At 43.1% G+C, this 288,358-nt stretch overlaps 1 protein-coding gene, 1 non-coding gene and 1 pseudogene across 2 annotated transcripts; 1 reads left to right on the forward strand and 2 right to left on the reverse strand.

Moving 5' to 3' along the window:
- Positions 1-29,288: 29,288 nt before the first annotated feature.
- LOC124594624 (synaptotagmin-15-like) lies at positions 29,289-188,629 on the reverse strand. The gene is made up of 9 exons (XM_047132996.1): positions 188,580-188,629; positions 160,027-160,110; positions 134,941-135,104; positions 94,236-94,449; positions 86,999-87,092; positions 56,339-56,494; positions 49,761-49,868; positions 44,254-44,458; positions 29,289-35,576 (listed from the first exon to the last, which is right to left on the reverse strand). The coding sequence occupies exons 1-9, from the start codon at positions 188,627-188,629 to the stop codon at positions 35,449-35,451; spliced, it is 1,203 nt and encodes a 400-aa protein (XP_046988952.1). The 3' UTR covers positions 29,289-35,448.
- Positions 159,628-159,702, reverse strand: Trnat-ugu. The gene has a single exon. It is a non-coding gene; the product is annotated as a tRNA-Thr (tRNA).
- A 104-nt stretch (positions 188,630-188,733) lies between the features above and the next one.
- Positions 188,734-194,769, forward strand: LOC124594626 (annotated as a pseudogene).
- Positions 194,770-288,358: the final 93,589 nt, after the last annotated feature.

The following is a 288,358-nucleotide window of genomic DNA, read 5'->3' on the forward strand; positions in this document are numbered from 1 at the left end:
TCCTGTACTTCTTCTTCACTTTCACCGAGGATAGCAATGTCTTCAGCGATACATCATTGGTATCCTTTCACCTTCATTTCTAACTTCACTCTTGAACCTATCTTTTATATCTGTTATTGCTTCTTTGATGTATAGATTGAATAGTAGGGGCAAAATACTACAGTCCTGCATTCCTGTCTGACACCGTTTTTAATCCGAACATTTGTTCTTGGTCTTCAACTCTTATTGTTACTTCTTGGTTTTTGTACATATTGTTTATTACCTGTCTTTCTCTATAGCATACTCCTACTTCTCTCAGAAATTCGAACATCTTAAATCAATTTAAATTGTCAAACGCTTTTTCTAGATCGGCAAATCCTATGACTCTATCTCGATTTTTATTTAGTCTTGTTTCCATTACCAACCACGACATCTGAACTGCCCTTCTGGTGCCCTTACCTTTACTGAAGCCAAACTGGTCGTCATCTAACACATACTCCAATTTCATTCCGATCTTTCTGTATATTATTCTTGTGAACATGTTGGATGAATGTGCTGTTAAGCTGACTATGCGATAATTTTCGTACTTGTCAGCTCTTGTAATCTTCGAAATCAGGGATGACGTTTTTCTGAAAGTCAGAGGGTGTATCGCCAGACTCATATACTGCACATAGCAACGTGAATAGTTTTTTTTTATCACTTTCCCCAGTGACTTAAGAAATTCTGATGAGATGTTATCGATCCTTCTGCCTTATCCGACCTTAACTCTCTGACACTCTTACTGGATCACCTATCTTTTCTATACCTACTGCTGTTTCTTCTTCTATCATGTCATCACACAAGTTGTCCCCATCAAAGAGGCATTCATTGTACTGTTCCCATCCATCACTCTCTCTCCTATGCATTTCTACATCTACATCTTCGTGATTACTCTGATATTCACAATAAAGTGCCTAGCAGAGGGTTCAATGAACCACCTTCAAGCTGCCTCTCTACCGTTCCACTCCCGAACGGCTCGCGGGATAAACGAGCACTTAAAGTTTTCTGTGCGAAACCTGATTTCTCTTATTTTATCGTGATGGTCATTTCTGCCATTGTAGTTGGGTGCCAACAGAATATTTTCGTAATCGGAGGATAAAACTGGTGACTGAAATTTCGTGAGAAGATCCCGTCGCAACGAGAAACGCCTTTGTTTTAATGATAGCCACTCCAATTCACGTGTCATGTCTGTGATACTATCTCCTCTACTTCGCCATAGTAAAAAACGAGCTACCGTTCTTTGAACTTTTTCGATGTTATCCGTAAGTCCTACTTGATTCGGATCCCACACCCCACAGCAGTACTCCAAAATAGGGCGGACAAGCGTGGTGTACGTAGTCTCTTTAGCAGACCTGTTGCACCTTCTAAGGATTCTGCCAATAAATCGCAATCTTTGGTTGGCTCTACCCACAACATCGTCTATGTGATCGTTCCAGTTTAGGGCATTTTTAATTGTAATCCCTAAGTATTTAGTTGAATTTACAGCCTTCAGATTTGTGTGACTTATCGCGTACTCTAAATTCAACTTATTTCTTTTAGCACTTTATTCAGGGTAAATTGCCTCTTTTTGCACCATACAGATATCTTATCTAAATCATTTTGCAATTCGTTTTGGTTATCTGATGACTTTACACGACGGTAAATGACAGCATTATCTGCAAACAATCTAAGAGATTGTCTCTTATGTCGTTAACATAGACCATGAACAGTACAGGGCCTATAACACGTCCTTGGGGAACGCCGGATATTATTTCAGTTTTACTCAATGACTTTCCGTGTGTTAGTATGAACTGTACCTTTCTGACAGGAAATCACGAATGCAGTCGTACAACTCAGGCGATATTCCATAGGCACGCAGTTTGGTTAGAAGACGATTGTGAGGAACGGTGTCGAAAGGAATCAATTTGACATACCCTGTTGATAGCACTCATTACTTCATGAGTATAAAGGGCTGGCTGTGTTCCGCAAGAACGATCTTTTCTGAATCCGTGCTGACTATGAGTCAATAAATCGTTTTCTTCGAGGTACTTCATAATGTTCGAATACAGTATATGTTCCAAAACCCTACTGAGAATCAACGTTAGTGATATGGGCCTGTAATTCAACGATTTACATTTACCAGTGAAATTAACATCACACTCATAATTTTTGACGCCATTTCTTTTAATTCCACCGAATGTTGTTTTGAGTTATTTATATGCTGAGTCAGTCCTTCCGAAATTCATTTTTAATTTCTTCAAATGTGACCTGTATTTCTGAATTTTCCTGAACATTTTTGTATTTCCTTCTTTCATCGACCACCAGAAGTATTTCTTCGGTTACCCGTGGTTTCTTTGCAGTTACGTTTCTTGTGCCTATGTCTTTCTTTCCAACTTCCGTGTTTAGCCGTTATACAGATGCATATTCCTCTTCAACTGTACTGCTTACTGAGCTATTGCTTAACACAGTACCTGAAGCCTTCGAGACCTTCAAGCGTATGACCTTATTTCTTATTGCTTCCTATCCGTAGCCCACTACATTATGCATTGATTCTTCCTGACTAGACTCTCAAGCTTCAGTTTGCACTTCATCGTTACTAAATTGTGATATCAGCCTATCCTTACCATCTAATATATGATTTCAGAATCTCTGCCTACCTATGACGTAGTCAGACTGGAATATTACTGTATCTCTCGGTCTTTTCCAAGTATTCATCCTCCTCTTGTGATTCTTGAACAGAGTATTATCTATCACTAGCTGAACTTTATTCGGGAACTCAATTTGTTTTTCCCATCTCTAATTAACAGAAACAAGCCCATAACTTCCTCCTTTCTTCTACTCCTTCCCCTTCAACCGCATTCCAGTCCCCCACGATTATTAGATTTTTACCTCCCTTTAGGTACTGAATTACCCGTTTCATATCTTCATATATTTTCTCTGCCTCTTCCGCTTACGATGTTGGCATATATCCCTCAACCATTGTCGTCAGTGTTGGTCTGCATCGATTTTGATGGGAACAACCCTATCTCCGGACTGTTCACAGCAACTCACTCTCTGCCATACTTTCCTATTGAAAAGGAATTCTACTCCACGTATACCATTTTCTGTTATACTCATCTGACCAGAAATCCATGTCTTGTTTCCATTTCACTACACCGACCCTCCTTTCTCCAGATTGAGCGTTAGCATTTGCTTGAAAACGCATGCTTCCCTATCACGTTCAAACATTCCACGCCCCTACTCGTAGAACTTCATCTTTCCGTTGGTTATTGAACGTTTTTCTCATTGTCATCTGCCCCTTACCTGCCCACCACCCCCCAAACTTAGACATCTGAATGGAGGGCTATTCCGGAAACTTCTGCCAGTGGAGAGATCGCACGACACTTTTCAATTACATGGCACATGTCATGTGGATACACATTACGTATCCTTGATGCATTGGTTTCCGTTGCCTGCTGCACCCTCATGTTGTTGATCATTGCTGATTCTTCCGTCTTTTATGGGCAGCTTTTCACCCCAAGGGCAAGAGGGTTATGTGAATCCGCCCTTTTTGACATTGGCGTTGGCAGAACGAGGGTGACTGTTTAAGCCACCGCTACTAATGATTTTGTTTTTCGAAATTTAAGCAGTGGCAGGGTTCGAACCCGTGAGCTAATAAGTTTTTATTACTGCTCAAAGACGCTACCGCTAGGCCAAGCGTCTTAGAGTATACGTATTCGGGCAACGCCAGGCACTGAGCTGGTTTTATAGTCATTTAAAAGGTTCTCGTGTTGTGAATTTTTTTGCGGGAGGTTTAATTTTCTACAATAGATTGTGTAATCGTTTTGCTCCTGAGTATCTTACATTGAGAATTATTAAATCACCTTCCTATGCAGTTACTGGTTCAAATCTGATAATGTACACAGTGTACTTATATTGCCTGTTTGTTCAACAAAAAGTGATGCTGACAGTTTATCCTCTGTCTCAGCTATAATTTTCTTTCGTAATTCCTCTTCACCATCATTATCACCACCCACTTCCACAGTGGAGTCATCTGCTCCTCCTCTTCTTCATTCTCCTTTAGCGTCTCCACCTTCTGCTTTCATATTATTCTCTCTGGCTTCATATTCTGAGTCTTGGTTCTTCTTATTCTTCCAAAACAGCTGCCGCTATCTCTGTAGCGGCTGAGAAACAGGTTTTAATTTATTTTCCATTACAGTATCGGCTACAGCATGCCTGTTTTGAGTTACATCAGTTCCTGCGAGTATTTAATCGATATTTACACACCTGATTGCTAAGAATACTCTTTATCCAACAGACTTCAGATCCATATTGACAACCTCAATTCCCGATCAACAACTGAGTCAATTGCAAGGAAATGTTGCAATTTGCACCGCTGCTTGATTAAATGTTTAAGCAGTATCTGTTATCCATTACGTGGTACCCATAAACTCTACTTACTTACAGTTACTCTTTTACTGTTACTTGTTCACCATTACCCATTTACTGTTACATTGTTACCATTACCCATTTAGCATTATCCCTTACCCTTTAGCTAATATCCACTAACCATTTACCACTACCCATTCACTGTTACCTGTTTTTCACCACCCATATGCCACTGACTGTTAGCCATCAGCTGTTATGCATTATCCATTTATCATTACCCATATTACTGTTACCTATGTACCATTACTTATTTACTGTTACCCATTTACCATTACCCACTTACCTTACCTTCACCTGTTTCCCATTTATTGTGACCTGTTTATCATTACCCATTTACTGTTACCTGTTTACTGTTACACATTTATCATTATCTGTTTACAATTACCACTTTACCATTTCATGCTTACTGTTATCCATGCCCCGTTACCTGTTGCCCATGTATTGTTTACCATTTACTGTTCATCCATTCACTGTTTACCGATTTGTACTCGCAAAGTGTGGACAAATACATTGTGAGACTTGAATTAGACCAGAGATTCTCAGACGTTGCCCCTGATGGAACACTTTGAGGATAGTGGTGTTCTGATGGAAGAATGTTTATTTTGAATATTAGTAATATTTTTAAAAATGAGATAAAATTGTTTCCTTCGGTGATTATTTCAATTTTAAATCACAAATTGTAACACAGAAATCATAATGAAATTTTAAAATATGATTAGTGCCATATAAATATAAAAAATCATGATGTTAATAGTGTTTTGTGGAGCACTTACTCACTTCTCATGGAACACCAGTGTTATGTGGGACACACTTTAGGAATCGCTGCCACAGACATTCCTTCTTTTGTGTTCGTGACGTATTTACCACACATTTTAGTCGTGGAAAGAATGTTGTGGGATTGACAAGCACTACAAAACGTGGAAAACAATTAATTTGGGGAGCGGTTGTGAACACGTTCGTAGATGAAAGTACTAATGTTTATAAGTACTGTGGTACTGTCATGTATTGGTGACGACAAGTAATAGGAACATTTTAAAGTTTTGCAGAATAGTAGCTGAAGTAAATTCCATCTACAGCTAACTACATATTTTAATACATTAATTACACTGCATAAGTAAAAAGATTTTTAACTATTTATAGAGAACATGTTTTACAGTCATTTTCATGTAAGAGAAATACAAATAAAGCAAACTGTGTTTTATGATTGTAGTGATTCATCAGATAGCGTATATGCTTTCAAGCATTGAATAGATTTCGCTGTATGCTGCTCGTGATAGATAGCCTCTGGAATACGAAATTTTGCTTCAGGGAGAGAGATCTGAAAATTCAACGTAATTCTGTTTGGCCCGATGTTCTCTCGAAGTACGTGGAACAAAATCTTATTCTGAAGACTCAGCTGGTTGGTACATGTGTCCGATGCTGGATACAAATTCAGCATAGGTCTGAGATCAATGATTTGAAAATTTGTTTCGAGTTTGGTATAGACAGACCTGCGTTTCTACAGAACATATTTTCTTCAAGAACGTTGGTGAGTTTGATTTCATATATCAAATGTCTGCAGGAGACCTAATTCCAAAATGTATTATGTCAAAACACACCTAAAGTGTCTGCATTTAATGCTTTTGCATCAAAAAGTAATGCATCAACACAAACTCCATTCAATGAGAATTTTGCAGTCAGCTATTGTCTGTTCTTTTCCATAGTAAGTTCAACGTAGGAAACATTGAATGACTGAATGAATAATGAGAGAAAAACTTTGTTGATTCTTATCGACACGTAAACTTTACTCTGTACCTTAGATCATCTGATTCTCCCCATGTATGTTTTTCAATGCAATATGTATATGATTACTCTGAGCTAAGAGTCAAATGCACTGGATGTCAGCAAGTCGAGACTTGTCGGAACAAGCAAAACACTCACACCGCAAGTTAGGTGCAGTGGACGTCTGCCTGAGCGTCTTGTGACGCTTAACATTTTACACTTGACATTTAGATGTGGAAAATAATTAATTTGAGGCTACATTATGCTTTATACCAGAAATCGAACTTCGAGTGTATACAAGTACTGCTTCCCCTAAGTTTTGGCTATAAGATTTGGAACGTGATTCAAGAAAAACAGATTGTTCTGATAGTTTTGAGCGCCCTATAAAGTGCTTTGAAATATTGCAAAATACAATATCTGTGTAATTTCTTTCGTAAAAATCTTTTAAACGTGGTACAAAAATTAAATCAGAACGTTTGGTTACTTTTGAGCACTCTGTAAAGTACTTTGAAATATTGCTAGTTACACCCTTTATGCAATTTTCTTGCTAAACATGCCGCAAAATATAGAGCATTCAGATGTTTTTGAGCACTCTGGAAGGTAATTTTAAATGCTTAAAATTCCAACCTTTATAAAAAAATTTCGTAGAATATAGCAGAAAGTGTTCCGTGCTTTCTAATGCATTTCAGGAATCTGCAAACTAGTTTGAAACACTGCAAGTTATATCTTTTACATAATTTTTTTCCTGGCATAAAACAGTTCAGTGCTTTTTGGTACTTTTGAGATTTTTTTTTAAGCACATCAAAATGTTATATATGGATAGATACTTTCGAATATGGCCTAAAAGAAATATTAGATCGTCCGGATACTTTTGAGCGTTCTGTAAAGTACTTGTGTATGCTGATGTGTGTGTGTGTGTATTTGTATGTATGAGTGAGTGAATAGCACTATTTTACCCACTGCAGGTGAAGAAGCTTGCTTAAGTTTAGGAAGAACTGTAGTATTGGCAACGCTTTTTTATTTTTGAATATGGAACCAAAATCAGATGAAGAAGCTTGTGAAAATACTGTAATATAAATGAATATAATTAAAAAAGCACTAAAGTGTCATAGGCTGTAAAAATTATTCTACCACCATCATCTTGAACTGTGGTTGGTTGAAAAATATTTGCCACCAGTGCCATATTGCATTTTTTAAATTTACTTTCATCTCCCATCCTTCATTTTTAAAATTCTCACCACCATCATCTTTAATTTCTTAAATTTACTGTCAGCCCTATCTTTAATTTTTAAACCAACCATCCACCTTCGAAAAGACATCATGCCTCAATTATCACTGATGACGTCATGCGTGCATATGTTCAAGATCAATGACATCACGTGATGTTATCAGGGGGCGTGTGTGTGTGTGTGTGTGTGTGTGTGTGTGTGTGTGTGTGTGTGTGGTTGGGGAGACGGAGGGGAATGAGCGCTCCCGTGCTTGTATGTTTTTATGATTACGAAGAATAAATGAAGCTTTCCACCTTTCCACAAACAATTACTAGATAACTTTGTATGAGGGAGATAACATGTACAACATGGAACCAATGTCACGTATAAACTCGAATTACGATATAAGGAATAACACAGGACGCAGTTTATCTGAAGGCGAGTGGGTATCTCCGAAAAGAACAATCAAAGATATCGGAAAGACAAACGTAGATGTTAGGAAAGTAATTACGAAAAAGAAAATTAAACACTTCAGTTTATTGATGAATGAAAGAAGAACAAAAAAGGTCAGCAAAAACCGGATTAGAGCCATATAAATCATTCAGAAATGAAATAAATAGAAAGTGCTGGGACGCCCAGGTAAAATGGCTGCTGGAAATCGAAAAAGAAATGATCGTCGGATGGACTGACTCAAAATCAAAACAAACTTCGTAGAAATTAAAATTAAGGGCGGCACCATTAAAATAGCAAGGGGAATTCCGCTGTTAAAATAGAGTTAGAGAGCATAGATGGAAAGAGTACATTGAAGGCCTCTATAAAGGACACTATTTATCTGATGACCTGATAGAAGATGGAGTCGATGCAGAATACATAGGGGATCCAGTATTAGAGTCAGACTTTAAAGTGATTTGGGAAAACTGGGATTAAATAAGGTAGAAGGCCGAAAACATTCCATTGGAATTTCAGAATCTCCTTGGAGGATGTGGGAACCAAACGACTATTCAAGCTGGTGCGTAGAATCTATGAAACTGACGACATACCATCAGACTTTTCTGAAAATATCAATTTAGTTCCTTAAGGTAGCAAAAGAAGATGGCGCGAGAATTATCGCACAATCCGATTAGCAGCACATGCATCCAAGATGCTCACGAGAATAACACACAGAAAAATGAAAAAGGAAACAGAGCTGTTAGAGGATCACTTTGATTTTAGAAAAACTAGTCATCAGAGAGGCAGTTCTGGCATTGCTGTTGATAATGGAAGCAAGACTGACGAATGATCAAGATTCGTTCATAGGATTTGTCGACCTGCAAAAAGTGTACGACAATGAAAAATGGTCAAGATGTTCGAAATTCTGATAAAAACAGGCGTAAGGTGTAGGGAAAGATGAGTAATATGTAATATGTGCAAGTATCAAGAGGGAACAAAAGGATTTGAAGACAAAGAGTGACACGCTGGAATTAAGAAGGGGTCAGAGTGTTCAATCTGTACATCTAAGAAGCAATGATGTAAATAAAACAGTTCAAGAGCGGGATCAAAATTCAGGGTGAAAGAATGTCAGTGACAAAATTCGCCAGTGACATTGCTAACCTCAGTGAAAAGTGAAGAACAATTACAAGATGTGTGGAATGCATAGTCTAATGAATACAGAATACGGATCGAGAGTAAATCGGAAAAAGACCACAAATAATCAGAAGTACCAGAAATGAGAACAGTGAGGAACTTAACATCATAATTGGTGAGCAAGAAGTAGATGAAGTTAAGGAATTCTGATTTCTAGGCAGCTAAATAACCCATGATGGGTGGAGCAAGGAGAACATAAGAAAACAGACTAGCACAGGTGACGCGAGCATTCCTGACCAACACAAGTCACAGATAGGGCTTAAATTTTGGGGACGAAATTTCTGGGAGTGTACGTTTGGAGTACAGCATTGTAAGGCAGATAACCATGGACTTTATGGAAACAAGAGTATAAGACTATCGAAGCTCTTGTAATGTGGTGCTACAGAAGAATGTTGAAAATTGGGTGGACTGACAAGATAAAGAATAAGAAGATTCTCCTGACAACCGGCGAAGAAAGTAGCGTATGGAAGATAACGACAAGAAGAAGTGACAGGACGGCAGGATATGTGTTACGAGATCATGAAATAACTTCCATGGTAATGGAGGGAGCCGCAGAGAGTAATAAGTGTAGAGGAAGACAGTGTTGGGAATAGATCCGACAAATAATTCAGGAGACAGAGTGCAAGTGCTACCCTGAGTTGAAGTGGTTGACGTATAAAAAGAATTCGTGGTGGATTACGTCAAACCAGTCAGGAGACTGATGACTCCGAATTAAATAAATAAATCTTGCTACCCGTTTTTGTTTCAAGAAGAGGGATCTGTGATACGTTCAGATATTAACCACTGATGGACTGTGCAACGAAGTTCAGCTAAGGCGTTAACAGATGAATACTACGTATAGTAATTTGAACTTATGCTATTAGGTTGGGTGTGTCTATAAAAGTTTCCCAAACATCAGGGAAAGGCTGTAGGCATGCCGCGCGTCATCCACTAGAGGCATGGTTCGCCTGTTGACTGGGCCCTTAACCGCTGTACCTATTCTGAACTCTGTGCCGACAGGGTGGGGTGTGAGGTTGTTTCCTAAGAAGACATTACATTGCATTGCCTACAATGGCCACAGGTAATACAAGAAAACCGATGTATGAAGGTTTTATGATGCTACTGGTTGGCTGTGACTTGGGGTTTCCAACTCCGCTTTCGCCGCCACCGCCGTTGACCGGCAGCTGGGGTGTATCTCAGCCGCTGTAGACGGAGGCGTGTTACCTACAGTGCCACTGCCTGGCTCTTGAAGGCCACCCGAGTGAGTCTGCAGCTACGAAAAGTCTCGCAAGCGAAACTTGTGACCTGGGAACTCTGAGACCTTCGGTGTGCTTAGAATATAAATCGCTCGTCGCGGAGCATCAGTCGCTGGAGAAACAATTCCGTGTATGAGACAGGCAGATTAACACGAGTCATAGATAATGTACTATCCGACAAAATGATTCACATCTGTGTGGGACAGCTCACGTGGAAACGTGAGATATCCACAGAGTCGTAGTCCCAAAGTACAGGGTGTATCAAGAGGTGAGGTCAGTGGTTGAGGTGATATAGGGCCTTATTTGCAGCACAGAATCTTAGAACTACTTGCAATATTCTGAAGTATCAAATACGTCAAGGTCGCTTGTAAATCTCTTATTGGTTACCACTTAGGCAGATCTGCGCAGTTAATACCACTTTCCCGTTTTCATCCCCGTGTACGAAAAAAAGAAGTGTACTAAAAAGGAAGTGTGTGGTAACTGTGTATTTAAACGCCATAATACACGCCATATGTTGCTAGCCATTGGTCTTTAACTGCCGAATGTGTACGGTTCTCTAGTTAAGAACAGCATTCATTGTTACTGGTATTGGGTATTTTTCGTTTAGCCTTGTGCTCTCATGGACGAGACGGCTAAAGCGATCAGTTGCAATCGTGAACATGCACAATGTTTACTAACGAAAAGTATCGGGACTTGCGCCGGCCTGGGAGGCCGAGCGGTTCTAGGCGCTACAGTCTGGAACCGCGGGACAGCTCCGGTGGCAGGTTCGAATCATGCCTCGGGCATGGATATGTGTGATGTCCTTAGGTTAGTTAGGTTTAAGTAGTTCTAAGTTCTAGGGGACTGATGACCTCCGAAATTACGTTCCATAGTGCTCAGAGCCAGTTGAACCATATCGGGACATGCACTTTGTTTGCAGTGTCTGTACGGTAATGCGGTCGTCGCTGAAAGAAAATACCAAGGCACGCTTCTGCGACGACGCCATGCAAAACACGAGTTATTTCAAGCATTTCACCACCCAGGGGGGATACAGGAATGTTACAACGTACAAATCATGCTGGTTGACCAGAATTTAGATCGTAAGAAGAAAGTGTTAACAATGCAGAAGCACGTCCGTCTGTCAGTATAAGGCGTCTAGGGCGACGTGTTGGTATCCCTCACTCATATGTTTTGCGAGTACTTCGTCAGTAAGGTCTTCGTTCGTACTATCTGATACCTGAGCAAGAATTAAAACCACTATACCGTGTACATCGTAAGCGTACTGTCAGTGGCTATTACAGATGATTAATGACCAGTCAGATTTTGTGGATCACATCTTATTCACTGACGAGTTAGGATTCACAAGCGATGGTGCTGTGAGCAGACACGAATATGCTGATGAGAATCCCCTTCTAAACTCTCCCTGCCTAATTCGAATCAGACTTCGGTGTTACTGTGTGAGTAAATGTCCAGTGTCTAGTGATTTAGGGTAGCGTCTTTGATTAGTAATCAAAATATTCTGAGTTTGCTGACATTGCTGGAATTTTAAATAAAAATTATCAGCAACGTCGGCCGAAGATGTCCGTCCGTGTCAAAGAGGGCGGAGGAGCGGACAGGTGCTTAGCGCACAGGGGTGGGAAGAATTAGCAAAGATAAACGGCATGAGGATACCGAAATCAATGGAAACCACTTCATTAAAAACACGCAACATGTATCCCTAGGACATGTGCCCTGTAATTGGAAAGTGACATGATGATCTGTCCATTCGCAATGGATTCACAATCTACCTTCGGCAGGGCTACAGTGCAGACGAATGCCTGTTTCCCGCACACGGGGTAACGCTTACGCACCGTCTGCGCTTCACCTTTTGCCCCTACTTTGCACAACCCCAAGCACTCGATGAGGAATGTTTCTTGAGAAACGAGGTAAAGATATCTGCATCTCAATACAATATACAGGGTGGTCCATTGACAGTGACCGGACCAAATATCTCACGAAATAAGCATCAAACAGAAAAAACTACAAAGAACGAGACTCGTCTAGCTTGAAGGGGGAAACCAGATGGCGCTATGGTTGGCGCGCTATATGGCGTTGCCATAGGTCAAACGGATAGCAACTACGTTTTTTAAAATAGGAACCCCCAGTTTTTATTACATATTCGTGTAGTACGTAAAGAAATATGAATGTTTTATTTCGACCACTTTTTTCGCTTTGTGATAGATGGCGCTGTAATAGTCACAAACGTATAAGTACGTGGTATCAGGTAATATTGCGCCAGTGCGGACGGTATTTGCCTCGTGATACATTACCCCTGTTAAAATGGACCATTTACGAATTACGGAAAAGGTCGATAAAGTGTTGATGTATGGCTGTTGTGATCAAAGTGCCCAACGGGCGTGGGCTATGTATGCTAATGGCTCTGAGCACTATGGGACTCAACTGCTGAGGTCATTAGTCCCCTAGAACTTAGAACTAGTTAAACCTAACTAACCTAAGGACATCACAAACATCCATGCCTGAGGCAGGATTCGATCCTGCGACCGTAGCGGTCTTGCGGTTCCAGACTGCAGCGCCTTTAACCGCACGGCCACTTCGGCCGGCCGGGCTATGTATGCTCCTCGGTATCCTGAACGACATCATCCAAGTGTCCGGATAGTTACGTTACTTAAGGAAACAGGAAGTGTTAAGCAACGTGTGAAACGTTAACCACGACCTGCAACAAATGATGATGCCCAAGTAGGTGTTTTAGCAGCTGTCGCGGCTAATCCGCACATCAGTAGCAGACAAACTGCGCGAGAATCGGGAATCTCAAAAACGTCTGTGCTGAGAATGCTACATCAACATCGATTGCACCCGTACCATATTTCTATGCATCAGGAATTGCATGGCGACGACTCTGAACGCCGTTTACAGTTCTGCCACAGGGCACAAGAGAAATTACGGGACGATGACAGATTTTTTGCACGCGTTCTATTTAGCGACGAAGCGTCATTCACCAACAGCGATAACGTAAACCGGCATAATATGCGCTATTGGGCAACGGAAAATCCACGATGGCTGCGACAAGTGGAACATCAGCGACCCTGTCGGGCTAATGTATGGTGCGGCATTGTGGGAGGAAGGATAATTGGTCCCCATTTTATCGATGGCACTCTAAATGGTGCAATGTGTGATGATTTCCTACGTAATATTCTACAGATGTTACTACAAGATGTTTCACTGCATGACAGAATGGCGATGTACTTCCAACGTGATGGATGTCCGGCACATAGCTCGCGTGCGGTTGAAGCGGTGTTGAATAGCATATTTCATGAGAGGTGGATTGATCGCCGAAGCACCATACCATGGCCCGCACGTTCACCCGATCCAACGTCCCCGGATTTCTTTCTGTGGGGAAAGTTGAAGGATATTTGCTATCGTGATCCACCGACAGCGCCTGACAACATGCGCCAGCGCATTGTCGATGCATGTGCGAACATTACGGAAGGCGAACTGCTCGCTGTTGAGAGGAATGTCGTTACACGTATTGCCAAATGCATTGAAGTTGACGGACATAATTTTGAGCATTTATTGCACTAATGTGGTATTTACAAGTAATCACGATGTAACACCATGCGTTCTCAGAAATGATAAGTTCACAAAGGTACATGTATCACATTGGAACAACCGAAATAAAATGTTCAAACGTACCTACGTTCTATATTTTAATTTAAAAAACCTACCTGTTACCAAATGTTCGTCTAAAATTGTGATCCATATGTTTGTCACGATTACAGCACCATCTATCACAAAGAGAAAAAAGTGGTCCAACTAAAACATTCACATTTCTTTACGTACTACACGAATAGGTAATAAAAATATGGGTTCCTGTTTTAAAAAACGCAGTTGATATCCGTTTGACCAATGGCAGCACCATCTAGCGGGTCAACCACAGCGCCGTCTGGTTTCCTCCTTCAAGCCAGACAAGTTCATTGTAGTGTTTTCGTTTGATGCTTATTTTGTGAGATATTTGGCCCGGTCACGATCAATGGACCAGCCTGTATGCAAGTGCAACGTAAGTGACCTCAGGTGGTTGTGAATCACGATATAAAATTAACACCAAGCACAACTTTTTGTACATCTCCAGCCCCATACATTCGACATGGGAAGCTGGATTCCAATCAGGTATTTTGTTGAGTAAGGAGAAGGATTCGATTTTAGAAACTTTTATTTGGAGCCCTTTTTGCTTTTGGTAAAAATATGAAATTTGGGGGGCACCGTTCCATGACTAAACACGCGTTTAATTAAATAATTATTTGGAAGGGAACGTTTACTTTATGATAGCTTAATACTGAATTAAGGAAACATATTTCCTTACGCAGTATTAAAGTATAAATCACATCTTAAATGACTCGTGATTCACTCATGACAGGGAACAAAAGCAGTAATTCACTTAATTCTATTAAATGCAGCCCTTAACTTTTTGTCTGGTCTGGTATTTCACGTGTAAAATGAGATCTAATTAAACACGTATGTTAAACGCATTGATAATATAGTACAATAGTCAATCTATAGACGTGCTTCCACATACAGTCACAGTTATAAAATAAAGGGAAAAACAACATGAGTCTTTGAACTGTTTAACAATGATGAGGATGTATTACTGAACACATTTACGATACTGAACAGGTTACTATTTTACCCGCAAGATACAAGTACAAAAAGATCCTAAACAGGTCATCTAGTTTGGAGCGCAGTTCCGCTAATTTGGAATATAGGCAAATCATGTAACTGCTGTACGGGATTAGTTCACTGAATATTATCAATTTAAGTACACGTTGTGGAAGAGACAGCAAGATTACTGATTTGCGACACAAGTGTTCAAGAACTATGTTGGCAGATTATGAGAGTTCCATCTTGGAAAATCGAACTGCATTTGTGTTGAATAAAGGCAGCAAATTTTATTAGGAAATTTATGTGTGGAATGAGGAGCAGTGTCAACCCTAAGACAAAACGTACCCACTGAATCGAGACAACAACATCTTAACTGTGCTCTAAGGAACTGAATTTAAAATTTAATAGAGAATAGAGCACGTTTTTGATTGAATAGAAACAAAAATTCTATATCAGATATCTGCTGTGAGAACAAACGTATGAAATACATCCATTAGATAGTACAATTTCATAAATGTTGATCATTTACCGTTGCGTGCTTCCTTCCTTGTGGTGCTGTTCTTGTCATGAACTGAATGTTGTAATAAGTAATGAGCCCTTAATTGACACTGAGTACGTCACGACGTGAAAGTAACTCCAGATTTTGGATCTGTACACTCACTTTGTTCTTTCGTGACATCCACTCACCAAAAACCTTCCATTATGGATGATCAGCGCACAATTAACGACTTCATCTGGAAAAACTGAGATTTTAATTAATACTGCCGGATGAGTCAATAATTCTATCATGGCCAAGTCACTTTGTCACTTTTCGTGAGGCATATAGAAAACTGACTGTGGGTCTATGGATGACTCTGATCTACGATGACGGGTGGCGCTCCTCTTGTCAAGAAGTTTTTAATTCAGTCACACACGTGGTCAGATGGGAACACATTTCCTTTACTATGCGTAATTGTGGCGTTGGTTTGAAGCTTTTCGAAAATCCAGAAACACTGCATCAGCCTCATTGCCTATACGAGGTGCATTCAAGTTCTAAGGCCTCCGATTTTTTTTCTAATTAACTACTCACCCGAAATCGATGAAACTGGCGTTACTTCTCGACGTAATCGCCCTGCAGACGTACACATTTTTCACAGCTCTGACGCCATGATTCCATGGCAGCGGCGAAGGCTTCTTTAGGAGTCTGTTTTGACCACTGCAAAATCGCTAAGGCAATAGCAGCACGGCTGGTGAATGTGCGGCCACGGAGAGTGTCTTTCATTGTTGGAAAAATCCAAAAGTCACTAGGAGCCAGGTCAGGTGAGTAGGGAGCATGAGGAATCACTTCAAAGTTGTTATCACGAAGAAACTGTTGCGTAACGTTAGCTCGACGTGCGGGTGCGTTGTCTTGGTGAAACAGCACACGCACAACCCTTCCCGGACGTTTATGTTGCAGTGCAGGAAGGAATTTGTTCTTCAAAACATTTTCGTAGGATGCACCTGTTACCGTAGTGCCCTTTGGAACGCAATGGGTAAGGATTACGCCCTCGCTGTCCCAGAACATGGACACCATCATTTTTTCAGCACTGGCGGTTACCCGAAATTGTTTTGGTCGCGGTGAATCTGTGTGCTTCCATTGAGCTGAGTGGCACTTCGTTTCTGGATTGAAAAATGGCATCCACGTCTCATCCATTGGCACAACCGACGGAAAGAAAGTCCCATTCATGCTGTCGTTGCGCGTCAACATTGCTTGGCAACATGCCACACGGGCAGCCATGTGGTCGTCCGTCAGCATTCGTGGCACCCACCTGGATGACACTTTTCGCATTTTCAGGTCGTCATGCAGGATTGTGTGCACAGAACCCACAGAAATGCCAACTCTGGAGGCGATCTGTTCAACAGTCATTCGGCGATCCCCCAAAACAATTCTCTCCACTTTGTCGATCACGTAGTCAGACCGGCTTGTGCGAGCCCAAGGTTGTTTCGGTTTGTTGTCCCACGATGTTCTGCCTTCATTAAACTGTCGCACCCACGAACGCACTTTCGTCACATCCATAACTCCATCACCACATGCCTCCTTCAATTGTCGATGAATTTCAATTGGTTTCACACCACGCAAATTCATAAAACGAATGATTGCACGCTGTTCAAGTAAGGAAAACGTCGCTATTTTAAGTATTTAAAACAGTTCTCATTCTCGCCACTGGCGGTAAAATTCCATCTGCCGTACGGTGCTGCCATCTCTGGGACGTATTGACAATGAACGCGGCCTCAATTTAAAACAATGCGCATGTTTCTATCTCCTTCCAGTCCGGAGAAAAAAAATCGGAGACCTTAGAACTTGAATGCACCTCGTACCAAAGCTTCAAGACTCACAAGCAAAGAACGTGATTCGTTTGTTAATATTTACATTATTATCGAGTACTACTTCAATATTGTTTATCTTGTAGATAAGAATATTGTTTTACGCGTCCTTTCGTAAGAGACTTTCATTGTTGTGTTTCACCAAACATGTTTCCCATAGTTGCTTTGTGTAGCTTCAGTGGCTTATTATTATAAGCATTTGCCATACTATAAATATTTTGTTTGAACTTTTAGTTTAGATATGTAGATGTTCATAGCAGAACTTTCAAATTAACTTAACTAATTATTCACTTTACTTCTAGATAAACTATTTAGACAGAGCACTTGCTTCTATCTTTCGTATTTCATAGCGCTTTGACCTCAAAATCATGAAACTTTCATGAATAAAAATTTTCTATCATTGGTATTTCACTACACCACGCGCACTGGATTTCATCAAGCTGATAGATCTTGGGATGTACACCTGCAAAACGTGAACCTGCAACTAGCATCATACCTGTAAAATTCTACAGTCCTGGCCATGTTAGAGTACAATATGAGATTAATTAGGAATTTGGCCTGGACCAGCTGATGCAGTAATTTTTAATTTGCTTCTGGGAGAATTCGTAGCTGAAAAAATACTAAGGCCCAGTAATTGCCTCGCTATCTGTTAGTAGCTGTAAAAGAGTAAAGATCCGACCACAGATGTGTTTATACGTACCTCCTTCCTGGAATTTGCCCAAAAACAGCCAATCGTCATGTGACGCACCGTCTTGTCTTCTTGTATAGGAAATAAGAAAAAAATGTAGGTGGCAGTTTAGGATGCGTTCCGCCATTCCACTGCCTTCACCAAATGCCTCATTGCATTCATTTCTTCGTATAGTGCTCAATATGTTTAATCGCCTTTCTTCAGCCAGTGCGTGGCACCTTTTTTCTTTATATCCAGCTCCTGCAGAAATTTTTGCAGAATGTCCAACGTCAGTCAGGCTTATAGAGAAGTCACCTGGTGGTCTACTCCGAGTGTTGAAGAAGATGGTCTTGCAACCTGTGATTTATGAGCTCATACATCCTCGTAGTTACCCTTGATACACATGAACATACATTTGTGATATTCTCTGGTTACTTTCAAGGGAACTCGAAAATGTCAGTTTATGATATCGAAGAGATGGAGAATCACTATGGTTCCTTCCCAGACTGCTTCCTGTAACTGATGTGACAAGTTACTATTTTCATACAGAAAATCACCAAGATATGTCGTTACTACCCTTCTTCCGATCGTTATGTCGAGAAATTTATTTTAAGACTTTTAGTATGTTGCCGTTCAGTGGATGTGCTGCATTTTTGAGTTGCTTATGACAAGAATCTTGTGGTTCAGGGAAAACGTTTACGTCCTGCGGTTCTTCTCTAGTCACCACGACCACTAATGACGAATCATGTTCACATGACACCAATCACTTACGTTACCACACAACGTATGCACTATGGACTCTACGAGACCCAGTGGTGCATCTCAAAACTCAGGACGAGACATTGATCTCCACTACTTCCTGGACACATGAAAGATGTTTATCTACTCAGGAAATAAAACCTTAGACGTTTACTGAGTTCCCCTATATATTCTAATTTTCTTAAGTCTCTTAAGGGACGAAAGGGAAATAGAAGAAGCAGTCAACGGCAGTATATATTAGAACAGTACCTTCAACAAGTCTGACATTACACTAAGAGGACAAAAGTCATGGGGCACCTTCTAACATCCTGTCGGAGTCCTTTTTTCAGGCGTACTGCAGCAGCCCGATGTGTCATGGACTCAACAAGTCGTTGGAACTCCCCTGTAGCAATAATGAGCCATGCTGCCTCTATAGCCGTCCATAATTGCGGAATTATTTCTGGTGCAGGAATCTGTGCACGAAATGACCTCCCAGTTACGTCCGATAAATGTTCGATGGGTGGCCAAATCTGGAACTGTCAAGAGTTTTCTTGAAACCAATGGCCCGGTGACATGGCGCATTGTCATCAATAAAAATTCCATTGCTGTTTGAGAATGGTTGCAAATGGTCTCCAAGTAGCCCAACAGAACCATTTCCAGTCAATGATCGGTTGAGCTGCACCACACAACCCAATCCATTCCACGTAAACACAGCTCACATCATTATGGAACGACCGCCAGCTTGAACAGTGCCTTGTTGACAACTTGGGTCCATCAGCTTTTACCAACTGAAGTAGGGACTCATCTGACGAGGCCACGATTTTTCGATCGTCAAAGATCCAATCGATGCGGTCACGAGGCCACGAGAGTCGTTGCAGACGATAGCGTGCTATTACGAAGGCACTCTAGTCGGTCGTCTACTGCCATAGCACATGTACGCCAAATTTCACCGTACTGTCGTAACGGACACGTTCGTCATACGTCTCACATCGACTTCTGCGGTTGTTCCACTCAGTGTTGCTTGTCTGTTAGCACTGACAGTTCTACGCAATCGCCGCTGCTCTCGGTTGTTAAGTGAAGGGAGTCGGCCACTGTGTTGTCCGTGGTAAGAGGTAACGACTGAAATTGTTATTCTTGAGTCACTCTTGACAACGTGTACCTCGTAATATTTCCGCAATGGAATGCCCCATGTGCCTAGCTGCAACTACCATTACCAAATCTGTTAATTCCCGTCGTGCGGCGTTAATCACGCCGGAAACCTTTGCACATGAATCACATGAAGACAAATGACAGCTCCGCCAATGCACTGCCATCTTATAACTTGTTTACGTGAGTTGTGTATGTGCTTGACGCTCTCCCATAACCTTTGGAACCGCAGAGCACTTTAAATTTCTTACATAATGCTTGTAAATGATTCGTGTGAAAAGCACGTGACTCCAGATTCAGTATTTTTTGTTTAACTGTTAAGTGACGCCGGCCGTAGTGGCCGAGCGGTTGTAGGCGCTTCAGTCTGGAACCGCGCGATCGCTACGGTCGCAGTTTCGAATCCTGCCTAGGGCATGGATGTGTGTGATGTCCTTAAGTTAGTTAGGTTTAAGTAATTCTAAGTTCTAGGGGACTGATGACCATAGATGTTAAGTCCCATAGCGCTCAGAGCCAATTGAGCCGTTAAGTGACGCAAACGATCAAATGACAATGTTATACAGAGAATAGGGCACACAAGCGCAGATATTACGATCATTGTTACCTTAAGGCGTACCCATTTTAATGTGTGAGATATTTTTTCTCTTCGTGTATCAGTCTTTCCGCAAACACATCACATAATTTACTACCTGATGTTTTCTCCATGATTGTAACTGCACCACTAGATACAACACGACTGTCAGTTTACACAATTTTGTGTCCAAGAGTCCACACGTCAACACCGGACCGCTGCCCAGTGGAAAATAAACATTAACGACTTGCTCTTGCCATATGTACTTGTTGGCACTAACCAACCTATAAACATACTACTCACAAACGCAATGATTATTTGTCTCCAAATGAAGTACCTACTGATGTAATGTTATTCAGTACACTGCCCTCAGTCCCCAATAAAAATTCTGAACATACTCACAGAAGGATTTCTTTAAAGTTATTATTTGTAATGGCGAGATACGCAGTTTTGATATATGCCAAAGTATGCTGTTATTATGATTTTCATTCCAAAGATTGGTTTGATGCAGCTCTAAATGTTGGTCTGTTCTATACAAGCCTCTTCATCTCTGAATTACTACTGCAACCTACACGCATTTTAACTTGATTACTGTACTCACACCTTGGTCTCCTTCCACATTTATTAACCCTCATTATCAAAACGTCCTTCCATTAACAATTTCACTACTCTCCGATGCCTCGAGATGTATCTTATCAGCTGATCTCTTCTTTTAGTCAAACTATGCCACAATTTGCTTTTTTCCCCATTTCCATTCAGTACTTATTTATTAGATCAATCCATCTATTTATCAGCATTCTTCTGTAGTATTACACTTCAAACGCCACCATTCTCTTTATATTTGTGCTGTTTGTCGTCCAAGTTTCACTTCTGTAGAAGGCGTACAAATGCCTTCAGAAGAAAACTAGTTAATAGCTAATCATAACGCATTTCTTGATTTCAGAAACGCTTTTCTTGCTATTGCCAGTGTATATTTTATATCCCGTGTACTTCGGTCACTGTCAGTTACTTTTCTGCATAAATAGCAAAACTCACCATCTAGCTTTAGTTTCTTATATCCGAGTCTAACTCTAAGAGCATCATCCGATGTAATTCGACTTTATTCCATAACCATTGTTTTACATTTGTTGATATTTATTTTATCATTTATTTTCAGTACATCATTCCCTTCATTCAACTGATCATCCGAGTCCCTTGAGTCTCTGACAGAGTTACTATGTCATCATCAAACCTCAAGATTTTTATTTGTTCTCCCCGAACTGTTATATCTTTTCCGATATCTCCTTGCTTTCTTTTATTGCCTCCTTTTATTGCCATAGAGGAGAGGCTACAACTTTATCTAACTCGCTGCTAAACTACGACTTCTTTTTCATAAAACTGCAGCCTTGTTTCTGCATAAGTTATAGAAAATTTTCACTCTCCATACTTTATCCCTCCTACCTTCAGAATTTCAAGGAGGGTATTCCTGAGGACACTGCACACAGACGTCTCTAAACCAACAGACGCCTTTATTTAATCTGAGACAAGTCATAGCGTCAGTATCGCCTCGAGCGGTAACAGACCTCTTGTTACGACGAGAGCTACCGTCCAAGAACAGAGAATCGTAAGCTTGTTGTAAAAGCTGTTTTTTGTGATTGTTTCCTTAGCCAAGTGGGAGGTAGTAATCAACCATTTTCTCTCTCTGTAGCGCCAGCTGCATGCAGTGCTTTGTTTTAGAGGTAACGTCACAGTACGTGCTTCAAACGAGCTACCAGCTGTCGCGTCAGCTGGAACGCCTTCTCCCGGAATTGCAACGTCTGTCGCACTCCTTGTAACCCAATAATCCGAAAGAGTCTCCCGCCTCAGCTCTTTCTACACAGTAGCCTCAAACGGGAAGAGTCGCCGAGGCACATGGGCAGTTTAGGATCAGTTGCAGTAAGGATTGTGAAATGTAAGATTGTTAAAAATATTTATTGACCAGTTACACGTTATTAGCGAGCTCCTGTACCGAGAACACTACAGAACGGCCTCTCTCAGGCGTTTACTACCGAAAATTGTGTGGTGGCGATCCAGGAACGAGTGCTGTTAGTCTTGTAGCACGAGGACATTATGAGCATTTGCCCTAGTTGAGTATGATTTGAGACAGATATGTGATTCCAATCCCAATATGTGATTCCAATCCCAAAGAAAGCAGGTGTTGACAGATGTGAAAATTACCGAACTATCAGTTTAATAAGTCACAGCTGCAAAATACTAACGCGAATTCTCTACAGACGAATGGAAAAACTGGTAGAAGCCGACCTCGGCGAAGATCAGTTTGGATTCCGCAGAAATGTTGGAACACGTGAAGCAATACTGACCCTACGACTTACATTAGAAAATAGATTAAGGAAAGGCAAACCTACATTTCTAGCGTTTGTGGACTTAGAGAAAGCTTTTGACAATGTTGACTGGAATACTCTCTTTCAAATTCTAAAGGTGGCAGGGGTAAAATACAGGGAGCGAAAGGCTATTTGCAATTTGTACAGAAACCAGATGGCAGTTATAAGAGTCGAGGGGCGTGAAAGGGAAGCAGCGGTTGGGAAGAGAGTGAGACAGGGTTGTAGCCTGTCCCCGATGTTATTCAATCTGTATATTGAGCAAGCAGTAAAGGAAACAAAAGAAAAATTCGGAGTAGGTATTAAAGTCCATGGAGAAGAAATAAAAACGTTGAGGTTCGCCGATGACATTGTAAATCTGTCAGAGACAGCAGAGGACTTGGAAGAGCAGTTGAACGGAATGAACAGTGTCTTGAAAGGAGGGCATAAGATGAACATCAACAAAAGCAAAACGAGGATAATGGAATGTAGTTGAATTAAGTCGGGTGATGCTGGTGGAATTGATTAGGAAATGAGACACTTAAAGTAATAAAGGAGTTTTGCTATGTGGGGAGCAAAATAACTGATGATGGTCGAAGTAGAGAGGGTATAAAATGTAGACTGGCAATGACAAGGAAATTGTTTCTGAAGAAGAGAAATTTGTTAACATCGTGTATAGATTTAAGTGTCAGGAAGTCACTTCTGAAAGTATTTGTATGGAGTGTAGCCATGTATGGAAGTGAAACATGGACGATAAATAGTTTCGACAAGAAGAGAATAGAAGCTTTCGAAATGTGGTCCTACAGAAGAATGCTGAAGATTAGGTGGGTAGATCACATAACTAATGAGGAGGTATTGAATAGAATTGGAGAGGAGTTTGTAGCACAACTTGACAAGAAGCAGAGACCGGTTGGTAGGAAATGTTCTGAGGCATCAAGGGATCACAAATTTAGCATTGGAGGGCAGCGTGGAGGGTAAAAATCGTAGAGGGAGACCAAGATATGAATAAACTAAGCAGATTAAGAAGGATGTAGGTTGCAGTAAGTACTGGGAGATGAAGAAGCTTGCACAGGGTATAGTAGCATGGAGAGCTGCATCAAATCAGTCTCAGGACTGAAGACAACAACAACAACATGTGATTCTCTATTGTACCAACTTAATGCCCGGGAAGAAAGTCACTCGCATTTCGTGGCAGATGGCTTGGAACTTAGCTTCTAAGGGAATCATATAAATATCTTGGACAACGGCTTTCCGAAACTGATAAATGAAATACTCGTGCGTCATACTGACAACGTCGAGACTAAGTGAATAATTAAATCACTGAAGTCTAAGGATTCTCATGGATGTGATGGAGTATCTAGCAGAATACTTAAGTACTGTGCTGCACTTGTGAACCCTGTACTTGTTATTTTTCCTTTAGGAATGGTCGGTTTCCTGAACGATTAAAGCACCAAGTAGTACAGCCGCATTATGGAAAATGGAAATGAGTGGACGGCATTGAGGGCAGGGGGTCCCCCATTCGGGGATGTTCGGCCGCCGGGGGCAAGTACTTATTGCATTCGACGCCCGATTGGGTGACTTACGCGTCGGAGATGGGGTTGAAATGGTGATGAGGACAACACAACACCTAGTCCCTGAGCGGAGAGAATCTCCTGCCCAGCCAGGAATCGAAGCCGGGCCCCTTGGCGTGGAATTCCGCCACGTTGATCACTCATCCAACGGGGGCGGACGAAAGCCGCATTATAACAGGGGAGAAAGGGATAATGTAGACAATTTTAGACCTATTTCTGTACCATCCGTGTTTGCTAGAGTTATTGAAAAGACTGTGTATGTAAGGATAACTGACCATTTCATTTCAAATAATTTGCAATCAAATAGGCGTTGTACGATTTTAATGATAAACAACGGAAACTTTTCCAAAAAGACGAGTGAGAACGTTCCTTTTTTGAAAAATCTATCAGAACGAAATTAATGCTGTTCGTATACAGTTTGATAAACAATTATTTTAAATATCTTTGAATCAGACTTTTGAATCTTGTTTTGCAGGATTTTTAGAGCTTTCCAAACTTCTGTTGAAAATACACCATATTTTAGGGCTTTTCTCTTACATTAATGCCTTAATATTGTATTAAATGGAAATTCCTTCCACAGAATGTTTCTCTATGCTACTGACTAGTTGCATACCACATTTAAGTTCTCTAACGTTTGTGAGGAAAAGGTAGATAAAGTTTTCAAAATATAAGTTGTGGGAAAACCCGAATCAAAAATTTGACACTGTTTGTATTACGTCTTACCTTATCTGGGTGAACTAGTGCAAACCATATGCATACTCCTCTTCATTCTCTAGCAGTCTTTTCTTTGTTTGTCTTTCTGTGTTAACCTGATTTTCAGACTGATTAGCAATGATGTCATCTGCTACAATTTTCCTCTTCGAAGCTCTAATTTTCTTGCTTGAAGAGACGTCTTCATTCGGTATTACTAAATAATTGTTTCCAAGTTGAAGAATGACACTTCATAGTCTTTTTAAACACATTACTGCAACTAGGCATGCTGCAGATCGTAACAACAGAGCTACACACAACTTTCGTGACAGTTACTCCTTTGCAACACAATAACCAAAAGAATACAACGTTAGTGGAACTGATGCGAATCCATAGCTTCTTTGATGTACCACACAAATATTGTATTGTGACTGAAAAAATTGTAAGAAAACGCTGCAGGAATAATTAATTAATGGCCCCTTGCAAGCTTTTGCCGTTCATCATTTTAATTACACCTAGGAGTGGAATGTGAATGTAATATTCAGGAATTCAAATTTCAATACAATTTGGTAAATAAAGACCCAACGAATTTTTTTTTAGTTTTTGTCGCTTTCAAATACGTGACCCTTTCACGCAATAGTTTGCGTTTTGGTGTCAACGGCAGCTTATAAAATATGGAACGATAATTCTCTAGTCTAGCTGCTGCTAATCTCAGAGGTACAGGATGACGCACAATGCCGATCATCTGTCATCGGATGGAAGGCGCAGATGTAAAGTGGTCCACAGTACGGCTATCTTACTATGTGATGGTCACATATGGTCGACTGCAGACTTGTCGAGTGCAACTGTCCTCACAGTCACGTGCAGGCTACCAACCGACCAATGAGACATTAGAGTGCCCCACAAATCTGAATGTGGCGCTATTCGATCAGCCAGCCAAATCGAAACCCACAATGCGACCCCTTGAAATTTAGTGAGGTGCTGATAACGCTGTCTCATACAAGTACATGGTTACCTCCGCGTCCTTAACAGTGATCAATTAACACCTGTCGCTGATCAGGACTCTTATACACTTTACAAGGCCTGGTAAGAGGAGTAAATACGAGAAACACTAATGTACTCTAGTGGTGGTTCTACCCATTACAGAAAACTGGATCGCTGACCACTTAAATACCAGCCGATGGTATCTACATATACAAAGTTATATTGACATCTGATCATGTCTTCACTTTTTTGCTCAGTCAATGTACACTATGTGATTAAAAGTATCCGAACGCCCCTCTCCCCCCCCCCCCCCCCCCCGGTCCAAAAACGTACGTTTTTCATATTAGGCGCTTTGTGCTGCCACCTACTGCCAGGTACTCTACATCAGCGACCTCAGTAGTCATAACACATGTTGTGACTTGGCAAGACAGCCAAGCCACTATGAGATAGCCGAAAGGCACGCGTTTAAGCTCACGCAGGCTGGCGTGAGGTCTGGAACAGTTAAAGGAGTTGAGTCTAGTAAAAAAAGTACGTAGCTTCTGGAATACTTAACTGTAATCCATAATTGGTGAACATCGGTATGACGGTACATGCATCACAAGATAAGTAGCAAATGATAATGGCGCCTTGCTAGGTCGTAGCAAATGACGTAGCTGAAGGCTATGCTAACTATCGTCTCGGCAAATGAGAGCGTAATTTGTCAGTGAACCATCGCTAGCAAATTCGGCTGTACAACTGGGGCGAGTGCTAGGAAGTCTCTCTAGACCTGCCGTGTGGCGGCGCTTGGTCTGCAATCACTGACAGTGGCGACACGCGGGTCCGACGTATACTACCGGACCGCGGCCGATTTAAAGGCTACCACCTAGCAAGTGTGGTGTCTGGCGGTGACACCACAAGACATCTTGAGGGAGTAGAATGGAGCGTTCCGCGGCACTCACGGACTTCGAAAGTGATCAGGTGATTGGGTGTCATTTGTGTCATACATCTGTACGCGAGATTTCCACACTCCTAAACATCCTTAGGTCCACTGTTTCCGATGTGGTAGTGAAGTGGAAACGTGGAGGGACACCTGCAACACAAAGGCGTACAGGCCGACCTCGTCTGTTGACTGACAGAGAACGGGTACAGTTGAAGAGGGCCGTAATGTGTAATACGCACACATCTATCCAGACCATCACAAAGGAATTACAAACTGCATCAGAATCCACTGCAAGTACTATGACAGGTAGGTGGGACGTGAAAGGGCTTGGATTTCATGGTCGAGCGGCTGCTCATTAGCCACACATCACGCCGATGAATGCCAGACGATGCCTCCGCTTGGTGTGAGGAGCGTAAATATTGGACGACTGAACAGTGGAAAAACGTTACGTGGAGTGACGAATCACGGTACACAATGTGGCGATCCGATGGCAGGTTCTGGGTATGGCCAGTGCCCGGTGAACGTCATCTGCCAGCATGTGTAGTACTAACAGTAAAATTCGGAGGCGGTGGTATTATGGTGTGGTCGTGTTTTTCATGGAGGGGGCTTGCATTTCTTTTGCGTGGCACTATCACAGCACAAGCCTGCCTTGATGTTTTAAGCCTCTTCTAGCTTCCCACTGTTGAACAGCAATTCGGAGATGGCGATTACATCTTTCAACACGATCGAGCACCTGTTCATAATGCACGGCCTGTGGCGAAGTGATTATACGACAATAACAACCCTGTAATGGACTGGCCTGCACAGAGTCCTGACCTGAATTCTTTAGAACACCTTTGGCATCTTTTGGAACACCGATTTCGTGCCAGGCCTCACCGACCGATATCGATACCTCTCCTCAGTGCAGCAGTCCGTGAAGAATGAGCTACCAGTCCCCAAGAAACCTTCCAGAACCTGATTGAACGTATCGTGTGCCTGCTAGAGTGGAAGCTGTCGTCAAGGTTAAGGGTGGGCCAACACCATATTGAATTCCAGCATTACGGGTGGAGGGCGCCACGGACTTTGAAGTCATTTTCAGCTAGGTGTCCGGTTACTTTTGATCACATAGTGTATAATATAAAACTTCTAATTATTACGTTTTATCTTTATCTGCAGACTGGTTTTATTCTCTTGCTGTCCATCCGTTTGCGGGAAACTGAAATAACAATAAAAAACATGCTTTACCGTCAGTATTTCCTGCTCGTTCCTAAGATGGCATCTTTTGGAACACGGATTTCGTGCCAGGCCTCACCGATCGATATCGATACCTCTCCTCAGTGCAGCAGTCCGTGAAGAATGAGCTACCAGTCCCCAAGAAACCTTCCAGAACCTGATTGAACGTATCGTGTGCCTGCTAGAGTGGAAGCTGTCGTCAAGGCTAAGGGTGGGCCAACACCATAGTGAATTCCAGCATTACGGGTGGAGGGCGCCACGGACTTTGAAGTCATTTTCAGCTAGGTGTCCGGATACTTTTGATCACATAGTGTATAATATAAAACTTCTAATTATTACGTTTTATCTTTATCTGCAGACTGGTTTTATTCTCTTGCTGTCCATCCGTTTGCGGGAAACTGAAATAACAATAAAAAACATGCTTTACCGTCAGTATTTCTTGCTCGTTCCTAAGATGGCATCTTTTGGAACACGGATTTCGTGCCAGGCCTCACCGATCGATATCGATACCTCTCCTCAGTGCAGCAGTCCGTGAAGAATGAGCTACCAGTCCCCAAGAAACCTTCCAGAACCTGATTGAACGTATCGTGTGCCTGCTAGAGTGGAAGCTGTCGTCAAGGCTAAGGGTGGGCCAACACCATATTGAATTCCAGCATTACGGGTGGAGGGTGCCACGGACTTTGAAGTCATTTTCAGCTAGGTGTCCGGATACTTTTGATCACATAGTGTATAATATAAAACTTCTAATTATTACGTTTTATCTTTATCTGCAGACTGGTTTTATTCTCTTGCTGTCCATCCGTTTGCGGGAAACTGAAATAACAATAAAAAACATGCTTTACCGTCAGTATTTCCTGCTCGTTCCTAAGATGGCTAAGCAGTTAGGAGCAGAGAGCCTGGTTGTGGATGAGATCCTGCAGTTTTCTGGATCGAGTTTTGTGATACAATTTTGCATATGTACTTTTACAAATCGGTTAGTAAAATTTGTGATACAATTTAGCATATGTACTTTTACAAATCTTTTAGTAAAATTTTGGTGTAAAGTCTGTGTTTGACGTATGTGATACGTTGGCGGGATGTTATGCGTGGAGCTCTGCTGTATTTTACAGGCAATGGACATTTTACCTATGGACGCTATTTATATTTTGGGAGTGGGAAACCCACAGGAAAAAATAATAGACGCATATTAGAAATTCAAATTTTATTTTCAAAAAATTAATTTTTGTTGAATATATACATACACCTTGTTTCGCTTACATACTCTTCATTCCAGTGTCTCACTATGCTGCAAAACGAAACATAAGGTTAACAGTTTTCTTCATGTAAACAGTTACGTCAACAAGAAACCTCTTGTTTTACCACAAGCAGATTTCGTTTGTGTTGGAGCTCGCAGCCAAAATATCTAACCGTACAAGATATTTTGAATGATATCTTCTACTGATCTCTTCTTCAGTACATTTTAGGGTTAATGGGTTGTTCATATATTTACAAATGCTCAAAATTATATCACTGTGATATAAGCCCGCATGAAAATTTTACGAAACTCAGTGGCACATTGTAATTCAAATCATTGTTATTATCCTTATTAACAGAATATTTTTATTTATAAATGTTCGCTTGTGCTTGTAATTTCACTGTGTAATAAATGTATACGTTCTGTATCTTAATATTATACAAAAAAAACATTTTTATCACAAAATCGAAAACTGGCCCCACGATATTTTTCTCATTTAGAGTCATTGCGGACGCAAGTATTACTTTCTTAACACTGACTGCTGTCTACCCCGTAATGTTAAAATACACTATCAACGATTTATATTACGGGCGCACTTCATTTTTATTGTTTCCATTGTAGAGTATATTATGCAATATTACCTTTATGTTAAGAATCGTAGTCTGAAGAAAAATCAAATAATTTCGGAGCTTAACGCTCTACAACTGCAAGCAAACTGTAAGTATCTTAATAATATGCCGAGGCATCGATATTTGCTGGCTGTTTTTCAAACATGCACGCCATCACCTTGCGTTAAATCAAACAAACGGAGTGTTCCTGAAAGGTGACTCATTGAGGCACAAGGAGCTCAATCATTTTTGTTCCTCAGTCTTTCGTATCAGTTGGCCAGAATATACTATGAGATTTTGTTTAATTTATCGTTTGCCCTGAGTATAGTATTAGCACCACCTGGTTTTTACAAACGGACATGGGATAGCAGTAGATCCGCATTTCACTTGGTCGGGATGTGTAAAAGAGATGACACATCCTTAACAAAATTCTGAAAGAATATTTTTGACTACAGGAAAGTAGTTGGCTGTGTTGCTGATTTCCATATCCAACAATGACATCGAATTATATTAGATGGAAGTTAACCGAAAGCAACCAGATGAAGTCTGCTAAACTTTTATAGTAGCAGAAAATCGTTTTAATTTTATAAGAAAGCATTAAACAGTGTGTTACCATTTTCATTAAACTTCGTTTTCTCCATTCTTTATTAATATGTAGAACTAAGTTTATAAGAGTTGAGCTGGAGTTTAAAAGTTTTGTTGAACTATGTACGAAATACTGCAGTAGCCATTCAAGATTGACATGAATGAAATATTTAAATAAACAACCACGCTGCAAGATAGCAAATTCTAAAACTGTCAGCTGACAGTGAATTATCGTCTTATTGTCGCCCAGAGACTTTAGAATCAAAAATCTCCAATTAGAAAGGTAGCGAGCGTTCTTAGTGCAAGACCCATGTGAAGAAGAAACAAACGAAATGTTTCTATTATAAAATACTCTATTAGTGAAACAGTGCCCAGAATATTTGTTTGCATCATTGACTTGTTGCAGTATTGGAGCAGGGGGAAGTGGGGGATACCACTTCGAGTATAATCTGTGCCACTACAGCTTGCGACTGGTGAGAAACATGTAGCTACAAAAACCGTTTCTCTTTGTCATAAAATCACCACGCGTATGAAAGCTGCAAAAAGCGTCTCCTAAGCCTTCTGACGCATACAGACAGCAGATCTTGTCATGAGATTTTCTTCCATATAACATTTGAAAGCAAAACATCTTACAGTCTAAGTTATCTAAAATAGATATAGATCTCTATTTTACTGCAATAAATACAAACTTGTATGACATGCTTCATTCACTGAACCTCTACATATACATTGTCCATAAAGATTTATAGTTAGGCTATCAGAAAATTAACGCTAGCACAGTTACCTATGGCTTTCAAGATCTCGCTACATGATCAAATTTGGTAAGAGATAATTCTTTGATAACCTTAGGCAAAGTACGAATCATTTGAATGATGTGCCATGAAACAAAGACCAACTAGCTCTTCACACTTATATGTTGCGACCGTTTCTAATAACTCCAGATTTTCGTATCGGTCAAATGCTTTTCATGACTCACGGTCCAAACTGCTTCTCCCACTAGCAGTTAAACTCGATACCACAACAGAAACGTGTTCCTGAGAACCAGCTACATAATCGTGCGTCCAAAGGTGATACTTGTGGCAATTAACACAAATAGGACGGCAGATCAGGGTTTAAAGTCTGTTTGAGACGGAACAAGTGGAACACATTATGGAAATTGCCTCAAGCGATTTCGACAAAGCGCGAATGGGCAGGAGGTCTATAAAACTTATTTTGGCATCAGATATCGACACGGTCAGGTTAAAGTGTGGTAATCGTCGGTAGTTGTGACAACTGTGGTAACTATGATTTATTTTGATAATTGTTCCGAAACCGACAGTAGTTATTCTACAACCACAAAGCCAAAATGTGAAGTTCTGTTTAAACGACCTTGACGTGTATAACGATAAAAACTGGGACTCTAAAATAAATCGGTTTTCAAAGCCTTCGGAGTCTATAGGATAAAAATTCAAAAGAAAGCAGAAATAATTATCTATAGCCTCGAAACGTTACTGTAACTGTATGAGATAATTAACTATCACTCTTCAGCACCAAAGATATGTAATTTCATTCGTAGATTTATCTTTTCAAGAAATATCTGAAGCTTTCATTTTCCCAGAATCATTTGTCTACGAGCGTCATTTCATAGCATTTCATTACAATCATTCGTTTGTAATGACCTCCTGACTCGTGCGCGATGTAGCGATTTCTTGAATGTCTAAGAAAGCTAATTTCGACACTTAGTCACAAAAATATAGTGACATTACGTGATATGTTCATATTTTACAAATGTTGTTAAGCAAGGAGCTACGCTATCAGTCCTTACAGTAAAAATTAATATCACTTGGTCAGCTGTGGAATGAGCGTTGCTATTCTATAACATATATACATACAAACATATATTTACAATCGTAAGTGTTGTTTTCCATTACAGTGAGCTCAAATTGAGATATATTTACATTATTATTGTATTATCAAAGTAGTGGATAAAAATGTCAGTACTGGACTGTAAAATAAATATCTACCATTGATCCCTATTTGTTTAAGCTCTCTACGTTCAAGTCTCTGCGTCTGTAATAGCGAATTTTCGTTTACAGTATTGCAACTATTCGCAATTCTACTTTAGTAATCTCTGATGTACTTATATTTAGAAATCTAAGGTCAGCTTGGTGATTATTTACGTAAAGTATTGCATGAAACACTACGTTTTCTACAGTTTACTTATAGATTAAGCATTACAGTCACCCATAAGATGATGCAATGCTTAGTGTGTGTGGAATTTTACTCTTTCGTTGCCTTTACTACCTTCACCGTTTTACCTCGGCCCACGTAAGAGAAAGAATGAGTTTCACAGGGCACAGAATACGTGCGCATAGCCTCTGAACTGTGGCAGTTCGAGAAGAGAACATATGCAGATACGTGTTGTATTTTGAAGAAAGTACTCAACTACATAATGAAGTCGCTGATTAGAACACGTCACCTTCAGCTATGCTGCCTCGTATTCTCGTAGAGGACGAAATATTTCAGTCGCAAAGTCTCAAGTAACTGCAGAATCATTATCGCTGCATCAGAACAATAGAAGCTACACTGCGTCATGTCTTAAACAGTCTTGTTGCAGGTTTACGATGGATTCGTTCCTCCTACAAAACGACTGTGTTTCCTGCCGAGGAGGATAATTATGAATAAAAGCTGTGCTACGCGACCGTCGATCAGTATTTTACTGCGATGTAAATAGTTGATTGCAAAGAGTTACACAGTTGCTATAAGAAAATTTAGGAGTTTGCCACAATAATGTTGCTTGATTTATCGTACTGTACACGCAGGTCGTTAACCAGTGAGTCCAGTAATCGATAAGAAATTTTCGACGGACAAATTGTTACAAGCGCTGGTAGCTTGCTGTGCATCCTAATGTACCAGCATCGCATTAAGACTCAAATTCATGTTCATTGGTATGACGAAGAGCATTACTCTAGATAGGAATTACACAATTCGACAACGCTTCAGTTGTTCGATTTACTTCTCTGGAATAGAAATGTGGATTTTGCTATTTAATGTGCAACAGCAATCCTTTCTTCGTAACCGTAAATGTACCAATATTTGATCTCTTTCTACATGGTGACAAAAATTTCGAGAAAAGTCATTTTCTATACTCCTAAAGCGCAAGTTTTGACTAGAATCTGTTTTTAGTGGTCAGTGAATCCATTATGGGACTAAATTCTACGGTAAGCTATCTCTTGTCGGGCTAAGTGAAATCATCAATGTTTTCCCTTCGATAAGCACGAAATCATATACTAAGAGCTTTACCTGTGGTGGTAGTTACCAGAGAGTGATAAACTGGAAAGCAATAAAGTGCATCATGGTATCAGTCATGATACTTGACACCCCCGTGTAATGAATGTTCCGTTAGATTTCGGGCTTGCAGCTGGACGACGTCGACATCTTGCCAAATTATCTGGAGTGACAATGGTTTAGACGTCTTCAGATGAGATTGCTGGTACACATCAATAATTTTCTATCGAAATTTTGCGCTGTGGCGCGTGCGCACAGATTTTCGGTGTACGGCAGCCGTCTATCGAGGGCGGATATTCCCCCCATCAGATTAGGACAGCGTTAGCGGGGAGTAAACGTCACCACTCAAAAGAGAGAGAAGAGGAGGAGCTGTTCATGTCCAGGTCGTACCTCTCATAAGGGGGCAACATTCCGTCTAAATTGGGCAGAATTCTAAAGAAGCGTTGTTTACAGTAATATTCCGGTCACTTACAAAGGCCTGTGCTCTTCTCTGCTCACTAAAGGATGATTGGACTCCACAGAACACAGCGACAGTACATGTTCGCCAGTGTAGCTCAGCGTAGCGTCTTCTCTTCCTAAATAAAAATTTAAGCCCTCTGATTCAAAATTTAAAACTTAAATTCATTAAGAGACAGATGATTTATCGTCTTTGTTCCAACCCCATATAGGAGACTAATGATCATGCTACCATTGCACAATCAAACTACTGTGGCTCTTTGAATCTTCTGTGAGTGAGTAGGCTAGCCTTCAAATCACTATCAAGATGATATGTTTTTATAACCAGGTGGAAAATTAAATTTCCCTACTTCCTTATAATAACAACGAAAGGTCTTCTATGAGTTATTCTGCCACTACTGTCCTGGTCACGAAGAGATCCTTCTAGTATTGAATCATTATGGAACCTGGGGAAAAATGTTTGCCGAAAGAAGTTGTTAATTGTGATCGCATATTTCAACGTGATAAAGCTTGGGAGCCGGTGGTGTGTTTAATATCTTCAGAAAGACAAAATTTCACGCCTAATTACGAGTCCAGCAACAATTACTTTTCTTATTTCCGCCAATGAATTTTAACTCCGGGTGTCCCCAATTCGACAGAGGGCGTGCAAGCAATATCAGCTCGCGCCACACATGGAGCAGTACTCGACAAAGAGCGCTGAACTCGGCGAAGGATGGCCACGCAGCGAAAACCTGTGCGAATGTGGCGCGCGAGCGTTTTCGGTATAAAGTCAGCGGCGTACACCAGCAATCTCCAGCGTAAAATGCACCTGAAGATGGCTGAATGGTTGTTAGCTGAAATAATGACGCAAGATGTTCACATCATCCGGTTGCAAGTCCAAAACGTTGGGGAATATGGTACCACTTGCTTACTTACGAGGGATTTAGCCTCTTTTAATGCAATTTATGCATGAATGGGTACCAGTCTGATGGGCTCGTCCAGCCTCTTGGTAAGTCCATTTGAATTAACCGGTAAAATGATGCATTTATAGTAAAGGGAAGGTATTAAAATGAATTATAGTGCACGTTGTAGTAACAAGCCGAGCCGCCCTAGTAGGGCGGGAGCTAGTTAGAGTTGAAGCAGTTCTGCAAATGAATTGTATAAGAGCAAGGTGGCCACTGCATCTCGACGCGAGGAAGAAGGAGGATATGTACAGCTGATTGTTTCTTGGTAGGAAACCAAACACGTGCGTGGCCCCGCCTCACTCGGACAGGGCGTGCCACTGCTGAACTTGCTCCATGGGCGATGAGATGGCGGCGTTCCAGTGGGCCAAGGCCTTGCCGCGCGCGAACATGTACGACCCCAGCACCGCCTTGCCGATCGGCTTATCTGAAACACACATGTCGCCTATGGTAAATACACAGGTGTATGCACAACATTCGGACAAAGGACACTTGACAATACGTAAGCCTGCTAGGCATCCATGTCCGCTGGCATTGAAGGCAACATCTTTAGGACTGTGAAGCAGCGACCTGTTCCTCTTCACTGGAAGTAGGAACTTAAAAAAGCCTTCAGTCACAGATTTTCGTGTTTTATTAAACACACGATTAATTTCGGACCCTGTGGTTACATCATCAGGTGTAACATGTCTTAATACATGATTTTATTTTGCTCTAGAATGAGGTTAAGTGCAAACTCCTGCTATGCAAAGGAAAGTTATTCCCTGCACATGTCATTTGTTTAATAATTAGATCTCTGGCACTGCGAATATATTCATCTTGGATCACTCCACACAAAACACACAATCGATATCTCTGACGTGTTTAAAAATATGTGTATGCAAATGTGCCTCTTGAGTGAAGTGATATTAACGAACAGGATGGAGAAAAGAATGTATGATGGTATAAAACAAAAATGCTTTTCTTGGATGTGTGGTAAGTTTACTCTGTTTATTTTTGCACTGTTTTGCACATATTTAACGCATTTGACTTACGAAATTCATAAACTAACATCAAACCTTTTGGTGACAGGAATATGCCTTTCAACTCACTTATGAGCGAAAATAAATCACATATTAAGACAAGTTACGCCTGATGATGGACGCAAAAGATCAGAAATGCAGCGTGTATCTATTATTAGTAATAAATATGAATATAGTATTAATAATTTAATAAATTAAAAAAACATTGTGACTGAAGGCGTTTTTTAATTCATACTTCTTTGTAAACAAAAACTCACGTTTGAAGCTGCGAAGTATGGATAAAATTAAAATGTTCCTCTACAAGTTCTTACACAATCGACGTTTCGAGCCTTCTAATGGGATCTTCTTCAAGATATTCTCGAGTTCACCGCTTAGCTGATCACTGTTATAGACCGGTGCAGCGTTCACTTACAATATCTGATGAAAAGTATCCGTGCACCACTGTGTTATGCGGAATTGATCACTGGACGTCACGAGTGGCCGAACCACGAGTATAAAAGGCGGTGGGGATTATTGTATTGTCAATGGGCTTGCTCAGGAGAAATCAGTGTTATTGAACGAAGACAAGTCATTGCATGTCACTTGAGTAACAAATGCATCAGGGATATTTCAACACTCCCGAAGTCGACTGTTGATAACGTGATTGTGAAGTGGGAATGCGAAGAAGCCACCCCCACTAAGCCGAGACCAGACAGACCTCACATGCTGACAGCATGGGATCTTAGACCAATGTTAAAGGGTGGTTGTATAAAAATCGCATGAAATCAGCGGAAGAAATTACTCGTGATTACCAAAGCGCTACCAGTAGTCCAACCAGCACAATGACTGTGCATGGGAAGTTAAAAAAAGTTAGTGTAAAATGGTCAAGTAGCTCCTTCTAAGCCACTAATAACTGTAATCAATGGTAAGCGGCGCTTGAGTGACGTAAAATGCAACGCCACTGGGCAATGGATGACTGAAAACGTGTGATTTGGAGTGATGACTGACGCTATACCCTGCGGCAATCCGACGGAACGGTTTGGGTTCGACGATGTTAGAAGAGTCTTACCTACCGTCATGCCTAGTGCCGACAGTAAAGTACGGATGAGATAGGGTCTCCAGTAAACACTAAATGGCGAACGATATGTAAACAACTTACAGCGTTGTGTACTGGATACAGCAGAGGGACAGTTCGGGGACGAAGATTATATCTGCATGACAGAGTGCCCAGTGAGGCAATAGTTTGTCAACGATAACGTTTCTGAAATCGTCTACCATGCCCTTGGTAAAGTTCTGATCCCAATGGGACGCCTTTGGTCTGAGTTACAACGTCGACGTCGCTCCAGGCCACACCGTGCAACATCGTCATCTTCTTTGGTTTCGGCTCTTGAGGAAGTATGGGCTGGCATTCCTCCACAGGCTTTCAGATGTCTCATTGGGAGTGTCCCCAGCCGAGATCAAGGATGGACACTACCCATATTAACACTCAGTAATAGGTGTCCAAATACTTTCCATCCGATTATAAAATGTTGTCATACTTTTTCTTAAGAAATGGGCTTAATGGAGGAAAATTTTACGGCTGCTGTCAGTGGCCCATCGTCATTGGTTAAGTAGCTAAAAAGGCAAAACAAGACAGGGGCAAAGTTTATCAAATTATTATTGTCGTGCTGCTTCTTCGCAACTGTAAGTATTTCTCGCGCACAGAGGCTGTGAATTTACTTCTTACTTGTAAAACAATCACGAAAAAACTCCTTTTTGCAAAAGAACGTGTCTATTGTCTTTGACAGAGTTCAACTATAAGTTTCCTTTAATTTACGTCTATGGTCACAAACTTTTTGTTAACAGATTACCGGTTTCGGTCTTTAATGACCATCATCAGATCTGCAGCAAAAATGGGTCACTATTTTTTTTCGCGACGATGTCGCAGCTTGTGAGAGTTCAACTAACCGGTAAAAACCCGAAGATCCAGATAAAGAGGGGCTGAAACGTCGATTATGTACTGAAGAGGAACATGACGTAACAAAGTAGAACATTTTACCTTCAACAAAAAATTTTGTCTACTGACTTTTTCAAAACAGTTTTTAAAATACTAGTATGTTACTCTTAAAATGCCGTTCATAAAATTAGAGGCAAGGTTCGTAAATCAGGGCATGTTGTAGAATTCGATTCGGTAGTTCTAGGGCTCCCAGTGAGCTGCGAGTGAGAGAAGAGAGTTCCCCAAAAGAATGAATATTCTAACAATGTTGGACATCTCTCAGTGACCTTGGATGGTAGTAATTCTAAGATTCCACTATCAACTGCAACAGAAAGCCCATGTTAAATGGGTAATGTGAGTAATGCTGAATAATCATCGGATAACAAATTTGACAACTGCACGTTTACAGTGAACGTAGTAAACTTCTGCGAATAATGTGCTGTAACTAGTCTGTCACACTAAGCCGTGTTAGACTCCTAGCGCTCTCTAGTCCCTATAATGGGCCTGGTCTTGCTCCCATGCCTCTGTTCCGTTAGACGTGTATCCCTTCTACCTTTTCCGGCTCTTATGAGTGTTGTACTGAGATACTGCGATAATGAATAGCTCAGTAGGCAGTTCAGTTCTGAAGATGAATGGACATTTCTGAAAAGGGCATTCACAGAAGTTATAAAGTAAAACGTAGGTACAAGAAAGTTAACTGTGAAGAAACCGCGGATAACAGAAGAAATACTTTAGTTGATCGACGAAAGAAGAAAATACCAAAATGTGCAGGGAAATTCAAGAATACACAAATAGAGGCACTTAAAAATGAAATAAATAGGAAGTGCGGCGAAGTAAAGGCGAAATGTCTGCATCGAAAATGTGAGGAAATGGAAATAGAAATGATTGTCTGAAGAACTGACTCAGCATATTGAAAAGTTAACCTTCGGTGAAATTAAAAGTAAGGGCGGAAACGTAAAGAGAGTAGGTGGAATCCCACACTTATATACAGAGGAGGGAACGGATAGGTAGAAAGAGTACAGTGAAGTCATATATGAGTGGGAGGACTTGTCTGATGCCGTAATAGAATGAGGAACAGGAGTTGATAGGGAAGGGATAGGGCATCCAGTATTAGAATCGGAATTTAAAAGAGCTTTGGGCGACTGAAGGTCAAATAAGGCAGAAGGGACTGATAACATTCCATCCGAATTTATAAATTATTGGCGGGAAGCGGCTACAAAACGTCTGTCGACACAACTGTGTACAACGTATGAGACTGACGATATACCATATACCATAAGATCGTCGGAAAAACATCATACACACAATTCCGAAGATAGCAGGAGACGACAAACTCGAGAATTACCGCCAAATCAGCTCCTGCATCCAAGCTGCCGACAGAAAATTTACAGAAGAATTGGACAGAATATTGAGAATCTCTTATATGATGACCAGCTTGGCCTTAGGAAAGATAAAGATAACAGACAGGCCGTTCAAACGTTCTGGTTGATAGTGGAAGCAAGACTGAAGAAAAACCAAAACACGTTCATAGGATTTGTCAACAATACAAAATACTGCAACACGCTCTAAATTTAAGAAAAGGAGAGGTAAGCTATAGGGAAGACGGATGACATACAATATGTACAAGGACCAAGAGGATACAATAAGACTGGAAGAACAAGAACGAAGTGCTCGAATTAAAAAGGGTGTAAGACAGGGATGTAGTCTTTCGCCCCTATTGTTCAATCTACACATCGAAGAAGCAATGACGGAAATAAAAGAAAGGTTCAGGGATGGGACTAAAATTCAAGGTGAAAGGATATCAGTGGGAAGTTAGGGCCGATGACATTGCTATTCTCAGTGAGTTTGAAGAAGGATTAAAGGATCTGTTGAACTGAAGGAATAGTCTAAGTTGTATAGAATACGTATGCAGTAAACTATGTAATGAAAGTAATGCGAAGTAGCAGGAAACGGAACAGCGAGAAACTTAACATCGGGGTTGATGGTCACGATGTAGACGAAGTTACGGAATTCTTCTACCTTGGAAGCAAAATAACCTATGACCTACGAAGCAAGGAGGATATAAGAAGCAGAATAGACAGGCAAACAGAGCATTCCTGGCGAAGAGGAGTGTACTAATATCCAACATTGGCCTTAATTTGAGGAAGAAATTTCTGAGAACGTACGTTTGGAGCACAGCGTTGTCTGGTAGTAAATGGTGGATAGTGGGAAAACCGGAGCAGAAGAAAATCTAAGCATTTTAGATGTGGTGCTACAGAAGAATACTGAAAATCAGATGGACTGATAAGATAAAGAATGTGGAGATTCTCCGTAGAATCGGCGAAGGAAGTAACATGGGGGAAAAACTGATAATGGAAGGGAGAGGGCCGGCCGGTGTGGCCGTGCGATTGTAGGCGCTTCAGTCTGGAACCGCGAGACTGCTACGGTCGCAGGTTCGAATGCTGCCTCGGGCATGGATGTGTATGATGTCCTTAGGTTAGTTAGGTTTAAGTAGTTCTAAGTTGTAGGGGACTGATGACCTCAGATGTTAAGTCCCATAGTGCTCAGAGCCTTTTGAACCATTTTTTGAAGGGACAGGATGATAGGACCTGTTTTAAGGATCAGTGAGTAGCCTCCATGGTACTAGATGAAGCTGAATAGTGAAAACCCTTAGGGGTCACAAGTAGCAATTCATAACATTATTCAATTTAAGAAGACCATTGGAGAGCATTAAAGAGCATCGTCAGAGCTATTGGAATTTATGGTTCAAGGTTAGATTGGTAGTGGAATCAACAAACTACTTTCAGCAGTAAATCCACTGTTTCTGACGATGGGGTTGTTCAACTGAGGAAACTGGTCCATAAAAACATTGTGGCTGTCATAAACTGAACTGCCACATTTATGTTGTAAAAATAATTTGTTTGTGTTGGGAGGTCGTGCTGATACATGTGTGTGTTCAGTTGTCTGTGTTCGAGTATTCTACTAATTGTCTGGGTGGTTGTATCTGTTACAGATTCACAATAGTCTCTCTGACAATGTTGTCAGACACAGTAACATGTTTTCTTCTAACCTAAACGTCAAGAGTAGGCACTCCCGTCAGTCATCCCTAGAGGGAGCTGATTGTGTTATTTTCGTTCCGGCGCAGATAGCAAGGAGTTTCGACATGAATTATCAAACTGTATTTCAGGTGCATTGTGAGCTCCTCCCTTTATGATAAGACAATTGCAGTACTCATGAAGTACGATTAACAGCTTGCTGAATATGGAACAACAGTGTCTTGAAATCTACAATACATACTTAAGATATACATCAAAATAAAAAAAAACCTACAGCTGCTAGAATGACGACCATTGGATTACATAAATGACAACTGAAAGACCTGTGGGTATTCGGTAAATAGCCGACTCCAAGGAAGCCCTAATGTATATAGAACAGCCCATACCCGCATAGAGAATAAAACTATCGGAACAAGAACACATCACTTTGCCAGAGTTAAGTCAGCCACGGAGGTCTGTATGCTTATCTCACCCCATAACTTATATTTTAGTTCTAGATATTTTTGTTTCAGTAATTCGATAAACGTGCAAACGTTCGTTATACACTATCCTACCAAAAATAAGAGAAGCACCCAAAAGTGGCGGAAGAAGCTAAAAGAAAGTTCACGGGTTGATATTACTGTAGTGACTGCAAAATCGAGTTAGTTTCACAAAGACAGCATGAACCAACTTATCTGTATGATGTTGCATCATCTCTTGGCAGTATGTATGCACTGATTTGATTGGGAAGGGTGTCGTCAGGCTGTTCGTAATGCTGTTGTATTCCTTCCTGAGGCAAGCTGACCCACAACTGTGCTTGATATCCTGGATATGACACTGGAACGGAGTTGACGTCTGAGCTGGTACCAAGAATATACCATTGGGGGCAAATTTGGGGATCTAATTGGCTACGGGAATGCCTCAACATCACAGAGAGACCAAGCAGACACGTTTCATGTGTGGACGGGTATTGTATTGTTCAAAAATGGCACCATGGTACTGTAGCATAATAGTTACTACATGAGGCCACTGGATGTCAGTGACATACCGCCGTGCCATCAGGGACCCTCAGTCACTACCAGCCGCGACCTGAAATCGTACTTGATGGCTCCGCGCTCCATGACCCAGGAAACGGTGTGCCTCTCCAAGACATGGGATGAAATCATACCCGACGATGATTGTCATTCGGAATAATACAGGATTGCTGTTCATTGTTGTACGCAATGCGGGGCCAGCAGTCCGTAGCACCACTCCAAATGCAACAGTTTATGTTGGGATGTTAATGGCAGCTTATGCGTGGCACGGGAATTCCCTACTCCGACTGCTGCTAGTCTCCGAACAGTGGTGCGTGATGACACAGTATTCAGCAGGGAGTCCACGACTTGTTCTTGGACGACACTCACAGATGTGAAGGAACTACGATGAGCTTGGTGCACTCTTGCAGCCGTCAGATGAAGTCGACCACAACGATGTGTACCTCTGCCCTTCCATTCCCATGGGGTCCAACATCGGGCGTCTGTCACATCCGAATGGTCCACAAATATGGATATTGCATGATTCGACCAATCGGCCAGATGGAGACCCACACTGAATCCCTTTCGAGCTCCGTTAGCCGGTGACTTCGCCGTCTCACATGAAAATGAGGCATAGCTGTGTCTTACACAGTGATCACTCAGCATCTAATGCTGCTCGTACCCTACAAGGTGTGATATCAACTGTAAACCCGAATGACAGAGATGCACTATGGACGCTGTTTCAACTGCCAGAGAGAAATGCAACTCTAACCATTTACATAGCTGGGAATTGTGTGTCGGTATAAGAAGCTGCATTGACATTCGACCTTGTCTTCTGGGTGCTTACTGTTTTTTTTTTTTTTTTTTTTTTTTTTTGTCACGTATCGTAACATTGTAGACTTGCGTGCATGGTGTCAATCTCATTAAAATGCTTTTGGGTGTACTGCTGCATTATTTCGCAAAATACGAAGGTTGGAAGTTAAATAGTGGCGACTATTTATTCACAACAGACACAAATGACTTCCATGTTTGCACCTGTTACTGTCCTTCAAGGTAGTCACCAGCGCTGTGTAGAACCCGTTGCTAGCGATGTGGAAGGCGTAGTATACCATTAGCAGAGCCCGTTCCATTGATGGTGCGAATGGAGCGGTCGACTGCCTGTCGAATCTCTGGAACAGCTCTGAAGCCAATGCCACGAAACCAAAACTGAAACGCCAATCCAATGAACGGTGTCATTATGAGTCGCAGCGAAAAACGAAGGTGCGTCAGAGCCCTAGTGTGGTGGAAGTCATGGTGATTCTCGTGTACGACTGTGATGGTGTTATCCTAACACATTATGTTCCTACACGGCAGACCGTCAGTGCAGAGTATTACTGTTCGTTATGGAGCATCACCTACGACTAGCTTTGCGAAAGAAGCGGCGACACTTTCTACGCAACCCACCCATCATTTTGCACGACAATGCGCGGGCACTTACAGCGCAAGCTGTGGCTGTTCTGTTCGGTCAGTGGGACTGGGATGTACTGTACCATCCACCATACTCCCCGGACTTAAGTCCTTGTGACTTTGATTTGATTCCGAAGATGAAAGAACAACTTCGTGGCATTCGCTTCAGAACTGTTCCAGAGATTCGACAGGCAGAAGACCGCTCCATTCTCACCATCAACAGAGCAGGCACTGCTAACGGTATACTCCGCCTTCCACGTCACTGGCAACGGGTTCTACACAACGCTGGTGAGTACTTTGAAGGATAGTAACAGGAGCAAACACATAACTCTTTTTTATCGGTTACGAAAAATTAGTTGCCACTATTTAAGATCCAATCCTCGTACTAAAATGTTAAAATAAATCGACGTTTCAGCTGATTCAGGTTGCTGAGGAGTCCACTGCAACAACCCTGAAAGGATTTTAACGTTTTAAGTATTTTATAAGCTGACAGTACACCTAGAAGGGTTGTGATGAGATGCAGGCGTAGCTGTAGTATACACGGAAAATTCCATTTAGCCCCATGTCATGCTGGCACGTGTGATGCAACTAGGAAGCGAATTTAGAGGGAGGAGATGCAGAAGATGGGGAGACAGGCAGGGAGTTGTCAGGCAGGTACCTCTGCCGTAGCCCGGCACGGGCACCAGCACGTGCAGCGTGATGCTGGTCAGGTCGAGCCGCGCGGCGGGCACGCGGAAGTTGAAGCACTGCGAGAAGTTGGGGCAGTCCGAGTTGCGGACCGTGGCCGTGCGCTTCACCTTGACGGCGCGGTACTGCTGCTGCAGCGACACGCGCACGTACGAGTCGCGCCGCTCCTCCCGGAACTGAAACACACACACACACACGCTGGGCGCACACACTTGATTCCCGTATGCCTGAACTTTCTCATTTTCATAGGATTGAAGGACGTTGCTTAAATGGTTAAACACCATTCAAAAGCCAAGATCGCATAAAAATTTCTTTATTTGAGTCGACGGGTTTCAACAGTCATTGCTGTCATCTTTAGGTCTTTAACACTTCTTTGTTGTAAAACACGTTCATTTTGCGCTGAACGACATGCACAAGATGTCAAGTTGGTAAAACTCAGCAGATTAAAGATAAAAAGCACCTTGTCCAAAAGGGCATGCCCATATAAATATTGCTCGCAAATGCTTGAGTATGTGTCCAGCATATGTAAACAGATATGTATCTGTGTACCATGTTTGTGTGGTATAACAAGCATCTGCGGGCAATATGGCACAGGGGTCGCTATCGACGGTCGAATCTGATCGGCTGAGGCCGTCTGCATGAGACGCCGTTGCAGGCATTCCGTACCTACATGTCGACATCCGGAGCAGGTTCTCGTCTTAAATAATGAACCCACGGCAGCCAGCGATCGTGAGACACGAAAGTACATGGCGGTGCAATTCAATATGGATCTGTCGCCCCTCGTTAAGGACAGGGTGAGTATCGAAGGTCTTACATTTTTTCGGCCGTATGGTCGAGCACTGTCCCAAGAGCAAGGGTGACTAAATCCGCTGGAACTTCAAACACACATTTTATATTTTGAACAGTCCGTTCAAGTGTTACCACACCCAGAGTGGCAGAATCTGTAACCTTCCGCCGAGTGTCTGAGAAGTTTGTCACACGCCTCATTGCCAGTGAACCTAAGATACACAACGCTGGAGACGGTAGAAAAATGGATACCCAGCAGCTCTTTCGTGTCTACATGTATCAAGTCACATAAAAATCTGTCTACTTCGTTGGCCTTGGGTCTAGCCGGCCGCGGTGGCCGAGCGGTTCTAGGCGCTGCAGTCCGGAACCACGATGCTGTTACAGTCGCAGGTTCGAATCCTGCCTCGGACATGGGTGTGTGTGATGTCCTTAGGTAAGCTAGGTTTAAGTAGTTCTAGGTCTAGGGGACTGATGACCTCAGATGTTAAGTCCCATAGTGCTCAGAGCCATTTGAACCATTTGAATATGTAGCGCGGCGGTGACGGGGCGTGTGTGGCACTTGTTTGCATCTGGAGTCTACAGTACGTTGCGTCAAACTGCAGATTGATCGTGCCTTTCCGATACGAAAGAGCTATTGGAGTCACGAACGTAACTGTAAAACTCAAAACCACCGCGGTGGCGCTGTAAGTAACAGACCCGGAAACGCGACACGGAGCGGCCGGTATGTACCGCACCGCTCAAAAGCCTAAAGCCGACTATCCATTTGGCTATCCGTGCACGACTCACGGCCACACCGAAACATCCATATGTCATCAACCTAGTATGTGTATAAAACCTGTACTCGCACATCCGTTATGTAAATTCCCGTACAGAGGAGACAATTTACTTCAACGTCGCTTACCCAGTGTCGTCGGATAAATACGACATTGCAGTGCCTGTGATATTCTGAAATACGATGTAAAGTTCATTTGGACAAGCATGTAAACAGGCTCTTCAACATCGTGTTTACGTCACTGCTCGTCAAACTGTGGTCCGCGAGCCACATGCGGCTCTAACCAACTATTCGTACGGTCCCGGGTGCTTATTTTTAATTTGACGTCGGAGAACTGGGCCGTGAGCTAAGTAAAGTTGGCCGCTTACTTCAGTGGCAGTGTGTTAACTAGTGCGGCCCCTGTGGGGCCGGCCGCGGTGGTCTCGCGGTTAAGGCGCTCAGTCCGTAATCGCGCGACTGCTACGGTCGCAGGTTCGAATCCTGCCTCGGGCATGGGTGTGTGTGATGTCCTTAGGTTAGTTAGGTTTAAGTAGTTCTAAGTTCTAGGGGACTGATGACCACAGAAGTTAAGTCCCATGGCGCTCAGAGCCCAGAGCCACTGTGGGTATTCAAGGTGTGTGAAGGGGAGTGATCCATTGTTTGTCTTCCAGTGCTGACAACACACTGGTGCGTGACTTGTAGTGATCATCTGCTGTGGAAAAAATTTGACACGCAAGTAGCGTCGGTTCATTAATGCACAAGCTGTACAGATTTGTAAGTAATTATAGCGTCACAACTTTGGGGTCACTAAGGGTGTCAGCAATCTGAAACAGAGAACAGTCAAAATAAAGTGTTCCGAATGGAGCTGTCTTCTATCAGCGCTTCGGATGGCTACATGTCGCGCGTTTACTATAGCTAGTGATATTGGGGCTCATAACATACCACTTTATGTAAGTTATCAAATGGCTCTGAGCACTATGGGACTCAACTGCTGTGGTCATAAGTCCCCTAGAACTTAGAACTACTTAAACCTAACTAACCTAAGGACATCACACACATCCACGCCCGAGGCAGGATTCGAACCTGCGACCGTAGCGGTCGTGCGGTTCCAGACTGTAGCGCCTTTAACCGCTCGGCCACTCCGGCCGGCTATGTAAGTTATCAATTAGTAAACATGTAAGATACGAATTAAGAATGAGAGCGGTACATAAGCCACCCGAGGTGCGGCCCCGCAAACTGTGTACTGCCTCTTGAGCAAATACGTTTGACTACCACTGATTTACAGCGAACTGACCGCTACGCGCAGCGACGGCAGGCGCGACTTTTGATGCCGCAGGGGTTGCCTAGCGACAGGAGTTTCCCCCGTAAGTTGCCTAGTGACACGTGTTTTCCCCAGTAACTAGAACGCTAGATAATGTCGGTGGATAATGTTCTTGGACTGGTTTCCCATCATCAATTTTTTCCTCAAGACAGTCTCCACAACTCTTCGAGCTTACTTTCGTTACATACTATACAGGGTAATCATAAATTTTTTGTCTGACCACAAAATTTTATTTCTGAAAAACTATGCGCGATACAGCTATGTGGTTTGTTGTTAATAGTAGCATAACTCGTGAAGATTTTATGGATTTGACTACTTTTCTGGGCTTCTTATTGCATAAAGCGTAATTTAAGACTGGTGCTGTTATAACGTGGTCTATGTTGTGCAAAGTGCTTCGCGGTTTCGTGGAACTCAGTCGCCTATTACAGTTCAGCAACTGTTTTGAAGTGCTTGTAGTCTAGATCCGCCAGTTGTGAAGAGCATCAAAGGAGTGTATGAAAAGAGATTGACAATGTTGGCGACGACAAGGCAAGAAGTCGGAGACCTGGACTGAGAGATTATGCTGTTGATACCGTGAGTACAGAATTTCAAAGGAGTCCGGGGAAATCGACGCGTCATGTTTTCAAAGAAAAGAGCATACCTCACAGAACTGGGTTTAATAATTTACACAAATGGCTGCATTTGGATGTATACAAAGTGTAAATTATGCACGTTTTGTAGCCGTATGTTAGGCCCAGACATGCTGACTTCGCTAGGTACATGCTAGAACAAATCGATGTACACAATACAAAAGTTTGTTTGTCCGATGAGTCGACTTTTCAAACCTCCGGGAAAGTAAACAGGGGTAACGTCCGAATCTTGTGGTCGAAGAGACGATAAATTTTCGAACAGTAGATAATGGACAACCCGGAAATGAATGTGTGGTGTGGCCGTTCTGGGATCGTTATTTTTCAGTAAGTCTACCGTTATGGCAACAATTTAACTGCACACCTTGGAACTTCACATTGAAACTCAGCTGCGGAATGTAATATCATTGGGTTTCGGATGATCTGTATATAAAATATTTGTCATTAAAGAGACGAACAGCCATCGAGTTGTAGTTGGTAAAATGTTATAATATTGTAATGTGCGTCTACACAAAGACGCGCCTCCAGCATTAACTGCTTCAAATAAACACGATGACCCGTTGGGTGCAGACATTTATATAATTGCCGCAGAGCTCGATCGTAATAAGATGCGAAACATATGAATGTTAAAATTCTATCTTTTGTTATGTATAGTTCTAGAGACTTGATTACCATTTACTGTTTCGTTGTCGACATGCGAAGAAGTGTGGTGTAGCATCGCTACAGGTTATACTATATTTTGTTTACTAAAATATGTAAATCTTCGATCAAACGCTTGGAAAAACCGTGTGACGGAATGAAATACTCGCGCGCATGCAAGGACATCTGATTTCCAGAAAATATTGCACAGACAAAACAGGACACTGTTGTAGCACGCAATGTGTGAAAGAAATATCAAATGTAAGTTTTATGTTCCTTAGATATTTGTTCATGTTCAGTGACATGGATTCTTACAGAATATATTGATGAGTCATAACGATATCTATTTCTTTCTATTCTTTTCTTTAACTAATCTCAGTGTATGCTACGTTACGGGTCAGCTCTTTCTAGCGGTATCTCGGTTGTTTTCGGGAGGCTGCTAATGTATTCAGTCTCAGATTTGATAACTATTACCAAAACCCACTTTCGTGTATCGATTTTTTTTTTTTTATAATGTTCAGTTAGGTCCCTTAGGTATTTGTATCGAAGAATCAGATTGCGTGAAGGCAATCCGGTTAAATGTCAGGCTCAAGCCTCCTTTGCGTAATTTGACATTATTCCTCCTGAACACATTCGTGAACCGACGCAAATCAGTTAAAAACTCTGCTCTCTCCCTCTCCGACTTGCTCCAAAAGCGGCTAAGAAATTGCTGTGAGTGCAGAATCTAGTATAAGTTGCATTATCACTATTATCTGAATTTTATCTAATCACATTACTATCAATATTTCACGCGATCGCTATTTGAACTTCTCTCTCTTTTTTGCGATTTATACTAGAGGGACTGTCAACCTTGGATAGAGGCTTCCGATAAGATGGTGCACCGCCACACTGAGGGTTATTTGTTCGCCAGTTCTTAGATGAAAGCGTTCCGGCAGGGGTCTGGCACAGACGGCCCCAAAATCGTGGCCACCATGTGCCATAGAGATAACTTCGTTTGCCCTTTTCCGTGGGATTATGTTAAGGATAAAGTGTTCAGTTCACCACTTCCTATAGTGTAACCTGTTATGGTACAAATACGAAATGCAACAGAGGCGGGCAAAGACATGGAGACAAAATGAGTAGCTCTTAGGTGTTCTACGGGTAAGAAACGGAGCAAATGTGGAAGTGTATCGATTCGATAAAAAAAAAAAAAAGAAACAAGAAATAGAACTTTACGATATAACTTACCAGCTGCAACAAACCGCACAGCTCTATCTAGCGTGGATCCTGAGAACTAATTTTTGTTTAGTCAGCCTGTATTACTGTTTCAAATGTGTAAACTGTTAGCAGCCGTACACGTAAAAAAAGACACGCACCTTGAGGTTCCTGGCCTCTATGACGGTGACGGCGAGCCGGTGCAGGTTCTCGTTGTACAGCAGTGACACCAGCAGCTCCCCGCGCTCAGACACCTGCTCCTGCGCCTCCTGCGGCACAAACGGAAACAGTTTTGGAAAAGAGACGAATACACAAAATTACTTCCAGAATAATATTTTCACTCTGCAGGGGAGTGTGCGCTGATATTAAACTTCCTAGAAATTTAAAACTGTGTGCCGGGCCGAGACTCGAACTCGGGACCTTTGTCTTTCACGGGCAAGTGCACTACCATCTCAGCTACCAAAGATGATTCGCAGGAGAGCTTCTATGAAGTTTGGAAGGTAGGAGACGAGATACTGGCAGAACTGATCTGTGAGGATTGGTCGTGAGTCGTGCTTGGGTAGCTAGGATGGCAGAGCACTTGTCCGCGAAAGGCAAAGGTTCCGATTTCGAATCTTGGTCCGGGACACAGTTTTAATCTGCCAGGAAGTTTCATAAAATTACTTGTTACTGAGGCAAATTCTATATATGTCAGTGTGGCAGGGCAATATACACCCGCCTGAAGAAACACCACAGAAGGAGACTCTAGTTTTGCAGACTACCTGCTTAAGGAAGGCCATAGTTACAAGGCGAAACACAAAGTGTTACATCACATCCAAACTGAAGGAAGATAAATTGCACTGAAATTATAGAAATTAATAAAAACTTGTCCGTCAACCCAAGCGTAGGCCTGAAAGACCAGGCACAGTTCCCTTACTCACCACTTCTAACTGCAAATACTACTCATAATCCCATCCTGGTTATATTATAAATAAGCCCCCCACTCCCATGCTCCATTTCCTTTATTTCAATTACTCTAATTTCTCTTGTTGTGTTAAAAAAAATTTACTTTGTATAATCACAGCTCATCACCTGCTTAATATCACTATTATATCTCAAGTGTTTGTAATTTATGGTCTATTGAAGACATGATTGTTTTGTTCAGCGACATCTTTGGAATATGCCAAGAAAGGTTATTGTTCAGTTATGTTCTTGTATGTAAAACTGTTGTAACTTGTCTATGGTGCATTTGTTAATGTGTCACATATTTTATCTTGGATAAATGATCTTATATGACATGTACACGGGAATAACCTCGCTTATTTTGTACCTGTTCTAACATTAGCATTTTTATCTCTGTAAATGGAGATACTCTGTATATGCACTAGTTTAAAATCTTTGATCTAAGAAAATTTCAAAAATGGATCAAATGGCTCTGAGCACTATGGGACTCAACTGCTGAGGTCATTAGTCCCCTAGAACTTAGAACTAGTTAAACCTAACACACCTAAGGACATCACACACATCCATGCCCGAGGCAGGATTCGAACCTGCGACCGTAGTGGTCTCGCGGTTCCAGACTGCAGCGCCTATAACCGCACGGCCACTTCGGCCGGCAAAAAAATTTCATTGCACCACATACTTATCTTTGACCTGATGAAAACCGGTTCGTGTAACAAATAGTGAATATTGTAGAATATTGTATCAGTGTTGTTCGCGTTTCATTGATAATGTACAAAATTTTCTACCGAGAACGGACGGAACAGTCAATAACTGCAAGAAATCTCGCTGCTCACAATGCAGCGCATTAGAGCTGTGACAGACATAGAGACTAAGCACTTGAAGTCACGCACCCACCGTATCTCAGTTAGTCTAGAGTGTACAATATTTAATTTCCTTAATTAGTGTGTTCGCATATGATATTGCACAAAATTAACCAGATGTGCACCTAATGAATTGCTATCAGTCGCCTACTAACAAAACATTTAATACGGCAGTACTAATTAAACAAACCCGTAGAATTGCGAAAGCAGTGGAACTTAAACCTAGTAAAGAAACATGGAATTAATATTTGAACCAGCTTTCCGGAAATGCAACAAGTTTCGAAATCCAGTAACTGCATTCAGAAGTTGGTGCTGGAGTCACGCTCTGCTACTGCTATATACTGCAGCCTTTTCAGCAGGAGAACAGAATAAGAAATATGATCCTATGACAGGGCGATGTCCATAATTTATAAATATAGAAGAGATTATTGCTACCCAGTTCCAGTCAGAGGATGTTGAGATTTAATGTCAGCTAGAGTAATGTTCTGCATGCTCCCCTATGTGCGGCCTATATGTACAAAGCTGAGAGGGGTGGTAAGTCTCCAGTGCGGCCGCCATTGTTTTGTTACGACAGGGTGGTACTTGAGATCGTATCGGTGGAAATTATTGGTGTTTCTATCTTCCTCCATCGCACAAAAACCAAAATTACTTTCCTTTTCTTTTGGACTTTATGCACATATACAATGGTGTCCAAAATAAAAGCGAGAAACCACAATTTCCCCGTCCTATGTCTAACGATGTAATCGTACAAAGTGTCAACAGATGTCCGTACGATCGTGCCCTGTACGGAAGATGTATTCGAGTCAACGGACAACCACACCAACGATGACATCAGGGCAGTTGGCACAGAGAAGACGCCTACCAGGGTCTGCGATTGAGGCCCATGGGGAGAATGGAAGCAAGATAGTGGCAAACTGATGTGGCCCGATGACATAATGTGAATCGTTCTGTTGCTTTTACGCATGTGGCGATAGTTTATAGAGATCGAAACTGTATCCCGAAGACCAGGGCGGGGCCGACCACGTTGAATATCAGAAAGAGAGGACCTTTATTTGACTGTAAGGGCACGACGGGACGGTACTGCCTTAGTACTGCACGGCAACTGGCATCTGAGCTCGCAGCGTCCACTGGTCGTGTTGCAGCGAGGCAAACCGTGCAGTGAAGGCTTCGGTAGAGTGGCCTTTATTGTTTGAGACCTGCTCCATGTGTACCTCTGACGCGTTTTCGCAGAAGGGAACGTCTATAGTTGAGCCGTCAACGTGCCACCTGGACGGTCGAACAGTGGGCCAATGTTCTTTTCACAGCTGGGTCCAGATTTGGCCTCGGCAGTGACTAACGACGGATTCGCATTTGGAGGGAACGTGGAGCACGATTTCGGGTCCCAGACGTTGTGGAAAGAGGCTGATATCAAGGAGGCTCCCTAATGCTGAGGGCAGAGATTGTATTGAAACCTCTTCATGAAATTTTACGGGTGAATCGGCAAGGTTTAACTGCTGCCTGGTATCGAGACGAGATCTTGGGGCCTCATGTGCGGTTGTTGCAAAGTGCTGTCGGCCCAGACTTCGTACTGATGAACGATAATGCCCGACATCATAGAGCACTGATAGTTGATGTTTTCTTGGAAATGGGAGATATTGCACGCATGGGGTGCCCTACTCAGTCTCCCAATTTGAATCCCATAGATCACGGACGGCAGGCACTAGAGACATGGGTTGCATCACGTCGGCATCCACTAACCACTCTCCAACACCCTGCAGTCAGCGCTGCAGGAAGAATGGGCTTTATTGCCACAACATGAGATATAATTTACAGGATGCTGCGTGGTCTATCGATCCTGTATTGCTGCCAAAGGTGGTCGCACCCCATACTGAGTGCATTAACCAGTTGCCAGAATGTACGTCCACCGTTGTGCATGCCACTGTTGTTTACGTTCTGTATTCTACGCTATTGGCCATTAAAATTGCTACACCACGAAGATGACGTGCTACAGACACGAAATTTAACCGACAGGAAGAAGATGGTGTGATATGCAAATGATTAGCTTTTCAGAGCATGCACACAAGGTTGGCGCCGTTGGCGACACCTACGAGGTGCATTCAAGTTCTATGGCCTCCGATTTTTTTTCTAATTAACTACTCACCCGAAATCGATGAAACTGCCGTTACTTCTCGACGTAATCGCCCTGCAGACGTACACATTTTTCACAACGCTGACGCCATGATTCCATGGCAGCGGCGAAGGCTTCTTTAGGAGTCTGTTTCGACCACTGGAAAATCGCTGAGGCAATAGCAGCACGGCTGGTGAATGTGCGGCCACGGAGAGTGTCTTTCATTCTTGGAAAAAGCCAAAAGTCACTAGGAGCCAGGTCAGGTGAGTAGGGAGCATGAGGAATCACTTCAGAGTTGTTATCACAAAGAAACTGTTCCGTAACGTTACCTCGATGTGCGGGTGCGTTGTCTTGGTGAAACAGCACACGCGCAGCCCTTCCCGGACGTTTTTGTTGCAGTGCAGGAAGGAATTTGTTCTTCAAGACATTTTCGTAGGATGCAGTTGTTGCCGTAGTGCCCTTTGGAACGCAATGGGTAAGGATTACGCCCTCGCTGTCCCAGAACAGGGACACCATCATTTTTTCAGCACTGGCGGTTACCCGAAATTGTTTTGGTCGCGGTGAATCTGTGTGCTTCCATTGAGCTGACTGGCACTTTGTTTCTGGATTGAAAAATGGCATCCACGTCTCATCCATTGTCACAACCGACGAAAAGAAAGTCCCATTCATGCTGTCGTTGCGGGTCAACATTGCTTGGCAACATGCCACATGGGCAGCCATGTGGTCGTCCGTCAGCATTCGTGGCACCCACCTGGATGACACTTTAACATTTTCAGGTCGTCATGCAGGATTGTATGCACAGAACCCACAAAAATGCCAACTCTGGAGGGGCGATCTGTTCAACAGTCATTTAGCATTCCCCCAAAACAATTCTCTCCACTTTCTCGATCATGTCGTCAGACCGGCTTGTGCGAGCCCAAGGTTGTTTCGGTTTGTTGTCACACGATGTTCTGCCTTCATTAAACTGTCGCACCCACGAACGCACTTTCGACACATCAATAACTCCATCACCATGTGTCCTTCAACTGTCGATGAATTTAAATTGGTTTCACACCACGCAAATTCAGAGAACGATTGACTGCACGCTGTTCAAGTAAGGAAAACGTCGCCATTTTAAGTATTTAAAACAGTTCTCATTCTCGCCGCAGGCGGTAAAATTTCATCTGCCGTACGGTGCTGCCATCTCTGGGACGTATTGACAATGAACGTGGCCTCATTTTAAAACAATGCGCATGTTTCTATCTCTTTCCAGTCCGGAGAAAAAAAATCGGAGGCCTTAGAACTTGAATGCACCTCATACAAGGTGCTGACACGAGGAAAGTTTCCAACCGATTTCTCATACACAAACAGCAGTTGACCGAAGTTGCCTAGTGAAACGCTGTTGTGATGTGTAAGGAGCAGAAATGCGTACCATCACGTTTCCGACTTTGATAAAGATCGGATTGTAGCCTATCGCGATTGCGGTTTATCGTATCGCGACATTACTGCTCGCGTTGGTCGAGATCCAATGACTGTTAGCAGAATATGGAATCGATGGGTTCAGGAGGGTAATACGGAACGCCGTGCTGGATCCCAACGGCCTCTTGTCACTAGCAGTCGAGATGACAGACATCTTATTCGCATGTCTGTAACGGATCGTGCAGCCACGTCTCTGTCCCTGAGTCAACAGATGGGGACGTTTGCGATACAACAACCATCTGCAAGAACAGTTCGAAGATGTTTCCAGCAGCATGAACTATCAGCTCAGAGACCATGGCTGCGGTTACCCTTGACGCTGCATCACAGACAGGAGCGCCTCCGATGATGTATTCAACGAAGAACCTGGGTGCACGAATGGCAAAACGTCATTTTTTCGGATGAATCCAAGTTCTGTTTACAGCCTCATGATGGTCGCATCCGTGTTTGGCGACATCGCGGTGAACGCACATTGGAAGCGTGTATTCGTCGTCGCCATACTGGCTTATCACCCGGCTTGATGGTATGGGGTGCCATTGGTGTTACACGTCTCGGTCACCTCTTGTTCGCATTGACGGCACTTTGAACAGTGGACGTTACATTTCAGATGTGTTACGACCCGTGGCTGTACCATGCATTCGATCCCTGCGAAACCCTACGTTTCAGCCGGATAATGCACGACCGCATGTTGCAGGTCCTGTACGGGCCTTTCTGGATACAGAAAATGTTCGACTGCTGCCCTGGCCAGCACATTCTCCAGATCTCTCACCAATTGAAAACGTCTGGTCAATGGTGGCCGAGCAACTGGCTCGTCACAATACGCCAGACACTACTCTTGATTGGTATCGTGCTGAAGCTGCATGGGTAGCTGTACCTGTACTCGTCACCCAAGCTCTGTTTGACTCAATGCCCAGGCGTATCAAAGCCGTTATTGCGGCCAGAGGCGGTTGTTCTGGGTACTGATTTCTCAGGATCTATGCACCCAAATTGCGTGAAAATGTAATCACATGTCAGTTCTAGTATAACACATTTGTCCAGTGAATCCCCGTTCATCATCTGCATTTCTTCTTGGTGTAGCAATTTTAATTGCTTTAGTGTATATACTGTTTATATACAGCTATGATCTGTTTATACTGTTTTGTGGCAAAACAAACGCAATTATGTGACATTTCGGTTTGTTGCTTCAATTTTGGACGCCAGTGTATTTGGCATCAGAGCAGGGGAGAAACGGTAGGAAACCGGTAGGTAGGATGAGTTTCACCAAGCGTTTGTTGTTGGGTCGATGCCACATTGTGCTGGTGCAGACCGCAGTGCAGTCGATAAGCTGTAACGGGACTCAGTAGTGGTCGCCGTGTGAGTGGTCGGCGAGACGCACCTTCTCGAGGTCCATGTTGAAGAGGCGCTGCTCGCCGCCGGTGCCCAGCTCGCGCAGGGGCAGCGACACGTGGCCGATCACGTTGCGGCGCTTGGCGCGGCCCGCGTCCAACACGGTCAGCTTCAGGATGTGGTCGGACACGTTCTTGGACGGCACCTGCGGACACGCCCACATGACTCACGATTAGCTGGCCAGTCGAGTGGCAATCGTGAAGGACACTGTAGCCTGCTATAGTGTTTAAGACTCATTAACCACTCTAAAAAAAAAAAACAAAACAATATTAATAAAAATGATACAGCGCGAAGGAATTATCCAAATGGGATGGAAATCGATAGATGTGATGTACAGGGCTATTACAAATGATTGAAGCGATTTCATAAATTCACTGTAGCTCCATTCATTGACATATGGTCACGACACACTACAGATAGGTAGAAAAACTCATAAAGTTTTGATCGGCTGAAGCCGCACTTCAGGTTTCTGCCGCCAGAGCGCTCGAGAGCGCAGTGAGACAAAATGGCGACAGCAGCCGAGAAAGCGTATGTCGTGCTTGAAATGCACTCACATCAGTCAGTCATAACAGTGCAACGACACTTCAGGACGAAGTTCAACAAAGATCCACCAACTGCTAACTCCATTCGGCGATGCTATGCGCAGTTTAAAGCTTCTGGATGCCTCTGTAAGGGGAAATCAACGGGTCGGCCTGCAGTGAGCGAAGAAACCGTTGAACGCGTGCGGGCAAGTTTCACGCATAGTGATGTGAAAGATTCAGTGTTTAAACCTCCTCTACCAAGAAACGTGCCAGAACTGCGAGCTCGCATCAACAATGCTTTCGAACTCATTGATGGGGACATGCTGCACCGAGTGTGGGAGGAACTTGATTATCGGCTTGATGTCTGCCGAATCACTAAAGGGGCACATATCGAACATTTGTGAATGCGTAAAAAAACTTTTTGAGTTTTTGTATGTGTGTGCAAAGCATTGTGAAAATATCTCAAATAAAAAAGTTATTGTAGAGCTGTGAAATCGCTTCAATCATTTGTAATAACCCTGTACATTCACAGATGAACAAATCATTGTAAAAACAGAAAATAGGCGAAGTGAAAGGAGCTCTCAGAATGTCTACGAAAGATTCTTTTAGCGAATTTGAAAGCAATATTTTATCTTCCAGATTCTAAAAATAGCCACAAAAAATTTTGGTCGTACGTAAAATCTATTAACAATACAAATAATTCACTATCTTTTCTTGCTGACAGAACTGGTAACGTAACGGATAATAATAAACAGAAGGCCGAAATTCGAAACCTAGCTTTCAAAAACTCGTTTACGGTAGAGGACTGCAACACCATTCCCCCTTTCAATTATCGAACTAACGCAAGTATGGCTGACATAGTATTTAGTGTATCTGGGATTGTAAAACAGTTACGATCCTTGGACGCCAGGAAGGCATCTGGCCTAGACGGTATTCCCGTAAGATTTTATGTTGACTGTGGTACAAATATAGCACCGTTCTTATCCATCATCTATCAGAGATCGTTGGAACAGCGGAAAGTTCCACGGGGCTGGAAGAAGGCCCAGGTGATAGCCATCTATAAAAAGGGTAGGAAATCGGATGCACATAATTACCGGCCAATTGCACTAACATCGATCTGTTGTAGAATCGTGGGACATATTTTGTGTTCAGACATAATGACCTTTCTAGACTCTGAGAAGCTCATATGCAGAAACCAGCACGGTTTTAGGAGACAGCGGTCATGCGAGACACAGCTGGCCCTCTTAAAGTGCATGATATACAACAGGCTCTAGATACCCATTACTCCAGGTGGCTTGTTTGAGTCCAGCTACAGCACCTGATTGCTAGGTATAGTTACTGTCCAACTGAGTACACACGCCGGCTGCGGTGGTCTAGCGGTTCTAGGCGCGCAGTCCGGAACCGCGCGACTGCTCCGGTCGCAGGTTCGAATCCTGCCTCGGGCATGGATGTTTGTGCTGTCCTTAGGTTAGTTAGGTTTAAGTAGTTCTAAGTTCTAGGGGACTGATGACCACAGATGTTAAGTCCCATAGTGCTCAGAGCCATTTGAACCATTTGAACTGAGTACAAGGAATGAAGTTCGCGGAGACGTTATGCCCTGCTATCGGTATGTTTCCTGTGCACTATCCTTGCCAGCTGCGTGGCAAAACTGCGCTGTAGCAGCACATATCCATCCATCGGTCGCCAAAGTTATAATTTCGCATTTTCCGTCGATACCTGTATGAATATCAATTGTGACCAAATTGCGTAACTCATTCGTGGTACGGTGTAATAATTCACTTATGGTTTTGTGATGGGTGAGGTTACTAGTCTCTAATCTGAAGATACTGGTAAGCTACGTATTGGTCATTCTTCGGATGAAGTGGTAGTGTGGGTACCTTTGGACGCGAGGTGAATATCTGCCTGGATAATGGTCACCGGCGAATATTGTGTCGCGTCCTTGGGAAGAGGCAAGGCAGGGCCAACTTCGCATTCTGGTGTAGTTCGTCTGGGGAGCTTGGACACAGAAAACTGAAAATATCCATGGCAATATTTGCTACGAAGCGTTTTCGGCCTCTAGTACTGTTATGGAACGACAGGGACTGCGGGATTTGCTAGCAATAGTGTAGATCTTCAGTGGTCCCTTTGAATGCTCTGAGGGAACATTCAAATGTTACGTCGTGTACTGCTTGTTGCCCTTCGCCACAGTCACACTCAGGGGAGCACTTTCTTCCCCATTGGTGTGGGTATGTTCCGAATATGTCACCGTCAGTTCTGATCCGATTCAGTACGCACCATTTTCGTCAGAGCAGAGGAAAATCTGCTGGTCACTTCCTGGGAGACCCTATGGGGTTGTAGTGCGTCAGGGAAAATTACTCCTGACGGTGATCGTTCTAGGCTTCTTAAATGTTAACGTTACTGTCCTCCAGGTTTATTGCTGTGAGCCATGATGGTTTTCTTCCCTGCAGTCGGTGGGATTCTAATGATCAGATTTCTGAATGTATCTGGGTTGTTTTTTATGTTTGTACATACGTTCAGCAATGACTGTGATCTTCTCGTGGATGGTGGTGGAATGTTACTAAGGACCGGTAGCCAGTACGAGTTTGTGGGACTAATACACCCCGTAACGAGGTGCATTGCTTGACTGAGCTGTGTGTGTCAATTATTTTAGCCAGTTGCAATGGCATTACTCTGCAACTGATAATGCATTGCATGTCACTTTAGACATTAACCAGCCAGGATTTATGTAAGAAATAAGGAACATCCAAAGAAGAGCGGCGCATTTCGTTACAGGTTCATTTAGCAACTTGGGAACCGTCGCTGAGATGTTCATCCAAATTCACTGGCACACACTACAAGGGGGCCGTTGTCCATCGAGGAGGAGCACTTGCAACCATTGTACTTAGTTGTTTGTTGAATAATTTCCGATCTCTGTCTTACCCCATACTTTTTTTCCTCTACAGTTATCTCAAGGAAGTTATTTCTTGAGGTGCTGACACGTGCCATATATACTACCCCTTCTTATTGTTAATGTCTTCCACTCCTATACGATCCATCGGAGAAGCTCTCGTTTCTTATCTTACCTGTCAAGGTAATTTTAATCATAGCACCCAGTCTCAAACAATTCAATTCTTTTCTTTTCCGGTTTGCAGTATTCCATAATTCACTAGCACATTATGTTATGCTCTAAACGTACATTCTCAGAAATATCTTACTCAAATGAATTTCTGTATTTGATGCTAGAAGCTTGCTCTTGCAAATGTTAGTCACCGTTTTATGACCTACTTCATCCTCCATGTGTTGCTATGCTTCCAAGGTACCTGAATACTTTCGTCTATCTCGCGGTCATCAGTTTTATCGCAGGTATCATTCCTGCTACTCCTTATTACTTTCGCCTTTCTTCGGTCTTCCCTCAGTCCATTTCCTGCACTCATTCGACGTTTCGATCCCTTGATCATAAATCCTGCACTTCCTCCTCACTGAAGATAGGAATGTCCTCAGCGAATCTTAGTAGTGTTTCATCCTGAATTTTAATCCCATTCTGAAATATTTCTTTTATTTCCGTCATTGCTTCTTCGATGTGTAGTCTCAACATTAGGGGCCTGCTCGTGCAGGTACAGTGTGCACTTAGGTATCCAACTTGCTAACACGCTGCACGAGTCTTTAGTCAGTAGTCAAAAACAACCCGTACGCAGAATCGTTGCAATTTAATATACGGTAGGACATCCTTCTGCAAATGTCGTGGGACATGCTTCTGCAAACCAATGCGCACGGAGAGTACGCCTATGAAAACACTGGAATCAGCGTTTATTGTCCACTTTTCATCCTAATTTGTAAAATAGTTTCGTCTCCAGCCAAGAATAACAGTATTTCTTAAACGGGCGTCTCAAGAGTCAAGTTTTGCGCTCCAATTGTTTCCAGCCCTAGTTCGGAAAGTGTGGTCATAACGTTAAGCACAGGAAAAATGTTCCTATAGGAGAAGCAGAAAAGAGGCGAAAATGCTCCTTTTTAAAGTTCAAATGGCTCTGAGCACTATGGGACTTAACATCTATGGTCATCAGTCCCCTAGAACTTAGAACTACTTAAACCTAACTAACCTAAGGACATCACACAACACCCAGCCATCACGAGGCAGAGAAAATCCCTGACCCCGCCGGGAATCGAACCCGGGAACCCGGGCGTGGGAAGCGAGAAAGCTACCGCACGACCACGAGATGCGGGCGCTCCTTTTTAACAGATGCTGTCTGAAATGTGGGGTACCAGTTGCCTCATTTCACTGTCTTCAGCATCTTTATAAATTTTCCCAATAATCTTAGCACGACACTAGTCCATCGCTGTAAGTAGGTCATCCCATCGACTCCCACTTCCCCATCCTCATTCAGCCCAACTCATTACCTGTGCCTCTCTGTTATTATCTTCTGTTTCACAGCCACTGTCTCTTTCATTCTGTCCTACTACTACTGTCTTCTCTCAGTGTCACTGTCTCACTCTTGTTCTTTCTTACTACTGCTATTTCATCCATCCCTTCACACTGCTGCTGTCTCTTCTCTCTGCCACTACCTCTCTTTTCTTCGTTGTCACTGTCATAGACTTTGTCTCTCGCTGTCACTTGCTCTCGCCCAGTACCAATTTCTTCCTTCTCTTTATGCCTCTTCCAATCTTACTGTCTCCGTCCCATTTCTTCTGGCACTGTTTGTCGCTGTCAGCTGTATTCCACTACCACTGTGTCCTTCTCTTTATCTCACTGCCTCCTTCACTCTTTCTGTACCACAACGACTGTCACTATTTATTACTTTTCCGTCTCTTTTCCATTGACACTCTGTTACAGCATAAAAAAATGCAAATACATACATTTTGGAAAATTTTTTAAGGTGCTGAGGAAGGTCGGATTAGACAACTGGGAGCCCACTTCTCAGGCACCATATTCGTGGGCTATAGGAGCATTTTTCCGCTGGTTTCTTTCTTTTTCTTGCTGCAGCAGTGTATGCTACTCGTATGAAAAAAAATTCATTCATCAGTAAAATTTTGATAGATTACTTACATCAAATTGAAACAAATGAAAACTAATATTGCACCAGGTTCAATCCTAGAGATAACGGAGACACTATGAAGCATATTTCTCCGTCTAATGTCGCTGTATGAACTATATTTCCACCTCACTCCGGGTCTGACGTACATATTTTATGTTTATGACTTCAAACTTCTGTGTTCCGGAAACAGATAAAGATGACATGAAATTTTGCAAGGTTGTCCACCGGGATATTAGGAGTACATCGTAACACAAAATTGTTAACACTTTCGTGACCACCCGCTAAAAGAATTTCCTGTTGGTTTCTGTATCGGGATCGTCGGATGATGATTGTTTGCTGATTTTTCTGATGTTCTGGCGAAACGGCAGGAAAAGAAGTGTCAGTCGAAGAACCCCAGTCAGAAGCGAACTGGCTACATTGTACAAATTAAAATCATTTGCTGTGCATAGCCTTCTTGGAATCCGCGGCTCAGATTTGGTACCCAAAAACCATATTTTTGGGGTTTTTCTCGGAAACGGGAGGACTGCACTTCTAGATAAATGCCTAGATACAGTGACAAAATTCGAGGAATTTCCTACTGACGGCAAAAAAGATGGCAAGAAACGCTTATTTTGGGTGTTCTCAGGAGCCACCCATGGAATAAATGGTGCCTCCATAAGCTTCTTAAGGTACACCGTAGACGTCATCTAATGACAAGGAATCAGCCGATTAGCTCCATTCGCTGGGGGAAATGTGCAACATTCAAACTTTGAGTCTTTACTATACGACAGTAAAAATATTACGACCCTTCTGTTGGGTATACAAATGGTCCCTAGCCCAAGGGCTACCCCAAACACTCGATCGTTCCCTTATATTACCAACAGAATCCGAGGTATGATTCCCGGAAGAAACCCCTTTCATGCTCGGCGTTCTGGAACACATCGGTAGCGTATGCTGTCGGATGCGTACCTATTGTTTCTTCTGCAGGAGTCACGAATTCTGTTCCGTCTTTCTTTGATAGGAAAGATCAAGATTAAATTCACGTCTTGCAGTCGATGAATTTGAAAACCACAAGTCTCTACTGGAATTACACCTGTTTTTGAGGCTTGCAATTGGTCACCTCCCCTTTCTCGTGGTTTCGGGCAGCTGTAAGGGAAGCCAATTCAGATGCTATTGCTACGTAAGCGACGATCAATGTTTGCACTAATATTGACGTCGTAGACGGTGCGACCGCAGTTACCGCTTTGGTAATAAAAGGCAATAATTATTGAACTATATGGAAAAAACATCAAATTAGTATAAACTACGGCGCGCGCAAACACTTTATTTAACACGTAAACGTCACTACAGATATTCCGATTTAGGTCATGACATGTTCGATATGCCTGCCATCATTGGCGATGAAGTGGAGCAGACGAATAGCGAAACTCTGCATGACCGCTGAAGTGTCGATGATCTACCGAGTGGTTGTTTTCAGCTCATCGTAGGTTTTGGGGTTATTGCTGTACTGTCGTTAATACAGCCTCACAGAAAGCAGTCGCATGTGTTCAGATCCGGAGAACAATGCAGCCAATTGAGGCGAATGGAAGTGGCGTCTGTATACCCTAGATCCAGAATGCGGCTCCCTAAGTCCCTCCCCCCCCCCCCACCCCCACCGCACCCCACCCCTTGCTTTGATGGGGTCGAGCTCCGTCTTGCATGAATCACATCCTGTCGAAATCAGGATCACTTTGGATAATCTGGATGAAATCACCTTCCAAAACATTCACGCAGCGTTCGGTAGTCGCCGTGCCACCAAGGAATATCGCACCGATTATTCCGCGACTGGACACAGCACACCACACAGTCACCCGTTGAGGATGGAGAGACTTCTTGATTGCGAAATGCGGATTCTCAGTCCCCCAAACGAGCCAATTTTGCTTACTGACGAACGCATCCAAATGAAAGTGGGCTTCGTATCTAAACCAAACCATACATATAATACTAATTCCCATCGTGCCTCACGGCCAACCGTGCAGTTTTGGCACCCTAACGCAAACCGTTCAGAAGTTATGAGGATTTTATTTCATACAGTTCAATAATTGTCACTCTGTGCGTGAGTCTCCCAGTAATACCTCAGCACAGTTAAATTTCCGTCGCTGCTGGCACGCCTGATGACAGGTCAGTGTCCAGAGCATCTACCCGCTTTCTCCTACTGCTGCTGAGGAATGGTCTCTAGGACACTGCCTACGTAGATCTCACGAAACGTCCACAAAGATCAAATTTAAAGCGGAACGGTCAAATGTCAACAAAAAATTCCCATGCACCATTCGCAATTGATACTGGAAAAAGTGGAGGGGGTGGAGGGGCAATGGTATAAAAAGTACCCACCGGCGCATACCATGAAGTGAGCTGCGACGTATAATCGTAGATGCAACTGATCAGGGATTCTCGAGAACAAAGCTGCGGCTTCCGCCAGAGCGGACAAATCCGGGTTAAAGCTAAGGACAGGAGGCGTCGAAGCGGCGAGCTGTCGTGATGGGGGAGGGGAGGGGGGCGACTTGCTCCCGTGTGGAGGCCGCGCCTAACTTAGTTTCGCGGGACGTCGGACGCGCTATTCTTGCCGAAGTAACGCAGTTACTGTCAGGGGCAGCTGGACTCTGGAGCAGGCAGGTCGCGTGTGTGCGTTCTCACTGACGCTACCCTGAGCCCGCTCACTTACACATGCGCGTCAGTGCTGGTTTGTACAGGTTCTGACTAAGTGAGAAATACTCATACGTCTTACTCGTCTACCGAGCATAAATAACATCTGGCCGCTATAGCACCTAATAGAAATTCTAGTGGGATAGATGCAGTATAACTGCTTCTATCTGTGGCGAAACAACACACTTATTCAGAAATTACGAAACGTAATGTACACTGCTAGTCTTTAACACAGGTACATTATAAAGAATAGAAAATAGCAAATACTGTATAATAAGGAGAATACGTAACTATATTCGTAGATGACTTGAGGGTGTATAGGGTGCGAAATTTAGTGCACAAAGCTGCCACCACCAGCACTGACAATGGCTTTAATTCAGTAGGCCATCGAGTCTAATTTGTTTTGTGTGACAGACACGGATACACAATTCCATCTTACGTCAAGTCTGTGCCAGCGCTGATCATTTGCAGTGGCTGGGGAATGATGGCCAGGAAAACGGTTAAAAACAGTCTGTATCGAGGTAAGTCACGACAGCATTGGCAACATTCGCTCTCCCGTTATTTTGTTGGATCATATCGTCAGGGAGGCTCCGAAGATACTGCACATCCGAAGGCCTTGATAGGTCAGAAATATAGTGGCTGCTGTCCAAATTGTCGGCTATGCGAACTAGATGTGGTCGTACTGCGTACCCAACGGCAGCACATACTAACATGCCGACAACGACGAATACAATTTGGCAACGTTCTTTCACATCGGTCTCCACATATCGATACGTACGTAGTGGTGCTTTAAACTGAACTGCGAATGGAAAAACGGCGTCGTGTCACTCTTGCGTCCAGTGGTCACATTGCGCACGTTACTGTCCACAAACAAGCTCATTTCCTGCCTCAACGTTCCTGACTTAATCTTCAATCCTGCTCATCCGAGCGAACTTTGCCCTACTCAGTCCACATGTTGCATATCCTTAAGACTTACATGGCATACCGAATGATGCGAGCAGCAGTATCGCAGAACGTTAAGCTGAAGCCTCCATACATCATGAGCCCTTCGCTGACGAATTCCCACATGTGTTGGTAGACTTTTTATCATTCTCTCACAAAGCATAACATTATCTTCTCACAACCAAAATTCAAATACGGTTACTGAATGAGAAACCAAATGAGTAATATTTCTTTCCATACAAAATGTAAATGGCGTCACACCTAGCTGCACTGAATCGTTAATCATTTACATTCCCAAGAACCTAGTGCACATCACATCAGTTAGATGTTGATTCATGTCTCTGCATACCTTCTAGTGTTTTAATGACGAACAGTGCAAATAACATTGTAATTATGGGTTGCGTAAGTAGAGGGCAAACAGTTTCACTCTTACACCCACATTATACCACTTAATTCATGTTTACGAAAGTGAAATCTGTATTTTGTTGCGCTTGTATGGATCACAGCATTCATTGTCGTTAGATGCACACTCGAATGCATAGATTACAAGCGAATAAGGTGATAATTTTGATGTATAAGTAATTTTACAGTTACATAGTGGTTATTATTAACTTGTAGCAATTTTTATCCTTTTACATAAACTTACAGCACTAGCGTTGTATGTAATAATTTCTCGTACATGCTGACAGAAAATTACAAAGCATTTATACACTTAAGAGCCAAAGAAACTGATATACGCATGTGTATTCAAGTACAGAGGTATGTAAAGAGGCAGAATATGGCTCTGCGGTAGGTAACGCCTATACAGGTTGAGCCACCTAACTTTGCCGCTGGCTATATTTCGTAAACCACATCAAATACTGACGAATCGATTCCACAGACTGAACGTGAGGAGAGGGGATAGTGTAATTGCTTAATACAAACCATACAAAAATGCATGGAAATATGTTTTTTAACACAAACTTACGTTTTTTTAAATGGAACCACGTTAGTTTTGTTAGCACATCTGAACATATAAACAAATACGTAATCAGTGCCGCTTGTTGCATTGTAAAATGTTAATTACATCCGGAGATATTGTAACCTAAAGTTGACGCTTGAAACCTCCGACGTTCAGTTGCGTGTTGTAACAAACACGGGCCACGGTCGGCGAGCAGCATCTGCAGGGACATGTTTACGATGACGACCGTGTTTACGAGTGTGGCTGTAGTGCACTGTTGTGGTTTGGTCTAGCTGTCGCAGTGTCCGCATGTAGCGCTTGCTGCTATTGTTATTCTGCATTCGTCTCCGCACGCAGACCAACTGTAGTACACCGTGTTACCAGGCGTCTGTGATAGTGTAGTGTTGTAGGAACTGTGACCATGGTGTATTCGAACTCTGAAAAGGCGGAGATGATACTCATCTATGGCGAGTGTCGACGAAATGCAGCTGAAGCCTGCAGGGTGTATGCAGAACGGTACCCGGACAGAGAGCATCCAACGTGCCGCACATTGCAAAACATCTACCGCCAACTGTATGAAACAGGTATGGTCGTAACACCCAAACGGGTCCGTAACAGGCCCGTCACAGGAGAAGCGCGTGCAGTTGGCGTGTTAGCTGCTGTTGCCATAAACCCACACGTGAGTACACGGGACATTGCGAGAGCCGGTGGACTGAGTCAAAGTAGTGTCATGCGCATACTGCACCGTCACCGCTTTCACCCGTTTCATGTGTTGCTACATCAGCAATTACATGGCGATGACTTTAATCATCGAGTGCAATTCTGTCAATGGGCATTAACAGAGAATGCGTTGCAGTTCTGCCTGTTTACTGATGAAGCGGGTTTCACAAACCACGGGGCAGTGAATCTACGGAACATGCATTACTGGTCCGTGGATAATCCTCGCTGGCTCGGACAGGTAGAGCGACAGCGACCGTGGACTGTAAATATATGGTGCGGAATCATTGGCGACCACCTCATTGGTCCTCACTTCATTGCAGGGGCCCAAACAGCTGCAACATACATCGCGTTTCTACAGAATCATCTGCCAACGTTGCTCGAAAATGTCCGACTGGAAACGCGTCGACGTATGTGGTATCAGCATGATGGTGCACCTGCACATTCCGCAAGTAACACTAGGCTGACCCTTGACAGGATGTTCGACGGGCGTTTCATAGGACTTGGAGGACGCATAAATTGGCCAGCCCGTTCTCCTGATCTTACACCTCTGGACTTCTTTCTGTGGGGTACGTTAAAGGAGAATGTGTACCGTGATGTGCCTACAACCCCAGAGGATATGAAACAACGTATTGTGGCAGCCTGCGGCGTGTACGGCATTCATTACGCCAGAGACTGCAATTAGGTGCAGCAAATGATGGCCACCACATTGAACAGCTATTGGCCTGACATGTCGGGACACATTCTATTCCACTCCGTAATTGAAAATGGAAACCACGTGTGTACGTGTACCTCAACCCTCATGGTAATGTACATGTGCGTCAGTGAAAAAGACCAATAAAAAGGTATTAGCGTGTGGACGTAATGTGCTGTTCCAGTCTCTTCTGTACCTAAGGTCCATCACCGTTCCCTTTGGATGCCTACGTAATTCGGTGCTCTCCGATACACACGATCGAACAGCGGAGGAGTGGTACTCAAGCGTCAACATTAGTTACAATATCTCCGGATGTAATTAACATTTTACAATGCAACAAACGGCACTGATTACGTATTTGTTTATATGTTCAGATGTGCTAACAACGGGGGTTCCATTTAAAAAAAGCGTAGGTTTGTGTTAAAAAACATACTTCCGTGCATTTTTGTATGGTTTGTATTAACCAATTACACTAGCCGCTCTCCACAGGTTCGGTCTGTGGAATCGATTCGTCAGTATTTTATGTGGTTTACGAAATATATCCAGCGGTAATGTTAGGTGACTCACCCTGTATAAGACGACAAGTGTCTGGCGCAGTTGTTAGATCGGCTATTGCTGCTACATTGGCAGGTTATCAAGATTTAATTAGTTTTGAACGTGGCACGAGGGATGAGACACAGCATCTCCGAGGTAGCGATGAAGTGTGGATTTTCACGTACGACAATTTCATGAGTGTACCGTGAGTATCTGGAATCCGGTAAAAGCATCAAACCTCCAACATCGCTGCGGCCGGAATAAAATCGTGCAAGAACGGGACCAACGACGACTGAAGAGAATCGTCCAACGTGACAGAATTGCAACTCTTCCTCAAATGCATCTTGAGTATTAATAACAGCTTCAGCTGTATTACTGGATCACAACCGGTTTCGTGGCACGAAAAGCCACATCTTCAGGTGAACATATGATTATAACATCATTTGTTCACCTGAAGATGTAACTTTTAGTGCCGCGAAACCAGTTGTGTCATAGCTGTGACTGCCCCACCTAAAAGGTTGTATGCTTCCATAAATCGCTAGAGATTTCAATGCTGGGCCATCAACAACTGTCAGCGTACGGATCATTCAGCGAAACATCATCGATATGGGCTTTCGGAGCCGAAGACCCAGTCGTGTACCCTTGATGACTGTACGAAACAAAGCTTTACGCCTCGCCTGGCTCTGTCAACACCGACATTGGCCTATTGATGACGGGAAACCTGTAGCATGGTCGGACGAGTCTCATTTCACATTGTGTCGAGCAGATGGACGTTTACGGGTATGGATGCAACCTCTCAAATCCATGGATACTAAATTTCAGCAGGGGACTATCGAGCTGCGGGAGGCTCTGTTATGGTGTGAGGTTCAAATGGCTCTGAGCACTATGGGACTTAACATCTGAGGTTATCAGTCCCCTATAACTTAGAACTAGTTAAACCAAACTTAGTTAAACCTAACTAACCTAAGGACATCACACACATCCATGACCGAGGCAGGATTCGAATCTGCGACCGTAGCGGTCGCGCGGTTCAGACTGAAGCACCTAGAACCGCCCTACCACACCGGCCGGCAATGGTGTGAGGCGTGTATAGTTGGAGTTATATGAGACCCCTGGTACATGTAAATACGACTCTGACGGGTGACATGTACTTAAGCATCCTATCTGATCACCTGCATCTATTCATGTCCATTGTGCATTCCGACGGATTTGAGCAATTCCAGCAGGACAATGCGACACCCCACACGCCCAGAATTGCTACAGAGCGGCTCCACTCTTCTGAATTTAAAAACTTCCGCTGTTCACCAAATTCCCCAGACGTGTATATGACCGAGCATATCTGGGATGCCTTGCAACGTGCTCCTCAGAAGAGGTGTCCACCCTATCGTACTCTTAAGGATTTATGGACAGCTCTGCAGGATATCAGTTTCCTCCAGAACTACTCTAGACATTAGTCGAGTCGATGCCACGTCGTGCTGCAGGACTTCTGAGTGCTCGTGGGGCGGTCCACGAAATTAGGCAGGTGTACTAGTTTGTTTGGCTCTCCAGTGTATTATGAACGTGGTGAGTAAAATTATTTTTGCTGATCGTGACCTTATACATATATTACACTGTATAGTAGCCCCAGAAAAGACTTGGAGTGTTACAGCCCAATGAATATGCTCCATAATAACATTATTGTGCCGGCCGGGGTGGCCGAGCGGTTCTAGGCGCTACAGTCTGGAACCGTGCGACCGCTACAGTCGCAAGTTTGAATCCTGCCCCCGGCATGGATGTGTGTGATGTCCTTAGGTTAATTAGGTTTAAGTAGTTCTAAGTTCTAGGGGACTGATGGCCTCAGAAGTTAGGTCCCATAGTGCTGAGAGCCATTTGAACCATTTTTGAACATTTTTGCCCAGGAACAGTAAAATGCAGACCTAAAACGCAAGTCAGGTATGAGCGGAATTATAGGGACGTAGAATGGGGACCTGTTTAGTACCATACAAAGTCATTAACAAGCTGCCAGTAGATAGAAATCACGAAACACAAAAATAACATTTTAGGACTCTGTCATAAGTAAGTCAATAGATTTCCGATTCTAGTCGACAGTAACCGCTTCGTCAATCGAAAAGAGGGCGGTCAGTTCACCGAACTTCGGCAAAGTACTGAGATTTTTTTGTCTCTAACAGGTTGACGGTTAGTTGCATGTAGATCAGAATAAATACTGTTACACATACGAAAAGTTATTGCAAGAAAGGTAGAAATATTGGTATTCAGTGCGGAAATAACTGGTTATTTCCAAGGAGGTCTGAATATCGTATGGTGAGCTTGTTCATCTTTCAATGTTCAGTTACCGTCTGCCGCTTCACTAAGTACCTAAATAACTGTAGATTATTAGCAAGTATCTTATAAATACTTACGTCTTCCCACATTAAGTATACAGTTGAGACCAAAGAGGTATATAATCGTCAAAGAGAGGCTATCTATGCTTTACAGCGGTCACTCCGAACACTGTAAGTTCGGCTTATACCACTTATTGCAGAAAATCACATTTTTTTGTCATCGAAATATAATTTCAAAGAATTTGTGTTGATCGTAAGTCATGTCCAGTGCATGTTCAATGTCCAGTTTTATTAATCGCAGTAATTAAATTACCCAAACAAACACTGTTTTATTGCTCAGATTCACAAATTTTATTAATGTTACTGCACAATCTAGGTTTTGGGTTATAAGCATATTTTCAAGTACATTATTGGTTCCCAAGTAATGCAACATCCGGAATATCGTGTTTTAACTACGTACCCACTTCTAACATTCCTTGTTCGCAAGTATCGTATGTACAAGATGTTTGCATCGTATTTCCAAGATCTTCACTGTCTTCTGGAACATCAGGCAGACGACGTAATTAGAATACATCTTACCACCGCACTGAATGTTTCTCAATGTATCGACAATACATTTGCCTGTCCATGGTACAATTAGGTGTTAAACAATAACTAGAGTAGGCTTACGGGCTACGCATGTATTTCAACTCTAATTAAGCTAGTCTTTTTTTCGTTTAGAATTCCTCTGTAAGACACGGACCTGACACAACGACGGGTGGCCACCGCAAAGTGAGAGCAAGTGGCGGCTTACTCTGTGTAGTTATACATTCCGTTTTCATCTTAGGGGTCCTCTTTTCCGATAAAGAAAAATCCTGACGCAGTATGTCAGGAAACAAGACAGTTCCATCTCCCGTTAGAACTAGTGAGAACTTCACAGAAAACAGCATGACGCTAGAACAAAAAACTATAACCCACATACGTGGAATTCTTCTCAAAAGTGACGATAATTAAGCATTCGAATCAGGTATTAAAATATTTATTTTCGTGTAAGTCGTTTGATTTCTCTATATACTAAATATATCAATATAGCTCCTGGCTATATACGTAAGACAGAAATTGATAGCGTAAAACACGCGAAACGTAATTCAAGTCAGAGGTGTAATAATTGTACATAAAGGTTATAAAGAAATTCTCCAGTGCCTAACACGTGTAACTAAACCAATTCGCCTATTGCAAACATTGTGCATGTGATCCCATGGTACACGAAAGCGCTTCATACTAAGAATTATGCCCTGAAGTGCTTCGTACGGGCAATAAATAAAGAAAATTTGGGACTGGAGGCAGCAAATTAAAAAAAAATAAAAAAATAAAGAAAACATACGATTCCATCATAAGACACATGAAGACTAGGCCAACGAACGCCAACGAACGACGGAGACTGGATTCGGCCGAAACTTGATTTCCACACCAAACGAAGAGCTTGCGGCCAGAGGATTTGGCCATGTGGAAACGCAGTTGGCTCTGATTTCTTGCCGATGTTGTGCAACCCATGCTACTGTTATAAGGTGAAAGGCGGATACTTTATTTGTCACGGCAATTTTCAGGTTGTTTTGACCATAAATGTGACTGAAGCTGCGAATTTGATAAATGCACTCATCCTCCGTAGTATCAATATAGCTCTGTTCTGCCTAAGTCCTTTTCTGAGACCTCAGATCTTGGCCAGAGAGGTTAGTTTTACTTTGTCAGAGTACCAGTAGATGTATGTTAGATAGTCTGGCTATGTGTTTGCTTTGAGAAGAATGGAAGCTGGCCTACCATGTAGTGGAGGTAACGTCATTTGAAAATGATTTTGTGTTAATATATTCTGAAGAATAATTTTGTGCAGCTGAGCTGGTATGATCGCAAGAGCGTGAGAAGGGAAGTTTTCTAAGGTATCACGTGTAACTAAACAAATTCGCCTATTTACTGTACAGTGAAGCCACCAGAATAGTGTAGCAGCTTCTCATTGTTAGAACATTGTGTGTGGCTAACGTTTACTGCAAGACGTTTTACAGTGCAGCTCATGGATTTGTCTTATAATTGAAAGAAGTGTCAAGGAAAGTAATTGTACACAGAAAAATTATCCAAAGACTATTGCTAACTTGTCTAGTCGTAAAAACTTTACGAAAGGGTGTATTGTTGTTAATGAAGCATAGTTGTACTTGACGTTTTTCTTCTCATTTATCCGTCGTTAAGTTTAGTTCCTCACTGTTCAGTCTTTACCTTTATTTTTGTGGCCGGCCGAAGTGGCCGTGCGGTTCTATGCGCTGCAGTCTTGAACCGCGAGACCGCTACGGTCGCAGGTTCGAATCCTGCCTCGGGAATGGATGTGTGTGATGTCCTTAGGTTAGTTAGGTTTAACTAGTTCTAAGGTCTAGGGGACTAATGACCTCAGAAGTTGAGTCCCATAGTGCTCAGAGCCATTTTTGTGTTCGTAAATTTACATTGCACTTCGCCAGTTGTGTGCTGCAGAGGCATTTTATGAAATACGATAAGATACCGTCCTGCATTTCACACTAGTACGGTAAATGTGATTTGATTTTTGACAGTCTCATCATTCTCTTAACAGTGTCAGGTTGCAGAGCAGACGAGCTTTCCGTGCGCACAGGTAGGCCAAAAAATTTAATTAGCAGCAGAATTCATGTCCTCTATAAGGAACAGTGACTGTCAGAGAGCTATTTGTGAAAATAATGTTGTAGTTAAGTGCATTAATACGAGTAGAAGATCTCAGTAAAGTGCTATCGTGTAACGTGTCTTTCACATACTTTCGTTAGCGGTCGTCACATGTGCAGCATTTACTTTACTGTAAGAACCTGAACATCAGAAATAGAAGACGTAACGATGCTGGTGGACAACCGCTCTTTTTTAAAAAGTAGGCAAACAAAATTAATGCCTACCTTAAAGACGAGTCGGAAAATGGGCTACTTCATAATTTTTTCCAAATGAATGCTAAAGATTTCAAATTCTCATCGAATTGTGTACAGCATAAAATATCTAAAGGTAACAACTTTCAGGAGAGCTGTACCTGCAGAAGAAAAATAAATCACTTCCAGTTTTGTTTTTTCTTTCTGTCGTTCACCGCGAACAGATATCAATAAAGACTTCTTTTTTCACATCGTGCACATCACTTTCTAGTAGGTGAGTTATTTCTATCGAAGGGTTTAGTCTTTGAAGACTGTTTTTATAATTGCAGTTTGTAGAGATTCATAAACATTCCCGTTCACGACAAAACTATCAGTTTTAATTCTCTCTTCATATATCACCCCATACTTCAGTATTTTCAAACACAACAAATACACATCCTTAGTGAAATCCGGCATTGCCTGCAAGGGAAACAGCGACTGTTGTAATTCAGTTCTTCAGAACAGCATCTAGTCGCACTCAGTATGTTTTATTGATCGGCTTTGCTCTTTAAGAGCCAACTAGCGTACTTTACACTGCAATTTCGAGAGTTATTGACGATGCTCTTGTTAAATTATAGAGAGAAACCGGCCAATGAAGCATAGTAAGTGCGACTTTTTCTGACCTGGATAACTTAAGCGCCCATTCTGGGGACACAACAAATCGCTACTGAACCAACGAACATTCGACGCGGCTTCCACCCTAGCAGAGGGATCTCATCGCTAAACAACCGCCAACGCTTTGATGTTACCGCCAGTAGAGCGGCCAGCAACCAACACCAACCGCCTCGTTAGTTCCGATTTTTACCCAGTAAGCACATTTTGGCCAACGAAGCGGTTGACCGTCGTTTGTTGGCCATCGTTGGCCAAATGTGTACGCGCCTTTAGCAGAAGATTAGTGTCGGTTTGAAAAGGGTAAGTTATTTTCGTACCACCTCCAAAATTTTTATTCTTCCCTAACTTTCTAAGGTTTTTTTCGATATTTCTGTTATGTATATATTTGCCTATCATACCTAGACTCCTGGAGGATGGTTTTCTGTTGGATATTTCATTTTATTTTCCGTTTAGTTATTAAACTCCTCATTTCTTTTCATTCACGAAATCCTACTGTTGTCATTTGCATGAGATGAGAAATGGTGAGACGGCTTCAAGTTAGAGACAGCTCCTTTCTTTCTTTCTCTGCAAGTCGCGGCAGAGGTCGTTTGCTTTCTATATGCCTGGCTGTCGGGTGCATTGCACAACTGAAACTTCCAGCCGTTTTCTAAATGAAATACTTTGATTGGCCCTGTAGAATTCCGCGCAGAGCTTTCTGGAACTTTCTGGACCATTGCTCTATTCAGGAAAAACCTGGGGGGGGGGGGGGGGGGTAACAGCCGCCCGCGCTTTCCCTACCCCGCAGGTTGGGGTATCGACCCACACTCTTTATCGGGCGCCGGGACTAATGTCTTGCCGTCTCTCCATAAAGTACTCTGGACATTGCGTCCAGGGGAGGCTCGTGAAATTTCGTTTACACACCGTGATCCGAGCAGCCGGTTAGTGCTCACAATCTGATGGAGCGTGAAGTTAAATACTAAGTCGGATCACAACTCGAGTTAAGTCGAATTTAAACCTGTTGTTAACAACGCCATCTGGACTACATAGTGATTCAGGTTACTTGTCACTGCTTTTGCCCATGGTCGCACTACGAGATCGGTGATTAGCTGTACACTAGTTTCCCCCTTTTTAAAAAGGTGTAAGACAGGGAGGTAGCCTTTCACCCCTGCTATTCAATCTATACGTCGAATAAGCAATGATGGAAATAAAAGAAAGGTTCAAGAGTGGGTTTAAAATACAAGGTTAAATAATGTCAATGTTAAGATTCGCTGATGACATTGCTATCCTCAGGCGAAGTGAAGAAGTATTACAGGACCTTTTGAATGGAATCAGATGTCTAATGAGAACGGAATATGGATTGAAAGTAAATCGAAGATAGAAAAATTAATGAGAAGTAGCACAAATGAGAACAGCGAGAAACTTAACATCAGGTTTGTTGATCACTAAATAGAGGAAGTTGAGGAATTCTGCTATCTAGGCAGCAAAGTAACCCATAACGGATGGAGCAAAAAAAGACATAAAAAGCAGACCAGGAACAGCAAAAAGGACTTTTAGCAAAAAGGGTCTCCTGACTGGATTGGTGTAAATCGCCACAACTTCCTCTCCTGTGCCGACGTCCTCAATTACTTGCTGGACATATTCCAATCTCTGTCTTATCGCCTTCTCTACAAGTTCCTTCTATTACCATGGAGGGTATTCTTTGATGCTATAAACGCGTCCTACCATCCCGTTCCTCCTTGTAGTCAGTGCGTTCCCGTATCTTCCTTTGCTCATAGATTGTGCGGAGATTTCTCATCTTGGCGATCCATTCATTTACAGCGACCCTCGGTGACACAGATCTCAAACCCTTTGATCCTCTTCTTTTCCTCTTTTTGCTACAGTCCACATTCACTTCCATACTATTGTGTTCTCCAGAAGGAAACTCGCAGATATTTCTTCCTCAAGGCCTATCTTTCACCCTATCCGTGCTAGTCTGCTATTTACATCTTGTTTGTTTTGCTCAACCAAGCGTTATTTTGCTTCCAATGTAGCAGCATTCCTTCACTCCGTCTACTATTTGATCCCCAGTTGTTGTTGCTAACCTCATCCGTTGGCTTCTGTATTCCCATGTTGTTGAGAACTGCTGATTCTTCTGTCCTAGGGCAGATTTACAACTCAAGTACAAGAAGGCCGCTTTATATCCTCCTCCGTCCATTAGCACAATGAGGCTGACTTCCTATAGTGTAATTCGGCGGATGCTGTAGAAGCAGAGGCTGCCACACTCCCGTTCAAAAAGGGCGCATAAATGGCGAAAATCGAAGGTTAGTAGAGATCCATGCGTCTGTCAAAAGATCTGTGCGCATAGCAGACAACAACTACCACTGTCACTCCTTAGCAAAACATCTGGCAGAGAACCCGAGAAAATTCTGCTCGTATGTAAAATCGCCAAGCGGATCTAAAGCTCTCTTGTTGACCTGTTTGATGTGGCAGTTGAAGGTAGCAAAACGAAAGCAAACGTTTTAATTTTCACGTTCAAGAAGTCTTCCACACAGGAGAATCATACGAACATACCGTCATTTTTTTACGATAATGATCGAAGCAGAAGAAATGAATTAAAATTTGTGCTACTGCTGGGACTGGAACCCAGGTATTTTGGTTGGTAGGCAGAAATTCTAAACATTACACCACCTGGCCGCGGCTTAATCCATTCCTTCTGCTTCGATCATTATCGTAGATAATAAAGAGACTTAAATGTCTCAGAGAAACATTTAATTATACTTTCATTTGACCATCGGACAGACTTTCGTATGGACGACAGTAAAAACATACCTGGCGTAGAGAGACAACTGAAAGATCTGAAATCAAATAAATCACCAGGCCCGGATGGAATCCAATCTACGGCATTGGCCCCTTACCTAGCTTGCATTTATCGTGAGTCTCTCTCCCAGCACAAATACCCAAGTTAAAAAATTAAAGATCGATACCCCAAAATTCTGTTTGCTGCAGAATCCTTGAACATATTCTCAGTTCGAATACAATAAACTTCCTTGAGACTGAGAAGCTTATGTCCATGAATCAGCATAGTTGTCATATGATATTCTGAGAACTATAGTTGAAAGTCAACAGCCAGATTCCACATTTCTAGATTTCCGGAAAGCATCTGACCCCCTCCCCATTGCAGACTGTTAACGAAGATACGAGCATATGGAGTAAGTTAACAGATATGTGAGTGGATAGAAGACATCTTAAATAATAGAACCCAGTAGATTGTCCTCGACGGCGGGTGTTCATCAGAGACGAGGGCATCTTCAATAGCGCCCCAGGGAAGTATGATAGGACCGCTATTCTTTAGCACATATATAAATGATTTGGTGGACAGGGTGGGTAGCAATCTGTGGTTGTTTGCTGATGACGCTGTGGTATACGATAAGGTGTGGGAGCGGAATTACTATAGGAAGACACAAGACGACCTAGATAAAACTTACAGTTTGTGTGATGAATGTCAGTAGCCCTGGATACGGAAAAATGTAAATTAATGCGGATGAGTAGGAAGATCAAACCTGCAATGTTCGGATATGATATTACTAGTGTCCTGCTTGACACAGTCAGTTCGTGTAAATATCTGTGCGTAATGTTGTGAAGGGATATGAGATGCATGCGATAACTGTGGTAGAATAGAGGAATGGTCGATTTCGGTTAATTGGTGGAATTTTAGGAAAGGAGACCGCATGTAGGACGCTGGTGCGACCTATTCTTCAGAACTGCTCAAGTGTTTGGGATCCGTACCACGTGGGATGGAAGGAAGACATCGAAGCAATTCATAGGTGGACTGTTAGATTTGCTACCAGTAAGTTCGAAAGACACCTAGGCGGTTCCGAAATGATTCGGAAACTCAAATGGGAATCCCTGGAGGGAAGGCGACGCTCTTTTCGAGAAAAACTATTGAGAAAATTTAGAGAACCGATATTTGAAGCTGACTGACGAACGATTTTACTGCCGCCAACATGCATTTCACGTTAACACCATGAAGGTGAAATACGAGAAATTAGGGCTCATACGGAGGCGTACAGAGAGTAGTTTTCCCTCGATCTATTTACGAATGGAACAGTAAGGGAAATGGCAAGTAGTAGTACTAAGCAGTGACTTAAATCTAACCAAACACAGTTTGTCCGCATCAGTAGCGCAGTGGTGAGCGTGTCTGGCTGCTATGTGGGGGATCCGGGTTCGATTCCCGGTACTGCGCAGACATTTTCTTTGGTGGGGGGACTCTAATGGCGTGCTCTCAGCCTCGTGATGCCAACTGAGGAGCTACTTAAGTGAGAAGCAGCGGCTATGAAGCAAAGAAAACGAACAGTGACTAGGAGAGCGGTATGCTGTCATCATGCCCTTCTGTATTTCATCCAGTGATGCCGCTGGCAAAGGATGACACCGCTGGCAAAGGATGACACGGTGGTCGGTCGTTACCGATTGGCCTGTCAAAGCTAGAACGGGGAGCAGGATCTTTGTATTTGCCTTGCAAAAACACTACAATACACCGCTGTGGCCGGCCCAGTGTATTATGAGTCGTGGCGGCTTCCTTCTTTCAATCTCCCGCCGTGCGCACTAGAGTAGCGGCTCCTCGACAAAGAGAGCGCCTTCCAACTAGGGGGCGCAGGCTTGTCCCCGCGAGCTGCCCAGGAGCTGCTCTCAGCGGCAGTTTGGTTTGTGGCATCGAGTGGGACTCGGCTCCATTAGCAGTGAGGCGCGGTGCGGGGGCCGGGTTTGCTCACGTTGGCTGTTAAGGTTTTGTGTGAGGCCTGTTGACACCTTGGTTCTCCGACGTTATTCCCGAGCGTACATTATTGTAGCGATCTTGGCCCTGTGAGCTTCTTCATCTCCAAAATTTATTTCATTTTCATGTTTAAGTCACTTTTCTCTCATTTTGGGATTCAATTTGTAGATGGAACGTATTGTGTTTTGGAGAGTCTGATTCATTAGGTGCTGTGGCCTTGGAATGGCATCACTACGCTGATACGTCGCCCTAGTGAGCTTGGAGCTGGTTAAGCACCTTAGACTGGCTGAGTTATGAGAATGCGGTGTTGGTGGTGTCTGGGTTAGTATCCTGTCCCGTTATGTTCCTCCCAGTGGTGGGCAGGATGAAAGGGCTGCAATGCCTGAGATGTGGTTCTAGTAGGCGTATGCTCAGGAGTAAATCTGACAGGGTAGAAACATTTAAAATTGTATAATTTTCCGCGTGTGCAGAACTGTTGACTTTGATGGAAGCGGCACCTATTAAGGGAACGCTTTCCTGATTGAACACCTGATTACGGCAGGGCCTAGTGATGCCGCAAGATGGACGCTCCCTTAATTTGTTTCAGTCTTATTGCTGTTGTGACACACAAAGAGGACATAGAAACTGTTGGCCCCGTAGTTCCCTTGAGGACCTGCTGCCTGTGTGCATCGGCTACTGACATCATCTTTATCGAACCTGCCGCCTCCTGCATTACCTCACGCCGCTGGTTATGAAGTTACGTAACCTTGTTGCGGGCTTCTGAAACGATATTTGTAATACTTTTTTTGTGCCCCCTTTTTTTTAAAAAAAAAAAAGAACAGGAGACATCATCCTGTCCCGTGTTTTAATTAATGTGAGTTTGAAGAGTTCTGCTCTCTTAGGTTAATGTCTTGCAGGGCCCAAGTTGTTAAATTTCCTTTAATTTTGTCATTTGGTGCTGGCCAGGTTTAAATTTTTGAAGACTTCTGACTGGCAGTTTCTTGATTTGCTAAATTTTTGTTAAAGTTTTGTTATTTGCCACTTTCCAAGTTTTTAATTAAATGGGTTTTTAGATTCCAGGCAGCTTGTTAATGGAGATGCATCTATAGTAATTGTGTAGTATAGCAATTACCCATCACGTTCTTGGTTTAGCATTAGTCGGTATCGCGTTTATAGATTTGAATGGTAGAAGGTTCTAGAACGTCAGCTCGTCCCCTTTATCAGAATAATTACGCCAGATGTTGGCACTGATAGTTCTTTTCTCCCTTTCCCTAAACGTGTAAAATTAAAAATTAGACGAAATTCTGTTATTTCTTGCTCAAGTTTTATTTAAAGTCCCGGTGGGCTTGTTTCTAAATTGTTAAAGAATTATTTGGATTCACTATATTTTAAATTTACTATGCATTGGGTGTACATTGAAAGTTTGCTTAACGTGAAACTGAAAATTTGCATCTTATAATCAGTTTGCGTAATATGAAACTGGAAAACTGCACTTCGTAATCTTTTGTGATAGATGTTGTGCAAGAGGTAAATGATGTGTACTCGAAACGGCCCACCCTTCCAGGTAATTTACTTAGAGCACCAGGACGCCATATGATATTATAATGGAAGATGGAAGGAAGATTAATATTTAACGAATTGATGACGACAAACTTCAGAATTGGGAAGGATGTGGAAGGAAATCAGCCGTGCCGTTTCAAAGGAACAACACCAGCATTCATGTTAGATTTAGGAATGCTACCCTGGCGATCTTCGCAAAAGCGCTCGGCAACCCTTTTGGCACCCGGTGCATGCGTGCGGCCTACATGGCCCCTGCACGCCTCATCTTCACAAACTCGCCCCGTCGCAGCAACGGACGGACACCAGGCGGCGGTACCAGCGCTAGCAGAGGCCGCCGCTTCCAAGGGACATATTCACGTCCGCCACACACATAGCCAGAAAATAGCGCCGCGAGGACTCCACCGCCGGCTGCCATAAAGACGGCGCCAGGGATGCGCAAGTCAGTTCTTCCGGCTTCGAGAGCTTCTCCTAGCCTCCGGGCCGGTGCTGAACATCCTATCGACTTAGGACGCTCTCGAAGTCCATCGCAAGGACTGCCGCAGCTGTATTCAGCGTTCGTCGTGTTTCCCTTGGTACAATCCGACTGTATCCAGGATAGTCTCTTCTGTCCCTATGCTGATGTTATTCAGGACTGCCTCATCGGACTTCGAATATTTTCATACAAGTGTATTTGTCTACGAAGATCCTAAATGTGTTACTTTGACAGGTTCTGTAATTACCATACCGTCAGGTCTTCATACCTGTGAGTCCCAGTAATTATGATTTTGTTGTTATCGTCGAAGCAGACGTTTCTTTCCTTTTTCAATAATCTTTTGTAAACTTCGTCATCGTGTCGCTGTGAGCGACACATTTAGTAGTACCACTGAAAACATAAATCTGGGTGGTCAGTCGTGGATGTGAATCACAGTCCTCCCGAAACTATCTCTCGATTTAGTTGTGTTGTATTTGATACGCTATGTTGAGTTGGGAGGACTTTAAATAGATAATGGAGAGTTTATGTATGTTTGTCCTGTGGTCCAGATGAGCAGAAAATTGTACATCGGGTTAATGAAAACTGGTGTTGGTCGTATTTTTGCTTCGTGTGCATTTTCAGTTTTAGTTTTGACTAATAACAAATTCAAATGACGTTCTCCATTTATGTTAAACAGATCCACATTAGTAGCGTGATGACGAGAGAATTTGAAGGTTTGTCCTCTAAATCTTACTAAACTATGTGTTTTGCCTTATGACAGGTCTTGTCATGGGAGAAGCCTCGTCAGAGAGGTCCTCCGCATGAGCGTTTAGGGAAGTGATTCCAGTGGCGGTTGCCCGTTGCCTTCCACTGATGATGAAATGATAATGAGGGCAAAGCAACACCAAGTCCCTGAGCGGATAAAATCTCCGAACCAGCCGGGAATCGAACCCGGGCCCCTTGGCGTGACAGACCGCCGCGCTGACCACTCAAATATCGGTGTGTACCTTTAAATCTACTAGGTAAGTTATTTTAGACGTGTACGATTGCTCTGAAACAGGCCAGGATTCTTCGCGTTATGCTGTGGAGCGGCTTAATTGGTGGCTGAAAGTGCGCAAGGTTACATCACAATGTTTCATACGGTATCAAGTCTTGTACAGCCTGTCTAGGCATCCTCCGGCTGGAAGGAATGTGGACGCAAGAGGCAGCTGCACGATGCTTTATTGCCCTGCGACAGACTTCAAATCTCCCATCCGTGTCTCACGGCAAGTCTTCATGGTGATCTATTCGTGAAGGGAGTCTATAAGTTTTCCAGGACTCTTGGTGGTATCGTTAACAGGTTTTATCCTGCTTCTTCTTTCCTCTGTGGTTAACAATACAACGATGACATACACTCTCTGCACAAACCTGCCATAATCACTTTCAGTAACGCAGTAACATTTAGAGATGGCCCTTGAGCTGTTGCTTCAACTAACGGCGAGGGAGCTTCAGCGACCTAGTTCGTCACAATGTAAAACTCCCACAACCAAGGCAGCATATCATCACACTCATCGCGCGTCCAGAGCCCAGACAACTTGAAGGAACATAGCGATAGCCGACAAAGTTACATCAACCATCAAAAGACTTATAAATTCCCTGCGTCCAACATATAACGACTGAAGTCCCAGAACCCAGTACGGCAAGATACGAAGAATTATCGCAACTTCAAGAAGAAAATATGGAAGTCTCAAACCGTTAATGATACGAGTATCACAGACCCCGATAATTTAATCTAGACGGGTTCACTTTAAAAAGGAAAATCTGGACTAGATTCAAGTAACCAACGATACACTGTGCCATATAAATTCGGTAAATGTACCAACGGAGACTCGCCAGCTTTCTCGCGTGTGAACAGACGATCATGGAACATCTGGTCAAAGAATGCCCTTCCTGGAAAGTTACTTTGATACTATAAGTCCGCACAGACGCGGTAGTATTCCTCAACTAGCTACAAATGCTAGAGATAGCTTAGTGATCGAAGCCCTCAATATTCCACTCGTACTTTTCAACTTCTTTTTATTTTGAAATTAGCTATTGTTCTTGTAAATACGTAAATAAAAATAAAATATGCCTAAAACTACGCCAGCAGGAGGGGAGTCAAATACCGAGGATTGCATCAAGCATGAGACACATTAAAATTCAACAATAAAAGATATTAAGGATAACAATAGTAGCTTCAACATGGGCTGCACGAGAGTACTATCAGAATGTTGTCCTCTGCTAGTAAAGAAGAGTCTTGTTGTCAGAGAAAACTTGAACTGCCGCTATGATATCCTTGTTTGTGGGCATTTAAGAACAATTATATTTTGCAACGAAGTTATTGCCCTATTGTTGTTAGAGTGTTGATTAAATCTGCCATTTAAATGTTCAAAATGGTTCAAATGGCTCTCAGCACTATGGGACAACATCTGAGGTCATCGTCCCCTAGAACTTAGAACTACGTAAACCAAACTAACCTAAGGACATCACACACATCCATGCCCGAGGCAGGATTCGAACCTGCGACCGTAGCGGTCGCGCGGTTCCAGACTGAAGCGCCTAGAACCGCTCGACCACACCGGTCGGCGCCATTTAAATGTGAACTGAGGACTAGTGCGCATTACTAAGTTGCACCTGTGGTCTATACGTAGCGTCTTTGATTAATAATCAAGAACGTTCTCATCCCAGGTTCGAATTCTCTCATGGTTTAAATTTTTAATAAAAATCATTAGCAATGGCGGCAAAGACTTCCGGCATAAGAAGTCACGTTCATTCTGGCGACGGCCTCGGCATAGAGTGCGGAGGAGCGGACAGAGATTCAGGGCACTGTCTTGTCCTTGGGTTTGGAAACATCCCCTAAAGGCGAAGGAATCAGCAATGATCAACGGAATGAGGATGCCGAAGGCAATTGAAACCAATGCATTAAAGACATACGTGTATCCACAGGGAATGTGGCCTGTAACTGAAAAAGAGTTGTGATGATCTCTTAATTGGCAAAAGATTCCGGATTAGTTCCCCTCTCGGATATCCAGGATGGGACTGACCATGAGAAAAGATTGAATACTCAAGGAAAGGATACCGTTCTATGAATCGGGTCGTGGAATGTCAGAAGTCTGAACGTGTTAGGAAAACTAGAAAATCTGAAAAGGGAAATACTAAGTCTCAATATCTATATTGAGTTATGAAGGTAGAGTAGAGAGTGTATAGCTGTGAACGTTTCAGTGCTTGGTTGTTATCATCTGAATCGACAGCAAACCAACATGGACAACAATAATACAAGTATACATGCCGAAGTCGTAAACAGAGGATGAAGACATAGAGAAAGTACATGAGGATGTTGAATGGGTAATACAGTACGTTAAGGGAGATGGAAATCTAATACTGATGAGGGACTGGAATGCGGTTGTAGGGCAATGAGCAGAGGAAATGGTTACGTAAGAGTATGGGCTTTATACTAAGAATGAGAGAAAGGAAAGAGTAATTGGGTTCTGCAATAAATTTCAGCTAGTAACAGTGGATAATCTGTTCAAGAATCACGAAAGGAGGAGGTATATTCGGAAGAAGCAGGGAGATACGGGAAGATGTCAGTTAGTTTACATCATGGTCAGGCAGAGATTCAGAAATCAGATACTGGCCTTTAAGGCGTATTCAGGATGATAGGCATAGGGACCTACTAAGTAATGAAGAGATACGCTTACTCTTAGGCTATAGATAACGGGGTAAGAAATCATTCAGTAGGCGTTTCAGTTGAAGAGGGATGGACATCTATGAAAAGGGCTAACACAGACGTTGGAAAGGAAAACATAGGCACAAGGAAGGTAACTGCCAAGAAACCATGGATAACAGAAGAAATGCTTCAGCTGATTGAAGAAACAAAGTAGTGAAAAAGACAAGAAATTCAGGAATACAGAATTATAAGTCAGTTAGAATGAGAAAAAAAGAAAGTGCAGGGAATCTAAGGCGAAATGGATGCATAAAAAATTTGAAAAAGTCGGAAAAAAATAATTGTCGGAAGGACTCACTCAACATATAGATAAGTCAAAATAATCTTCGTTGAAATTAAAATCAAGGATGGTAACATTAAACGTTCAAACAGAATTGCATTGTTAAATGAAGAGGAGAGATCGGATAGGTGGAACGAGTAAACTGAAGTGCTCTACGAGGAGGTAGACTTGTCTGGTGACGCGATAGAAGAAGAAACTGGAGTCGACAGAGAAGAGATGGTGGATCAAGTATTAGAATCACAATTTAAAAAAAGGCTCTGGATGACTTAAAATCAAATAAGGCAGATGAAATAGATAACATTCCATCAGAATTTATAAAATGATTTGGCGAAGTAAAGAAAAATCAATTATTCATGGTGGTGTGCAGAATGTATGAGTCTCGCAATACACTATCGGAGTTCTGAAAAAATATCATCCACACAATTCCGAAGACTGCAACGGCTGACAAGTGCGAGAATTATCGCGCAGTCAGCTCAACAGCTCATGAATCCAAATCGTTGACAAGAATAATGTACAGAAGACGGGAAAATAAAATTAAGAATGTATTAGACCAAGATCAGTTCGGGTTTAGGCAAGATAAAGGCACCAGGGAGGCAGTTTTGACGTTGCAGCTGATAGTGGAAGCAAGACTAAAGAAAAATCAGGACATATTCGTAGTATTTGTCATCCTGTAAGAAGCGTTCGACAATGTGAAACAGTGCGAGATTTTCGAAATTCTGAGGAAAATAGGAATACGTTATCATGGGAGACGGGTAATACACAACATGTACAGGAGCCAAGCGAGTACAATAAGAGCAGGAAGGAAGTGCTCGGATTAAAAATGGTGTAATACAGGGATGTAGTCTTTCGTCCTAATGTTCAATCATCGAAGAAGCAATGATGGAGATAAAGAAAAGGCTGAAGAGTGCAGTTAAAAGTCAAGGTGAAAGGATATCAATGATGATACTTTTCTGATGACATTGCCATCCTTAGTGACAGTTCAGAAGAGTTACAGTATCTGTTGAATGGAATGAACGATTTCATGAGAACAGAGTATGGACTGAGAGTAAATAGAAGAAAGAGGAAGGTAATGAGAAGCAGCAGAAATGAGAAAAACAAGAAACTTGACGCCAGCGTTGATGGACAGGAAGTAGAAGTAGGTAAGGAATTCTGCAACCTATGCCGCAAAATAACCCATGTCGGATGGAGCAAGGAGGAACATCAAAAGCAGGCTGGTATTGGCAAAAACAGCATTCCCGGCTAAGAGAAGTCTACTAGGATCAAACATACGTCTTAGTTTGAGCAATAAATTTCTGAGAATATCCGTTTGGAGCGCAGTATTTTATGGTAGTGAAACATGGATTGTGGGAAAACCGGAAAAGAAGAGAATCGAAGCATTTGAGATGTTGTGCTACAGACGAATGTTGAAAATCAGGCGGACTGAGAAGATAAGGAATGGAGAGGTTCTGCACAGTACCGTAGAGGAAAGGAATACACGGAAAATACTGATAAAAAGTGCTTCTACTCTTCAGCTAGTCGGCGCATGTCACTAGTTCTCCACGTGGCATACTTACGCCCTGTGGGATCCGATGTCGCGTTTTATTTTTAGTGTCATATACATACAAATCTCTCAAGTAACACACTGCGCGTTGTTGAATCCAATGTAAATGTGTGATATTTTAATAAGTGTTATGACAAGACTCTAAATTAGAGAGCTACTACTTTTAAATCATGTATTTTAAATGGTGATTAAGTGGACGACACGCATATGCACTTGACAGAGTCAACGACTCCCGCATTGGATGTAGGTAATGTGATTCTACATTCAGTACTTTCTCAAAACGTTGGTTTTAAAACTGTCGAAACCGTGGTCAAGGCTTATTAAACTTGTATTTTAAATGGCTGCCCGTTACTTCCTGTCTACTGAACCTCTTGCATGCACAGTTCCTGCAGCGCAGCCATGTTCAAAATCACACAAGAATGATGTTCCACAGAATAATGCTGAAGATCATTTGAGTACATCGTTTAACTGAGGTTTCGAGCCTTTGACTTACCTGAAAGACAAACGTCTCGTCGAAGTATGGGTTGCAGGTCTTTTTCTTCTGCTTGGACTGCAGACATCGCCGCTCGTCAGGCAGCAAATGCAGTCTACGAAAAATAAGACGAGAACGCTGAAAATGTACCAGTTACGACGACTACGAGCTATCTTTTCAAGGAACAGGAAATTTTCTTTTTTAGGAATACAAGCTGATGAAATATTAATGAACAATTCTACAAAAGACGGCAGGCCTTGAAGTAATTAGAAATTGTAACAAGTAAGCTTTATCATCACAAAATTTGGTTACTGAAGCCGCTAATATATGGTATATAAGTTTAAATTTCGTCGTATTCTTTAACAATTAGAAGTTGTCTGCTGTGTAGTTAGATAGAACGAGTTACTGAGTTAATTTTGTTGTTCATTAGATACATTGTAAATGACGAACTGAAAATGCAATTTAAATTGGCGATTTTTGTAGTTCTAAAATGCAACCAAACGCTTTGTGAATTTGACTAGTGTACCTTAAAATAGTTTTAGAGCCATTGCAAGCTCATCACCTGGTGAAAGTGTTGGTGCAACACTGTTTTCTGCACCATGCGCAGATAATTATAATGCCAGCCGAAATTTAAGTGTAAGTTACAGTAATACTTGTGTGTGTTCGCGGCTTACACGTGTTCAGTGTCGAAGTTGTCAGCGCTCATACGAAAATTAATAGGGAAGAGTAGGGTTAAAATGGCAAAAAGTAACGTAAAATAAGGAGTAAGTCCCATAGAATTTCACTCAGTCTCACTCACGTCCATTCGCACAACTACACACAGTCTCCACATTCTCGCATCTCTTAAAATAACGTAAAATTGGTGAAATGCTCTAAAAATTGTAATAAAAACACAAATAATACAAGAGAAAAGCTAAAATAACAACACAAGGAACTGTAATTGGCTGAACACTTATCACAACAGAGATGATCCAGCCACTCTGATAACACATTAAAAACTTCTCCCGAAAATTTTAGGAAAGAAGTCGGACATTTCACGAAACGTTAAAAGTCGTACCACATTCGTTTGATTGTCTGTTGAATTAGAGGGCAAATCTATCGCGAAATGAGCTACTGATCTCTGGTCTGAATATAAACACAATCTGCTGAAATATGGGGCACCGTGATCTCTACGTCACAAGCGTTAGACGTTTGAGCGTCCTCTCGCCGGAGCAAGAAGCCACGCCTTATACTGCTGTGTACGATGAGAAGACGAGAGAAGAGGACCACAATTCGACTGCGTCGGTGCAAGCAGGTACACCACGGGAGCGTTATGGACAATCATGGTACTTATGTTTCAGTATTCATACACTGAGGTGATGAAAGCCATGGAATAGTGATATGCACACATGCAGATGGCAATAATATGGCGTACACAAGGGCGGAGCTGCCATTTGAACTCAGGTGATTCATGTGAAAAGGTTTCCGATGTCATTATGGCCGCACGACGAGAATTAACAGATTTTGAACTGGGAATGGTAGTTGGAGCTACATGCATGGGACATTCTATTTCTGAAATCGTTAAGGAATTCAATATTCCGAGATCCATAGTGTCAAGAGTGCGCCGAGAATACCAAATTTCAGTCATTATCTCTTATCACGGACAACTCAGTGCCCGATGGCCAACACTTAACGACGGATAGCAGCGGCGTTAGCATAGATTTTTCAGTGCTAACATACAAGCAACACTGTGTGAAATAACCGCAGAAATCAATGTCGGACGTACGACGAACGTATTCGTTAGGACAGTGCGGCGAAATCTGGTATTAATGGGCTGTGGCAGCAGGGGTCCGAAGCGAGTACTTTTACTAAAAGCACAGCGACTCTCCTGGACTCGTGGCCATGTAGACTGGGCCCTAGACGACACGAAAATCATGAGTCCGAACTTAAGTTGGCTAGAGCTGATGGTACGGTGCGAGTGTAGCGTAGACCCTACGAAACGGTGGACCCAAATTGTCAACAAGATACTGTGCAAGTTGGTCGTGGCTCTATAATGGTGTGGGCTGTGTTTATATGGAACGAACTGGGTCCCCTGGTCCGTCTGTACCGATCACTGGCTGGAAATGCTTATGTTCTGCTACTTGGAGATCACTTGTAGCCATTCATGAACTAGATGTTCCCAAAGAACGACGGAATTTTTATGGACCGGAAGGGGCCATGTCACCGGGCCGTAATTGTTCGCAAATGGTTTGAAGAACATTCTGAAATATTCGAGACGTGGGACATAATCGACAGGGCAGTTTGTGCACAAAATCGTTCACAGGAAACACATCCGCGACTGTTGACGGTTATACAGGCAGCATGGCTCAATTATTCTGCAGGGGACTTCCAACGACTTGCGGATTTGATGCCACGTCGGTCTGCTGCACTACGACGGGTAAAAGGAACTCCGACACGATATTAGGAGGTATCACATGACTTCTGTGACCTCACTGTGTGTTTCACTTCCTAGTGTTGCCCACGACACGAATTTGTCTGCGTCCAGCTGCACGTGGACAAGAAAATAATGTTTCTGTGACACCTTCATCTGATGATAAGCCTGGTGTGGCTCAAAAACTGGTTAGTGATAAGCTACATAGTACCAGATTCAAAAAGAGATAGAGTGCATATTAGACCGACAATAACCACCAATTAAAATGTTACTACAATTTCCTTAAAATTTTTCGTATATGCATATTTATAATTTCTCTGTTTCAAGACAGCTTTAAAACTTATGTTACTAGTTTAAGGTATACACAATGAAATTAAAACATGCTACAATCCTCCAGTTTCTATGACGATACCCCTACACCTTCCCTTTCCTCATGGAGTATCTGAAGTATGTAAGGCATTATGTGTTTTTACCCTAATAAACAATGTCCACTTCGCTTCATAACAATAGCCGAGACGGAGCAGTTCTATTTCGAAATATCAGATTAACATGACCTGGAGAACAGGGTTCTGACCATATCCTCTTCGACAGACGCTTTTTAGTGCGCAGGGGTTGGACAGAAACATGGTGAGACCTTGAGAAGCGCATGATTGAACATAAATGCAAATACCAGCGAAACCTGCAGCTCGCGCTGTTGCATTTGACCACACAATGGCACCCTTGTAAGGTCTTCAATAAGTTCCAAGTGCCAGTCGTGGTCAGAACATAGTCCTCTGTAGCTGTGGGTGTATCATGGCGGAGCTGAGTGAATTGGAAGCCGGGCAAAATGTTGGCGCTAGTATGGTGGATGCTTCCGGAACCAAGGGAACGGGAAGCTCTCCGTGTTCCAACAGGCACCTTATGGAAGATTTATACCACATAAAGGGAAAACAGAAAAATATCATACGTTAAGACACCACGTGGAGGAAAGTGTCTGTTGAGTTATTGTGGCCCGGCCGCTGCGGCCGAGCGGTTCTAGGCGCTTCAGTCAGGAACCACGCGGCTGCTACGGTCACATGTTCGAATCCTGCCTCGAGCGTGGATGTGTGTGATGTCCCTAGGTTAGTTAGGTTTAAGTAGTTCTAAGTCTAGGGGACTGATGACCTCAGATGTTAAGTCCTATAGTGCTTCGAGCCATTTGAAGTTATCGTGGAGGAAGGTCATTCAAGAGAACTGCGACGATAAACATGAGGACGACAGCTCCAAATGTCAATGCAGAACTCAATGTCACACTCTAAACTTTGTCAGCGCCAAAACAATACGGTGGGAGCTCCAGAACCAGGGAATCGCAGGGCGAACTGGTATTTCCAAAGCCGCTCATCAGTGATATAAATGCCCGTAAAAGGGAAACGTGACGCCGAACTCATTAAACCAAGACTATGGAGCCACGTAAAAATGTCATTTGTTTGGGTGAATCTTACACTACTGACCATTAAAATTGCTACAACACGAAGTTGACGTGCTACAGATGCGAAATTTAACCGACAGGAAGAAGATGATGTGATATGCAAATGATTAGCTTTTCAGAGCGTTGACACAAGTTTGGCACCGGTGGCGACACCTACAACGTGCTGACATGAGGAAAGTTTCCAACCGATTTCTCATACACAAATAGCAGTTGACCGCCGTCGCCTGGTGAAACGTTGTTGTGATGCCTCGTGTAAAGAGGAGAAATGCGTACCATCACGTTTTCGGCTTTGATGAAGGTCGGATTCTAGCCTGATTGCGGTTTATCGTATTGCGACATTGCTGCTCGCGTTGGTCGAGATCCAATGACTGTTAGCAGAATATGGAATCGGTGGGTTCAGGAGGGTAATACGGAACGCCGTGCTGCATCCCAACGGCCTCGATCACTAGCAGTCGAGATGACAGGCATCGTATCCGCATGGCTGTAACGGATCGTGCAGCCACGTCTGGATCCCTGAGTCAACAGACAACAAGCATCTGCACGAACAGTTCGACGAGATTTGCAGCAGCATGGAATATCAGCTCACAGGCCCACGGCTGCGGCTACCCTTGACGCTGCATCACACACAGGAGCGCCTGAGATGGTGTACTCAACGACGAACCTGGGTGCACGAATGGCAAAACGTCATTTTTTCGGATGAATCCAGGTTCTGTTTACAGCATCATGATGGTCGCATCCGTGTTTGGCGACATCGCGGTGAACTCACATTGGAAGCGTGTATTCGTCATAGCCATACTGCCGTATCACCCGGTGTGATGGTATGGGGTGCCATTGGTTACACGTCTCGGTCACGTTTTGTTCGCATTGACACCACTTTGAACAGTGGACGTTACAATTCAGATGTGTTACGACCCGTGGCTCTACCCTTCATTCGATCCCTGCGAAACCCTACATTTCAGCAGGATAATGCACGACCGTATGTTCCAGGTCCTTTACGGCCCCTTCTGGATACAGAAAATGTTCGACTGGTGCCCTGGCCAGCACATTCTCCAGATCTCTCACCAATTGAAAACGTCAGGTCAATGGTGGCCGAGCAACTGGCTCGTCACAATACGCCAGTGACTACTTTTGATGAACTGTGGTATCGTGTTGAAGCTGCATGGGCAGCTGTACCTGTACACGCCATCCAAGCTCTGTTTGACTCAATACCCAGGCGTATCAAGGCCGTTATTGCGGCCAGAGGTGGTTGTTCTGGGTACTGATTTCTCAGGATCTACGCACCCAAATTGCGTGAAAATGTAACCAGATGTCAGTTCTAGTATAATATATCTGTCGAATGAATACCCGTTTATCATCTGCATTTCTTCTTGGTGTAGCAATTTCAATAGCCAGTAGTGTATTTGACACTGCTTCCAACATCTGGCCGGGTTTGCGACCCAAGACTGAAGAAGGTCAGTGGTTCACTAATAATTTGGGCCGCCTCATCGTGGTTACTCTGTGAGGGAGTTACTGGATTGGTTCAAATGGCTCCAAGCACTATGGGACTTAACTTCTAAGGTCATCAGTCCCCTAGAACTTAGAAATACTTAAACCTAACTAACCCAAGGACATCACACTCATCCATGCCCGACGCAGTATTGGAACCTGCGACCGCAGCGGTCGCCCGGTTCCAGACTGTAGGGCCTAGAACCGCTCGGCCACACCTGCCGGCAGTTACTGGATTACGTAACAATTTTGGTTGATAGGGTCTATCTCATGGTACAGTGTTTGTTCCCTAATGGTGATGCTGCGTTCCGAGACGACAGGCCACTTTTTCTAGCTGCTCGAATCGTCCAATAGTAGTATTGTGAGCACAAGCATTAATTATCGCATCTCACCTGGCCATCAGTTACCAGACCTTTACGTTACTGAGCCTTTGCAGTCTACCTTGGAGAGACTGGTGTGTGATAGCTAGCCACATCCATCATCGTTACCTGAACTTGCCCCTATTTTGCAGCGAAAGTGGTATATGAGTCCTTTCAAGAGCATGGAGGACCTGTATTGCGAGACGAGTAGAATCTGTTTTGAATTCCGACGGGTTTCCTACACCGTATTTGGCATGGAAGTGTAATGTGTTTCCGGTGTGTCCATATAATTGGCCCAGCCGCCCTTACTTGCACTGGGTATTTGTCGTACTGTGGCCTTTGTCGTATGGTATCTCAGAACTTGCTGACGTTATTGTAAGTGACAGACACTGATTTTCTGGAACACCTCATACCAGTTCCTTCAGCTTACATCTACATCTACATACATAGTCCGCAATCCACCATACGGTGCGTGGCGAAGGATACCTCGTACCTCAACTAGCATCTTCTCTCCCTGTTCCACTCCCAAACAGAACGAGGGAAAAATGACTGCCTATATGACTCTGTAAGAGTCGTAACCTCTCTTATCTTATCTTTGTGGTCTTTCCGCGAAATATGAGTTGGCGGCAGTAAAATTGTATTGCAGTCAGCGCCAAATGCTGGTTCTCTAAATTTCCTCAGTAGCGATTCACGAAAAGAACGCCTCCTTTCCTCTAGAGACTCCCACCCGAGTTCCTGAAGCATTTCCGTAACACTCGCGTGATGATCAATCCGACCTGATAGGGATCCCAAACGCTCGAGCAGTACTCAAGAATAGGTCGTATTAGTGTTTCATAAGCGGTCTCCTTTACAGATGAACCACATCTTCCCAAAATTCTACCAATGAACCGAAGACGACTATCTGCCTACCCCACAACTGCCATTACATGCTTGTCCCACTTCATATCGCTCTGCAGTGTTACGCCCAAACATTTAATCGACGTGACTGTGTCAAGCGCTACACTACTAACAGAACATTCAAACATTACGGGATTATTTTCCTATTCATCTGCATTAATTAACATTTATCTACATTTAGAGCTATCTGCCATTCTTTACACCAATCACATATCGTGTCCAAGTCATCTTGTATCCTCCTACAGTCACTCAACGACGACACCTTCCCGTACACCACAGCATCATCAGCAAACAGCCGCACATTGCTATCCACCCTATCCAAAAGATCATTTATGTAGATAGAAAACAAGAGCGGACCTACCACACTTAAGTTTCTTTTCTTGTGATCGAGTCCACCCCATGGTACAACTTTTGTCACCCAATGATGATTCGGTCTTCCATGCTGACAGGCCCTCTGTTCACACAGCTCGCATCCCCCAGGTCTGCTTTTGTGAGCACGAGGACGAAGTGTCCCATCTCACCTGGCCATCACTGTCACCAGATCTCAATATCGCTGAGACGTTTTGGATTTTGTGGCCTTTCAAGCTATATAAATATTTGACTGCTAATAAATAATATTACTCTAAAAATTTATTGCTGTTGGTTATTTAAGTAGATTACCTGACGAAGGGGTCGCAGGCGTTGACGGTGGCGACGGTCCTGGAAGGCAGGTTTCTCGCCTTGAGCAGCGACACGAGCAGTTTCTCCGTGGCGGGTTCGTAGCGCACCGAGAACCACACGCGGCCCAGGTGGTCCTCTGGGAAGGACATGTTCTCGTCCAGGCCCAGCGCGCCGCGGTACAGCGAAGGGTCGATAGCGCCGAGGCCGTAGCAGCCTGCGAAAGGATTCCAGATGAGGAGTCATGTTCTGACACTACATGAAGAAGACCCGCACCTGGTCCACATGGTCCTCTGTGAAGGACATGCCCTATCCAGGTGCACCCAGGCTGTTGCAACCTGAGAAGAAAATTCATGAGACATGTTGTGTCAAAATCACTGTAAAGAAGAGCTAAGCGTGTCACAGGTGGTTGCACTGGAAGGACGTGTCCTCGTCCAGCCCAGCTCACTGCGGTGCCGCGACAGGCCAGTGGTGGCCTCTCCGTAGCAGCCTGAGAAGCGAATCTAGAAGATATGTCCCAATGCACCATAAAGAAAATCTACACGAGGTTCAGATGATCCTCTAGGAAGGATTGGTTCTTGTGCAGACCCACGGTTTCCCGGTGCAGTAGTGAGTCAATGGCAGCCAGACGGTATCAATCTGAGAAGAGAATGTAGGTTATGTCTCATAAAGAAGAACCAAACGCGACATAGACGGTCTTCCAGGAAGAAATGGTCTCCTTCGAGGCTCAATACACTGCGGTACAATGACAGGCCAATAGTGCCCAGTCCATAGCAGAAGCGAAACTAGATGCCGATTCACGATTTAAAACTCCATAAAAAATATCCACAGGTGGCGCAGCTGATACTCTGGAAATCAGACCCATGTAAAGTAACACTTATTTGCAGATAAGAGTACATTTTACTTAAGTCCAGTTTTGATATTTCACATACCTGAAGTAAACGTATCAGCAACGCAGTATGAATGGAGTAAGGAGCGAGCTGTAGATTACCACACTGGCTAGCAGAGGCGGTTGGCCATCAGGCGCTTTCAGAGACGGTGGGATGAGGTGCCGATTCAAAAATCGCTCGTGACGTCAACAAAGAGATACGTATGGAAAGTACATCTATTCTGATGTGAATCAAGCAACTATTGTTAATATATATTTATTAACAGAAGTTGTCTTTTGCCACTCAGACATTAGAAGCACTCCAGGGTCATAAACACCATTTTTCAGTAATTTTACAATGACAGCAAACGTTGATGTTAATAGATAAACGAATAACTTTGGCATAACCCAAAACTTAAGATCTTATACGAACTATACAGACTGTAAGCTCAAGTTACAGATTGTGCGCCATAGTCGGCAGTCGTCGATAGGATGTCAAGTCTGTTTGCGAAGCTGTCCTCCGCACCAAGTACATAAATATTTGTTTTGTAAATAAAAGCGGCTTTCCTTGCTGCAGCTTAATTTATTTTTCCCAGACGCGTTTCGCCTTTTTCTTACTCTAAGGCGCCTTCAATGGGATCTAGAACGATACAGCTTTGTTATTTTTAGATTATCAAACAGTCCACGTCGCTTTTTCTAAATAAACAAGTAATTACTTACAGTCTGTTGGCGTCTGAGTTTCCACTCATCTGGTCTTAAGGACGCACTACCTCTTCATTTCTGAAACATACGCCCAATTTTGTATTCTGAAGTTTCTCTTCCACACTATGCACCGTGTTTCTCCCTCGTCTTTGTGGTGCATTATTATTCTTTTGCCACTGTTTATAGGTATTAGTTCCAATACTGTGCTTTTTAAGACGTAAATATTATGAGTTCATTATGTGTTCCTTCTGTTTGGTTTGTTTATATATATGTTGCCAGCATACTGAGGTACATGTTGAAAACTAACGTCTATTCATGATGTTTGTGTCTGTGTGTATGTGTGTTTGTTTTTATTTATTTTTTTAATCTTATGGGACTTAACTGCTGAGGTCATCAGTCCCTAACCTTACACACTACTTAACCTAAATTATCCTAAGGACAAACACACACACCCATGCCCGAGGGAGGACTCGAATCTCCGCCGGGACCAGCCGCACAGTCCATGACTGCAGCGCCCCAGACCGCTCGGCTAATCCCACGCGGCTGTGTGTGTTTCTCTCTCTCTCTCTCTCTCTCTTTCTCTTTATGTGTGTGTGTATAAGAGAGAATGAGTTTTGGTTTGAGTGTTCTGTGGCGGGGTTCATGGACAAGTGAGCGATAAGGTGTTGGGTGGCATTATTATTATTATTATTATGATAATCCTCTTTTGGATTGTTATTCTATTATTCTAGCTGTTAGTGTAAACAATGAATTGTCTCGCATGCGTACTTGATCATACAACGAATTTTTCTTTTCTGCTTTGGTTCTCTGTGCGTGGTAATTTTATTGAAAGTTTAGGAGGTGTCTTTTTATTATTGATTCTAGTTATTTTCCTGTACTCTTCTCTAGTGGTTGGTTTGTGGTTATGTTCTCTTCGGTGTTCAGCAAATGTGGAGTGGTTTGTCCCATACATCTAGGCACTCAAGTGTTCTTTGTATCAGACATCAAATGATCTACCTGTTTGTCCCATGTATCTGCCATCACAAGTGTTGACTGTATTTGATATATACCTGCATTCTAGTATATGTCTCTGTTTCTTGTCAGTTTTGAGGTGTATTTTTGTATAGAAATGTCTGTTGTATATGCGATGTTTATTCCCTGTCTTTTGAAATGTTGGTGATTTTATGTGTGAGTTTGTGCTTGTATGTCATTGTGTCTTGTATTTTCTTTCATATTTTTCGGACTATACTGCGTATTTGTTATGGTACTGAGTGTTTGTGTTTGGTTCTGTTGTGTTGGTGTCTGGGATTTGGTGCTTCCTGCTTTTATTTTACTTTTAATTTCATTGTTTAGCTTTGTGACTATGTTACTATTGTAATCATTATTTTGTGCTACCTTCAATATTACGTCAAGTTCTTCGGCAGTTTTCTTTGGTGAATGGCACTGTGCTGAGTCTGTGGAGCATGAGTCAAAGTGCCACTTGCCTTTGTGAGTGTGGGTGGTTCGAGGATTGGTGAATGACAATGTCCATTGCTGTGGGTTTACGTTAAATTTCAAACATGTGCTTAATGTTTAATTTCTTGTTTGTCAATTTGGTTATTTTGTTCTTTTTCAAAAGTGAATTTTATACTTTTATGCATCCTGTTGAAGTCAGTATGTAGGTTTTCAATTTTTGTTTGCGGTTCGTCTATTACGCAGAGGATGCCATCCATATACCTGAACCAGTATAGTATGTTGAATTCTTTCGCTACTATTTTGGTTAAAATGATCTGTTCATTGTGGTTTACAAAACTATTTGCTAGGGTTCCTGACATTTGGACCCCATTGGTAATCCATCTCCTTGTATATAAAATTCGTTATTCAATTGGAAGTAATTTTGTCTTTTATGAGCTTCATTAAAGTGTATTAGCTGTGTAGTGTTCTAATGGTTTTGTGCTCTTGTTTTTTAAAATTTTCAGACAGTAATTTTAACATGCATCCTGGGAAATTTTTGGAAATCCGGTGTTGGCCTTAAAGGAGGATTAGGTTCGTGAATCGTTGGTTGACTTTGAAGGACAGGTGTAGTGGTATTAATCGATGTCATCTTTCTTTTCTCTGTTTTATACAGTCTATAGTTTTAGGAGGGCTTTTTACTTTTGTCTGGAATCCGTTTGTTGGGTCTGGTTTTAATTTTGTAACGTTATTTTGTGAGATGAATTCTTGTGTTTTTGAATTTATGGTTCTTTTTCCATAAGTACTAATACATTCACTTTGTCTGCTTTGGAAATGATAAGATTTTCATTTTTAAGCTTTTTTCTAAGTTTTGTGAGTGTTGCAGATTCTGGGTTTTTGTTGTTTTCGTGTTTGTTTTCATACTGGTTATTATATTATGGATTTCTTTTTTTACTAGTTCTCTAGTCAGTGCAATGTTGACACTGCTATTTTCGTTTCTATCTTCCCTTGTCCTTTCTCCAACAGCTGTCTTCCTTTGCCGTTTAACTGTGTGTCTGTAAAGTTTACCAATCTTGGGTGGAATGTGTTTGTTTCTCCTGATTGTGTGTAAAGTTATTGTGTTGTGACTAGAGTTTCTTGAGTTGATAATGTTTCTTCTACGCATGTTTTCTATTCTTTATACAGAATTTTTTGCGTGCCTTTCGACCTTGTTGATCAAATGGGAAAAAACTGACATATTATTAATGGTGTTTGCAAGTTGTAAATGTGTCTCTACTACTCGTAATTTAACTCTTGTTTTGTAGATATAGGGATTTGATTTCGTATTTAACAACATTTTCTGCCCAACATGCATTGCTTTTTGGGCTCTGGGTGAATTGTTTTCAATCTTTACATTGATTTATTTAGGTACAAGATCATTACATTCACATATCGTGTTACTTTTTGTGTGTTGTAGGCTTTTATGGACGTTCAGATTAAGTCTTCTGAATTTCTTGAACAGACCACATGTAAACGCCTGGCATCTCGTGAATAAGTTTCTTTGCGTGGTCATTCTTCACTGCAAGTACAGAAATTTTGTTTTTATAAATAAAATCGCCTTTTCTTGCTGCAGCTGAATATAAGAGATATAAACACACACACAGAGGTACAAACGTCATGAATAGACGTTAGTTTTCAATATATACATTGTTAGTTTGGCAATATATAGGTAAACAAACCAAACAGGAGGAAACACCAAATGAACTCACAACATTTACGTCTTTAAAACACAGTTTTCGAACAAACAGCAAAATAATAATAGTGCATCACAAAGATGAAAGATAAACATGGTGAACAGTGTGAAGGAAAAAGTTCAAACTATAAAATTATACTTATTTTTCGGAAGTGAAGTGGTAGTGCGACCTCCAGACCAGATGAGAGGAAACGCAGATACCAACAGATTGTAATTACTTATTTACATATAAAAACACGACGTGAACTGTTTGATAATCTAAAAGTAATAAAGCTGTATCGTCCTAGATGCCACTGAAGATGCCTTAGAGTAAGAAAAAGGCGAAACGCGTCTGGGAAAAATAATTTAAGTTGCAACAAGAAATGGTGGTCTTATTTACAAAACAAATATGTCGTTAGGATGCCTTTCGATTTAGTTATGCAGTTGATCACGCTCTCGTAGCGTTAATAGGTAGCTTATAATCAGTGTGAACATGTTCACTTAACGGTGTTTCTTAAATGAAGCCGGCCGAAGTGGCCGAGTGGTTTTAGGCGCTACAGTCGGGAACCGCGCGACCGCTACGGTCGCACGTTCGACTCCTGCCTCGGGCATGGATTGTGTGATGTCCTTAGGTTAGTCAGGTTTAAGTACACTGCTGGCCACCGTAAATGCAACACCCTGAAGGAAGCATCCGAATCGAGTGAAATTTACACCATGAGTTTGCAGCGATGAGATATGCAACTGATTAGAATTTCAGCGCAGACACACATCACGCGCGCCTGTGGCGCCACCTCATAGCGCCATTTAAGGCCTGGCGATTTCGACGAGTGTACGTTCGGCACGTGTGTATACCTTGTGGTTGTTTCACAAGACGATCAGTTATGCCTCGTAGACAACAGCGAACATCTTTTGATCAAGTATCCGAGTTCGACAGAGGAAGGATTGTGGCTGACCGAGATTGTGGATTATCATACAGAGAAATCGCTAGTCGTGTTGGACGAAACCAAACAACTGTAATGCGGATATTTGACCGTTGGATGCAGGAGGGTACGACGGACCGACGTGGTCGATCGCATTCACATCGGTGCACCACTGCACGTGCTGATAGGCAAATTGTACGCATGGCAGTGACGGATCGCTCAGTGACATCCCGAACCATAGCACAGCACATTGCGTCTGTAACGCATCATCCAGTGTCTGTGCGTACCATTCGACGCCGTTTACAGCAGAGTGGTCTGTCCGCAAGACGTCCATTGCTTCGTCTACCATTGACGCAGAACCACAGACGTCTCCGTCGCCAATGGTGTGATGACAGATGGATGTGGACGGCAGAATGGGATGACGTTGTCTTTACTGACGAGGCACGCTTCTGTCTGCAGCACCACGATGGTCGGATTCGAGTGTGGAGACACCGTGGAGAGAGGTTGCTGGACAGCTGCATTATGCACCGCCACACTGGTCTTGCACCGGGTATTATGGTATGGGGCGGTATTGGATATTACTCTCGCACGCCTCTAGTACGCATTGCCGGTACTTTAAATAGCTGGCGCTACATATCCGAGGTGCTGGAGCCAGTTGTCCTTCCTTACCTTCAGGGCTCGGCCACAGCCATATTTCAACAGGATCATGCGCGACCACACGTGGCACGCATTGTCCAAAGGTTCTTCGTCAATAACCAGATTGAATTGCTTCCCTGGCCGGCTCGCTCTCCAGATCTTTCGCCGATAGAAAACAAGTGGTCCATGGTTGCTCAACGAGTGACCCAGATTACATCCCCAGCTGCCACACCAGATGATCTTTGGCAACGTGTGGAAGCTGCTTGGGCTGCTGTACCCCAGGAACACATCCAACGTCTCTTCGACTCAACGCCGAGACGTGTGGCAGCGGTGATCTCCAACAATGGCGACTACTCTGGCTACTGATTCTGGCAGGAACCACATGTCACAGACGTCTGTAAACGTAATCATTTGACACTTGGTCAACATGTTATCTACAAAATAAATTTTGTTGTGCTACCTCTTGTCTTTCTTGGTGTTGCATTTACGGTGGCCAGCAGTGTAGTTCTAAGTACTAGGAGACTGATGACCTTAGATGTTAAGTCCCGTAGTGCTCAGAGCCACTTAAATGAACACACCATAATGGCATCCCGCGTAAAACTTATTTCCCGCTTCATTACGGAAGACATTGACAGTAGTATTGCACTTTCAGAATCTGACTGCCCTGTAAGGAGACATAAAACTACGAGAGCACTTCCACCTAACGGGTTGAAGGAATCCTAGACGGTGGCTTACTAAGCTAGTTGACGAACGTACTGGCTTAATTATCGCAAAACTCAGGTGGGAAAGGGTGGCCAGTTATACTGTACCCCACATATACCACCATGTACGGACTCGTTAAACTGAGATATTTCTAGAGGTTTAGTACGAGTGGATGGTTCTTGCACCCAGTACATTTCGATATATGTAAGGGTCAATGGCGCCTGTTCCGTATCTACCTAAGAGGAAACTCAGGCGACGCGTCATCTGTTGCAAAGCGACCTGCAGCCGAGGTTGCCCTACTAGAACGAATCATTACCGTTCAGGCCGAGCACACCATAGTTGTGCGACAGGTCATTGGCACCCAGACTGCAACAGCTCCAGGACCCGAGTCACATCTAATCCATTTCCACTGTACTTTTCCCAAGAGACATGTCAGCCTACAGAGAAACATGTTCACTGCCAATATTTTTTTAAATCACCTGCCTTCTGGCTGGTTGGACGCTACCCGCTACGGATTCCTCTCCTGCCACCGTATGTCTTCAATTACTTGCTGGGTGGATACGTCTCTGTCTTCCTATATAGCTTTTACTCTCCATAATTCCCTCTAACGCTGTCTTAACATCTTTCCCTTCTACTTGTCAGTGATTTTTGTTAAATCTTTTCTTCACAGAATCGATGTAGAGCCTCCTAAATCCTTATTTGTCCACTTAATTTTCAACAGCCTTCTTTAGCGCATTATCTTAAACGTTTCACTACTCTTCGTTATTAGTTTTTCCACAGTCCGTGATTCACTCTGATAAACTGCTTTACTCCCATCAGAAGCTTCTTCCTCAGATTAAGACCTGTATTGATGCTAACTGACTCGATTTGTCGATAATGTCTTCTTTGTCTGTGCTGTCCCGTTTCTTATGTCCTCCTTTCTTTGTCTATGAAGCGCTACTTTGCATGCACAGTAAAAGAATTTGTTAACTTCGTCTACTTCGTTGTCGCCAATTTTAACGTTAAAGTTATCGCTAATTTCACTTCTGCTTCTCATCGCCGGCCGAAGTGGCCGTGCGGTTAAAGGCGCTGCAGTCTGGAACCGCAAGACCGCTACGGTCGCAGGTTCGAATCCTGCCTCGGGCATGGATGTTTGTGATGTCCTTAGGTTAGTTAGGTTTAACTAGTTCTAAGTTCTAGGGGACTAATGACCTCAGCAGTTGAGTCCCATAGTGCTCAGAGCCATTTGAACCATTTTTGCTTCTCGTCATTACTTCCACCTTTCTTCGATTTTGTACAGTCTATTCAATAGGCCGTTAATTCATCCTCCTTTCCACGCCGAGGGTAGCCATATCACCAACAAATCTTTTCAATGATATCCTTTCAGCCTGAAATTTAGCCTCACAATGGAAAGTTCCCTTTCAAATGTTCAAATGTGTGTGGAATCTTATGGGACTTAACTGCTAAGGTCATCAGTCCGTAAGCTTACACACTACTTAAACTAAATTATCCTAAGTACAAACACAGAAACCCATTCCCGGGGGAGGACTCGAACCTCCGGCGGGACCAGCCGGAAAGTCCATGACTGCAGCGCCCCAGACCGCTCGGCTAATCCCCCGCGGCAAGTTTCCTTTATTTGCATCGTTGTTTCTTCACTGTATAGACTGAATTGCATCCCCGTTTTACACTATTTCTAATCCGAGCTCTTTTTTCTTGTTCTTACATTTTTGTTCTTGTTTTGGTTCTTATACACACTGCTTATCACTTGTCTTTCCCTATGTCTCAGACCAATTTTTCTTTTATTATTTTGTACTGACGAGCGCCATTTCTGGGTCCACAGAGCCTATGAATGTGTTCTGGCTTCCATTATCAATACAACTCAAAACTGCCTCTCTGGTGCCTTTACTTCTAAAAGCCAAACTGATAGTAAACAAAAAGAGAATTAATTTTCCTTTCCATTATTAATAAGGTCAGGAGAACCAAAGAAAAAGCTGTTGTAACTAAACTGTTAAAAATTAAGTCAATTTCCGAAGTGGTAAACTTCAAAATGACACGACCGCTTTCCTTTTCATCCACACCCAAATTTCAGTTGATACTCCTGGTCTCGTCACTTTGTTGTTAATAATTGACAGACACAGCAATCCACTTGTTATAGTCGAAAAGGAATGTCCGAAATAGTTTCAAATTGGTCGGTAATTCGCTCTTGTGTGGAGAAGTCGATGAGAGCGACATATTGCAGGTGATACACGCAGCGAACCCGTTCTCGTGTATCCGGACCTTGAAAAGCAAGGACAATTCCTTATTCCTTGGAATCTCAGGTTTTAGTCCAGTTGTTCGGAGAGACTCTTGGCAGCAGTGTAACACTAGATACACGCTGTCACGTGAACATTTAGAGCCCCAGTGACCTAGGGTCCTTTAAATAAGGCCGCTTAGGTTCACCCATGTTGAATGATACAGAGAAAAAACCACGGTGCCAACTCACCGTTCCCAGTCCCTGGAACCCAATCGATGCAAATAAGGGAGACTGTGTGGAGGGACTAAAGAGATATGCAAAATAAATAATAAAATAATAACAAAAGAACAGTGCGTGTTTGTGTGTATCTCTTTAATGAAGTAACCCTCGTTATATGCGGGCTTTGTATACATCAAAGGGCTCCTCACGTGGAAGACTGCAGGGGACCGAAGCGTCAGCACTTTTCGCGCACGTGTGCTCCCGTTTGCCGAACGGTTGCGGAGTTCTCGTTGACACGCCCACGTCGCGTTTATTGTCCTACAGAGGAGAAACAAAAGAGCCCTCGGCTGTGAGCGTTTGATCAGCGTGCCGCTTCGAGGATAAGCAGAGTTTGTTAAGCGATAGCGTAATCAAAGGGTGTACTGGGGAAGGCGAAGTCTTCTGGCCTCTCTCTTTTTTTCTGTGCTCTTGATCGCAGTACTTTACCGCATATCCGAGCAGCTTTATAACCTGATGCTTTACATTTATGTTACATTTGACATTTGAGGAACGCAGTGCCGATATTACCTCACCGAACTTTTGCGGGGAACCTAACTTTACAATATTAAAAGTTCACATAAAACATTATCTGCGTCATTCACTCTTTTTATTTCATCCCAACACGAGTTTCGAGAGCTTCCACTTTCATCTTCAGGTGGGGCAATGATATTATGTTACATATTTGCTGTCTGAATGCAGCCAGTAGTTTCTTGTGGTTTCATTTTGCCACAAAACGTGTCACAATCACTTGTTAGCGTAATATGGCACTAAGATTATAAATTTTGAACGGTGATAAAGTTACTTGCAGTCTGTTGCAGCGCACAAAACCCTGTGGTTAGTCATTAATATACGTTTTTAACTGAATTTGTCTCACAGAACATGAATCAATAACGTAAACAAGCGAAAGATTATAACGGCGTAAAGATACAGTGCCTGGTTTCAGAAATTCTACTTATTTAAATTGCGGACAATAGATGCAATAGATTATAAAATTATTTTATTCCTTACAACAACTTGTTAGAAGTTTTGTTATTGCAAATACATGACAGTAAAGTTGCAAATAAAAATAAAAGTACAATCAAAAATACAAAAATGCAAAATTTGCGTGCTTAGTATTGGCGTAATCTAATTGTAACTGGTTTTGTACAGTGCTTCTGCAATTATCTTTTATTAAGGTCACTGAGGAAGAAGAAAGTGGACAGAGTTATAACGCATCACTTAGTATATCCGCAAAGCTCTTAAAGGAACTGACTGCCCCTATCTCAGCTTTTTCATTTACTGTGTTCTGACTATGTTTTCTATTGTGAATGAAAATTTCAAATTGTTCATAAAGATTGAGTTTATACCTATTGTTTATTTTGTGAAGTATTATTAAATTGTCCTCTATGCTATCAAAGCCCTGTGTCCTGAACGTGTTTAGCTGTGGTAGATTTATTGGGTATGTTGTATCTAAATCCATTCATATGTTCTTTGAGTCTAGTTCGAAATCTTCATCCAGTCTGACGACATGTTGTACGGGGTACTGGTTGTATTTTATCTTGCTTACACCTTGTTTTTGCATTGTGCGGGAGTCAATGAACTGATTAATTGTTGGCGAAGAATGTATCTCTTCCGTTGTACGGTCTCAATACATTAGCAGTTTTTTGTGAAATGGTACCAAAGTAGGGAAGCCATACTGTCCTAGCGTATGTTTCCTTGTTGTTCTTATTTATGTTTCTGTTTATTTCTTTCTAACTAAGGCAGTATATCTTATAGCGTTATAATTTGTGGTTTGTGTGTATCATTGGTTTGTGTTCTATGAGACAAATTAACAACGTATATTTATGACTGCAGGGTTATGCTCACTGGAACACACTTAAGTATCTCTATCACCGTTTAAAATTTATAATTTTAGTCCCATATTACGCTAACAACTGCCTGTTATACATTTTTGTAGCGAAATGAAACCACAACAAGCAACTGACTGGATCCAGTTAGCACAAATGCAGCATTATTGTTGCATCTATAGATGGGAGTGCAAACTCTCGTAAAGCATAGTAGGGTGAAATAAAAGAGTGACTGACGCAGATTACTGTTTTATTGGAACTTTTATTGTCATAAACAGCTGCAGTTGCTTACGAAAGTCCGCCATGGACGGCATGAAGTTTACGATGTTAGCTTTATATATTTATTAAGTAGCAGGTGTGAAACTCTGATCTTCGTGACCTTCGTTTTCCTCCCTTCATAGTCGTTTTGGTGAACCGCCCTCGGTAGACACTGTATCGACTCTCATCAAATAAGGCAAGAATGTGTAGGAATGCGAAATTTGCTCCTGACTGTAGGGAGATACGATGAGCAAGTTTGCAATATGCTGGATTTTACTTCACCAACATAAGACTACACCTGTGACTTCGTAGGTGTCTATCAGTTTCACGCGAGCGCTCGTATCACAACATAACGGAACCCCGCCTTCTCGGAGACGGAAACTGTTCCTACTGAGCCGCCAATTTCCTCACGCTGCTGGATTGATATCTTCATGGGGGTTCTCTGGCCGAGAGTAATGGACGAAATGTAACTTGTTAATACACCACAGAACACGATTCTTTTAAAATTGTTACGTCTCATCTTATTGACACAGTGAGATCTCCTGGACTTTCATTTTCGGACACCACAGTCAGTTACTGATAAGATCATTTACGCAAAGTAGAAAATTGCATGACTTGCTGTGATAAAACATTGTTATATACTCAAAAAAAAAAAAAAATGGTTCAAATGGCTCTGAGCACTATGGGACTTAACAGCTGTGGTCATCAGTCCCCTAGAACTTAGAACTACTTAAACCTAACTAACCTAAGGACATCACACACATCCATGCCCGAAGCAGGATGCGAACCTGCGACCGTAGCAGTCACGCGGTTCCGGACTGCGCGCCTAGAACCGCGAGACCACCGCGGCCGGCGTTATATACTCAGACTCACTGTATAATTACAGACGAAATCGATGTCATCCATGTAAGTGGTTTGGGTAATGGCAATGTTATAATGAGCTGGTGCTGCTTGTCGATTTCAATCATTTTTGTTCTGTTTCTAATGCACACTGCATGTGTAAAACCTACAGTATTTGTACTGAACAAATCACCATAGTTAATTTTCTTGTTAAGTCACAATACGCTCATGGATGAAGTTTGGAAAAATTGAAACTCTTAAGCCTTTTTTCGAGGTGTTATTGATCCGTTCTTAATGTTTCGATCTTTTTGTGTGCATAAAAATGCGCTCCCAGGGAAATATGAAGATGCCTATTACTCATCTGCTGGAACGTTCATCCAAATCAGAAACCATTCATACTGCCCTCATTTGTATACATTTCTATACTGGCTCTTAATTCCTTCCGATATGAATGCCATTCACGTACAGCTAAGATCTGTTCCAGCAGAGTTAACGTAAATATTCTGTAAGCGATCTATTTCATATGGAAGCTAAGAATCAGTTCTGCGAAGGGCATATATTATCCCCCTTTAGTACACCTCTTCCTTGACATACTTAGTATGTTTAGCCGTATGTTGGTAACGTGCTTGGTACACTGTTTACAGAAAGGAGGACAACATACAATCTGAAAAATTGTGCCTTTAACGGAAATCGATTCTGAATACAGTTTTTGCAATTCAGCACTTAGGGAGGTGTGAGACAACACACTTGAACAGGTTGTAACTTATGCAAATATAACTGACTCATCAGCTTCAAATAAGGAACGAAACTCGTCGATACGTCTGCAGATGAAATGACAAACAGCTCTTGGTACAGTAACAAACTGACATTATTTAGTAATTAACAGCTCTCATTCTCCAATAAAAGGCCATGGCTTAATTATCCTATAACATCATATCCCCAGGATCTTTGACGGATAATTCTACATGTAAACATGGCCACTGAAGACTATTAAAACCAAACGATGGATAATACCAACTTGCTGATTCCAATACGGTATGTTTAATTAATGAAAATCAGCTGCAGTAACTAATAAGTACTTTATTAAGTCTTCAGCCAATTTCAGCCTTTACATCAGGTCATTTTGAAGTAGGTCTGGAAGTATCACTGTTAATTCATAATATGGTGGATACACAAAGAAGATAAAAAAACAAACTTAGATATTTTCAGTAACATTACCGAAAGAATATGTAACTTACATCGTGCTCTAGCGAAGTAATGGCAAATGACAAAAATAAGAAATGTCAGGTGGTTTTGAAAAGTAAGAAGATAGGATGTGAATCCACCTTCGCAAATCACTCATACGGAATAGTTACACAGTACAAAGTATCGGAAACACTCTCGTAGTCCCTTGTACATAGAATAAGGGACATACACTGACGGAAAAAAAGTCGCCACACCGAAACATAATTCATGTAGAGTATTAAAATTTCGGGAATACATTTGTCTGGGTCACACAGCTAAGTGATTGTCGTTGAAACAACACATGCTAATGTAAGCACGAAATGAACCATTGCAAATGTGAAATGCTGGTTCATTAATAACCGGTGTACCCTGCAGAATGTTCAATGTAAGCATGCAAATGTGCATACATTGCCGGATGTCAGTTTGTGGAGTGGAGTTCCATGTCTGTTGCACTTGGTGGGTCAAAACAGGACAGTTAATGATGTTGCTTGATGACGCTGGAGAAGTCGTCCGATGAATTCCCATATGCGTTCGACTGGAGACACATCTGGTGATCGAGCCGGCCAAGACAACATATCGACACTATGTAGAGCCTGTTGGGCTATAACAGCGGTATGTGGGAGAGCGTTACCCTGTTGGAAAACACCCCCTGGAATGCTGTTCACGAATGGAGCGCGCGCGTGCTCGTGTGTGTGTGCGTGTGTATGTATGTATGTGTGTGTGTGTGTGTGTGTGTGTGTGTGTGTGTGTGTGTAATTTACGGGCACTCGCCGAAGGAGATTAAAACATAAGTGAAACGACAGAGGAGCTAACAGAAAGACAGAGGGAAATATCACTGGCTGACCACATACAAAAGATATGGGTGAGCCAGTCACCCTGTTATTAAAAGATGTCACTAAAATCTTGGGAAAAATGTTGGACAATTCACAAAACTTTAAAACTTTAACCAGACCCGTCGGCAAACACGCCGCGCAGTTACCTGCACGCCACAAGATCCGCACTCTGGAGGGTCCTCTTGCTACAGAAAGAAGTTATGTGTCATACAGCTGTGGCCTATTGGAAGACAAGTAAGTAGCACCTCGTCTCTTCGATGTGGCTGGAAGGAGATACACTACGGTCGTATTGTACGCTTTACTAGGCGAAGTTTGTTGCCAGTCACTTCCAGCCACTCGTCCACGCAAGATTATCGTATTCAACAGCGGGACCTCACCATGCAGACGTATGGCACAGTGAATGAACTGAGGGTCACGACACGTCTCCTTGGTTGCAAGAGCCGCCCCCTCGTTCCCCACAATGCCCATGTCGCCTGGTACCCAGCGGAAAGACACCTCCTTCCCCAGTTGTTGCATTTTCAGGCTGGCGTCCTGGATATTATGGACTACTTTATCTCTTTCACTATTTTTTTACACGTCAAGCTCCGTAGGACAAAATCGAGGAGCAAATCTTCAAGATCATGGATCGTGTCAGTACATGAAATTACAACATAACAGAGAAAAATAAAATGTTTATGAAACCGAAAAAAGACAAGCCGTAAGTTTAAGCAAACGCAATCAACAATACAACAAGAATCAGCTTAATTTTTCGATGAGTCTTCGACATAATAGAAGGAGTAATCCATGAGGAAATTCTTCACTTTCGATTTGAAAGCGCGTGGGTGACTGCTAAGATTTTTGAATTTTAATGGTAGCTTATTGAAAATGGATGCAGCATTATACTGCACACCTTTCTGCATAAGAGTTAAGTAAGTCCGATCCAAATGCAGGTTTGATTTCTGCCGCGTATTAACGGAGTGAAAGCTGCTTATTCTTGGGAATAAGCTACATTGTTAAAATGAAATGTATATATACTGAGAGGCCATTGTCAAAATATCCAGACTGATGAACAGAGGTCGACAAGAGGTTCGTGAACTTATACCACTTATTGCCCGAACCGCCCGTTTCTGAGCCAAAAATATCCTTTTATGTGTATAGACGCTGGAGAGAGTGAAGGGCACTCAGAGAATCGGAACAGAGAAGGAATTTAGCATTTGAACGTCTCATCTGCTCCAGTGCCCGCAAGAACGCACGTAATTCTGCATCTAAGACTAAAGTCTTGAGGCAGTCGGACCTTGAGGACACCATCCATGAAAACAACAGAACAACCACCAGAGACCCCTGTTTAGACCCATCCGTATATACAGCTACTTAGTTGTGGTGCTCGTTTAAAATGTCAGAAAATGTCGCATTAAAAACAGAAGCTGGAACGCAATCTCTCCCGTACTATACCGAAGATAAAATTACACTGTGCAGCTGCCATGGTTGCAGACGTTTGAAATACTGGATTTTGGGTTTTACTTGCTCCACACTTAGAGTCTCCGGTATAGGCTGCACGCGGGTCCCAAACGGCATTGTTGCTCGTTTCAGAGGCGGTAGAGAAACAGTACAGTACGCGGGTGAAGTCTGGGCTGCGAGGAACTATATACCTGTCGCTCCACGAGAAGCTGCCACTGGATTGTGAGTGGCGGTTGTCAAGCCTCAGCACAGAGACTGAGGATGGGGCTGATCTTGTAAGCACCTGTGTCGAGCCGAAAACCCTTATGGTGGATAACGTCAATAATCTTCAGGTAAGAAAGCCTCACTGACACGTACATTGTAAATCCATAGTCTATCCGCGAACGCACAAAAGCTATATCAAAATGGAGCAGAGAAGCCCTGTCTGCTCTCCAACACCTGTGGTTACGGCACTTCATGTTATTCAGCGCCTTCTGGACTTTTCAGGTCCCTCAGGTGTGGTAACTACGATAATTTAAGTCAAAATTAAGGCCCAGAAACCTCACTCACTGTGTCTTTAAAATGTAGAGGGTGTCCGTCGTGCGAGACTCAGGTAAACTAAAAAGACGTAGAGAACGACTAAAATGAACATACACATACTTATCTGAAGAAAACTGAAAATCTGTCTTTGCAGGCCACTCCTCTAATCTTCGCGCTTTAAGTTGCAACTGACAAGTCACTGTTACAACACTGGAGGAGGGACAGAAAATAGTAAAATCGCCTGCAAGTAAGGAGCACTAAACATGACTCCTTAGCGTAGACGTACTATTGGTTATGTCTATGGCAAAGAAGTTAACACTTAGAACACTACCCGAGGAACACCATTCTTCTACTCAAAAGATATGACAGCTTGTCACCTACTCGAGACCTAAAAAAGCGGGTAGACAGGAAGGAGAGTCTGAAAATGGGGAGGTGGCCACGAAAGCCTCACTGATGGAGTTGCACGAGAATATTGTCTCTATGTATTGTCGTACGCCTTACCGGTATCGAAGAATATACCAAGACAGTGTTGTTTCCACAGGTAAGCCTGCTGAACAGCCGCCTCTAGTAGGGTCAGGTTGTCGACAATCTCCGGAATCCACATTGAGAGAGGCCAATGAGTTTCCTGGTCTCCAACAACCAGACCAGGTGACGGTTAACCATGTGCTCCAGGGTCTTTCCCGCCCAGCTCGTTCAGACGAAGTTTCAGTAACGACTTGGATATGTGTGGTCCTTTGATGGTTTGAAGAGAGGCATCAGAATTGCCTCACTCCACGAGTTGGTTAAGTTGCCTGTCTGCCGTATGAGATTCAAACATTCACGGAGGATTTCCTTTGACGCTAGTGGCAAACGTCGAAGCACGCAGAACCGGATTTAGTCGTGAGCGGGTGCAATGTTACGAGTCCATTCCATCTCCCACGTGGAAAAAGGAGAGATATATGACTAAAAACCTTTCATCCTCACTCTGGGAAACTACGATCACAACCACAGGTGGAAACACAAGCGGCCAAAGACACTGCTAGCTAGGGCATAACCACCTATGGTAAACTAACATACGCAAACAGCGACAAACGCCGGTAAGCCCCTGCATATCATCAACACTGACTGGCAACTACCAGCTGCTATTAGAGCCGACCAACAGGCCACAGCAGGGACACCGACGAGCTCGCCCACAGAAGCACGAAAAATCTGCCAACACTCCCTCACACTGTGCCTCCGGTATATGAGCTATCGGACACAAGACCGATAACAAACCTAACTGTTGCAGGTTGCAGGACGCTGAACGAGGACTCTGTACCAGCACCCAGCGCCAGCCGCCGAGCACCACAAACGCACAACGTCAAGGTATCGACATGCATGATACCCACTACTAACAAAGCCTATCCTTGCACAACCCATCGCAGGCAGCAAGACAACCGCTACTGCTCTAGCCGCCCGACCAAACTTTCGCAGAGGTTTTTTTCCCTCGGCTCTTGCTTTGGCACTTTTTTTCCTCTGCCCTTCAAACCGCTACCCTTCGTCAGATTTCGACCAATCTATCTCCAGATGAGCGCGTATTAATGGTTAATCCTAACCAGACGTACGCAAACATCGCAGTACCCACATCCTGCGACACCTCACTTTAGTGAATACTAACCCTTATGCAGAGATGGCAGTAGACCTTTTGTGTTGGCCATCATGCCGGTGTGGGCGTGGAGGGGCTCCACCTCTATTAAAAAAAAAAAAAAAAAAAAAAACTAAGAACGGTTGGATTTGAAGTCCAATTTGCACCTCTCTACTGTCGAACTGCAGTGGAGGAACGCCGGGACCAGGCTGACATTGGCAATAGTTTTTGCAAAACGCTCTGTCATCGCCTGAGTGATGTCTCCAGGTGTTGTCTGCAGGGCACCTCTGTTTCAGCACTGCTGCTATTGGTAAACGACTGTGTTTACTGCAAATCCTCCGGATGGCTTCCCATACTTTCATAGAACAAACGGAACACTTTATGGCGACCAGAAACGCTGGCAATGACCTATTCTTGCTCTCGTTCCTTGCTTCTTCGTCCCTTGGCCCTTGCGACTCTAAATACGGTGAGACTGTCTACTGTTGGGCGGCATTTAAACTGTCGAAGAGCCACGAACCAGTCCCCTGTCACTGAATAGCTTCGTCTGTCCGCCAAGGTACAGAATGCCTTCTAATATGACCTGAAGACTTTGGGGTGGATAAATCAGCAGTGTAACACATCACGCGCGTGATCCACTCATTCCTGGACGCTGTCACAGTGTTCAAACACAGCCAAATGGCTAGAGCAGCGTACATCTAGCCCTGCTGACCATCCATTTCGACTCCTTTTGTTCAACCACTTCTCCAATAAATAGGTGGATCCACTGTGGAAAGTGGTCACTGGAATGAAGCTCATCAGTTGCTTCCCACTGGGCTGAGCCTGAAAGAGCGGGAGAGCAGAAAGAGAGGTCGATGGCTGGGGATGAGCCACTGGCAGCCGAGGAATGAATCGGACTCCCTGTATTCAGATTGCACAGCTCCTGACACATCATGACTTCTTGGGCAAGAGTAGCTCGCGCCCCATCATATGTAAAGGGAATTGAAGTCTCCCAGTAGGAAGAATGGTCAGGCGAGCTGTTCTGTAGAGCCTGCGACTCAATCGCATCATACAGAGGTAAATAAAGCGAGCAAGCAGTAATCCTCTGCCACTTGCGAAGTTCAACAGCAATGCCTTGCAAGTCAGCAGCTAGTGGGAAACCACAGGAGTGCTGTGTAGTATCGACAAACAAAGCGACCTCTCCTTTGGCTCTTTTCCCAGTGAGATCATCCTTGTGACAGTGTGTAGTCCCAAGGCAGAGGAGCATCAGATGCTTTAAAATGCATTTCCTGCAGACACAGGCACAGAAGGTGTTCCTGTGCTAACAGTTTCAGATCCTGTATGTGTGTTGTGAACCCATTAATGTTTCACTGTGGTATGGGAGCTATCTACCATGGGGGTTGCAGTTTCACCCTGTCTTTCCGCCGTGGCGGTGAGCCCGAAACGAGAGGAGGCTCCAAAACGAGTCGGAGCTACGCTAGCGTCCTCTACGTTCTCTTTGCTTCAATTGTTGCCCAGTACAGTACGTATCTATGTACTCATTTAGACGCTCCGCCACTCTATCGGTTTTACGCTATAAATAGATCTTAAGAAAGTTTCTTTTTTCCTTTACTGGTGAAGCATGCAGTTTGAAACTACGAATTTGTCGTAATATAAATCTTCTTAAAGCTAAAGCATGTCGTTCATTTAATGTGTGTGTGTGTGTGTGTGTGTGTGTGTGTGTGTGTGTGTGTGTGTGTGTAGTGCAATCCTGTATGTGTTTATGTGGGCTGTGACCACCGATGTGGTACAAATGAACAATGTTAAAGTACTTTTTGATTAGATATTATTACTGTATGCATTATTTTGTCATTTTTTAATATTTCCTTTTCAGATCAGATGACATATGTGATATCATTTTGTAGATAATCTTTAGATGAATATACGGGTAACTAATTAACTACAGTCACAAGCAGATTTTCTCAAAACAAAGACACAGTACGATAGACAACATCCTTTCCATGATGCTGTCTTTTTTTTAATCATCCTTTCGTTTAGAACTACTAACTCCATCTTAAGTTCATAACAGATGTATCCTTGTAAATAGAGCTTTTGAGAATGAGTAACACTCGAAACTAGCTGGTAGTCCTTAACAGAATACTCTTTTAAAAATAATAGCCAGGTGGAACATTATTCTACTTCAAATTAAACAAGGCTGTGATACGCACCTAGAGGTCGTCAAGGAAACAGTAAGCGGTAATAAGTGTGAAAGCTATTGTCTCTTTATTTGACTGCTATAGCAATGGTATTTCTACAGGTGAGTTCCTTCTTTACATACACTGAATTCAGAGTAGGTGCTGATGGCACGACGCACTTGAAGTCTTTCTTGTACGCTGCGATTTGATAAAACATCAGAGAGGTGCGTGCTCTCACTGCAGAACGGGGGCGTGCGTGCTACGTGCTGTACTGGCTTGGAATAGGGGTGGAGTCCTGCACGGTCGGTACCAGCCTGACATCTATCACCGTAACGGGGTGTCTTTAAGAGAGGGTGTGGGGAGGGTGAGAGGGAGCCGACTCGAGGGAACAGTTACCGGTGTACGTGAGTGGATTTCCTTCTCCGGAACACCTCTGGCTACCAGCCCCCATGAGACTGCACGCCTTTCAGACTGCTGCTGGGATGGGGGAGATTGGGCGGTGCCTGTTGAGAAGGTATTGCCTCCCACAGGAGTTGTAGGTAAGAAATGTGAAATGTTATTTCATTCTTTTGAAAATCTGTATTTTCTGACACCAGTAAATAACAAAACACCATGAATTTTAAAAGTCACTGTTATTCCTAAAAGAATCTTGAAACAAGATCGTTCATCCTACATTCTAAAAGAAGACAGATTGAAAGTCTCAAAAGTCGCATAAAACAGCACTAGAGTGTACCTACGTGATGTGAGGCGTCATCCAGGTCTGTGGTATAGGGTAGTGTATCATTCGAGCACGCTACTTTTTCCGGAAGGAATTCACAGGTTCCCATCAAGCTCAGTAGTTATATCTGTGATTTGATGGTCGTCCAGAGAAGCTACAACACGTTGCTGTTATAACGTTCCGTGTTAGCACAGGCTAGCATAACAATCCCGACACTTCATCTCACTTTTGTTACCCCAAGCATCCAACAAGCGACACTTCTGAATACGATATCGGATGAGTGCAGGTACTAACGTTTATACTGCTTTGTAACACAGTTTTCACAATAGGAAGCGTACGTAGTGCCATAAAAATCGATAATAACTAAAAAATGATACAACATTTGTCGTTCTTTGGTTTCCTAAGGACCCTGGGAGGTAGGAAACAGTACAGTATAGGACGGTTTATTTACCATTGTGTTGTAATGTACATATATTTACTGAATAATGTCGTTTCCTTTAATAACAAAAACTGGCGGTAAACATCAGAAGACCTCACCTCTTGCAGAAAGACGTCGTATACCTACCAAACAAAGTGGAAATTTGTTCGCTGCACTTTCAGCCAAACTAGAGAATGTGGAACGTAAGAAATCGATATGGAATGTAATACGTACATTGTTTAACGTGCTAAATAAGCTGCCACACCTGTAGCTTAAATTCCAGAATTGTTGCTAAATATGAGTTACAAAAGGCAAGAACCTTGAACACATTCGGTTTTGAAACAAAAGTAATTACATTTAAAGAAAATACTTGTGTAATAGAAAGTCGAGTGAGTTGTAAGTATGGGTGAATACTTCATAAAAAAATTTTACGTGTCAAGGAAAGTGCCTGTGATAATAACAACATCAACAGTAATGTAGGCGTCTCATGCATGAGATATGTGTTTATATTCTCTTCATTTAGGCAGAGTAAGCTGCAGATATACATGCAATCGAAAGTATTGCTTTCTGAATAAGTTGAATCAGTGTGATTCCTCTGTTTTACGTATATTTCACGATAATTCATGTCTACTGGTAATTTGCTAACGCATGGAACTAAAAAAATACTACTATTTTGTTAGTTAAGTAGAAAATTATTTTTAAAAAAAGCTTATATTTACAACGAAGGTTACTGCTTCCTCACCACTAGGAGCGCTAATGACTCTTCAGCTGTCAAACGGCATCAGAGAGAGTCGTCACTGTATTTATTAGACTGTAGTGTTACTTACCGCATGGACTCGCTGATTCATTGCGCACTACGAGGTCCGATTAAAATATATGGTGATGTAGATGAATAATTTTATTAAAAACAAAGTAATTAGCTTATTCAGAATTCGATTTAATCTTCTTCAAAGTGCAGTCCTTGGGTAGCAACGCACTTATCCCAACATTGTATCCATAACTAGAACATTTTGTGCAAGACTTGTCTTGGAAGAGCGTTCAGCTGCTCTGTCGTGGCCCTCTCAGTGCCGGCGATGGGGTCAAAACATTTTCTTTTCAGCACCGATTTAATTTCTGGGGAGAACCAGAAGTCGCATGCTACATATGGTGAATAAGGCGGATATGAACACGTAAGATGTGGTACGGAGCATTGCCATAGTGAAGAAGGAAGCCATTAGCCCGTTTTTCTGGTCTCCTCCTCCGTACATCGTTTCGCAAGCGTTGTAGTACGCCCTTGTAAAAATCGACGTTTACAGTTTTCTCCTAGAAATGAACTCTAATCGATCTATGCTCTCAGTATCGCAATAAAATAATGAGCATGATTTTGATATTCGATTTTGGATGACGTGCCTTTTCAAAGCGAGGAGATCACGGGTTTTCAATAGCGAACTGTGAATTTTCATCTCTAGGTCATACCCGTAGGCCCAAGAATCATCTCAAGCCACACTTTCGGACATGAAGTCCGGATTTGAATAGAATCGATCCTTCAGCTCCTTGCTGATTCGCACATGATTTTCCTTCTGTTCAAGATTCGAAGGCCAGGGACCAATTTTTGCAGTCACTTATCTAACTGGCAATTTATCCGTTAAAATGATTTCCACGAACACGTACGAGAAGCTTTCGGCAATCTCTCTAATAGTTATTCGACTGTTTGAAGGAACAGTTTTTCTCACTTTTTGCACGTTTTCTTTTGTTTTTGACGTTAAAGGACGCCTGGAAAGTTGCTCCTCTCCTACCTACTTATTTATGATTTTAAATTGCTCACACCACTTCAACAGTCTTCGGAGTTACAGCATTACCGTCAAACATCAATTTCAACATTTCATGAGGTTCTTTGAGCCTTCTTTGCAACCTGAAAAGAAACTTAAATTTAACCCGTTGTTCGAAATCCATGAGGTGCGACAAACACGGTAAATACAATCTCAGTCTAACGTCTCTGGACGCCGACTGACAAGGCAGAGCGTATTCCAACTTGAAGCTGACTTTCTCAAATGATCAGGCCATCGGAAAAATTAAATCAAATGGTTATATCGTTAGCAGTTGTTGCTAAAAATATCATTTCCCGTATTTTTGATCAATCCTCGTATGAAACGGATTGTACCTCGAATTTCGTTTAAGAGGCCATTCTCACTCCATTGACTCATTGATCGATTCCTTTATTGGGGCTTGATCATTGCTGACTGCAGTTACTGACTGCTCATTCTGTTCGCGTACAAAGTGTTTTGTGATACAATAAAAAAGTCGTCTTTGACTATTCAGAATCAAACGTCGACTTCTAATTAGGAGATGACCTTCGGACCACCTTATATGATGCGTAAGGTCAATTAAAGAGCCTTCAGCTCTGTTTGCAATTAATATTATGGTATACTCAGCATCGTGCTTTTACCTGCGGGCTTATTCGCCAACGAGCTCTAACATTTTTTCCGCGATGCGGGATAGAACATGCATTTCATTTATGAGGTCCGGCAGCGAAATTTATTAAAATTATTCGAGAACTAAGAATTTAAAAACAAATCATTATTAGCACCAAATAGGACAGACGAAGCGAGGGCTTACTGCAATATTATATGCAACAGGGAATAAAAACTCCACCCGTATATTTAATGCGTGAGCAGACATATGAGGGCAATCTTACATTTTGCAGTATAACAGCTTAATCATTGTATTCGAAGCATGGCCTGGCGTTAGCACATTTACTTAAAATTAAGTACCGAAACACTAATGCACGTGCCAACAGCGGTTGAAAATAACATTTCTTTATGTGGCGTATTACTTTACCCGGCAGGGGTAAGGTACTTTGCTCCACCAAATGTAGCTAGAAACCGTTCTTGATGTCCTATCCACAAGTATCACCATACTGAAAATAAAGCTTGAAGTGTTGTATTCTAACACAGGATCTTTCGGAGACGTTTAGAGCACGTAGCGAAAACAGTATAGCTGACCAGCAGATAGCTGTCCAGTCGCATGACAAAGAGGGAGCGTAAAATAATATTAAAACCGCATTCCTACCACACATAAACACTGCTTATGCTGTAACGAGTTCAGTTGTAGGAAGCACGGGGCTGTAGACATTGAACTCAATCTGCTTAGTTATACGTGAGAAAGAATTTTCCCAAGTCAATTGAAGCCACCGATAGTTTGCCTAGGTAGAAGATAATCGAATGGCGCGGCGAAGCAACTTTAGTGATAACTAATCATTTAAGTATCAAGAAACATAAGCCAGTAGTAGTCTGTTCTTATTCAAGCCGACGCAACGGTTGTGCGTAGAGACACCAATCCGACAGTCCCTAGGAACACCAACCTGCGCGTGAATTGAACCGACCCTCAACAGAAAGAATGAAGATCGGCATCTACATCTACATCTACATGGATACTCTGCAAATCACATTTAAGTGCCTGGCAGAGGGTTCATCGAACCACCTTCACAATTCTCTATTGTTCCAACCTCGTATAGCGTGCGGAAAGAATGAACACCTGTATCTTTCCATACGAGCTCTGATTTCCCTTATTTTATGATGGTAATCGTTCCTCCCTATGTAGGTCGGTATCAACAAAATATTTTCGCATTCGGAGGAGAAATTTGGTGATTGGAATGTCGTGAGATGATTCAGCCCAAACGAAAAACGCCTTTCTTTTAATGATGTTCATCCCAAATCCTGTATCATTTCTGTGACACTCTCTCCCATATTTCGCGATGATACAAAACGTGCTGCCTTTCTTTGAACTTTTTCGATATACTCTGTCAGTCATATCTGGTCAGGTTCCCACACCGCGCAGCAGTATTCTAAAAGAGGACGAACAAGCATAGAGTAACAGTGTCCTTAGCAGGTCTGTTACATTTTCTAAGTGTCTTGCCAATAAAATGCAGTCTTTGGTTAGCATTCCCCACAACAATTTCTATGTGTTCCTTCCAATTTAATTTGTTCGTAATTGTTATACCTAGGTATTTAGTAGAATTTACGACTTTTAGATTCGACTGATTTATCGTGTAACCGAGGTTTAACGAGTTCCTTTTACCACTCTTGTGGATGACCTCACACTTTTCGTTATTTAGTGTGAATTGCCACTTTTCGTACAATTCAGATATCTTTTCTAAATCGTTCTGCAGTTTGTTTTGGTCTTCAGATAACTTTATTACTCGATAAACTACAGCGTCATCTTCGAACAACCGAAGACGGCTGCACAGATTGTCTCCAAAATCGTTTATATATATAAGGAACATCAAATGGCCTATAACACTACCTTGGGAAACGCCAGGAATCACTTCTGCTTGAACGATGTTTTCTAAACCCATGTTGACTGCGTGTCAATAGACCTTTTTCTTCAACGTAATTCAATATGTTCGAAAACAATATATTTTTTCAAAATCCTGCTGCATATCGGCGTTAATACATGGGCCTATAATTTAGTGGATTACTCACTTTCTTGAATATTGGTGTGACCTGTGCAACTTTCCAGTCTTTGGGGACGGATCTTTCGTCGAGCGAACGGTTGTATATGACTGCTAAGTATGGAGCTAATGCATCAGCATACTCCGAAAGGAACCTAATTGGTATACAGTCTGGAGCAGAAGACTTGCTTTTATTAAGTGATTTAAGTTGCTTCACTACTCCGAGGATAATTACTTCTACGTTACTCATGTTGGCAGCTGTTTTCGATTCAAATTCAGAAATATTTACTTCGTGTTCTTGACGCCCCCAGTTAAGTTGGCTGCAGGGACCTTTTGTTTTCGGAGGAAGCACACAGTGGGAGAGAAATCTCAATGGCATTTCACTGCAATTGTTGGCAAATTTTACTTCGTGACCAGCAGAAGTGCGGTACGTGTCACCATATTCACGATAGATGTGTTTATTTCCATCACCTTGCAAGCAACCATGTACTGTTACGTGCAGTTTTTGCCAATATCTCTGGAGCAGAAACCTCGTAAAGCGATCGATGGTGACTAAGATGCAAATACACTAGGTGCACCACGAGGAATCAGCTTCAGTTGTCTGCAATGCTAGAACGGTGATCTATGTCGATCCAACCGATCTGCGAGCTTGTCACGCTTGTCTACTGATGAATCATTACCTTCTTTTATGATTCGAATCCTGGAGATTTATTACTGCATGAACACCCTCTCTAAACTAGAATAGTTATCATTATTTCTCTTGTGTGTTAGGTGTTTTCATATTATTTTGGCTTGGCCCACAGCAAGCCTGTGGGTCGCCTGTGTAGTCAAATTTCTAGACTGACAGGTTCTCATCCAATTTAAATCTAATGATAAGCATGACGGTAACCAGCAGAACATGTTGTTTCTTGTTGTGGTCTTCAGTCCTGAGACTGGTTTGATGCAGCTCTCCATGCTAATTTATCTTGTGCAAGCTCCTTCATCTACCAGTACCTACTGCAGCATACATCCGTCTGAATCTGCTTAGTGTATTCATCTCTTGGTCTCCCTCTACGATTTTCTTCTTCTAGTCAAGTTGTGCCACAAACTTCTCTTCTCCCCAATCCTATTCAATACCTCCTCATTAGTTACATGATCTACCCACCTAATCTTCAACATTCTCCTGTTACACCACATTTCGAAAGCTTCTATTCTCTTCTCGTCCAAACTATTTATTGTCCATGTTTCACTTCCATACATGGCTACACTCCATACAAATACTTTGAGAAACGACTTCCCGACACGTAAATCTATACTCGATGTTAAAAAATTTCTCTTCTTCAGAAACGCTTTCCTTTCCATTGCCAGTCTACATTTTATATCCTCTCTACTTCGACCATCATCAGTTATTTTGCTCCCCAAATAGCAAAACTCCTTTACTACTTTAAGTGTCTGATTTCCTAATCTAATACCCTCAACATCACCCGACTTAATTCGACTACATTCCATTATCCTCGTTTTGCTTTTGTTGATGTTCATCTTATACCCTCCTTTCAAGACACAGTCCATTCCGTTCAACTGCTCTTCCAATTACTTTGCTGTCTCTGACAGAATTACAAAGTCATCGGCTAATCTCAAAGTTTTTATTTCTTCTCCCTGGATTTTAATACCTACTCCGAATTTTTCTTTTGTTTCCTTTACTGCTTGCTCAATATACAGATTGAATAACATCGGGGAGAGGCTACAACCCTGTCTCACTCCCTTCCCAACCACTGCTTCCCTTTCATGCCCCTCGACTCTTATAACGGCTATATGGTTTCTGTACAAATTGTAAATAGCCTTTCGCTCCCTATATTTTATCCCTGCCACCTTTAGAATTTGAAAGAGAGTATTCCAGTTAACATTGTCAAAAGCTTTCTCTAAGTCTACAAATGCTAGATACGTAGGTTTGCCTTTTCTTAATGTTTCTTCTACGATAAGTCGTAAGGTCAGTACTGCCTGACGTGTTTCAACATTTCTACGGAATCCAAACTGATCTTCCCCGAAGTCGGCTTCTACCAGTTTTTCCATTCGCCTGTAAAGAATTCGCGTTAGTATATTGCAGCTGTGACTTATTAAACTGATAGTTCCGTAATTTTCACATCTGTCAACACCTGCTTTCTTTGGTATTGGAATTATTATATTCTTCTTGAAGTATGAGGGTATTTCGCCTGTCTCGTACATCTTGCTCACGAGATGGTAGAGATTTGTCAGGACTGGCTCTCCCAAGGCCGCCAGTAGTTCTAATGGAATGTTGTCTACTCCCGGGGCCTTGTTTCGACTCAGGTCTTTCAGTGCTCTGTCAAACTCTTCTCGCAGTATCGCATCTCCCATTTCATCTTAATCTACATCCTCTTACATTTCCATAATATTGTCCTCAAGTACATCGCCCTTGTATAGACCCTCTATATACTCGTTCCACCTTTCTGCTTTCCCCTGTTTGCTGCATTTTTATATTTTCTCCTTTCATCAATTAAATTCAATATTTCTTCTGTTGCCCAAGGATTTCTACCAGCCCTCGTCTTTTTACCTATTTGATCCTCTGCTGCCTTCACTAATTCATCACTCAGAGCTACCCATTCGTCTTCTACTGCATTTCTTTCCACCACTCCTGTCAATTGTTCCCTTATGCTGTCCCTGAAACTCTGTACAACCTCTGGTTCAGCCAGTTTATCCAGGTCCCATCTCCTTAAATTCCCACCTTTTTGCAATTTCTTCAGTTTTAATCTACAGTTCATAACCAATAGATTGTGGCCAGTGTCCACATCTGCCGCTGGAAATGTCCTACAATTTAAAACCTGGTTCCTAAATCTCTATCTTACCATTATATAATCTATATGATGCCTTTTAGTATCTCCAGGATTCTTCCATGTATATAACCTTCTTTTATGATTCTTGAACCAAGTGTTAGCTATGATTAAATTATGCTCTGTGCAAAATTCTACCAGGCGACTTCCTCTTTCATTTTTTACCCCCAACCCATATTCACCTACTACTCCCTTTTCCTACTGTCGAATTCCAGTCACCCATGACTATTAAATTTTCGTTTCCCTTCACTACCTGAATAATTTCTTTTATTTCATCATACATTTCTTCAATTTCTTCGTCATCTGCAGAGCTAGTTGGCATATAGACTTGTACTACTGTAGTAGGCATGGGCGTCGTGTCTATCTTGACCACTATAATACGTTCACTATGCTGTTTGTAGTAGCTTACCCGCACTCCTATTTTTTATTCATTATTAAACCTACTCCTGCATTACCCCTATTTAATTTTGTATTTATAACCCTGTATTCACCTGACCAGAAGTCTTGTTCCTCCTGCCTCCGAACTTCACTAATTCCCACTGTATCTAACTTTAACCTATCCATTTCCCTTTTTAAATTTTCTAACCTACCTGCCCGATTAAGGGACCTGACATTCCACGCTCCGATCTGTAGAACGCCAGTTTTCTTTCTCCTGATAACGACGTCCTCTTGACTAGTCCCTGCCCGGAGATCCGAATGGGGGACTATTTTACCTCCGGAATATTTTACCCAAGAGGACGCCATCACCATTTAACCACACAGTAAAGCTGCATGCCCTCGGGAAAAATTACGGCTGTAGTTTCCCCTTGCTTTTAGCCGTTCGCAGTACCACAACAGCAAGGCCGTTTTGGTTAGTGTTACAAGGCCAGATCAGTCAATCATCCAGACTGTTGCCCCCGCAACTACTGAAAAGGCTGCTGCCCCTCTTCAGGACCACACGTTTGTCTGGCCTCTCAACAGATACCCCTCCGTTGTGGTTGCACCTAAGGTACGGCTATATGTATCGTTGTGGCACGCAAGCCTCCCCACCAACGGCAAGGTCCATGGTTCATGGGGGGAGGGAGCAGAACATATCGCCTTCAAAAACCCCTTCGAAGACAATTGACCTACATAGTTGCTTGTCACAATGACAACTTTCATAATTATTCTTTTTGACGCTTATTCTAAATCGCCAGCCTGCTGGATGCATTTTTTGTACCAAGCACCCACTTGTTGCATTAACTACTGCCAAGTGAGAGCGACCGCATTTTTCCATGTGTACAGGGTGTTTGAAAGGCACGAAGAGAGGCTAGTCTATGCTAATCTTTTGTGGTTCTGCTATAAACGTTTTATGCTGTTTTATAATATCTTTCTGTTGATCATTCACAGATTACGTGGCACAAATGTGTGGCGAGGTTTCAGCTCGCACCGTAATTTGCAACTACGCAAGTTGAATGGCACAAACAAGTGTCCGTTTCGGAGCATTCCAAAATACATCTGGTAAAGGACTCGCACTAGAGTCGTGCAACCAATACCATTGACACTCTAATTTACCCTACTTTCAGTTTATTAATGTCAATAGTCACTGCTCCATTTCAAAAAGTGTATGTTTGCACTAAAAATACACTTCCTGTTTATTATTATGATCCGTTGATTGGCTACCAGTCACTGTGTTAAAACCGGACATCAATAGCAATTAACATTTCCGCAATTTCTGCGGTGAAAGTTTTAAGTGATTAATCGTGTGTATACGTGTGGTCCATTGATCGTGACCGGGCCAAGTATCTCACGAAATAAGCGTCAAACGAAAAAACTACAAAGAACGAAACTTGTCTAGCTTGAAGGGGGAAACCAGATGGCGCTACGGTTGGCCCGCTAGATGGCGGTGCCATAGGTCAAACGGATATCAACTGCGCTTTCGTGTAGTAGGTAAAGAAATATGAATGTTTTAGTTGGACCACTTCTTTCGCTTTGTCATAGATGGCGCTGCGATAGTCACAAACATATGGCTCACAATTAGCCAGGTCAGCTGCTAAAACATCTACTTGGGGATCATCATTTGTTGCAAGTCGTGGTTGACGTTTCACATGTGGCTGCACACTTCCTGTTTCCTTAAATAACGTAACTGTCCGGCGAACGTTCCGGACACTTGGATGGTGTCATCCAGGATACCGAGCAGCATACATAGCACACGCCCGTTGGGCATTTTGATCACAACAGCCATATATCAACACGATATTGACCTTTTCCGCAGTTGGTAAACGGTCCATTTTAACACGGGTAATGTATCACGAAGCAAATACCGCCCACACTGGCGGAATGTTACGTGATACCACGAACTTACACGTTTGTAACCACTACAGCGCCATCTATCACAAAGCGAAAAAAAGTGGTCCAACTAAAACATTCATATTTCTTTACGTACTACATGAATATGTAAGAAAATGGGGGTTCCTAATTAAAAAGAAACAATTGATATCCGTTTGACCTATGGCAGCGCCATCTAGGGGGCCAACCATAGCGCCATCTGGTTTTCCCCTTCAAGCTAGACGAGTTTCGTTCTGTGTAGTTTTTTGTTTGATTCTTATTTCTTGAGATATTTGGCCCAGTCACTATCAATGGATCACACTGTATATAAGTGTAGCTGTGTGCGTCACTCCCGTCTTCTACATGTTTAACGATATTATATGCCGCAATTTATCCTGTTTATTGCAGCGTGAGAAATACGTGCGTTGAATATCGTCTACCATTAAGTCAGCTGGCTACAGCCAATCAGAAAAAACACCTTGGAGCACCACTCCTTCTTCCAGTCCCTGTCGCGATTTTTGTCACCGAGCTGCGTGTAGTGGGGAGCGCGTTCCTTACCGCTCTTTACCCCCAGCGGGCGAAACAACGGCATTTCGAGGTAAGGATCTCGAAGCGCGGCGCGGAGGGGCGTGGTCGGACCGCGTCGTTATCTGCGTCGTTACCGCTCGCCGCCACCGCAGAGGCTGCCTCACCCCAGTCTGTCGCTGCCTTGCGTCCCTCAAGAGCTTGCAATCAGTTTGGCCGTACTCCTAATGAGAAGCCTACGAGGATTCTGAATGTAAGTAGCGTAATTTACTATTTTCTACCGAACATAACTAAGAGTTGCGTCCATACAGTAACCGAGCGAGGTGGCGCAGTGGTTAGCACACTGGACTCGCGTTCGGGAGGACGACGGTTCAATCCCGTCACCGGCCGTCCTGATTTAGGTTTTCCGTGATTTCCCAAAATCGCTTCAGGCAAATGCCGGGATGGATCCTTTGAAAGGGCACGGCCGATTTCCTTCCCCATCCTTCCCTAACCCGAGCTTGCGCTCAGTCACTAATGACCTCGTTGTCGACGGGACGTAAACACTAATCTCCTCCTCCTCCTCCTCCTCCTCTACAGTAGGCTAACTTCCGTTTGCTAATACACTGAGGTGACAAAAGTGATGGGGCACCTCCTAATATGGTGTCGGACCGCCTTTTGCCAGACAAAATGTAGCACGGACTTAACAAGTCGTTAGCAGTCCCCTTCAGAAATGATGGGGGTCGAAGATTTTGTGCACGAACTGACCTTTCGATTATGCCCGATAAATGTTCGAAGGGATTCATGTCGCGCGATTTGGGAGACCAATCCACTCACTCCATTTGCCCAGAATGTTGTTCAAACAACTCGTGATCAATCGTTGTACAGTGACGTTGCTTGTGAACATGAAGTCCATAAGTGGCTGTAAATGGTCTTCAACTAGTTGAACATAATAATTTCCAGTCAATCAACGGTTCCATACCACGTAAACACAGCAAACACCACTATGGTGCCACCACCAGCTTTTACAGTGCCCTGATGACAACCTGAATCTATGGCTTCGAGGAATGTGCGCCACACCCGAACCCTACCATCAGCACCCACTGAAATCAGGCCACGGTTCTCCATTCGTCTAGGGTCTATCCGATGTGGTCACGATCCCAGGAGAAGCGCTGCAGGCGATGTCGTGCTCTAAGCAAAGCTAATTGCTTCGGACATCTGCTGCCATAGCCCATTAACGCCAGGTTTCACCACATGGTGCTAAAGGACACGTTCGTCGTACGTCCCACACTGATATCTGCGGCTATTCCACAGTGTTGCAAATGATAACTCCACCAAAGCACTGCCCTTTTATACCTTGCGTACGTCTTCCGTGTGTGTGCATATAGCTAGCCCTTGACTTTTGTCACCTCAGAGTAGATACAAAACGTGCATGGGTACAGGAAAAATACACTACTGGCCATTAAAATTGCTACACCACGAAGATGACGTGCGACACACACGAAATTTAACCGACAGGAACAAGATGCTATGATATGCAAATGATTAGCTTTTCAGAGCATTCACACAAGGTTGGCACCGGTGGCGACACTTACAACGTGCTGACATGAGGAAAGTTTCCAACCGATTTCTCATACACAACAGCAGTTGACCGGAGTTGCCTGGTGAAACGTTGTTGTGATGCCTCGTGTAAGGAGGAGGAATGCGTACCATCACGTTTCCGAATTTCATAAAGGTCGGATTGTAGCCTGTCACGATTGCGGTTTATCGTATCGCGACATTGCTGCTCACGTTGGTCGAGGTACAATTACTGTTAGCAGAATATGGAATTGGTGGGTTCAGGAGGGTAATACGGAACGCCGTGCTGGATCCCAACGGCCTCGTATCACTAGCAGTCGAGATGACAGGCATCTTATCCGCATGGCTGCAACGGATCGTGCAGCCACGTCTCGATCCCTGAGTCAAAACACGGGGACGTTTGGAAGACAAAAACCATCTACACGAACAGTTCGACGACGCTTGCTGCAGCATGGACTATCAGCTCGCAGATCATGGCTGCGGTTAAACTTGACGCTGCATCACAGACAGGAGCGCCTGCGATGGTGTACTCAACGACGAACCTGGGTGCACGAATGACAAAACGTCATTTTTTCGGATGAATCCAGGTTCTGTTTACTGCATCATGATGGTCGCATCAGTGTTTGGCGACAACTCGGGGAACGCATATTGAAAGCGTGTATTCGCCATCACCATACTGGCCTATAACCCTGCGTGATGGTATGGGGTGCCATTGGTTACACGTCTGGGTCACCTCTTGTTTGCATTGACGGCACTTTAAACAGTGGACATTACATTTCAGAAGTGTTACGACCCGTGGCTCTACCCTTCATTCGATCCCTGTCAAACCCTACATTTCAGCAGGATAATGCACGACCGCATGTTGCAGGTCCTGTACTGGCCTTTCTGGATACAGAAAATGTTCGACTGCTGCCCTGACCAGCACATTCTCCAGATCTCTCACCAATTGAAAACGTCTGGTCAATGGTGGCCGAGCAACTGGCTCGTCACAATACGCCAGTCACTACTCTTGATGAACTGTGGTATCGAGTTGAAGCTGCATGGGCAGTTGTACCTTACACGCCATCCAAGCTCTGTTTCACTCAATGCCCAGGCGTATCAAGACTGTTATTACGGCCAGATGTGGTTGTTGTGAGTACTGATTTCTCAGGATCTATGCACTCAAATTGGGGGAAAATGTAATCACATGTCAGTTCTAGTATAATATATTTGTCCACTGAATACCCGTTTATCACGTGCATTTTTAATGACCAGTAGTGTATTTACTGGGTAGAAATTACAAACATTAAACCTTTCCACACAGACCCACAATTTTGGAAGCACAAGCGCGCCACTAGTTTTTACATGCCTTTCTCATAGAATAGCGGTTTTGAAACTGCGTCGCAACTCCCAGGGCGTCGCATCTTCACAGCAGGCGGGTCGCGGCGATTTCATGAAAATAATAATTCGGTTTATTTGCTTCCGAGTAAGGGAACGAGTGCGCTAGCCGTGAAGAAAGTGTTGCTTCAGCGGCATAGCGGTACATGACAGTCTAGAAAAAAAGTTATGAAGATGGCATCTGTTCTTTCGGACATGTACGAAAGAGCAGATGCCATCTTCATATCGTTTAAGGCTTACCGGCTGATGACCTTCTTCAGTGCGGATGCACACGATTTGCCTGAACTCTTACGGGACTCTGTGGATTGTCTGCCGCGAGTAAGGGGTATAATGGCAGGGGCACTACAAATGTACTGTGTGGACTATAAGTTGAGAATGTGGGTCTCTCGAGGAGCGTGCCGGCAATAAATCCCTGCATTCGCACTGTCCTCTGTGCCCTTGGTGGCTCAGATGAATAGGGCGTCTGCTAAGTGTGCAGGAGATCCAGGGTTCGAGTCCCAGTAAGGGCACACATTTTCAACTGTCCCCGTTGATGTATATCAACGCCTGTCAGCAGATAATGGTTTTAATTGTAATTTCAGAAGGAAAGTTGGATGGTAAAGATACGAGTATGCAAGTGCACATTCTCTACTCTTCAAACGGTTTTAGCAGACACTGACTTTCAGCTGAGTGAAGAGCTAGTCATTGTTTGTCGATCACATAACTAAAATCAGTGATTACTTTCCGATGTACTTCCCACAAGAAGCTGACCGACAGTAATGGATCAAAGATCCGTTCAATACAGAACTTCCATAGTCAGTTACACTACAGACCAAGAGCAATTTAATGATATGTCTACAGTCTCCACATCATCATCATCATCATCATTTAAGACTGATTATGCCTTTCAGCGTTCAGTCTGGAGCATAGCCCCCCTTATAAAATTCCTCCATGATCCCCTATTCAGTGCTAACATTGGTGCCTCTTCTGATGTTAAACCTATTACTTCAAAATCATTCTTAACCGAATCCAGGTACCTTCTCCTTGGTCTGCCCCGACTCCTCCTACCCTCTACTGCAGAACCCATGAGTCTCTTGGGTAACCTTGCTTCTCCCATGCGTGTAACATGACCCCACCATCTAAGCCTGTTCGCCCTGACTGCTACATCTATAGAGTTCATTCCCAGTTTTTCTTTGATTTCCTCATTGTGGACACCCTCCTGCCATACCTGCAATCATCCTAGCTACTTTCATATCCGTAACCTCAACCTTATTGATAAGGTAACCTGAATCCACCCAGCTTTCGCTCCCATACAACAAAGTTGGTCGAAAGATTGAACGGTGCACAGATAACTTAGTCTTGGTACTGACTTCCTTCTTGCAGACACATTGAAATCAAATTCGTTTCTGACCACTGCTTGAGTTTTGGAGCATGATGAATTAGGTGAAGTGTTGATACCTTTTCCAACATCCTACTTACGTGATGTGTATTTTACAGCATTAGTAGTCACTGACACGAAATATACACTGATGGAGAAAATCACAGTACCAAGAAGGAATTTTGCGACGTAAATGAAAGCTGGTAAGGGTGTTTCTACTTCTGAGAGATGAGGTCTATTCAAATGTAGCGCAAGTCGCAAAACAGTGGCGCTAGTTGCGCCACTATGAGGAAGCAAATCAGTTAGCTTTAAATACACGGTGTGACGGTCGTGGGCGTTAGTTACCTTTGAGATTGGAAGTGGTGACTTGACGTTAATGAGAAACGCATTTAAGGTGGCAACACCTCACTGAGTTTGAACGTAGTCGTGTAATAAGGCTGCGAGAAACTGGATGTTCTTTCTACGGTATTTCAGAAAGTCTTGGCAGGAATGTAGCCGCTGCACGTAAGTGTTGGCAGCGGCGGTCACAAGAATGTCTGGTTGCAAGAAGACGAGACTCCAGATGACCACGTGGCACTTCCGAGAGGAAAGACCATCGTGTTCGGCGTGTGACCCTCGTGCATCCTATTGCATCTGCAGCAGCAATTTGAGGAACACGGTGACACAAATAATTGTTTGCAAATAGATTATTTCAAGGACAGCTCCTGGACAGACGCCAGTTGCTTGCATTCAACTGACGCCACACCACCGCCATTTGCGACTGCACTAATGTCAAACGAGAGATCATTGGGAGGTAGTGTGAGGGTTTACTGTGTTTTATGACGAAAGCTGGTTCTACCTCAGTGTCAGTTATTGCCTTGTTTTGGTTAGAAGGAGGCCAGATGAAGGCCTGCAATCAGCCAGTCTGCGTGCTGGACATACTGGAGCTACGCCTGGAGTTGTGGTCTTCGGTGGGATTTCGTAAGACAGCTGGAACACTTTCGTGGTTATCCCACGCAACCTGGCTGCAAATTTGTACATCAGTCTGGTCACTCGACCTGTTGGGCTGCCACTAACTAACAGCATTCCAGGGGGTGTGTTCCAACAGCATAACACTCGCCAACATACCTTTGTTGCAACCCAACATGCTCTACAAAGTGTCGACATGTTGCCTTGGTCCGGACGACCACCAGATCCGTCTCCAGTCGAGCACATATGGGACTTCATCGGACGACAACTGCAGCGTCATCCACAAACAGCGTTAACCGTCCCTGTATTGACCGACCAAGTGGAACAGACATGGAGCTCCATCCCAGAAACTGACATGCAGCACATGTACAACACAATGCATGCACGTTTGCATACTTGCGTTCAATATGCCGGTAATTCATGTGCCAGCATTTCACATTTGCAGTGGCTTATTTTGCGCTTACATTAACTTGCGATCTTGCAATGTTAATCATTGCAACAAGTCTCCAAGGTAGACGTATTCATGACATATCATTATTCTACATTATTTATGTTGTGTCTAGACAAGACAGCCTAGACACAATGAGAGGAAGCCGAAAGGCACGCGCTTAAACTCACGCGGGCTGGCGTGAGGTCTGAAACAGGATACGTAATGAATGCTATAAAGTACGTAGCTTCTGGAATACTTAACTTTAATCCATAATTGTAGAACATCGCTCTTGATGATACATGCTTCATAATATTAATTAGCAATTGAATACGGCGCCTTGCTAGGTCGTAGCAAATGTAGCTGAAGGCTAGGCTAACTATCGTCTCGGCAATTGAGAGCGTAATTGTCAGTGATCCCCTTCTGGCAAAGTCGTCTGTACAACTGGGGCGAGTGCCAGGACGTCTCTCTAGACCTGCCGTGTGGTGGCGCTCGGTCTGCAATTACTGACAGTGGCGACACGCGGGTCCGGCGTATACTAATGGACCGCGGCCGATTTAAAGGCTACCACCTAGCAAGTGTGGTGTCCGGCGGTGACACCACAATTTATTTTTCGGTGTTGAGATTTCTTTTTCGTAGGAGTAGATCAAATGTTTTTGCAAGAATAAGATATAACACCATTAGAAGTTGATTGAAATATATTTTGTCAACAATTAATAAAGATATAACTACTATTATTCATTTTCTTCGAAACTTAAGTTACTTTACCCCACACCTCGAGCGGGATGCCATGTGCGAAAGGAGCCATGGGTGATTATGTCTATGTCAAGGTATGCTTGGATAAGAGTGTTTGAAAACCACTGTCGTAGAACGTTGCTCCCCGTTTACACAACCATGTACTGGCATGTTCTGATAGGTCCTCATCTTTTATTTTAAGCTCCCAGCGGTAAAAACGTAATGGACGTCGGTGGGGGCGCGGTGAAGGCTGTACGGGAGGTGCTGATTTAGATTCAGCCAGAGTCCAAGAGTTGTTTGCAATTTGAGGTCAATCACTGACACGAATGAAAACAAAAACCTTGGTGAGTTTTCCGCACCGCTTTTTCTGTACACCGCTACACAGTTTCATAAGTATGTCACAGTAAACAGGCCTATTTGCATTGATTGTTTCACCTCGTGGCAGAATATACACCAGTCGAGTTGGCTTTAATCTTTAATGGTGACGCAATGTGCCTTCATTTCACTGATTGTAGTTTATGTCGTTGGGTTTCTAAGAGAGAGTCAAGTCTCATTCTCAGTCACTATCTCGCTTAGGTAATCCTTACCATCTTCGCCGTAACGTGTCAATAAATCAAGTGCACAGCCCAGATGTTACTCTGTAATAGTTTCTTACGCCCAACGAGAACCTCATTTTCGAAAATTCAAGTTTTCGAAAATGATTTCATGAAGAAGTCAATCTGAAATTCGCAAAGATTTCTTAGAAAGATCGGATACTGTAACCTTACTGTTTTCCTTTACGCCTTCTTCAGATACATGAACCGGTTCATCTTTAACTAAAAACCGACGCCCTTTGTCATGGTTCACTTCATCACGTCCTTCATTCAACTGTCGATTCCATATCCTTAGCATTCATCCACTGTTCACATGCTGTACTCTACAGAAAACTCGCTAATCTGTTGATGAATGTCGACTGGTTTAGTGCCCTTCGCATTCAGAAAACGAATTATAGATTCAATCTTACAAGCGGTGGGATTTTCAATCAACTTCACCTTTGTAAACAAGTAGTGTATAACATAAACAATACACAGAGAACTCAAAGCAACTACCGCGCATGCACCGATTTGCCACTGTGGAGCTGAATCTAATGGAATACAAACGGAACTTAATATGTGGCTGTACCTCGTGCAATAATACTAATTGATCCTCGCCGTAATGGCAATGGCCGATTGATCTCCAATTTATACAGATCACTGTCAATTGGCAATACAGTAACTTACGCGACTGATACACTCAACTATTCAAACATACTGACACCAAAAATCTGAAAATAAAAGCAGCTGCGAAGTAAATAATTCTATTCAAAGATTTTCTGAAATGAATTTACAAAATAAGATCGCTAAAACACCGCTTGTAAATTTCAGACTAAAAGATCAACACAATGAAGATATGAACATTTGCACATATGGATGCGTTGCAGTAAAGTACACATACATGAAGTTCCTTGGGATAATAATGGAATAAATGTAAATCGGCATACACAGTGTAGTAATAAACAGCTTGTAAAGCTTGAAAGGGTGTTGCACGATCGGTTGTGTTCAGAAATAACTGCATAGAAAAAAATAGATACGTTGCGCCGTTTCCGAGTAACTTAGCATTGAAATTAGTCAGTCTCAAGGTTGCGTACGTATATTCAAGTGGTCCCGCAAGAGACGACCGGATTGACTAATTTACATGCTAATTAACATGGAAACGGCACCACTTGTCGAATATTTCTTTACAGATATTTAGCAACACAACCTCCCCTACAACACCCTAACAAGCGTTTCAGCTTGTTTTTCATCACCCTGTATAATCTCACACCTACATGTCCTGCTCAAAAGCAAATACATATAACACACTACTACCGTGAAAATGACGTTCTGTGCACTAATTCATTCTACGTTATGGCATAGTTTTGTGGGAAAGCACCTCTAACACAAATGTTAAAAGAATATTCGATAAGCAGAAAAGAGCAATAAAAATGATAAAAAACATTAACTGGATAAATATAGTCAAGCATTTAAAGCATTAAAGATACTAACATTTTCAATTGCATTTGAATATAAACACCTATGCTGGACAACGAGCTGTAGACCAGCATAGAGAATTGGCGGAAAGCACAGGTGGCCGCCTTCTATGACGAGGATACTGTAAATGTCTAAGTCGGAGACTTGATTTTAACAGTGGTTTTCATTTCACGGCCGACCGGAGCTTACATTCCGAATAGCCCACGTACTGAACTGGCCACACACACATATATAATCAAAATTGGTTCGTTGTGGTATAGTTAAGATTTTATTATTTAAATAAATAAGTGTATCTATTATTAGTACGGCCGGCCGGAGTGGCCGAGCGGTTCTAGGCGCTTCAGTATGGAACCGCGTGACCGCTGCGGTCGCAGGTTCGAATCCTGCCTCGGGCATGGATGTGTGTGCTGTGCTTAGGTTAATTAGGTGTAAGTAGTTCTAAGTTCTAGGGGACTGATGACCTTAGATGTTAAGTCCCATAGTGCTCAGAGCCATTTGAACCATTTTTTTATTATCAGTACGCGTGTACTCTGTGTATGGGCCTGAAGATAGTGAACTGTATCACCGAAACGGGTGTCAAATAAACCGAACCCAGCACACATTGCACATAAATAGAATACACCATTTTGTGTAGTTAGACGTATTACGTTTTCACCCATACTGCACGCCCTGAAGCACATACCGGTACACAATATGAATACTGATGTTTTCAGAATATTTCGCCCATACTGCACGCCCTGAAGCTCATACCGGTACATAATATGCATACTGATGTTTTCAGAATACTTAAACTTCCATCAAGAAAATTCAGACATTACACAAAGTAGCCCCAACGTGAGTAAGTGTTGCAACAAAAAAGAAATTCCATGACTCTGAGAGGTCGCCCATTTAAATGAAACACGGTCCCTGTGGATGGCAGAGTAACTGAGTAATGGCCGAAGAGACTCACTGAACGAGTTGGACCGCTGCGTGTGAGCACCGCTGGCGGGCACCAGCGGGTCGCTGGCGCCGTCCTCGAACCGGTCGTCCATGTCTGCGTCACCATCGCCGCCCAGCTCGTCCAACGACGCCGCGTGCCGCAGCGTGGGCAGCGTGAAGCTGATCTCCTTCGTCCTGTCGAAACAGAGCCATGAGGGCGTGCCACGTGCCGAACTCCACACATTTTACCTACATATTAGCAGACAAACCCGGCATGGCTCAGGTATTTATTTTGCCAATATTCTATCAGAAACGAAAACAATAAGAGAACTGTGTTTGCAGTGTAGGGGAATGTGTGGGAATTTGGCGCAACTAAGACACTTCGACTATAACTTTTACTCTGTGCTACCTAGAGGTTCCAATCTGTGTATAGCATCAGCCGCATCTGTTTACTGCAATATATCTTAAAACCATAAATATATAGCTACGCGTCTTACAAAACAATGAATAATTTTGACGTCATTGCACAACGTCATTTTAGCCGACATACCGGATAAAATGACGCAATAAGAGAGGTAAACTGGCACAAGGAATGCTCGAATGTTCAAATCTGTGTGAATTTCTAAGGAACCAAACTGCTGAGGTCATCGGTCCCTAGACTTACACATTACTTAAACTAATTTACACTAAGAACAACACACATACCCAAGACCGAGGGAGGGATCGAACCTCCAGTGACTTGACGCCTCTAACCGCGCGACCACTCTGAGCGGCTCAAGGAATGCTCTTTCTTTCTTTCTTTCTTTGTCTGAGCCTTGTCCGACATTTACGCAGGGTCGGCCATGGTTAATCGTATATGGCATGATAGGTTTAAGGGGTGGCCGGATGCCCTTCCTGCCGCCACCCCGTACCACCCCCAGGAAGGAATTAGCGTACCCCAGCTGTCTGTGCCTAATGTAAGCCATGGAATAGTGCGAATGTGTTGCAAATGTCTGCGAGTCTTGTAACTGAGGCGGAACGTGGGGACCAGCCCGGTATTTAGCTAGGGGATGTGAAAAACCGCCTAAAAACCACATCCAGCCTGGCCAGCACACTGGCCCTTCGTCGTTAATCTGCCGGTCGGATTCGATCCGGGACCGGCGCGCTTACCCGAGTCTAGGAAGCAGTGCGTTAGCGCTCTCGGCTACCCTGGCGGGTTCAAGCAATGCTGTCAGGTAACTAATTCCAAGCATCTTATAATACAAATTGTGTATATTGAATATTACATGTATTAAACAAAACACTTAACAACATAATTTACCAAAAGAAAATAGCGAATGTATCAGCTTAACGAATTAGGGATACAAAACAATAATAGTTTTCTCATAAAATGGCGACAAGGACTCGAGTATAATCGAAATAAATAAGTAGTGTCCTGCATATCTACTAACCAACTAACGCTTCTTCAGACGGGAGTCACAGTTATAGTTTTCAGACTATCTCACTCACTGTATTGAGAATGACGCGAGAAACACAAGAAATACACCGGTATCATTCCTCGGCATCTTTGCCGAATTTACCGCATACTACGCACAGTCTTTGCCTCTCGTATGTTGTGCTGGATGGCGCTCTGTCTAACATAAGTCCCATTATAAACAGCGCTGATGCCATTTCTTAATTCGCCTGCCATCCAAACAGCTCTTTCCGCTGTATGGGTGTATGTCCTTGGCATCGGAACAGAGAAACCTATTCTTATAAAAACGGTGCACTGTGGTATTTTGGATTTTATTAAATGTACATAATGTATCTCATGTAAACTCATGCTCATAAATTAAGAATAATGCTGATACATTGTGAAACAACGCTCTGGTGGGCGGTTTGCGGGTTTGAATCACATCTGAGTATGAACATGAGGTGCATTTGATCTCTGCGGTCGTCGCACGGTGGCGTTGGCAGCAGTCCACATTGACAGAGTTGTGTTGGTGCGCCGGCCGCGGTGGTCTCGCGGTTCTAGGCGCGCAGTCCGGAACCGTGCGACTGCTCCGGTCGCAGGTTCGATCCTGCCTCGGGCATGGATGTGTGTGATGTCCTTAGGTTAGTTAGGTTTAAGTAGTTCTAAGTTATAGGGGACTGATAACCACAGCAGTTGAGTCTCATAGTGCTCAGAGCCATTTGAACCATTTTTCTGTTGGTGCATGTCAGAGTACGGTGCAGCGAGTAAGTGTGCAGACGTTTTCAGGCGTGCTAATGGTGACTGTGTGTTGAAAATAGCTCAAAGAACACATATTGATGCCGTTATGTGGGGTAGAATATTAGGACGACTGGAGGCTGGTCAAACACAGCATGTCGTAGCACGGGCCCTCCGTGTGCCACAAAGTGTGAAAAGATTATATCAACGATTCCAGCAGATAGGAAACGTGCTCATGCGCTACAGTACGGGACGTCTACAGTGTACAACACAACAAGAAGACTGATATCTCACCATCAGTTGCCGCAGACGGCCATGGAGTACTGTAGGCACTCTTGCTCGGGACCTTACCGCAGCCACTGGAACAGTGAACTCCAGACACACAGTCTACAGACGACTGAACAGACATTGTTTATTCGCCCGGAGATCTGCAAGGTGCACTGCAATGACCCCTGGTCACAGGAGAACGCGTAAAGCCTGGTGTCGAGAACACAGTACATGTTCATTGGAACAGTGGTCCCAGGTTATGTTCACGGACGAGTCCAGGTATAGTCTGAACAGTGATTCTCGCCGGGTTTTCGTCTGGCGTGAACCAGGAACCAGATACCAACCCCTTAATGTCCTTTAAAGGGACCTGTATGGAGGTCATGGTTTGATGGTGTAGGGTGGAACTGTGATTGGTGCACATACACCCCTGCATGTCTTTAACAGAGGAACTGTAACAAGTCAGGTGTATCGGGACGACATTTTGCACCAGTAAGTCCGCCTTTTCAGGGGTGCAGTGGTCCCCACCTTCCTCCTGATGGATGATAACGCACGGCCCCACCGAGCTGCCATCGTGGAGGAGTACAATGAAACTGAAGATATCAGGGGAATAGAGTGGCCTGCCTGTTCTCCAGACCTAAACCCCATCGAGCACGTCCGGCATGCTCTCGGTTGACGTATCGCTGCACGTCTTGAAACCCCTAGGACACTTCAGGAGCTCTGACAGGCACTGGTGCAAGAATGGAAGGCTATACCCCAGCAGCTGCTCGATCAAATGATGCAGAGTATGCCGACTCGTTGTGCCGCCTGTGTACGTGTGCATGATGATCATATCCCATGTTGATGTCGGGGTACATGCACAGGAAACAGTGGCGTTTTGTAGCACATGTGTTTCGGGACGGTTTTCTCAACTTATCACCAATACACGTGGACATACAGTTCTGTCTCGTGTGTATTCCATATCTGCCTATGCTATAATCGCTAGTTTTATGTATTGCCACGTTGTGTGGCACCACATTCTGCAAATTATCATTAATTTATGAGCATAAGTGTAACTACCTACTTTCATTAGTGAGGTAAAATAACGCACTCAGCCTCTTTGCGTCAAATTATCCCATCAGGCATGGCTCATATAAAATTATCGTTCCACACTCGCTATTTTCTTAAGAGGCATAATACTTGTACGAGGCAAATACGGAAAGTAAGATCCAATATGGCGCGAAGTGGAAACCACAGTGAAAATCCGATAGCACTTTGCACGGATGTGTTGGGCAGTCTCTTTAGTGTGCCTCTCGATCACCTCACGTCGCTTTTTTCAGTGCAGAGATCAAAGTGATCACGTAGAAATTAATAAAACAACAGTGTCTCCCGCCAAGTATGTGGATCTGGAGAGAGACTTGGCGTGAAGCTCTGGAGCCCACATAACATACATGTCATGCGTTTCCTTCATCGTGACAATTGTCGGCTTCACTCTGCAGGGACAATGAAGATGCTCCTGCAGTGTTTTCGATGGGAACTGTCTGGTTGCCCACAATACGGGCCTTAATTGGCTCCCTTCGATGTTCATCTGTGCTCACATGAACCGTTGGCTACGAAGATAACATTTTGTCACAAACAACGAAAGGCATACCAGCGTAGAGAATTGGCGGAAGGCACAGGCGACTGCTTTCTGTGACGAGGGTACTGGAAAGTTTGTACAACGCTATGACAATTGTCTAAGTCGGAGCTGCGACTATTTAGAAAGGTAGCTGGAAGGTGTGGCTAACTGTTGCGAATAAAAAAATTTTCATTTTTACTGTTGTTTCCATTTCGCGACCGATCGGACCTTAGTTTCCGAACAGTCCTCGTATAATAGTGAGTTTAGTTACATAGGAATAACAACAAAAACTGGCATTTTAACATAACAGAAAATGGTTTACCTGTTATAATATAGAGATCAAATATTAGAAGAAACAAAGACAAAACACACCCTTGTTTCTTGCGTCGACTATTTGCAAGTAACGGTTTCCGCGATCTGTAGGATTATTTGTACAACCGAATACCAGATGGCAACACCGATCAGATAAAACTAGCTCTCACAGTTATTGACGTACTGACGCGCGCCATTTTACCACCAATCTCCCCTAATATCGAAAAAATGTCGTGTCCATGTATTCGTCAAAACACCTGAGAAATTACGAAACAGTTTCTGTACGCTGACCGTCTACAACGGGGTTTTGTAAATGTCTCCATGACAACACCTCTTCGCAGCTCTGCGCTATGGAGACAAAACTCGCGGTATAGGAACACCCACTCACACAGATGGCGCCAGTATCGCGTAGACAAGATATAAAAGGGCAATACATTGATGGAACTGTAACTTGTTCTCTGGCGATTCGTGTGAAAAGGTTTCCGACGTGATTGTGTGCGCATGACGGGAATTAGTAGACTTCGAACGAGTAATGGTAGTTAGAGCTAGGTGGATGGGACATTCCATTTCGGAAATCGTTAGGGAATTCAGTGTTCCGGGATCCACAGTGTCAAGAGTGTGCCGAGAATTTCAGTCATTGCCTCTCGTCATGGACATCGCAGCAGCCGATGGCCTCCACTTAACGACTGAGAGCAGCGACGTTTGCGGAGAGTTGTCAGTGCTATCAGAGAAGCAACACCGCGTGAAATAACCGCACAAATAACTGTGGAACGTTCGACAAACGTATCCGTTGGGACAGTGCGGCGAAATTTGGCTTTAATGCGCCATGGCAGCAGACGTTCGACTCGAGTGCTTTTGCTAACATCAAGACATCATCGGTAACGCCACTCCTGAGCTCGTGACCATATCGGTTGGACCCTCGATGACTACAAACTGTGGCCTGATCAGATCAGTCCGGACTTCACTTGTTAAGAGCTGATGGTAGATTTCGAGTGTGGTGGTGATCCCGCGAACAGTTGGATTCAAGGTGTCAAGACGGCATTGTACAATCTCGTTGTGGCTCCATAATGACGTGGACTGTGTTCACATGGGATGGACTGCTTCCTCTGGTCCAACTGAAGCTGATCATTGACTGGAAATTGTTATGTTCGGCTACTTGAGAGACATTTTGCAACCATTCATGATTTCAAGTTCCCATACAATTGCGGAATTTTTTATGAATGACAATGCGTCATGTCACCAGGCCACAGTAGTTCGTGATTGGTTCGAAGAACATTCTGGACAGTTCGAAATAATGGATTGGCGGCCCGGATCGCCCTACATGAAACCCATTAAACATTTATGCGATACAATCGAGACGTCTGTTGCTGCACAAAATCCTGCACCGGCTACTCTTTCACAATTAGGGGCCAGCTATAGAGGCAGCATGGCTCAATATTTCTGCAGGGGACCAATTTTTGAGTCCATCCCACGTTTGGTTGCTGCGGTGCTCCGGGAAAAATTACGTGCGACAGGATGTTACTATGTATCCCACGACGTCTGTTACCTCATTGTATAGGTGGCTGTTGTTTTCACGGACAGCCGTTTGCACTCTGCAGTTGGAAGTCGTCAAAAGCGCTGCCAGGTTGCATGGATTTCCTTAAGTTTTCTCGACTGTAGGGTTGTCATAGTAGTAAGGAATAAATGTGCTTAAACTCCAGGTATGATGTGGGATTTTTTCATGAGTGTCAGTGTTTATGACGTCGTATGTCTTCAATTATGTACAGTAAATCCATATATTTATGTAAGTACATTCAGCGGCATATACAGATACTGTCTGCGAAAAATGTTGCGAGTAGAGTTAGTGGCAAAGAAGTAATAACTTGGAGCATCATGCGTGAGGCGGTATATTTCACACGTCTAATGTTTATGATGCCATAGCTCCTAAAATATGAACGATACTTGGTTCTGGTCTCCTCAGCGATTGTTGCCTGACAGTAAGGGATATGTGTACCAAGTCTGATTAAAATCGATCCAGTCATTTAGAAGGATATGTGGAACATACACACATATTTTTCATTATTGTTATCCCATTCCCTCCACGTCCCATACGGACGAGGGCAATGGGTAGGCTGTCATCGGTACAAGCGACCTGCTCTTCGGCCTACGGACAAATACAAAAGTAAAGCAAATGAAAAAAAAAAAAACGAGAAATAGATTGCGGAGATATATAGGCTGAACTGAAGGCTTTATAAAGGAGAAAAATAGGAAGTTTTGAGGTATAAGACGGATGCCTTTTGGCCCTGGTAGTTAAAAACAGTAATAATAAAAGGTAAAATGAAATACTGTCAGAACGAATTTAAAGCATTAAAACATATTGCCGAGACACGCGTATGGCAAAGAAGCACTTTCCTGTCACTAGAAATTGGAAGGCTCTGCCATGGGATAGGAAGTCAGTCGTTGATGGAGAAAGAGTTGGCCATGAAAATGGTAGTAATGTGGTGGTATAAGGATGGAGGACTGGTGCATTTGCAGCAATGCGGTAGGAGTGGCTGTTGGGACACTAAAGGAAGTGGAGTAGAGGGGGAATTGGTGAGACTAATGGCTGTTGGGAAAACGGGTGTGGGGAAAGAAGGGCAGAAGGGGAAGAGAGAGAGTAAGAAAACATGGGAAGAGAAGGGCGAGAACGCCCTGATAAGGCAGATTGGGTGGAGAGGACCTATAACTGGTAGAATGGGCAAATGTCAGACATACACACATAGACATCCATTTTTATTATACGTATAGATTCCATGACATGCCGATCTAGCAATGGTTGATATCGTGCAACGACATTTTGATAGACACCAATTCAGCCATCTTGAGGTGAGTTTAATGATGGATCTGCTGGTGCACATTATTGGCTTAATAGCTAAGACTGGCACGGAGACGCGTGAGCGTGAGATGGTAACGTATGAGTGCCCCTTGCCGGGTTTAGCGCCCTCTGTTGTCGAATATGACGCTATCTTTGGCGCGTAGGCGCATGCACAACGTTGATACAGAATGCAATTGCGGGATCACGGAGGTTAAACTTCAGTGGTCAAAACAATAAAGTTAACTATCGATAGACGTGTCATTATAAGTAAAATTTTGACTTTCTAAAGATACAAAAAGATCACCAACTCCCACGCCGTGTCAGCTTGAAAGCCGCTTCGTCCTTGTGATTTGACCAACGTAGACTTTGCCGCATTCACATGGTATTCTATAGACTCCACTGTTCCGCAAACACAGATCATTATTTATCAAGATGACAAAACATAGGTATTTGTTTCTTTAGGAAGCATCCTAAATTAGGTGAAATGTTGTCCACATAGGGGGGGGGCAAAGGACGGTAAACTCGACAGAGGACGCTTATTCAGCGGTAACCTAGAGGACGCTTATTCAGCGGTAACCTAGACTCACGCTCAGGTACGTATTTAGGCACGTGCAACTGCAAAGGGCGGCAATGTTTTCTTTTTTTGGGGAGGGGGGGATGTTTCAGTATTTGTAAATGCAGTTTTAATGTGTGCTTCATCAGCGTTCAGGCAGAGATTATAGAAAATAAACGGTAAGCTTTTTTGGCGTTTTACCTTAAATGAATTTCTTGTAAATAATGAATTGCAAATGAAAACGAACCGTAAAGTCCACGACTACAACAGGCTTTTGAGAAGCCAGGTCCATCCCCACTAGTGTCGTGTGTTTTAATTTTTATTTTTTCCGAGAAACGAAAACGGGATCACTCATTTTTTGAAGAGAACATGGGCGCCATTAGAAGGGAAGGAAACGCTTCGTCTCTGAATCTCGACAATAACGGTTATGAAATTTATTTGATCACCAACGATGATACAGCCTAAGAGGAAAGCTGGTGTCCTCGTCATGGGAAAGGAGAGCCCCGACTTTGACTGAAAATGTTTGACTATCGATCAGTAGGTCAATCGAAAGTAATTTTACAACATGTTCCAGTTGTGGCTGACTTTTTAGACAATGTTATTACTGTGGACGAAATGCGGGCATTTGAGTACGATCCGGAGACAAAGCGGTATAGTGAAGACTGGCACACCAGGACATTCTTTGTATACGTTCTTTTAATATCAGTAAATTGATGAAAGAAGTACAGAAGGAGAGGTAATAGATACTAAGTCATAAAGTAGTTGGTAGCTATAATTAAAGTGCAGCTACTCACTGAGGTCCAGTGTGTGCTGTAAATGCCGTATAGCAGCGAAACTAGGTGGGTATGGTAATACTGGTAAAAAATGTTAGTTCTAATTTTGATCAGCAGGAGCAAGTCTGGCACTGTACAGCATCTCGTTCACGTCACTAGTGCCGATATTGATCAATTTGTGTAACAAAATCAACGTTATGCCTTTCTCACTTGTTTGAACTTTTCCGCCCACGTCTCGTTCCAAATCTATTAGATATGGAAACATTTCTAAACATTTTTGTTACATTCACACCAGCAGATTTTCACCTGGTAGCCAAAAAAGAAACTAATTTTTCCCAGCTTAGATCGGCTCCGCATTGACTCATTACAATACATACCAAGTTTCACTGCCATACGATAATTACAGCCCACACTGTATGTCTGAATAGCTGCAGTTTAACCACCAAATATGAAAGCTGAGGAGAGCAGAACTCTGCAGTGGGACGGATCTCAAAGAGTTTGTTGGACCTTTAAATGTAGAGAAATAAGAGAAAAGAAAAGGTCAGCACACTGTTATCTCGTTTTCTGTCAGCTGTTCCACCTTTAAGCCGCTGCTTCCAGTGACGCAGCCGCTAATTGGCTTCACGAGGCAGTGCACCTCGTCACGGTCTTCCTATCAGGGGAAAATCTCTCGTACTGCCAGCAATCGCATCCCAATCCGTACATGCAGTCTAACAGCTCAGCTATGAGGGCGGACTGAGGTCAATGATATATTAACTTCAGAGTTACATGGTAACTGAAAATTGTTCTCATTAAGATGGTTAAATAATTATATTATAGTCATGCAGTAAAATTCTAATTGTTAATGCAGATCGTTTTAACAGCGCAGTAAAACTTATAAGCTTTTAGCAGTGAATAATCAGTTCTGCACTACCCTGGTTGACCTCAACGGCTAGAATGGCGATGACCAAGGAAGAGGTCCCATTCTCCAAATGCTTTATAGAGACACAGTAGAGCTACTCCTGGGGTCATCGAGTATGACTTCTGGTCCTTACCCTGTTGACTTACACTGCATAGGTCGCACCCAGAGAGCTATTTGTACATGTGAGGAACATATATCCCAAGAACACATACTTTCTCACTGTCACCAATACAGACCTGCACACCAGACACCAAAGCAGTATGTCTGTGACATGATACGGGCAATAAGAGACAAAGACGAATGAGAGATAATAAATAAAATCGCTGATGATGTCTCAAGCACATGACGAATACGGGCAGACACGGACGTATAACAGAACATTGTAACACACACAAAGCACACAATACAGCAATTCCAATTCGTACACCAAAGTCCGCAGCTCGTGGTCATGCGGTAGCGTTCTCGCTTCCAGCGCCCGGGTTCGATTCCCGGCGGGGTCAGGGATTTTCTCTGCCTCGTGATGACTGGGTGTTGTGTGCTGTCCTTAGGTTAGTTAGGTTTAAGTAGTTCTAAGTTCTGGGGGACTGATGACCATAGATTTTAAGTCCCATAGTGCTCAGAGCCATTTGAACCATTTTTTCGTACACCAAAACAGACAGCAGAACCGAAACACACTCAATTAAACACCGAACACTTACACCAAAATGTACTGCAGATAACCTTCCACAAATCTAGAATAGTTAAACTGTATTATAATAAACAGACATATGTAAACAGGCAGAACGCGGCGCTGCGGTCGTCAACGCCTATGTAAGACAACAATGGCTGGCGCCGTTGTTAGACCGGTTCTGTTGCTACAGTGGCAGGTTATCAAGATTTAAGTGACTTTGAACGTGGTGTTACAGTCGGCGCAAGAGCGATGGGACATAGCATCTCCGAGATAGTGATGAAGTGGAGTTTTTCCCTTACGACCATTACACGAGTCTACCGCGAATATCAAGAATACTGTAGAACTCCAAATCTCCGACATCGCCGTGGCAGGAAAAATATCCTGCAAGAACAGGACCAAAGACGACGAAGAGAATCGTTCAGCATGACAGAAGTGCAATCCTTCCGCAAATTACTGCAGATTTCAACGCTGGGCCACCAACAAGTGTCAACGTACGAACCGTTCAACGAAACATCATCGATATGGGCTTTCGGAACCGAAAGTCCATTCGTGTACCCTTGATGAGTAGACGACACAAAGCCTCCCGCTTCACCTCGGCCCGTTGACACAGACATAGGACTGTTGATGACTGGAAACATATTGCCTAGTCTCGAATCAAATTGTATCGAGCCGATGGACTCGTATAGGTATGTAGAGAAGCTCATGAATGCATGGACGCTGCCTGACAGCAGGATACTCTTCAAGCTGGAGCAAGGTCTGTAATGGTGTGGGGCACGTGCATTTGGAGTAATATGGGACCCCTGATACGCCTAGGTACGACTCTGGCAGGTGACACGTACGTTAGCATCCTGTCTGATCGCCTGCATCCATTCATGCCTATTGTGCTTTCCGACGGACTTGGGAAATTTCAGGAGGCCAATGGGAAGTCCCACACGTCCACAATTGCTACAGAGTGGCGCCAGGAACACTCTTCTGAATCTAAACACTTCCACTGCCCACCAAACTCCCTAGATATGAACGTTATTATATCTGGGATGCCTTTCAAGGTGCTGTTCATAGGAGATCTACATCCCCCCCCCCCCCCCGCCCCTCTCGTACTCTTACGGATTTGTGGACAGCAGTGCAGGATTCATGGTGTCAGTTCCCTCCAGCACTACTTCAGATATTAGTTTAATAGCCCCAAGAAGTAACATACTTTACACTCACACACCACTGCGCTTTCCAAAATGTACATAATACTTATAATATTTTTCTAAACAGTGTTTAGAAATATTAATCCGTAAATTAAACTGTTGAGAACTGGGACTGCAAAGTTCTAAGTAGTTCCGAGGCTTTCAGACCAGGCTAGCTCAGATATTATAACATATCTCTGTCTCTTTCTATCCAAATCTTTCCCATCATCTATCATGACAGCTTCTTAAAATCTGAATATTTTCGTGCTTTTCTTTCAATTTCTATTGTACTTTTAATTTATTATTTCTTCCATCGTAATTGCTGAAACAATAATTGCTGATGTAATATGGGACATGTTTTGTAATCGCTATGAAAAGCCGTAAAATTAACGAAGTGTTATAAAATGCAATAGATAAAATTCAAATTCAGATCAATGACTTCAGGTGACAGCAGGAAGTGACTGAGGGAACTCTGCTGGATAGAACTGGAGGACGTCACAGGCATTCTGGATGGGTTGGTTGATTTGAAGAAGAGAACCAAATAGCGCGGTCATCGGTACCATCGGATTAGGGAAGGATGGGGAAGGAAGTCGACCGTGCCATTTCAAACCGATGTAGGGAAATAACGAAGAAAGGATGGCCGGACGAGAGATATTCTGCTTCCTCATGTGTTATCCCTCAAAGGGCAGTACGGTGGTGCCATTTTTCAATAGAATATTGCTGGTCCAAATACGGGCCATGATGTGCTGAAGCGTAGTGCCTCTACATCGTGGCAGTTGAGATGGGAGATCCGTAAACAGGCGTGCACTATGAGCCACGCGCATGACAGGTGGCAACAGATTGCTCGAGATTATGTAGTTTCATGCGATCTGGTAGAGGGCACTAGCTGACGGACACGAGCTGAAGTCAGGATACGGTAATTTTCTTTTGAACTTCTGTTTGTTTAAGTTTCTAATTGCTCGTTAATTACCACCGTATTGTGCTTAGTGATGAGAGCGAATGAAGGTGTGGATGTGAAATCATGGTTTCTGTAAAGTTTTTATACTATACACTGAAGTAATTGGTCGCGTGAGGAGTGCTCGAGAATGGCATGTGTGTTACTCATTCGTACTGGGGTATTCGTTATAAAATATTTCGTCAGTTTATGGTACTACAAGTAAAATGAGATTATTATTTCGCTAAAGTAGTTTTATTAAGAGAAAATTAATTTTGTATTCGTGAGTTAAAAATTTATTGATTGCAGTTTACTGTTCCAGCTGCTGGTAAACCTTCAGGGATGTGAGGTCTTCAAGCCTCAGCGGAGGAGCGCCTCTGAGGATGTCCAGCGCAGTCCTGGACAAAAGTCAGCGACAGAAGACTTCCTTGGACCACGACCCCACATCCCGAAAGATTTACCAGCAACTATATCATGCGATGGTGAAAGCCTTCATTCTATGAGCAGTTTACTGTTCTGATCCAGTAACAAATTTCAATTGGTGCTGTTTGTATGCTCGGAATTGAGCGGCTTTGATGCTGCTTTCCGACTGGCAGTGATGTTTCTCTGCCAATCAGAAATCAGCATATTCGCGAGTATTTTTGGAACCACAAACTTCTTTTGTCTAGAGAGATGAGAGAGTCGGCGCTTGGATCCCATAGTGATCAGACCTGCCTAAAATTCGCTCATGTGAAAATTAATAATATTGTAATATTTCGGCACCAAAATGTTTGAGAAATGCCGTAAAGTGTGGAAGGGAGTTCGATTTAAAGCACAGAGTGAAATTCGAAATGTTTTGTGACATTTAAATAACTACGCTGAAAAGCCAAAGAAGCCAGTATACCTGCCTAATGTCGTATGGGGCCCCCGCGAGCGCGCAAAAATGCCGCAATACGACATGGCATGGACTCGACTAATGTCTGAAGTAATGCTGGAGGGAACTGACATCACGAATCATGCAAGGCTGTCCATAAATCCGTAAGAGTACGAGGGGGTGGAGATCTCTTCTGAACAGCACGTTGTAAGGCATCCCAGATACGCTCAATAATGTTCACGTCTGGGGAGTTTATTGGCCAGCGGAAGTGTTTGAACTCAGAAGAGATTTCTGCAGCCACTCTGTAGCAATTTTGGGTGTGTTGGGTGTCACATTGTCGTACTGGAATTGCCCAAGTCCATCGCAATGCACAATGGACATGAATGGATGCAGGTTATCAGACAGGAAGCTTACATACATGTCACCTGTCAAAGTCTTATCTAGACGCATCACGGATCTCATATCACTCCAACTGCAAACGCCCCACACCATTACAGAGCCTCCACCAGCTTGACCAGTCCCTTGCTAACAAATGGCTCTGAGCACTATGCGACTTAACTGTCGAAGTCATCTGTCGCCTAGAACTTAGAACGAGTTAAACATAACTAACCTAAGGACATCACACACATCCATGCCAGAGGCAGGATTCGAACCTGCGACCGTAGCGGTCGCTCGGCTCCAGACTGTATCGCCTAGAACCGCACGGCCACTCTGGCCGGCATGGCCTTGCTTACATGCAGGGTCCATGCATTCATGAGTTTGTCTCCATAATCGTACAAATCCGTCTGCTTGATACGATCTGAAACGAGACACGTCCGACCAGGCAACGTGTTTCTAGTCATCAACAGTCCAGTGTCGGTGTTGACGGGCAAACGCGAGGCGTAAATCTTTGTGTCGTACAGTCATGTAGGGTACACGAGTGGACCTTCGGCTCCGAAAACCCATATCGATTATGTTTATTTGAATGTTTCGCACGCTGACACTTGTTGAAGGCCCAGCTTTGACATCTGCAGCAATTTGCGGAAGGGTTGCACTTCCGTCACGTTGGGCGAGTCTCTTCAGTCGTTTTTGGTCCCGTTGTTGTAGGATCTTTTTCCAGCAGCAGCGATGTCGGAGTGTTGATATTTTGCCGAAGTCCTGATTTTCAAGGTACACTCGTGAGACCGTCGCGCGGGAAAATCCTCACTTCATCGCTATCTCGGAGATGCTGTGTCACATCGCTCGTGCGCCGTATATAACACCACATTTAAACTGCCGATAATTCTTCTGGGTTGTATGGCCGTGGTCCATGGAACTCGTCTATCCCTGACGTTTCTTCCAAAGCTACGTTGGACGTCTTCGGAGGTGATCCTGGTTGTGCTGAGTCTTGCTGACCATACTACCAAGTTCATGGTAATTTGGCTCGATATTTGTATCACTGAAAAAGGAAAATAGACCCTCAAGCAGTGAAGTTTCATTTCTTTTCCTCTTCCTCCTAAGGGAGTTTACAGATCAACTTCATTACGATTTTATGTCTTATAATTAGGAATGGAATCACCTTGTTTCATGAATCAACCATTGTCTTCCCACATGTCCCAGCCTCATCCATTCCATTTTCATTACAGTCAAACTAATGTCTTAAATTCTTATCTTTTTCCAGACATATTTATTAGTTTCATATTTTCTTTCTTTCTTTCGCGGGCCTTTGTCCCGCTCCAACTCGGGGTCGGCTTTGTTATGACGGATTTGGCAGTGTTAATTGCAGAGCGTGGCTGGATGCCCATCCTGCCGCCACCCCGAACCCCCCAGGACGGAAGTAGTGTTCCCCAGCTGTCTGCGTCTAGTGTTAAGTCATGAAATAGTGCGAACGTTTTCAAAATGCCTGTGAGTCGTGTAACTGAGGCGGAAATTGGAGACCAGCCCGGTATTCACCTAGCAGGATGTGGAAAACCGCCTAAAAACCACAGCCAGGCTGGGCGGCATACGGACCATCGTCGTTAATCCGCCAGGCGAGTTCGATCCGGGGCCGGCGCGCCTACCCGAGTCCAGGAAGCAGCGCATCAGCGCTCTCGGCTACCCTGGTGGGTATTTATCAGTTTCATATGACTCTCATTGATTCTCAACTTGCACCTTTGCCGAGCTCGCTTACAGTCCCTCAGTTTTTGAAAGATCTACGCGTTGAATCTCTCGGTCCGCAACACTCATTCGTTGTATTCGCATGTGCACTGATTTTAATTTTCATTCTCATGCTAACTGAGAGGACGAGATTGTTTTTTTAAAAGAAAAAGCACTGCAGGATATTTGTATTCTTTTATTTCATTTTTGTCTATACATTCTTCTCTACAAGTGCCCTAAATCAAAAAAACTCATTAACTGCTCCACTTCAATTTGTTTCTGTGTAAATCATGCAGTTCTTACTGTAATTGATTTCCGTGCGCCTGTGCCATTTTCCCTGTTAAATTCGCACGAAGTAATGGCCGCTATCGACAGGGGATCTCAAGTTGATTCCGTATTTCTAGATCTCCGGAAAGCTTTTGACACCGTTCCTCACAAGCGACTTCTAATCAAGCTGCGGGCCTATGGGGTATCGTCTCAGTTGTGCGAATGGATTCGTGATTTCCTGTCAGGAAGGTCGCAGTTCGTAGTAATAGACGGCAAATCATTGAGTAACACTGAAGTGATATCAGGTGTTCCCCAGGGAAGCGTCCTGGGACCTCTGCTGTTCCTGATCTATATAAATGACCTGGGTGACAATCTGGGCAGTTCTCTTAGGTTGTTCGCAAATGATGCTGTAGTTTACCGTCTAGTAAGGTCTTCCGAAGACCAGTATCAGTTGCAAAGCGATTTAGAAAAGATTGCTGTATGGTGTGGCAGGTGGCAGTTTACGCTAAATAACGAAAAGTGTGAGGTGATCCACATGAGTTCCTAAAGAAATCCGTTGGAATTCGATTACTCGATAAATAGTACAATTCTCAAGTCTTTCAATTCAACTAAGTACCTGGGTGTTAAAATTACGAACAACTTCAGTTGGAAAGACCACGTAGATAATATTGCCGGGAAGGCTAGCCAAGGGTTGCGTTTCATTGGCAGGACACTTAGAACATGCAAAAAGTCCACTAAAGAGACAGCTTACACTACACTCGTTCGTCCTCTGTTAGAATATTTCTGCGCGGTGTGGGATCCTTACCAGGTGGGATTGACGGAGGACATCGAAAGGGTGCAAAAAAGGGCAGCTCGTTTTGTATTATCACGTAATAGGGGAGAGAGTGTGGCAGATATGATACGCGAGTTGGGATGGAAGTCATTAAAGCAAAGACGTTTTTCATCGCGGCGAGATCTATTTACGAAATTTCAGTCACCAACTTTCTCTCTCGAATGCGAAAATATTTTGTTGAGCCCAACCTACATAGGTAGGAATGATCATCAAAATAAAATAAGAGAAATCAGAGCTCGAACAGAAAGGTTTAGGTGTTCGTTTTCCCGCGCGCTGTTCGGGAGTGGAATGGTAGAGAGATAGTATGATTGTGGTTCGATGAACCCTCTGCCAAGCACTTAAATGTGAATTGCAGAGTAATCATGTATATGTAGATGTAGATGTAGATTCGCAGTTAAAATTTATCTGTGCTGGGGACAAACAGTACAATGTCATTAGCAAAACGATGGTTGTTCCACTGAGATTTTACAAAAGATTTTGATATCTTTCGCGCTGAAATTCATAGGTTTGCCGCAGCGTTTCCAGAGCTTTCCTACCCCTTCTGCATTTACAGTTGACGCCAGATTGATGAGCCAGTTACTAACGTCCTTGTCCAGTTCGTTGTCATTTCCGTAACGTTTTCCATCCATAGAATCATTCATATTGGAAAAAAGATGGTAATCCCTTGGGGCCATGTCAAGGCTGTAGTGTAGATGTTCAAAAATATCGCACTTTAAGTGCCGATGCAAACTCTCTGTCAACGCAGCAGAATGCGGGCAAGCGTTATCGTGAAGAAGCACAATGGACGACAATCCGCGCCGTTTGTTTCGCAGGCGCTGATGGATTTGACAGCTGGGCGCTATCTTTTGATAAGGCATAAAGTCGATCAACAGGACTCCTTTTAGATTCAAAAACACTACGGCCAAAGTAATTTTGGTGTTCGGAATTTGTCTGGATTTGTCTGGTTTTGTTGAAGATGGTGAACAATGCTGTGACATTGACTGGTGCCTTGTTTCTGGACTTTTATGCGCAACGAAGATCTCATCACCACTAACAACGTAGCCCAAAAGCTCCACACCGTCTCTGTCATAACGAGGAAAATAAATCAGTGCAACTCCTATTAACTGATTTTTGTGTTCATCTGGCAAAAATCAAAGAACTCACTTGGCGGACACTTTTCTATACCCCAGATCATCACTAACAATTTGATAAGGAGATCCGTAAAATATCAGGAAACGTAAGCTCAGTCCACAATAGTCCTTATAGACTGTACCCTCAGTGCTTGATTTGTGTTCGGCCGTCACAACTCGAGGTGTGCCTGGTCCTAGTGATGTATGTTTGTTGACCGCCATTAAACATGGTTCACTATTTTCGTATTGAAGCTACGTTTATCTGTCTGTAAATATCGGTAGGACAGACTTCTTTGCCTTCGTAGACAAACATCACAAATCACGAGATCGTTGTTTTTCTCATGCAATATGAAATTGCTCATATATGCTGTGAACGCTAGTTCCTGCCAGCTGTTAGGCAACGATTAGATAGGTCTACGATACGACGGCGATTGGTTTCAACAAAAGTGCACAGTTCGTCAAATCCAAAAAAATGGTTAAAATGGCTCTGAGTACTGTGGGACTTAACATCTTAGGTCATCAGTCCCCTAGAACTTAGAACTAATTAAACCTAACTAACCTAAGGACATGACACACATCCATGCCCGAGGCAGGATTCGAACCTGCGACCGTAGCAGTCCCGCGGTTCCAGACTCCAGCACCAGAACAGCCACCACGGCCGGCTCAAATCCAAAGGTTCTCCAATTTTAGAACGACCTCGGTAATGGAATGACCTAGTGCAGCAACCTTCAAACGGTTTCTTATGTAGGAATCTTTTTTTAAGTCGTGAGTCATCTCACTGGTTTGATGTGGACGGCGACGAATTCCTTTCTGCTGCTAATCTCCTTATCTGAGTAGCTCCTGCATCCTGCGTCCAAATTTATTTGTTGGATGTATTCCAATCACTGTCTTCCCACACAGTTTCCACCCTGTACAGCTCCCTCTACTACCAGCGATACTATTCTCAGATGTCTCGACACATGTCCTATTATGATCCTGCCACTCTTCTTGTCACTGTTTCCGAGGTGTTCGTTTCTTCGTCAGTTCTGCGGAACATCTCATCCCTTACCTTATTAGTCCACCTAATTTTCATACATCACATCTCAAACGCTTCTTGTCCCTTCTGTTCCGGTTTTCCCACAGTCCCCGATTCAGGTGGATGCCAAGATGTACTCCCAACGCACTTTCTCAGAAATTTCTTCCTCAGATTAAAATCTGTTTGATAGCAGTAGACTTATTTTCCTTGTTCAGCTGTGAATGGCTACCATTTATGTCCTGCCATAGTCAATCGTGTCTTATTTTGCTCCCAAGGAAACAGAACTTAATTTCTTCTACTTTGTGATTACGAATTTTGTTGTTGAGTTTACCGTTAATCTCATTTATCGCACTTCTGTACTTATTAGATTGTTAACTAGTTGAACAAATCCTGCTTTTCTTCCTACTTTTCGGTAAGGATACGTCACAACCGAATCTTATTTTTTTTTCTTTTTTTTTCTTTATTGAATTACGATTAACCCCCAGAGGGGGGGCAGGCTAGCAGTAACTTAATATGCCGCTCTGCAGCCTACTGAAGAGTTAAAAACATAATGAATATAAAACAAACAATAAAAACAGGCGACAAAGCGGTGACTTGTTTATAACTGTAACATGGCGAAAAGTTGCGCAAATGAAAATACAAAAACAAAGGGTTAGTGATGCTGATGAAAACACATAGTAAGTATACAGCAACAATTAAAAAACACGGCAACAGTCTGGTTTCTGTTTGCAATATTTAAAAACACACCCAGCGACAGTATGGTGTCTGTTCCCAACACTTAAAAATGGTTATGTACAACACTGAATTCTCACTTAAACACTGGACTAAAGACACAAAGGCAGATGTCGGGGGGGGGGGGGGGGCACACAGATGAGGGGGGAAAAGGGGGAAGAGGAGAGCAAAAACAAAAATGGGAGAAGCAGATGGACAGAGGGGACACGTAAAAGAGGGGGGGGGGGGAGCAGGTCAGCCACAAGAAGGAGTGGGAAAGGCAGAGGAAGGGAAAGTAAAAGAACTCAGGGGAGAGAATGGAGTCAAAGAGAAGGTAGGTGTGGAAGAAACAGGAGGGAAGAGGGGAGAGGAAGCCTGGGAAAAGGACAGAGGTAGGGAGGGGGAAGTGAGGATCAGACAAGAGAGAGAGAGAAGACTTCATGCAGAAGCCACCTTGGGAAAGGAGATGTAGGATGTAGAGGTGTTATGCACAGTGACATAGGAAAGGTGGTGGGAGAGGAAGGAGGCAATCAGACGGACATGGTTGATAGGAGGGGAGTAGATCTGGAGTTTAAACAGGAGACCAGTATGACATGTTCGGTCATAGGCCTTTTCGAGGTCCAGGGAGACAAAAATGGCGAAGCGACAGAAGTTAACCTAGAGGGAGAGGTGATGGGTGAGGTGTAGGAGTTGGTCGTCGGCAGAGAAGGAAGTTCGAAAGCTACACTGGGTGTTGGGCAGGAGGTGGTGTTGATGGAGGTGCTGATGGATGTGCCTCGTAAGGATGGATTCCAAGAGCTTGCTGAACACTGTGAGACATATAGGGCGACAGGAAGGAGGCAGCAGATGGAGGCTTATTAGGTTTGGGCAACATCAGAATACAGGAGGTCTCGGTAAAAGCAAGTCTTGCGTTACCGAGGGCGGCAAGGACTACAAGGAAGGAGGGATGGCAGTGTTTGAGATGGTGGTAGTTAATGCGGTCGTGGCCAGGGCGGTGTTGCATTTAGTGCAGAGTGTGAGGCTGATGTCGTATGAAGTGATGGGAGTGTTAAATTCTGATGGTGGTGTGTGGCCCAAGTACTGGAGGCTAGGAGCAAGAGGAGTAGTGGAGGTATTCACATGTTAGATGACGTTGGGGAAGAGGGAATAATCAAAGTGGAGGGGCAAAGTGGTTGGCCTTACTGAGGATGTCAGGAAATGCTCAAATGTGTGAGAAATCTTATGGAACTTAACTGCTAAGGTCATCAGTCTCTAAGCTTACCTTCTGTTGTTGTTGTTGTGATCTTCAGTCCTGAGACTGGTTTGATGCAGCTCTCCATTCTACTCTATCCCGAGCAAGCTTCTTCATCTCCCAGTACCTACTGCAACCTAAATCCTTCTGTATCTGTTTAGTGTATTCATCTCTTGGTCTCCCTCTACCATTTTTACGCTCCACTCTGCCCTCCGATACTAAATTGGTGATCCCTTGATGCCTCACAACATGTCCTACCAACCGATCCCTTCTTCTACTCAAGTTGTGCCACTAACGTCTCTTCTCCCCAATCCTATTCAATACCTCCTCATTAGTTATGTGACCTACCCATCTAATCTTCGGCATTCTTCTGTAGCACCACATTTCGAAAGCTTCTATTCTCTTCTTGTCCAAACTAGTCATCGTCCATCTTTCACTTCCATACATGGCTACACTCCATACAAATACTTTCAGAAATGATTTCCTGACACTTAAATTTATACTCGATGTTAACAAATTTCTCTTCTTCAGAAACGCTTTCCTTGCCATTGCCAGTCTACATTTTATATCCTCTCTACTCCGACCATCATCAGTTATTTTTCTCCCCAAATAGCAAAACTCGTTTACTACCTTAAGTGTTTTATTTCCTAATCTAATACCCTCGGCATCACCTGACTTAATTCGACTACATTCCATTCACCTCGTTTTGTTTTTGTTGATGTTCATCTTATATCCTTCTTTCAAGACAGTATCCATTCCGTTCAACTGCTCTTCCAAGTCCTTTGCTGTTTCTAACAGAATTACAATGTCGTCGGCGAACCTCAAAGTTTTTATTTCGTCTCCATGGATTTTAATACCTACTCCGAATTTTTGTTTTGTTTCCTTCACTGCTTGCTCAATATACAGATTGAACAACATCGAGGAGAGGCTACAACCCTGTCTCACTCCCTTCCCAACAACTGCTTCCCTTTCATGTCCCTCGACTCTTATAACTGCCATCTGCTTTCTGTACAAATTGTAAATAGACATTCGCTTCCTGTATTTTACCCCAGCCACCTTCAGAATTAGAAAGAGAGTATTCCAGTCAACATTGTCAAAAGCTTTCTCTAAGTCTACAAATGCTAGAAACGTAGGTATGCCTTTCCTTAATCTAGCTTCTAAGATAAGTCGTAGGGTCAGTATTGTCTCACGTGTTCCAATATTTCTACGGAATCCAAACTGATCTTGCCCGAGGTCGGCTTCTACCAGTTTTTCCATTCGTCTGTAAAGAATTCGTGTCAGTATTTTGCAGCCGTGGCTTATTAAACTGATTGTTCTGTAATTTTCACATCTGTCAGCACCTCCTTTCTTTGGGATTGGAATTATTATATTCTTCTTGACGGCTGAGGACATTTCGCCTGTCTCATACATCTTGCTCAGCAGATGGTAGAGTTTTGTCAGGACTGGCTGTCCCAAGGCTGTCAGTAGTTCTAATGGAATGTTGTCTTACACACTACTTAACCGAAATTAGCCTAAGGTCAAACACACACACCCATGCCCGAGGGAGGACTCGAACCTCCGCCGCGACCAGCCGCACAGTCTATGACTGCAGCGCCTGAGACCACTCGGCTAAGCCCGCGCGGCTGTCAGGAAATGGATGGTCATCGAGGAGGAGAGGGTACTGCAGGGTAGAGCGCTTCCCAGTAAGGCGGTGGAAAGCAGGCCAATCAATACCTGGAAGAGTTTATTGGGAGTGTGACGTTGAGTTGTGTGGATGTCTGTTGCCAGGCACGACATTTCTTCGCAGTAGTTGCGGATGTGTCTTTGTAATTGCCGGTGGTGGGTTAGTGTGTCATGGTCACGAGTGCGGAGGAAGGATCGGTAGAGGCGACGGGATTCACGACGGAGAAGGATAGCCTGTGGGGGCAGGGCTTCGTGGTGAGGGTGGATGGCTTTGGCAGGGATATGGACGGCTACGGCGTCAGTCAAGGTCTCATGATGGAGGAAGGTAGTGGTCTGGGAGATGTGGTCGGGAGATTGGAGGGTAGGGCTGTGGCGTTCGATCCGGGTGTTTATGGAGTCCCGGTAGGCATCCCAGTTAGCGCGGGAGTAATGGTGGACTAGTTAAGGAGGAATGTCAGAGCAAGGAACGGAGCGGGGAACAAATCTTATCACAGTTATCCTTTGACTCTGAAATTCAGTCCCACTCATGAACCTTTCCCATACTTCCATCGTTGCTTCTCTGATGTATATGTTCAATATCATTGAGGAAAGAGTATGTCCCCATCTTAACACTCCTTTTAATATGGGCACTATATTCTTGGTCTTCCATTCTCATTGTTCGAACTTCGTTCTCTTACATATTACACACGTCAGCTCACATTAAGGTGATCACCGCCTATATTCGACGTCAAAGTGCAATAACCGTCAACAAATGACAGGAGGCGGCACCCAAAACAAAGAAGCTTGCAAACTGTTCATGTGCCACCATGGTTTAAAGAATATCGTGCATGGCATTACGCCGTTATCCAAAACTGGGCCCGAGGTTAACTGTGTTGCACCATGGGCTATGGATGACTGGGATGAATGTCTCCAGAGATCTGTATGGGTTAACAGACATGCAACTGTTGAGTCACTGATCGCCCAGTGAACCAAGGGGCTAAAACGGTGTCTCTTCAACGACCGTTCAGAGAACGTTGATACGTTTGGGTTCAAAATGGTTCAAATGGCTCTGAGCACTATGAGACTCAACTGCTGAGATCATTAGTCCCCTAGAACTTAGAACTAGTTAAACCTAACTAACCTAAGGACATCACAAACATCCATGCCCGAGGCAGGATTCGAACCTGCGACCGCAGCGGTCTTGCGGTTCCAGACTGCAGCGCCTTTAACCGCACGGCCACTTCGGCCGGCAATACGTTTGGGCCTCTACAGTGTGCGCCAGGTTGACGCATCCATGCTAACTGCTGTTCATCAGCTATGAAGGCTGGAATTTGCACGCTAGTACCGCAACTAGACGTCCACTGAGAGGCGAAAGGTGGCCTTATCAGATGAATTAAGTTTTATGACTCGTCGGCGAAGAATGTCTGAAAGCATACACCCTGCAACAATCGTCGGATGCGACGAGGCCGGTGGAGGCAGCGGTATGATCAGCAGATTGTTCTCGTGGCACTCTGTCGGCGATCTTCTCATTCTTGAAGGCATAATGGGTCGACACAAATACGCATCTATCCTTGAGGACCGTGTCCATTGCTACATGCAGTTCGTTTTCTCTCGGCGCGATGGTATCTACCATCAGAGCAATGCAGCGAATCACAACTCGCAGTGTACGTGTGTGGTTCGTAGAGCACGAGAATGAATTGGTCGTACTACTCGTGCCCGAATTCCAGCTCTGCCGAGAATCTGTGGGACCACCTCGATCGGGCTGTTCGCGCCATTGATCCTCAACCGACAAACCTCGCGCAGCTGGCGACGGAACTGGAGTCGTCATGGCTCCACGTCCCTGTCGGTACATTCCACAGCCTCACTGACTCTCTTTCTACACTCCCGCTGCAAAAGTTGGTTATTCAGGTTTTTGACATGTCGCCTCATTAATATGACAGAACACTGAATTTCACCCTACTTTCCCTGTGGCTTACGCTAATTTTTCTCAGATTTTCGAAGACATTGGATCATTTAATTTTGGATTTCTGTTTTTCTGTGCCGACAGATCCTATGAATGGGCCTTGGTTTGTCCTAATTCTGTCGGTACATTCCACAGCCTCACTGACTCTCTTTCTACACACCTGCTGCAAAAGTTGGTTATTCAGGTTTTTGACATGTGGCCTCATTAATATGACAGAACAGTGAATTTCACCCTACTTTCCCTATGGCTTACGCTAATTTTTCTCAGATTTTCGAAGACATTGGATCATTTAATTTTGGATTTCTGTTTTCTGTGCCGACAGATCCTATGAATGGGCCTTGGTTTGTCCTAATTCGTGCCCCCAGTCCGCGCCGGTAGCTGAGTGGTCAGCGTGACAGACTGTCAATCCTAAGGGCCCGGGTTCGATTCCCGGCTGGGTCGGAAATTTTCTCCGCTCAGGGACTGGATGTTGTGTTGTCGTGATCATCATCATTTCATCCCCATCGAAGCGCAGGTCGCCGAAGTGGCGTCAAATCGAAAGACCTGCACCAGGCGAACGGTCTACCCGACGGGAGGCCCTAGCCACACGACATTTCCATTTCCATTTCTTGCCCCCAGTATTAAGCCCCCTGGTGTCTTTACCATTCAAGCAGCCAAAGTTATCGTCATCTAACAGATTCACAATTTATGAAGGTAGTATCTGTTCCCGAGAGAACAGATACCATTTGTGACCGTGCAGTTTCTCTAGCATGAACTGATAAAGAAACCGACACCCTAGCTGCAAACAGGCGTTGATATACATCATTGGGGACGTGTTGAAAATGTGTGCCCCGACCGGGACTCGAACCCGGGATCTCCTGCTTACACGGCAGACACTCTACCGAACTGAGCCACCGAGGGCACAGAGGCTACACCGCCTGCAGCGACTTAGCCCTTTCACGCTCCGCGTGAGACCCACACTTCCAACACGTCCACACCACTACATTATTGACGTATGAAGCTTGATGTTTGAAGCTTGGGTGTCGATTTAATTATCATTTCATACTAGAGAAGCTGCACGGTCACCAGTGGTATCTGTTCTCTCGGGAACAGATACTACCTTCGAATGCCAGAGACCTTAGATAAGTTCCAAGAGATTTCCACAGGAAGCATTTTACCTTTTAGAGACTGTATTGCGAACAGAAAGCTGCGCTCGCGCCCTGGGAGTGTGCCGCGGAGTACTCACAGGAACTGCGGCGCGGACCCGTGGTGCGAGGGGTAGACGACGATGCTGGGCCCCGCGGCGTCGCGGTCGAGCGCCTTCCTGCGCCTCCGGATGAGCAGCACGGTGGCCACCAGCGACAGCACCACCAAGACGCTGGCCGCCGCCGCCGCCACCGGCACCGCCACCTCGCCTGCGCACAGTACCGGGCACAACTTACGTACACACACACACTGTCCGCGCAGCACACTCAGCTGCAGGGGCTGTTTACATCGCGCTGCAAGCAGGCGACTCGGTAAGAAAAATGGTTCAGATGGATCTGAGCCATAAACAGGTCATGGCCCATGGAACATTGGCCGGTATGAGGTGGAGCGTACACCATTAAGTTAAGTAGTGGTTTTGATTTTGTACATATGTACTGTTTATGTTTTCCTTTTCTTTTTCGTTTATAATGTATAGCTATGGTGTTCTTTTAATCATTAGGCACTTGTGGGTTTTATTGTTGTTCTGAAGAAGGTGTAGTTATCTACACCGAAACCTAGGTTAACACTACCTGCTTTTTTCGCAGTCGAGGCGGGTTTTTAGTTTTTTAATAAATTTTAAGTATTGTGGAACAAAGACACTGTGTAATATATGGATATTGCATGGACGAGGGACTTCAGATGATGAATGTGAGAATAAGTACCACCGCAGGTGTATTTTGAGTATGCCTTTATTCCATCACATGACTAGTTTTGGCGGCACATTTTTGCCACCCTCAGAGTATTTGATTCCCTTGGCGCATTTACTGTGAGATCCTTGTTGCTACCACACGTGGGCTAGCTTTCATCAGGGGTCTAAAGTGTCCTGGGTCTTACAGTAAATGCGCCAAGGAAGTCACTCATGACACTGGACACGTCACGGTGTCGAGTGTAGACCTCTGATGGAAGCTAGCCCGCATGTGCAACGAACAAGGATCTTAAAGTAAATGCGCCAAGGAAAGCACTCTTTTAGCTGTGGTGGAGCCTGAGGATAGCGGTAATGTGATGTCGAAACTATTCAGGTGATGTAACATTAGTAGGCGCTGGATCAAGCACCTTAATCACTGGAGAGGCCAAAGACACACCTGCAAACAACACGCCGCCAACGTCCTCTCGACAGCACGTATTCAGCTCACTGCCGTTGACAGGAACGCCTCACTGACTCACGCTTCCACTTTGGCGTCAGTCAATTCATCACAGAGTAGGCTCAGTTAACATCACAGACTAAGACACTTTATAGGGACCAGATTAGTGACTATAGCAAGACTGAAGTTTGTAATAGCAAGATTACTAATATTATTCCAAGTGTGTCTCTGTGTTCTAAAAAGAGGATACTGGCCACTTAGAACAACATCCTCTCTCTTCCTTCCTCGCAGTAAAAGACTCTACAACAACAATAGTAATTCTTCTATGGAATATAAGAAGTTATCAAGGAAAAAATTTCTGTTTGTTTTCAAATTTTACTTTGGTGTCTGCGAGACTTTTTATATCACTGGGTAATTTACGAAAAATTTTACACTTACAGCATTGTGCGCCTCTTATCGAGCTAGAAACAACTTTAGTATGCAATATTCAATGTCATTTTCCCTTCAGGTGTAGTAATTATGAACATCATTGTTTCTTTCGGATTGCAGTCAATTATACACCAAACTTCACGAGTGAATAAATATATCGTGAAACAGTGAATACGCTGCTCCTTAAACAATGTTTATAAGATGATTGTGGGTCAGTACCAGATAATGTTCTAATAGCACGTTTACGAGCAATGAAGATTTTATTTCTTAAAGATGAGTTACCCAATACATTAACCATGTGGCATTATTAAATGAAAATATGCAAAAATGTCTATTTACTGATTTGTCTCTCTTCTAAATGTGCAATGATTCTAAGTGAAAATGTGGCTAATGAGTTTGTTTTAGGTTCCAGTTTAAATTTTCATTAATATGAGGATCTAAGAATTTTTAAGTTTCCACTCCGTTTATAATTTCCTCACCATGTCTTATGCTCATCATTGAAGCAGCACACCTAGATGTGCAGAACTGAAATTGATGGCGAGACCCCCCGCAGAAAATCAATGACGTTCACAAGAAAATTGTTTACCATTTCTTCTGTTTCTGTATGTGTGCATTGTCTAACAATTAAATGAAATCAACTTTTTACTAACAAATACACTAAGTGCACCTTACACACTTTTCACACTTTATTGTCGACTTATATTCAGTCACTGTATCACTTTGACTACTCACACTTCACCGTTTATTTATATTCACTCACTGCACTACATTTTGGTCCCTCCCTTCATCACTGATAAGAAACTGAAGTTCGAATCCACGACAGGTCTCGTTTAATATACCCCTATCAACGGGTAGCCCCATCAGTGTCGATTTCCAGAATATACCAAAAAGGCTTCGAATGGTCCACAATGTTTCAGAACATTCCACAACATTCGAGAGTGTACCAGAATGTTACACGATTATCCGGGGTGTTCCCGAACATTCTGGAATCTTCCCAAATATTCCAGACTATTCCTAAACATCCAAAACATCCTGGATCATTGTGGAACATTCCGGAAGGTTCTGGAATGTTTTGGAATCCTCCCGAATACTCTAGAATGTTCTGGAATGTTCTCGAATACCCTCAAATGCTTTCAAATGTTCTCGAAATTTTAGAGGGTGCCTGTATCAGTGGCTCACATGCGAACAGTACAACAAAAAAGAAAAGGGACAGTGACCTATATTTGTAAGCCAAAAGGAATTGCGTGAACCATGATATCGCATAAACCTATTGCTCTACATAAAAGCGAAGCAACTTCACTTACATCGAATGATTGGAAACCCTAAATATTCTCATAGAAAGATAACGGAAAACGCTTTGTTTCTCAACGTCAATGTCCGCACTAATGGTGTCGATTACAGTTAATGTGGCCACTTCTCGGTAGGAGGCAGCACTATAGAAGACATCAGACAAGCAGTGGAAAGTTTTGTCAACCTGAACACTTCACCCTTCTTTACCCTGTTCTTCTAAATTCCTTGTCAAGCGTTAAACTTCCAGTTCTTGTTCAGGCACATATACTCTTGTTAAATCTCGGACACTTTGCTGTCAAATTTTGGAGCGTGTCCATTTGTACAATTCCTTTTTTTTTTTTTTTTTTTAATTAGCTTGAGGTGAACCTTATGCTCGCCGTTTCAAATACACGTGCGGCAATATAAATTACTGGGAGTCCACTGCTTTCAGTTTATACTTAATTATTTTTAGAGATAAGTACGTTATGAGTAAATTTGATCAGTTATCACACTCCCTTTAATGGTATCTTACGTCTGTGTTTTGTAATTTAATGGTGTCTCAGTTTCTTGATCAGTCTTGCACGTGAAGCTTCCTGATTAGCCAGTAGCGTCGTAACGGAAACTTACTCCGTTTGACTTCAGTTGATATTTGTAAATGTATTGTTAACATTTATGTATTTGTCAAAGAAATTGGTTATTGTAGTAAAGTGTATTTAAAATTAATTTGTTTCACGAGTGGTGTTGAAGCACTTTTTGCCCAGTCCTCCATCCAAAAGGCGACCAAATGACAGGCCGCGTTTCGGTAAAGCCATTTCGCTACCGTTTACTCAGGAAATAGTCTTATTTTCAAGCAAGAAAAATATCCTCATGGCCAATATGATGACATCTGGAGCATGTAGGTCTTTCAGGGGCATTGCTACGGCCTACATGACGTGGCAACACAAAGAATCGCGCAACAACTCTGAACATAGGAGTGGCACTACGTCCTGGTTGTGGATACCGCGTCACAGCAGAAGCTACGTTGTCTGAGCAGCTATCGTGATGGTATGGGTGCACAACATTGACCACTCCGAGACCTTATCTGTCAAGAATACAACACCAGACCGCATGTTCCAAGTGCTGCCGTGAATTAAATTTACACAGAGGCTATCACGTTCTTAACATCTCTCATCCACTGAAAACATCCGAGCATGGGCTGCCAACAGATTGGCATGCCAGGCACTGCCATAGCTCCTTGACAGGGTAGATGAAATTACGTTCCCGTTTTTGTCATCCAATCTCAGTTCGACTCACTCCCTATCCAAATTAAGTCCATTGTTCCTAGCAAGGTGACGGTTGTGTGTTCTAACATGCAAAGTTGGCAGAGGGTATTCGTGCGCTGCAGTTTAAAATAGCCCTTGCTCCGCTCCTTCAGCAAGATATCTGGAGCAAGTGTGAGCTGTTGTGCAGACACTTGACCGTCCCAGAGTGGTCAATGTGCAGCAGACGCTGCCGGCCCATGCCGGGGCAGACAAAGGCCACCAAGTAACGAGCGCTGCCCCCACCGCTCCCACCCCCACCCCTTCACTCTCTCCCGTTTCCCGACCGCGGGGCTGCCGCCATTGTCTCTACGGCCGACGCTTTCCCTCCGTGTGCAAAATTTCTCGAGGGCCTCTTTAGTCCGAGAGCTGCGTGGCCCTTTTGTCTGCGGCGGAAAGAAGATCCCCGTTTCCCCTGAGGCCACGTGTTCTGTCCTCGAGCCGGACGTAAGCGATCTCGGTGTTACATTACTTCCCTCCCCCCCCCCCCCTCCCTCCAGTGTGCACGGAATCTTTCGAGGTGGCCTTCCAAATTAATTGCTCACCTGTTACAACATTTACATCACCCTTGATGCAACTACTTTCCGCAAATGAGGCGTGACACAGGACACGCCGTCTTGAAAGTACAGGGTTACTATAAATGAGTGAAGCGATTTCACAGGTTTCCTGTAGCTATATTATTTGACATATTGCTCCAGAGCTTTCCATACACATAGAAAAATTCAAAAAGTTTTTTGACATATTACAAGTGGTTCATGCGTGTCCCTCTCCCCCTCCCCCTCTTCCCCTAGTGATTCTAAGGATATAAATTCAGTAAACAACTTCTTACCACGTTCGGTGCTGCACGTCCCTATTAATCTGTTTCAGAAGCACTGTCGGGACGCGGTCGGAGTTCTGGTAGGTTTTTTGGCAGACCAGGAGTAAACTGTAAATCTTTCACACAGGCCCTCACGAGAAGAAGTGCAGGGTTAGGTTGGGAGATCGTGGAGCCGCTGAGACGATTGGCTGATCATCAATCCCACCACGACCGGTCCTTCTGTTTCTCAATTTCCTGTATAAGAATTCACGAACATCTTGCCGGAAGTGACTTGTTGCTAGATGAAGTACGTACTGTAGGTCTCCAGTTGTAACATCAGCTTTACAGCATGTCCAGATATACCTGTCATGTAACGGTCTTTTGTCAGAAGAAAGAGGGGCTCTAAACTTTAAACCTTGAGATTGCACAAAACACATGATCTTTTGGTGAATCTCGAATGTGCTGCATCATAGCGCGGTGATTCCCTGTGCCCCAGATGGTGCTTCATAACTGATGATGAGTTTCTAAGAAAATCCATTCACATACATAAGCTGTTTCAGATGTGTCGGAAATTCAAAGCATCTGACATTGTCATCGGGATTCAGAGATTCTAGTAATTGCAAACCGTAAGACTTCAGGATCAATCCTTTCCTTAGGATCTTCCATACGTTCGGTTGTGGTTTGTTCAGCTCTTTTTGTTTTGCGCCATTCGTTGACTTCAGAGGGCTACGTGCTAAACACGCCCGCTCACGGTCAATAGTCCCTTCACTCACTGCAAGCTGATTTCCCCTTGCAGATTCATCCTGAAGCTTTAAACTGCACATGCAACCGGTGAAAGGATTTTTAAAATCATTTCCGTCATCTATAATAACCTTGTAAGGAGCTTCCACTGAACGAAGGACGCTTCAAAGCAACGATTATACAGAAATCCCAAGACTACCTCTACGCTATTTTAATCTATGATGAATTCTTTTAATCTGCCTAACTGTACAAGTTTCGCGAAAACTTTATGTTGAGCCTGCTGGGCTCTGACAATTGTAACACCCCCGATGGCGTCTTGGCTCAGTGTTCGAAAGAGCATTTTTGGTTGTTGTACAGGATGGCGAAAGTGGGAATGTGGGCAGAACGGAGGATGTAATTCGTCAACGGCGATAAGTCATTCGTTGGAGTAAATATCTGTGTTCACTGCAGATCAGGTCTAATGTGAAACCCTTCAGAGTGGATGTAGTTAATACACATCCTAGTCGGACGGAGTAAGGGGGTGAGTAGCCAAAAGTTAAAACATTTTATAAGCTGAACAGCAGAGACAAGGGCAGTCTTGTAAGAGAGACAGATGGAGGCGCCATCAGTATAAGAGAGCAGCAGCAGATGCTCTAAACTGTCCGGTAGGAGAGCGAAAACACAAAGGAGCGTAATTAAGAAGTGACTCTTCGGAGGTATACACAGACGAAATTCACAGGGGTCCTCTCCTACACTTCTGATTATGAAATTGTATCTGATATGCTGCAGGGTCTGTACCGTTCTTGGACTGCAGTCCATCGTTTCAGTACGCAGATAAGCGAACATTTAGCTTGCTAGAACGATTGCTTTCCCTAGATAGAATGTCAACGAAATAGAAAGACAATAAATATTATTAATATCTTGGGTTACTTTTTGTGACTGACTACTGGAAATCGAAGAGAGGTAGGTTCAGCAACCAAATTGGAAAGGGTTTTCTTCCTTCATGCACAACGAACCCTTTCCTTGATATGCTGTAATTTTAGCTATGGAATGTAGGTGATTGCAATGTATCTGCGTTTCATTTGGAGCCATGCTTGTGTTGTATAATGAGAGATGGAATGCCTGCACGTTATGCTGTTGTGTGTGAGGCTGATGTGCAATCCCCTCAATACGTTACAAGTATCACTCGTGGTAAGAACAGTGTTTTGTATCATATTGATTGCTATATCTCCGAGGTAAGTGAATACTAAAGTGGAAAAATTGATGGCGCGCTTATGGTGGGCGCTTCCGTACCCAAGGCAACCGAAGTGTTTGGTGCTTCGAGAGGCAGTGTATCGATTTATACTGCACATAGGGAAAGCGGATAAATGAGGAGATGGATGTGTGTGTTGAGTGGTCACGACAGGCGCACTTTGAAGAGGATTGTGACGAAAAATAAGGGGAAGACAGCTACAGAAGTGACCACAGCACTGAATATCGCTCTTGCGAACCCTGACAGCGCCAGAACAATACAGTAGTCCAATAGGGTTAAACCTAAAAATTAGACAAATCGGGAATAATTGCTACAATTTTTGTTTTATTTTAATGGCTTCATTTGTGGCCCAGTATAACTATCCTAGGTTTTCCCCCTCAGCGGAGTTGTGGAAAAGTGGGGGGGGGGGGGGGAGGGGGCATAAATGTACCCGAAAAAGGGGTATTTTTTGGGTTTTGGGATTATATCTCGTAAACGACTCACAATATCGAAAACGTAGTGGAAACAAAAATTGTAGGGCATGCAATTTTGCATTGAATGAGACCATTCGAATATTTTTTGGACTACCCGTTTCCATACTAATGCTCTTCAAAATAGAACTAATTTTACATGTTAATAAAAAGTTTCGTTTTAACCTCCGTTTTTTTGGTAATGTTGAAACTAACCCACCTGACAATAATGTCGTTCGTAAAAAAGATATGGAGGGATAAATTCTGCATTCGATGAAACCCAAAGTGAATTTATTGGACCACCCATTTGTGTACAGCTCCTCATTAAATTTTGAGCACATCTCATCATCAATGAGGACAATTTCAAATACAGTTCTTCAGTAAGTCTTATGTATACCTATTTAAATACAGAACTATAGCAACCCATTGTCTTGTACTTATTAAATATAGTAATAGAATAAAATATTAAAATCTGGTAAAATTTGAAAAGTAATATTAAAAAAGTTTTTCATATATGGAAGGTTAAGACCTGAGACCTCGTATCTGATAGATGTCAGAAAAAGTCCTGGCTCAAAAAAACTTGTAAGTTAAAAAAATATATGTTATAACAAAAGATGCAAAAAAGAGAATGCACAACCTGAGAGTAATAAATGATTATGCTTTAAATTAAAAAGGAAAGTAATTAAAATTTTTATTAAAAAGTTATATTTTTTACCTCCCTTGTAAAATTTGTCTTTTGTCAGATACGTGGTCTCCGAGAGGGGGCAAAAGAGAGACACACACTCCTTGAAATTAAGTAGTGGTTATTATATTTCGTAAATACAAAATATTACATAAATGTATGAGATGAAAATGGTAAAAGTAGGGATGTACACAAATTTCACATACGTCGACGTATAATGTACACATACAAATTTGTTTGGTGAGCGTCTTACATAGTGCCCTGCCGTGTTTGTATTCAGTGGTTAAGCCTACCCATTTCCACTAGCGTCTTTATTGGGTTTTTTACCGAGTGGCAACTGTAGCACTTGCCTTTTGGCAGATATGTATTTAACGAAAGTCAGCCACATACGTACAGGGCACAGGCAAGCACACATTTCCTTTTGTAGTTTTTTTTTTTTTTTTTTTTTTTTTTTTTTTTTTTTTTTTTTTTTTGTTGAGCCCACTGAAATGGTATGTGTTGGCCATATTTTCGTTTGCTGGGCAAGTTGAAGCGGTTTTGTTAAGAGTAAACGAGTTGAGGCTTTCGGGTTCTAAGTCATTCATACGTTTTTTAAATCTGTTGTTCATTTGTTTAAATAGTCTTTAGATCGAAAATCAATTTTTTGGTTATAAATTTTAGTTTCCCAATAACTGCTATTTTTAAAATTTCTTTGAGGTATAATATGGGCTTTTCCTTGAAGTTTATGATTATTGAAAAGGTATTCTTGAATGTGTATTTTGGACTTTGTATGAATTGCAATATCTTGAACACGCGTGTTCATGCAATAGCTTGGCACCCATATCTTAATCGTAATTATAATTTGTATTGCACCCACTAGTTCTTATAGTTTTGCACTGACGGCTCACGTTGGTGGATTTGGGCAGACTGAAGCAGGGGCACCGCAGACTACAACTAATTAAATTTCACTTTATGTGACTCCTGTTGTTGATACCTCAATGTTTTTAAATTGTTATTCATTTACTTACAGACTGTTTTAATAGAGAAGTCATTTGGCTAAATTACTATTCCTCACGAACTAGTATTATCAGTCTTCCAATTTTTTTAATCCTTTGAGTTGTAAGAGCCACTCATTCTGCTGCCGAAAGCAAACGTTTTGTAACAAAAAGCAAGTGGAATATCTGAATATTTATGGTAATTAATCTGAACCCCTGTTTTCAATAAATATCTTTTCTGCCACCAATGTCAAATTTTATTTCCTTGCAACTTATCGCTCCCAGCACCACGCTAGCTGTCCCGTTTCAGTACATTGCACTCGAGTCTTTCTGAAGGTGCGTAAGAACAAGTAATTGCCGTCGTTTCGTAGACCCAGTCTAGAAGAACATTAACTTTTGATAGGAGGTGCCCCAATCTGTTTCGAGTAAGGTATTCAAGGCACAGCTTTCAGAAACAAAAAAAGAAAAAATCAGAGAAGCGAATTTTCGGGAGAATGCCGTTCGTGGAGAAATCTGTGGTCGAGAGAACACTGACGGTGACATTAATTTCCAAAGTGGAACCGCAAATTCTGTAAATACCTCCATAAATAAAGTTGGGACTCATTCCACAGCAAAGTCTCGATTCTCCTTTTTTTCCGTTTGCTTTGGAGATTTACAAGTGGTAGAAGAGCGGCAGAAGTTGGCAGACGGGCTAACACTAGCGGCAGCAGGTGGAGCAGAAAATGGATTGGACATGGGAGGAAGTGGGCGGGGATGGTCGAAGGAGTGGAGAGGGGGGGGGGCTTTAGCAGGCAACTCAGCCAGCGCCTCAAAGGGAATTCTTGACGCCGCCGAACGAGCTACGCTTTGCATTTATGCCTTCGGCCTACGTGAATTATTCATACACAGCTACAGGCAGAAGCGAAATTTCATCACGTGAACGACACCGTGACAGCAGTGTAGCCATGCGGTAACTTAGCACGCCATATGGGGAAACGAGTACAGAGTTTTACAGATACAGATCTTTTTTTCTTCTCTTGATATTCAACAGCGCCTCTACACTGATGAGATAAATTTAATTAGGTACTAGTGATCCTTCATGAGTGTACACTGTAGTGAAATTTTCTCTAACTAAAACAGCGGTACGCATGAGAAAGTCTAGTAAAACAACTGTATGAGCCATGTAGATTTGAGAGGTGGCCAGATACATCATCTTCTACTGAAGTAGATTTGGACCTTCTATTCAGTCGCCGTGCCGCACCGGTTAAAACATGTTACTATCGCTGCTGTCGTGAAGTAAACAGACTATCAACGATACATATTATGAAAATGAATGTGTGTGTTTTTGTGTATATTACGTATTTCATCCTAAAACTCTGGACCGAATTCAAGAAAACTTGGTACACATATCCCTCAGTGTCAGGCAACAACCGCTATGGGAGTAAGAACCGTCTACCTATCATCTATCATACTTCGGTGATATAACTTCATAAACAACGAGATGCACGAAAATCTGCCATATCATGCATGTGATTAAATTTATCACTTCTGTGCTACTGACTCTTAGCAAAAAATTTTGAAGGCAGTATCCACATATGCCGTTAAATGAACCTACAAAAACATGCCATGTAACCACGAGAGGTGACGTCATAAACACTCTCGTGCGTGGCAAACGGCCACGTCATGCTCGACGTTTAAATTTACTACTTCTTTGCTACTAACTCTATTCGCAACATATTTTGTAGATACTACCCACATATGCATTTGTATGTACCTACACAAATACATCATTATACGGCACATAATTTAAGAGATATGAAGTCGTAAACACTGAGATGCCTGAAAAATTGCCGCATCATGCCTTAAATTCTAACACATTTATTCTGTACTACAAAGATACTCGTACAATCGAGTCAAATTAAGTCAGTTCCTGAATCCTGGTAGCGCTTTTGACAGCTTTCAACAAACTCTATTCGCAACATATTTTTTAGATAATACTCATATATGCATTTGCATGTACCTGCACAAATACATCATTATACGGCACATGTTTCAAGAGATATGACATCGTAAACACTGAGATGTCTGAAAAATTGCCGCATCTTGCCTGAAGTTTTAACACATTTATTCTGTACAACAAAGATACTCGTACAATCGAGTCAAATTAAGTCAATTCCTGAAACCTGGTAACGCTTTTGATAGCTTTCAACAGCGGCTGTGGGCGAAAACAGCAGTAATCTAGAGAGCTATGAAGTGGCGTTACCATACAGACGTTAACAAACTTACGCTGTAGGCACGCGAAGCATCTGCGTCCAGCGGGCGGAAACTTTCAGAGATCATTTTTTTTTCTTTTGTAGATACTGTATTTATACTACATTTGTACGTGCCGCGCGAGGTAGCCGTGCAGTCTGAGGCGCCTTGTCACGGTTCGAGTCCTCCCTCAGGCATGGGTGTGTGTGTTGTCTTTAGCGTAAGTTAGGTAAAGTAGTGAGAAGGCCTAGCGACCGATGACCTCAGCAGTTTGGTCCCATACTACCTCAAAAGAAAAAGAAAAAGAAACATTTTTACATTCTGCATATTTCATTCTATGACTGTTCATTATTTCAAAGGTGATTTAACAATACATAGAAATCAAACTTTTTCCATACTTCACTGCAAACATTGTTTTTTTCCGTTTCTAATGCAAAATTGGCAAACTAGCAAGGGCAATGTCGTATATGTGAGCTAGTATAATTCATAAAAAATAAAAAGCCTACCGTGAGGATGTAGATCCCTAACAATTCATTTTGCATTTCTCTTGCAGGAAAAATAATATAGCAATACCGATAAATTTGATCATAGGTCAATATTTGTGCTCAAGTCTTAATTTCCACTGAGGTAATGAGATTCTAATTTCCAACTATTTTATCTCACCATAATAATTTACAGAGTTTGTTTTTCTATTTGTAGCTGATTTTATGATATTACCAATTTTCAGGAAGTGAGTTAACGGTTTTTGTTATTTGGCAGTAATAATTTGTAGCATTCAGCGGTTTTATGTCCCACAAACATCTTAACAACGCATTCCGATAGACAATGCTCCAGTTACCAACTTTTCAGACTCATCTAATGAGGTTAAAACACTTAAAAGTATACCGACACTTTTGCGGCGCTCATAAAATAAAACAGAGTGAAACAGACTGGACTGTGAGTTCTTTTCTTTAGTTAGTCGGCGATTTTAAGACAAGGACTCACAGTCCAATGTATTTTTACCCTATTAATTATTACTGTAGCTACTTTGGTAAGGTTTTAAATATTCATTGTTAAGTACAACGTTCATGTAATTCACTGTTGCAATTAATTCTGTTATAATAAACATGATTCGAAAGACAAAATTATTTACTTCCTGAGGTGTTGTTCTGATGTTTTTCACTCATTCAGAAAATACGATCATTAATTTCAGAGTTCCAAAGAACTCACCTGTGCTGTGTTATGGCGCTGGTCACCTTCTTCCTCCGAATTAATTAGTCATCTCAAATCCTACAGTTTTCAGCTTACGTCCCCAAAATTGTTTCTCAGTATTATGTAATAGCTTTTCGTTCCCAGTTATTATATTCTTGTAGTGGCATATTCCACTACTTGAGATGCGTTTTAACAAGTTAAATCAAGAGGTACGCTTTTCCCTTACCCATCAAAACATTCCCATGTCGTTTTCAAATACACTAAATATAACCGCTAACGTACGAAGAGCGCGAGGTCTGTTTGACCCCACGAATAGATTCAAATCGCGCTTGCCAGAATGCCATAAGGGTGCTCGGTGCTTGTTACTGGCTAGTCTAGTTTCGTTTCATCTAGCTAGAGATTCAAGTCCTCTTCCGTTTCCACTTCTAGACTTTGCAGGTAGAGTAACTACTGAAAAGTCTACATTGTCCAGGCGCTTTAAAAAAGAACAACGTCTATCTTCAGAACGTTTAAGCTAAATGCGCAGCTATCTTCTGTCATATTTTGAGTGAAGCTCTATCGTTAAACTACACTAGTCTGACATATTTCTCCGAGAACGTGGCAGAGAAAATTTAATTTTTACCGGTACCCTTACAACGTAAAACGAATGAAATGGACGTTAAAGCTTTTACTGAATACAAGTCACAAAGAAATGTTTGGTTAGGAAGAGGTATTTAACGACAAAATTGATTTAATAGACATTCCCAATCATTGCCTAACTAAATTATTGCTGTATTAATTTACGGTTATCGCTGTTGTTCATGGTGAACTTTGAAATGGGCGCTCAGCAACAAGGGTCATTAATGCCGAACCACAGCTACATAAATAATCCATAAGTGGTAGATTAAATAAAAATTTTACAAATAAAACTGAGAAATGACAGCAAAAAAATATAAATACAAAACATGGCAAAAACGTGAGCGGTCTCCAATCAGTTACTTTTGGTGTGTTGGCAAAAAGATTATGGCCCAATTTTTGAAAATTTAGTTCTTTATTTGCTTTTTGAACGCTTGTCTTCTTCTCGTATAACAGATCATATAAAGTATGCTTTACAGTCTACGTCCTCTGGATATTGCTATATTCATCATTCTTAACATAAATAATGTAACACAAAAGAAACACAGTAGAACTTCATGACTGTGTTCCATTAAAGGAAACAGTTGCACTTAATTACGACTAAACGGAAACGGTAATAAAATACCGAAAAAAATGGAAGTGATACTCAGTTTCTCAATGCTCAACAATAAGGATTTCTAAAAATTCCCTTCGGCATGCGGCTACCTCAGAACGTCTGGAGCTCTGCTGTGCCAATCGGAAATACCTACATCTATAGGTGGTTTTCTGCAGCCATTTTCGATAAGCTAAACTTATCACATTTTACAATGTTGGTGGTTGCCTCTGCTTACTCCAAGCCAACACAACTCTGCGTGGGTTCTGTAGATACTGTTACTTGCCTACTGCTTTTCTACGGTACATCATATTACGTATGACCCGTATTATAAATAACTTTCAGGATATGGTGCCCCTCATCAGAACTTCGATGCATCGCAGCTCTACACAGGCTGTTAATATTGTACTATTACTATTAATCGTGTATAAGAGAAACTAAAAATCACTTAAGTATCCCATTCTCGTGAAAATATACTGTATCACTAGTTATACGACGCTTGTGCATTATTTGCTGTATTCTCAAAGACAACATCTGTGTTGTAAGCGCAAGTGGTTCATTTGTTAACTATGCTTCGTGCCCCAAAAAATTCGTAATTACTGTCATTATATGGTACCTCACAACACTTACTCTCAAGTTCGTTACAGTGACACCTTCACATTCAGTTGCCACTCATCATATATTTACTACATTCCCTCCTTAAACACATGTACTTTTCCTCGACATTAACACCGTGTCATCACTAGCCTCTAGGTTTCTAATCACGTTTCATAGGCTTGTGTCTTTGTCGCAGTTATTGATGTAAATTCTAAGCGTGTTTAGCTCATTCCCACCTGTTCGATGCAAAGCCCATTAACATAAATAATGTCTGAAACGTAATCCCGAATACTATCCTTCTAATTTAGGGGTACTTTATTTACCAATTATGGGTGTCCTGAACTTGCAGGTGGGTAGCTCCTACTTTCTCTTTGTCTGCGTTCAAGACGACTTCTACTAGAAATAAAGTGAACAGAAAAGAGTCACATGGAATACAAAATTAAATTTATACGGAATAACAAAACGTTCTGGATGCGACACATTGCGCTATGAACCCGAAATTCAGTAGGTAGCAATCAAGTCGCAATGGCACTTGTGAATGTGAAACGAGCACATTCTCTTTGGCTTATGTGCCGTGTGACTGTTACTGTAATACCGTAGCACCAAATCCCTGACATGTCTTTCTATTCAAATCATTACCTACACCGGACGAGTCCGTATGTACCGTTGAGAAACGCAATTTACACGATGAAACACGAATACATCCAAATCAGCAAGCGAGGTGAGCAGTAATACGACAGACCGTTCACAGCTCCGACCGGCTATCCACACTTAGGCTTCGTGAGATTTCTCTAAATCGTTTAACGAGAATGTCGGGATGGTTAATTTGGAAGAAAGCGGCTTATCTCCTTCTCTATCTTTCAACAAGTGCTATGGCTCCGTCTTCTTGATCTCTTAATTAGTTTAGCTACTTGTACCATAAATCGTACCCATTGTAAACGTAATGGAAAAGAGCATTTGGCGTCATTAGCCGGGAGGCCCATTGCGGGGCAGGTCTGGCCGCCTTGGTGCAGGTCTTATTACATTCGATGCCACATTGAGCGACATGACCACAGGATGAGGATGAAGTAATGATGAAGACAGCACAACACCCAGTCCCTGAGCGGAGAAAATCCCCGACCCAGCCGGGAATCGAACCCGGGCCCGTACGACGGCAATCCGTCAAGCTGACCACTCAGCTATCGGGGCGGACCTGTAAACGTAATGATGTGAAACGTGTCAACAGCACAAGGGATACTATTTTTTTTAAACATCTGTTTTCTGATTTGTTTGATGCGGCCCGCTACGAACTCCTCTTCTGTGCCAGTCTCTTCATCTTACAGTAGCCCTTGCAACCTACGTCCTTAATAATTTAATTATTTGGTGAATGTATTCTAATCTTTGTCTTACGATGTTGTTTTTACCCTCTGCAGCGCCCTCTAACACTACAGAAGTCATTCCGTGATGTCTTAACAAATATCCCCGTCTTCTTGTCAGAGTTTCCTCCCCGATTCAGCGCAGAACCTCCTTTTTCCTTCACCTAATTTTCAACATTCTTCTGTAGCACCACATTTCAAATGCTTTGATTTTCTTCTGCTCGCGTTTTCCCAAAGTCTATGTTTCACTACCAAACAATGCTGTACTCCATACATAAATTCTCAGAAATTTCTTATTCAAATTAAGGCGCATGTTTGATACTAGCAGACTTCTCTTGGCCAGGAATGCCCTTTTTTCCAATTATAGTCTGCGTTTGATGACCTCCTTGCTCCGTCCGCCATCGGTTAGTCTGTTGTCTAGCTAGTGGAATTTCTTACTTCATCTACTTCGTGACCATCAACCTTGATATTAAGTTTCTCGCTGTTCTCATTTAGGCTACTTCTCATTTTCGTCTTTCTTCGGTTTACTCTCAATCCATATTTCTGCACTCATTACACTGTTCATGACATTCAACACATCCTGTAATTCTTAGAGAAATGTAGCCAAACATTAACGTATAGCATTACTTGCTCATTACTATGCAGACCTACGAACTTACAACTTTCTACCTCGTTTATTAGTTTTTTTGTTTCTTTTTGCTACTTATCAGTATTCTGACTGTTTCATGCAGCCCGCTACGTATTTCTCTCTTTGCCAACCTCTTCATCTCTTAGTATCTCTAGCTCGCCTATGATTATTTGATTTTCATCACCATTTACGTACTGAATTACCCTTTCACTAGCCTCATACACTTTCTATACCTCATCTTCTGGTTATGGCATCTGCATGTAGACCTGAACTATTGTAACTGGTACTCGTTTGCTCTCGCTTCGAATGAGAACAACCATATTTCTGTTGACAGTAATTCACTCTCTGCCTTCCAGTTCGTAACAAATCCCACTTCCATTATACTATTTTCTGTTTCTGTTCATATTACCATGTATTCGTCTAACCATAAATCCTTATCTTCTTTTCGTTTAACTTCACTGATCCCTTCCGTTTCTAGACTGAGCCTTCGTATTTCCCTTTTCAGATTTTCTAGCTCCCTTTCAAACTTATACTACCCTTTGAGTCGTAGGTTGCTACCTTTCAGGTGGCTTTTCCAATATTTTTCTTGCTATCAGCCTCACCCCCCACCCTTGGAAATCTCCTTTTGGTTATTCAAAAGGAGTACTAATTTCGAAGTTGTTACCAAGAAAGAGATCATCATGACACTTTTGCAATTACAGGCCGTATGTCCTGTGTCTTTAATGCAGTAGATTTAGTTGCCTTTTGCATCCGCATGTGGTTGATGATTTGTGATTCTTCCGCCTTCTCCCCAGAAACTCTCTCCCCTCATCCGACCTCTTTGACAAAGCCGTTTGCAGATTGACGGTTACTCCTTACAGCGGATGTCTTCTGTCACCATTTCTGGCAATTTTTATTCAAAATGTTCGCAGTGGCTTAGTTAGAACCCTGGATTCACAACGTTTTCAAAAGACACTACATCTAGAACACGTGTAGTCGTACTAGGTTAGTCGGTGGGATATTGTTGATGGTACAAAACTGAATTAACTGTGTTTTATAAACGTTTACCCCATTCGTACTGATCAAGTCAATAATTTTCACAAAAACATCATCTACTGTTCTTTTAATGCTTCTTTCCTAAGCTCGGGAACGTTTGCTAACATACTATCTCTGCCTAATGATTCTAATTGAATGGCAGGTCATTTACACAAAGAAAGAATAAAAGTGGGTCTCCCTTTGTAATTTCTTCCTGCGCCGATGATGTGACATCCCTCTTTGTATTAGCCGAACAAACTACGGCAACTGCCGGCCGCGGTGGTCTAGCGGTTCTAGGCGCGCAGTCCGGAACCGCGCGACTGCTGCGGTGGCAGGTTCGAATCCTGCCTCGGGCATGGATGTGTGTGATGTCCTTAGGTTGGTTAGGTTTAAGTAGTTCTAAGTTCTAGGGGACTGATGACCACAGTAGTTAAGTCCCATAGTGCTCAGAGCCATTTGAACCATTTTTGAACTACGGTAACTAAACGCATCCTGTTTCTTGCATAAGAACTATGCAACAGTTGTGGTGAATTTTATATTCCATAAAATCCTTGTCTAACACAATCCCTTCGTCGATGGAACGCTAAACTCTGACCTTGCTTCCTTCTTTCGTTACTTTTCACATGAGCATTAACTGTGTTGGAGCAAAGTGCTGGCACATTTGTTGATTGTTTCCCAAAAATAGCTCAAATCTACATTTGGTACGTTCTAAATCCCGCTGACTGTACTCCAATACTTTTGTCACGGGGAAAGATTTTAATCCACCTCTTCATGCCAGAAACGAAACAACGGCTCAGAGGTAAGAACTTGTATCAGTACACAACAAAGGCAGAATTGATGTCATCTGTCAGAGACAAAACTAATGCATGTCACTGATTACCTTGCACAGGGTAAAGCGATAACTATAGCACACTTCAATCGACTTCGAAGATAATAGCATCATCTGCCTTCAAGATGACGCACCAGCCCGCGGATGAGCTTTGGAAATTTTTTAGTAGGCTGGACGATTTGAAATATGGATTTGTAGAGTTTCAAATCTATTCTGTAGATTTTTTACGCTCTGAGGTCCATCTTAAAACAATTTGACTACATAACCTTGTAAAAAAGCACTTTCGGATTGGAAACTACTCACTATAAACTGTCGGCTAAAAAGACTTTGACTAAAGGGAAGCAGGTCAAAAAATAAGGGTAGTTCTATCGTTTTGGCCGGCCGGGGTGGCCGTGCGGTTCTAGGTGCTATAGTCTGGAACCGCGTGACCGCTACGGTCGCAGATTCGAATCCTGCCTCGGGCATGGATGTGTGTGATGTCTTTAGGTTAGTTCGGTTTAAGTAGTTCTAAGCTCTAGGGGACTGATGAACTTAGAAATTAAGTCCCATAGTACTCAGAGCCATTTGAACCACTTTTTATCGTTATTTATCACATAACGTTTCATCGTTCCTTCTAAGACAAATTCGTGCATAAACGTGAACATTACTAATGTCTGTAGCGAGTCCCAGGCTACGGTTAAGTCAGACTGAACTAGGAATCGTAATAGTGTCCATGCACAAGCATAAATAGGTTCAAGAAAACTAAAGCAAATCAAAGGCTATTTCACATGATGCTCTTTGCGAGTACTTCCGCGTTATTTTCGAACATCTGTCGACAGCGTTTGCCACGGCGCATTGCTTTAAAGGGCGGAGCTCCACTCGGAAACTTGAAAGACCCTTTGGCGCCGCTCCATTTCTGTATCCGGCCTCGACACCCCCTGCGCTCATTTCACTGCGGACGCAAACTTTGCCAGGCCGAAAAACCCGCGCAGTCGGCCTGAAACGGACCGGCGCCGGCAGGTCGTGAATCAAAGCCAGCTGGCGAGATTACGGCGGGAGGGCGGAAGGCGCGGCCCGGCGAATTCATAACGCGGGCCGTTACCGTGACGGACTGCGCGTCCGCGCCATCAAAAGGAAGTCCTGCGGACTGCATGGCGGGTGTGATTAAAGCCCCTGCTCGCCTGGAGCAGGGTCTGCGAACATCAGCGACATCCGCGAGGTTGCCATGCCACCACGCACATCACCGTATTCTACATCACGCCGAACCGTCGATCCATTGCTGGGCATTAAAATTGCGACACCAGCGAGGACCTGTTTGCGAAATTCTACGTATTGTGCGATTACAATATAGCAGGAAGGTTACGCAAGTGCACGGTCTGAGGAAATGTATCCGGAAACACCAATGTATTGGGGAACTGACCGCTAGATGTGATGAGATGTGGACCCACCTGTATAAAGGAGGCCGTAAGTAGCTTTTTATCAATACAGAAACAGTAACCACAATATGGGTTGGTCAGCAGAGCTCAGAAACTTCGGATGTGAACTGGTCATAGGATGTTTTCTGACCGCTAGATGTGATGAGATGTGGACCCACCTGTATAAAGGAGGCCGTAAGTAGCTTTTTATCAATACAGAAACAGTAACCACAATATGGGTTGGTCAGCAGAGCTCAGAAACTTCGGATGTGAACTGGTCATAGGATGTTTTCTGAGTAAAAAACCCATCAGGGCCATTTCAACCCTCAACTGCTTCCAAAGTCGACTCTTGGTCATGCGTTCGTGAAGTGGAAACGTTAAGGAATGACTATAGTTAAAACAAAGACCTCGAATACTGAGGAACAGGACCCATCAAGCATTGCGGAGGGTGGTTCCCAAAAAAAAGTCTCAAGGAACTAACTACAAGGTACTACCGGCAGTCCTTATAGCATAATGACTGTGCGTAGAGAATTAAAAATAATGGCTTACAACGGCTGAGTAGCTACCCATAAGACACACATTTCAGCAGTCCATGCTAAGCTGTGCTTGGGGCAGTGAACAAAGCGATGTCACTGGATTGTTTTTGACTGTGAACGATTACTCACGCAAACACTGTGAGAATCCGATTTAAGGGTCTATGTTTGGCAACTTCACGTGTAGTCTTAACATCAAAGTAAGGACGAGGTGGTTTTACGGTACGAGGATGTTCTTCGTGTTTGAAAGCGCTTAATAAACTGCTAAACGTGAAACGATACAATGAAATTTTACAGCATTATGTGCTATGTACAGTACAGGAACAGATCTGGGACGATCACTGATTGTAGTGATACGACAGGGCACCCTGCCATAAAGCAGCATCTTTCAGGCGTAAATATCACGTGCCGCCTACCTTTCATCCTGAGCGAAAAGTAGATTCGTGAATAAAATGCCCAGTAATAATTCAGCGATTAAACTCGTTCATCGATAACGTTAGCCACAGATAAGGTAATGTGCTCTACGCTGTCTACTGCCTCATGTTCTCCCTTCCATAGAGGAAGACATGAATTATGAACGGCCATTTAAGAATGACTTCGCAAATTCCGTTTATGCTTCCGCGTTAGGTGTAGAATGTTTCAGAACAAATGAAAACATGTATTTGACTGAATGATATTTTCACTCTGCAGCGGAGTGTGCGCTCATATGAAACTTCCTGTCAGATTAAAACTGTGTGCCGGACCGAGACTCGATCTCGGGACCTTTACCTTTCGCGGGCAAGTGCTTAACCATCTGAGCTACCCAAGCACGACTCACTCCCCGTCTTCACAGCTTTAATTCTGCCAGTATCTCGTCTCCTACCTTCCAAACTTCACAGAAGCTCTTCTGCGAACCTTCCAGAACCAGCACTCCTGGAAGAAAGTATAGGTTCGCAGAAGAGCTTGTGTGAAGATTGGAAGGTAGGAGACGAGATACTGGCAGAAGTAAAGCTGTGAAGACGGGGCGTGAGTCGTGCTTGGGTAGTTCAGATGGTTGAGCACTTGCCCGCGAAAGGCAAAGGTCCCGAGTTCGAGTCTCGGTCCGGCACACAGTTTGAATCTGCCAGGTAGTTTCATGTATTTGACTGTTTCTCGAATGCAGATTTCCCGCTTCGTGCGAGGGGTCACCTTAACAACCTCTTTTTTTCCCGGCCAGGTGTTCTACCAACTTTTTTTTTCTTTCTTACGGTCTCCTTACGCTTCCAGGAGCGGCTGACATCTCCATTTGACGGATGTCTAATCTCCCTTGTGCTCGCAATACACGGTGTTCGGAAATTCCCGTTACAAACTTCTAGGTCCTATGGAGGCGAGTGAGTAAATAATATTTTGAATAGGAACTCATGGCCAGAAGTCTTTCGACACCGTTCCTCATAAGCGTCTTCTAACCAAACTGCGTGCCTATGGAATATCGCCTTAGTTGTGCGACTGGGCCGGCTGGTATGGCCGAGTGGTTCTAGGCGCTTCGTCGCTGGTTCGAATCCTGCCTCGGGTATGGATGTGTGTGATCTCCTTAAGCTAGTTAGGTTTAAGTAGTTATAAGTTCTAGGGGACTGATGACCTCAGATGTTAAGTCCCATAGTGCTCAGAGTCCTTTGAACCATTTTTGTGCGACTGGATTCGTGATTTCCTGTCAGAAAGGTCGCAGTTCGTAGAAACAGACGGAAAGTCATCGAGTAAAACAGAAGTCATATACGGCGTTCCTCAAGGAAGCATTATAGCCCCTCTATTGTTCCTGATCTATATTAACGACATAGGAGGCAATCTCAGTAGACGTCTTAGATTGTTTGCAAATGATGCTGTCATTTACCATCTTGTAAAGTCATCAGATGACCAATACGAATTGCTAAATGATTTAGATAAGATATCTGTATGGAGCGAATAGTGGCAATTGACCCTGAATAAAGAAGAGTGTGATGTTATTCACATGAGTACCAAAAGAAATCTGCTAAATTTCAGTTATGCTATAAGTCACAAAAATATGAAGGCTGTAAATTCAACTAAATACTTAAGGATTACAATTACAAATATCGTAAATTGGAACGATCATATAGATAATGTAGTGGGTAGAGCCAACCAAAGACTGCGATTCTTTGGCAGAACACTTAGAAGGTACAACAGGTCTACTAAAGAGGCTGCTTACACCACGCTTGCCCGCCATATTCTGGAGTATTGCTGTGCGGCGTGAGATGCTCATCAGATGGGACTCACGGATGACATCGAGAAAGTACAAAGAAGGCCAGCTCGTTTTGTATTATGCCGAAGTAGGGGAGATAGTGCCATAGACATGATACGTCAATTGGAATGGCAATCATTAAAACAAAGGCGTTTTTCATTGCGACGGGATCTTCTCATGAAATTTCAATCACCAGTTTTCCCCTCCGATTTCGAAAACATTCTGTTGGCACCTACCTGCATATGGAGAAATGATCATCACGACAAAAGAAGAGAAATCAGGGCTCGCACAGAAAAATTTAAGTGCTCGTTTTTCCCGCGTGCCGTTCGAGAGTCGAACGGCATGAAGGTGGTTCATTGAACCCTCTGCCAGGCACTTTATTGTGAATAGCAGAGTAATCACGTAGCTGTAGATGTAGGTTGTATTATTGTCTAGTACATCTTAGTCTTTGATGATCTCGATAGAAGCCGGGACTTTGACAGCTTTCCCAGTGCAAACCTTGACCAGTTTCCTACTTGTATTCGTGCGGTAATTTCCTGTCTATCTAGTTCCTTTCACCCTTTCAAAGACTTTGTCCTCCCCCTTCAGGGGTCTGTCATCATTTTCTCTGGTAACTACGACGTATTTTTTCTTATCCATATCAAACTTCAGACCTGCTCTCTTTGCCTCTTCCATTAAATTTATATACCAAACAATTTTTCTACATTTTGTTTTCAGTGATTTTAAGTGGAAATGCTGTCATTTTGACACAGTATTCAGGATCGTCCGCCTAAGACGAAAACCGAGATGAAAATATGTCTAAGAATAATTTTATAGACTTAAAACGTAAACTTTCATGGCCGGAAATGTCACAATTAATAAAATGTTTCCGGCTATTTTGCTGTGGTCCAATGGATTTCACCTGATTAGTCAGTAGCGAGCCAGGGTGTGCATAGAACATCCAACGAAGCTACGATCCCTCTTGAAAATGTCCTCCGCAGATGGGGACGAAACGTCGTGTTTTAAAGGAAAATCCATTAGACCGCGGCATAACGGGATCTTCTCATGAAATTTCAATCACCAATTTTCTCCTCCAATTGTGAAAACATTCTGTTTGCACCCACCTACTTAGGGAGAAATGATCATCACGATAAAATGAGTGAAATCAGGATTCGCACAGAAAAATTTAAGTGCTCGTTTTTCCCGCGCGCCGTTCGAGAGTGGAACGGTAGTGAGAGACAGCTTGAAGGTGGTTCGTTGAACCCTCAATCAGGCACTTTATTGTGAAGAGCAGAGTAATCACATATATGTAGATGTAGATGAAACGTATCGTTCCCGTTCTACAAAGGTAGGTGTTCAGATGTGAAACGCGCCCACGTTTGCTGAGGGAAAGCGAAGTCTCAGAGTTGCCTGTCTTGGTATGCAATAGGGTAGACTGTATGACGTGTACTACGTCAGACGGTCGCCTGATGTCACTTAACGTCTGCCTTGCTGAGAGATCTACTCAATCCTTTGCCTCCCCGCTATAGTAAACATTGTTCGGTACACCGTTTTACAGTCCTTGCGTATGGCGAAGCTCGAGGTAACGAAAGAACCGTTGGTCGGCTGTATCACGAACATTTTTCGTAACGTAGCACACGTAGTACACAGACACTTTTGCACAAGGCACGCGGGTGCTCCGAGAAACAGGTACCTTCACCGTGAGAAGGCAGGACTGCGGTGTTGCACGGCAACGTCGCACGCCAGAATTTGGAGATGTTCTGCATCGCGTTGAAGAGAGCGCGTCAACGAGTACTCCAACAATAGTGCATGCAATGGATGTTAGTCACAGTAACGCGTGGGACGTTCTGGATTGTTCTGTGCGAGCAGTTATTACATCCGTACCACTTACAAAGGGTGCACGCTATGGGTCAAGCGACTTTTCACAACGCGTTGCCTGCTGCGCGTGTTTCCTGCACCGCTGCATCGACACGTCCCTCTACAGATGAATGTTAGATAACTAGGGACTGTGTTTTGAATTCGAAAAACAGCCATGTCTGAGCGAACGGCAAGTCTCGTACCACATACACTCCTGGAAATGGAAAAAAGAACACATTGACACCGGTGTGTCAGACCCACCATACTTGCTCCGGACACTGCGAGAGGGCTGTACAAGCAATGATCACACGCACGGCACAGCGGACACACCAGGAACCGCGGTGGTGGCCGTCGAATGGCGCTAGCTGCGCAGCATTTGAGCACCGCCGCCGTCAGTGTCAGCCAGTTTGCCGTGGCATACGGAGCTCCATCGCAGGTTTTAACACTGGTAGCATGCCGCGACAGCGTGGACGTGAACCGTATGTGCAGTTGACGGACTTTGAGCGAGGGCGTATAGTGGGCATGCGGGAGGCCGGGTGGACGTACCGCCGAATTGCTCAACACGTGGGGCGTGAGGTCTCCACAGTACATCGATGTTGTCGCCAGTGGTCGGCGGAAGGTGCACGTGCCCGTCGACCTGGGACCGGACCGCAGCGACGCACGGATGCACGCCAAGACCGTAGGATCCTACGCAGTGCCGTAGGGGACCGCACCGCCACTTCCCAGCAAATTAGGGACACTGTTGCTCCTGGGGTATCGGCGAGGACCATTCGCAACCGTCTCCATGAAGCTGGGCTACGGTCCCGCACACCGTTAGGCCGTCTTCCGCTCACGCCCCAACATCGTGCAGCCCGCCTCCAGTGGTGTCGCGACAGGCGTGAGTGGAGGGACGAATGGAGACGTGTCGTCTTCAGCGATGAGAGTCGCTTCTGCCTTGGTGCCAATGATGGTCGTATGCGTGTTTGGCGCCGTGCAGGTGAGAGCCACAATCAGGACTGCATACGACCGAGGCACACAGGGCCAACACCCGGCATCATGGTGTGGGGAGCGATCTCCTACACTGGCCGTACACCACTGGTGATCGTCGAGGGGACACTGAATAGTGCACGGTACATCCAAACCGTCATCGAACCCATCGTTCTACCATTCCTAGACCGGCAAGGGAACTTGCTGTTCCAACAGGACAATGCACGTCCGCATGTATCCCGTGCCACCCAACGTGCTCTAGAAGGTGTAAGTCAACTACCCTGGCCAGCAAGATCTCCGGATCTGTCCCCCATTGAGCATGTTTGGGACTGGATGAAGCGTCGTCTCACGCGGTCTGCACGTCCAGCACGAACGCTGGTCCAACTGAGGCGCCAGGTGGAAATGGCATGGCAAGCCGTTCCACAGGACTACATCCAGCACCTCTACGATCGTCTCGATGGGAGAATAGCAGCCTGCATTGCTGCGAAAGGTGGATATACACTGTACTAGTGCCGACATTGTGCATGCTCTGTTGCCTGTGTCTATGTGCCTGTGGTTCTGTCAGTGTGATCATGTGATGTATCTGACCCCAGGAATGTGTCAATAAAGTTTCCCCTTCCTGGGACAATGAATTCACGGTGTTCTTATTTCAATTTCCAGGAGTGTATATTCAGGGATTTCAAGACTGTTTTGGTGTCAACAATTGGGCAGGTATTCCAGATGGTCATGTGATTGGGCCATATCTCCTTCCACTCAAGCTAACTGGTCATACATAAGTGAGCTTTCTGCAAAATGCTTTGGGCCAGTTCTTGGAAGCTGTGCTACCAGATGACCGTCAGGAAATATGGCTTCGGTAAGGTGGTACAGCACCTCCCTTCTCACATGTGGTTCGGGGATATCTCAACAGATTATGTGGTGGAAGATGGATAGGCTGAGATGGTTCCACCGCGATCGTCGGATTTAAAATTTATTTGGGAGACTCTTATGGACACAGAGCTGGCACGAGTTCTGGCTCCTGCACTGGAAACTGAAGAGACACCAGGTGTGATGAAGAGTGTGTACCAGAACATGCTTCGTAGATACAATGTCTGTAACAACGTAGTCTGTTACATCGAGACGCTGTTGTAATGCATCAGTACTGTTTCTACGTTCAGTATACTGGGTTCTTTTTTGTTTTGGATTAATCTCACGTTCAAGTGTTAATACAAACACATGTGCTCAAGTGATAAATGGATGTTTTGTTATGTTCCGTTCCGAATTGTTACCTAATAATTGTAGTACCTTACGCCCAGTTCAGTTCCTCAAGCAGAAATGGATGATTTAATCATCTGAGTTGAAACCGTCGTAGAAACGATAAAGTACGTTTCCGGATATGGGTTATGTACTCACTCCCTTCTAGAAGTCATAGAAGTTTGTAACGGGAATTTACCTACATCCTGTATTTTAGCGCGATTCGTGAACAGGCTAAGACATTGTTTTCTCTCGTCATTTCCTTGCTATGGCATGGAATACTGTAGTGCAGTATGTGAGACACTGCGTTGGCGATCAACAGCCGCATTCAGTGAAGAATGAACTCGCAAATTTTGATTATGGTTCCGTATAAGTAGTAGGATACGACAGAGGAGATGGTGGCTCACCCTGTGCAGGAATCAAAACAATGTAGTGCGTTCACGAGGGAAAGTAAACACCAGGACTAAGGGAGATTCGGGTCGCTACCGGAAGAGGGCTCGGTGAACCGAAGCGTCTGGCACCAACACAAATTTTCATTTTTTTTTTTCAGAAAAATTCTACAGCTAATACGGAATCGCAACTGCAGTTGACGAGTTCATTCTGAATTGAATGCGTCTGTTGATCGTTAACGCAGTTTCTTAGAGAATGCATTGCAGTATGAATGATCAGCTTTGAATTTTCAGTCTGAACCGTCTCTAGAGACCGAGTGTGTAAGCAGAACTATGTTCCGAGATCTGTGAAGGTATACTTAAACGAGATTTGGAAGCTGTTGTAATTACTTATTTAAAAAGCGCTTCTAATCACTGTAATGGAAATGGAAATGAGCGTTTGGCGTCATTGGCCAGGAGTCCCCTTGCGGGGCAGGTCCGGCCGCCTAGATGCAGGTCTTATTACATTCGACGTCACATTGGGCGACCTGCGGGCCGGATGCGGATGAAATGATGATGAAGGCAACACAACACCCAGTCACTGAGAGGAGAAAATCTCCGATCCAACCGGGGATCGAACCGGGCCCGTAGGACCGCAATCCGTCACACTGACCACTCAGCTATCGGGATGGACATGACTGTATTAAGATACCAAGATTTACACAGAATATACTCGGCCATACCGTGCGAGAAAAAGTGATAGAAAAATAAAAGAAGGTACAGGGAACATCTCCTTATTTTAGAAACAATATCAATCCTCTTCAAAGTTGGGTTTGCAGATGTTGTCTCAACTCCACAGTTGAAACAGTACAAGATTCGCTCTACATTTTAAAAACTTCTTTATTAAAATTTTTACTTAAGCTGAAATAGCTGGGTGGGTAAAACTTATTAATTTATTTCTAAAACTGCTGAGTGAAATTGAATGCAATTAAACCTACTTTCTCTTTACTTTTTCTTATCATGTCAACACTGAACCACAATACTCTAGCGCAGCGCAATCTGACTGCTCAAAAAGATTACAACCTGACTTCAAATAATTAATTCAAAAGAATAGCCCTGACTAAAAAGAAATCTTAACAATAACCGATACATTTCATTAAGCACTTACCTCACAAATACCTTCATTACACGAACTACTGTAATACAGCGAGCGCCAATACTGCCAGCTAAGTATAAAATTCTAACTACTGAAGGCGCTAACTTCTAATGGCGATATTGTTAGCAAAGGAAAGATTTTGTTGCGTAGCAAACAATGTATTTACCTTAATAATGCGGCAACCAGTTTAAAAATCATATAATATATAAACGTTTGTGATATCCAGTTCCAAAAGATTATATAATCATCGACAAATTACATTTCCATGACAGACACACGTCCAGATCGTTCGCTCGAGCTAACACTTCAAGCGTCTAACTCCATCACCCTCTGGCTATAATGTCCCCACATCCACCACTGCTGGCTGTTCACCTCCAAGTGCCCAACAGTACTATCACTGCTGGCGACTAACTTCCAACTGCCCGACCAGCCACAGTCTCTTACAAAGAAAGCGCAGTCAGAGATTCAATGCAAAGCGCTACACAACGCTGCCAACAAAGGAGCAGCCCACTTACAATTTATTTGCCTGCCTGTGGCGCCCAGCTGGTAGCTTAGAAAAGCAAGGTAGATATTATAGAGGCAATGGTCTGAGGACAATAACATTCCTGAATTGGACTGGGCTGACCTCCATACATTGGAACAGTTTTCGGATGAGTTAGAAAGTCGACTTCTCTCCAGACCCCAGCGTCCATCAGTACCTTCTCTGGGTTCAGTTCTTGTGGAAGAACGGGCTGCCATTCCTCCACAGACATTCAGACACTTCATTAAACGTATTCCGAGCAGAGTAAAAGCCGCTATAAGAGAGAAGGTTGGACGCGCATCGTATTAACGTCCATTAATACGTATTTGGATTTTTACCATTTACATATCAAAGTATTACGGAGCACGGCCACCTCAATGTGCCGCATATTTACTAGTTATTTCGGGAGGAAAGGACATACGTCAAACTGTGAGAGTATAAGCCGTTCTAAAAGGAAAACGTGATATAAACATATTCTCTATCATTTCCGCGATGCGGCTGTCTGAAGCTCTTATGGAGGATGACAGTGCAGGTCTACAACTACATGTACATTACAAGGTGGCCCATAAGGAATAATCAGTATTCATGAATATGACACGAACGATCATTTTAAGCATGCTTATACTATTACATGGGAATAATTATTGAATCTTTAAAATTTCCTTCTTGACCGAATTTAAATTACTTGGCAAGAAGGTAATCTGTGTAGATTACAAACCGAAGATCTCCATTTCTGAATAAAAAAAAGTTCCAAGAAATTTTCTTTGATACGGAAAGTAAATTGATAACTTCAGGTTAATAACCTGCACTCTACCTTGTCGATGTGTAACCAAGTTTGAATGGTAGTAGTAATAACGGTGTACGTTTTCACAAAAGCAGAGAATGTAGTGGAAGTCTATGCAATGGAGCTGCCTACTTCGACTACCCTGATACCTGAAAACGTCCTTACTCTTCTCGCATTAGATCCACCGGGGTTTGTCGTTATGCAATGCAGCCTCTTGCTGAGAAGTGATTATCAGTCCCATAGATTTCGTAACTTCAAACAAGAGAGCAAAATTCCTCTTGTTACAGCCGTGACCGCGTACAGGTTCGTCCGCCAAATCAGTTCGCATTAATTTCGATAGAACTAAGCGACGTCTTAGTGGTGTTCGTATCAAATTAGGGGAATCGTCGAAAAAAATAAACAAACGTACCTCAGCACTCATAAACTTTGGTATATTCCCTGAACAATACTTTCCTACTCCATGCTTTCAAATATAATTAATGATCTGGTCAGTATTCTCACTTCAACTTCCTCAAATTAAGATTTATTCTTATGGCAACCTGCCATAAGGCACGCCAATACAAAGACTTCCTCTTCTACAATTAGATTATAAGAAAAAATTAATTATCCGCTTAAGATTAACATTGCTGTACTCAGAGATTACTTATGAGCGTCTCACAGGCGAATATCGCTCTTTGCCGCCCTTCAGGAATTAATGGTTATTTAATAACCTGAATATTTTATCGCTCAACGAGATAATCGAATAACTATACACATCTATCTTTATTACTGTGATATTACAAGCAATAACTATATACAAGCTATATTCAGAATGATTTCCGTGCTAGGCTACATTTAATTTACGCTTTTTTTTTTCAAGTGCGCGCCACAGACATACATTACTAGACTGGCATAGGTGCATCTTTCACTGAAGCCAGATGTTTGGTGAAGTAACAAGGCAGAGAGAGGAAGATTGTATGTGGCACTACCGAGATTTTCTGTAATGAAATGAAGTAGGCTTTACGAGGTGGTAAAAATAAGTTCTGTAGCTGAGGAAATATTTTCGTACGCTCCATGACTTTCAGACACATATTGTAGAACTGTGTTATGAGAACAACGAGTTCCATGTACACACGTTTCAAGCAGACTGTAGTCCCATAAGAACACTCAAATGAATAAAGACACTTGTTATCAACGACAAACACTTATAGGAGCACTTTCATAACGACCATGCTATTCAAAGAAAACCTGAAGTTGACCGAGACTGGTTAAAAACATATCATTAAGGTACATCTCTTGATACTTGAATTATAAAACTCCTAAAAATATACATAACCTACTGCCGGTATTTCAGACAAGACAAACTGTAATGTAATTATTTAGGCCTACATACAGTAACACAGTAAAAAATTCTTAAGATGTTTCTGATTATGCTTGTCAGGGATATGTTCCTTTCCTTGTATCTTCTGTCTGCTATACGAAAAATTACAGCCAAACACGAATCATTTATTGACAGTTATGTCAAAACTCTAAAGACGAATTTGTTACCCACATTTTTACGACTCTTTTATCAGCAAATAAACACCCGTTTAGACGTCCTTGCGCTCGCCGTCATATTGCAGTTCTAAAGCGCTGGCTTCAGTGACACTACTGATTCTGTATACGGTGTTGCCAGTCTAGTGATGTATACCTGCGGTGCACGCACGTATGTGTCTCACTCACCCAGCCTCTTTGACATTTGATTCTAGCTCAGTCCAACTCGTTATTTTCAACCTCTTTGCTCGGGATGTCTCTCTGCCAATAAGCTACCCCGTTGAAAGCGAGAGTTGTTCGTGCTGTGTTGTGCGTGAATTAGTTCGAGGGGCTGAGAGTGTATCAGTCAGAAACATCGGTTATCTGTGTAGGCTTACATACGCTGGCTCAAATGCCACACATCAACACTAATGAAGAGTACACAGGTATGGTGTATGCTTTTGGCTTCCGCGATGGTAATGCTCCTATTGTTGTCGAAGAAACCATCGGCGCTTTCCGACTCGTCGGATTTCTGATCGTAAACTGTTTACTAGAGTTTTCGGCACATCGCGAAACAGGTACTTTTACAAGTTCCCATTGTTGTTCTGAACATGTGGTTCAACAACCAGTGGAGGAACAACAACATATTGTTTAAATGGTTAAGCGTAGTCTTATCATGAGCACATGTACACTAAATGTGTTCTATCTGGGAAACCAACCGGAATAGGGGCTACTCCATACGACGTTTTTTACTCCAAATGAGCGTTCCTGAATGTTAATCAGTCCTGGGACACTCTGTTTACTCCCCAAACCACCTTGTGTGGCAGGTGTATTTTATGTACCACTATCACTTCGCCACTCACAACCTGGACCCCTTTCGCCTATTTCTGTAGCGAATAACGTGCGGTAAAAACGATTGTTGGTAAGCGTTTATGTGAGTGCGAATCTCTCTATCATTATCCCTATGATATTTTCGTCAGATAAAGAGGAAGCGTTATACAGAATTTTTTTTTAGTGTTCTTGCAACCTATGTTCTTCATATTTTAATCGTAAACTGTACTGTACTGTACTGTACTGCACTGTACCTCTCTTGTAACGTCAGCCGCTACAGTTGAGAGGAGTCTCTACATGATACTTCTGCGCTTACTATACGAACCTGTAAGGAAGGCACTGATGTTCTTGGGATTTTCTTTATTTACTGTATCAATTCTAGCTGGTAAGGGTCACTTCCTTCATGTGTGGACTACAGTTCCTGAGGATTCTTCCAGTTGCTCTCTATGTGGTATCTACACATAATACGATTAGTTTGGTTCTTTAAATACACATGCTCCCACTTACTGGATGGAAATAACTGCTTTCAATGCTTGGTCGGCAGTCATGTAATGAAACACTAACGGATCAGACATTTTCTATCCTTTTGGACAGTTACCTTCCTCTCCCCTTCCTGTCCAATAGTGAAGTCAAATTTGAAGTCTTTAGGAAGTGTACTGACTTTTACAGGCTTTTATTAACTTAACATGTTTGAAAGTGTCTTTGTGATACAAACATTTTAATATTTCGGCTGTTTACACCCCTTTTCTGTTGGTTAATTACATTACATGTCTTGCTCTGCGACTTGTGGAACGACATTTCTGATTTGCGACAGAATTTCCGTAAATACACAGCAGCGAAGTCCAGCTGGAACCCTAGCAATATCTGTCTGACGATTCTGTTGTTTACAATTCGATTTAATAAATCATCAAGACTGAAATTTGCTTCAGAATAACTCTTCCGGGCGATATTATTTTGCAGACGAAAACATAAGCAGCGTCTACTAAAAGCTCTCTCACATTTTAATGAATTTCATAAGCAAGGTCTGTGTCTGCAGGAAATTGCTCTTGACGCCAAATCCAACGGACAACAAAATTTTTTATTAATTCGGCAGGAATTCGCATCAGTAACCCGAATAATCAGATTGTACTTCAATTAAATGCGACTGAGATGTAACTTTTCTGTTTACTAGTTAGCTATCACTTCCTTCAAAGGGCGTCATGAAATGCCGAAAATCTTCCATTTTGCTTGTACTTCTACTTGTATTTTATTGTATCTCACACGTTTACCGCTCACAGATCGTTTAGAACTAGTTCCTGTGTGCAGTAGAACTTAAAGGAAGAAATTAGCAGTATTACGAATCAAATAGTAGTAATTTGTTTTTAGGTTCGATTTACAACCTATTATTTCATTCGTTTCTTATTGTAAATATCAGTTGAATTTGGAAGAGACAATAATCGATAATCCAGTCGCTTGTGAATCGCTCTCTTATCAAAAAGGTATCAAGCCGTGGTTTATTGTCAAATTGTGAATGAACTACGAGGTACAGTGGATGACTCCTGATTTCAGCTTGAAACGACAGATAAAATTTTGTCCTTTCTAATGAAATATACGCTGCAGCGCATGTGTGCAGGAACTGTCCAAGGCTGTGATCTGACGCCGGCCGCGGTGGTCTAGCGGTTCTGGCGCTGCAGTCCGGAACCGCGGGACTGCAACGGTCGCAGGTTCGAATCCTGCCTCGGGCATGGGTGTGTGTGATGTCCTTAGGTTAGTTAGGTTTAAGTAGTTCTAAGTTATAGGGGACTTATGACCTAAGATGTTGAGTCCCATAGTGCTCAGAGCCATTTTTTTTGGTGATCTGATGAGAGGCTCAAACTTGTCTTCTAGTGGAAATAGTCGATTGACTGGCAGTTTCGGTGATAGGAAGGCGTTTTTCCACATAATAGCTCTGGTACAAATAGGTGCTTTTGTAGATACCATAAAATTACATAAATCTTTAATTCTTCAGAAGAACCAAAGCTACAGTCACACCTGACCACACTGACAATGTTAATACAGTGACACGAATTAGCAATCATAGCCACGCTGTTTACTGTTGTTAACAATTGCATCAAGAAGGATACGAGAACTTTATGTTAGAAAGAGCAGATAAGCTGTTGGTAGCACAATTAATGGGCTTCATTTCGTTTCAGTGTGACGGATGTTGAGGAACTATGGGCAAAGTTAAACTAATAGCAAGTCGCGCTCTGTAGAAGTACGTGCCGAATAAGTTTCTTTTGTGTTTATTAGTGTGGTATCTAGGAAGCCTGCTTACACGGTTCGCTAGACAAACATTCAAACAGTCGTATTAATGAGTTTTATTACAAAAAGATAAGATACTATACTTAACTTCGCAATTACACAGATGTATCGCAAGCAAAGGGCGACATATAAAATGTTTCAAGTTTAAATATTGCACAACGTGGAAGGCGGCTGCTGGACAAAATCTACAGGTAGCTGATGGAAATGACGATGACTGGGAGACAGACCCAGATTTTTGCTAACGATATTACTGAACAAAAACAACGATCGGGATCCTGAACAGTCGAAGGCTCAGGAAGAACTGTTGGTACAATAGATATAAAAAATTATTTGAAGAAACTACAGACGCAATCCTTAAACAAAGTTGGAAGATGGACCTAAAGCAGCATTTGGCTATGGAGGGAAGTTTGGAGTGCAGAAAGATAGTATGAATCAGTGTGATGTTGGACATGACTATGTTGCAAAAATAGAGAAGCACGTGTCCCAGAAGGATTACAGTGCAGGCTTTGCGGGCAAATTTGGAGTGCACAAGGATCGGGTTGACAAGAGTGTAGAAGGTTGGGAATATAAAGAGAAAATGGAAAAAATGCGTCACAAAGGGACTACAGCTCTGGATTTGGTGGGAAGTTTGGAATTCAGGCAGATCGACAGGATAAGTCTGCAGCTGGTTGGCATTATGTAGAAAAGATCGAAAAATATGAGTCACAGAAAGATTATGCTAAAGGCTTTGGTGGAAGATTTGGTGTTGAAACTGACAGACACGACAAGTCTGCTTTGGGCTGGGATCATGTAGAAAAGACTGAAAAGCATGCAAGTCAAGAAGATTATGCTGTTGGTTTTGGTGGAAAATTTTTAGTCCAAGCTGACAGGCAAGAGAAGTCAGACGTTGGTTGGGATCATCATGAAAATCTTCCTCAACATGAAAGCCAACCGGATCATAAACAGGGATTTGGTGGAAAATTTGGACTCCAGTCAGCAAGAGTTGATAAATCACCACATGATTTCAGTGCAAAACCAGAAAAAGTTGGAACAAATTATGAAAATTGAAACCAGATGTTGAATCTCTCAGGCCACCCAACACACGTGAGAAGTTCGAAAAAATGGCAAAAATTGAAGAACCAAAGCAAATTGTTAAAGCATAGCCACGGAGTACTAGTAATCAAATAGTGAAAAAAAATGGTCCAAATGGCTCTGAGCACTATGGGACTCAACTGCTGAGGTCATTAGTCCCCTAGAACTTAGAACTAGTTAAACCTAACTAACCTAAGGACATCACAAATATCCATGCCCGAAGCAGGATTCGAACCTGCGACCGTAGCGGTCTTGCGGTTCCAGACTGCAGCGCCTTTAACCGCACGGCCACTTCGGCCGGCAAATAGTGAAAACTGAAGACTATATTAGAAGTGAACTAGAGATTTTTAAAACACAGCTGGTGACTCCCTCAGTACATCATGGACAAGAAGAAGAAGAAATTGCAGAACCACCTGACAAAGTGAGGTCACTTGCACCAACAGCTATGACTACACAGAATCCACTAATTTCAGATCCAACAGTGACAAACCAGAGCACAGTTGCTGATGAACAGCTGCTACCACCTACAATAGAAGATAATCTGCTATCAGAAAATATGCAATCTTCTTCTCTATAGACCATCCCAAGTCTGTGCTACATAGACAGTACAAGCGAAGTGATCTAGCTAATCAAGCTGCTATTGAACTGGGCCGTCACCAGACTGTCGTAGCGCTTATGTCCTCTTCACACAGGGGCCGCTGCTGTCGCTTTGTCTTCCTGGAGGGAAGTCCGGTCAGCGTGCGATTGGCTGACTTCTTCTCACAGCCATCTTTTCTCTCTCATTCCCAACTGGCGCGCCGGCGCTTGACATTACGCCGTAACAATTATTTTCCCATCATCACTCGCATATGAATACCTTGTTCTTTATTTATGAATAGGAGAGTATATTGTAATTTTCCCTTATTAAAATACTGTGCGGGTAATCAAACCTTGGTGTCTGTACATCAATTATTAGTTTTTGATGTCCTCTACCTCTTCGCAAGCTGCTCTGATACAGAAAGCAAGTCATACTAGTCTGGGAATTAAAAGCCTGGCAGTAAGATAGAATACCACACCCTAATGACGCAAAATTTGATTACATCTTCGTGTTGTTCGTATGCAGTGACCAGGGGAGGCAAGACTCGAATTTTATTCAGGCAGAATTCCACCGACGCAACGCTACAACACACGATTCCACAATACGTGCCCACATGTCGCCTAGTGTTGCCAAGTTTTAAAGTATGATACGAAACCTTGCTACGAATGTGATAATGCGCATAAAATTGTGTCGCCTCATATCTCCAGCTACAAGTTGCCCGCGTTCCTAGCACGTACGTCAGTCAGATCCACCGAAGAAAATCAGAATAGCGTATCGTCTCTTTGTAAATGGTACGTAGAAACAAATATGTTCTTCGTCGTAACCTGGTGTGAAACAAGGAAATCAAAACGTAATAAACTAAAATGATTGAAAAGAGCATTATTTATTGGTCCATAACCTCACAGCGAACTTTTAAACAACTGTTGGATGTCGACGAAGCTTTGTTAAATTACGATATTTTACATATTTGCTGGAGAAGATCAATCCAATGACAAAAAAATCAGAAACCCACTGTTATGAAGTATACCGACTAATGTCAGATTGTTATTGACATTCACATATTAGGCGACGTGAGATAGTTACCCTTCCTTGATTTAGATGTTCAGGATAGGTAAACCAGGTATTTCAAGAATTATCCTGCATATATGCACGTGGCTTCCATTATTTTGCAGAATATGAAAAGGAGTAGCATTACAAGCTGTTACATTTACATCCCTTATTAGGGAGACTGATTATTATTACTTGACAGGATATATGTGTCTGAATGACACGGTAACAAAAAAAAAGTTAGCTTTTCTGCAAAGAGGTACGTTAATATATTATTACGATGAACAAATTGAACAATAATTCACTGAACATCCACATCAAGTAAGGATTCTAATATGTATTACTTTCGGAACTCTACAAAAATACATGTATTGCGCACAGACAAAATTAATGTCAGAGTTAAGTTCGAATTCACAAATATTTTTAGATTATTAATATATTAAATACTAAACACACAATATTCTGGAACATTCCAGGCATACCAGCTTTATCACAATTCACACACCTACTTCCTATACCACTCTTGTCCTGGTAAGAACACAGACCGCATTTCCTCTCTTATTTCGAACAGATCAGTAGATTCGTAGTTACTTTGCTGCTGTACATCAGTTCTGTTTCTGTATTGTTCCAGTTTAACGTTTCTTCATTTCACAATTAGTTCTATGAGTGAATCGTCAAACATAAAAGACGAATTATCTTGTCTATTTCACAACTGCTTCTATGAGTTCGTCATCAAACCTCAAAGACAAATTATGTTCCATATTAGGATTATCATCTAATTTTGCAATAGCCTTTGTTATATTCGGTATTCTCCGGATTATGTTATCATCAGATACTCGTCTAGCTTAATTGGTTCTTTTGATTCCCAAGAAGATCCATGTTCCCTTGCCGGCCGGGTTGGCCGAGCGGTTCTAGGCGCTACAATCTGCAACCGCGTGACCGCTACGGTCACAGGTTCGAATCCTGCCTCGGGCATGGATGTGTGTGATGTCCTTGGGTTAATTAGGTTTAAGTAGTTCTAAGTTCTAGGGGACTGATGACCTCAGAAGTTAAGTCCCATAGTGCTCAGAGCCATTTGAACCATGTTCACTATCTAAACAAGAGGAACTGAAATATCGTTATTTGCCTGGTGACCGTGCAGGAAAAATCAACACCTGCAACAGAATCTTGTTCATCAGAGGAAGACTTAAAAGTCGCTTTTTAAGAAAAAAGAAACGGAGGATCACAGTCGGAATGGTCAGAAAATCTACTTCTTTACCTCTTGCAAGTTTCTCTTCAAAGCTTGGACCACCTCTCTCAGTACTTCGACGTCTTCCTTTTAGTGACGTAGATGGAACCTGCTCCATTTTTCACACCCCTATAAAATATTTAAAACATACGACGCTTTGTAACTTAAACAAATGTATGAAAGACAAGGCAATTACCTCCATCTACCTCTACTTACCAGAAATAAAAGTGCAACTTTTGGAAATTCGGGTCTGATAGACATGCAACAAAACTTGCATTGCTAGAAATATGTTTCACAGACACTGTGATACTTGAGAAAGCAATTATTACTTCACATGTAACTGTCACCATCAACAATAACAAGCTTGACAAAGAAATTGTATGAAACTACGGAGGCATTGCCGCCATAGCATCATCAGTATTGTAAATACAACAAAATAAAAATGCATGCTTGTCTCTCAAAGACATATTTCCTTTTAGGGGATATACTACGCCTCATGGAAACCATTTTGCTCCTTTCTTAAGGACTGTGTCACTTTTCTTTGAATTTTGTTGTTTTTACGTTCGCTGTGGAATTCTGTCCGCATTTTTTTTTTTTATTTTTGCTTTGCTTCCATAACCCTACAACAATATTTTTTTGCAAGTTTCCCCTGGCTTGTTGTTGATGTTGGCAGTCTGCTTTTTGTCCCCTGTGGAACACCGTACTGTGTTTTCTGTCCAATTTACAGAATTCATCTACTATTTTCAGTTTATCGTTTCCTTACCTAACCCTTCCAACATCACATTATTTAATTTACCTACAGTTCATTAGCCTTCTTTTATTTTTGTTGATGTCCGCCTTGTAACCTTCTGTCATAATAGAATTCTTTCACTTCAAGTGCTTTTTCCTAATTTTTTGCAGTCGTTCATAGAATTAAAATGTCATTGGCAAACTTCTAAGTTTTTATTTCCTATCCATGAACTTTGATTAAATTTCCAAATTTCTTATTCGTTTCCTTACTTGCATGCTCAATATAGAGATTGTATGGGAGCTGAGGTGGGCTGCTAAGGAGGGGGGGGGGGGGGGAGAAGATGGACAGAGAGAGGGGAAAGGAGGAAAGGAGTATATGGACTAATACAAGTTTGGAATAAAAACAAACATGGGCATTTTTCTGCAAATAAATGTTTAACAGCACGTAACACCATGGGACTCATGTACTCCGTATGTTCAGCATCCTTCCTAGTTGGCGAGTAAGTCTAGCGTGCGACACCGTATGTTCGTTTTGGCGGCTCGTGTAAAGTGCTGCCATCGACCGGCGAATGATGTGTGGTGTATCATAACTGTTAGCACTAGCGATCATTGACACGGGCGCAGCGGACACAATGGCGGTCATTCCAGTGAACAGCGACGTGCAAAGTGAACTGTGACCTTTGCCGTAAGAGTGCCGCTAAGGCCGAGCAGTGGGAACGGGACGACATCCTCGCATCTTTTCGTTAGCGCGGCCCTCTCATTGAATTCTTTCGGAAAACTCCAGATGTGAGGCCATTCTGATTCATCAGTACAAGTATATCGCTGCAGTTGCCTCTGTCCTCTCATAGCTACAGCGCTTCAAGAAATACTCGCACCAGCTAATAACGTCACCTTGTTCACCTCTCTGTAGTAAAAGGTTTCTAGCAAGCTACAAGCTAGCACTGTCTGCGTGTTTTGTCCTCTTGGGTGTGCCGACAGCACCTCGTGTCTTCCAGGTACAAATTTTTATACAGCGCATAGCCCGTCGCCGTCATCATGTGCTCCCCCACGTGTTAAAGTGTCCACTTTGTTACTGCTCCCTTAACGTGTGCTTTATGCCCTCCCATTTGGCTTTGGTAAAGGAGGCGGTAGCCCTTCCCTTTGCCTTGCCTCAGCACATACAAAGGAAAGTACCGGGGCGATTAAAGATGTCAGGAACGACAACTAATAAGCCCCTTTTGAGGGCTAGGCACCACATGCCGATACGTCACTACCCACTAAGAAGAGGAAGAGGCAACGGAATACACATGTTAGGAAGACAGTCCATCACTGACCTAAGTAGTTTGTTACTCGATACAAAAAATTACACTGTAAGAAAAAAAAAATCGACGCACCACGAAGGAGCTATCCGAATGGGATGGAAATCGGTAGATGTGATGTATATGAATGAACAAACAAGTGATTACAATTACAGAAAAATTGGATTATTTAATCAAGAGAAATAGCTTCAGAAAATCAATACCGCGTTGGTCCCTTCTATAAACACTTATTCGGCTCGGCATTGATTGATCCACCTGAGAGATACTGTGTCAAATTCTGTCCAATTGGGTTAGATCGTCAAAATCGTGGAATGATTCCAGGGCCCTGCCCGTAGTACTCCAAACGTCCTCAATTGGAGAAAAGTCTGGCGATATTGCTGGCCGAGGTAGGGATTGGCAATCACGAAGACAGGCAGTACAAACTATCGCCGTGTGCGAAAGGCCATTATCGTGCTGAAAATGAAGCGCAGGATGGTTTGCCTTGAAGGTAAACAAAACGGGGTGTAGAATATCGTCGGCGTACCGTTGTGCTGCAAAGGTCCTGCTACGAAAAGAAAAGGCATCCCGGACCATCAGTGCTGGATCTCGGACGGTATGGCGGGCGGCAGTTAGGTTGCAGGTAAGTCTCCCCTGACCATCGGGGCTCACTGAAAACATGCTACTCCCGTCAATCACATTACAGATGGAAGACGTTTCTACCGCTTATCCTCGTGCTTGCCAAACCCTGTCTTGATCAGCAAAGCCGCCAGATCTCCACCCTGTCGAGGACGTTTGGAATGTTACAGACAGGACCCTCCAGCCATCTCAGGATGCTGACCCTCTAACGCGATAATTGGACAGAATTTGACACGATATCCCTCTGGTGAACATCCAGAAACCCTACCAATCAGTGCCAGACCGAAGAATTGCTAGCACAAGGGCTAGAAGTGGATCAATGCGTCATTGACTTTCTCAGTTTCAGAAACTCATCTCTTGAATAAATAATCAAATTTTTCTGAAATTCAATCATCTCTTGGTTTTGTGAACAAAAAACAAACATCACATCTATAAATTTATGAGCCATTCGGAAAATCGTAATGCGTCGTTTTTTTTCTGTTGTAATGTTACCAAACGGAGAAACTAAAGAGCAACATCTGATGATACCGACAAATAATGCAGTAAAGTATTAAGCCAAGAAGGCTCTAGAAACTGGAGGCTTGCCCAAGAAGAGACAATGGATTTGTTTCCTTACAAGCTTCTCATGTTAGTAAAAATACTCTTTGCAGGTCTGAAAGCCACTATGTTAGTAGTGAGCTTCGATTAATTGGCTTCTCCAATCCTCCTTAACAATCGCGGTGAATGACGGCCAAAAGCTTTAACAATTTTCCCGTTCTCTGGTAGATTTTCCGAACACAGTAAACTCTTGCGGAGCATTGATATACAATAACAAATGCGGTTGGGAAGCAACTTTTTACTGTATGAGACAAAGTGATCAAAATTGCAGTGAGAAGAAATAAACAGCAATTCTGATAAATTTACCGAGATGACAGAATTAACGACTGCCTGCGACTGTGAAATTTAGGGCCCCGTTCTACGTCCGTTCGTTCCCACGTAAAATCTTCATTCCCACAACGGTTTCATTCTTTTCTTCTTCATACTCTTTGAATTTCTTTTTCCCAACCACTTACCAACAACCTGAGAATCACAAAATTGTATTTCCAATTTCGAATCTTTACAGGACAAGTTCCGGTTCCAGCACTTGCCAAAAAAGAGTTAAACATAAATTTTAATTAAATAAAGCAGTGATGAAGTAACGATGGTGATGTGTGTTCTTCTGATGCGTTTGAGTTCTGCTGGAAAGGGTTGGTAGCAGGCAAGAAATTTTGATATCGAAGGTAATGAAGACGATGACGCATTAAATGATGGTTGGAGGAAGGATAGAATGCATACCTTAGACTACGAGCAGGAATACATCTAGGAAAGAAAAATGGAAATTGAAGCATTGATCTGGAATGGTTTAGATCGGTTAAACCTTTTAGGGAGGGTAGTTTGCATTCTCATTTCACAGTGTGAGGGTGGGCGGTTAAAACTGAACTGGAAATAACTTAGTGTGTTATGAGACAAAACTGATCTGGGATGCTACGCGCAGCAGCAAAGCACTATTTCTAGGGATGAGAACTACAACTGGAGATGCGGTGAAGGCCAGAGTGGTTTAGGTATTTGAGACTGTGTAGGAATTTCATCAGAAGTTCCTGGATGCAGATCGGAGGAGGAAATCGGTCGCGGAAGCGAGACGGAATGTTCGTTTTCAAGGATTTGAGAAAGGTAAGGCTTGGAACCAAAGTGGGTCAATTCTAGATTTGCTCTGGTGAAGGTAAGATGGATGAGTCCTGTGTATATGCATCATCAGATCAAAAGTTTCCAGAAGCCTGTTATTGGATATTAACGTGAGGTGTGTCCACCTATCGCTGACGGTTTAAGGTCTGATGGGGACAATTTCATTGAAATGTCTGAATGTCTGTGGAGGAATGGCACCTCATCCTTCTTGAAGAACGCAGATAAATTAAGGTCAGGTGCGGGATCGATGTTCTAACTCACTTCAGAGATAGAAAGTACCACCACAGCTGTATCTTCAGAATGTCTTTATTCTGTCACACGACATGGTATCGAGTATAGATTCCTGTTGAAAGCTGAAAGCTACCATACGTGTAAAAGCGCCAAGGACATTAATACTCTTTTGGTATTGGAGGGGCCTGAAGATGGCGGTGATGTACCGCTAATACTAGTCGCGTGATAGAATAAAGATGTTCTCAACATAAAGCTGTGGTGATACTTTTTGTCATATACACCATCAGTTGAAGTACCTCGTCCATGCATAAACCACTCGAAAATATTCCTTTGAATTCAGGTCGGGGCGGCTCCCTACGCTGGAGGTTCGAGTCCTCCCTTGGGCATGGGTGTGTGTGTGTGTGTGTTGTCCTTAGCGCAAGTTAATTTAAAGTAGTGTGTAAGCCTAGGGACCGATGACCTCAGCAGTTTCATCCCACAGGAACTTACCGAAAATTTCAGGTCGGGGCTCTGGGCAGGCCAGCCCATGTCGGTAACGATTTCGTCCACAACAATTGCCTCACAAATGCTGCTTACTGGCATAGTACACTGTCATGCCAATATAAACGATCTTCGGATGAAGCAGTGATATCAGCACCCAACGGACTTCGAAATGCGCTTCAGTATCAGTCACCATACGACCAGCTGGTCGAATCGTTCGGTTTCAAGATTTTTGGGGCACCGGATGAGACAGTGTCCCGATCTGGGACCACGTGGAAACGTGAGAACAGGCAAACTCGTCATCATGGTTCCGGTCGACGATGTCTCAATATCGGAATGGATTACCTCACTATACACAAGTCACATCGTTATCCCTTCACATTTCCACTTGCCATCTGAGGAATCCCTGAAACTTTCTGTGTCATCACAGATCATTGATCGGAGACTAGTAACAGCTAGACAAGGGAATTATCGACCCATCCGTGGACCGTCGTTAAAACCTCAACTGCAGATGAGTGGCGTCGCAGAATCTCATTTGCGACAGCATCAGGATGTCGTTTTTCAACACGACAATGTTCATCCACACATGGTCTGCGTGATGTTGAGGTACTCCCGTGGCAGCGAGATCCACAGACCCGTCCTCGACAGAACACGTGTGGGCCCAGCTCCGACGCCAGCTTCGTCACGGTGTCAGTATCAAGGCTATCAAGGGCCACTTACAACAGTTGTGGGTGATCTTGCCTCAAGAGTGGAAGCAACGGCCTTATTGCAGTCTCCTTACCGAATAAGTGCATGCATCAAGGTCAAAGGGGGCTCCAGGTCACCATGAAAAATGGGCTCATACTGCCAAGTTCTTTGTAAATTCAAATCGGTTTCATAATCACTGAAATTACGTCACATAGCTCATCAACCCGTGAAGTTTTATTTCGTCTCCTTTTCATATTCTGGGTACTTCACTATTTTTGGCCAGTTAGTGTATTATATAAGAAATCAATGATTCCGATTACATACATTGGATATCCTCTGCTCGAACGAATGGTATACAAACTCTGCGGATGAACTGTAAAATTATCTCTGTTGACCATATTTAATATCTTTACGGCTGTATATCATAGGACTTTTGCTGTCTTCGAAGTGTTCTGTGGATCGTGCAAGTGATGTTTAATGTATGTTTCTACCTGAGGTAAGTAGAAAAAAACCGGAAGTAAGATTCTGAGGAAATTCGCCATTAGTTGTAAATACAGATCCATTATTAATTACAAAATTACACCTGTTAACATACTGCAGTAAAGGTAACAGAGAAATGTGGCACCTCACACATCAAGAACATCACGTATAAATACCATAAACTACGAAAAAATGGGAATCATTTCCTAAAGAGCGTCGAGCAAAAAATAAGAGAACCATTACTAGCAGTAGTAAAAGTAATTCCATAAACAAATCCATTATAAACTGCACAAATAAAAATAACTTTAGAAACAAGCTTCAAAGGTGTTGCAGAAATGTGCAGTATTATGAAACAGTAAATGTTGCATAACAACTCGTCATTACGTTAAGAAACACTAATGTGAATAACAAAACAGCTTACATCTTAAGCATCGAGTATAGATGAATGTAAAGTAAGTGAGAAATGTGAAATAAGAGCGAACTATTAATTAAAAAAAAATAATAAAAATCGTTCATCGGAGCCTGCCGTTACATTGAAAGACCCATAAAATAACTAATGAATGAAGTTAAATCTCAAAAGCAGTGAATGTAATTAAACACAAGGCGAAATGTGTAAGATGAAGAGAGTAGGTGGTTAGACAGCGAATAAGTTAATTGGAGGGTCAGCAGAATGTAGTAAGTTCGGAACAGGAAGCAGCAATGTGAGATTAAAGCTTAAATCTTAAGCTTAAAATTAAAAAAAAAATGCAAATGTATGACACTTCGAAAGGTAACATTCACAGATAACAGCGAGTATGAAATAGTAAGTCATTTGTAAAGGAATTAAAATGCAGCAGACGACGCTATGAGAACAGCTCGGAAGAAATTCCGTAGACAGCGTTATACATAGGCGTTCTGATGAGGAGATGGCAGATATGAAGCTCATGCATGAGTTCAATGAATACAATGAGAGAGTGGTATAAGGACGCTAAGCTGAAGTGTTCGCACATCACGATGCTTTTCAACTGCAACTTTCGTACACTTCATCAGTAAACCTACTCATACTGGTACGGTTCACTGAAAGGCACAACATAATTATATACTCTACAAGCCACCATGCCTCAACTCAAGAATAGTTCATGGTTCAGTTTATGCTTGAAACTGTAATAGGTTAATGTATATGTACGGAGCTGTGTTAGCTCTAATCTGGTCCGTATTTACGTACGCAGGGTGGATAACTTGGATCTGTGATCTGTTTAATTACACAGCTCTGCAAGACCTAAGTACGAGACAGAAAAGTAACATACGATATTAAATACTCGGTGGAAATGAATGAAAGTGCGGAAGCATGTGGCCAGACGTCTTCCATTAGTGCACAGAAGGCTCGACTCAAATGGCGAGAGGTGGACGTGATTGTACCGCCAAGTGGGGCCGGCCACAGAATAAGAAGCTGTTGAAGATAGGGAGAGGACACTCTGTGTCAATCGGCGAGCTGTTACTGTGTACCGTGATGTTCTTCGTTACAACATGGCCCGGTGACAAAATCTGAACGACGTCACACGGGAGAATAATTGGTAAACTGGAAGAAGGACGAAGTGTGGCGAGTGTGGCGCTAGACAGCACTGTTTGTGGCATGGGGAGCGTTCCGAAGTACAGGCACTTTTGCCCGAAGGAGAGGAAGGAAGTGGTCGGATGCGGTTGACTACAGCAATATTTTCTTTTCATTATTTTATTATTGGTAAGATTCTATGGACCCAAACTACTGAGGTCATCGGTCCCTAAGGTTACACACTACTTAACCTAACTTAAACTAACTTACGCTAAGGACAACATACACACCCAAACCCGAGGGAGGACTCGAGCCTCCGACGTGGGAGGGCGGGGTTGGGGGGGGGGGGGAAGGGTGCAGCAGTACGAACCGTGACAAGATGTCCCCGACCACGCGGCTATAACAACTGATGACCGCTACATTGTGCATTAGACAAGCAAGGACCTACGTGCACTTGCAGCCACATTTAACAGGACTGTAACGCACGAAATCGCACGCTGCACACGTGCACAGCAACTGGTGCTTGCTTGTTCCTCTCGGGTGAGAGCAGATTCAGTCTGAGAAGTGATTCAGGACGTATCTTATATGTAGAGATGTCGGAACACGTAATGAACCCAGGAATGTTGTCCAGCATGATCACTTTGGCAATCCAGATGTTATCATGCAGGGAGTAATAACATTACCAGGGTATACTGACCTCCAAATCTTTGAACACCGAGTACTCACTGATCAACGTTATTGTAACACTGTATTGCTTTCTCGTATACGTCTTTTCAGTGGTGAATGAGGTCCTACCTTCATTTTTATGAGCGACAATTCGAGACCACATTGAACAGTGCAGGTACTAGAACTGAAGGTTTTTAGGCGAATAGACTGGATTGCCCATTCTCCTGACGTAAATCCCATCGAAAACGTGTGAGGTGCATTGGGGAGGGATACTGCAGCACCTCTAGGTGCACCAACGACCATCCAGAAATTGTTCGAAGCGCTAGTGGAGGAACTGAACGCCCTACCACAACCTTGGGACTAGCATTGGAGCACGTTAAGAGCTTGCATTGACACCTGTGGTGATTACACACCCTATTAAGAACGATGTCCTTAAATAAAAGAGTCTTTTTCTGTTCGCTTCATTGCGGTTTCTTTAGTTATTTACTGTATTATACTGTGGCATTTCTATCCATGAATGGTCGTAGTTTCATGTTGCTTGGCAGTGAAACGTCATGCGAAAGTTACTCTCGTCATTAAGTTTGGCACACCATTGTAGTTTTGGGTGAATCTCAGTTTGGATCTCTCAACTACAAGACCACCAGTTTCTTTCCAGAGTACGACGCTGGACTGATAACCCTTCTAAGTAGCTCCCAAATTTTATCACGCACGTAGTTGTTCATAAGTGCAGATTTTATAACAACTTTGCTTGTTTTTCACGTTGATCAATTTCGTTATTAATTTTTGGCAGCAGTCTTCTGAGATTAGATTCGTTAATTCTTTAGAAATCGATACAGACGTATTTTGCAGCAATAAAATATAAGAAAATGGGACACGGTGCAGATACAATCTTAATTGTGGAAGTTCGTGAGTCTCTAAGCCAGCATTCAAGCCCGCAGCAAGAAACATAACCCGTGGTTAACTTTAAGGGTCTCACCGTTCTGTCACGTGACTCCGTCGTTGTGATAAAAGAAGTACTAATATAAACGTAGTAGGTCAGGCTGATGTAGATTATCTGGTCAACAACTATCAGACACCAATTAGTTGACGTTAATAAGAGGATGTCCGCCAGTTGCCTTTATGACGGCTCAAACTCTGCCAAGGACAGTTTCAGTGACACGTCTGCAAGTCTGTGGCGGGGTGGCACCCTTCTCTTCCTCAAGAACCGAAGCCAGAGAATACAGTCGTCATTGATGTTGGTGTCTGGAGCGAAGTCGACACTCTGACTCATCCCTAAAGAGTTCTACTGGTTTCAGTTGAAGACATTGATCAAGCCACCTCATTTCAGGAATGCTTTTATGCACGAACAACTGCCTGACAAATGACAAGGTGCTTGTCATGTTGACAAAATCGTCCTCTCCACAGCGTTCCTCTACTGTACTCATACACAGTGCTTTAAAAAGTCTTCACATCCTTCCGTGTTTAGCGTTTTCTTAAGTGTAATAAACACTCTAAACAAGAAAAACACCCCCAGTGCCGAAGCATCACCACCTCCGTGCTCCACTGTTCGCTCTACACATGATGGCAGGTAACGTTCTCCAGCCATTCACCAAACACGAACCATTCCATGGGATTGTCACAGAATACGTGATTCATAGCTCCAAATCATGCATTTGCATTCACAGACTGTGTAATGTCACCGCTGATTTCACCGCCTCAAGCGTCGCGTCGCACTGTCTACGGAAATTTGAAACGAGAGGCTGATCGAGCTATTGTAGGGGATGGTGAGTTAAGTGGCCACACGAAGGAAAACTGGATTTTCATCAAAGCATGGTTACTGATACAACCTTACTGCTTATACATTCTGAAACATATGTATTGTGAGGTATCAATCAAATATTTCTAAGTTTGAAGGAAAATAATATATGAGAGCTATAAGCAATTTTCTAACATAGTGGCCATTTTTCCATACCTTAGGGTTGGGGGGGGGGGGGGGGGGGGAGGTTAAAGCGGTCAGTGCCGTCACAACATGATACCATGTTTGTTGTTCTGCTTTTCGGATGTATTTTTAGGCGTCTTGATACCCTCTGACAGAATACCAAGCGCCTGGAGCAGACTATTTTCAAACGGAGTTTTGTACTACGCCAAATACAACTGAACAAAGATGGTTTTAAATAATATTGCTTAATTAATTCAAAATCGTTAGTAAACAATAGAATGAGGGATGAGACCTTTGTGTATAAAAGGATTTAGAACCAATCTGGTCTTTGTTCTTACGTGAGATGTGTGGAAGTAACAAATTCTTATTGGGTAAATACTAGACCACGTTTCCCACAACTAACCTGATGACATTTTACCGATCGGCCACCATGTCAGCATTAGCAGTTCACAGAAGAAACTATCAAAACGAAAGAAACAACAAGGAACTACTTTTAGAGACCAAAGGATGTTGTTTCAATATTGATAGGGTGAATGTAAGTATTACTCTGCGCACAAGTGAGGCAGGTAACACGAATAACTTAAATTACTTACATCAGACGCCTGGAAATCAGGAATGTTTGTACTAAAAATTAAATGAACGAGCTTCTTCTGGCAAACTCAGTGCAACTGCTATGGTGGACATCAGAATTGGTTTGACCACTTCTCGGCAGGTGACAGCTCTTTTCAGGACAAAAAAAATGCAGTGGCCACATTTCACGCCCTGACCACTTCACCCTACTTTCCCCTATCCCAACCTCTTCTGCTCCCTACGTACAGTCACTGGACCACTGGTATCACTTTGGAACCAACGAGTGATTTCTTCCGATTATTTCATACGATTTTTACAACCACCTTCTGCAATCTCGGCGTTCCCCTTTCCCCTTTTCGTCAGTACATGGAGTCTGTCTGGTATTGTTTTTCCTATGACTGTTCCTTTGCGGTTCCACTTCACATTCACATCACCAGCAGTGAACTTGATCAGCTTTAGATGAGCTGAAGCGGGTTTGTCACATGCAGTGACTGTTCCACGTCCTGGCGACCATTTTTGCAGCCTCTGTTTCTCTGCTCACAACAACTGTAAGTAGGCTGTTTAGGTTTTTATGTTGGTAACACCACGTAGCGCTCTATATGAAAATCTCTGACTGTGCTGTGTGAAGTCTGTGGTCGGTTTGCATTGTTGGAATATTTGCTATTGTAGTGTTAGGCAGTTGAATGTGAACAGCGCGTAGCGTTGCGCAGTTGGAGGTGAGCCGCCAGCAGTGGTGGATGTGGGGAGAGAGATGGCTGAATTTTGAGAGCGGATGATCTGGACGTGTGTCCATCAGAAAGAGTAAATTTGTAATACTGTATATCATGAACATATGGCTCTGAGCACTATGGGACTTAACATCTATGGTCATCAGTCCCCTAGAACTACTTAAACCTAACTAACCTAAGGACATCACACAACACCCAGTCATCACGAGGCAGAGAAAGTCCCTGACCCCGCCGGGAATCGAACCCGTGAACCCGGGCGCGGGAAGCGAGAACGATACCGCACGACCACGAGCTGCGGACTATCATGAACATATACATATATATATATATATATATATATATATATATATATATATATATATATATATATATATAATGACTTTTGAATATTATTAAGGTAAATACATTGTTTGTTCTCTATCAGAATCTCTCATTTGCTAACAATGCCTATCAGTAGTTAGTGCCTTCAATCCTTCAGTAGTTAGAATCTTTTATTTAGCTGGCAGTATTGGCACTAGCTGTATTGCAGTAGTTCGAGTATCGAAGATTTTTGTGAGGTAAGTGATTCATGAAAGGTATAGTTTATTGTTAGTCAGGGCCATTCTTTTGTAGGGATTATTGAAAGTCAGATTGCGTTGCGCTAAAAATATTGTGTGTCAGTTTAGTGTTGATCAGAATAAGTAAAGAGAGAAATGTCTGAGTACGTTCAGTTATGCTCAGCTGTTTGAAAATCAAATAACATAAGAGGTTTATCAGTACAGTAATTCATTAATTTTTCCAAGGGGATGTTTCACAAGATACCGGGTGATCAAAAAGTCAGTATAAATTTGAAAACTTAATAAACCACGGAATAATGTAGATAGAGAGGTAAAAATTGACACACGTGCTTGAAATGACATGGGGTTTTATTAGAATCAAAAAAAAAGTTCACAAAATGTCCGACAGATGGCGCTGGACAGCAAAACGTCAGTAACTGCGCATGACAATCGTGTAAAAAGGAGCGTGGCCTCCCAGGTCCCCAGACCTCAGTCCGTGCGGTTATTGGCTTTGGGGTTACCTGAAGTCGCAAGTGTATCGTTATCGACGGACATCTCTAGTGATACTGAAAGACATCTGACGCCAATGCCTCACCATAACTCCGGACATGCTTTACAGTGCTGTTCACAACATTGTACCTCGACTACAGCTATTGTTGAGGAATGATGGTGGACATATTGACAATTTCCTATAAAGAACATCGTCTTTGCTTTGTCTTACTTTGTTATGCTAATTATTGCTATTCTGATCAGATGAAGTGCCATCTGTCGGACACATTTTGCACTTTTGTATGTTTTTGGTTCTAATAAAACCCCATGTCATTCCAAGCATGTGTGTCAATTTGTACCTCTCTATCTAGATTACTCCGTGACTTATTCAGTTTTCAAATTTATACTGACTTTTTGATCACCCAGTACTTCTAGCTTCCTTTTATACTATCAGGCCTTCCCCTCCTCTCATCTAGTGGTCAATGCCGAATTACAATGAACTGTCCGCATACTTTTTGTCATCCAACTATGCTTATATCACCATCTTCGGGTCTAACCAGTGGAAGGTTACCATTAGCACTAAGCGAAGGAACATGCGGACTAGATCCTGTGACCTATCCCTTTAACTGCTCTGGACAAGTTAACGCGCGAGCCTTCGTACCTGTCCTTGTGTGCTCTGAACGTGTTTACGCGCGCCACCAGTCCTTCTACCTGGTACTCTGAACGTGTCTACACGTCCAGAGCAGTTAAAGGGCTAAAGGGCTATGTAGTATGGAACTGCCTACTACATGTCACGAGAGACGAACACGCCTGTATAAAAGGAGATGGGGAAATACTGTGTGGTGAATAAAGACGCAGTTACGGCTTTACGGGTCGGTGAGGGGAGGTCAGTGACTTCAAACGTCATTGGATGCCACCTGAGTAAATCCATCAGGAACATCTCAGTCGACTGTTGGTGATGTGATTGCAAAAAGGGATAGGGGAAGGAACAAGCACAGCTAAACGAAATCCACGCAGGCCACATGTACTCGTGGAGAGAGACTATCGAGCACTGCAGAGGGTGGGGGTAAAAAATCGCATGAAAGCAGCGGAAGCAATTAGTCATGAGTTACAGACTACTTCAAATAGCGCAATGGCTGTGGGCAGCAAATTAAAAAGAATTGGGTATAATGGTCGAGCTGCCATATATTTCTGTAGTCAATGCTAAGGTCGGTATTACACAATCATATTTCTTTGTTGAAGTTGATATGTCAAATATTTATGTCAAAGAAAATTGATTGTATAATAGGGGATTCAGTCAAATGTCGGCTTTCATCAAAGACATATGATGAGGTCCTCGCTGTAGATTTGATCCTAAAAGTCGTTCGTCTTCTGTTTATTGCGGCGTGAAATGTAACCGCTTGGAGCGCTGGCGCCGCTACAGCTACACTCCTGGAAATGGAAAAAAGAACACATTGACACCGGTGTGTCAGACCCACCATACTTGCTCTGGACACTGCGAGAGGGCTGTACAAGCAATGATCACACGCACGGCACAGCGGACACACCAGGAACCGCGGTGTTGGCCGTCGAATGGCGCTAGCTGCGCAGCATTTGTGCACCGCCGCCGTCAGTGTCAGCCAGTTTGCCGTGGCATACGGAGCTCCATCGCAGTCTTTAACTCTGGTAGCATGCCGCGACAGCGTAGACGTGAACCGTATGTGCAGTTGACGGACTTTGAGCGAGGGCGTATAGTGGGCATGCGGGAGGCCGGGTGGACGTACCGCCGAATTGCTCAACACGTGGGGCGTGAGGTCTCCACAGTACATCGATGTTGTCGCCAGTGGTCGGCGGAAGGTGCACGTGCCCGTCGACCTGGGACCGGACCGCAGCAACGCACGGATGCACGCCAAGACCGTAGGATCCTACGCAGTGCCGTAGGGGACCGCACCGCCACTTCCCAGCAAATTAGGGACACTGTTGCTCCTGGGGTATCGGCGAGGACCATTCGCAACCGTCTCCATGAAGCTGGGCTACGGTCCCGCACACCGTTAGGCCGTCTTCCGCTCACGCCCCAACATCGTGCAGCCCGCCTCCAGTGGTGTCGCGACAGGCGTGAATGGAGGGACGAATGGAGACGTGTCGTCTTCAGCGATGAGAGTCGCTTCTGCCTTGGTGCCAATGATGGTCGTATGCGTGTTTGGCTCCGTGCAGGTGAGCGCCACAATCAGGACTGCATACGACCGAGGCACACAGGGCCGACACCCGGCATCATGGTGTGGGGAGCGATCTCCTACACTGGCCGTACACCACTGGTGATCGTCGAGGGGACACTGAATAGTGCACGGTACATCCAAACCGTCATCGAACCCATCGTTCTACCATTCCTAGACCGGCAAGGGAACCTGCTGTTCCAACAGGACAATGCACGTCCGCATGTATCCCGTGCCACCCAACGTGCTCTAGAAGGTGTAAGTCAACTACCCTGGCCAGCAAGATCTCCGGATCTGTCCCCCATTGAGAATGTTTGGGTCTGGATGAAGCGTCGTCTCACGCGGTCTGCACGTCCAGCACGAACGCTGGTCCAGCTGAGGCGCCAGGTGGAAATGGCATGGCAAGCCGTTCCACAGGGCTACATCCAGCATCTCTACGATCGTCTCCATGGGAGAATAGCAGCCTGCATTGCTGCGAAAGGTGGATATACACTGTACTAGTGCCGACATTGTGCATGCTCTGTTGCCCGTGTCTATGTGCCTGTGGTTCTCAGTGTGATCATGTGATGTATCTGACCCCAGGAATGTGTCAATAAAGTTTCCCCTTCCTGGGACAATGAATTCACGGTGTTCTTATTTCAATTTCCAGGAGTGTATTTGACATCTGTAGTGTGTTTCTAAAGACGGCTGCAAAGTTTAGATGGTGTGTTCCTTCTACTCTTTATGATAACTTTGTTTCGGTAGGGATGGGGGAGTGAGCAAGGGGCACAATGCGTGCTATTAATCGTGTGCTGGTGGGATATGTTGCAGGCGACTTGAAAACCCACAATCCAGCTCTACATCGGGAATGCGGATTTTCAGCAAGCCGGAATAGAGAACAACACACTCTTTTTCTTAGCTCTTCATTCTAGTTTGTATGTTTCTAACTCTGGATGCCGTAAGTTAAAAAGTGCTTCAGCTGCTTCATACTTTTTGTTAATTTTGGAGTTGCTGGAACTCTAACTCTATGAAGTAAATTATTCAAAAATAAAAATAGATTTTGTGTCCGTATAGTGCACTAAACATTTATTTATCTTCAGATACTCTTTCTTCAGTATTTTGTAAACCACTTTAGACGTTTCTGGAATTATTTTGATTAAAGTGCGCTGTGGTATTCGGCAGCTATATAGTAGGTTAGAGTATATCTCTCCTGTAGCTAGAAATAGCATCTTTAAGGTGAACCTGTCTTCTGCACATATAGTATTTCTCAAGTGAGTCTTCTGCTTTGTAATACTAGGAGTCATTTTACTAAGTAAATAGTGAAATACACTCCCTTCCACTAGTGGGTAATTTATATTAGAATCGATGTCCTCCACTTACAGCATTCGTAACAAAATTTGATGAATGATTTTAGTACATCGACATAAAACCCACGGCTTCACCAAAGTGTGTTTCCTTTTTCTCCGCCGCTTCTCTAACAAATGCATACGCAATGCAATTGTTGTACAACTAACTGCAGTGCATCATAAGCAGCTATTGTCCCCCGCCATCTTGAAATTCGACAGTGCAATACCCCTTTTTGGCGCCTCGTCAAAGATCTTTGTCAAAGAAATTTGACGAATATTTGATCATATTTCTTACTCGAACAAATATGATAGTGTAATACCAGCTTAAGGGAGGCTTGAGGTGATGTAAGGAGCAACGTTACAAGACAGGGGATGTATGGAAACAAGTGATTTGGAGTGATGAATCAGGCTATCCCCTGTGGAAATCCGTTTGAAAGGTTTGTGTGCGGCATTGCCTCGAAAATGTTATCTGGCACCATGTGTAGTGCCAACAGTGAAGTGCCGTGGAGGTGATGTGAAGACATGGATGTGTATCTTGTGGTTAGTGTGTGGTCCCCTTATTGCGCTTAAGAAAACGTTAAATGTGAAAGGATGCGAACAAATCCTACAGCATTTTTCACGGCGTACAGAAAAATGCGGAGACGAAGTTTGCATCAGTTTTGCGACGCACCCTGTCGTAAAGCACCGTTTGGGGTCAGTTGCTTTCTGGAAATGGTCTGGCCTGCTCAGAGTTCCTACTTGAACCCAGTGAGACACGCTTGGCATGAGCTAGAACGTCAACTTGGCTTTAGACCCCAGCGTCCAACTTCACTACCTTCTCTTGTTTCCGCTGTAGGTGAAGAATGGCCTGCTATTCATTCAGAGACACTCTGATACGTCATTGAAAGTATCCCAAGCAGAGGTCAGACCATTATAAAAGCGAAGTGGACATACGCCATACTGATGTCAACCAATTAGTGTCTGGGTACTTTTGATCAGATGTTGTGTACAGACCCCACCAATCTCCGAAGTTTTGCAAGTGGTGTTGGTGTTCACCTTGTGGATGCTGATGTGGGGAAGGGTGGGGGGTGGGAGGATGGCATTGAGAGGATACAGCTGTTGCCTCACGCCTGCAGTGCCGCAGTGGCGGCTGAGCGAGTAGACGTATGCACTTGACGCGCCCTTGCCTAGCACCGCGGCATGTGTGTGTGCTTCCGTGTGTGCGTGTGTGTGTGTGTGTGTGTGTGTGTGTGTGTGTGTGCGAGTGTGTGCACAACCAATCGACGCGAGAGCTCTCCACAGCGGAAAATTAATGGAATCATACACTCCACAGGCTGGGCTAATCAATTATGTATGGTACGTGTTTGCAAATTCCACTCAGATTTAAATTGCTCGTCAACAACAGCGGCGCTAACACTCGAGAGAATGTAAAAAGGAATCTGTGCTGCAAAATTGCGTTCTGTTTTCTTTTTATTTTTTTCCTAGTTAACCGCAAATTGTATTCCGATAAATGCTACAGAAATAACAACGTGGAATGCAAACTGTGGGAAGAGAAGCAGCCCAGTTCACAAAGATTTATTGGCAGTTAGCTGTGAAAAATGGAGGATTTTAAGTTTCACTGTGTTCTGAGGCATTCGGCACCGAAATGTCAGGAAAGCAGAACTCTATGATATACGAACTCATAATTCTGTATCGTTTGTCATTAAGTGGTAGCGGATCATCAGTTTTCTGATTGGTTTAATGAGGTCCACCACGAATTTCTCTCCTGTGCCAACCCCATCATCTCTTGCACCCTACTTACATCTCCTTCCACCCTGCGTCCTCCACTATTTTTGTTGTTGATATAATCGGATTCCTGTATTTCTCCACAGTTTTTATCTTTTACTGTTACTATAACACAGTGATGCCCCACTTCTCTGGGACCATTACCCCCTTAGAGTTATCAGATATTAGTTAGTACCCCTCCACCACCCATCAACACTAAAGCCTAACTATAGAATAAGAATCAGTTTTATTTCAACACTTCTAGTTTAAAATGACGAAAGATAAATGATTTTTAATTTTTTGTAGGTGTTTATTAAATCGTAAACTAAACAGCCATTGAGACAGATGGTACTTCTTATTTCTAACAACTTTCCTTTATAGAATGATGGAGCAATTCTCATTGCGTTGCAAGTGGTACCTGCAACTTCTTTTTCTGAAAAGAAATCTAGCTGTCTACATTGAAGATAGACGCTTATCACAAAACGTGCTTCCTCTGCACCTGCACCAGTCCTGTCCCTAACGGTACTTGCTTCACAAATACCCTACACCCCCATTAAAAATCAATCAAATTGAAATGTATGTAATGTGTTAGTCGTTTGTAAATCATTTGATTGGCGGGCTCCTTATTTCTGAACTGCCAGAAATTGGAAGGCTTCAGGGTGGTAATTTTTTGTGTCTGACCACTGTCACAAATAATAATAACACTAAAAATAATTCTAATTACACGGAATAGGCAGTGCAACAGTGTTGTAGCTATTACATTGTTGTTTCTGTGTTTCCTGTCAATTATTTCGTTTATATGTTGCAAAGTGAGTAATGAAGCAGTATCCGGCCTACTGAGGAGACTACCCACAACTCGGTGAAGCTTTTTCCATGAAATATTTAAGAACAAGTGACATGTACTTTTTACTTTTATTTTGATTTGATTCTTGGTACTAAGTTGATGGTATGTGTGTGGTGGCTGGACTGTGTCACGATGATATCCGTAGATACGTTTCAGATGGTGTAACCTGCACCATATTTTTTTACGCGTTAATGCTAGTATTTGAAAAAAAATGTAAATGTTCCTAACTTGCGTAATCAGTATCAGAGTATTACACAACAGCGATAATAGTGAAGTCCTTTTAAAAATAATTTAATTTCCTGATCGAAACACAATCGAACCTTTCTTCTTTACCCCTTCCAAAATTTCATTTTCCTCTCATCGTGTAATTATCGCTCTAGCACCATTTGACTTTTTCCCTGACGTCTTAACACACGTCCTACGATCCTGCCGCGTTTTCTTGTCAATGTTTTCCCTGTGTTTCTCTCCTCTGTAACAGAGTATATCATCATAATATTAAAAAGTGATCTGGAAACGGGATGCGAATTTTAATTCTGTATCTATGTAAGTTATATATATATATATATCAACATCTTCATCTAAATCGACATCTGCATGTGTGCTGCACGAACTACCTTAAAGTGTGTGATGGAGGATACTTCTGGTACCACTTATCGTTTCCCGTTTTGCTTTATCTGTTGACAATCAGTAATTGGCGGGGGGGGGGGGGGGGCGGGGGATGATTGTCAGTAAAACTTCTGTGTGGACTCTAAAGTCCGATTTTCTAGGAGCGTCCATTTCTCGAGTGGAACTTATGTGGAAGCAATATGTTGCCATAACTTTCGTAGAAATTACGCCCTATCAGTTTCAACAATGAATGTCTCTGCGTTGGGCAACGCTTCTCTTGCAGCGTCTGCCGTTGGAGTATTTTGACCATTTCTTTGGCGCTCTCTCTCCACTTAAATGTTCCCTCGGTGCCTCTCCTAACAGTCGTCCAGCGCAATTTCTCTGATGTTTCGGTAGATTTTTGCTGTTTCGTTTTTGCAGTGTGTAGAAGGACTCTGACAAAATAAACACTGCACATTATGTATTTCATGCAAAGCCCACTGTTAAACGAAAGCGTAGGTTTGTTTCCCGTTGCCGGCCGAAGTGGCCGTGCGGTTCTAGGCGCTGCAGTCTGGAACCGCGAGACCGCTACGGTCGCAGGTTCGAATTCTGCCTCGGGCATGGATGTGTGTGATGTCCTTAGGTTAGTTAGGTTTAACTAGTTCTAAGTTGTAGGGAACTAATGACCTCAGAAGTTGAGTCCCATAGTGCTCAGAGCCATTTGAACCATTTTCCCGTTACAAACAAAATGATTTTCGGAGAGGAATTTGAAGTGCCCATTAGATAAAGCGGTACCAGATTGCTCTAGCGCGATATTCGTTTTATCGATAGGTATTGACAGAGGAAGAATAGCCAGTACTCCATCAGCTACTCACCTGCCGCCGCCCTGTCCAGGGCTGTCTGCTGGGGCCATGCAGCACTGCTACTGACTCTCTGCAGGAGTACTAGTTATGTTTCTTGTTGTTCTGTCCCTATTAACGCATACCAATAAAACGAGTTTCGCACTCGAATAATCTGGTATCTCTCCATGAAATGGGCATGATAAATACCACTTTCAGAATCATTTCGTTTGTACCGAGCAACAAACCGACAGGTCCTGTTGATACTTGGCGTTGCACGATTTACGTTCAATATCAACCGCCATTCGCTGCACCAGCCGTCGACCCTCTGCAGGTTTTTCTGCTTCTCGCTAAAGTCTTCTGGCGTCACATCCTTCCTGTAGACAGCACTAGCCCTGAACAGCCTCTCGGAGCCTCTAACGTTATGCACCTTATGGTTCATACAGGGTGTATCAAAAAGAGCTTTACAACTTTTAAAATTCTTACAGTGCCGGCCACTGTGGCCGAGCGGTTCTAGGCGCTGCAGTCCGGAACCACGCTGCTGCTACGGTCGCAGGTTCGAATCCTGCCTCGGGCATGGATGTGTGTGACGTCCTTTGGTTAGTTAGGTTTAAGTAATTCTAAGTCTAGGGGACTGACGACCTAAGATGTTAAGTCCCATTGTGCTTAGACCCAATTTAATAAAAAAAAATTATTATTTGGGGGACATGCTTAGTCTTGGTGTTATCTCGAAGGGAAATAAAATACAAGTTTTGACCGGCGAGGAACGCTAGCATAGAATCGCGCGCCACAGCAAGCGCTAGCGACAGTTGGAGCAAAGGTAGTGGGCTTTACCAGTGTGTCAGTGCACTTAGAAATGCTGGAGAACTTTTTAATCCACCGTACTGAAGTAGATGAGCAAGAACGCACCATCACACCCTCTCCGGTGTTCAGAATTTCCTAAATGTCGGCTTTCCGGGTAAGTAGATGGGCCGAGGTTCGACAGTTGCAAAGGCTCCCACGTTGAACGGATCCAGCAACTCTTTTCTTTTGGGAGGGCTGGATTCATCAATCTACCTTGCAAATGAAGAAGTCACGTCTGCCGTGCTGCAACCAGTTTGGCAAGAAATCGACTTCAGATAGCACGTGTGCGCATAACCAACAGAAGCCACATCGAATTTGTTTACGCGTAAGATAAAAAACTTTATGTATTTTGCTGTAAAATTACACCAAAATATGAATTTCTGACTTTTCAAATTTATGAATGCCTTTCCTATGTACTAATTATATGTTGTAAGTAGTAACGTCCCTACACAATGACTTGACAAATATGGCTCTGAGCACTATGGGACTTAACATCTGTGGTCATCAGTCCCCTAGAACTTAGAACTACTTAAACCTAACTAACCTAAGGACATCACACACATCCATGCCCGAGGCAGGATTCCAACCTGCGACCGTAGCAGTCCCGCGGTTCCGGACTGAGCGCCTAGAACCGCTAGACCACCGCGGCCGGCACTTGACAAATATCGTGGGATAAGTTGCTAGTAGTGATTCTCCAACAAAAAGAGGTTCCTACTCAATGGCCTGAAGATAACCACAGTAGTGGTCGAAACCGGTCACCTTGATAAATAAATCGTGATCAAGACTGTTTTTAATAGTAAATATTTGTAAGACATTGATCACTGCCTTTCCCGTAATGTATTCAAAAGTAATACATAGCTTTCTGCTACGGCTGGAGGATCCCACATTTTGTGATGCTTGTGGTGTGCACATCTCAGTCCAGCACATTTTAACAGACTGCTTTTTATACTGTGATGCAAGGGCAGCAGCACAAGTTGCTGGGGATCTGCGCCGTGTTTTAGCTAATGATGAGACGTGCGTGTCTAGGGTTTTAAAGTTTTGTGACGTCTCTGGACTCTGGCCTAAACTTTTAGGCTGGGAGTTTTAATGTATTGCAAAGTGGCTGGCTCCTCCGTTTTTCCTTGCGGTCAGCCAGCCACTTCCATCTGCTACATTGTTCTAGCTCCCTCTACCACTTTCTTCTTGTGATGCCCACGTTTTACTGCTGACGGCATGCTTCGTCCCACGTTTCGGTGTGGGTAGGCACATATTTTTCCAACCTTGTTACCTGTGTTTTACGTTCTGTTTTATCTTTCTGTTCTGAGTATTTTCTTGACACCCGTCTCAATCTATTACTGAGCGGGCGCTGAAGACCTTGCCGTCGTGCGCCCATACAACCATCTCCATCATTATTCCATAGAGATGCATCCGTAGCACGAAACGTCAAGTTCTCGCAGGCAGTCTATACTAATCTTGGCACTAGTAATTCGCCGCAGGAACGTGGCATTCTTATATTTTTGGAGAGTGAGGTTTCGGCTCTGTCGAAATAACATCCTTGGAGTTACTCGAATTCGTTTCTTGCGCCGTCTGCGTTACTGTTTTTACAGACAGACGAAGATTTTGTAGTTCGTGTAGTTGACACTCCAAGGACTTTTAGGGCACCCCATCAACCACCGGAGTTTGAACGACACGCAGGTTTAATCCACCAGCCATAGCCGGCGCGACCAGCCAGTGACAGAGATTGATTGAGACGAGGATTGCAAAGTTTCATCTAAAAAGCCAATAACTGATTCGCACAGGCGCCCTGCCAGAAAGGGGTTAGGTGGACTTCAGTCTGACAGAAATCCTCCTAGAAGCGTCCCGCAGAGGCTAGGAATGAGTGTTTGAAGAGCACTCCTGTATTTATGGTCGTTGCAGAAGAGACATCGCCTATTCTAGCAGTGCTGTCCTCCCGTAATTGCCGCAAGCGCCTGTGTAAGTTATTTGCCAGTCCTTGAGCTTTCCGATTTACTCCATTACGCGCCATGAAATGTCGTTTTCGTAGCTAGAGTTAGCTGTGCAAGATAATAACATTTATATACTTACTGCTTTGGCCACACAAACCGCAGTCGCTCTTTGGCCTCACCAATCAGCGTCCTCGGTCTATGTATTCTTCTTCACACAGTCCCACAGTCAGTACATCGGAGTCGTGGTCTTCCCAGTGGTCTTTTGCCTCTAATATCTTCCTCCACTACCTGCATCATATTCTGGCCTGCTCGGCGCATTACGTGTCCATAACACTTCAGTCTTCTTTCTTTGATCACTGCCACGATGTCCATCGACTTGTATAGCTCCCTCAATTCACAGTTCTTTCTTTTCCTCCATTCATCTATTTTTTACACTGGCCCAAAAATCTGAGGATGGCATTTTCTAATGTCAGGAGTTTTATTTCCATCTTTTGCGTGATTGTCCATGTCTCTGCTCCATATAAGACTACAGGTAGCCGTCTAAGATTGTTGCAGATGATGCTGTCATTTACCGTCTTGTTAAGACATCAGATGATCAAAACTACTTGCAAAATGGTTTACATAAGATATCTGTATGGTGCGAAAATTGGCGACCCTGAATAAAGAAAAGTGTGAAGTTATTCACATGAGTACTAAAAGAAATCAACTAAATTTCGATTACGCGATAAGCCACACAAACCCGATGGCTGTAAATTCAACTAAATACTTAGGGACTACAATTACAAATAAGCTAAATTGGAACGATCACATAGATGGTATTGTGGGTAGAGCAAACCAAACATTGCGATTCATTGGCAGAACACTTAGAAGGTGCAACAGGTCTACCAAAGAGACTGCTTACATTACAATTGTCCGCCCTATTCTGGTGTGTTGTTGTGCGGTGTGGAATCCACGTCAGGTGGGACTAACGGATGACATCGAAAAAGTACAAAGAAGGGCAGCTCGTTTTGTATTATCGCGAAATAGGGGAGATAGTGTCACAGACATGATACGTGAGTTGGAGTGGCAATCATTAAAGCAAAGGCGTTTTTCGTTGCGACGGGGTCTTATCATGAAATTTCAGTCACCAGTTTTCTCCTCCGATTGCGAAAACATTCTGTTGGCACCAAACTACATAGGGAGAAATGATCATCACGACAAAATAAGAGAAATCAGGGCTCGCAATGAAAAATTTAAGCGCTCGTTTTTCCCGCGTGGCGTTGGAGAGTCGAGCGGCATGAAGGTGGTTCATTGAACCCTCTGCCAGGCACTTTATTGTGAATAGCAGAGGAATCACGTAGATGTAGATGTAGGTTGTATTATTGTCTTGTACATCTTGGCCTTTAAGGATCTCGATAGAATCCGGGACTTTGACAGCTTTCCCAGAGCAAACCTTGACCTGTTTCCTGCTTGTATTCGTGTGGTAATTTCCTGTCTATCTAGTTCCTTTCATTGAGTATAGCCCCAAGATAATTAAAGTCTTTTACCCTTTCAAATACTTTGTCCTCCACCTTCAGGGTCTGTCATCATTTTCTCTGCTAACTACGAGGTACTTTGTCTTACCCACATTCAACTTCAGGTCTGCTCTCATTGCCATTTATATACGATACAATTTTTCTAGATTTTGTTTCCAGTGATTTTAAGTGGAAATGCTGTCAGTTTGACACAGTATTCAGGATCGTCCGCCTAAGACGAAAACCGAGATGAAAATATTTCTAAGAATAATTTTATAGATGTAAAATGTAAACTTTCACGGCGGGAAATTTCACAATTTATTAATAAAATGGTCCCTGCTATTATGCCGTGGTCGAATGGATGTCGCCTGATTAGTCAGTAGCGAGGGAGGGTGTGCATAGGACACCCAACGAAGCTACTATCCCTCTTGAAAATGTCCTCCGCAGACGGGGACGAAACGTCAGGTTTTAAAGTGGAATCCATTCGACCACGGCATAATAGCCTGGAACATTATATTAACTGTGAATTTTATAGATGTGTCCGTAATTTCTTCGTGAAGCATACCTCAGTTTATGTAGTAATGAGGGGGATAACAACCGCTAATTCACAATAGCCGCACAGCTCCTTTATTTCTCTGACGGTCTGTTTCTGCAACAGCCCATTCTGAAGCTAAATATGCATGAAATATTATTTGCAAATGCACCGTGAAAGAGTTCTGTCAACATCGCTGCTTGAGGCAGAAAACGTAGCTCCAGATTTCAGCAACGAGGTAGGGTACAGATCAATGCGAGACATCGGCCACAGCCGTATCTGCAACTGTCAGCTTTTATTCTCCATCTTAAAACGACTTTCATAAAGCTGTTATTACTATAGCCCGCGTCCGAAGAGCCTGCTTAATGGCTTCTTTCAGCCTCCAGAGAGAATGGTAATAGCAGGGAGAAGGCTTTCGGAAAGCAGAATCCGTAGCGTCGGTCACAATAGCGGTAAGATACTGCCAGATTCCCTCGTTTTAATATTGGTATTTTTTTTACAGCTCACATGTGAAATAGTGGCCTGCGGGAGCCGTGGTGAAACGCTGTATATTGTTTATTTCTTCGCATATCTTATCTGTGCAGCTACGAAGAAATTCATTTTGTTATTTGAATCGGTCTTTTTATCCAAATAAATATCTTCAGTGATATTTTCAAGGCTACATTGTGTATGTTAATCCTAATTGATTGTAGAACATTATTCAGTATTTGAGCATCTAAAATTAGCTCTTTGACATAGAATACATGTTTTCAACTGGAAAATAAGCGCTTTTTTTACGGTGGACGCTATCTGTATTTTAGCGCCAGGTGTGTGATATAAAATTTGCTATTCAGTGTATGTGAATGGGTCCCTAGAGCCGATCAATCGCCATATCGCGAGTGCTGCTATTCTTCCGAACGGCATTCTGTTACGACACCATAAAACAGTGAAATTGTGAATGAGGTCTTCTGTTCTGCGAAAAACGCTGTTGTTATCTGGACAAAAGCCGCCTCGACTCTTCACGCTGTTCAGCAATTTCAGAGCATATTTCTATCGGAACTGTACAGACTTTTGCAATCACATCTCTTCAAGGATCTTCGCTATCGACAAGAGCTGTGACAGCTTCCATAGCAAATTCCTCCGTGCTGTGTGCCTGACTGCCTCATACGTTCAGTGACGTTGACTTCGACCGAAAACAGAGTATGACCACCACATATCCAGTCTTCCGTTGATGAAATGTATAAATTACGACAACCGTCACTTCTCTCCTGCGAGAAATTGACTTTCCCTTGCTGTATTTGCCTCCTGTAAACCTAATCTCCCCTTTAGTCAAGTTTTTGGCATTAAGCTCTTTCCTCCCCATTCTGATACAGTACTTCTTCATTAGTTATTCTTTGTACCTACCTAATCACCCTGTGTGTATTCCACAATTACACTACGTTTACAAGAGCACCCAAATTATTTTACTACTGAAGTATTTATAGATCAGCATCCAGCGGTCAGAATGAATGAATCAGGTGGTACAAGATGTTGAGTGACTTTGAATAGAAGGCGAGTCTTTGTTTCTGTATCGATGTATACAACGCTACTTTCGGTGACAGTACACATTCATCTGTTATACGTATGACCAAAGAGCCTTTTGGGGCAGTGTGAAGTCGTTGATACGAGACACCGCAGCAGAAACTTGAGAGGGGCTGTTAGGGTCCCACCTACCTATACAAATTACAACAGTCAATAGATGCAGTAGAGAGAAGCGACAAAATTACTTGTCCTATTGTAGATGTATGTGTGGAGACTGCTGGCCATCACTTTGAAGAGTTGCTATACAGTGTAAAGTTGTCGACATCGTTGAGGGAATCCATTTTTCTGCAAAAGATGTTTTATTTCGGAATAAACACCTTACTTCATAACGCAGAAATTACGTAATTTCGCCATGTAAAGCGCTAAATAGCTCCATCAGAATAACATTGTTAAGTACGTACACTGAGTAGAAGAATTAAAGGATCACTTTTTTGAAATACTATCATGTGAAATTTACAACCTTTCTCTGTATTGGTGCAAAGACGTGGGGTCGACACCCGAAAAAATTCCCAGAGCTCAGAAGGTGTAAGGGTGGTTAACGATGTTATATTGGCGTCAGATTTCACCACAACTCTACCCAGCACCACCGTGGACATGTAACACGGTGAGAAGGTAGACACCCCCTCCCCTCCCCACCAACATCTTACCCTTTCTCTTGCGCCGCTCAGGTATATTTTAAAATGCTCAATAAAGGAGCGCTGGTGGTACCGAAGGTGTTGATGAAGAGCGAGATCTTAGAGGGACCCTCTGCACTTTCATTTATTCATTTGTCAATGCCATGAGCATGCCATAGAAAGGCGCAAAACAAGACTGAGAAAACGTAAATACCCACTGCAGGTTCGGATCACGTTCAGTTTTTGTCGAACGGTTTTGCGCGACCATTAGTGTTACATCCTGTATACCAGAGTAAAACTTGCGGTCCATTTATACGCAATTGGTGTCCGATCACGTTCAAGTGGGTTACAGTGCCACGATGTCGTTAGACAAGGAGTGGGTCGTCCGAGGACTGTTGGCAGTATCGAAGGTTGTCAAGAACGTAGTTCTGTTCCACATCATACTGAAAACTGTCGCTTTCGACTGCAAAATGCATATAAACCAGTGCCACAAGGGAAGCAGCGCTCCCACAGTGACGCCCTTTCTGCCACCCCCTGAGCCCATTTCGTGTCGATTCTCAGCGGTGGTGTGACTGAAATGTTTTCCTTGGCCATCAAAATGGAAATCGCGTAATCTCAACGCTGGGCGTCGTGGATGAACTGAACTCTGGCCTTATTTTTAAGTGTCGACACATTTCTGTTTGAAGAATGGCCGAGCCGAAGGGTGGAATTGTAGGGCACCAAGCTTTTCCACCATTAAGGAGGAGCACTATTATTTATTCGTAATTTCTGCTACCAGTCACTTTTTATGTTTTGTTTTATGTTTAATCCAACATAATACAACGCGTTTCGAACATGTTCGTCTTCAGGCGTTTATACATGCATACATATATCCAGAGAAATGTTACTTAAAAATAAACCATCTTAAACTATATTAATCTAGAACGCTCTGTCCGTGGTTTGTTAATGTAGCGAATGGTGTGGCATTTGGGCGGGAGTAGGGGAGCAGTGGATGGCCAGAAATCGAAATCAGTGATTGCTACTGCTGGTTTTCTTCCTTGTGGTTGACTATTTTTATTTTATTCACACGTCAAGTTCCGTAGTACCAAATTGACGAGCAAATCTCCAAGGTCATGGAACGTGTCAGTACATGAAATAACAACGTAAAAGTAATAACGGATAAAAATAAATGTTTATGAACCCGAAAAAGTCAGTACAGAAGCTTAAGTAAACGAAATCAACAATACATAAGAATCAGTTTAATTTTTCAAGGAACTCCTCAACAGAATAGAAGGAGTGACCCATGAGAAAACTCTTCAGTTTCGATTTGAAAGCGAGTGGATTATTGCCAAGATTTTTGAAATCGAGTGGTAGCTTATTGAAAATGGAATCTACGGTATACTGCACACCTTTTTGCACAGTATTAACCGAGTGAAAGTTGCTTATTCTTGGGGATAAGCTAATGACAGTAAGGAATATATATATTGAAAGGCCAATGTCAAAATACCCAGACTCGTGGACAGATGTCGACAAGAGGTTCGTGAACTTACACCACTTGTTGCGCAATCCGCCCGTTTCTGAGCCACAAATATCATCTTAGACTGGGAAGAGTTATCACAAAATATAATACCATACGACATAAGCGAATGAAAAGTAGACTAATTTTCGTGTCGAACTATCACTCACTTCTGATACCGTTCGAATAGTAAAAATCGCAGCATAAAGTCTGTGAACAAGATCCTGAACTTGGGCTTTCCACGACATCTTACTATCTATCTGAACACCTAGAAATTTGAACCGTTCAGTTTCACTAATCATATCCCCGTTCTGTAAAATTAAAACGTCAGGTTTTGTTTAGTTGTGTGCTACAAACTGTAAAAACTGAGTCTTGCTGTGATTTAGCGTTAGTTTATTTTCTACAAGCTATGAACTAAAGTCATTTACTGCATTATTTGAAACCGAGGCAATGTTGCACACAACATCCTTTACTACCAAATCATACTACTAGTGTCATCAGCGAACAGAAGTATTTCAGAGTTACCCGTAATACTAGAGGGAATATTATTTATATAAATAAGGAACAGGAGTGGCCCCAACACTGATCCCTGGGGCACCCCCAACTTGACAGTACCCCACTCAGACCCCAGATCACAGCCGTTATTAACATTGTGAATAATTACCTTTTGCTGCTTGTTTCTAAAGTGACAGGTGAACCAATTGTGAGCTATACCCTGTATGCCGTAATGGTCCAACATCTGGAGCAATATTTTGTGATCAGCACAATCAAATGCCTTAGTTAAACCAAAGAACATGAGAAGCATTCGTAACCTTTTGTTTAGCTCATCCAGTACCTCACAGAGAAAAGAGAATATAGAATTTTTAGTTGTTAAACGACTTCTAAAGCAAAACTGTACATTTGATAGCAAATCGTGTGATGTAAAATGATCAATTATCCTTACATACACAACCTTTTAAAAAACTTTTGCAAACACTTATGGCATAGAAATAGGTTTAAAATTATCTACACTATCCCTTTCTCCATTTGTATAAAGCGGCTTTACTAGTGAGGACTTTAATTGGCCAGGAAACTGACCGTTCCTAAAGGAAAAATTACAAATATGGCTAAATACAGGGCTAACATGTACAGCACAGTACTTTAATATTCTGCTAGACACTCCATCATATCCATGAGAGTCCTTAATCTTCAGTGATTTAATTATTGACTCTATCTTCCTTTTTCTGTATCACAGAGGAGTATTTCAGATATTGATCTCGGAAAGGTTCAAATGGCTCTGAGCACTATGGGATTTAACATCTATGGTCATCAATCCAATCTTGGAAAGGCATTTGCCAAGGAAGTTATATGATTTCCTGCAGAAACTAAATTTTTATTCAGTTCACCAGCAATGCTCAGAAAATGATTGTTAAATACTGTACATATATTTTTACTACGAACTGACTTTATATTGTCGACCTTGTGCTGCTGACCAGACACTTCCTTCATAACTGACCATATGGTTTTAATTTTATCCTGTGAATTAGCTATTCTATTTGCATACCACATACTCTTTGCCTTCCTAATAACATTTTTAAGCACCTTACAATACTGTTTGTAATGGGCTAATGTAGCCTGAGTGTGACTTCTTCTTACTTTTTGATATAATTCCCACTTAGTTCTACAAGATATCCTTGTCCCACTAGTCAGCCACCCAGGCTGCCTATTACTGCTAGTATCCCGTTTGGAGCGTTCTACTGGAAAGCAACTCTCAAAGAGCATGAGAAATGTTTTAAGGAAAGATTGTGTTTATCATCTATGTTATCGGCACTATAAATATCCTGCCACTCTTGTTCCTTGACAAGGTTTAGAAAACTCTCTATTACTATTGTATTAACTTTCCTACAAAGTTTTTAATTAAATATGACATTGGTTTGAGTACAAAAGCCTTTTAGTGTTAAAATTTGTGCGTGATGGACTGGAAGGCCATTCACCCTTTTTCTAAGACAATGCCCATCTAGTAATGAAGAATGAATAAAAATATTGCTACTGTCCCCCTGCACCCTAGTTGGAAAAAACACAGTCTGCATCAGATCATATGAATTTAGGAGATCTACCAACATCCTTTCTCTTGCACCATCATATACAAAATTAATATTGAAGTCACCACATATAACTAATTTCTGGTACTTCCTACAAAGTGAATCAAGAACCCTCTCTGACTTGAGCAGAAATGCTCTGAAGTCGGAGTTAGGGGACCTATAAACAACAACAATTAGAAGTTTAGTTTCACTAAATTCAACTGCCCCTGCACAACATTCAAATATCTGTTCAGTACAGTGTCGTGATACGTCTATTGGCTCAAATGGAATACTGTTTCTTTACGTACATCGCCACTCCTCCATCCCACAAGGAACTCCTTGAGAAACAGCCAGCTTATCTGTATCCTGGTAAAGGAAGCCTCTGAACTGTCAAATTAATTAAGTGGTGCTCTGATATACCAATAATTTCAGAGTCAACATCCATAAGCAGTCCACTAACTTTATCTCTAACACGTCTTATATTTTGATGAAATGTGCTAATTCCTTCTCTACTTGGAAACATTACATCCTCAGAAGGTGAGCCCTTAGTTAGAGGGACTTCCTTTAAGCAGGTATACCAATCAGCTGACTTCAATCTAAAAAAGGTGCAGCTCTAACACCAACTACTACAGGAACCTTTCCATGAGTGGCCCCACCACCACCACCCACTACACTGTCGCCTATAAGCATAGCCAGCCTCCGCTTCCCATAACTATTGAGGTGCAGGCCATGCCTAGTGAAGCCCGACCTACTGATAGACCCAACTGGCACCACTGAGATGTGAGCCACGCCCTCTGACATCAGCACCCTAACAGCCGCATTAAGGTGAGGCCGATCATGACGCTGAAACAGTTGCACCACTGCCACCAGTTTGAGTGACTATCTTTACCAGGTCACCACCTACATCACATTCCCCATCCCTGTCAAGACTGTTCCCTGCTCCTCCTACTATCACTACCTGATCCTCCTTCCTAGAATTTCTACATAACTCCCCTATGCTTTCAGTCACTTGAGCCAACCATGCACTAGGCTTCGTAATACTGGTGACCTGGTATGATATCACAGCCTGTATAGGATGCAGATAGTTTTGGATCAGTTGTGTTTTACGAAAATAGCGTGAAAGGCTTTTATATGACAGTTGATCAATTACTTGCATGACTGGTGTAATGGCGGAGCTGTTGATTAACATTACACTATTGCACAATGTACTTTATCACTGATTTCCAACGTTATTCACTGCACAAATTGCTTCGACATACATGTAAACATCATCCACGTAACACAAGATGATGGGCTTTTAGCATGTGAGTCAGTATCAATTATCGAGGTTTTGTATCGATATTCTTGATACTGACAGATTTGTCGTTATCTATTTACATTGACACGTCTTAAATCTATTGAGTTAGATTTGGCTTAAGACTGTTGAAGATTTTGGACATTTGGAGTTTTTGAATTCGGTTATCTCATTAAGAATGTTATCTCCATCCTTTGTATTATGTATGAAAATTTCCATTTCTTCCATGATATCCATTCTTTTACTTTTTCCTATTTTGTGCAAAATGTCGAGGCTGTCATCGATTTTCAGAGGGTGGCCTGTGTCTTTAATGTAAGTTGCTACTGCCGATTTGTTACATTTATCAAGCCTGTAGCAGTCTAAATGTTGTTTGAACCGGGTTCTAAAATTTGGGAGGTGACTCACAATTAATATTGGAAACTGTCAAGGATGAAATTGTATAAAGACAGGAGCGATTCGTTGGATCTGCAAACATGAATCTGCAGATGTTTGGGAGATAAATGCGAATGTGTTGTTTCAATTTGTCACTGACTTCGTATCAAATATTTTCTTAGTTAGTATATGCGTATCTAGAACTTAAAGTTTTCGAAAAAGTCCCCCTTCCAGTTGTGGGTCGCATTTCACCCAAGGCGTACCCCAGTAACATGAAATCCTAACCACTTCAACACATAATATGCTGTAAGATTACTGCCCCATATCTGTATACGATACCGATTCATTTTTGCCAACATCTCGCGGTTAATTTTATTTTGTGTGTATCAGGCACATTTACTAGGAGGAAAGCTTTGTGTTTTTCTTGTTGGGAAGGTGTTTTTCCAGTGTGTTCTCTGGGTCGTCTTTGTCGGCAGAAGCCAGTCAGTGAATCTCATCAGGAAGGGTGGAAGGTCGCGTCAGAGCTGGGCGGAAGATTGATGTGGTCCACCCAGTGTTTCTTCAGCGGAGCCGGGGTCTCTCCTAGCCCTGAGCAGAATGCGCCGTGTATCCTCTGGTATCCCCAGACATCAAGGGACGTGACAATGAGACGCCTCGTGACCAGCTTGGGAAGGTCCGTTGCTTTCGCTCCAAATTTTAACGGACACAAAAGAACTGAGTCGCCCCGCTATGATGCTTGGTACACAGAATTCGACCAATCGACGGAATACAGCCTCTTCCTAGTGCTAAACTCTTCTTTGTTGAGGTCCGTTTTCTGTGCTAAGAGTGGGAAGTTTGTGTAGCGTTCCCCCGATGTTCAAGAGGTAAACAATATTCTTGTCCGTCACATTGACAACAGCACTGAGTCGCACCGTCCATGTAAAGCTTTTTTAAAAATGTTGTGAGTTTCAGAGGGAGATGAATGTTGTGGGGCCATTCAGTCGCCACTCACGGAGGGTCATTCATCTCCCTTTCCCCGTTTGCTGCTGATGGCCGCATGGGCTGCTGATTTTGGGGAAATGTAAGCATCACAATTGCGGTACTGTGGCCCGTGTTTTGAGAAGCTCGCTAGTTATTTAGTTTGCCACTTAATGCTGCTTAATGCGGTTATAATTTGTGGCATATTGTTGTATAGGCAACTACAATGTAGCGATCTGTCCATATGAGCAGATCCTGCTACACTTTTTCCATGCAGTCTACCACATTCTTTAGTAGCTTCCCATGGTGTTAGCGTCATTTTATGATTTCTTTTGAGTTTTAGAGGACTTCGTTTTCTGTTAATTTTATTGTGATTTTTTTCCGCTCATCAGGGCAAATAAATATCTATTAATTTCACTCTTGTCTTACATTCCATACTTTGCCTTACTTTGCCCTACAAATCTTCCAGGCGTAATGGCATTGCCTTTGTTCTCAGTGGACAAACGCAACAATCAATTTTATTAAGAAATACAAAGGTATTAGCATTGCACTCGCTCATCTTCTATGATCGAACATTGGTTTTATAGCGAGCGTTACACTTACTTTACTCGACTCTGATCCAGAAATGGGATCAAACTTCCAATGTTACAATTTAGCGCACACTTGTACCTGTTAAAATAGCTGTTCCACGTGCCCTCCTCGAATTTGGAGGCAATACTGCCCATCTCTCTGCAGTGAATTACAAATATTTTAAACACCCCCTGATCATCTCGTAAATCTTAGCGTGACCGTACAACTGGCTGTTCCAGTTCTTCATCCGCATCAGAGAAAGTGCTGCACACTTCACTTTAGAGATGACTACAGACAGAAAAAATCCAGGTTCCTGAGTTCAGGTTGCCTTGCAGGCCAAGCTACAGTTTGTGCTCCATCTGTCCATCTTGGACCATATTAGCACGTTAGATATCGACTTACAACAGCAAAATACGGCTGTGCCTCCAACACCCATGTACCACATTTTCCAATGCTGCACAAGGTAAGGTAGGTCCTGGATGAAATTTGAGCGCAATTAGAATGGAATTCAGAACTTATCGTTTCGCATATATCATTACTAACTAGGTCAACGTTTCAGACTGACGTGAGCGGTAACCGCATATGCGCATTTACCTCGCGGACGGCTCATTTGCATACCTACGTTTACTGTGACATTGTTGCTTCGGTAGTCGTGTATTTTCACGCCGCTATTAATGTAATCCAGACTGTGTATATAAGAAGAAAATTTTATTACGATGTTTATAGAAAAATAAATAACAAATATAGTGTGGCCCACAGCTCGGTGCAAACATTTTCATGCAACGCGAATGTCAGTTTAATAGGTGCACGAAAAGCATGCATTGCACTAATCAGCTATGCAGGGGCAGGGGCTCATGTCATGAGCAGAATGCATCCCATTGAATACTGTTAACCTCAGAGCATTTAACTATTAAACTGCGACTGCTCTTCGCAGCAAAATACGAGCGCTTCGGCAATGCTCAGTGACGAGGAAAGTGATAAGGAAAAAGCTGTTTTTGAACACAGAGTACCGGGTTTCTCGCCTCCCTCCTCTCGTTCTGTTGCATAGCCGACACTGATGACGAAATGCTGTGGTAGCAACTCTTGATTCTAGAACACTGTGCTCAATTTTACTCCAAGTATTCTTGTTCGATGCTAGTACGTTGATCTGTGCCCACTTGTCCAGCACTTTTGTGAGGCTATTTCGAAAATTCACTCTTATGTTAACGACAAGCGAACCGAAGAAAATATATTTGAAGAAAACAAACGATCTGTCGCATATTATCGAAAAATGAAAGTACAAGAAGGGATGTAAAATTAGAAAAAGGCTAAGACTAGTTTTTTATTACGTCGCTACTACAAGCAACGGATAATCCTATAAAAATCTTATTTCTCCAAATAGAAAAAAAATTTCAGTTTAGGTGATGACCTCTTTGCAACCAGAACTGTCTGCTGTCACAAAATGGCATCTTTTTTTCCTGTATTGTAAGTGGGCATATGCCTTGATCCCTCAACTGCCATGTGCAAACAATCTGCTGCAAACCTCTGTTGGATCATTAAGTTATCATTTCCTTCTGTGACTTGTGCATCATTCCATGTTTAGTGTAATTAAGACACACATTAATATATTGGCCTTCAAATGGTCTAACTAAGTCACTGTGCAAAGGTATGTAATGTGTGGGGGAGGGATGCGACACCAAATGATATGTGGCTTGTGTGAAACGATATTCTTGAACATGTTCCGCCTGCGAGTCAAAAATGGAGGGTATCTGTAATTAGTCAGAATATTAGAAAGACTGATAGAGAAATTTTATTATAGTGGTTGGTTGTAAATTGTGACCTGCAGAGACACTTGCTATTCATTAATGTTTGGAAACGTACAGGATGTTAGAGGAGTGAGCGCAGATATCTCTGTTGGTGACTGAGAACAGTACTTTGAACACCAGCATTTACTTCAGCTGCAGACTAATGATTACAGCTATTACAGGTAGTATGTTTTTAGGTTGGTTAGTATCTCCACATACGCATGGCACAAACAAGCAGTTAATGTTTATTTTTCACTGCGCAGATGGTCAGTTAATGACTGAAGTACGGACGCGTGAACACAAAACGGATATCTAAACTGACAAGCGTAGACCACTTTGCAGAACCGTTATGGCCGTGCTGAAAACATTAGCTACTAAATTACGAGATGTCTTTGCTGGAATACTCTTATGTGCAGTGACAAACCGCCTAACCCATTTAAGTGGGTACAAGTTGAGGTACCAATAATCATCATATCTGTACTATACCCTAACACCCTGCGTGTCTCACCTTTCTCATCCTATGGCAGCAGCGGACTACTACTCGTTTTGGAACAGGACGACGAACTGAGGACATTGTGCTGGTGCCGATTTCCAAGACAGAATACAATGGAGTAGGACTTCCTCGGAATACTATCCTGTGCTCACATGTGTGCGTCTAAGTGTTTCCTTGCTACTTTACAAAGAACTGTTACATCTTACTTCACCTCATTGAAATGTATACAGATTGATGAGCCGGAACATTATGACCAGTTACTTTAAAGCGTATTGGTCTGTTTCTGGAACGCAGTTGAGTAGTGATCCTGTGTGCCATGGATTCGACAATAACTTGATAGGTTTCCATAGGTCTGTGGCACCAGATTCCTATGGAGAGATCACAAACTCCGCTCCCACTTAGGTGAGTCCTTCGTTATCTGTAGCGACTCCCTGAGCAGTTTACGAGCTATCGACCAGTGTTTCCCTCACTCTCGTCTGGTGATGGTTATCCAGGAGTCCCCGCCATACTCTTGCCCATTGCGGCCGGTCTGTGGTCCTTGTGTGGACCCCAGGCCACGTTGGGATACCCGGCAATGAACATGTGGACCGCCTGGCCAAACAGGCCACCAGTGAACCAACTCTGGAGGTAGGCCTCCCGGAGACTGATTTGCGGGCAGTCTTACGCCGCACAGTTGTCTCGCTTTGGAACACTGATTGGAGCAATCTGCCCACACCAAACATCCTCAGTCCTATCAAGGCGACGACGGGTGTGTGGCGGTAATCCATGCGAGCCAATCGCAGAGAGTCAATCGTCCTTTGTCGGCTCCGCATTGGCCACACCCGGCTGACGCACAGTTATTTATTGCGTCGGGGGGACCCTCCTGTATGTCGTTGCGGGGCGGCTTTGACAGTGGCCCACATTCTGTTGGCCTGTCCCCTTTTAGCTGTGGTCAGGCAAACATTTGCGCTGCCTGATACGCTCCCTGCCCGTTTAATTGATGACTCTGTCATGGCAGGCCTAGTTTTGCGTTTTATTCGGGCAGGGGGTTTTATCATTTAATTTGAGTGTTTGTTATGTTTTTTTAGTGTTTATTATGGCCTTTGGCGTACGATTTTAAACTGAGTTTTTAATGTGTTTCTCGGTGGTTGGCTTCTCCTTCTTTTGTTTCTATGGTCGGCCAACCACCGACACACTCTGTGTGATTTTAATTCGTTTTGTCTGGTCTTTGTCTAAGTTTCTTTTGTTCTGTGTCGTCTGTCATCTATTCTGTTGAACGTTTCTTTATTCTCTGTGGGTGTTTTTAGTATTTGGAAAAAGGGAATGATGACCGTAGCAGTCTGGTCCCTTTAATCCCACAAACTAATCAACCAACCGTAACTTCTGGGCGGTTGGTTTGTGCGAGCGGAGCTGACGCTCGATATCGTCGAAGCTGAGCTTCATCGGATTCAGCCAACTATGAGCGGCTGTCATTATTTGAGAACGTGAACTTAAAACAGTAACTTAGACGTTTGTGAGTTCTTATTCTCATATTTGTTAATAACAGCCGCTCCCACCTTTGCAAATGCCTTACTGTTTTCCGGACAACGGCAACGTACAAAGAAATCATGAAATGACCTGGAAGTAAAAACATGCTAAAAAATCATTCACCCATATGTCTGGCACAAAACATTACACACAGAAGGAACAGTCAATTGGAAACGACTCAGATGGGAATAAGTATATAATCTGTTTAATATATCAAGTATAATCGCCGTAACAGTTAATACATTATTCCACGGTGAGACAAGTCGGCCAGTGACTTAACGGAGAACTGTTTGTGTTTGGCTATGGCACCCAGGCTTGCACTCTTTCGGCCGAAGCAAATCGACGGACACCAATGTGTTTTGGGGGCTTCAAATTTATGGAGAACGCGTAGGGAGAAACAGTGACTGTACGGAGGATGTATAAGGGGTAAGAGATTCGCAGCGAAACTTCTGCAGCGTACTCGAAACAACCTTGGCGACTTGTGGACGGGCCAACATGTTGTCTGGGTTGTTTCGAATACGTTGTATAAGATTTTCTGTGGGGCCCTTATACGTCCTCCACACAGTCCCGACCTCTCCCCTCGGTACACTATGTGATCAAAAGTATCCGGACACCTGGCTGAAAGTGACTCACAAGTTCGTGGTGTCCTCCACCGGTAATGCTGGAATTCGATATGGTGTTGGCCGACCCTTAGCCTTGATGACAGCTTCCACTCTCGCAGGCATACGTTGTATCAGGTTCTGGAAGGTTTCTTGGGGCAGTGCATTCTTCACGGAGTGCCGCACTGAGGAGAGGTATCGATGTGAGTCGGTGAGGTCTGGCACGAAGTCGGCGTTCCAAAAGATACCAAAGGTGCTCTATAGGATTCAGGTCAGGACTCTGTGCAGGCCAGTCCATTACAGGGATGTTATTGTCGTGTAACCACTCCGCCACAGGCCGTGCATTATGTACAGGTGCTCGATCGTGCTGAAAGATGCAATAGCCATCACCGAATTGCTCTTCCACAATGGGAAGCAAGAACGCCTGTGCTGTGATAGTGCCACGCAAAACAACAAGGGGTGCAAGCCCCCATTATGAAAAATACGACCAGACCAGAATACGACCGCCTCCCAATTTTACTGTCCGCACTACATACCCTGGCACACGACGTTCACCGGGCATTCGCCATACCCACTCCCTGCCATCTGATCGCCACATTGTGTACCGTGATTCGTCATTCCACATTTGTCACTCCACACAACGTTTTTCCACTGTTCAATCGTCCAATGTTTACGCTCCTTGCATCAAGCGGAACGGCGCTTGGCATTTACCGGCGTGATGTGTGGCTTATGAGCAGCCGCTCGACTATGAAATCCAAGTTTTCTCACTTCCCGCCAAACTGTCGTAGTACTTGCAGTAGATCCTGATGCAGTTTGGAATTACTGTGTGATGATCTGGATAGATGTCTGCCTATTACACATTACGACCCTCTTCAACTGTCGGCTGTCAGTCAACGAACGAGGTCGGCCTGTACGCTTTTGTGCTGTACGTGTCCCTTCACGCTTCAACTTCACTATCACATCAGAAACAGTGGACCTAGGGAGGTTTAGGAGTGTGGAAATCTCGCGTGCAGACATATGACGCAAGTGACTCCCAATCACCTGACCACGTTCGAAGTCCCTGAGTTCCGAAGGGCGCCCATTTCGCTCTCTCACGATGTCTAATAACTACTGCGATCGCTGATATGGAGTACCTGGCAGTAGGTGGCAGCACAATGCTCCCAATATGAAAAGCGTATTTCCGGATACTTTTGACCAAATAGTATATGTTTTGATTCCTGCCGAAAGAAGTTAGTGGCCTTCGATTTGCTTCGGACGAAGAGATGCTCGCCTTTGTGCAGTTATCGTTCCATAGCCAAACACAAACATTTTTCTGTGAAGGCATTGACCGACCTGTCACAGTGGCGATTATTTTCGACACATTAAATAGTTTACATACTTGATGTGAATCTTCAGGTTTTGGCGGCGCAAAGAAATTTCTTGTGGCTGCACACCCGAAACTTAATGGAACCGTTTACATAGTTATTCTCATCTTTTTTATGTGACGACCCCCTTCACTAACGTATTTTACGTAATGTAATTAACGATGCTAATTTTACATGTTTTTGAATAAAGAAACCCACTGAATATCGCTATACTTCACCGAAACCAGATTAGGAAATTGAATAAACAAAAATGTTTACATCATGGTGGACGAATAGTTCCATGTTGCTTCACGCGGAAACGGAACGACAAAATGTGAATTCATGTTACAGTTATAGTTTTCAAAACAATCACTAATTGTGGTCTTGAACTCGACTGGAACGCCGTTCTCCCAGTATCTGTACACCTCCTCTAGCCTTCAGACGACTCGGCCGCGCTACAGCCACTTTTTCTGCTAGGGTTGGCAGTTATGCTTACTAATTATCTCACCCAGTATACCACCAAATCGTCTACAATCTCAGTCTTGTATTTCTTCTTCTATACTATATACGGACAATACGTATAAGTTCCGTGCGAGCTGCCCTTCCTGGTGTTGCAATTATAAAAGCCCTCACCAGTTTACAAGTATAGTTCACAGGGCACTTGTGGAATACTGACCGTGATGGAGAGGCGGCGTGGCTACGCGGCGCACGTCGGAGCCGTTGGCGGTCCCGGAGGCGGCCGCGGTTGCGGCTGCATCTGCGCCACCACCGTGCAGAGTTGCGGGGGCGGCAGCGGGGGCGGAGGCGGCGCCCAGCTTGAAGAGCCGCGACAGCCGCCACGGCCGCGGCAGCGCTCCGTCTTCCATCTCAGGCCACGCCACGGACGCCGTCCATTTGCTGGACACAGACACAGTGCTCTCGCTGTATTCTCGAGTACACTCTAGGGGTAGGTGGAGAAGTATGGGACAGGGGACTGTTACCGGACAAGAGCTGTTTATAAGGCTTAGCCTTAATGACAGCACCCGTGGTCTAGAGGTAGTGTCTTTCATCAGTAATCAAAACATCCGCGGTCACAGATTCGAAACACACCACCACTTTGAATAAAAATCAGCATTGGCGGCTGAAGACTACCGGCATAAGAAGTCACCCTCATTCTGCCAACTGTCATGTCAAAGGTGGCGGAGGAGCTGGCAAAGGTTCAGACCACTCTCTTGTCCTTCAGGTGGGAAACTGCCCTAAAAAGCGCAAGAATCAGCAATGATAAACGGCATTAGGATGCACAAGCCAATGGAAATCACTGCATTAGAGACACATAATGTGTATCCACAGGACATGTTGCACATAAGTGAAAAAAGTGTCAAGATGATCTCTCCGTTGGCAAAACTTTCCATAATAGTCCCCCATTCGGATCTCCAGCAGGGGATTGCCTAGGTGGAGGTGACCACGAGAGTAACATTGAATAATCAGTGAAAGGATAACATTCTACGCGTCGGGGCGTGGAATGTCATAAGCTTGAACGTGGTAGGGTTTGGTTTGGTTGTTTGGGGAAGGAGACCAGACAGCGTGGTCATCGGTCTCATCGGATTAGGGAAGGATGGGGAAGGAAGTCGGCCGTGCCCTTTCAGAGGCACCATCCCGGCATTTGCCTGGAGTGATTTAAACGTGGTAGGGAAGCTAGAAAATCGGAAAAGGGAAATGCAAAGTCTCAGTCTAAGTATACTGGGAGTCAGTGAAGTGAAATGGAAAGAAGTCAAGGATTTCTGGTCAGATGAGTATAGGGTAATACTACCAGCAGTAGAATCCGGCTCCATAGCTGTGTGGCCAACGTGAAAGCTTGCAATCTTTGGGGTCCGCGTTCGGTTCCCGGCTGGGTCGGGGATTATTCTCCACTCAGGGACTGGGTGTTGTGCTGTCTTCATCATCATTTCATCCCCAACCGGCGCGCAGGTTGCCCAATGTGGCGCCGAATGTAATTAGACCTGCACCAAGGCGGCCGGACCTGCCGTGCAAAGGGCCTCCCGGCCCGTGACACCAAATGCTCAATTTCATTTTTTGCCAGCAGTAGAAAATGGTATAACAGGAGTAGGATTCGTTAGGAATAGAAAGGCATGGCAGAGAGTGCCTTACGTAAACAGTTCAGTGACAGGGTTATTCTCATCAGAATCGCCAGCAAACCAACATCAACATCGATAATTCAGGTATACATACCAACGTCGCAAGCTGAAAATGAAGAGACAGAGGAAGTATATGATGATATTGAACGGGTAATTCGGTACGTAAAAGGAGATTAAATTCTAATTGTCATGGAGAACTGGAATGCAGTTACAGGGGGAGGGGTAGAAGAAGGGTTACAGGAGCATATGTGCTTGGGACAAGGAATGAGAGTGGAGAAAGACTAATTGAGTTCTGTGGTAAGTTTCAGCTAGTAATAGCGAATACTCTCTTCAAGATTCACAAGAGGAGTAGTTATTCTTGGAGAAGGCCCGGAGATGTGGGAAGATTTCAGTTAGATTACATCATTGTTAGACACAGATACCAAAATTAGATTCTGGATTGTAAGGCGTACACAAGGGCAGATAAAGAGTCAGATCACAATGTAGTAGTGATGAAAAGTAGGCTGAAGCTTAAGAGATCAGTCATTAAGAATCAATACGTAAAGAAGTTGGATAGTCATGTTTAAGGAATGAAGATATATGCTTGAAGATCTCCGAGATTACAGATACAGCAATTAGAAATAGCTCAATAGGCAGTTCAGTTCAAGAGGAATGGACATCTATGGAAAGATCAATCACAGAAGATGGAGAGAAAAACATAGGTACAAAGAAGGTAGGCCTAACTGCGAAGAAACCATGGCTAACAGGAAAAATACTTCGGCTGACCGATGAAAAAAGAAATTACAAAAATGTTCAGGGAAATTCAATTACTGAGGAATGAAATAAATAGGAATTGCAGGAAAGATAAGACTAAATGGCTGTACGAAAACTGTGAAGAAATCGAAAAAGAAATGATTGTCTGAAGGACAGACTCAACACACAGAAAAGTCAAAACAACCTTCGGGGAAATTAAAAAAATGGTTGTAACATTAAGAGTCCAACAGATATTCCATAGTAAATGCAGACGACAGTTCGGATAGGTGGAAAAGCTACCTCGAAGGCCTCTACGAGGAGGAAGATTTTCTGTATAAGTCGGGCGATGTACCACCTGACTTTCGGAATCATGCCATCCACACAATTCCGAAGATTGCAAGAGCCAACAAGTGTGAGAATTATCGCACATTTGGCTTAACAGCTCAAGCATCCAAGTTGCTGACAAGAATAACATACAGAAGAATGGAAAAGGAAATTGAGGATGTGTTAGGTGACGATCAGTTTGGCTTTAGGAGAGGTAAAGGCACGAGACAGGCAGTTCTGACGTAGAAGTTGACAATGGAAGCTAGACTGAACAGAAAGCAAGAGACGTTCCTACGATTTGTCGTAGTGGAAAAAGCATTCAACAATACCAAATGGTGCAAGATCTTTGAAATTCTTAGAAAACTAGGGGTACGCTATAGGGAGAGACGGGTAATATACAACATGTACAAGGGGCAAGAGGAAATAATGAGAGCAAGACTTTCTTATTTCCTGGTATTCTTCTTATGAAACAGGTTTTTCTTTTTTTTAATTTCCCACTAACTTGTTTTTCTTGACTCACACGCTTTTGAAAAAAGGCCGATTCATGTGCAGAGCGAGTATGGTCGAGCTCCTCGTCATGTGACTGCCAAAGTGAACAATAAACTGCGAAGCCTTCTCCAGCGGAATCCTGAGTGTTCTACAAAGTGCAGAACTAATGACAGCCATTCTGGGAATGCTACAACATCTGAAGTCAATGATGCAAAGCTCCCTTGCAGTGACCTCGCCACCTTAAAATACGCGCCTGTGTCGTTGTGTGGTGTGGGAACGAGCTTTTCTAGGCACAAAATTATCCTCACTGACAGCCATAACTCTTCGGAAAGGAAAACCGGAAAATGAACTTGTGATGCAGTGCAAGAGTGATAGGATGCGTTAACCGATTTGGAATACTTTAAACAAGAGGCGTGCAATAGTCAAAATAGGTTTTTGGTTTGGATAGGTGTTACTGTTTTCATTGAACTTGATGTTATTTCCGATACATGAAAACGTCTAAAAATTAAGTTCTAGCTAGTTTCAAACACTGCAAAAAGTAAGTACTATATTCACATTTGGTTCAGAAGTGAGTTTTTGTATTAGATGGAGTATAAAAAAGATCAACGTTTTTAATTACGTTTACATTAAGTCATATTTTATTTTTGTAAGGTAATATTTATATAACTTTTAGGTCATAAGTTCTCGTGTATTTCACTTTTTTGGGGTCATTAAATTCTAAGTGCTAATAATGACCAAGTACCACTCATGTTACGTCAACTACGGCAGTGGTAAATGTGAAATGGGGGTGAATGTTACAGTTTTACTGGACTACATAATTTGGGCGTTATATTTTAAAACAAAGATCAATCATTCCTGTGTTGCTGATGACGTTCTCAGTTAACAGAGTCTTGTAGCGGATTTCTCTCGGCGCTCACGGGGCACAGATAATGTAAAGAAGATAGAAGTAAACATGTAATCTAAACAACAACAAAATCTGTTGTCAACGAATTCCGAACCTACATAAAATATGCACTTACATATTTATGAAACAATAAAAGAAAAAACACGGAAGAAGCCCCAATTGTGATAAAACAAATTTAGGGTTGTAGAAGAAGGAAGACTGTCTTTGATTTATTATTATAGTCTGCAGTCACGGGAAGAGCGCTCAAAATTCCGTTACGATAATTGTCATACATCTCAAGAGAATTTTTGTGTCATAAATATAAATTTCTCATACATATCGAAAATAGCAACTGTAGAGTCTCCTTTACTCACGGATAAATTTGGGAGGACGCCCGTGACTCCTCATCCAACAAGTCTTCGCCACACACTGATTTGCATTACTGAGAGTTCTTAACTATTCACATTTTTTTATTTTTTTATCCTCTTACACCTTTATAATACTGCCACAATTTCTCGGAATGTTCCACGCTGGGTGTTGTGTGATGTCCTTAGGTTAGTTAGGTTTAAGTAGTTCTAAGTTCTAGGGGACTTATGACCTTAGATGTTAAGTCCCATAGTGCTCCGAGCCATTTTGTTCCAGGCTGATTAATGGGAGAGATATTGCACATTTGAATTTAAGATTTAAATTTCACATATAGTAATAAGAGGGATAAATTGCTACTCGCCACATAGAGGATTTGTTGTGTCGCAGACAGACACAACAAAAAGACTTCTAAACATGTGAGCTTTCTGCCAAAAGGTCTTCTTCTAAAGTAGACAACACACACACATTCACGCAAGCACAACTTCCAGGCAGATCACCATTTTCTCTGGCCACTGCTGCAATTATTTGAGGATATCCCCACTCTGATTAATGTTTTCTTCATGGTCGGTGTGGAGATAGAGATGAGAAGTAATACATTGCCGTACTGTAACCGTATAGAGGTAGATAACTGTTCGATAGTTGGATTGCTAAGTTTTCCGAGACACTCTTTTGTAAGTAAGAAAGCTATTATTGTTTCACCTTGTGAAGTATCTAATGGTCCAACAATGACTTTGGCAATAACGCGACCCTTAGGATCAGTTGAATTTCTGTTTGAAGTACAGATGTTTTTATTATTTATTTCGTCTTTAACAGTTTTCATTACTTCATCGTAACATTCGCTTAAGTAAAATTTTCAAAAACTTGAGATATTCATGGTGTGGGTGTGGTTCATGGTGTGGGTTCCTGTAGTCATGTCCTAGTTCATGAACCACAGGCAACGTACGAGAGGCCAAGTAAGTGGTCCCGACAGTCGGGATACCAGTTACTTTGGAATAAGGCTGGGCATCTCGGACATATTCTGAATCGTGGTCACCTTTGTGCTCATACGGCAAAGACTACCAAATCCACCGGTTAGTCCCTCAACCGTTAGGGGTAAAACCCAATTGGACTCGGGGCAAATAAGGCTAGCAACCTTCTTCCCTGGTACTTTAAATATGATGCTGGCAACAATCAGAGCAAAATGCCTCGGATCTTTGGAGGTGACGGAGTCCCACCTCTAACTGACAAACCAGGGACTCCTAAGATACGACTTGGCAAACAAATAGTAATGAGATGGGGAGCTATTAATATCAATGGGGGCTGCTCTGGGAAGAAGGTAGAGCTGGCAGAGGCTGCAAGTAAGATGGGGCCGGACGTTTTAGCTGTTAGTGACATTCAGGTAAGGGGTGAGAAAGAAGAAGAAGTGGGAGAATACAAGGTCTACTTGTCAGGAGTCAAAGCAGGAATAGCACAATGGGGTGTAGGGCTTTACATCAGGAAAAAAATGGAATCCAGCGTAGTTGCAATAAGGTATGTAAACGAAAGACTGATGTGGATAGATTTGACAGTGTCTAGCAAAAAAATTAGGATTGTGTCAGTACATTCGCATTGTGAAGGGACAGATCAAGATAAGGTGGATAGTTTTTATGAGGCACTCAGTGATGTAGTTGTTAGAGTAAAGGACAAGGACAGTGTTTGCACATGGGTGATTTTAACGCCAGGATTGGAAATCGAACAGAAGAGTATGAAAAGGTTATGGGTAAATTTGGAGAGGCTCTGGAGGGCCACAGGAACGGGAAACAACTCTTAGATTTCTGTGCCAGTATGGGCTTAGTAATCACAAACTCCTTTTTTAAACATAAGAACATTCACCAGTATACTTGGGAAGGCAGGGGAACCAGATCTGTCATTGACTATATAATAACAGATCAGGAATTCAGGAAGGCTGTGAGGGACACACGTGTATTCAGGGGATTCTTTGACGACACTGATAATTATTTAATCTGCAGTGAAATTGGGATTTTGAGGCCGAAAGTGCAGGAGGTCAGGTCCATATTTAGGAGGATAAGAGTGGAGAAACTTCAGGATAAGGAAATTAGGCACAAGTACATAACAGCTATCTCAGAAAGGTGCCAGTTAGTTGAATGTAGTCAATTACAGCCATTGGAAAAGGAATGGACAAGGTATAGGGACACAGTACTAGAAGTGACTAAAGAATGTCTTGGAACAGTAGTGTGTAAAAGTAGGATGAAGCAAACAGCTTGGTGGAATGACACAGTCAAGGTAGCCTGTAAAAGTAAAAAGAAGGGGCATCAAAAATGGCTACATACTAGAGCTCAGGTAGACAGAGAAAGTTATGTTGAAGAAAGAAACAAAGCCAAACAGATAATTGCAGCATCCAAGAAGACATTTACAAAGACATTCTGCCAAACGTCCAGACCTGGTTCTAACGTTTTCACAAAATGACGAAATTGCGGAGCAATCATGGAACCAAATACAGAACGGGTACGAACCTGTCTGGTAGAGGAGGATAAGAAACTTTATTCTGTTCCGTATGAAATTCAGGAAAGAATTTTAATATTTGTTTTTGAATGGATTTATCGGAAGCAGCAGACGCATTTGGCAGCAGAGATTGAATAAAGGGAATTGCAGTAGTTATTGTTATGTAGCAGCTGGCACAGGGCTCAAATCTTTTCAATATCACAGCTTGCTATGAAAGTGATTGCTTTTGCCCGCAGTAATTCTCGAAGCGGCAATTTCCTGCCAGATGCATGTTTGTTATTGCATTAGAACACTGCAATATTCCGAGTAAACAGTAATGTCATCCGTCGGGATGGTGTGAAGCAATATTTCCAGGATAATTAAACCAATAACAATCGCGTGGTAACATACAAACTGAATCAAAGTATTAAATTTAATTTAATTAATATAGGAATGGTCTGTTTATTCTTATACGCTGACGGAAAAAAATCGCAACTCCAAGAAGGAGTTGTGTGGCATAAACGAAAGTTGGTAGGCGTGTTTCTACAGCTGAAAGATGTCTATTCAGATTTCATGGCAATCGAATAAGGGTGGAGCCACTATGAGGATGCAAATCAGGTTTGTTTTAAACACGCGCTTTAACGGTCGCGATAGTCAGATATTGGACGTGGTGACCTGACGTCATTGTGTACAACAGCTGTCTGTGTTTGAACGAGGTCGTGTGATACGGCTATGAGAAGCTGGATGTTCCTTCTGCGATATTGCAGAAAGACTTGGCAGGAATGTGGCCACTGTACATGACTGATGGCAGCGGTACGGTCGCAATAAGACCGAGCTCCGGACGGTCACGTACACTACAGAGAGGGAAGAGCGTCGTGTTCGACGTTTGGCGCAGTACTGCGTCTGCAACAGGAATAGGAGCAGCAGTTGGCAGCACAACGAAACAAATGATTGTTACAAATCGGTTACTGCAAATACAGCGCCGAGCCAGATACCGCGTAGCGTGCATTCCTTTTGCTCCAAACCACCGCCATTTGCGACTACACTGGTGTCAATCCACAGCTTTTAGAGGGAGCAGCAGATTTTTGTTGTGTTTTCTGCTGAAAGATGGTTCTGTCTCAGTGCCAGTGATGACCGTTTGTTGGCTAGGATTGGGTTAGATAAGCGTCTGCAAGCAACCTGTCTGCGGTCTAGACGCAGCGGACGCACTCCTTGTTATTTGTCTAGGATGCGATTTCTTATGACAGCAGGAGCACTCTTGTGGTTGTCTGAAACATACTGGCTTCAAATTTGTACGTCAGTCCGGTGATACGACCCGTTGCGCTGCCATTCATGAACAGCATTCCAACAGGATAATGCTCTTCCACATCACATACAGAGTGTCGACATGTTGCCTCGGGCTGATGGATCACCAGATGTCTCCAATCGAGCACATACCGGAGATCATCGGACGGCAGTTCCACCGTCATCCACAATCATCATTAACCGTCCCTGTATTGACAGACCAAGTGCAACAGTCATGGAGGTTCATCCCACAAACTGACTTCCGGCACCTGTACAAAACAATGGTTGTAGAAAAAATGGTTCAAATGGCACTGAGCACTATGGGACTCAACATCTTAGGTCATAAGTCCCCTAGAACTTAGAACTGCTTAAACCTAACTAACCTAAGGACATCACACACACCCATGCCCGAGGCAGGATTCGAACCTGCGACCGTAGCAGTCCCGCGGTTCCGGACTGCAGCGCTAGAACCGCACGGCCACCGCGGCCGGCAATGGTTGTACATTTGCAAGCTAGGAATCACGAGACAATGGTTATTAATGTACCAGCATTTCACATCTGCAACGGTCTTTATATAACGTATTTAAATGATAAACGTTGCAAGATAACAGGTTAATGTAAGTGTGGGAAGTATTTTAGAAGTTTCACTACTCTACATTATTTCATGGTCTTGGGATTTTTTTAAACCATCAGTGTAAAACCTTATAACTACCTGAGATCTTAAACGACCACTCTGTACTTTGAAAGGGAAAATGCCTAGGTCTAACTGACAAAATTCAGTTTCAACTGAAACACTATTTATTGATGAAGAATTCAGCTTACGTGTCGCGTACCTAAAAACATGACCTGGTTATTGTTATGCGCCACAATAACACTCTGAAATTATAGAAATAGAGAGAAGCTACATTTAAGTCCTAACCAGGTAGCGGCCCACACAGAAGTGGCGCATTGGGCTTCGTTGTTTGCTATACTTGTTGAAAGGCTATAAAATTTATATAATTTCTCTAATGCGTTATGTACAGTATATATTGCATTCATACCGTGAACAATAATCTTTGCTCCCATACACTGTAATTACATGATAGCCTACTTTACACTTACTATATGATCTGGACATGCAATATGGTGTAATCTCTCACTAACGTCACCCACTAGTGATGACACTGTTGAAGCTTAAGACTTGAGAAAGACAAATATTTTAAGAAAAATGCATCGTAACTCGTAATCACCCAATGTCTGCTTATAGTTCAATACTGGATTGTTTTATATTTTCGTGATTTTGCCTGTATATTGTGGCCTTCTTACAGAAAAGCCTATGTGTTTTTCACTAACCAAGTTTACTCCTTTTTATTTTTGTGACGTATTTGCCTGTCGCACAGAGGTACGCGTTTTACGTTAAAATTATCTGTGATTTATTTTTGTGTTCTTTGACAAACAATTCGTTATGCTTACTGTTTTCCAATAAAGTTTACGTTTTTGGGGAAAACTCATGATGATATAATAAGGGGGGGATGTCATTACGTCACAAGCTTGAAGCCGACGTCTCCCTGTTACTTGCCATCAACATTATCTAATGGTTGAACGATTTTCATAAAAAATGATAGATTTCGTCATTTCAGATTAGAGTCTAAACAGTAGAGTGTAAAGGACTCGTATTTCATTCGTAAGTGGACGTCTTCAAGCGATATTTTCTTTTATATGCATGCGTGACCATTACGCTGTTTGATTTTGCTGTTGTGGTTTTATTTGTGCCACATGATATTAGATCATTACATGTCTTATCGTTCCGACACGAAAACTTTGCGGACTGAAAGCTGCGAGAAGAATAGATAAGAAACCCACTAAACATAGGAAAACGTAAGTATGTTTTTTATATTTTCTGGAAGAGGATGTACACCGAACATTATTTCGGTCAGCTCGTATTCAGGAAAATACTACATTACAAAGAGCAATGTTTTCGTAGCACATACTTCTCTTCTTGGTTATTCGAAACGTATAACCAAACCGACTGATGCATTTTATTACTCAATGAAATACACACCTCAGATTAGATAAACGTCTGAAACGTCTTCCTGAGCCTGTGTTATTCACGAAAGCACTGCAACGTTTTCTGTTTAAAGCGCTGTCACGTCCACAGAAACTACACTTCTGGCCATTAAAATTGCCACCCCACGAAGATGACGTGCTACAGACGCAAAATTTAACCGACAGGAAGAAGATGCTGTGATACGCCAATGATTACCTCTTCAGAGCATTCACACAAGGTTGGCACCGGTGGTGACACCTACAACGTGCTGACATGAGGAAAGTTTCCAACCGATTTCGCATACACAAACAGCAGTTGACCGGCGTTGCCTGGTGAAACGTTGTTGTGATGCCTCGTGTAAGGAGTAGAAATGCGTGCCATCAAACAGCAGTTGACCGGCGTTGCCTGGTGAAACGTTGTTGTGATGCCTCGTGTAAGGAGTAGAAATGCGTGCCATCACGTTTCCGACTTCGTTGTTTATCGTATGGCGACATTTCTGCTAACATTGATCGAGATCCAATGAATGTTAGCAGAATATGGAATCGGTGGGTTCAGGAGGGTAATACTGAACGCCGGGCAGGATCCCAGCGGCCTTGTATCACTAGCAGTCGAGATGATAGGCATCTTATTCACATGGCTGTGACGTATCGCGCAGCCACGTCATGATCCCTGAGTCAACAGATGGGGACGTTTGCAGGACAATAACCATCTGCACGAACAGTTCGACGACGTTTGCAGCAACATGGACTATCAGCTCGGAGACCATGGCTGCGGATCCCTTGACGCTGCATCACAGACAGGAGCGCCTGCGATGGTGTACTCAACGACGAAACTAGGAGCACGAACGGCAAAACGTCATTTTTTCGGATGAAACCAGGTTCTGTTTACAGCATCATGATGGTCACCTACGTGTTTGGCGACATCGCGGTGAACGCACATTAGAAGCGTGTATTCGTCATAGCCATACTGACGTATCGGCCGGCAAAATGGTATGGGGTGTTATTGGTTACACGTGTCGGTCATCTCTTGTTCGCATTGACCCCACTTTGAACAGTGGACGTTACATTTCAGATGTGTTACGACCCGTGGCTCTACCCTTCATTCGATCTCTGCGAAACCCTAAATTTCAGCAGGATAATGCACGACCACATGTTGCAGGTCCTTTATGGGCCTTTCTGGATACAGAAAATGTTCGACTGCTGCCCTGTCCAGTACATTCTCCAGATCTCTCACCAATTGAAAACGTCTGGTCAATGGTGGCCGAGCAACTGGCTCGTCACAATACGCCAGTCACTACTCATGATGAACTGTCGTATCGTGTTGAAGCTGCATGGACAGCTGTACCTGTACACGCCATCCAAGCTCTGTTTGACTGAATGCCCAGGCGTATCAAGGCCGTTATTACGGCCAGTGGTGGTTATTCCGGGTACTGATTTCTCGGGATCTATAGACCCAAATTGCGTGAAAATGTAATCACATGTCAGTTCTAGTATGATATATTTGTCCAATGAATACCCGTTTATCATCTGCATTTCTTCTTGGTGCAGCAATTTTAATGGCCAGTAGTGTAAGAACAGAAAGCAATCGTCTGCTAATGTATTGCGGATTGTGATACGGCGGCGCCGGACTCTAGGTAGTGTAGAGGGTTATGTATACACCGTCATGGAAAACTCGTAGGGGAAACCACAGGGCAAGAATACCTATGCAATGAGGAACACCTTACTGCGCATGTCACCAACATTAAACCAAAATTGTCACGTGACTTCTGCAGCTTGTACACGCTGCTTATTAATATGGGGATCTATCCTCTACTTAATCCCATGAAAACGTGTCGTACGCGTTGTAAAATTTTGTGAACTGTCCAGGCTCCAGCCTAAACTGTTAGGTTAGGGGATTTACACTACGGTGCTACTTCCTAACACCGTGTCGGATCTCCTTTTCCCGGCATAGTGGAACAGCTCGACGTGGCATGGACTCAACGACTCATTGCAAATACCTGCAGCAATGCTGCCTCCATAGCCATCTACAATCACAAACGTGTTGCTGGAGCAGGATTTCTTGCACTAACTGACCTCTCGATTATCACCTATAAATTTTCGATGGGATTCATATCGGACGATCTGGTTGGCCAAATCATTTGCTCCAACTGTCCAGAATGCAATTTCGAACACTTGTGGCCCCGTTGAAATGGCTCCTTGTCATCTATAAAAATTCCATCGGTGTTCGGTGAGCCTATGAATGCCTGTAAATCGCCTCCTAGTAGCCGAACACAACCATTCTCACTCAGTGATCGGTTGAGTTGGACCAGAGGACACAGTCCATTCCATGTAAACACAGCTCACGTCGTTATGGAGCCACTACCAGTTATTTACAGTGCCTTGTTGAATGCTGGGTCCACGGCTTCGTCAGGTCTCGGCCACACTCGACCCCTGCCATCAGATCTTACCAACTGAAGCCGCGGCTCATCTGTCCCGGCAACGGTTTCCCAGTCGTCTAGGGTGCGGCCGTTGTAGCCACGAGTCGAGGAGAGGCTCTGCACGCTGCGTTAGCAAAGAAAGTCGCGTCGCTCGACTTATGAACGCGACGCTACCGCCATCTGAATAAGGACACATCGCTATCCTATGACGCTTTTCACCGCAGTGTAGTGTTTTGCGAAATGGGTGACGAATACTTTCTTGTTTAGAGATCAGCCAATCACATGAATCAATCATTTAATCCATTTTTCTTCAGCTGTCCCTTTCCTTGTATCCACCTTTAACGGAGTGATGCATGAGAAACTTTTACGTTATATTTCTTTACGTATTTGTGTGTGTTTTCCAGAAGAGAAGTTTTTGAGATATATTTTCTCCTCGCATCTTACGTTACTTCAATTCCTTTACTAATTTTAACAATATGCCTCTCAGCAGAGTTCAGTATCGCTGCTAAAGGCCTCGAATTCATGCACCCAAATAATTCTGCCATCATCATCATCATCATCATCTCAGATAACTGCCAGTTTTTTGCACCAAGTGCCAACATAACAAACGTGAACTTCATTGACATCACCGTCCGTGGTGCCAGGCCGATGCTTCGTAGAGCAGAACGAGAGGGAAAGTACGGCTCGTCGACTGTTGATCGGGACTGCGTTGACGCCTTATCGGAGGAGAGTGGACTGCTGCGGCGACAGGCGACAGGCGACAGTCTCTGGCTTGCGGCGTGGCCGCGAGCAGCTAATCTGTGAGTGCAGCCAGGCGGTCCTGTCCAATTTGCTGGCTAATGGCGTGCCAAGCAGGGCCGCCAACGCTGCAAATCGCCACAGCGGCGCCTCGCCGTGCCCTGCGAACTCGGCGGTCCCGTCCCGGCCGCTGCCTGCTCCGCCACATTAGCTGGCTTCCTGCCAAACTGCTTATGGACGCAAATTGAGTCCGGCGACCTCCGCTGATGACCCAAGTTGCGCACGGGGCTTCCGACCGGCCGTGAACTGCGGTACCTCTCACTGGAAATGGCTTTCCGGTTAATTCGCGGAGAGACTGGTATCGCGTGAAATGTGTGCGGAAATTATAGACCAGTTCCTGGAGACGTTTTAAAGCATATTTTCTCCTTCTTTGATATGTCGTCCTCAAGGTCCTACAGGTAGGACCGGTCAGGCGCACCGAGTGAAGTTAGTGAACATACAGGATGATTAGAAACGATACCGAGGGTTTTGGATAAATGTATTTCTCAATGTACGAGTGCTATTCGGAAAGTAAGGGACGATACCTCGCGAAATGGAAACCACAGCGAAAATCAAAACTGTTTTATTTGCAACGGTTAGCTACACCTTTCAGCTACTTCTCTACACAGTCCCCGCTCAACTTCGACATCTGTCGTAGCGTTGTACCAACTTTTCAGTTCCCTCGTTACAGAAGACAGCCGCCCGGCTTTTCGACAATTTTCTGCTCTGGACTGCAGTTTGTCGTCTGTGTGAAGATATTGTCTTCATAGCCGGCGGTTCATCTGAGCAGAGGTAAACCTCAGGGGTAGCCAATTATGAGCTGTAAGGTGGGTGATCGAACACTTCCCACCGAAAACGCTGCAGGAGCATCTTCATTGCCCATGCTGAGAACGGCCGAGAATTGTGTGGCAGTTATGTAACGTGGATTGCATAGCTTCAAGCGAAATCTTTCGCGAGGCCCTTATACTTGGCGGAAGACGCTAATTTACAGCCATCTTTACGTTCTCACTGTGAGCTCAGAACTGAAAAGAGCGACATGATGCGACCGACAGGCGTACTAAACACAGTGTCCAACATATATGTGTAAAGCTTCATCATATTTTCACTGTATTTTGCATTTCGCGACCGATCGTTCCTTACTATCCGAATAACCATCGTATTACACTCAGGTGACAAAAGTCGTGGGATAGATGGTAGTATCGCGTACACAAGACATTCGGGAAGCTCTCATTTGTGCTGAGGTGATTTATGTGGAAAGATTCCTGGCATGATTATCGCCACACGAAAGGAATTAACAGTTTATAAAGGCGGAATGATAGTTGGAACTAGACGCACGGCATATTCCACTGCTGAAATCGTTAGGCAATTCAATATTCCGAGATACACAGTGTCAAGAGTATGGAAAGAATATCAAATTCCAGGCATTATGGATGACAGTGCCCCAGGTCACTGGACCACAATTATTCGTGAGTGGTTTTCAGAACGTTCTGGACATTTTAAGCGATTGATCTTGTCACCAAGATCGCCCGGCATGAATCCCATTGAACGGCCTTCACTTAACGACCAGCAGCAGCTGTTTTTGTGTAGAGTTGTCACTGCTAAAAGATAAGCAACACTGCGTGAAATAACATCAGATAAGCAGTGACCGGTGAAATAACATCAGAAATCTATGTGGACGTACGACGAACGTATCCGTTAGGACTGTGCGGCGAAATTTGGCATTAATGGGCTATGGCAGCAGACTACCGTTTCTACTGCCTTTGCTAACAGCGCAGCATCGCCTGCAGCGCCTCTCCTGGGCTCTTGATCATATCAGTTGGACCCCAGACGACTGAAAAACCGTGGTTTACTCAGATGAGTCCTGATTTCAGTTGGGACGAGCTGATGGTAGCTTTCGAGTAGGGCGTAGGCCCTACGAAACCATGGACCCATATTGTCAACAAGGTACTTTGAAAGCTGGTTGTGGCTCCATAATGGCGTGGGCCGTGTTCGCATGGAATGTACTTCGTCCTCTGGTCCAACCGAACCGATCATTGACTGGAAATGGTTATGTTCGCCTACTTGGAGACCATTTGCAGGCATTCATAGACTTCATGTTCCCAAACAATGACGGATTTTTTATGGATGACAGTGCCCCAGGTCACTGGACGACAATTATTCGTGAGTGGTTTTCAGAACGTTCTGGACATTTTAAGCGAATGATTTTGTCACCAAGATCGCCCGACATGAATCCCATCGAACATTTACGGGAGATAATCGAAAGGATAGTTCGTGCGCAAAACACTGCTCCGGCAACGGTTTCGCAATTATGGACCTCTATAGAGACAGCATTGATGAGTAATTCCGCGGGGAACTTCATAAGAGTTGTTGCTTCACTACACCGGGCAAAAGAGGTTCGACACGATGCTAGGAAGTATCCAATACTTCTGTCCCCTCTTTGTACATAACAAATTGTGAATGATGCAAAGTGTGAAAAAGTAGATTTTCTGGTTGCCTGCATTACAATGTTCTATGTGCCTCCTCGTGTTATGCATCAGACATCTCTGCGATTGTCGAGTTCGACCTGTACACGTTTGATCGTGCCCCTGCCAATATTTACTAGAGCAGAAATTATACTATCCTGGAGTTCAGTCAGTGTTATCGGAGAGGAGTGGCGTAAACTTTGACTTTCACTTATCCCCAAAGAAAATAGTCCCAAACTAGAAATTCAAGTTACCTGTGGGACCACCTAAAGAGGAGTAGATCATCTTGAGCTTGGCGACCTGTCCACTGGTTTTGAATTTCCTCGTTGTAATGGGGAGTCACTACTGTCCGCTAATGAGGCGGAGCTCCGTCTTGTTGGAGTCTGGGATATCAGCAGCCATTTTAGAAAACAATCGGTCTTGCAACATGCGTCGGCAAGTGGATCCCGTTGCTTCCCTAGGAAAGAGAAATGCCCGTACACTTTGGTACATGAAATTGCACAAAAGACATTCAGCTATCAAGAATCCCTTCCATTCTCCACTGTAACAATGATATTTGCGGTACCGAATTTATGGACATTACGACGATTCACTTCACCAACAACGTGGAACGTCGCCTCTCCACTGAATATGAGTCAGCGGAGCGAGGTTGGTGGTGGTGGTGGTGGTGGGAGAAATTCGTCGCTTCCTGATGCTTCCTGTAAAAGTTCACAAAATTCGTGTCTCATGGTACGGTTTTTTGGCAGTAAACGCTCATTAGCTGTAAGCGTTATGGTTTCTGATGTAGTTCCTTCTGCAGAATTTTTTCACAAAGGAAGTTGTGGAATGCCTAGTTAACGAATTGTACGGCATGTTGTTTTCTTAGCCTACAAATGAAAACCTCTCAGGCAATTTCCACTACTTACATTGCAATACCTGGTAGCACCTGGTCGTCCGGAGCTTTTTAGTTTTCAGAGGCAATCCGTATCCTTCAACCCTCGATACAACCACAGTACGTTTTGGTTTGCTATTGGCTGTACGCTGTGCTGTCTCCAGAAGACATGCTGCAAAGTGGCGGATTTGTTCTCATATTGTAACACACAAAATGCTTTCTGTTGATTAGTCGCCATCTTACCACATTTTTATTAGGTTGCTAGCTTGTACGTCTGTTCAGTACAAATTTTGCAATTTCTTTTAAATTAACTTCGCGATGAGATAGAGACTTGAGACTTTAAATGTATCTCTGAACGGCAGGGCAGTGCGATATTAAGTTGCTGTACTGTCGCTCTAATTAGTGTGGCTGGGGGGTGGGGTAAGAAATTTCGGCAACACCTGACATCTTAGCCGCCCTGCAGCACCTGTGTGATGTGCGAGTGTATGAGAGTGCGTTCCAGGCAGTTTGCAAGCAGACAGGCACAGCTGAGCAGAGAGTGAAAGAGGGGGGGGGGGGGGGGTGGGGGGTGGGGGGTGGGGGGAGGGACCGCGCAACGACCTGCAACAGTTTTCGCTATCTGCAATAATGTATGGCCATACTGTGGTATAACCGTGTACTGAAGCCGCTATTGCAGCCACATATTGAACTGTATGTTTATGACTCATTTGATTGTTGGAACAGTTCTGCTTAAATCTCTAAAAATCAAAATAGAAAAGGTAGGTACTGTAGTAAGAGTTGTAAAATTACCCTAAGCTGCGACAGACTACCTTAAGTAAGCGTACATTGCGGTAATTTTCCTAGTAGCATTTCTCAGTTAAGATCTCAACCACGTTACCTGTATGTTAGGTGTTTTGCATAACGTTACATTATTTCGATCGCATTGTCTGCGTTTGCGATCACTGTGTAACTGATTCCCCTGGAAACCGAAAGTAATGAACCATCTAGAATCTGAGTGAGGATGTGTAAAGGGCCGTGTAACGTGCGAAACATTTTTATTCTATATAGTTATGTTCCTGTTACTTAAAAATAAAGAAAATTGAAATTGTCAATCTTTAATTCAGGTTTTATTCGAAAATTGTTGATTTGTAAAGTTAAACAGAGGTCTGTGTTAATAAAAATAGAAAACAATAAAAATTTGTCATACATTGCTAGAAACCGGAATTTAGTAAAAAAAAATAAAAAATATCGCCAAACAAAAACACTTCAAACATGCTTTCAGCACTTTGTCGAGCTTAAATTAAATATGTTTTTGTTGTTCATAAACATGTTACACACATATCGATAATAACTGGAACCTTTTTCCTTTGATTGTGTTGAAGAACGTTCTATTGGGTACAAAATACGAACAATAATCATATTTTTTAATGTCTGTGCATGTAAACTATACTTCCATCAGGAGTAATTACTTGGGTTACAAAACGTGGAGGGTTTACGCGATCAACATATAAAATGCTATCTGTATTTTATAAGGATATAAAGTAATAGTGGACGACGCTGAACGATGCGCGGCTCTAATTGTGTGAAATACAAACAAACAAAAGCAAAATGAAGTCGCCGGTTCCCAGTTTCTCTCTCACATATTCATTTATAGTTCTTCCCTTGAGAGTGCCACCAATGCTGCCGGTGATCCACTTACCACGTCATTTGAGTACTGCAACAAACTACAGAAGTTTTGGTAGAGCACAACTCTAACTGTAGTCAAACACGAGTACTATACTACACGTACAGAAACCAAACCGAAACAATGTGAAAAGAAAGAAATGCTTGTGTTAAATACGGTGTACAAGGAAGCAATCTTCCTCCCCTTTCGTTCAAAGAACGATGGAAATAAAACGACGGATCTGGAGTGGAAATAAAATTCAGCGTGAAACAATAATTGCTGATGACGGTATTGTTCCCACCGAAAGTGAGGAGGAGTTGCAGGACCTGATGAATTGAACGAATATTCTAATGAGTGTGTAACATGGATGGAGGGTAAATCATAGAAATACGAAAGTAATGAGGAGTAGCACAAATGAGAACACCGAAGAAGAAGAGATTGAGAGAATTTGAGATGTGTTACAGAAAGAAATAAGCCATCTAACCCCAGTATTAAGAAAAAAATGGCCTCAGCTCACATGGAAGCAAGTCAACTCTCTTCAGTAAACGCACACCCGAATCAAATATCAGAATACGACGTTCCTTCCGTTTGATAGAGGAGCATCAAGGAAAACTGGATGATTCTAAAACACCGACAAAAAATAAAACTGTCTTTCGACCACCTAACAAAACCAGAGAAATTTTGCACATTGTGAAGGGAAACAATGACTCCAGAGACTCAGGTGTTTGTAGTCTGCCGTGTGAATATAGCTGTAGCTGCTTCTGTTTGTCTGTTCGTACTGTTTTCCAGCGCTGTCCGAATACCAGAGTCATTTCGGGTAGAGAAAAATTTAAAATTTGCTGTTACCGCACATAACCTTACTAATAATCACAAGATCTTCACTGATCCAACACGCTTTATACTTTTGGAACTGAATCACAACTGTGGAGGTCAGAATACATAAATAATTATGTAGGGTGAGAGGGGTGGGGGCTGGGGGGTTCTCTTGCCCTATAGCGCGCGTCCCCAAAGGCTGAACAGAAGAAGGTTCTGCAGATAAGCACAGTAGCTGAGAAATAAAATACCAACCGTGGAACAACACAGAAATAAAAATCCAAAGCCGACTGTCACCAGATTGTGTGGCTTTTGGTCATCGTCTGTTCTCGAAGTTAAGGGTAACCGAGAAAAGTCTCCAGGGTTATCAACCGTAGTTGTAAACCAATGGCTCTAACGATGAGAGGCACACCCATACAAAATATCATCAGTCACGGAAGAGTATGATCCACCGCACCAAACTGCACAAGCAGACAGTCAGCAAAAAGATTATGAAAAACACTCTGCGTGTTGGGATTGGTTTCATAATAGAACATATTGGACACCATTATCAGCTCTGAATCACATTGTGAAAGACTCTCCACACGTACTTATAAATCTGTTAACATAGTGTACATCATTGTAAATGCACATAGCCCCATAAACGAAGACAATGGAAAGAACAAAAATAGGATAGGCCATATTTGGGAACAACTAACTGACGTTGTGCAAAAAATTCGAGAAAAACTCTACTTTCTGCTTGTGTGTAACTTCAATGCGCATGTAGGAAAAAGCTCGACAGTCGATCATTTAGCAATCCAACTGAAGTTCCATAAACAAATACAAAATGGCAAATTCCTCAGAGCGCCAACCTAGCTTCCGATCACTGCCTTCGTAAAATAAAGCTCAAAATTATTACCAGTGGAAAAATCGAACCAACAACCGTAAAGGAGAAAATAAGATCCAGGAAAGATGTAAAACTTCAAGAATTTTACCCTCGCGACTCAGATATTGCAAATCCAGAACTGGAATAAAATAAAAGAAAGCCTTACAAGCAGAGCCTAACAAGAGGCTCCCATAACCAAAGCCATAAAAGATGTCTGGTGGACTGGAGAATGTGGCAGACTCCGTGAACTTAAGGGAAACTGTACCAGCCAAAGAGAAATTCACGCGACACACAAAACTTTCTAAATGTAAGAAAATAAATCAGAAAAATCTCAAAAGAATAAAAAAGCCCAAAAAAGACCAACTCGTCTTTCAGATAAACGTAGACTTCATAAACAACAACGTAAGAAGCTTTCATAATGGTTTTAAACAAAATTTAAAAAAAAAGCAAATACAGCCCACCGATGCTTAGACCTACTTAAACCTTACTAACCTAAGGACATCACACACATCCACGCCCGGGGCGACCGTAGCGGTCGCTTGGTTCCAGACTGAAGCGCCTAGAACCGCTTGGCCACCCCAGCTGGCTGTTAATCTGGCACTCAGCCATTATTGATATCTATGTCACTGTAAATGTCACTGTCTATTATGTGTTATGATGATTCTGAAGTTTTAAATAAATTTATGAAATCCTTTCTCACAAGTTATTTAGCAATTAACAGGGCCCAAGCAAAGTCCTTTTTAATAAATTTATTCTTAGTAAAAATGATTCAAATGGCTCTAAACACTATGGGACTTAACATCTGAGATCATCAGTCCCATAGACTTAGACCTACTTAAACGTAACTAAGCTAAGGACATCACGCACATCCATGTCCGTGGCAGGATTCGAACCTGCGAAGTGCCTAGAACCGCTCGGTCATAGCGGACGGCTCGTTCTTAGTAACAATAAGCTTTAGCTTCTGCTGCTGCTGCTGCTGCATGCTGCTGCAAATTGCTGTAAACCACATGGAAAAAGGCAGTCATCTGAAGAGGTGAGAGCAAAACTTGGTGTCGAAACAGAGACACAGACACAACACATGTCATGTACCCTAATACAGCGAATTCCGTTGCACAAGCCACATTTTGTATCACTTGTAAATTCTCGTTCAAAAACGCAGTCAGATGGCTTAAGTACTCATTCTTACAAGTTCAGTTGTTCCTTTAGTTTTTCACATTCATGCAGTCCAAGTTCATTTGTTCCTTTAGTATTTCTTATTCACAGAGTCAGATAGCTTATCTAAATGTTAGTTTTGAGTTATTCGTGTAACGATCAGTTGAGGGTTTAAATGACAGTGAAGCTGACACTCATACAACGCGCACACAGTGTTATACTGTTAGATTCCGTTTACTGATAGCTCAGGTTGCTTCTCGAGTCCATTTTCACAGACGAACATAGTTATAATTGTTGTAACTAATATGTAACGTAGCTACAACAAATATACATGAAGATCCATAGTGTAATCCTACTAGGAACAAAATACAAAGACATTAGAGTCAATTGTCTCACCTGTCCATATGATATGGGACTAATGGGACTACTAGACGAGATCTGACAAGAAGCAACAGAACAGAGCATAGAACTACAAAAAGAAGTAGAAAAAATTGGTTTAAAAATCTCCTACAAAAAGGCGAAGGTAATGACAAAAACAACCATTAAAATAAATTATACGAGAAAAAGACTAGAGATCGTGCAAGAATTTAAATACCTTGGAGAATGGATGAGCTAGAATGTCCTCGAAAAAAAAAAGGCAGTGATGTCTAGAAAAATTAAAGTTTAATTTGATTTCCAATTCACTAAAATCACGTATAACAAGAAGACCGTCTCATGGAATGCAAAAGTTAGACACGATAACACAGCAATCAAACCAGAAACCTGTATGCAGCCGAAACACTATCCCTCACCAACTGTCGTCGAATTGGAAGCCTGGAGCTCAAAGAATGGAATATATTAAGGAAAGTCATTGGCCCCAGATTCCACAGCAACAAATTAAACCAAACTAAAAACTACTGAAAAACTCTCAGACAGAAAGAAGAAAAGAAGAATTGATATCTATGGACCATTGTCGGAATGAACCCAAAAAGATAAAAAAAAAAATTTTTTACTACTTCCGCAACAAAAAAACCCAACTAAATTGGTTTAAAGCGACGGAAAAGTCTTAAGAGAACTGTAAATCGCAGAAGATATGATGATAGATAAAACTGCGGAAAAAGAGTTGCGAGTCAAAATGACACAATTCATATCTCTGAGGGGGGAGAATGGAAAGCATGAGCAGGAAGAGTGAAACAATACTGGGCTAATAGAACTGATTTAGTTAAAGAAACCCAAAGTCAGGTGAAAGAAGAAGAAGAAAGACGAAGACTATGCATTCAGTAATATGTGGAAGTGATCGCTTGATACCGAGAGACTGCATTGGAGCCTGTGTTGTATTATAAAGACGGCGTTACTCACAAGTACCTCTTGAGTTTCAGAAGACAGAACAAGTGGGAGTAGGAATAGCACTCAGAGGATATCATATAAACTCAATCACACTGACGAAAAAAAATTGCACCATCAGAAAATAATTAATGTTGAGTAAAGAAATTTCGGGAATGCATTTGTGTAGGTAACATATTAAAGTGATTAATATTGGAACATCACAGGCAAATGGTGATGGTGGTGGTGGTTAGTGTTTAACGTCCCGTCGACAACGAGGTCATTAGAGACGGAGAGCAAGCTCGGGTTAAGGAAGGATTGGGAAGGAAATCGGCCGTGCCCTTTCAAAGGAACCATCCCAGCATTTGCCTGAAACGATTTAGGGAAATCACGGAAAACCTAAATCAGGATGGCCGGAGACGGGATTGAACCGTCGTCCTCCCGAATGCGAGTCCAGTATGCTAACCACTGCGCCACCTCGCTCGGTATCACAGGCTAATGGAAGAGTGAGATAAGCCATTGCGAATGTGAGTTGCTGGTACATTAATAACCAGAGTAACAGCCAGAATATTGAGTGCAACCACACAGACATGCTTGCATTGTGCTATACAGGTACCAGGTGCCAGTTTATGGGTTGGTGTTACACGTATTTTACAGTTGGTCGATCAATACAGGGACGGTTAATGCCGTTTGTATATGACGCTGCAGTTTTCATCCCATGACGTCCTCGATTTGAGACAGATGTGGTGATCGAGCAGGCCAAGACAACATCTCGACACACTGTAGAGCATGTTGGGTTACAACAACGGTATGTGGACGAGCGTTATCCTGTTGGAAACACCCCATGGAACGCTGTTCATAAATAGCAGCGAAATAGATCGAGTCACCAGAATTACATAGGAATGGGCAGTGAGGGTGCGTGTATAACTACGAGAATGCTAATGCTGTCATACGATATCGCGCCCCAGACCGTAACTCGAAGTACAGTTCATCTAGCACACAGACAGGTTGGTTGCAGGTCCTCGACTGGTCTCCTTGTAACCAGGCCATGGCCATGAATAGCAACGAGCCAGAATCAGCTTTCATCAGAAAACACAATAGAGCTCCACTCTATGCCCCCCCCCCCCCCCCCGCCACCACGTGAGTTCTCCCTTGACACTACTGAAGTCGCAAGTGACAGTGGGCTTTGGTCAGTGGAATACGTACTACAAGGCCTCTAGCTCGGACTACCCTTGGGATAACCAATTTGTGCGCAGAATCGGAGAGGAAAGGAATATGTAGGAAACACTGATAAGGACAAGGGATAGGATGATAGGACATCCGTTACGAGATTAGGGAATGACTTCCATGATACTAGAGGGAACTGTAGAGGGTAGCAAACTGTAGAGGAAGACTGAGATTGGAGTACATCTAGCAAATAATTGAGGACTTAGGTTGCAAGTGCTGCTGTGAGATGAAGAGGTTAGCAAAGAGGCCCGCATGAAACCAGTCAGAAGACTGATGACCTAAAAAAAAAAATAAAAAAAAATAAAGCCAACTCGTTGTGTCACTGTGGTGTCAATTGCTGCTCAAATTGCTGCTGCAGATGCGTCACAATGCGCCGGAACCAAACGCCGATCACAATGGCCTTCCCTCTCGGTAGTGCCACGTGGCTGTCCGGAGCCCGGTCTTCTTGCGGCCGTACGTTCTCGTGACCACCGCTGCCAGTAATCTTGTACAGTGCCTACGTTCCTGCCAAGCCTTCCTGCACTATCGAAGAAGGAACGCCACCTTCTCGTAGCCCTATTACACGATCTCATTCAACCTCAGTGAAGTGTTGATAATGACGTCTTTGTCGTCTTAAAGGCGCCGATGACAAACATCAACTCATCTCACCAAGTCTCAAAGGCGGCTAACGCTCACGACGGCTTCAGCGTGTAGTAAAGGCAAACCTGATTTGCAACCTCGTAGTGGAGCTACTAGCGCCAGTCTTATGTGAGTCATGAGAAATTTTAAAATACCTCATGGTTTAGACATAGAAACACGCCTACCCACTTCCGTTTATGTCGCGATTTTTTTCCGTCAGTGTACGTTTAACGCGTACACCGAGGTTGCAAATATCATGGCATACCCATTAGTACTGTGTCGGACGTCCTTTTGTCCGGCGTAGCATGAACTCAAAAAGTGCTTGGAAGTCCCCTGGAGAAATATTGAGCTATGCTCCATCTTTAGCCGTCCATAATTGTGAAAATGTTGACAGTGTACGATTTTGTGCACGACTGATCTCTCGACTATCACCCATAAATCTTCGGTGCTATTCATATCGCTGTGGATGGCAAAATAATTCCCTCGAACTGACCAGAATGTTCTACAAACCAATCCGAACAACTGTCATCCATACATATATGGCTGAAAATGGCCTCCAAGTAGCTGAACAAAACCATTTCCATTGAATTATAGGGCTCAGTTGGACCAGAGGACACAGTGCATTCCATGTAAACAGAGCTCACAATACTATTAGGCACCACCAGTTTCTACAGTGCCTTGTTGACAGCTTGGATCAATGGCTTCGTGGGGGTCTGCGCCACGCTCGAGTCATACCGTCGGTTCTTACCAAATGGAATCGGGACTCACCTGTGAAGACGACGGTTTTCCAGTCATCTATGGTCCAGCCAATATAGCCACAAGCCTAGGAGAGGAACTGCAGGTGATGTGTTGCTGTTACCGAAAGCACTAGATTCGGTCGTATGCTGCCTTACCCCATTAACGCCAAATTTCGCCTTACTGTCGTAATGGATACGTTCGTAGTATGTCCCATTTTACTTTCAGAAGTTCTGTCAAGGAGTGTTGCTTTTCTGCTAGCATTTGCAACTCTATGCAAAAGCCGCTGTTCTCGGTCACTGAGTAAAGGTCGCCACACACTGCGTTGACCATGGCGAGAGGTAACGCCTGAAATAGGGTATTTTCGGATCACTGTTGACACTGTTGATCTCGGAGTACCGAATTCCCTGACGACTTCTGAAATGGAATGTCCCATGCATCTAACTCCAACTACCATTCCGCGATCATAGACCGTTATTGCCGTCGTGCGGCCATCATTACGTCGGAAACTTTTCACATGAGCCACCTGAGTACAAACGAGAGCTCCTTCAGGCAGCAAATGAGGGTGACTGTACCTGTTTCTGTAATAACAGATATAGCTCAACGTATTTTTTTCCCTGGTCGGGCCGAAGCGGATGTGCTGTTCGTGAAATTAAAACTGTCAAATCGTGCTGCAAATGTAACGTATATTTGCATGAAAACTGCTTTCCTGAGTTTCATACACAGGTATATAATGGTTTAGCGTCCCTTAACTGTTCGTAACTTGCAATAATGAAATGTGATTAACAGATTTCAATTTTATTTTGATCATTCGTGTCTCATAGTAGTGACTGATCTTACGCTGAAGCGCCAAAGAAACTGATATAGGCATGCGTATTCAAATACAGAGATATGTAAACAGGCAGAATACGGCGCTGCGATCGGCAAAGGCCGGCCGCGGTGGTCTAGCGGTTCTAGGCGCTCAGTCCGGAGCCGCGCGACTGCTACGGTCGCAGGTTCGAATCCTGCCTCGGGCATGGATGTGTGTAATGTTCTTAGGTTAGTTAGGTTTAAGTAGTTCTAAGTTCCAGGGGACTGATGACCGTAGATGTTAAGTCCCATAGTGCTCAGAGCCATTTGAACCATTTGATCGGCAAAGCCTCTATAAGATAACAAGTGTCTGGCGCAGTTGTTAGACCGATTAGTGTTGCTACAGTGGAAGGTTATCAAGAGTCAAGTAAATCTGAATGTTGTGTTATAGTCGGCGCACGAGCGTGGGACATGGAATCTCCGAGGTAGCGATAAAGTGGAGATTTTTCCGTACGACTATTTCACAAGTGAATACCAGAAATCCGGTAAAACATCTGATCTAAGACATCGCTGAGGCCGGAAAAATATCCTGCAAGAACTGGACCAGCGACAACTCGAGAGAATCATTCACTGTGACAGAAGTGCAACCCTTCCGCAAATTGCTGCAGGTTTCAATGCCGGCCCATCAACAAGTGTCAGCTTGCGAACCAGCCGACGAAACTTCATCGGTATGGGCTTTCGAAGCCGAAGGCCTACTCGTGTACCCTTGATGACTGAATGGTACAACGCTTTGCGCCTCACCTGGGCCAGTCAACACCAACATTGGACAGTTGATGACTGGAAACATATTGCCTGGTCGGACGAGTCTCGTTTCGAGCTATTTAGAGTGAATGGACATGTACGGGTGTGGAGACAGCCTCATGAATCCATGGACTCTGCATGTCAGCATCGGACTGTTCAAGCTGATGGAGAATCTGTAATGGTCCAAGGCGTGTGCAGTTGGAGTGATGTGAGACCCCTGACACGTCTTGATAGGACCATGATAGGTGACACGTACGTAAGCACCGTGTCTGATAACCCGTATACATTCATGTCCATTGTGCATTTCGACGAACTTGGGCAATTCCAGCAGTACAACGCAGCACCCCACGACGTGGGTCTCTAGTCGGTCAGCCTTACGCCTGTTAATGCTAGAGGGCAGAGGGATCGTTTTCTTAGCAAGAGGGGAATTCACTTCTTTGTAGCTCAACCTATTAGCATAAACACAAAGGCACCTCGTCTGTCAATCTACTTGTTACTGAAAGCCATATAAAGATCTGACAGTAGTTCCTGAGGTTTATGACGGATTACGAATACAATGTACGTTTACAACCGCAAAAAATATTTGTAAGTGGTATAATTCCCAATTAACTACTTTTTTTAAATTTTTCCTTTACCTCTAATGTGAAACATTACCGCATGTCAAATTTCAGGATTCTACGTCAACGGGAAGTATCCTCTAGGTGTTGATGAGTGAGTGTGCTTTTATTGCATTGACTTAGAACTATAAATGTTATACATCACAAATGACTGGCGGATCTTAGTATGGGACGTAAATTTCAACTTGGTACATCCAGTCGTCCTGAAAAAAAGCGGATTTGAGAGCCGGAGAAAGAGAGAGACGGGTAGACGGATAACAGACTGATCCTAAAAGGGTTCTGTTTTTATCAACTGAGGTAGTGAGCCTTAAAAATTATTCAGATCAGTGGACTGAGCTTTCTCCTAGTTTCGATTCATGATACGCCCTGTGGCGTAATTGCAGAGCGCACCGATAGGGGAGCAGAGATTCCGATGTTGCGTGCCTTGTAAGCATATGCCCAGTCATCGTCTGAATCCTCGGAGATGTTTACGGATAGCCCTGAACTGGTGTTAATAGAGAATTAACTACAAAAGTGCATCGACAATTTTTAATACAGATAACTGGTAAATTTGAGAGAAGGTTGAAGAATTTTTTGTAATGCATAAATTGAAACTTGTGGTCGTCACATTGAACAGTTGCTACGAGTTGCGAGTAGATACTAGTTGTTTATGTAAATAAAATTCTAAACATCCACTTTGGACATTGTTTTACGAATCCTCTAAGATCTGGACAGTTTTGATCCTAGAGGTTTGCGATAACTTGTACAGTTTTTTTGTGATGACGGAATCTTGAGAACAAATTCAGTTTCTCGCTTCTGTAAGTGTCGATTTTCCAGAGGAGTTTTGGGGATTTTCTTACACCTTGTCGGGTGAGACACTGTCAGCAAACCACTGAAATAAGTAATCTTACAATTTAATGAAAAATGGGGATGTGTAGCGTACACAGAAAAATACACTCCTGGAAATTGAAATAAGAACACCGTGAATTCATTGTCCCAGGAAGGGGAAACTTTATTGACACATTCCAGGGGTCAGATACATCACATGATCACACTGACAGAACCACAGGCACATAGACACAGGCAACAGAGCATGCACAATGTCGGCACTAGTACAGTGCATATCCACCTTTCGCAACAATGCAGGCTGCTATTCTCCCATGGAGACGATCGTAGAGATGCTGGATGTAGTCCTGTGGAACGGCTTGCCATGCCATTTCCACCTGGCGCCTCAGTTGGACCAGCGTTCGTGCTGGACGTGCAGACCGCGTGAGACGACGCTTCATCCAGTCCCAAACATGCTCAATGGGGGACAGATCCGGAGATCTTGCTGGCCAGGGTAGGTGACTTACACCTTCTAGAGCACGTTGGGTGGCACGGGATACATGCGGACGTGCATTGTCCTGTTGGAACAGCAAGTTCCCTTGCCGGTCTAGGAATGGTAGAACGATGGGTTCGATGACGGTTTGGATGTACCGTGCACTATTCAGTGTCCCCTCGACGATCACCAGTGGTGTACGGCCAGTGTAGGAGATCGCTCCCCACACCATGATGCCGGGTGTTGGCCCTGTGTGCCTCGGTCGTATGCAGTCCTGATTGTGGCATTCACCTGCACGGCGCCAAACACGCATACGACCATCATTGGCACCAAGGCAGAAGCGACTCTCATCGCTGAAGACGACACGTCTCCATTCGTCCCTCCATTCACGCCTGTCGTGACACCACTGGAGGCGGGCTGCACGATGTTGGGGCGTGAGCGGAAGACGGCCTAACGGTGTGCGGGACCGTAGCCCAGCTTCATGGAGACGGTTGCGAATGGTCCTCGCCGATACCCCAGGAGCAACAGTGTCCCTAATTTGCTGGGAAGTGGCGGTGCGGTCCCCTAAGGCACTGCGTAGGATCCTACGGTCTTGGCGTTCATCCGTGCGTCGCTGCGGTCCGGTCCCAGGTCGACGGGCACGTGCACCTTCCGCCGACCACTGGCGACAACATCGATGTACTGTAGAGACCTCACGCCCCACATGTTGAGCAATTCGGCGGTACGTCCACCCGGCCTCCCGCATGCCTACTGTACGCCCTCGCTCAAAGTCCGTCAACTGCACATACGGTTTACGTCCACGCTGTCGTGGCATGCTACCAGTGTTAAAGACTGCGATGGAGCTCCGTATGCCACGGCAAACTGGCTGACACTGACGGTGGCGGTGCACAAATGCTGCGCAGCTAGCGCCATTCGACGGCCAACACCGCGGTTCCTGGTGTGTCCGCTGTGCCGTGCGTGTGATCATTGCTTGTACAGCCCTCTCGCAGTGTCCGGAGCAAGTATGGTGGGTCTGACACACCGGTGTCAATGTGTTCTTTTTTCCATTTCCAGGAGTGTATATCGAGGAGGTGTTCGACATACAGACAGTGACACGTTGAAGATGGTATATCAGCTGAATATATGTTGGCAATAAAAAATAACGACGAGAAAAAGGCCTGACAACCAAACGTCCACATAAGAAATGACAGCAGCCTACATCAACCTTCCGCGTAACATTTCAGCTGACGGAAAACAGCTAACTATTGGCACCAGCGAGCAACAGTTATAGGCCGATGGGCAAGTCTGATCAGTAGAAAAAGGAGGCCGCTGAAACCGTGGCCGAAACGTTGGTTTTCTCCAGCAGTAGTTTTATATAATATGGCTCGGTACCGTACCTAGAAAAGTTTTATGTCGACTTACTCTGGTCGCAGAAGACTACGAATTTATAACAGTGTAACATATGTTAATGTCTTACTGTCACTCGTTTTCCACATTGATAACCGGTTTCGTTCGGTTAGAGAACGTCCTCTGATGCAGTTGCAGGACAGCCAGTCAGTTTCATATGCTTTTGACTGCATTCATAGGTCACTTACGGACCTCTCAACGGTATGTGTAGATTAAGAACCTGACTGGTTGCTCTGCAACCGAAGATGCTTTGCAACTTTAAGAAAACTGGTAAAAAGGACTATAGTATATTGTACTAAAATAATTTATAATAACGTAGATTTTTCTTTTTTCGGTGTGTCAGGTACCTGTTTTTGTTATCAGAGGTGCACACATGAACAATTTAAGGACAGAGAATTTGTGGCCTTCATCACTGCTACAGTTTAGTTTGACACTCGATTATAAAGTCATCATTCCATGTAACAGTCGTGCGAAGAGCTAGGCGCAAACCTCAGTGGCTCCGATTTATTTAGCAGATTTAGATGTACGTTAAGCGAATATGTCCAAAATCATATTTGGTATGCCATTTTTATAATAAAACATGTCGCATACATATTATAATAGCCGGCCAGTGTGGCCGAGCGGTTCTAGGCGCTGCAGTCTGGAACCGCGAGACCGCTGCGGTCGCTGGTTCGAATCCTGCCTCAGGCATGGATGTGTGTGATGTCCTTAGGTTAGTTAGGTTTAAGTAGTTCTAAGTTCTAGGGGACTGAAGACCTCAGAAGTTAAGTCCCATAGTGCTCAGAGCCATTTGAACCATTTTTTTAAATTATAATAGCAGTTATCCTTTACTTAAACTGATCGCCTGAAATTGTATTATGTGATGCTGAAGAATTTAAATTAGGAAATGAGACGCTAACAGAAATCGATGAGTTTCGCTATTTGGGCAGCAAAATAACCGATGATGGCCAAAGTTGAGATTATATAAACTGCAGACTGGCTATAGCAAGGAAAGCGTTTCTGAAAAGAAGAAATTTCTTTCCATCTAATTTACATTTAAGTCACAGGAAATCTTTTCTGAAGCTATTACTCTGGAGTGTAGCCTTACACGGGAGTGAATGTGGGACGATAAGCAATTCAGATAAGATGAAAATAAAAGATTTTTAAATGTGGTGCTACGGTAGATTGTCGAAAATGAGATGCGTTCCGAGAGGTACTGACTCGAACTGGGGAAGAAAGAAATTTAGGCACAAGTTGACTAAAAGAAGAAGTCGGTTGCAAGGACAAATCTTGAAGTCGGAAGGAGTAGTGGAATGAAGTATAGGGTGTATAAATTGCAGAGGGAGACCAAGGGACGAATGCAGTTAGCAGATTGAGCAGGATGTAAGTTGAAATAGTTTTTCGGAAGTGAAGAGCTTTACAGAGGATGGAGCTGCGTGGAGAGCTGCATCAAACCAGTCATCGTGCTGAATCCCACAACTAAAACTACAATGCTATGCAGTTTACATGCTTTCAAATCTATTACGCCATCTTCCCGCTTGCATTTTAACTCTATTTCATGTACGTTTATTTAAATTTCTTGCACCTGAGAGAAATTCTCTGAGTTTAAAAAAAGGCTTTCTAATAGTAACAGTTTTATGAAACTTTAAATTTGGGAAAGAAATCTGCTGTGAAATTATTGAAACGACCATACCAGTATCAACTTTAGTCGGTTTACGCAAACTACGAGAAACTTAAATCTTAGTGGTTGGATGAAAAGTTTAAACCCTGTCGCTCATAGGCGGGCGCAAATTTGGTCGGTGATTACCACGAGTGTTAAGACTATTGGTTTGATGATAATGATGTAATAATGTGGAGTGAATGATCTTCTGGAGAGTACCTAATCCTCGAGAATAGTACTCAGGCGATCCTAAAGTAGAACAATTGTGTAAATTGATTTACACAGGTAAAATATGTACTGTTAATGTGGACGGTGATACCAGGAGTCTAGATGCAATCCACGGGTTCACTTCCCATATTGCAGCACTACGTCACAGTCGCGCTTGTAGAGCGTACCACATGCATTACGCAAACGGCCTCGGCTTAGCTGCCAAGCTAAGCGCTCCATGCCATCAACTTACTAATCCACGCTTAGGGACTAACTTGGCCGCACGCTGTCGTATAGCATGGACTCGGATCAGAATAGGCTGTTGAAGAGGAAGCATTACTCCACGTTAGCGAGGCACTCTGCCTGCATAACATAATGTCAGAATGTTGTTACGAACATAGCGGCAGCCATGAGGACCAACACTTCAGCACTTTCATTTGAAATAGTTTCGTTACCACTTCTATGGTTGCGAAATGTTCTTAGTATTTACTACATCTACATCTACATCCAAGTGATTACTCTGCTATTCACAATAAAGTGCCTGGCAGAGGGTTCAATGAACCACCTTCACGCTGTCTCTCTACCGTTCCACTCTCGAACGGCACGCGGGAAAAACGAGCACTTAAATTTTTCCGTGCGAGCCCTGATTTCTCTTATTTCAATGTGATGATCATTTCTCCCTATGTAGGTGGGTGCCAACAGAATGTTTTCGCAATCGGAGGAGAAAACTGGTGGTAGAAATTTCATGAGAAGATCTCGTCACAACGAAAAACGCCTTTGTTTTAATGATTGCGACTCCAAATCACGTATCATGTCTGTGACACTATCTCCCCTATTTCGCGATAATACAAAACGAGCTGCCCTTCTTTCTACTTTTTCGATGTCATCCGTCAGTCCCACCTTATGCGGATCCCACACCGCACAGCAGTACTCCAGAATAGGGCGGACAAGCGTAGTGCCAGCAGTCTCTTTGGTAGACCTGTTGCACATTCTAAGTGTTCTGCCAATGAATCGCAGTCTTTGGTTTGCTCTACCCACATTATTATCTATGTGATCGTTCCAATTTAGGTTATTTGTAATTGTAATCCTTAAGTATTTAGTTGAATTTACAGCCCTCAGATTTGTGTGACTTATCGCGTAATCGAAATTTATCTGATTTCTTTTAGTACTCATGTGAATAACTTCACACATTTCTTTATACACGGTCAACCATACAGATATCTTATCTAAATCATTTTCCAAGACGTTTTGATCATCTGATGACTTTACAAGAAGGTAAATGACAGCATCATCTGCAAACAATCTAAGGCGGCTACTCAGTCAGATTGTCTTCTATGTCGTTAATAGAGATTAGGAACAATAGAGGGCCTATAACACTTCCTTGGGGAACGCCGGATATTACTTCTGTTTCACTCGATGACTTTCCGTCTATTACTACAAACTGTGACCTTTCTGACAGGAAATCAAGAATCGAGTCGCACAACTGAGGCGATATTCCGTAAGCACGCAGTTTGATTAGAAGACGCTCTTGAGGAACGGTGTCAAAAGCCTTCTGAAAATCTAAAAATATGGAATCAATTTGATATCCCCTGTCGATAGCACTTATTACTTTATGAGTATAAAGAGCTAGTTGTGTTTCACAAGAACGATACTTTCTGAATCATTGCTGATTATATTTCAATAAATCGTTTTCTTGGAGGTACTTCATAATGTTCGAATCCAGTATATGTTCTAAAATCCTACTGCAAATCGACGTTAGTGATATAGGCCTGTAATTCAGCGGATTACTCCTACTTCCCTTTTTGGGTATTGGTGTGACTTGAGCAATTTTCCAGTCTTTAGGTACGTATCTTTTTGTAAGCGAGTGGTTGTATATAATTGCAAAATATGGAGCTATTTTATCAGCATACTCTGAGAGGAATCTGACTGGTATACAATATGGACCAGAGGCCATGCCTTTATTAAGTGATTTAAGCTGCTTTGTTACGTCGAGAATATCTACTTCAATTTGCGTGTGTCAGTTACTCCTGGTTTACTTTCACCGTAATACTATGAGAAACACAGAATCAGGTAACAAAATTTGCGCCGAAGTATTGTCTCAGCTAATCCAAAACCAGAGGTAATTAGAGTAAGACATAATGGTTACAAATAGAGTTTATAACAGTAGTTTCTGATCGAGACAAGACTGCCTAGGACAAGAGGGCTGGAATTTACTCCACGGAAATATTTAAAAGTAATGTACATGTGTATCGGGATGGCCTCCCTCTTATCGGCTGGTGTTTCTTAAGAAATACTGACCTAGCAGAACATTTCATGTGTCCATTATTGTTTCTCGCTTTTCAGGGCGACATGGTAAAATTCACTCCTGTCAGAAACATTGCGGCATTCACTTCTGACAGTGGCATGCTGTGCTGCATATGAAATAAATAAGTGGAATTTTATAGCTTCGAGGTTACTGGTGGCGGTATTGGACTCAATTCCTCCCGCAAAACTTAAAACCCAATTATATTTTTTCTGTTCTAATTCTGAAATGCTGCGTGTTAACCAACAACGTATTAAACGTGCTGACGGTTGTAATGCTGTGCGGCTGCTCTACTAACCGTATTGGTAACGTTTATTTATCATACTATTTGGAATTCTGAAAGTAGCACAGATAAGATATGGGGAGTTAAATGCCGGCCGGTGTGGCCGAGCAGTTCTAGGCGCTTCAGTCTGGAACCGCGCGACCGCTACGTTGGCAGGTTCGATTCCTGCCTCGGGCATGGATATGTGTGATGTCTTTAGGTTAGTTAGGTTTAAGTAGTTCTAAGTTCTAGGGGACTGATGACCTCAGATGTTAAGTCCCACAATGTTCAGAGCCATTTCAACCATTTGGGGAGTTAAATGGTATCTTCAACGAAACCGGCTGCAGTTATAAGAGTCGAAGACCTAAAAGGGAAGCATTGGTTGAGAAGGGAGTGAGATAGGCTTGTAGTCTTTCCGCAGTGTTATTCAATCTGTACTTTGAACAAGTTGTGAAGAAAACGTAAAGGAATTGAAGCTCAGGGGAAAGAAAATATGTGAGGTTTGGTACTGACATTGCAATTCTGTTAAAGTGGCAAAAGGTTTGCAAGAGCAGTTGAACGGATTGGATAGTGTCTAGAATATATGTCATAAGGTGAATATCAACTAAATACAACAAGGGTGTGGAGAGAACGAATGTAGTGGAATCAAACTGGGCGACAATAAGAAATTTGATTACGTAATTAACCACTATGAGTAGTAAATCAGTTTCCTTATTTGGACAGGAAAATGAACTGATCATAGTCGAATTTGACTGGCAATTCCAAGAAAAGCATCAGTCGGAACACAAATTTATTGAGACGGGATACAAATGTAAATATTGGGAAGCCTTGCCTGAAGGTGTTTGCCTAGAATGTAGCCTTTTACCTTAGTGAAAAGTGACCGACGGCAGTTCAGACGGGAAGAGATTTGAAGTATATTAGATGCTGTGCTTCAGAAAAGTGTTGAAGATTAAATGGATGGATCAGATAACTGATAACATGGTACGTTATTGGAATGCAGAGAAAAGAAATTTATAGCACAATTTCACTAAATGTTGCCAACGGTTAACTAGAAACGTCCTAAGGAATCAAGAAATATTTAATATAGTAGTGGAACAAGGTGTGTTAGCTAAAAATCGTAAACGGAAACTAAGGCTTGACTGCAATAAGCAGGTGCAGTAGTACCCAGATTGCAGTAGGAAAACAGAAATAAAGAGGGTTGCGAAGGATAGAGTAGTGTAGAGCCGGCCGTTGTGGCCGAGGGGTTCTAGGCGCTTCAGTCTGGAACTGCGCTGCTGCTACGGTCGCAGATTCGAATCCTGCCTCGGGCATGGATGTGTGTGATGTCCATAGGTTAGTTAAGTTTAAGTAGTTCTATGTCTAGGGGACTGATGACCTCAGTTGTTAAATTCCATAGTGCTCAGTGCCATTTGAACCATTTTGGGTAGTGCAGAGAGCTGCCGATAACAAGCCTTTGCACTGAAGAGCAAAACAGCAACATTGTGAACTAGGGATACAACTTTGAAATCTACCCTCTTCCCATGACCAGAAAAAGTGCAGAGCATTTCATTTTTGTAAGTAATTTAAGTAATCTGATACAAAAACTGATTGCACTGCAGTCAGGTATAATCGCTATGGTTCAATGTACTTGCTACACCAATCAGAAGATCAGTTTTGACTGAACTAAATCATCCACAGGACGTCACAGAACGCTAATTAAACTTATGCCTTCACTTTGAAATCTTTACGTAGTATACAAGAAATCTACGTATGCACTAGCAAATATGCTGAACGAGTTCGTGGAGTTGTAGCGCCTGCTGCGTTCACCGCCACCGTCTACCGTCATGGTGTGAGGTCTGAAGATGGTGTAATACAGACCAAAACCGATAACTTCGTACAAAAAGAAGTTTGTTGCAGATGTGACTGTTCTCGTTCATTTTTAAGTAATAAGGAAACCGCTGTTCTCCAAGTGAAACGTTCTGAGAAATTACTCTTCTAATAAAATCATAATGTAAGTCTTTAGAAGCTATAATTTTTGTCTTACTGAACTGTTGCTTTCGTTTCAGTTGCTCTGCATATTTGTACGTTAAATTTGTGTATTGTTCTTTACTTACGAGGGCAGTTCAATAACTAATGCAACACATTTTTTTTTTCTCCGCCAGTTTTGGTTGAAAAACCGGAAATTTCTTGTGGAATATTTTCAAACATTCCCGCTTCGTCTCGTATAGTTTCATTGACTTCCGACAGGTGGCAGCGCTGTTCGGAGCTGTTAAAATGGCGTCTGTAACGGATGTGCGTTGCAAACAACGGGCAGTGATCGAGTTTCTTTTGGCGGAAAACCAGGGCATCTCAGATATTCATAGGCGCTTGCAGAAAGTCTACGGTGATCTGGCAGTGGACAAAAGCACGGTGAGTCGTTGGGCAAAGCGTGTGTCATCATCGCCGCAAGGTCAAGAAAGACTGTCTGATCTCCCGCGTGCGGGCCGGCCGTGCACAGCTGTGACTCCTGCAATGGAGGAGCGTGCGAACACACTCGTTCGAGATGATCGACAGATCACCATCAAACAACTCAGTGCTCAACTTGACATCTCTGTTGGTAGTGCTGTCACAATTGTTCACCAGTTGGGATATTCAAAGGTTTGTTCCCGCTGGGTCCCTCGTTGTCTAACCGAACACCATAAAGAGCAAAGGAGAACCATCTGTGCGGAATTGCTTGCTCGTCATGTGGCTGAGGGTGACAATTTCTTGTCAAAGATTGTTACAGGCGATGAAACATGGGTTCATCACTTCGAAACTGAAAAAAAACGGCAATCAATGGAGTGGCGCCACACCCACTCCCCAACCAAGAAAAAGTTTAAAGCCATACCCTCAGCCAGTAAAGTCATGGTTACAGTCTTCTGGGACGCTGAGTGGGTTATTCTCTTCGATGTCCTTCCCCATGGTCAAACGATCAACTCTGAAGTGTATTGCGCCACTCTTCGGAAATTGAAGAAACGACTTCAGCGTGTTCGTAGGCACAAAAATCTGAAGGAACTTCTCCTTCTTCATGACAACGCAAGACCTCACACAAGTCTTCGCACTCGAGAGGAGCTCACAAAACTTCAGTGGACTGTTCTTCCTCATGCACCCTACAGCCCCGATCTCGCACCGTCGGATTTCCATATGTTTGGCCCAATGAAGGACGCAATCCGTGGGAGGCACTACGCAGATGATGAAGAAGTTATTGATGCAGTACGACGTTGGCTCCGACATCGACCAGTGGAATGGTACCGTGCAGGCATACAGGCCCTCATTTAGAGGTGGCGTAAGGCCGTAGCATTGAATGGAGATTACGTTGAAAAATAGTGTTGTGTAGCTAAAAGATTGGGGAATAACCTGGTGTATTTCAATGCTGAATAAAACAACCCCTGTTTCAGAAAAAAAAATGTGTTGCATTACTTATTGAACTGCCCTCGTAGATGCATAACGTGGGTATCTAAATTCCTACCATGACTGTGCAATACTGCTTCTTGTTCAATATTAAATGCTCTCGGAACAATTTTACTATTTCATGGTCAATTCCTTATTTTCCCGTGAAGCTTTCAGTTTGTTACCTAATGAACTGGAACTGAATATTCCTCATTTGCAATCCTGACTGTCATTTCTAGAAGGCTGAATCTTTCTATGGCTCGTTCATCTTATAGCCATTTACGTCCTGACGCCTCTATCATTGCCTGTTAAAGAAAGGAACCGTTAAAATTTTACTTTTGGTTTACCTATTTTGTCCGGTAGAACCCAAAATTGCTTTTTTTAATACTGCCCTAACGTACCGCCGTGGCTTTTTAACGTTTTCACTTCTATTACTTGGACTAGACATTGTCACAACCTGAACATGGACAAAATAAGCTATATCTCAAGATCAACCACAGTGTAGTATTACGTACCTGCAACCCCAACACTCCATTTAGTTAATTTCTGAACAGGAAAACTCACTAGGAACAGATACCTTGCTGCTACTCCGAAATGCACTGTTATATTGATTCAGAATCATGTCACCAGTTCTCTTCCTCCATCGTTGATTGCAGTGGTACGCCACGTTCTTCCACTAATACTGAAGTTTGGAAACAACGCTTGTGCGATACAGTTCGTCGTCCAATAGTAACCGAACTCCTAGATGTTGTTTTTTTTGTATTGAGAACACGTCAACAAATTACCTTAATATGTAAAGTAAATACTCTCAGGTCGAACAACGTGCTGCTACAAGTGAATGACGCTAACTAGAAATCAAAAGTCTACGGGAATGTCGCGACTACTCGCTCCTTCATAAATTGCTGACGTATACACAGAACACGATACCTGCATTGCCTTCACCGTGCAGAGAGCGGCCGTTATCCCACTAAACCTTAGCGCTTGTGCTGTAGCTCAAACGACAATTCCCCTTGAGTGCCGTTTCATGCCTTCCGTTTCACTGGAGGATGTGGTGGACGTCTGCTGGACCTTATCAGACGCAGTGGCCAGAACGGGAAACGCTTGTGCAAGATAAGCCCGAGGAACTTACCATCTGTCAAGCAGCTGCACATACGATTGCGAATATCGCAAGAGGTTGAACAAATGCTCCAAATGAATCAAAACTCGCAATATGTCCACAAAAGCAGAAGAGCTATGCGTGATGAAGAATACTCAGATATGAAATGCAGAATGACCCAGCAGCGTCCTTTCCTGGGAAATGTCGGTGAAATGCCAACGTCAGGGGACGGAGTGCCGTCAAAACAGGTGGGGCCTGAAATGAAGTACTTGTATTCCTCGTCAAAACCAAAGTCAATGTTGCAGTATCTGCATGTGAGTGGGTTTGAACTGGGTAGAGCGACCGATCTCTTGGAAATGCTATTGTCATGCTGTGACATATCGGCTATCACAGGACAAGATGCTGTGACAGTGAAGCGTGTGGAAGAAGTGGATTGTGTGTTAGGAGACCTCGCAGTGTTACCACAGTACTGCAACCCCGTCATTTTGTTCACACACACGTAACGGAAGGAACAGCTTATAGACAGTGTTGGTTTCACGGTGCAATTTTCCATTGGGGCTGGACTTGCTACACTGACGATTTGGCATCGTCTACAGGTAGCGCAAATCCCACGGCGTCGTTTTCCTTTGTCCAGCAATCGGAAACGACTAAGAATGCTATAAGGACGTGAATTCCATCGCTGATGAGATGTGCGGTAAAATGTATTGTTATGGCACATATTCGTTGCACTCTGCCGTGAAGTAGGAGTTACATCCATGTTAGACCTAAAGGTGTTGACCGTATGGTAGTTCCATTGCTGAAGATGTTAGTGGAGAATTGCAATGGTTTTAACATCTTTCGATACTATATACAGCCTCATTCTATGGGTATTGGGAATTCAGGAAGGCATTCGACTCTGTTCCACAAGGCCGCTCAGTGAAAACAAATACGGGCTTGTCGATTATCAGCCCAGATTCCAATTAGACAGAACTCAGCACGACTCTTTTAACGGAACAAAATCCACCGGTGGGAAGTAATTTCGGGAGTGCCCCAAGGAAGTATGATAGGATCGTTACTGTTTAGAATGTAAATAAATGATCTAGTAGACTGTGTCGGAAGCTTTTTAAGCTGTTCACAGGTGATGCGGCTGTCTATATGAAGCTAGACATGCCAGAAGACATGCAGAAGAAAATACAGAGGATTAATGAATGATGCAGGGACTGTCAGTTGTTCCTGAACGTAAATAAATGTAACACATTGCATATCCGCAGGAAAATAAATATACTGCTGTATAACTACACTATTGAAGGCATACTGCTTGAAACAGTCATTACCGTAAAACATCTAGGAGTATCTCTCCGAAGGAGAGAGGAATGACCACACAAAACGAATAGTAGGAAAAGCAGATGCCGACCTGAGTCATTGGAAGAATGTTAAGGGAAATATAAACCACTAATACTAAAGTAGCTGCCTATAAGGTGCAGTTCATCAGGCTTGGACCTCACCATATAGGATTGAAATAACAGAGATCTGGCGAAGAGCGGCGCGTTTTGTCAAGGATCGTAAAGTTCGCGCGAGAGATGAGACTAATTTCCGAGAATAATCAGACAACATTTTACTTCATCCCACGTATGTCTTGCAAAAGGAACACGATGAGAAAATTCGAGGAATTGAGCCAATACCTCGGTTTAGAGATAAACATTGTTCTCACGAGCCCTTCACGGTTGTTACGGGGAAGGGAGGTATCCGTTAGTGTTACAAGAAGTACACACCGCCATACATCGTCATGTGGCTTGCGGAGTATTGATTTAGATGATAAACTCAAAGAGTATTTGCAGCTTGAGATACTGATCTTGACTGAGATAACTCCCAATTTTACATCCCAGTGTCGCCGAGCGCGTGGAGGAAAAAGCAATATTTATTAGATGAACACCTCTCCTGCTTTGAACGCGGGTGTTTTAGATTACGATCGAGCTGACTCCTACGAGTAACTGCAGAAAATACAGACTGCTGTACCCAATCGCAATTATATTTTTCCACTATATATTTAGTAACATTGTACCTTCTTGACACACACAAACCTTGGGGAGGAACATCCTCTACTGAACATTATAGTAGAGGTTGAAAATACTACATCAGTTCTAAGGTTATCTTTACTTTTCAGTATTTAAAACACGACCGGTTTCGGGATCTTACAGTCCCATCGTCAGATATTATAACTTTGTGATGTGAACCTGAGCGACATAATGGACGAGTACTGGACGCGCTCTAATCTCGCTCCCGGGTTCGAATCCCGGCGGGGTTAGCAATTTTCACCTGCCTCGAGATGACTGAGTGTCTGTGTTGTCCATCATCATTCATGAATGTGGCGACTCTGGACTGAGCAAAGGTTGGGAATTTGTACGGGCGCTGATAACCGCGCATTTGAGCGCTCCCAAACACAAACGTCATCATCATCATCATCATCTAACCTCGCTGGTGATGGGCATGTAAGACCACGAAACCGGTCGCGTTTTAACTACTTAAAAACAAAAAGAACCTATAACTGAAGCAGTATTTTCAAACTGTGCTACTCCCATGACAGTTATTATGGCGTTGGCGTATTAGATGTTACACTTTTGGGTAACGTGTGGCACTACAGACTAGAAAGGAAGGACAAAATAAAACTAGCCCGGAAAATATTTCATGCTCCTTAAGACAGGCAACCCAGCGAACATCAACCATGTCCACAGCAGGTGTATGTTGGGTTGCCTGTCTTAAGCTGCATGAAATATTTTCTGGGTTTTATTTTGTCCACCCTATGGTACTATAAATGTTATATAAACACGATTGGGTAAGGAGCTTGTGGCCAAAAACACTGCCATAGGTTACGCTACGCACCCGATGATGCAGGTGTAATCCTCAGAAACTTGCTACGGAAAAAACCGTATGATAAATGTGACTAGTACAGCCACTTTGTATTTTCATTTGACCTCCCGTACTACACATTCGCAAAACGTGTATGTACTCGTAACTACCGTCCAGGAAAAACTAACGATGCTTTTCGCATTAGCGTACAACCCCTATTAAGGGAGAGTCTCCATGGAGATATCCAAACCCTGTCTGGTTCATTGTCTCCTCTTTTAAGCACTGTACATGGAAGTTTAACATCGTACTTAATTATCACTGTCATAAATCACATATGATTCCTAATTTTAAACAACTGTGTCCCGTAACTAACCCATTGTATGTAGCTAATTCCCATCGCACTTACCCGTCTGGATGTGGTATTCGATTGAAAGGCGTCAGGATTCATATGAGGATTACGTTGTGTTTCACTGTTGTAATCCGACCGTCTCCTTTATTTCATTCCGTCGTCATCCTTGCGAATATTTTTCATTTATTTGTGTCACTATAATTAGCACATTACTTATTGGCTACAATAAGCAATAATAGTACAATTGTAAGTATTGTATACACTCGTGGACCCAGAAACGACGGAGACTCTTCGTCCCCGCTTAGTAGTTCACAACCCCATAACAGGCTACAGCAGTCCACCCACCCCACCGCCGCCCCACACCTAACCCAGGGTTATTGTCCGGTTCGGTCCCCAGTGGACCCCCACGGGAACGTCTCACACCATACGAGTGTAACCCCAAATGTTTGCGTGGTTGAGTAATTATGGTGTACGCGTACGTGGAGACAGTGTTTGCGCAGCAATCGCCGATATAGTGTAACTGAGGCGGAATAAGGGGAACCAGTTTGCATTCGCCGTGGCAGATAGAAAACCGCCTTAAAAACCATCCACAGCCTGGCCGGCACACCGGACCTCAACACAAATCCGCCGGGTGGATTCGTGCCGGAGACTGGCACGCCTTCCCGCTTGGGAAGCAGTGCGTTAGATCGCGCGGCTAGCCGGGCGCGCATTGTAAATACGCAAACGCTGTCTTTTCCCTGTGTGCAAAATCATAGTTAACGTTGTTGACACAGACGGAAGTATCTGCTAATAGAAGCAAAAACCTTCCAGAAGGACAAACAGTTTGCGATGCTATCATTGGCTCGGCTCTGAGCACTATGGGACTTAACTTCTAAGGTCATCAGTCCCCTAGAAGTTGGAGCTACTTAAACCTAACTAACCTAAGGAAATCACACACATCCATGCCGAGTGTGTAGAAACATATCTGAACGGCAAACTTTTGGATTATGCCTCATCCACCGGGACTCAAATTTCTTTCAAGGCACATTGTTGAAGAATGTTATACATGCACGATGGGAAGCTGCCACATTTAGTTGCTGCTGTAAGACGACATCTATCGTGCCAATAGCGAAACGTACATCACTAACGTTGATGAAATTGAAGAACAGTGAACTGTACAGTCTTGCCAAGATTCATGATACGATACGAGGATTTGTGAACGGATTCGCAACCCACTGCAGAGACGAGTGCAGTATTGCAGCTAAACGAGGGTGCGACACGTGGATAATGTTAAGGTAAGCTGTGAGTGAAATTCGAGCTCAATTAGGTGGGAACTTACTCGAAAAGCTTATATTTCAAATACATGCCCGCAATGAAAACAAATGCCTCCTAATTTTTTATATGAAAACCCTTAAAGATTTATAATAAAACAAAGGTTATTAACATTCCACATCTTTGTTCGATACGTTTACATATCTGTTTATCTATTTCTCAACATAGTCACTCTGGTGACTAACACATTTCCCCCAACGAGGAAGCCGGCGGCGGTGGCTGAGCGGTTCTAGGCGCTTCAGTCTGGAACCGCGCGACCGTTACGGTCGCAGTTTCGAAACCTTCCTCGGGCATGGATGTATGTGATGTCCTTAGGTTAGTTAGGTTTAAGTAGTTCTAAGTTCTAGGGGACTTATGACCTCAGATGTTGACTCCCAAAGTGCCCAGAGCCACTTTTGAACGAACGAGGAAACAGTTTGGTGATACCGTTACTGCAGAACGTTTGACTTTGTTGACGAAGTCACAAGCTCACCTCTGCTTGCACCGCTTCATCTTTATCAGAGGAAAGCCCTCGAATTTTCCCTTTAGGTCTTGGAAGCAGATGAAAATCCGATAGGGCCAAGTCGTGACTGTCTGACAGTGAACCCAGGACGTCAGATTTCTGCAGATGTGGCAGCGCTCTTATGTGGTCTGACACTGCTATGCTGAAGGAGGTGGTGCTCCGTGTGTGGACGAGTTCTTCGAATTTGAAATTCGATTGCAGCGTGGTGTTTCTCACGCACCGACATAGTTGTGATACACTATTCGATTTTACACGCTTCAATTTGGAGTCCTCTACCGGCAGAGAGCTGCAAATACCAAGCGAGATGGCACAGTAGTTAGAGCATTGGAACTGCATTCGTGTGGACGACGGTTGGACCCCGCGTCCGGCCATCCTGATTAATGTGTAAATCGCTGCCGGCAAATCCCGGAATGGTTCTTTGACAGGGTACGGCCGATTTACATCCCCGTCCTTGATAGAATGCGAGATTGTGCTCCGTCTCTAATGACCTCGATGTCGACGGGTCGTTAAGCCTGAAACGGCACTATTGTAGTCGTTTCATAATAAGAAGCAGTAAAATTCTCTGCTCGTTCATTTCCAAAATTTCGTCATCGGTAAAAAGTTAATCAGACGGCTCTTCCACGGATTTCTCCTTCGACGCTGCCCTGCCGAGGGTGCTGCGCACACCCCCATGCCAACGGATAACGCACTTTGTAGAGAATATCAGCGTATGTTTTTTATCATTTGTATTTTTTGTGTATGGTGACTGTGTTTCCGAGCGCGTGAAATGTTCCCACACCCTCTCCCCACGTGTTCCTAAAGCATGGTCATCTGCAGCTCAAACGTAGCTGATGAATCTTATTAGAGGATCTTCTGTAGTAGTTCATTTCTCTGGGGTAGTGGCAGAGATGGAACACGGTTTGGTCGTGAATACAGATAGTTCGAAAACTTCCGGTTTGACGTGGTGATGTTGGCCATAGCCAACTGGTTCGGCCATTCCCTCCAATAGGCACCGGAGGACCTCCGGACTTCAGCCATTTTCAGGAAGAGTAAAAGAAGACGGAAAGTGAGCGGATATGCTTTCAGTGCGTCTCTCTCGAGTTTGCTGGAAAAAGGTATCAGAATGTGTTGTGTGTTGTCTGATCCATTTTTATTTTCAGCATTAGGTTGGCTACGTAAATCTAGTGCAGGAACTCTGTTCATTTTTCAATTTATTAGCCTTAAATCCGTTTGTTTCGTGCCTTGTGGTAGGGATTTATTAGATTCTAAAGCGTCTATGCTTATTTCTATTTCATGTTGTTGTTGCTGTTGTGGCTTTCAGTCCAGAGACTGGTTTGATGCAGCTCTCGACGCTACTCTAGCTTCTTCATCTCCAAGTACCTACTGCAAACTCCATCTTCTGAACCTGTTTAGTGTATTCATCTTTTGGTCTCCCTCAACGATTTTTACCCTTCACGCTCCCCTCCAATACTAAATTGGTAATCCCTTAATGCTTCAGAATATGCCCTACCAACCGATCCCTTCTTCTAGTCAAGTTGTGCGACAGATGTCTCTTCCCTCCACTTATATTCAATACCTCCTCATTCCTTATGCGATCTACCCATCTTCAGCATTCTTCTGCAGCACCACATTTTGAAAACTTCTATTCCCTTCTTCTCCAAACTATTTATCATCCACGTTTCACTTCCATTCATGGCTACACACCATACAAATAATTTCAGAAACGACTTCCTGACACTTAAATCTATACTCGATGTTAACAAATTTCTCTTCTCCAGAAACGCTTTCCTTGCCATTGCCAGTCTATATTTCATATCCTCTCTACTTCGACCATCATCAGTTATTTTGGTCCCTAACTAGCAAAACTCATTTACTACTTTAAGCATCTCATTTCGTAATCTAATTCCTTCAGCATCAACCGATTTAATTCGACTACATTCCATTATCCTCGTTTTGCTTTTGTTGATGTTCATCTTATATCCTCCTTTCAAGACACTGTTCATTCCGTTCAGCCTCTCCTCCAGGTCCTTTGCTGTCTCTGACAGAATTACAATGTCATCGGCAAACCTGAAAGTTTTTATTTCTTCTCCATGGATTTTAATTCCTACTCTGAATTTTTCTTTTGTTTCCTTTACTGCTTGTTCAATATACTGATTGAATAACATTGGGGATAGGCTACAACCCTGTCTCACTTGCTTCCCAACCACTGCTTCCCTTTCGTGCCCCTCTACTCTTATAACTGCCATTTGTAAATTGTAAATACCCTTTCGCTCCTTGTATTTTACCCCTGCCAGCTTCAGAATTTGAAAGAGAGTATACCAGTCAACCTTGTTTAAAGCTTTCTCTGGAAATGTAGGTTTGCCTTTCCTTGATCTATTTTCTAAGGTAAGTCGTAGAGTCAGTATTGCCTTACGCGTTCTAACATTTCTACGGAATCCAAACTGATCTTCCCTGAGGTCGGCGTCTACCAGTTTTTCCATTCGTCTGTAGAGAATTCGTGTTAGCATTTTGCAGCCGTGGCTTATTAAACTCATAGTTAGGTAATTTTCACATTTGCCAACACCTGCATTCTTTGGGAATGGAATTATTAAATTCTTCTTGAAGTATGAGGATAATTTTCCTGTCTCACACATCTTGCTCACCAGGTGGTAGAGTTTTGTTAATCCTGGCTCTCCCAGGGCCGTAAGCACTTCTAATGGAATATTGTCTAATCCGGGGGACTTGTTTCGACTTAGGTCTTTCAGTTCTATATCAAGCTCTTCACGCAGTATCATATCTCCCATTCCATATCTCCCATTTCATCTTCATCTACATTTCCATTTCCATAATATTGTCCTCAAGTACATCGCCCTTGTATAGACCCTCTATATACTTCTTCCACCTTTCTGCCGTCCCTTCTTTGCTTAGAACTGGGTTTCCATCTGAGCTCTTGATATTCATGCAAGTGGTTCTCTTTTCTCCAAAGGTTTCTTTAATTTTCCTGTAGGCAGTATATCGTACCCCTAGTGATATGCGACTCTACATCCTTACATTTGTCCTTTAGCCTTCCCTGCTTAGCCATTTTGCACTCCCTGTTGATATCATATTTCAGACGTTTGTATTCCTTTTTGCTTCATTTACTACCTTTTTATATTTTCTCCTTTCGTCAAATTCAATATCTCTTCTGTTACCCTAGGATTTCTATCAGCCCTCGTTTACTTACCTACTTGATCCTCTGCTACCTTCACTATTTCATCTCTCAAAGCTACCCATTCTTTTTCTACTGTATTTCTTTCCCCCATTCTTGTCAATCGTTCCCTAATGCTCTCCTTGTTGCTCTCTACAACCTCTGGTTCTTTCAGTTTATCCGGATCCCATCTCCTCAAATTCCCACCTTTTTGAAGTTCCTTCAGTTTTAATCTACAGTTCATAACTAATACATTGTGGTCAGAGTCCACATCTGCCCCTGGAAATGGCTTACAATTTAAAACCGGGTTCCTAAATCTTTGTTTTACCATCACATAATCTATCTCAAACCTTCCAGTATCTCCAGGCTGCTTTCATGTGTACAGCCTTCTTTTATGATTCTTGAACCAAGTGTTAGCTGTGATTAAGTTACCCTCTGTGCAAAATTCTACCAGACAGCTTGCTCTTTCATTCCTTACTCCCATTCCATATTCACCTATTACGTTTCCTTCTTTTCCCTACTATCGAGTTCCAGTCACCCATGACTATTAAATTTTCGTTCTCTTCACTATATGAATAGTTTCTTTTATCTCATCATACGTTTCATCAATCTCTTCGTCATCTTCCACATAAACCTGTACTACTGTTGTAGGCGTGGGCTTCGTATCTATCTTGGCCACAATGATGCGTTCATTATGCTTTTTGTAGTAGCTTACCCGCACTCCTATTTTCCTATTCATTATTATACCTACTCCTGCATTACCCCTATTTGATTTTTTATTTATAACCCTGTATTCAGCTGACCAGAAGTCTTGTTCCTCCTGCCACCGAACTTCACTGATTCCCACTATATCTAACTTTAACCTATCCATTTCCATTTTTAAATTTTTAACCTACATGCCCGATTAAATGATCTGACATTCCACGATCTGATCCGTAGAACGCCAGTATTCTTTCTCGTGGTAACGATGTCCTCATGAATAGTCCCCACCTGGAGATCCGAAAGGGGGACTGTCTTACCTCCGGAATATTTCATTCAAGAAAACGCCATCATCATTTAACCATACAGTAAAGCTGCATGCCCTCGGGAAAAATTACGGCTACAGTTTCCCCTTGCTTTCAGCCGTTCGTAGTACCAGCACAGCAAGGCCGATTTGGTTAGTGTTACAAGACCAGATCAGTTAATAATCCAGACTGTTGCCCTTGCAACTACTGAAAAGGCTGCTGCCCATCTTCAGGAATCACATGTTTGTCTAGCCTCTCAACAGACATCCCTCCACTGTGGTTGCACCTACGGTACGGCTATCTGTATCGCTGAGGCACGCAAGCCTCCCCACCAATGGCAAGGTCCATGGTTGATAGGTTGAGAGGGGGGGGGGGGGGTGTTCTACATCACATTTAGACATAAACTCTTTTTTTGAAATGTTAAATATTAGCTAATGGTCAAATTTCAGGAGCAAATATTAAAATTATGATAGGTGTTTGTTTGTGGTAGATGGGGCTTATTCGCTGTGCTCTACGTGTGCACTGTATTGCGGATAAAGTGAGTGTAGATCATCGTAGGCGATTTGTGCTACCAAACGAAATCACTTTTAGCCACCTCACAGCATATTTTATAAATTATTTGCTCTGTATTCTTTGTGGTAGAAATCAGATGAGGCCTCATGGTAGAACCACGTGGTCGCAGGTACAATGCCGGAGGGCAGAATATTTCTCAGATACAGCCCAGGATCATTAGAAGTAGAACTCTAAAGTTCATTTGTGAAATTTACTCCAAAAATTACAGACCGAATAGAATTGATCTCTGAAGCGCCATTACCGTATGATTAGTTATTTGTCGTATTTTCTCCAAGCTCGGTGGGCAACGAAGGCGAAATTTGATATGCTTTTAATATTTCAAGTTCCCGTGGTCCAATCTCTGCTTCTTTCGCGATGCTCTCTTCTATTAAATCTATTTATTAGAGGCATATTATGTTCGATTGTTTGCCACATGTAGTGCATGTTGACTGAAGTTATGGATTCGTTTCCTCGCGGCCTGGCCACTAAAATCCTCCTTGTTTCCTTCTGAAGCGTGCGCTTATTTAAAACTAGCAAACGATAAGAGGCCTCACCTCCACGCTATGTACATTTCTCGCAACAAATACCGAGTAAATCGTTACATTTTGTAAAAGAGTTTGTTTCAAAATGGTTCAAATGGCTCTAAGCACTATGGGACTTGAACATCTGCGGTCATCAGTCCACTAGAACTGAGAACTACTTAAACCTAACCAACTTAAGGATATCATACACATCCATGCCCGAAGCAGCATTCGAACATGCGACCGTAGCGGTCGCGCGGTTCCAGACTGATGCACCTAGATCCGCTCGGTCACAGCAGCCGGCGAGTACGTTTTCTAAGCATGAAAAGGTAACGTTTCAAAGGTAACCAATCTACAACATGCTATGAAACCGAGCCCTTTACAAATAAATCAGCGCTCAATATAAGTCCATAAAACATTCAATGTCAAAAAAGGTGGCTAAAAGAGAGTTCACTGGATCCACACATCAGCGTGTGCTACCCTTCGCCCTTCATTTTTCAGAGATGCGTTAAAAAAGGAAGTAAATTAGAAAATATACGCTCAGTTCCCTGGCTGGAACTCCATTTACCCTCCCCGTTATCCGTTGCGCTGAATCATAAATTTATGAGTAGCAACATTGCACCCACTGCTTCGCTAACCGGTGAACTGTGTCGGTTTTCCCCCTGGTTGTGGACCAGTAGTTAATAAAATTCCACACTGATTGAGCGCTGACTAGATCAGGAAAGGGAGCGTCCCCAGATACACATACAAAGGGCATGATAAAACGAGTGTTGTTTCGAGAGGTCGTGAAGGGTGTCTACCAAAAGATAAGATAAGGTAAAGTAGTAATCTGACGTGGTCACGGCTCTGTCTTTTATCACAGCAGACTGATACAGCATTACACGGTGTCGATCTTTTATTAACAATTTACGAATGTATCACCTCATTGGGAGTGGTAGTTAAGGCCCCAAAAATATGCCGGCCGGGGTGGCCGAGCGGTTCTAGGAGCTACAGTCTGGAACCGCGCGACTGCTACGGTCGTAGGTTCGAATCCTGCCTCGGGCATGCATGTGTGTGATGTCCTTAGGTTAGTTAGGTTTAAGTAGTTGTAAGTTCTAGGGGACTGATGACCTCAGAAGTTAAATCGCATAGTGCTTAGAGCCATTTGAACCTAAAAATATCCTTTAGGTAAAGGAAAACTTACTTTCATCTTCCCGTATAAATGAAACCCACAGGAAACTGGAAACTTTCAAGCCTTCTTTCTTTTTTAGGGCTACAAATACATAGTCATGAAGAATAAAGATGTAGAATGTTAGTAACGTTTCTTTTATTTAAAAACGTTTAAGCGTGTTCAGACAAAAAGTTTGGAGGCATTAATTTCCAGCACGTCTTCGCAAATCCATAGGGGAAAGTGTTGCACCTAGACGATAGTATGCCTAGGCACGCACGAAGTTTTTTGGTCGGTGCTTTAGTCGGGTGGCTGATTTTAGAATCACATGAAAGAATGCGTGTTACAGACCACCATAGGGTGTCCTCGCCCTTTGCTACGGCTTTTATTGTTGTTGGACATGAGGTTGCGTCTGGTACAGAATTTATATTTCGTGTTCTACACATTTAAGCACTGCATCTGTATAATATATTAAATACATTTGGA

The sequence above is a fragment of the Schistocerca americana genome, chromosome 2 (genome assembly GCF_021461395.2).
Source record: "Schistocerca americana isolate TAMUIC-IGC-003095 chromosome 2, iqSchAmer2.1, whole genome shotgun sequence".
In the NCBI taxonomy this organism is placed as follows: domain Eukaryota; kingdom Metazoa; phylum Arthropoda; class Insecta; order Orthoptera; family Acrididae; genus Schistocerca; species Schistocerca americana.

What these genes read in the sequence shown, in the direction of transcription:
- LOC124594624 (XM_047132996.1), bottom strand. Translation starts at nt 188,629, where the DNA reads ATGCGGCACATTGAGGTGGCCGTGCTCCGTAATACTTTGATATGTAAA. An exon ending in AATACTTTGATATGTAAATG is followed by an intron (nt 160,111 to 188,579) that starts GTAAAAATCCAA and finishes GCTCATCCGGAG; the next exon opens with GCGCAGGAAGGCGCTCGACC. An exon ending in GCCTGCGACCCCTTCGTCAG is followed by an intron (nt 87,093 to 94,235) that starts GTAATCTACTTA and finishes TATTTTTCGTAG; the next exon opens with ACTGCATTTGCTGCCTGACG.